This window comes from Cololabis saira, chromosome 6, assembly GCF_033807715.1.
Source record: "Cololabis saira isolate AMF1-May2022 chromosome 6, fColSai1.1, whole genome shotgun sequence".
Lineage (NCBI taxonomy): Eukaryota > Metazoa > Chordata > Actinopteri > Beloniformes > Belonidae > Cololabis > Cololabis saira.
Genome location: NC_084592.1, coordinates 8,419,743 through 8,665,029, shown reverse-complemented (window position 1 = coordinate 8,665,029; position 245,287 = coordinate 8,419,743). Strand labels below are relative to the sequence as shown.

The 245,287-nt window shown below is 43.1% G+C and overlaps 17 protein-coding genes across 30 annotated transcripts; 10 read left to right on the top strand and 7 right to left on the bottom strand.

The window, feature by feature from the left end:
* Positions 1–8,693: 8,693 nt before the first annotated feature.
* hspe1 (heat shock 10 protein 1) lies at positions 8,694–11,798 on the bottom strand. Its single transcript, XM_061723220.1, has 4 exons — positions 11,655–11,798; positions 9,276–9,431; positions 8,995–9,084; positions 8,694–8,898 (listed from the first exon to the last, which is right to left on the bottom strand). The coding sequence occupies exons 1-4, from the start codon at positions 11,655–11,657 to the stop codon at positions 8,848–8,850; spliced, it is 300 nt and encodes a 99-aa protein (XP_061579204.1). The 5' UTR covers positions 11,658–11,798; the 3' UTR covers positions 8,694–8,847.
* Positions 11,799–12,230: 432 nt separating this feature from the next.
* Positions 12,231–19,548, top strand: hspd1 (heat shock 60 protein 1). Of its 2 annotated transcripts, none has more exons than XM_061723212.1 (11): positions 12,231–12,336; positions 14,655–14,830; positions 15,645–15,980; positions 16,070–16,165; positions 16,270–16,363; positions 16,460–16,628; positions 16,727–16,826; positions 16,916–17,161; positions 17,260–17,434; positions 17,513–17,691; positions 18,446–19,548. In XM_061723212.1, exons 2-11 carry the CDS (start codon positions 14,657–14,659, stop codon positions 18,611–18,613), a joined length of 1,737 nt encoding a protein of 578 aa, XP_061579196.1. In that variant the 5' UTR covers positions 12,231–12,336; positions 14,655–14,656; the 3' UTR covers positions 18,614–19,548. The 2 variants fall into 2 exon arrangements, with proteins under 2 accessions (XP_061579196.1, XP_061579195.1); XM_061723211.1 differs by having other exon boundaries at positions 14,652–14,830.
* A 10,578-nt stretch (positions 19,549–30,126) lies between these two features.
* coq10b (coenzyme Q10B) lies at positions 30,127–47,012 on the bottom strand. Its single transcript, XM_061723185.1, has 5 exons — positions 46,899–47,012; positions 37,749–37,904; positions 35,174–35,366; positions 34,485–34,586; positions 30,127–34,251 (listed from the first exon to the last, which is right to left on the bottom strand). The coding sequence occupies exons 1-5, from the start codon at positions 46,994–46,996 to the stop codon at positions 34,084–34,086; spliced, it is 717 nt and encodes a 238-aa protein (XP_061579169.1). The 5' UTR covers positions 46,997–47,012; the 3' UTR covers positions 30,127–34,083.
* Positions 47,013–54,567: 7,555 nt separating this feature from the next.
* On the top strand, positions 54,568–68,716 carry sf3b1 (splicing factor 3b, subunit 1). Of its 3 annotated transcripts, XM_061723182.1 has the most exons (24): positions 54,568–54,651; positions 56,026–56,198; positions 56,364–56,462; positions 56,579–56,693; positions 58,835–58,914; positions 59,042–59,227; positions 59,325–59,787; positions 59,910–60,031; positions 60,224–60,421; positions 60,516–60,617; positions 61,156–61,335; positions 61,418–61,504; positions 61,911–62,181; positions 63,447–63,592; positions 63,845–63,991; positions 64,233–64,358; positions 64,630–64,851; positions 64,938–65,120; positions 65,209–65,320; positions 65,426–65,546; positions 65,623–65,754; positions 65,844–66,116; positions 66,931–67,147; positions 67,238–68,716. In XM_061723182.1, the coding sequence occupies exons 1-24, from the start codon at positions 54,624–54,626 to the stop codon at positions 67,394–67,396; spliced, it is 3,942 nt and encodes a 1,313-aa protein (XP_061579166.1). In that variant the 5' UTR covers positions 54,568–54,623; the 3' UTR covers positions 67,397–68,716. The 3 variants fall into 3 exon arrangements, with proteins under 3 accessions (XP_061579166.1, XP_061579168.1, XP_061579167.1); XM_061723184.1 differs by lacking the exons at positions 54,568–54,651; positions 56,026–56,198; positions 56,364–56,462 and adding an exon at positions 58,438–58,492 and having other exon boundaries at positions 56,627–56,693; XM_061723183.1 differs by lacking the exons at positions 54,568–54,651; positions 56,026–56,198; positions 56,364–56,462; positions 56,579–56,693 and adding an exon at positions 56,712–58,492.
* Positions 68,717–71,013: 2,297 nt separating this feature from the next.
* ankrd44 (ankyrin repeat domain 44) lies at positions 71,014–112,179 on the top strand. Its single transcript, XM_061723181.1, has 28 exons — positions 71,014–71,485; positions 81,832–81,915; positions 86,399–86,477; positions 87,107–87,177; positions 88,011–88,211; positions 88,577–88,664; positions 92,113–92,255; positions 92,380–92,592; positions 92,705–92,783; positions 92,855–92,969; positions 93,059–93,141; positions 95,577–95,640; positions 96,046–96,114; positions 96,818–96,958; positions 98,230–98,295; positions 98,986–99,097; positions 99,431–99,502; positions 99,821–100,022; positions 101,673–101,760; positions 101,852–101,969; positions 102,049–102,271; positions 103,217–103,304; positions 103,385–103,468; positions 103,564–103,709; positions 103,807–103,883; positions 103,971–104,053; positions 104,153–104,244; positions 106,422–112,179. The coding sequence occupies exons 1-28, from the start codon at positions 71,459–71,461 to the stop codon at positions 106,673–106,675; spliced, it is 3,162 nt and encodes a 1,053-aa protein (XP_061579165.1). The 5' UTR covers positions 71,014–71,458; the 3' UTR covers positions 106,676–112,179.
* Positions 112,180–114,434: 2,255 nt separating this feature from the next.
* pikfyve (phosphoinositide kinase, FYVE finger containing) lies at positions 114,435–156,255 on the bottom strand. Of its 11 annotated transcripts, none has more exons than XM_061723201.1 (43): positions 153,489–153,580; positions 150,299–150,498; positions 147,947–148,114; positions 145,868–145,977; positions 141,999–142,170; positions 140,721–140,928; positions 139,229–139,282; positions 138,947–139,036; positions 136,758–136,914; positions 136,530–136,687; positions 135,980–136,091; positions 135,617–135,764; positions 135,377–135,541; positions 132,689–132,751; positions 132,489–132,618; positions 131,605–131,785; positions 131,444–131,518; positions 131,173–131,280; positions 130,938–131,078; positions 129,488–129,614; positions 128,597–129,405; positions 127,192–127,581; positions 125,750–125,850; positions 125,597–125,668; positions 125,347–125,518; positions 124,066–124,244; positions 123,873–123,986; positions 122,507–122,615; positions 122,271–122,425; positions 122,065–122,164; positions 121,905–121,962; positions 121,639–121,767; positions 120,855–120,975; positions 120,605–120,700; positions 120,439–120,519; positions 119,487–119,581; positions 119,343–119,402; positions 118,872–119,048; positions 117,114–117,217; positions 116,708–116,836; positions 116,354–116,615; positions 116,193–116,267; positions 114,439–114,813 (listed from the first exon to the last, which is right to left on the bottom strand). In XM_061723201.1, the coding sequence occupies exons 1-43, from the start codon at positions 153,530–153,532 to the stop codon at positions 114,698–114,700; spliced, it is 6,315 nt and encodes a 2,104-aa protein (XP_061579185.1). In that variant the 5' UTR covers positions 153,533–153,580; the 3' UTR covers positions 114,439–114,697. The 11 variants fall into 11 exon arrangements, with proteins under 11 accessions (XP_061579180.1, XP_061579179.1, XP_061579184.1 ...); XM_061723205.1 differs by having other exon boundaries at positions 136,845–136,914; positions 153,489–153,579; XM_061723202.1 differs by having other exon boundaries at positions 139,229–139,255; positions 153,489–153,579.
* Positions 156,256–157,778: 1,523 nt separating this feature from the next.
* Positions 157,779–166,820, top strand: sgo2 (shugoshin 2). The gene is made up of 9 exons (XM_061723180.1): positions 157,779–157,941; positions 160,169–160,290; positions 160,391–160,566; positions 160,692–160,766; positions 162,760–162,833; positions 162,961–163,106; positions 163,191–165,014; positions 165,357–165,468; positions 165,811–166,820. The coding sequence occupies exons 2-9, from the start codon at positions 160,206–160,208 to the stop codon at positions 165,908–165,910; spliced, it is 2,592 nt and encodes an 863-aa protein (XP_061579164.1). The 5' UTR covers positions 157,779–157,941; positions 160,169–160,205; the 3' UTR covers positions 165,911–166,820.
* A 2,603-nt stretch (positions 166,821–169,423) lies between these two features.
* Positions 169,424–173,078, top strand: LOC133446352 (uncharacterized protein C2orf80-like). The gene is made up of 8 exons (XM_061724367.1): positions 169,424–169,464; positions 169,572–169,653; positions 169,852–169,934; positions 170,462–170,552; positions 170,725–170,802; positions 170,895–170,982; positions 172,404–172,510; positions 172,663–173,078. Exons 1-8 carry the CDS (start codon positions 169,424–169,426, stop codon positions 172,729–172,731), a joined length of 639 nt encoding a protein of 212 aa, XP_061580351.1. The 3' UTR covers positions 172,732–173,078.
* Positions 173,079–174,599: 1,521 nt separating this feature from the next.
* Positions 174,600–175,886, top strand: LOC133445783 (gamma-crystallin M2-like). Its single transcript, XM_061723217.1, has 3 exons — positions 174,600–174,751; positions 174,900–175,142; positions 175,476–175,886. The coding sequence occupies exons 1-3, from the start codon at positions 174,740–174,742 to the stop codon at positions 175,749–175,751; spliced, it is 531 nt and encodes a 176-aa protein (XP_061579201.1). The 5' UTR covers positions 174,600–174,739; the 3' UTR covers positions 175,752–175,886.
* Positions 175,887–180,161: 4,275 nt separating this feature from the next.
* Positions 180,162–182,379, top strand: LOC133445785 (gamma-crystallin S-1-like). Its single transcript, XM_061723219.1, has 3 exons — positions 180,162–180,295; positions 180,382–180,624; positions 181,672–182,379. The coding sequence occupies exons 1-3, from the start codon at positions 180,287–180,289 to the stop codon at positions 181,939–181,941; spliced, it is 522 nt and encodes a 173-aa protein (XP_061579203.1). The 5' UTR covers positions 180,162–180,286; the 3' UTR covers positions 181,942–182,379.
* Positions 182,380–183,013: 634 nt separating this feature from the next.
* On the top strand, positions 183,014–187,521 carry LOC133446294 (beta/gamma crystallin domain-containing protein 1-like). Its single transcript, XM_061724304.1, has 6 exons — positions 183,014–183,075; positions 183,184–183,426; positions 185,743–186,008; positions 186,703–186,718; positions 186,807–187,049; positions 187,179–187,521. Exons 1-6 carry the CDS (start codon positions 183,067–183,069, stop codon positions 187,452–187,454), a joined length of 1,053 nt encoding a protein of 350 aa, XP_061580288.1. The 5' UTR covers positions 183,014–183,066; the 3' UTR covers positions 187,455–187,521.
* Positions 187,522–189,098: 1,577 nt separating this feature from the next.
* On the top strand, positions 189,099–190,717 carry si:dkey-57a22.15 (uncharacterized protein LOC795575 homolog). Its single transcript, XM_061724303.1, has 4 exons — positions 189,099–189,167; positions 189,241–189,609; positions 189,707–189,999; positions 190,554–190,717. Exons 1-3 carry the CDS (start codon positions 189,099–189,101, stop codon positions 189,977–189,979), a joined length of 711 nt encoding a protein of 236 aa, XP_061580287.1. The 3' UTR covers positions 189,980–189,999; positions 190,554–190,717.
* Positions 190,718–192,159: 1,442 nt separating this feature from the next.
* LOC133445766 (gamma-crystallin M1) lies at positions 192,160–193,006 on the top strand. Its single transcript, XM_061723178.1, has 3 exons — positions 192,160–192,248; positions 192,335–192,586; positions 192,682–193,006. Exons 1-3 carry the CDS (start codon positions 192,240–192,242, stop codon positions 192,955–192,957), a joined length of 537 nt encoding a protein of 178 aa, XP_061579162.1. The 5' UTR covers positions 192,160–192,239; the 3' UTR covers positions 192,958–193,006.
* Positions 193,007–213,906: 20,900 nt separating this feature from the next.
* Positions 213,907–214,869, bottom strand: LOC133445782 (gamma-crystallin M3-like). Its single transcript, XM_061723215.1, has 3 exons — positions 214,726–214,869; positions 214,319–214,558; positions 213,907–214,228 (listed from the first exon to the last, which is right to left on the bottom strand). The coding sequence occupies exons 1-3, from the start codon at positions 214,738–214,740 to the stop codon at positions 213,950–213,952; spliced, it is 534 nt and encodes a 177-aa protein (XP_061579199.1). The 5' UTR covers positions 214,741–214,869; the 3' UTR covers positions 213,907–213,949.
* A 5,736-nt stretch (positions 214,870–220,605) lies between these two features.
* Positions 220,606–221,592, bottom strand: LOC133445765 (gamma-crystallin M3-like). The gene is made up of 3 exons (XM_061723177.1): positions 221,463–221,592; positions 221,013–221,255; positions 220,606–220,932 (listed from the first exon to the last, which is right to left on the bottom strand). The coding sequence occupies exons 1-3, from the start codon at positions 221,472–221,474 to the stop codon at positions 220,657–220,659; spliced, it is 531 nt and encodes a 176-aa protein (XP_061579161.1). The 5' UTR covers positions 221,475–221,592; the 3' UTR covers positions 220,606–220,656.
* Positions 221,593–236,286: 14,694 nt separating this feature from the next.
* On the bottom strand, positions 236,287–237,181 carry LOC133445764 (gamma-crystallin M3-like). The gene is made up of 3 exons (XM_061723176.1): positions 237,064–237,181; positions 236,691–236,933; positions 236,287–236,603 (listed from the first exon to the last, which is right to left on the bottom strand). Exons 1-3 carry the CDS (start codon positions 237,091–237,093, stop codon positions 236,328–236,330), a joined length of 549 nt encoding a protein of 182 aa, XP_061579160.1. The 5' UTR covers positions 237,094–237,181; the 3' UTR covers positions 236,287–236,327.
* A 6,191-nt stretch (positions 237,182–243,372) lies between these two features.
* Positions 243,373–244,277, bottom strand: LOC133445761 (gamma-crystallin M3-like). The gene is made up of 3 exons (XM_061723174.1): positions 244,140–244,277; positions 243,810–244,052; positions 243,373–243,719 (listed from the first exon to the last, which is right to left on the bottom strand). Exons 1-3 carry the CDS (start codon positions 244,170–244,172, stop codon positions 243,447–243,449), a joined length of 549 nt encoding a protein of 182 aa, XP_061579158.1. The 5' UTR covers positions 244,173–244,277; the 3' UTR covers positions 243,373–243,446.
* Between the last annotated feature and the right edge of the window lie 1,010 nt (positions 244,278–245,287).

Here is a 245,287-nt window from a genome sequence, read left to right as displayed (position 1 = left end):
CCAAGCTCGTTTGAGTCTGAAATGATCTTTATTTCGCAAATGAGTTTCCTGAAGGAAAGCTATGTCAGTGTCCAGGCGTTTCAAATGTGAAAAAATCTTTGATCGCTTAATTGGATTATTCACACCTTTCACATTCCAGCTAGTGAATGTAATGTTTGATCCAGTATCAGGCTTGCGCAGATTACGATCGTTCATAGGCATTCTCTGAGAGAAAATAAGACCGACTCACCCACCACCAGAGGAGATATAAGGAAAAGAGGTAAAAGGGAAAACCAAAACAAACAAAACTCAGGAGTATATACATACCTACAGAGACAAAAAGCCAACATCCCATAACCCCCGCCCACCCACCCAACGCACATTAGATGATCCCATCCCCAAACGATGGAAACAGCCGTGCTGGCTTCAAAGGAAGCCATTCTCGAAAAGAGATGCTTTCGACTATAAAGCTAAATACAAAAACAAAAACAAAATTAGCTCCTGCAGAGTTAAAACCTTAAAAAAAAAATAAAATAAAATATGAGGCATATGAAACCATCAATCTGAGGCATTCTGACGATCGCTGTCTTGTCAGGGTAACAACAAACGTAAATTAAGGAGATCTTTGGCCTATAGAACAATAATATATACATATATGCACTCGCACACCCACACAGACACGCACACACATGCACACAATTTAAGCAAAGACAGGGGTGTGTGCATATTTTCTAATCAAGGCATCATACCAGAGAAATGATTAGGCCATCAATTTAAAACGGTGTTGTTCCCATTGATAGTTAGAAGAGAAAAGAAAAAAAAATTAATAAATAAATAAAAAATAAAAAATAAAAAATTACGACATAAAGTCCCATTTTCTGAATTGACTCAGTCACTCACCCCGGGCCAGAGTCCCGCACGGACATCAAGCTGGATAAATCGTCCCAGAAAACTAGCTGGTAGTCACTTTTTTTATTTTCCTGATGAATGCCAGGGCTTCATCTGGCGACGTGAAGTCCCGCTGCTGGCCGTCATGGGTTACACGCAGCCGTGCGGGATACAGCAATCCATACCGGACTCCTTCAATCTCCCGCAGCTGACGGCGCACGTCATTAAAGGCAGCGCGCGCCCGCGCTGTCTTGGCTGTGTGGTCCGGGAACACGGAGATGCTCATACCCCGGACTTTGATCTGCTGCCGCTCTCTCGCCTTTCTCAGGATGTCAGCGCAGTCGGTGTAATAATGGAGCCTTGCCACTATTGCGCGGGGCCGCTCCCCGGGCTTCGGTCTCGGCATGAGGGTGCGGTGGGCTCTATCCACCACCGGCTCTGCGTCGAGGGAGAAGGCTTCCGCCAATAGCCTGGAAACACCGGCTGCAGATGAAGAGTCAGGATCCTCCTCCGGGACGCCAATAATCCGTACGTTCTGCCGACGAGACCTTGACTCCAAATCCTCGCATCTGTCCTCCAGCCTCACATATTCTTTCGACAAGTGATCCACTTTTTTCTGGAGAGCAACGATGTCGTCTGAGCAGCTTGAGACGGACAGCTCCATCCCAGCGACCGTGGTCGCGAGACCCGCGACGTCCGCCTTCATGGAGGAAATACTGCCAGAAAGATCGGCTTTAAGAGAAAGCAGCTCGGACTTAATGGACGTTAAATTCTCGGTAAGTGCTGCCTGAAGCTCTGACCGAAATATAGCTGCAACATCATTGCGGAGAGCGGAGAGGAGTTCGGTTTTAAGCCGGCTGAACTCCGCAGCCGGAACCTGCGCAGCGCAGGTGCTCTCCGGAGGAGGAGAATCACCGCGGGGCGAGGAGACGGCATGAGCAGCAGGCCGCGGGTTAGCTGGAGGGTTATTCCCCGCTTTAATGGACTTTGGAGGCATTTCCGTGGTAAGTTGTCGAAGTAACCGCGTTGAAAATAATTTAGTTAAAACCAAAGCCGTGGGAGTGATGCAAAAAGTGCCTATAAATGTTGAATTAAAATTAACTCTGCAGGAGCTCCGCTAATCACGTCTCACCCCATGTACAGCTAAGCCGGAAGCCCCACAAATACCCACTTCATCCTTTCAAGAGTGATGGTGGTTGGAGCTCCAGTCTCCATCGGGGGAGAGTTGGGTCCACTCTGGACACGACACCAGTTCATCACCTGGTCTGATGTGGATTCAGTTTAGTTCAGTTTGAAGATTTAGGTTGTTTTTGGAGGTTTTCCCCCTGTTATTTTTCTGTAATTGTGACGGGCTTATGACTTGTCCAGGGCGTGCCACCTCTCACTCAGGAAAACCTAAGTTGGACCCCAAATCCCAGCAGTCTTGATAAAGATGACGTAGATATGGAAAATCAATACATTTTTAATCCAGAATTTACATTAAAATGTTATTTTCTGTGACGTTAATGGGAAAGAAGATGACCTTAGGTGCTGTTGTGCCACAGAGGGGGTGCTGGTTCAGTTATCAAAGAGTTATTAATAATTGTCGAAGGACAATCCTTAATAATTAATAAAGTAGATTATTTATCAAATTGAATTATCAAAATGACTTGATCAAAACGGGGCACCACCTGATGTAATCAGGAAAATGATAACTAAACAGCAGAATCAGGTAAATTATTCTTCAGAATAATAGTGAAGGGAGGGAGTCCGAGCACAGGCCTTTGCAACCAGAAGCAAATATGTGTAAAATAAGCACAAACAACTTCTCTCATTCAAATTAATCAGAATTTATTTACACAAGTGTCAAAAAGATGGTAAAACAACACTTCGGATAAATTCTGATGGCTAAACTACACAAAAACAACAACTAACTAAACATAAACACAAACTTCAGATTACATTTGTGTGTGTGTGTGTGTGTGTGTGTGTGTGTGTGTGTGTGTGTGTGTGTGTGTGTGTGTGTGTGTGTGTGTGTGTGTGTGTGTGTGTGTGTGTGTGTGTGTGTAATAAACCAAACAAAGCTCCACCTGAAGTGTATCTATAGTGGGGGAGGGGGGGGAGCAACCCCGCCACCCGCGAGACCAGAGGCCGACACGGAAGAACCCGGAACCCAGGCCACCAGCAACCCCGCAGAGGGGAGAAGTAGGAGGGAGGCAACCCACCGCCTGCGAGGCCCCCCCCCCCACGGCGGGGCCCCCACGGCGCGGGAAGAAGCAGCCAGGGATCCCGACCGCGGACCGCGGACCGCGACCCAGGCAATCCCCGGCCACCCGGTCCGGCCGGACACGTGGCCAGGAGGCCCTCACCCTTCAGGCCAACGACCCCCACCCGGCAGGGGGCCAGCCTGCCCGGAGAGACAGACCTGCCCGCCCCGGCCGCCGACGCGGGCAGGTGCACCCGCCCCCACGAATGTGGCCCTCCAAGACCAGAGGGGCGCCCCGCCGCGGAGGCAGCGGGGGGGGACCGGAGACGGGCCCGGAGAGAGGGAACCCCCCAACAGGGCGACACCCGCGCAGGCCCGACAACGGAGGGCCCCAGACCCAGGCATCCCATTCATTCATCCATTCACCTATCCGATACCTATACTAATAATAAGATATACTATACATAATAATAACACTAATACTAATAATAATAATAATAATAATAACCATCTTTGTATGATATAATATTGATAAATTATTAAGTTTTGTTGTCCTGCCAATGGAGGCTCAAATCCTCCATGGCAGGACCCTTCCACGCCGCATTATCACCGACACAGACACACAATCACGCACCGTTTCCCCCTCCCCGGGGGGGTCCAGCACCGCCAGAAGGCACCCCAGGCTGCACGGCGAGCCCCGCCAGGCCCGGGTATCCCGACCCACCTATCCCAGGCCGGCGAGGGAACGCGGGTGATGTGGGACCCCCTCCCACCCCTGGTGTTGAGTGCATGTGTTTAATGCCATAAAAACAGGAAGGGGGAGGGCCAAGTATCGATTTGACACCGACCCCCCCCCCCCCGAACTACGTGTCCTTGTGAAATGTATTTATTAAATGTTGAATGTGCAGTGTCTACAGTGCTGTTAAAACCGTGAGGCGGGGAGTGCCGGGCCACGCGGGACAATGCCCCCCACGACCCGGACCCCCCGCCCCTTAGCCTATGTGCGTATGAATCGTGTAGGGGGGGAAGGAGGGGGAGAAGAGGCCGAAGCCAGGAAGCAGGACCAGCAAAGCCGGCCCTGGTAAGACACCCGCGCTCCCCCACCGGCCATCCAGTAGACGGGGGCCCTCCGAGCCGGGCCAGGGCCCCACCGTACCTCCACGGGCGCCCCCCGCGCCGCCGGAGCCCCCAGACGGAGGGGGAAACGGTCCAACATCCACCCATTCATACTGACAACATAAGACATAGACACCTGGGAATGGTGCCACCCCGCCGCCGCGCCCGCCCGTGCACCCCCCATGCAGGGTCCCTGGTTCGGCTCCTCTTGGGCTTGGAACACTGGTGGGCCACCAGTTGCAGCGCTCCAGACAAGATGCTTCTTCGGTCAACGATCACAGGAGGAGGCCTGTCCGTAGCTGGTCGCTCCTCATGCTAAAATGGTAGTCCCTGCTCACAGGGAATCTCTCGGCAGATCCGAGGTGCAGAGATCCTGTAGGGAAGAGCAAAGAGAGAAGAGAGAGGAGTGGAGGAGAAGAGAGGGTGGACAGAGGGGGAGTCTGCTCTTATAGCTGGGCCCAGGAAGTCAATGCGGCTGTGACTTGGTGTCCATGCGTGTGCTCTGCGTTGGTTTGACACAGAACCATAATTCAGGCTTAAATCCTGCTTGAGCTTTGAGTCCATGGGGGTTCCTTTGTTCTCAAAGCCATGCGGCCAGGTGTCGTAAAGATCGAGCCTGGTCTCAGTCCGAGGCCCAGAATTGGGCTTTAAAGTTGATCCAAGGCCTCAACTGTTCACATAATTACACAATTCACATAAGTTCATAACCACATAGCACTGTGGCCCAACAGTGCTTTCCTTGGATGTGCTCTTCTTTGTCTCTCATATGTCCCGTTTCCTCAAGCCCAGAAAGTGACGCGCCTTTTTCCAGACTGAAGGAGACTTGACCCTCATCTGTGGGACGGTGTCTTTGGAGACTTCCGCTGTGTTCATGGGTTCAGGTTCAAAGTTACTGTCTTCTGGGTTGAGGTCTTCAGACATCTGAGTCACATCCATGGGTCGGGGTTCATGGTTTACTTGTGGGACCGGTTCTTCAGACAGCTGAATCTTGTTGATGGGTTCAGGCTCAGGGAAGAACGCTGGGACCAACACTTGTTCCTGGTTCAGCTCCTGACGTCTGGCTCTTTTTCTTTTGGGAGGACTAAACTCATCTCTGCTCTGAAGTTCAGACGTGAGCTCATCGGTTCGGGAGATTTGCCTCTTGAGCTGTGTTTTTAGATGCTCCACCTCTGCCTGAAAAACTCTCTCTGTTCTGGTGGAAGTCTGTGTGAAACGAGTCATTTCCTGACTCATTGTTTGACTCAGAGCTGCTTGCTCAGCTTTCATCTGGTTCAATAATTCTGCGTTCAGGCTAGCCGTTTGCACGTGAGCCTGAATTTCTCTGTGGAGCTGCTGCTGATAAGAGTCGGCCTGTCTCCTAACTGTGAGGACATCAGTTTCATACTTGTAGCTGAGACCTCCGTATGAACGTTTGATGTGTTGCAGCTTTGCCTGTAAGCACATCTCCGTGTCCTTTGAGGTTTGTTGCAGAGAGGTGATCTCCTGCTTCATGTTGTGACGGATCGTGTCCTGCTCAGCTCTCAGGGTCTTGATGGCGTGTTGATCTTGGGCCATTTTGTCTGCATGAGACTTCATTTCTCTTTCAAGTTCTTGTTGAAGAGTCTCAGCCTTCCTCGTCATCGCCAAGATGTTGGTTTGGTGTGTCACGTTCAGGTCCTGATATGAAGTCCTGGCTCTGTCCAGCTCTTCTTGGAAAGCCTTGTTTTTCTGGAGTTCAGTCTGGACATCGCTGGAAAGCTTTTCCTGGCTGTCAATAAGAGCTGCTTTTAGCTCGTCATATTGTCCATGCAGAACCTTCTTGTTCTTGTGTTTTATTTCATTGTGTGCCTCCAAACCCGTTTCAACGATTCTGAGAGTCTCTGCATCTGTGCACTTCTGCAGGCTCTCCAACTCCCTCCTCTTCTCTGCACCCTTGTTGACGAACATTTCTGTCAGGGATTTCTGTCTTTCCAACTGGGCTCTTGTTTCTTCCAGTTCGCTGCAAAGTCCGTCTGCGATCCAGGTTTGCTCTGAGCGTTTGGCCCTCTCTTGACGTATCAAGAAATTCAACCTGTTCATTTCTTCATGGAGAAATTGGTTGTTGTCCTCCATAAAGTTCTGTCTATTTCCCCGACTCCTCTCTTGCCTCCCGGACGGGAATCTTGATGGTTGATGTGACATTTTAAAGAAATTAAAGGATATTTTGTGGAAAACTATGATTTGTCGTAACAGTTGTGTTTTTCAGCTGTCTGCTTTTGTTTCTTGCCAACCTGAACGTTGAGAATCGTCTGATTTAAGTATTGGAATCATCGAGGTATATGGTCAACAAAGTTGTCATGGAAACTGTGACATCACAGTAAATGGCATCACAGTATTCTGATATCAAAGCTGGAAGTTCCAAAGCGCATTCTGTTTACTTTTATGTCTGTTTACATTCAAAATTACTACCCCCTAATGCCCTAAACCCATTTTACTCTGTGGATGAAAATGTACTTGATAAATAAACTTGCCTAAGGCTGATGGTGGAAATGATTATTTATCTGGTTTTGGTCAGTATTCTGATGTCAAAGCTGGCTTAGGACTTTTGGACCACATTGGCACAATACTAAACCCAATTAGATCCCAGTTTATAGCCTTAGGCAACAAACAATAAATAACACCTACTAAATCCAGATTATGGCTAAATGACTCTGCTTAAGAGTTAAAAGTCATTAAAAGATTACAAAGAGAGTGAAGGAATAAAAGCAAAATGTATACAATTACAAATATAGACGAGAGAACGTGGTGACTCATTAGGCGCCAAAAACACACGTCCTCAGAAACTAAATTTACTGTTGGACTTAGAGGAAATGAGCCACCTTTGTAATTAGTAAAACGTGATGACCCAGCCATAAACATAAAATAAACTGTCATGGTTTTGTGGTTACTCAGCGGCAGCTTACTTGCTTCCTGCCTCTATGGTGTCACTATTCACACTATCAAATCTGAAGAATAGGGAAGACTCACTTTATTATTTTATGAATGACTTCTATTATCAGTTATTACAAAACCTTTATAACGAGATACCAGATACACTTGTGATAACGAAAGTTAACGGTGCTTCAGTCGCTCAGTCAAGCTGAACCGGACAGTTAACACACCTGAACTTGTGCTTTGGCACACTAGAGCACATGCTGTGACAAACACCTGTCTGAAGATTCATATCTGATGATCAAGAGAAACTCCTCAGGTTACCAGGTTTGAGAGCTCAAAGAACCGCAACAAGGACTCCAGTGTTACCCTCGCTAACACCGAGATACTTTGAGCCTGAACTCATACTGCTTCACATGGAAGTTTTTGCCTCGGTATTAACTGATTTACTTGTTTTACTCAAGTGACAATATATTTTCTTACACGTTGAAGCCACGGTGGCACTAAGAGAAATTGCACTTCCATGTTAAAACGTCCACATTTTTTTGCATAAATATATTTACAGAATGGTTCAACTAGATTTTAAATTTCCATAGCCAGATTTCATTTTCATGACAAAATTAAAAGGGATTTTGATTGAGAGCTAGCTGCTACCTGGAAGGAGGACTAAGTTTAGACCAAAGCAGGCAGATTGTACTAAACCAACATCAGTTTATTTCAAATTTACCACTGAAATATGTGAAATCTGCGCTCCCATAACAAGGATTAGGGACTGACTGAAGGTGTCACGAGTCACGTTGGACCAGTTCAGGAGTCTTCAGGCAGAACGCAGCAAGGACCTGCAGTCAGTCATCCCAACAGGTTGAAATTATCCAGTGGAGCTCTGCAAGTTCTCATTTTACAATGAATGTAATATATTCATTTGCATCATAACTGAGCATAAAGTAAGTCAGCTAATCCAGCTTTACAAGCCCGTTTCTTCTACCGATTCGCAACATGGCACAAGAGGCTTGAAAGAACCTGGATGACATAACAGCGTCGTCCAGCTCAATGTGAAACTTAAGGATGGGGTTTTTTTTCATGGTCTTACTACTAATGGAGAGAAAAAAAGTGACCTCAGCAAATTAAATGTCAGTCACTTGCTTACTCGAGTATATAAATTACATTTCTGTTTCCTTTCATGCTCTGATGGCCAATGAGGGAAATTTGGATGAACTGCCTGAAAGTTTATCAATCTTGTCCAAAAACGCTGCATGTGCCATCGGTGTAGTTTTAGTTTTTCCAACGCTGAATCCTCTAAATTCAGTTTTAGTGCCACAGACACAGAATTGCATCTCATCAAGGATTAAAATAGTTAAACCCTGCTCAGATATTAAATACTGGCTAAGCGAATATGGTTCTGTGATATTACAGAACATACTGCATTAAAGAAGTTGACTCAATGAGACCTTTTATATTTAATAGATTGATAAAAAGTTTTAACTATTTATGGGACCGTTTCCATCCATGATTGAAATCTTTCAAACAAGACTGACTGAAATCAAGTTCTCCTGATATAAAACCTCAGATGTAACTTTACATACAATGAAATATGGTTGAAAACAAAGAATCAGCAGCAGTAAAAAAAAAGGAAAAATTACAGCATGGAGTTGGAGTTTATTATTGTAACAAAATTTGATTGGAATTATTTACAATACAACTTAAAAAAAAGAACGACAGACATGATGAAGTTAATTTCTTCTCTGCAAGGATGACAGACTTTTCACAAAAAAAAAGAAAGAAAAAAGGACTTAATCTACATATTTGCCGAGGATGTCGGCATCACGGAACAAGAAATAGTCCTGCAGGAGAGAGAAAAAGCAAAAATAAGATGTTAATCCAGAAAAAAAAAAAACTGAACAAAAATGTGCACGAGCTGCTCCAAAACCGGGCCTCACCTTGTCGTCCAGAACGACTTTGGTTCCTCCGTACTCTGGAAGAAGAACCTTCTCTCCAACCTTCACGCTGATTGGTTGAAAGTCTCCTTTCTGGGAAGAAAAAGTCATATTACATCAGTATTCAAACCTCCAACTGTTTTTTTTTTAACTCTTGCTGCTTGTGATTCACGTGTAAAATATGGTCTGCATTTTGAGTTGATTTTAATTCTGCTGCAACCTCCAGGACTTAAGCGTAAAAACAGAAGTGTGTGTGTTTCCTCGACCCAGAATGCAGCGATCACCTGGTTGACAGAGCCCGGCCCGGTGGCCAACACCGTGGCCTGCAGAACTTTGCCCTGTGACTTCTCCGGCAACATGATGCCTCCCTTTGTCACCGTCTCGGCTGTGAAGCGCTCCACCAGCACCCGGTCGAACAGAGGCAGGAACTTCCTGAAGGCCTGCAAGGACCAACACGCAACCAAATCATTAACACAACTTCAACATGTTCAAGTGCCTCTCGCTGCAGTCCAACACTGTTAAATATTCTCCACAGGTTTCTTTTTTAGGAAATGACAAAATGTGGTCGTTGAGACAAAAAAAAAAAGTCGGCCCTGCTCTGTTAAAAGATTAGACATTCTACTATTCCTTGGTTTATCAAACATTTCAGGAGTGCCTGGAGCCGTGAGGGAGGATTTTAGTCTGCAGCTGTTGTGCGTCTGACAAAAGCAGATGCCCCCCTTGACCCAGTGAGGAGGCAGAGGAGGAGGGGAGTTGGGGGAGGAGGAGGACTGGTCCCAGTTTAAAAGACTGGGAGGAGGGGCTTGCGCTCTAAATCTGACTGTTTACCCTTGAACCCGTGCAGGACAAGGACGACTCACCCGACTGATAAAACACCACATGGAGCAACGGGAAGCCTCCTGCATGTCACCTTCACAAGATACACCAGGAGGCCCGTTCAACCAGTTTCCAGAAGGTTTTCTCTACGCTGCAGGCTGCTTATGATTAACTCCACACTCCCTCACGTGCAAGATCTGCTAACTCTGGAGCAATTATTAAATCAAGCCCATATCTAGACCAAGGCATAAAAAAATATCCCCATCTAAATGTTCAAATCTGTGATGCTCAGAGCCCACGTGGAGCCCGAGGTGAATTTCACTCGACCCCGTCAACAATAAATAATAAAAGTTAAACAACCATATTAACGTAGAGAAATAACTGGGAAGATATGGTTAACAATTAGATATACAAGTGAATTGAAAAAAACCTATATGTAAGATGTGTAAAATTGATCTTGAGCATAAAAGAAACTCAAACTTAAATCAAGTATTGGTTCAAGTTGCTGCATCAAACATCAAGTATGATGGATGGTTCATAAAAGGACATCTGATTTACATTCAGTGATTCAAACCTGATTGACGTGCATCTTCTTGTTTCTAGAAATTAATCTGTAACAAGGAGCACCTAAAGAGATCATTAGAACGGAGCCGCAGATATCCTGTGTTCATATTAACGCCTGCTTTATCCTACAGCATCAATTCATCTGAGATTAACTGGATTACATTCACCGGCATCCCTAACAGGATGAAAAGATCAACTAAAGATGGCTTGATTTAAAATCATAGAGCAAAATGTATGAAAAAACACCACATGTGGTAAAATGTCTTAAATTTCTCTTCAATTTCTCTCGCATTGGATGTAGGTGAACTTTAAACTCCTTGAATTAAAAGTCAAGTAGAAAGCAGCATAACATATTACTTGGAGAGATTAGAGTCACGCACTGGTTCTCTCAGAAATGTGTAAATTAAAAGATTAAATACTACAATAGGTCCTTCTACATGAGCATTTTGTTGCAAATATTGCCATATTTTCCCTTTTTTAAACAATTTTTTTCAGTTTTAATAATTAAAAATACATGTATTTTGTGTTGTATATTGTGTTTTTTTTATATACATTTGTCCCTTTCAAATGTAAATCAGAAACTGTAATATACTGTAATTGAAGACTATGATGTAGTGGATGGTATAATTATAGTCTCTGCAGATATAAATGATCATGTTGAGGAGTCATCCAGCAACCAAGAGGCATTTGGTTTAATCTCCAGCTTCCACAGTCCACAGGTGCCCTTGAGCAAGACGCTGAAACTCACGTTGTGCAAGTTACCTTGGACACAAGGACCTGCAGACTGATTTACTGTAGTATAAATACTACAGCGTGGCCCGCGACGTTTCTGAGCACTAATGCATGAAGTATAAACATCTTACCAACGTTAGGTATGAGTCCTGGGTACACTACAGCAGTAAAAATACCTCCAATCTCTGACTGCTGCTCCTCACTAAGAAGAGCAGAGATCATACGTTTCAATGCGAGATGAAGCTTGGAGGGTCGCGGGTTCGAATCCAGGCTCTGATGTTTGATTTGACTAGGACTGAATGAACCCTGGCTGTGTAGCGATCACCTGCCTTTACCGACCAGAGTCACGACAACAAACACTGGGTAAAAGTCCCCTCACGCTGCAGCGTGACCTTGCGGATGGATGTTGCAGTTAGCTTACCCAACGCTAGCAACTGGACACCCACGTGGTGGATTTAGGATATAAAAGAGTAAACGATGCCCCGACTTTCTGTCGTAACTCTGCGCTTGTTGGTGGCTATTAACTCCTGATATCAGACGGTGGTTCTTACCATTTCTGGACGTGTGTTGAGGTGTGAGTGCCGGTGTGGATGTTCACCCCTTCAGTGAGCGTGGATGGATCTGACACGCTCCCCGTCCCCCCACGTGAGAGGGATATGCACAGGGCGCATGCGCATTGCCTTTCCCGAAATTCCTGACAGAAAGTTCTGGAAAAATCCGACAGAAAAACTGCACTTTGTGATTTTTAAGCAAACATATACACACCGGATAGCTGTTAAAACTCATATAAATACACGTATACCAAAAGAAAAGAAAAAACACAATTCTGGACTTGCGCAATATTGCACAATGTCAACTTTGACCTTTGTTTTTGCCCTCCAATGGCACTCGAGAAAATTCTGGAAGCGTCTGCCCCGGAACGAGCATAAATGTATAATTAACCTCAATAAGTACGTGTATAACTCGTTATCACACGAGTATATGCGACCTATAACTTTAATTGAAAACTAACAAATGTAATAATGTAAGTTTTATGCCGGTGTGTCAGACAGGTCGTTGTTGAGGAGCGGTGTTTACGGCGCATGCTCAGTCCGGGGCGCGCTTATACATAACCCGGATGGGGTTGCCCACGTGCAGTCCCGTCTCCGCAGCGCCGCACGTCTGTCCTCTCCTCCGCTCCTTATATCAGCCCGTCTGCTAGACCCGCAGCAGCTACCAGCCTTTACCTCACAGGTGAGCACCACCCTTCTGTTGCAGCGTTTATCAACCGTCTAAAGTGATGTTACAGCCATTTATTGATCATCTGTAGCGTTTCTGTGGTGGATGTGACGTTAGCTGGACGGGAGCAGCTGCTTGGATCGATCCGTCCACCTCACTGCAAGGACGGTTACAAGTCTGATTCATTACTTTGACTGTAATTGATCGTGCTTCCTGCGCTTGACGTTTTGGGTTGATGTGAACGCAGACGTGTACCGGTTTTCTCCGGTTTAGGCTGAATGAAGGCGCAGGGATGGAGAGGCGGCGAAACACGTGCTTCTACGATTTGACCTTGTGACGCACGACCTGAAGAGCACACGTGGGGGGGGACCAGGAAACCCGCACATTCATTAATCTGGGGGGGACCAGGAAACCTGCACATTCATTAATCTGGTGGGGGGGACCAGGAAACATGCACATTCATTAATCTGGTCACGACCTACGCAAGAAACACTACTAAACCTGGGTTATCACTGGCAGGCCCTCACAGTATTAGAGACCGGGTCAAAATACCCATTAACCTTTTCCATGTACACACGATATGAGGACGAATCTATGGAAATATTTCAAAATGTCTTAATGCAGTTGTATATTTGCAAACGTGCATATCCAGTTGCCAAAATGAAGTGCACTCATGTGCAAAGGCCTTTGACCATCTTTAAATTTTTCATTCATCAGTTTGATCAGTCATACTTATTTTCAAGTTTTCTTAAAGGAGATAAAATATGCCAAGTTGTATAAGGTTCATACCATTTCTTATTGTCCTAATTTGAGTGTCTTTGGCATGCTTTGGTCCATATACAAGAATACAGTGCAAACACACTATTCATTCAAGCATGTCTCTACAGCTCTTTTATTAATAACTGATTTTAGGGGGCGGAGTCGGACTCAAGTCTATTTTATGCTCTCCTTCATTGTGTGTGTGTCCTTTGCCCCACTCACTTCAGATGAACAGAAATGCAGCATAAAATGAAGTTGTGTGGGGAGAAGGATGTGGAAAACAGGATTTTTCCTCCCTGATCTGGTTCTGTAATGTCGCAATGCAAAGGCCCATTGAATTACAAATTTAAAAATGTAGCCCTCCCCCGTCGAAAAAAAAAAAAAATAGACTCAAGCAATGTATTTTATTTTCCAAAAGTATGTGTCCCGTAATATACAAATGAAAATCCAGAAACCTGGTTTCATTAAGCCGAAAGGAAATGTAATCCTAATTATTATAATTGCAAACATTGGTATGGGGCTAACATACAAACTTCTTGATTAGATTACTAGTCATTAGATATAAAAGTCAGTAAAACCTTTTAAAGGCTAAGAATGACCTCAGACTTTTGCGCAGTACTACACTTAATCAAGTGAAGACTTAAAGCTGAGTGATGCTTAATGTACACCACTCACCTTTTAAAAAAAGACTATAAGAAATCTAGTTACAAGCTATAATTAGAATCAAATGTATTGTTTGAGACCAAGTACCTTTTTTAAATACTGTGATGCTTTTTATAATTCCATGGAGGCCCATGTAATCTCAGTCTATCTTGCTACTACAAACTTTTATTTTCAGACTTTTATAAAGAAACAAAAGGAAGAAGTCAAATTCATTAAAAACAAGAATTCTACTTGAGTTATTTGAAGATATTGATGGTAGATATAAAATGGTCTATACACCTGTCATGTTTTATATCCTCTCTCCACATACACCAGCAATGACTTGTAGCTCTCTTTGTATGACAGTTTCTCAGATCATTAGATGTTATGCATCATTGTCATGTTTTGGTTAATTATACAATCCAAAAATTATTGACATTTTTAGGCCAAATTATAAGTTTATAATCACAATGCTTCATTATTTAACTGCAAACACTTGTTGCAAGCGTTTTAAAGCCTTTCAAAGTTGAGTCTGAACTCTGCAGACTTAATTAAGGTAATGCAGCAGGGGAGATTACCGTCACATGACTGTGTAAGCTGTCAATGTCTGGGAACTACTCGTTAGAACCTGAATTTTGTGAATTGGGCTTTTTTGCTGAATATTCTCAGTTTTGTACGTAAATAGTTGGCATCCTCTGGAGCGTTGGGTTTCAATTTGACCTAATAGATGTGTTTTGAACTTTCCGGTTTGTATTATGCCCCTTGAGAACTGGCTGAGGATGTTCACCTGTCGTGTCATACCGCCTCTCACCACATGAGGAGCTGTCGGCACAGATTCTGTAGGAGGAGGGGGGATTATTCTGAACCTCTGGATCCTCCCTGCGGCCGTTGTTGCTGCAGTCTCACGTGTGTTTTCATGCTTCCCTCAGCAGAGATGTTTCGTTTACCCACCATCATGAAGCAGGTGAGGCCCGTGAGCCGGGCCCTGGCTCCCCACCTCACACGAGCCTACGCCAAGGATGTGAAGTTTGGGGCCGACGCTCGCGCCCTCATGCTGCAGGGGGTGGACCTGCTGGCCGACACTGTGGCTGTCACCATGGGGCCCAAGGTAAGCGTCATGTTCATTTCACTGTTGGTTAGACGCTTAGGCAGCTCTTAGATCGCACCAACCTCTCCGTTACACAAGCCAGCATCTCACCTAGTGGGCGACCGATTCGATATTCATAATTTTATTAATAATCGGTATTGGCCCCCCCCAAAAAAAAAATCAAATAACTAATTTCGGTTTTTTTTTTTTTTAAGAAAAATTAAGAAATTTACTGAAATACTGCATTTTCTTTTTGTATTAAGAATGTTCAACATGCTCAAACTTAAGTAAATATTTGCACTTAAAAAAACAACCTGTGTAGCCATTTTCACAACCTGTACTGTTTGGTTGTTTGTCATGTGTACTAGTTAGCTTACTGTTACTACCTCCAAGTAGGCACTTGCTGTGGTTTGGGTCTGGGAATTGGGAGTATTGTGCCTGACTGTTCTAAAATTGAGGCTGTTATTCCTCTTAATTTGTTATTTTTTATATGCAGCTTTTTTATTTTACGTAAAGAGAAAATTCACTTAATGTTATTTTTAATAACTGAAATGCTGCTTGTTTTGTTTGTTGTTCCATAATTTGCACTTTTGATGTGTGAGCTGTGCAAAGTGAATATTGCTGTCCTTCCTAGTTAAAGCAATAAATTGCTCACCATTCATTTAAATTAATTCTTGTATTGAAATTTGTTTTCTCCCAAAAAGGTAAAAAAAAAAGGGTAATAATCATATCGGCTATCTGCCTTTTTGATTCCCCCCTGATTGGTGATCGAAATAATCGGAAAAAAAGGCTGATCGGTCGGACACTAATCTCACCACCCCCCTCCTCATCTCAGGGTCGCACCGTCATCATCGAGCAGAGCTGGGGCAGTCCGAAGGTCACCAAGGACGGCGTGACTGTGGCCAAGAGCATCGACCTGAAGGACAAGTACAAGAACATCGGAGCCAAACTGGTGCAGGATGTGGCCAACAACACCAACGAGGAGGCCGGCGACGGCACCACCACCGCCACCGTGCTGGCTCGGGCCATCGCCAAGGAGGGCTTCGACACCATCAGCAAAGGCGCAAACCCCGTGGAGATCCGCCGTGGTGTCATGATGTCCGTGGAAGCTGTCATCAACGAGCTGAAGGCGCTCTCAAAGCCCGTCACAACCCCAGAGGAGATTGCCCAGGTATGGAAATGTTGGGTTTCACTCGCGTCTGCTGCCCTCTGGTGGCCGAAGAGTCAATTGCGTGACACTGTGAAACAATGTTCTTTCAGGTTGCTACAATCTCAGCTAACGGAGACGTTGAGATCGGGAACATCATCTCCAACGCCATGAAGAAAGTCGGTCGCAAGGGAGTCATCACTGTCAAGGTTGGAACCTGAGTCTAAGATGCTCTTTTACTGCTTTAATAAACATTGAAAAGGCTGTTGGGACTTAAAGCTTTGACTGATTTTTATATTTACGTGCGTTCCAGGATGGAAAGACTATGCACGATGAGCTGGAGGTCATCGAGGGCATGAAGTTTGACCGGGGTTACATTTCACCTTACTTCATCAACACAGCCAAAGGTAAGGCCCCTCGCCACATTAAAGAGGTTACAGGTATAGAGCTGTAGTCGTCTGTCCCTTCTCTGGTGTATTAAGCCGTTCCTGCTGTTTTTCCAGGCCAGAAGTGCGAGTTCCAGGATGCCTACCTGCTGCTGAGTGAGAAGAAGATCTCCAGTGTCCAGAGCATCGTACCGGCCCTGGAAATTGCCAACCAGCACCGCAAACCACTGGTTATTGTGGCTGAGGACGTGGACGGAGAAGCGCTGAGCACTTTGGTTCTCAACAGGTACCTCCCCTCAACCCCCCGATCACAGTAGAACCAGCAAAGAATGGTGCCCGATGGGCTATGAAAGCAGGTGTTGAGTAATCTGGTTTGATTTGCAGGCTTAAGGTTGGGCTTCAGGTGGTCGCCGTCAAAGCTCCAGGCTTCGGTGACAACAGGAAGAACCAGCTGAGGGACATGGCCATTTCCACCGGGGGCACTGTAGGTCAACCCTCCAGCTTCAGTCAGCCAATTGTCCGCCACATCTTTAACGCCGTCTCACCGCTGGGTCTGTTTTGTCCTCGCCGCAGGTCTTCGGGGACGAGGCTGTGGGTCTGGCTCTCGAGGACATCCAGGCTCATGACTTCGGCAAAGTTGGCGAGGTGCAGATCACCAAAGATGACACCCTGCTGCTGAGGGGAGGAGGCAACCCGGCAGAGCTGGAGAAACGGGCAGCGGAGATCGTGGAGCAGCTGGAGAGCACCACCAGCGACTACGAGAAGGAGAAACTCAACGAGAGGCTGGCCAAGCTGTCGGATGGCGTCGCCGTGCTGAAGGTTGGTCTTTTTTTTTTTTTTTTTTTTTTTTTTTGTTCTGTTCACGTCGGATTTCCGTGCAGGGCGACCAAAGTTGTGACCCGTCTTCCTCGTTTCAGGTGGGAGGAACAAGCGACGTGGAGGTGAATGAGAAAAAGGACCGCGTGACAGATGCCCTGAACGCCACCCGGGCAGCGGTGGAGGAGGGAATCGTCCCCGGGGGAGGCTGCGCTCTGCTGCGCTGCATCCCGTGCCTCGACAACCTTAAAGTTGCCAACAATGACCAGAAGATCGGTAGGTGAACAGCCCCCCACCCCAACTGTTAACAGTGAACTCCGGAACGCAGGTTAACTCTTTGCAACCTTGGCTCAGGTGTGGACATCATCAGACGGGCTCTCCGCATTCCTGCCATGACGATCGCCAAGAACGCTGGCGTTGAGGGTTCCCTGGTGGTGGAGAAGATCCTGCAGGGCTCGGCCGAGATGGGCTACGACGCCATGCAGGGAGAGTACGTCAACATGGTGGAGAAGGGCATCATCGACCCCACCAAGGTACAGTTTAACCGATCAGATTAACGAGGCAGCCGATCAAAGGTGGAAGCTGAGTCACCAGGGACCACAAACTAGTGATGCGCCGATTGTTCGGTAACCGAAATTGTTCGGCCGAAAATGGCAAAAAAAACACGTTCGGTGGAATAAGTGGGGAAAACGAACAATTAATAACGGCGTTGTAAGTTGCGCATCACAAACATAAATCGTTGGCCAACCAAAAAGTAACCACATAAGAATTTTACCTAACATTCACCAGGAGGTGGAACCAAAACAACATAATGCTGGGAAATTAAAAAATGTTCAGTTTTTTTATGTTCAATAAATATTTTCTACCTTGTAATTTTGTAAAAGATTTTTTTCTTTGAAAAGATAAGATATTCCTTTATTAGTCCCACAGTGGGGAAATTCGCAGTGTACAGCAGCAAAAATAGTGCAAGACAAGAGGTATCAATAGAAATAATAATAATAATAATAATAATAATATCAGAGTATGACACACTATAAACAGTACTGGTATATATGATAATAATAAAAAATACTGGTATATAAGATAAGAGCATGCCTAAATCAAATTTATTTGATTTATGCAATGGTGAAAAAATTGGAAAAATAAATGAAAAACTGCGAGGAACCATGTTCGGTATTCGGCCAAGTGTTTATTATTATTTTCTGTTTCGGCCACAAATTTTCATTTCGGTGCATCACTACCACAAACCGCCCAGTAGCCCTAAACATCACTCTCCTCCCTCTACAGGTGGTGAGGACGGCGCTGTTGGACGCTGCGGGCGTGGCATCGCTGCTCTCCACCGCTGAGGCGGTCGTCACGGAGATACCCAAGGAGGAGAAGGAGATGCCAGGAGGCATGGGAGGAATGGGAGGCATGGGCGGCATGGGCGGGATGGGCGGCGGCATGGGCTTCTGAGCCAGTCCTCCCCAACTTCATACAGACTTGAATCATAAGATCTGAGTCGGAGGCGGCTGAGAATCGCCTCCACCGAACTTGACCACGAGTCCGTCTGAGCTCCAAATGGGTGATTTATTTCTCAAAAGAGTCGAGCGCCGACAGAGCCCAGCTGGTAAACCGGATCCCTCCTCTCATCTCCACAACGGCACAGCACTCATCATGTACAAACGCTAACGGGGTTCAGCTGAAGGCACGGTTCAGGTCTATTTCAGCCCGGTGAGTGAACCACCGGGGTCTGCGAGGGTCGCGTCGTCACGGGTCTCTCTTCATCACAGATTCTGGGGGCGGCTCCTGCTCGGGAAGGTGTGGGGGTCCCCCTACACAAGAAGACATGAAACTGCAGAGAGCGCTCTTCTTAACCCGTATATGCTGTTTCTGTGATCGGTGAAGCCCCTTAATCTGAAATGAAGACGAGCTCCACGTTTGTGATCCAAGCAGACATACCCACCCGGCTGAAATGAACCGAAAGCATCCTTCAGTGGACCAGAGACAGCAGGCCTTCACTGTCATCGTCTTTGTCTGTTGTAGTTTAATTTCTGTTTTTTTTTTTATATATATATATTTGTCTGTCATCAGTGATTTGATTGAATTAAACCAGTTTTCTTATTGACTTTGAGCTTTTTTTTTGTTTTTGGTCTTATCTGCTGGAGTGCCTGAATGAGAGGCCCGTTCAGCCTGAATGTTTACTCATGTTCATGCTTCAGTGAGCCGGTGACGTCTAGGAGGAAGAAGAGGGGTTCAGGTTTCTACAAGGTGTAAATGAAACTTTTTGTCGTCTAATAACAGAATAATACTTGCATACAGCAGTCGGTAGGTGGTGTCTGTGTTCCCATCTGTAGTGTGAAGATGTTTAATTTTTTTTTTTTCTTTTCTAATAAATGAAATGCTCTACATCTGGGTTTATTTTAGTGCTTCATTGATGTAGGAGCTCTGTTGAATTTGGAGTTCCAGCATGAACACGTGCTCCCCCGGAGCCGCCTTCATCCGGAGTCCCGTTATGACTCAAATCCAAAATCTACAACTAAATTAACTCCATCAGCATCTTTAAATTTCATGCACGTGACAGTTCTGGATGATTTGGTCCTCAAGAGAAGAACCTGGCCTTTCTGTGAAAGAAAACCTTCAAAGGTGCTTCATGAACGAATGAAAGGGTGAACACTGAGAGAATAAATCCAACAGATTATTGAACTTCAGCTCTCTCATTGCTCATAAAAACCTGCAAGGCAGGTTTATTTCGGACAGGACAATTCAACAAGGTGATTCAAAGTGCTTTACAGAAATCGAAACAAAAATCATGATTTAAAATGTAAACAAAGAATAGATAAAAATCAGTTAATATGGTCAAGTTTCTAAATAAGTTTAAAAGTAACTGCAGATTTAGAGCTTTATTCAGATGCAGCTGAGAACGGGTGAGTCTTCAACCTGGACTTAAATAACAGTGTTTCAGCTGATCTAAGGCTTTCTGGGAGTTTGTTTCAGACACGTGGAGCATAGAAGCTGAATGCAGCTCCTTCATGTCTGGTTCTGACTCTGGGAACTGATAAAAACCAGATCCAGATGATCTGAGGGGTCTGGAAGGTTCATACTGGGTCAGGAGGTCACTGATGTGTTCTGGCCCTGGACCATTCAGAGCTTTATAGACCAGCATCAGAACTTTAAGCGGCCCTCCCAGAAGAGAAGACAAGCTTCACCGGGAGCACGGATACAAGCCCAGATCGCCACAGACCCGAACACATCCCCTCTTACGCCCCCCAGACGCAGGGCCAGACCCACCGCAGCGACTGCCATAAAATGTCCCTCTGTGATCTACAGGACTTCTTCGGGCAAACAGACTTATTTGACTTATTTGAACACCGGGAGCCGGAAAAATTTGGTGCGTCCGAAATGCCATACTAAACAGTATATACTCAGAAAGTATACTTAAGTTCGGCACACTTTTGAGTAAATATCAGTAGTACGCATTAATTGGGACGTACTACTCAGAGCCACACGGCACTTCCTGCCGTTGGGAGGGAGAGTTGTTACCATGGTAACAACTCCTGTCACAGCAGTAGCAGCACCGCTCCGCTCTTTCCCATTTATCCTGGCCCAAACAAGATGACATTATATAATATTATATAATAATATTATTATACTTAATATTACACTTATGACATATACGTATCTGCGTATCACTTAGCAACCAAACACCACTGCATTGCATTGTGGGAAGTTTCTGCTTAGCTGGTGTCCATCAATCCACACTAATACATTTCTCCAGAATGAGTATGGATAGCGCATACTATTGATTACATACTAATGTTTCTGACGCACTAAAAAATCTCACATACTGTTTTTGCATACTCATTAGGGTGGAAGTATTGAATTTTGGACGCAGCCATTCACAGGAGCGGTACTGGACCATATCAAGTTTTGCAGTAGTGCCAGTTATGGACAAAAACATCCGGGCTTTCCCAGACCAGGAACCCTGGAGGACCAGCCGGGGCAAACAAGACATCACAAACTTCAGAAGACCTGAGTGCGCCACTGACGGAGGAGCTAAACTGCTTCTTTGCTTGCTTTGGATCATCTCATCTAGCTTCCCAAGAGTCCTCGGGAAGCCCAACCTGCCGCTGACCTTCTACCGCTCCTCCGTGGAGAGCCTGCTGACCTGCTGCATCACCGTACGGCAGCAGCACCGCTGCAGACGGGGAGAGGCTCCAGAGAGGTGTAACAGCAGATCACTGGCTGGCCTCCCCGCTCCCATTACACCTCCCACTGCCTCACACTCATACAAATATTGTGCTTGATATGTTTCAAAAAAATAAGTCAACTTTTTCCATGAGATTATTATGTAGATCAAGAAAGACTAGTCTTTGTATAAACTACTTAATTTTTTGTATGTAAATAATACATTTTGCAAGTACAATTAATTTTGTACATACTAAAAATTAAGTAGTTTATACAAAGACTATTCTTTCTTGATCCACATAAAAATCTCATGCGAAAAAGTTGCCTTAATGTTTTTAAAGTAGATCAAGCAAGATATTTTTTACTGTGGTGTTCTACCTAAACAAATAAAGCATGTTTAATCTAAAACGTTGGTCAATCTGCCCAATGGATTAAAATTGTTAAAGGAAAAGTAAAAAGATCATTGCTTGTTGTTTGTGTGTAAATGAAAAGATTGCCTGGGATTACATAAATACTGCTTGTTAAGGAAAAAATGCACAATGTCTTGTTTTTGGAACAAATGCAGATTAAGTTCAAAACTAGATGTATTCATGTAAAGCAACAAACTTCATTTTTAATTGTTAATATCACAGATTTAAATATGTTATATTTACAGGCGCTTAGATTAATTTTTTTCTGTGCAGCAACGCCCAAACCAACCCCAAAGTCGGCTCCCACCGGCCTCTGACCTGTACGACCTGTCGCCCTCAAGGAGGCGCCACAGGTGCATCAGCACAAAAACAAATGGATTCAAAAAACAGCTTTTTCCCACCCTGAACTCCCACATGCACTAATTTCATGGTCCAACCCCTGTTGTGCAACATATTTAGATATTTAACATTGTAGATGACACCATATTTATTGTTTTTGATAATATATACATTTAGCTGAGGACCACGCACCTCCCCTCACCGTATGTCCTGTGTATTCTATACTCTTCTATTATATTATATTCAGTTCTATTCTATTCTATTCTATTCTATTCTATTCTATTCTATTCTATTCTATTCTATTCTATTCAGTTCTACTCTGTTCTATTATATTCTATTGTATTCTATTCAGTTCTATTCCGTCTCTCTAGATTATAGTTTTCATTTTTGGTCCTGAGCACACATCACCTGCTTCTGAACACCTGGCCTCCCTCTGTTTTGTAGTTTCATATGACATAATTGTTTAATATCGCTCTCGAGGAGCAAACTGTCGTCTCATGTTTGAAGGGTTTCTTTTCCAGATCTTCTCCAGACTGCATGTTTCAGATCTTTCAGTTCGACTGAATTTCTCCTCTGGGAGATCAATAAAGTCTTCTATTATCTATTCTCTATTCAATTCAGTTTTATCTATATAGAGTCTATTACAACACAAGTTGTCTGTAGGATCTTTCCAGAGACCAGAACATGACCCCAAGCAATTATTACATAAACGATGGCGGTAAAAACTCCCCTTCAGGAGGAAGAAACCTGGATCAGAACCTGGATCATAAGGGGGGGACCCTCCTGCTGAAGACCAGCTGGGGAGAGCAGAAAAAAGCAGATCAGACGGAGAAAATGAACAGCTTGATGTGCTCAAGACATGGTTCAGAACTACTGTATGTTATCTATGTTATGTATGTGTCTGAATTTCTGACTGTGAAAAATAACTTTGCCTGCTATGCTCACAACAATAATCCTTCGCATCTGTCTATTCCATCTCTAATCTGTCTGACATCTCGTCTGGATATTTACCTCATGAGTTGCTCTTAATGGGGGATCTGAACTTAGATTGGTTGAGCCCGAAGTCCACCATTTGTAAGCAGTCATGTGACCTAATAAATCTCACCCAGTTAATTAATAATCCTACTAGAATTAATTCAGTTAAACCATGCCATGATACACTTGTTGACATTGATTTAACTAATGCTCCTTATACATATAAATGTACAGGTGTATTTACAGATGACATTAGTGATCAATGAAATATATTAAATACTAAAATATTAAAATCTAAGAGTCGAATCGTTATGAAACGTTATTTCAAACATTTTTCTGAGCAAATGTTTCTTCATAATGTAGCTCTAGTGAAACTGACAGACCAAACTGATAACCTTTATTGATGACGCTGTCACCTTTTAATATAATAATTTGATCTCAATCATAAATAAACATGTTCCACTTAAAAAGCTGGGAATTAAAAATATCCCTGGTTTACCAAGGATTTGGCTGATTTACCACTTGAACGTAATAAGCAATGGCCAGTAGCCAGAAAAACTAAGTCTGTATAGGATTGCCAGTGTTTTCGTGAACTTAGAAATAAAAGTATTTCACTTATCAGAAGTCCAGTTATTACTTCAGTCTAACCACAGACACCTATAATGATCATTCAAAATTTTGGAAGTTAATTAAAAAGCTACAAAATAATCCTGCTTCTTCAGAAATGTAAATACAACAATACTTTAATTAATGATAAAAAAGGATATGTCAAATCTATTTAATGTTAAATTTGACCCCATTGTCAGTGCCTGGTGTGTTGAATGCTTTAGAAACGTTGGACATCAAGAAATCTGCAGGACCTGATAGAGTTGCTGCTCCGATTATTGCACAGGCTGACTGACATTTTCAATTTGAGGATTTTTACAAATACATTTCCTGCTCTATGGAAACAGGCCTACTGTACAAATCGTACTCAGGTTGTTTGGTTTGATTGTGTGTTGTCTGATCTGGTCGTACTGAATAAGGGGGTTTCTCAGGGCTCTGTTTTAGGGCGCTTGCTCTTTTTTACTTTATATTAATCAAATCTGCAACCAGCTTAAATTCTCTTCTTATATGTATGCAGGCGAGACAGTTCTATACTCATCAACACCTTCTCTGAGTGAAGTTTCCACAAACCTTCAAGCTGATTTTACAACCTTATAGATTGCTCTACATGATGCAAAACTAGTCCTGATTGCTAGCAAAACCAAAGTTATGTTGTTCTCCATAAACCTGTGTCTGCAGTTCCTGACACCAAAACTCTGCAAGGTGATACAACTGAGGGTGTAGACTCCTAAATATCTTGATATTTGGCTTAATAGGAATCTTGTCTTTAAACTTCATATTTCATACTTGATAAAAAAGCTAAAATTCACCTTGCATTTTTTTGTATAGATTAAAATCCAGTTTTTCTATTGCTTTACGTAAACGACTTGGAGTAAATTTGTTTCTATCACAGTTGGACTATGGTGATACTATCTACCGATTTGCTCATCCTATTACCTGAGCTAAATTGGATCCCATTTACCATGCTGCCCTAAGGTATATAACAGGATCACAATTTAGGAGTCATCGTTCTACTTTGTACACCCTTGCTGGATTTACTTCACCTAATAATTGAAGGTTATACCATTGGTATATTTTTATATAGAAAGACATTCTAGGAAAATTGCTGTCGTAAATCTGCAACAAGTTCATTGCAGATCAGAACTCCTACAGACTCAGAGCAACCACAGAATCGGGAAAGTTACATCTCTACACACTCTCTCTCTTTCTCTCTCTCTCTCTCTCTCTCTCTCTCTCTCTAAAATCCTACAATGTGATTTCTTGGATTCGTTCCCTCCATTCTGTCTGTCATAGTTGAAGTGTACCTATGATCAAAATGACAGGCCTCTCTCATCTATACACACACACACATATATATATGTGTGTGTGTGTGTATATATATATATATATATATATATATATATATATATATATATATATATATATGTTTTGCACTTGCACATAATGCTGCTTTTACATCTTGGCCAGGGCGTCCTTCTAAAAGAGATTTTCTAATCTCAATGGATTTTATTCCTGGATAAATTACTATCTTAATTACTGTAACTATCTTTGAGCAAGAGAAGTAAGAGTTTTATGTACATGTGACTGATACATGGTTAGTTGGTGGACTACAGAGACAACTATATAAACAGGTGTAGACAGCAGACACTGGGATGATCAGAGGGGGGAAGAGAAAAGGAGGGGGCAGACCAGCACAACAAACTACAAGAACAATGGAGAACAATGATGGTGATGAGATACTTCTAATTAATAACTGAGTTAGTTGATTATGGGCACGGCTTAATGGATCATGTTGGAGTCCCCCCTGCAGCGTAGGCCTATAGCAGCATATCTACAAGACCAGCTGCTCTAGTTTTGTTCTGCAGCTGCAGCTATGACTACTAGTTTACACTAACTAAAGGCTTTACTAAACAGAAACGTTTTAAGTTTGGTTTTAAAGGTGGAGGTGATGTCAGCCTCCTTAACCCAGATTGGAAGTTGGTTCCATAGTAACGGTTCCTGATAGCAGAAGGCCCGTCCTCCAAATCTACATTTGGATACTCTAGGAGTATCCAAACTCTTTACTCTACGAGTAAACCTGCACTCTGAGAACAGAGAGCTCAATTACAGGATGTGCGCATGAGCCAGTACTCAAGGGCGAGTCTTCTGCACGTTTTAGGAGTTTCCCTGCTTCAACACACCCTGATAGATGCGACAGTATCATTAACAGACTTTTACAGACCTTGATGAGATGCTGATGACGACTAGTGATGAGAATCAGGGTGTGTTGAAGCAGGGAAACACCTAAAAACGTGCAGTGTTGTCTGATCTGGTCGTTCTTAATAAGGGGCTCGTACCGGCTCGTGTGCACCCCCTGTCTATTAGGAACATAAGGCACCATCAGATTGTGCAAATGTTGCGGATTGTAAATTGTACTGGGAGCCAATGGAGGGAGGATAACACTGGAGAGACGTGGCCTCTTTTGCTGATTCCTGTCAGCACTCGCGCTGCTGCATTTGGAATCAGCTGGAGGATATTCAGAAAATTACTTGGACATCCTGCTAATAACACATTACAGCAATCTAGTCTAGAAGATACAAACATGTGAATTAGTTTTTCAGCTTCACTCTGGGAGAGGATGCTCCTAATCTTTGTGACATATCAGAGATGGAAAAACACTGTCTTACAAACCTGACTAATATGCTGTTTAAACGAGAAATCCTGATCAAATACACAGATGTAGCACAGCTGTTCAGTGGGGTTTAGATCAGGGCTCATAGGACACTTCAGAACAGTCCAATGTTTTGTTTTAGTCGTTCTTGGCCGTTTCATACTTGTGTTTCTGCATCTGTGAACGTAGAGTCCTTTGTCTCATCTGTCCAAAGGACCCGGAAGCTTCCCAGAGGCTTCGTGTGACGTACCTTGCTCTTGGCGTTCAGCTTGAACCTCTTTGGAGGTGTTCTGGGATATTTGGTGTCCTCGTGTCCGCGTCCAGGAAGGACAGTAAACGCCAGGTAAACGCCTTAGTGGCGTATACCTGGACGTGCTGGATAGGATCATCCAGCTGCTTGAAGACGGTCTTCTGGTCTTCACCTTTGACATGCTGGTCATGAAGGTTCTGATCTCCATGTTCTTGGTGGTGGACGCTATGTTAGCATGCATAAAGGCGTAAATAAGCCTTTTGTCAGGTTTTATGAAGTTTTTTTTCATTTAGTTTCTTCAGAAATACAGTTTTTCTATTTGTTGCCCGAAGGCAACGTTGTGCACTAAGGGGTAATTTTAAAAAGTGTATGTGTGAACATTGTTTTGGAGGGGTAATCAAATTATTACATGTTTGTGTGAAGAGTTTTAGTTCTAAATATGTGTTTTAACCAATTTGTTTACTGGGAATAACTAATTTTCACACATTTCGACAGCCAACATGGACGTAAGACAGTTTTATGGAGGGAAAGTGAGGAACCAGCACATAAGGGAAATCCCACCGGAAAGTGAGGACAGTGAAATAGAAAGCAGTGACAATGATGAGGACTGGACTCCACAGCAAGGTTTGAGCAGAAGTGAAAAAATAGGGCATACAATATTGTTTCTGTTTATTATTGATCTCATTTTTACATTGTGGAAGGGAACTGTGTTAGCTAAGATGAGGTTCGAGATATCAAGCTGTAGTCTTCATATTGTGTTATTAAAGGTAATATTAAAAACAATTTCTTAATAATTTAATACCTCTATAACCTTTCAAGATGGAGAAAGCGAGGATGAAGAGGAAGAGGAAGAAGAGAAAGACCCGAATGATGAAGAGCCTCCTGAAGATTACTTCCAAAAACCTCGATGGAGAACATTTCATTCAGCTATTCCACCAGAACATCCTGAATTGGCAGACATTCCTCCTCCACCTGGTGATATTCAGTCTCCTTACCACTATTTCAAATGTTTTTTTTCTGATGAGATCCTTGAGCACACTGTCAATGAGACAAACCTGTACAGTGTCCAGGTCAATCCTACCAAGCCCCTCAACCTCACAGTTGAAGAACTTGAACAGTTCTTTGGTACAGTGCTGCACATGTCACTGTACAAGGCATTCACTGTGTGGGTACGGTGCGCTTGAATCGCTTGCCAGGCAGTTGTATGGTGAAAGATGATGACCTGAAAAAATCCGGGCGTGGATCCTTCCAGGAAAAAACTGCTCGTGTTGGAAGTACTGAGCTGCATGCAGTCAAATGGCGTGACAACAGGTCAGTCACCCTCCTGAGTAGCTACATAGGTGCCCACCCTGTATGCGAGGTTGACAGATGGGACAAGCAGCAAAAACAAGTCATCAAGGTCCCATGCCCTGCAGTCGTGTCCACATATAATCAATACATGGGAGGTGTTGACTTGTTGGACTCTCTGATATCCTTATACCGCACAAACATCAGATCAAAAAAGTGGTACCGCCGTCTTGTCTTTCACTTCATAGACATGGTGGTGGTGACATGTTGGCTCATGTACAGGAGGGATTGTACCGACAATGGAATGACAAAACGTGACAACATGCGGCTTTACGCCTTCAAGTCACAGATTGCACATAGTCTGTGCAAATACCAAAAGGATGGAAGGAAGAGAGGACGACCCAGTGGTGGAGTTTCTCAGCAGCTCGAGGCAAAGAAGAAAAAGCAGGGACCCACGGCTCCCATCCCCAACCAAAACATCCGCTTAGACAAAACATCCCACTGGCCAGTGATGTCTGAAAAGAAGGGAAGGTGCAGGGTCCCTGGGTGTCCAGGAACACCAAAGGTCATGTGCAAAAAATGTGATGTGCACCTCTGCTTTACTACACAGAGTAACTGTTTTGTGAAGTTTCACATTGAATGAAATGCGCTCAGACAAAACCTCCCACTGGCCATTCATGGATGAGGAGAAGGGAAGGTGAAGAAATGGAGGTATGTGAAGAAAGTGTAGAAGGGTAGGTCAAGAAATTGATGTATGAGAAGAGAGTGTAATGTGTAATCTGCCTTACTACACGGTTCATGAAGTTTCAGTTTTTTGTTTAGCCTCTTTCAGTCTCGATAGGCGTACATGATATTGATGATATTTACACAATGTTATGTGTATCAGAAGTGTTCTTTTTATGAAATGGTTGTTTATTATTTTTAAATATTATGTTGTACTGCTTTCTAAGCATTGTCTCATGTTATGTAAATTAGTTATATTCTCTGCGATTGTGTACCATTAGCGCACAACGTTGCCCTCAGGCAACAGAAAAATATTTTGGAAAGGGGGGTGTCCAAATATAATTTTTTTTTTTTTTTCAATAAAATGTCCCCAAATTAACTCAAAAATGGTGTGGAGTATTTTTTATCATGCATCACCAGAATGTATGCAGTATCTAAAACCGCAGAGTTTCCCCCACACCAGGATGGTTCCACCTAACCTGTCAAATGCCACCTGGCTTCACCTGTCAATCACTTGGACCAACGATGGAGTCGTGGTTGAAGCGTAGCAGCAATATTTTTATGTTTAATAAATCAGTTACTGATGGCACAGTGCTCTGTCTTTTTTTTACAACCAAAAGTTTTCTGCCCTGGTTAGGGGGTACTTGGCTGAAAAATATTTCACAGGGGGTACATCACTGAAAAAAGGTTGAGGACCACTGGTGTAGATCACTCATCTGCGTTACCTGCACCAGCAAGACGCTGCTCTCTGCTGCACCATTAACACGTTAAATGTAGCATTTTCTTTGTTCTGCAGCGATATTACTGCAAAAATGCATTTGAAAGACACTTTAAATATTATTGTTTGACTGGTATCATTCCACTTGAAATGACTGTCATGTTTAGTGATGGTTTTGAGCTGTATAGATAAAATTAGTTTGAATTTCTGTTTTATTTTCAGGGTCAGAAACATCTGTTGCTAGATTGTCTGATGGGTGAGGTAGCCCAGACTAAATGTAGCATTTTCTTTGTTCTGCAGTAATATTGCTGCAATAAAGCATTTGAAATACACTTTAAATATTCTTGTTTTGCTAGTATCATTCCGCTTGAAATTATGGGAAAATGCATAATTTAGTGTTGAATAACGTGCCAGGCATGTGCACCCCCTCTGATCTGAGATGCAGCCCTAGTCATCATTTTCTAGAACCGGCCCTGCTTTAACTCGTCAAACTGACCCAATATTGCTTTACTTGTCACCGTGGTCTAATTACGTTACATCTTTTCTGGTCTCATCTAATTTGTTGAACCACAGTTCAAAAACAATGCCTGATTGTCAGTAAATGGTGTAGCATTAAGTTTAGTCAGTTTCAACTTCTTTCATGTGGGTTTCATGTGAGTAATGGTTGTTAGTGGAGCATCTCCAACGATCAATGAGCCCCTCTGTTACCCAACACCTAACTGTGCCACAGGTCAGAGGGGAATGTCCAAATTAAACTTTGTCCTATGACAGAAGAGTTCCATAGCGGCCACGTGGACAGTAACGGTACAAACTGTACGAAGAAAGACACCTGAGAGCATCGGCTTGTTTTTTAGAAAAAATATTTTATACATCATGCAGCTGGTACATCTTTCTGAAGTCATTCGGCACAAACATCATTTACACACAAAGTACTTTCCACATCCCAGAAAAACACACCAACACAAACCAGTTCTCATTCTCTCTAAAAGAGGAGTATAGCTCTCTGAAGTGATGTTAAAACTAATATTTACACACCAACACTTCACCCGAAGCCGCATCAGTCAACAGTTACAACCAGCTACTAGGAAGCAGTTTAATTAAACCAGTGGACGTTAAAGTCCAAGTCAGTCACATGTGGTGGATTACGTAACGGTGCGTGTTAAACCCCCATCAAAGGTTAAAGAACTGTTTGTAAATGTTGACCAGCTACTTCTGATGAAAAGAACTAAAATTTACATTTAAACTAAACAATAAATATAATATGATGAGTATAATATTCCTTTAAAACTCAAGATAAATACACTGCCAGCAGGCCTGGAGGCACTTTGGGGGTCGAACAGGTGGAACTGTGACGGGTTCGGGTCGTCACGGAAACGTTACCCTGACTGATGGAAGACACGGGCCGCCGTTTATCAAACTGATAAATTTAACGTGCTGGAGTTTCTGCACTTCACAAACCGGACTAGAGTTTTTTTTAATGTATAAATGCTTCATTTTAAAGTGTAAAACTTGTCCAATAGCTAAGAGGTTAATGAAAACACCCACTGAAGTGTTTTCTGGAGCGTCGGCCTGTTACGTCTGCGCAGAAGAAAGTTGCAGCAGTTTTATTTCCCTTCCAGTTCTCTACTTAGTTTCTTCCCTTTTTCTGGATTCGTGAAGGTTGTTTCTGATTTCTCAGCGATTTAAAGAGCTTTTGTGATAACTGTTGCAGATTGATCAGCCACAACATTACAACCATCCTGTTCTGCCAGGACCGCTTCAGCCTGAACGTCGTGGATTTTCCACATCTCCAAGCTTTCACCTTGAGATTCTGGCTCGTCACGCCTCATTGTGTTGATCCGACACGTCCAAAGCTCTGGGCGGCCGTTAAAAACATGCAACACCTAGCCACCTGCTCCATATCTTCAACACAAGTCTCTGGTCTTCTACAGAGGACTTTCCAGATGGTTCTGTGTACGAAGCCATCTGGTCTGATTCCTCCAACTTCGGGAAGCAGCGACAGCAGTGACGTCCAAAACACTAAGCTCCACCTCTAACAGCTCGTTGCAGTAACTCTGCTCTTAAAGCGCCTTTTTTTATGATCTTTTCATACATTAAAACATAAATTATACTATAAGCAACCATGACAACAAGACCTCGGATCTGCAGGAGCTGAAGAGGAAATAGCACGTAGAGCAGGAGCAAAGCTTAGACAACTAATTTCTCACGTCGCCATGGCGAGGACGCAGCAGGAACTCGTTTCACAGAAACACGGCTCCAGGATCACATTCTGGACTCCAGCAGCTGTGTAGAAACTACAGATGGAGCGGTTGGAGTAAAGGATGAGGGCTTGTAAGCCGCTGTAAAGCAGGACCTGTCACTGAGAAGCAGCATCCCTGCACCCCGAATCCTGCACTGCTGGGCGTTTCTCTTCTCAGCTTTTTACTGACGCCTCCTCTTCAGCAGGACAACAACCAGCTGCTCAGGATGGTGGAAGCAAACAGGTTTTAGGAGGTGTTCACCCATCCTCTAGGATCCAGATCTATGCTGGAGCTGATCCACCAGTCAAACACCGCCTGACCCACAGGACACCGACGGTGTCCACGCTCACCTCCTAGATTCTTCACAGAGCCGGTTTACATGTTGTGGCTGATACATATCTTTTGATACAGACAAAAGTGCCTGTGCCTTTGAGGACATTACTGAGACTTCATTCATGTTAGTCTCATTTAAAGTTTTGGAGATCACAAGAGTAAATTTGTCTAAGGAGGACTGTAGGAACAACGTTTGTGACAGTCATCTGCAGAGGTACAGCCCTAAATTCATTTCCTCCCAGCTGGACTTGAGCTGAAACTTCTCACATTCTCCACCAGGTTTATTTTTACTGAACTTTGAAGAAAGGATCCGACTATTCTGGGCAGCAGTTAAACTCCCAGAGATCCCAAACTGCACACCCAAGTGGCCCACATCTGGTGGGGATCGTTTTATTGTTTGTCTAGTCTGCTGTAAAACAGATAGGAACTTCTTCAGTCTGTATTTTGGACGTAGGCATAATCCCTTTACACATTACTTGGAAATTCTATTAAAAGAAAAAAACACAAACAGTATCTCCAAGCTCACTGACAGTTTCAGAGCAGAAATGTGTCACTGGACACCGTCGGCAGGGCTGAGAGCGTCTAAAACAGAGTTCTACATAAACCAAAATCAAAAACGGTGAATTTAAAAGTAACGATCACACTTCATTAAAACATGTCAGTGACTGCTGTTCCAGCAGAAATGAAGCACAACAATGCTACATTCATTCAAGTCACGGGAGTACCTCTCTACTTCAGAGCTTAATCTACATGCATGTGTTGATTCTTAGAAGTCTGATAAACAGGGGGCCCTGCCTGGCGTCTGTCCAGCAGCCAGTTCGGCCCCTGACATGATCACATGAGGGGCGGGTGGGGGCTCACAAACACTGCTGATATTGCACACTCTGAAAGAAAGCAGCCCCCCCCCCCCCCCTTTGCCGTTAAACTCTACAACTCTCCGGTCAAACGTGGATAACAATGAAAGCAAAAGTGTAACATAAGATTAAAAACAGTTCAGCACCGTTTGCAAGGCGAGTGTGATCCTGACAGGTTACAGTACATTCACGTTACACATGCCTCTCTCACACGACTGCTGTGTGGGATGATGGGAAATGCTGCTTCCACTTTATTTCTTGTTCCTTTGTGCAGAGCTCAGGTTTAAACGCATCCAGGTTTAAACTTAACTCCACCTGGACCCTCATTAAACATGTTTATTTAGTTTACTTTGGAATACATCCACCTGATCCCTCATTCTTTTATACTGCTGTTGCTGCTGAGAATCGTGGACTTTTAGGTATTGATTTAGTCACATTGCTTATATTTTTTTGTCTACTCTACGCCCGTTTTAGTCCCATTAGAGCTTCCCTGCTTACCTCAAAAATCATCTTTGTTTTGTTTGATTATTTTTATCTATATTTATCTAACTCTACTTCATTTCTTAAATACTGTTCTTATATTTTGTTTTTGTTGTGCTTGAGATATAAATAAAGTCAAAGGGTTTTATAGTGAACAGGATTAAAAACTACTGTAATTATATTTACGATAATTTTCTTTCTCTACAAAAATGTAATAAAATAGATATAAATGCCCTGTTATTTTTCCCACAGTGCACTGCAGTGTCTTTAAACAGCTTATTTTGTCTGACAAAATCCCCAAATGTGGAGTTTTACAATCAGATTTGACGAAGACCAGTAACAAATCCTCACATTTGAGAAGCTGAAACCAGCAAATGTTCACTTAGAAATATTTAAAAGTCTGACAAGTTGATTTGACTTGTTTTGATCTAGATTATTTAGCAGCTGCTTTAATGAACTGGTTTACATTTTCAGTAACTTTTAAAGATTCAATGTCAAACATTTTATGATTCCAGCTGGCTTTTCAGATGTGGGGTCACGCTTTTAGATTCTTGTGCAAGTATCCCGCGTGTCGTCGTCTGTCACAGTTTTGTCTAGTTTGCCTTTTTCTACTAGCTGGTTTCGAGGACGTAACAGCAGCTTCTGTTTTTAGATTTGATGCTACGCCGCTGGTTTTACAGCCAGATGCCGATACAGCTCTGACACCGGGGGTTGCATGAGTTTGAAACAGAGGTGACAATCTTCATCGGCTCTAAAAAACTGAGACGGTAAATAGTTTTAATTCTCGTGGGAAAGGCACTGCAGTTTTCACTTAGAGCACAGGAAGTGTCTTCTGTCTCTTTGGCATCGTGTTTGCTTGTGTGTCTGTGTTTGTGGAGCTGGACCAGCTGTCGCTACGTGTGGTGGACCTCGTGGAACATGAGCTCGCGTGGGATGGCCGTCTCGGCTCCGTGGATCTTGGAGGCGCGACGCTCGAACGCAGAAACCATTTGCTTCACCACCTCGTCGAAGAAGACGTGAGCGAGCTGTGAGTGAATGAGAGAGCGAAACTCGAAGGAGATCTGAGGAGCCAGAGAAGGAGAGGGGACAAGTTAAAGTTAGCAGCTGGGCTTCGCACTGGACATGTCGTCCATGTGCCGTCCTTCATGGATGCTTGCGTGCGACAGCTTGAAACTGATCTACAGAGCTGAGACACGCAGAGAAGGAGCACATGATCACAGTCGAGTTGACCCGCAATGTCACACACATCTTTAACATGCCTCATTGCTGCTGTCAACGAGCCGTTTTTACTCACAGAAAAATCCACAGTGCAGGTTCGAGGGTAACCAGGAAGCCCCGGGCTGAAACGCCAAACCGTCTCCAAGTGGTTGAACAATTTTCCTTCTGAACAGGATGCCTGAAACCAAACAACATGTACAACCTGACATTATTCTCAATAAATTAGCGGTTTTAAAACACGAGTACCACCAAATATCAAACACTCAATCACTTCTCGACTATTACTGCCCTAAAACTGACATAACCAGAAACACAGCTTCATGTTTCTCTGTACATTTGTGTGCAGATTTTTGTCTCAGAGTCAAGAAGGACCATATAAGGTCTTAGATTTTGTCATCAGATCTTAAAGAACTGATGTACATCGTGCTGGTCGTAAAGATTTAGGACAAGGGCTTCAGCATAAAGCTGCTTATTTGGGTATGTTTGACCAGACTGTGGGCCAGGGCTCGGCAAACATCCCCCCACAGCTCTCTGTCGTCAGGAAGGGGGGTGTCAGAGTCAACCAATGTTCACACCTACTTTGTGAAACTCACATATTTGTGAACACAGACCATCTCCCAACAGAAACCATGTGAAACCATGGATCCCTTTCAGATAACACAGCTCATCCCTGCCTCCACCAGCTTTTCACTTCAAAAACTACTTCTGCTGTAAGAATACAGAAACGTGGCGTTTTGCCTTCGTGAGCTGGATGCAGCCCCTTACCTTGACCATGTGAGGGCGCACTGTCGTGATGAGAGAGGTGTAGTTTTCCACCACAGGGGGGAAGCCCACCGACAGTTTGGCCTTGCAGAAACCGGACCGCTTGAACACGACGTCAGACTTCTTACACCAGGGAACAAAGAGGCGGTAGTTTTCCACACAGGCCACCACGTCATATATCTCCTGCATGGAATACCTGCAGAAAAGGGAGGGAAGGAGGTTCAAGGACTGCATGTGTGGCCAAACACCCAGCAAGGCTCGGCTCCGTTTAAACCCGTGACCCAGAACAGTGTTTTTATAAACAAATGAAAATGTACAAATAAAACAAGACAAGAAAGCTGGAATGACATCAAACAAACAGTGACACAAGATAAAGGCATGGCATGCTGAATGAGGGACGGGTGGAGACGGTGTCCAGCAGCACTGTTGCGTAACTCCAGCTGAGAGAAAATAGCCGTCTTGTCCCACGTCTATTTATACCTGCAGATTTAGTGATTATGACCTCTCTGTGGAACACGAGAGGACATTCAGTGCATCAAACTTGCATGCAGAGAGAACCGCAGACAGAACCCTGACATTCGGAGCACTTTTTATGAACCTTTGATGTCACAAGGACAAAACACTTGATATCTGAATGTTCCTTACACGCAACGTCCTATTACTGCCGCACGTGTCCACAGTGATTAATGGACGTGATTTTCCACATCATCCACTGTGAAATGCTGCCGTGTCTGTCCGCTAACCGGTTCGAAGGCCGTCCTCTTTGCTGTGGACTACTTACAGAGTCTAGTAAGCCACCTGAACTAGTAAAAACTCCAGGACATTTCCCTGTTACAGCATGTACAAAAGAACACAGCTGATAATTAATCTTCTGAAGGCTGAAGCTGCCAGCTGACAGGAGTAGTTCTACCCATCTATCACGTCAGATTATTTCTGTGTGAAAGCATCTCTCGTGGAGAATCTCCGTCACCGGTGCATGTGGACGATGTATGCAAGGACAAATTTCAAATTCAACTACAGAGGAAAACATATTCCACAAATTAAAGGAATCTGTTAGGGAATCCGAGGTTCAAGCTTCTCAATTGTTTGATTTTACTTAAAGATTTTTGCCATTTTAAGATTTAACTCAAATGAAAACTCAGCATTAATGAACACACATTCAATAAAAACTGAAAAACATATGCATAGTTTTTGGTGGGCACTCTTCCCCTTCTCCCTTACAATAAAAAGGAGATCTTTTTGTGCTTTTAATGATTACACAGGAAAAAAAACAACTCTTATTGCCACCATATTTGACCACCTGACTCCTGCCGTGATGCAACCGTTTCATTTGATTAAAGCAAATATATAAAGAACTATAAAACGAGGTAAATGTTTCACATGAAAGTAAGGAAGGAGTTAAGAGAAGAGATAACATTTTTCCAATAGCTTCAAGGTGAAATATGTCATCAGTGCCGTCATCAGACGGTATTAAGGCTCTGTTCAGACCTGGCGTTCCGCCCAAAGCAACTGTCAATCCTTTTTAGCTTTTGTGGGTTTTCCTTACTCTCCCCATTTACTCATCTTGATAATTAAGTGGGTAGAAACAGCTGCCCTTCTGACAGAAGTTTGCTGGATCTACCCTCGACCCTGTCGCGTACCAAAGTGTCCCTGCAGAATCCCGACTCGGCCCTCTACGCTACAGCAACAAATAATAATAATTACTTTGTGCTCATATCTCATCTGTCACATAACTGAGCTGATTAACATGTCCACCGTCTCAACACGTCACCATTCATACACTATGGTTCTCTTTAGCCATCTACGTGCATGCTGAACTGCCCCGTGCACTTCCTGAGCATGAACAATGAACATTCACCCGAGGGAAAACCAAAAAAAAGGAATCTGCATGATTTGGGTGGGTCATGTTTTTCAGGTTGGAAAATGTGGAATTCCAAAGACTTCAGAGGAATCTGGGCCTCCAGACAAACCGAGGTCATTTTAAGTTTACAAGTGTACAGAGTATGTATACAGAGGACTTTCTGTACAAGCATCCCCTTCTGGTCGCTGATACTAACTACTGATGTCACCAAACTACTATTAACACACAAGGAGGAGCAGACCTACAAAATACACCTACAGCTGTTTTAAACCAGTAATGTTGATTTAATGTCAAGTGTGACATAGTTAGACATTTATGCATGTCATTGATCAATGAAACACATCTTCAAATAGCTTCAAATTAAGTAAAATATATGGTGTTTAGCAGACATAAAAATTCAAATACAGAAGGTTTTGGGGGAGAAAAACTCCATAAATCTTCTAAAAACTGTCGAACACTCATTTAAAGTCATCTTAGGATGAGCCCAATATGAACTTTTAAGTCAGAGTCATGTGCTATTGGAAGAAGCTTTCCTGTCTAAGGACGACGTCTTCCTGTGTCAGTGTTGAAGCACAGCGTGAGCTGAAAAAACACAAAAGCAGGAGAGAACCGTCCAACAGGAAAAGGCTCAGACATTATCAATAAGGGCTGAGAAGGATGGCGTCTCGTCTGACTTCAGACACGTGACGTGGGCGGTTTCAGCGAGCGCAGACCTACCCAATGATGCGGCGCTCAGAGTACTCCTTCCTCTTGGAGAAGGAGTCAGGGATGTTGAAGAAGCTGCGCACAGGAAGCAGGGCGGTGCGTGGAGGCATGGCCGCGCCCAGCAGGGGAGGTACACGGGTCATCAGGATCCCACATGATGACAGGTATCTGATCACAAAACAAACAAGGAGGAGGACACAAGGTGAGGCTCAGAGTTCACGCAGAGACACACAAACAAGGTCACCAAATTTAGATTGGAATCCAACTTTGATTTGACCTCAATGCAGCTTCAGATGAAAACACTTCCATCCAGGAGAACCAAACCGTCCATTTAATGACTGTTTATATTATTACATAGCAGCAATTATAGGGCTCATTTGCTTTTTACCATCCCTTCTTCACCATACAAGGCTTCAAGTGCTCCAAAAACATGCTCGCTTCTGAAGAACGCATGAACTGTGCATACTCTCATTCCACACACTTTTTCTTTTTTTTATGACCAATTTTCTTTTTAAGATTGACTCGTCCCCCCCGTGTGCATCCACGTGGTGCCATGGACATCGTAGAACAGGGCACCACAGGTGTTGGGGATGACAGCCAACTACGACAGGCAACTTAATCTGTGGGGCACGTCCCTCAGCGGAGGCCAATCACGGTGCCTGTGCAGAATGCTGCCGTCACAAGCAGCGAGCCCCGACTTCGGTTCCCGGCTGAAGTCAAGGTTAGAGTTCTGCGTGTCCCCTTTCTGGATTATTAGAGTCCTCATTCATGGTGTCAGGGGGACTTTGGCTAAAGGGTGTTTACTTAATTCCACTTATGTAGAGCCTTAACTCCAGCTTTGATGACTGACTCACTGCTCAGTTGTAATTTGATTGTATTAGTAGATGATCAAAAGTGAGTTTTTACAACGAGAAAGTATGTGAGTGATTGGCATTTTAACCTATAACTGATGAGTAATACCAACAAAAAGGGAGGGCTTCGCCTTTTTTAAATGAATATCATCATCATGATTATTATTTGTTAATCCAGAAGCTGTGCCTAATGATTCTGTCATTTCTAAACAGACTTCTGTTTGACATGCAAACTTTCCACTACTTTCCAAGATTTCACAACGTGTTGAAACCAGTCTATTTTGGCAGTCGAGTCACAAATTACTTAAACAGAAAATGAAACCTTGTAAATATTCAATTGATCAAAAAAAAAAAAAAAACCTACTCCAAACGCTTTAACACAGAGCATCAAATCTCTTCTTGGAAAAGGATTTAAGATTATCCAGCAGCTTTGAAGGTTGCTAATTAACTTCCCTTTGATTTAAGTAATCAAATGCTCAATATAACCCAGCAGATCTAAAACCTACAGATAACAACATCTTGTAAACTAGGTCAGCTGCCACGAAGCAATTTGAATAGACCGTGATGAGTAAAACTCACGGTGGCTCTGTGTATCACAATGAACCAAGTCCACAGAGACTCTGGACAAGAGGGTGTCGATGCACAGTAGGGCTGTGCGATTAATCGATTTTAAATCTAAATCGGATTTATTATTCAAGACGATGTTAAAAAAAGGAAAATCGGAAAATCGATTTTCCTTTTTTGGAGCTGTCTGAATTACAGACAGAGCTCATCTAGTCATCTTTGTTTGGTCAAGAAAATTGTAAATGTTGTCACTTTACTAAACTCAAGGAGGATTTACAGTATCTTTCAATTGCACTTAATTCCCAATAGGGAAATTTGTTTGCTATTTTTCTTTAAAAATAAAGATAAGATATTTGAAACAATTTATTCCATTGCCTTTTGTAGTTTTACCAAAAAAATCGAAATCGAAAATCGGGTTTTCAGAGAAAAAAAAATCGGGATTTTATTTTTGTCCAAAATCGCCCAGCGCTAATGCACAGTCACCTCCATGCAAGTGATGAGCAGCTAAAAAACTTGGGTTACTTCAAGGATGATTAGAATTAGAAAACCCAGCCACTCTACCATATTTATCATGCTCGCACTGCAGCCAAAACCTGAATAACAACCCAGTTCTTCCCCCCAGGCCAATCAATATGTACACTACACGTGTCAGCCTGGATGTAGGTCTACAAAGTAAACCTTGCCCTAGTTCCATCACTGGCACCTGCACATCTATGATGCTCTGAAGGTGACATTCTTGGCAGGTCTCGTGAGTTTCCTTCTCCTCAGTAAAAGGTTTCTGTTCCAGCTCGTCACCGGGGTCTTGGTTTACAGGTATGACGGGTTATCTGGCTGCAGGCTGTGCGCTCATCTTCAATTGAAGCTCTTATTTCTGATGGATTTGTTATGAAAAAGAAAACACTAAAGCAACTACATTTTTCGGTGCCGTGTTAAAACACAAACATTAGAGAGCCGCTCGGGTCAATGTGACACTTTTGTTCAGCTCTTCCTGTGATGCAGACAGTTCATGTCAGGTCTATTTGTGTCCACATATTGGCTTCCTGGAAGAACAACTCTGGAGCCATAGTTCCACATGATTTGTCTATACAGCATGCAGGGTTAACCTTTAAAGCTGCCTACACTGACAGTTCATAAATTAAATTAAGATGTGTGGAAAAAGGGGCAACTTTATCTTTATTCTGAAGCCGATAAGTGCTCTTCAGAGTTTAAAATAGGACATTTTGAACATTAATATTATGGTGAGCAGCAGTTTGCTGGAATAATTTATGAGAAAGTCACTTTCATCCTTTCATCTGAGCTGCTTCTTATCAATTCAGTTCAATTCAATTCAATTCAATTCAATTCAATTCAATTCAATGTTATTTATATAGGGTCTATTACAACAGAAGTTGTCTCCAGGCGCTTTCCAGAGACCCAGAACATGAACCCCGAGCAATTACTACATAAATAATGGCAGGTAAAAACTCCTCTAGTGGGAGAAAAACCTTAAGCCAAACAGTGACAAGGAAAAACTCCCCTTTAGGAGGGGCTATCTAGCACTTTCAGTTTCAATGGCTGTTTTTCAAAGTTTCTTTAAACTGAGGTCATCTGCATTTCCATTGTGGACCAAAGACCCATAAACAGTCTGCAATCTGACATGTGGAGAAGACAGCATTTTTGTGGCTGCTGCAATGACTGACGGATAAATGCGAACTTAAGTAGATGGAAGTAGTAAGTGAGAAACTTGTAGTTTTTGTTTAGTTTTCATGTTAAATCCATTCTTTGGGACACTTTTCACTGAATTTTAAATTGGCACATTTGGTTTTAAAAATAAATAAATAATTAAATTGCATCTTGAGCTCAGCTTGAATGTTTTTACCAACGGTAGCAACTAGGGATGTCTGGATCTGACCTTTTCAGTCTTGGTACTGAAAGACTTAGGTGAGTCTATCAGTTGATACCTGATACCGATCCAGTACCCTTGACTACAGGCAGTCTTCAACATTTCTTTCCAAATTAAAATGATAATTTCATAAGAGAAAATGTTTTAGTGACAAAAATCCAGCTATATCTTTCCTCAATATCGGATCTGATATCAAATGTTAAAGTCCGATCAGTACGCCCTTAGCAGCAACCATCTGCGGTCAAAGTTCAAATGAACAGATCTTTATACGGTAATATAGGGATTATTCACGACATGACTCAGACAGAGAGAAAGACGCAGATAAGATTCTGGAAGAACTTGACAGACACATTCAAAGCTTCAAGCCCTGCCTTGAAAACAACGTCTTCAACAAAACGGAGCTCCCTTCTGTGCAGCAGCTGAGAAAGCTGCTTTTGCCTGTTAGTAACAACGTGCCGTTGCTGCGCAGCTCACGAGTATTTCGAAAACTTCCAGAGTTTCCTCAACTGAATAAACCACATCATTAAATTACGGTGTAAGCTGCTCACAAACAGGGTTAACGCTCGCTCTCATGTTCACGTCAGCACCGATACTGTCCTTTCACTTTCTAAATGAGGCCATGGCAAGTGTTACCAAACTGAATCTGGGGTTTCGTGCAGCGTTGCTTTCATCAAAGTTGGCAAATTTCCAACCCTTTATGCCTCAGTGCAAAAGACAGTCAATCAAACCGCTGCTACACAGCTGAAAACAAGTCAGAGAAACCATTCACGATGGGTTGTCTGGAAGCATTACTTACGTAGTATCTAGGAAGAAGTTTGATTGTATGATGAAGGTACGCTGAATGTACCGTCCACTGAGCGTTGCCGTGACGCTGTTGTGAGCCCCCTGTAAGACCAACATTGGTCTGACTTTACATCGTTGGACAGATCTGAAGGGCTCTACTTGAGGGTATGATTTGTTTTGGTGTCTCCGGTGATAATAAATGCTGAATATTTTAATACACTACCATTTAAATGTGGCCGCATATTTCTGCTTCCTCCAGAGTCCAAAAACCAATCTAAACTGTCCAGAGAAGGGACTGATCATGTCATTTGTTTATCACATTTTTAACCGTGTAACCCCGGGGATCAACGTATGACATCCATGTGAAAGACAGTATCAGATTTTCCGTGTTTGTGAGAGACATTCAAAGGAACGTTGCTCAAGTATGTGGTAGCTGAAGACCGCCATCTGACTTCCTGCCTCCCTATGGTGCGTTTCCATAGGGACTTGAACTGTCAGCAACGTTGAAAGCGCGGGTGGTGATGAAAAATGAACCACTATTTTCGACTATCGGATAAAAACAAATTACAATGAGGAGGAGAAAAATGAGAGTTGGTGTGACACTTGACCCCAGCCACATAGCAGCAACATGACTGCTGCTTTAACAGCGGCCCGAAGACCAAGAGGCTGATTTCAAAGAAGTGTTCAGAGGACCTGTCAACTCTAACAAAAGCTTATACCCCACTGGAGGGAAAGGGATTTCTTAGCTGTGCCATGAAATTCTTAAAGGCTGTTCATATTTGCAATGGTCATTAGTCAACGTTTATCTTGAGCTTTGGTCGTGTGGGAGAAAGGAATGTTATGGATGTTTAAAAATGGTATGCAATAATATTGTCCTTTAGCAGAAACCATCCCTTTAAATTACAAACACTCCTTTTATTTGGTTTTCAAGTCAAAGTATTTTTATATGTTGGGCTTCAAGTTTTTTGTTTGTTTTTTCCCTCATGCTTCAAGACCATCAACATTTGCAACACCAGTGCTATGAATAAAAAGTGATGAACATATAATTCTGGGTACTGCAATGGACTGAAAACCTCCAGAGGGATAAATGAGGTATGATAAGGTGCAGCCATGTGTAATGGGTGTGTCCTTTGGTACCAGAGTTGAAAAACCTCACTAATAGAGTTTGAGAAGACATTTACTGATCACTCTCACTTTGTCACAATCCAACATAGACTATTTTCATTCGTTCCAAACAAGCGTCAACAATCTATCATTTCACATTGAGGCTCATACAGAACTAAGTTTTGTTGCAGTTCCTTAACTGACCAATAGAAGCTGGCTCGTAAAAGTGAGCTAATCTTCAATGACTCCCATGTTAAAATGTCCAACTTTAGAGCAGACGTAAACATATTTACAGCCTGGATCAAAACACCATATTGGTCTCAAACATTTGATTTCACAACCATAATGAGCATCATGCTACCACGCTTAGGGAAGCAACCAGGCTTTTGTACGAACCCAGCATCGTATAAACGCGACGGGCATTTTTGTTTTCGCAGTCGAGTGAAGACATTAAACGGTAAATCCTATTGTACACGTCTTTCAGTAGGGTTCAGCTGAAGGAGCGGGGAGAAAAGCTAACTTTGATTGATATACAGTGGGCGTGTTTCCACTATCTTCCGAAGCAATATGGCGGCGCCCCGCATAAAAACAAACCAAAAAAAAGACTAGCTTCAATGCCAGTCTTCAGAAACTCATGGGTCACGTGACTTAATGCTTCGTCCATTCTTTTATACAGTCTATGGTTCCACATAAAGCTCCTGTACCCCCCAGGTTGTCACCTGATACAGTTTTGGCAGCTTTGTTTGTAATCAAAATATGTTCTAAGTCTACAGAGTCCTTGCTTTGAATTTATTGAGCTCACTAATTTCTCTCCCCGGTCTAGAATTGACACACCAAATAAAACAAATTCAACTGTTTCTGTTTCACTCAAATTGTCTCAATCTCACACTTGGCAAAAATACAGTGCTTCTTTGGAGATGCTTTTAATTCGCGTGTTGATTTAGTTGTGCTGCAAGGACATATTTGTAAGATGATGGATTAGTAGGGGAGCTTACACATACTATCAGGATTAAAACAAAGAGCAAAAAAAAAGTATCTGCACTTGCATATCATTTCACAATATCTAAGATGAGAATCACACATATGCAGGGCTATTGTAGGCATCATCTAGCACATTAAAGTGTTCAACTTTTGCTTATGTCTGGCATTCCAGTGAGAGAGACAAAAAAATCTGACTTTTATTGATCAGCTAAGGCCCATTTCAGTTTGTAAAACCAGCTGCTGCAGTCCTGACTGTGGAAAAAAACAAATGTGAAACCACTTACAAACAGTAAGTTTCCTACATTCACTTTTTTTATTTTGGCACACTACTGCCAAAAATTCAGACAAACGGTATGTAGAAAAAACGGAAACAACAAAAAAGAAATACAATGTAACAGAAAAAATGTGCAGGCGGAACCAAAAAAACCCATAAGGGCTTGTTGAGTGGTCCTCCTATAATTAAACAAACAATATCTACAGAGATATGTAAAACATTGGAGACACAACTAAGGAGAATAAGTTAAATTACTAGAAAACAGGAATCTTATCACTTCATGATTTACTCTTCTGGGTCCCAACACAGTTTTCCCTGATTTGCCAACCTATATCATGTGACCACCACCGGATGTTGGATAAACAGCTAATCCTCATCAATGGTATAAAAAACAACAACACAGAGACAAAAGAGGAAGAGCTACTGGTGTTATTGTCCTTAGTATCAGCGTTTCTGCTGTTCATTTCTTTAAATACTGACATGCATAGGAGATAGGTCCAGTGGATCATCATGTAAAATACATTCCTGGTGGTGTAGACACATGACACCACACAGTTCTTTGTATTTGGCCGAAAACATTATTGAACCCAACACAAGAGGATTTCTTCAGGGTCCATCAATTTCAGCAGACTAAAATCATTCAAAACCCTCAATAAATTCAATAAATTCTTCAGAGTCAAAGCCTCAAAGGTTGATCGAAAACAAGCTACTCACTTAAGTCTTGTCTTTTATCTGCATATTTGAGCCGTTTACACCACAATACATTATTAAAACCACTGAGCAGACCTATGGAGGTTCCTGGAACCAACTGTGGATCATTTATATAAATTAACTGTTAATAAACTTAGTTAGCTAGTGGGCCTCAGACAAAATATCCAAAAGAACTGCTATGGGATGACAAAAACAGAACAATACCCAACGACGCTAAAGATGACAAGAGACACAACAAACAATCATAAATTTGTGACAAGATTCAACTCGTACTTCTTGATCCCCATTACTGAAACTACCTGAAACAGCTTTCTGCAGAGACCTGACACAGCTGGACTCATGCGCAGGTGTGCTGGAGAAGATATAGGTTAAGAAACTGGAGCAGGGGCAACAACCCACCTCAACACAGTGCAGGAGCTGGATTGAACCAGTGCTTGTAGACAAAGGGGGTCTGTTCAAACACTGATCATTCCAAGGTTTAATGGGCCTGCTTTGTTCCAGACATTTTAAAGCTGCGCTTCTGTTCAGGCACAGCAACATATATTTAGTACCAAGTACGAGGCAACTGGCTCAGGGGGACTTGGAGGGCTTTGAAAAAAATAAAAATCCTAAAAACATTCATTCTCCAGTCATCAAAAAAAATGTTACTCATTAGTTTGTTGTCACACTGGACGTTATCTTTAACTCCTCCTGTTAAGTGTTTTAAAAAGATACCTAAAAATTTTTAGTGGTGTGCAAAAGAGTCATGTAGTGTGTGATTAACAACAAATTTCTATAATGTAAAGTTGCAACAATTAATCAGCTGACAGAAAACTGCCAAATATCAGACATCATCTTTATAATGAGAGACCTTCAGCGTTCTTATTCTTCACTGGTATTGCATTTAAAGAATCTTCTGTGATGGCTTTACACCAGAAAGCATATTACATTCCCTTACTACTTATATTACCTTATTATTCTTACTTTACAGGACTGTCTCGGAAAATTAGAATATTGTGATAAAGTTCTTTATTTTCTGTAATGCAATTAAAAAAACAAAAATGTCATACATTCTGGATTCATTACAAATCAACTGAAATATTACAAGCCTTTTATTATTAATATTGCTGATTCTGTCTTACAGTTTAAGATTAAGTTTCCCAGAATATTCAAATTTTTGGAGATAGGATATTTGAGTTTTCTTAAGCTGTAAGCCATGATCAGCAATATTAAAATAATAAAAGGCTTGCAATATTTCAGTTGATTTGTAATGAATCCAGAATGTATGACATTTTTGTTTTTGTAATTGCATTACAGAAAATCCCAATATTCTAATTTTCTGAGACAGTCCTGTATTTTCACGTTGAATGTCTGAAACTATATTTTATGTGAAATTGTATTTTATGTCTGCTCTGTGTGCCCGTTGTAATAACCGCTGGGGATTTTGAATGTTTCTATAGAGCTTAACATGGATATGTTAGGTAGTGTCTCAGCTACTCACAGCTCAGTGCGCCTTCATTAAACACTGTCACATTCCACACAGTTCAACTCTTGTAAAGCATTTACAACGCCGGTACAATTTTGTTGTAACATTGTTCATCATTTAATACAGACATGATTATGGAAAAGAACATTGACTCTGGGGAAAGCAACATTTAAAGGCAGCGGTATTAAAGCAGTGAACATGATAAATGTATTGTGATGGGGACCCGTCCTGCTCTCCTGCAACTACGCCCTTGATAGTGAGACCCCCCCACAAAAAAACAAGGGTTATTAGTTAATCTAGGTTGGTGAGACGCTGTCAATTAAGAGTTTGATTAAACCTAACCAAACTAAAATACCGTTTCGCCACCATTAAACTGAAGTAGGCTACTCGTTAACTGCGTTAAACCTGAATTATGGTTCTGCGTTAAATCGACGCAGCCTTTAACGTAGTAACTTCGCTGTCTGGCGGGTGGCGTTGCCATGGGGGATCCCTGCAGAAACAGCCTCCTCGTCAACAGAACTAGAAAAAAGGAGAGAAACTTGTTTACCTGACACTGCTCCGTCTCTGAGCGTCCCGGCCGGCTGTGCTCGGGAGCTGCTTCATGTACTCCGCTACTCTCCCCAGGCTCCTGCCTCCTCTCGCCATCTTCTCTGCGCTCTCGCTTCGATGCGACGAGCAGCTCCCTGGCAGGCAGCGTACACACGCTGGCCCCGCCCCCCGGCCCGCCCCCTCGCCTGCCATTGGTCAGCTCGTACGCACGGAGCTCTCCTATAGGCTGGGTAGGATGGTTTCGTCAGCAGAAACCACTGACGCTTGTACCAGTCACGAGATGCGGACCCAGGTCAGGTTACGGCGTCTGTTGGCAGGTTCACAGGGTTTCCTGGGTTAAATACACACGAATGAAATGGTTGTTCCCAGTTCTCTTTGATTTCTCTCGCCCTTTTGCTCACAGATGCAAAACATGAACATTTACAAACAGTTTGGGCTGTTTGTGGGCGTTGTTGGCGAGCCATTTGTGATTAAATATTTAATATGCCTTTATCATATCAGTTACAACCAGTGCTTCAAGTGGAAAGGAATAAGTGACGGTACTCTATAATACAAATACGGGACAAAAACATGAATGATATGTATACAGTACAGTATATTTGACTATCTATCCTTTTTATTGTACAGAAATTACAAAGAAAGCCACTTCTAAATCAAATCCACACGGGCCAAATTTATAGTATCATGGAGCCACGTTTATTAACCTTTATAGTGATGGTGTTAATTCCATGGAAAATATTGAAAAATTTTAAGATATAAAATAAAAATATCTTAAAAAACATAAAGAAGTGAAAAAATATTACCGTTTCCTTCTGTGAAATAGATTTATTCTCAGTAGGCTATTTGGGCCTGGCCTGTGCAAACTCATGCGACTTGATTAATATGATTTTACCTTTTTCCCCCCAAAAAATTCTTCAAAAACTCAATATATTGAGTCTACAGTGAATGTTGAATATCAAATTGTCCATGGTCAACACCAGACCCATGATCAATTAATACACAATAATAATGCTATAGTCCACTTGAACATGTACACAACGTGAAGAAACTGTTAAAGTGCCGGTACTGCATAGTGGTGCATTTCGGCCCACTTAAAGTGCTGGTTACAACCTTGAAAACCATGGCCTGGGCTAATACCTCATTGTACAAATATTCAGTACAAAAATCTAATCAAAACTTTGTATTTTCAGTATCACAAGTAGATTATTCAACGTGGAAATCATTCTATGTGGTTATGTGATAGGGTAATGTGTAGGCCTATCATACTACTACTACTACTACTACTACTACTTTTATTTGGCAGATTCTTGAAGAGCTGAGTCTTTAGCTTGCTCTTAAAAGTAGGTACAGACCCTGCAGATTGGATAGAGTTTGGTCGGTCATTCCACCATCAAGGAACAATGGAGTAAAGAGTCTAGCTACTGATTTCACGCCACGTTGGGGTGGAAGCACCAGGCATCTTTGACTGGCTGAGCGGAGCTGTCGAGAGGTAGTGTAGCTCTGGATGAGGGAGTGAAGGTAGGCAGGAGCCGTTTGGGTAATTGTTTGGTAAGCCAGAAGCAAAGCTTTGAACTGGATGCGTGTTGGAACTGGAAGCAAGTGCAGAAAGATTAGCAGCGAAGTGACATGAGCTCTTTCAGGTTGGTTGGAGACCAGACGTGCTGCTGCATTCTGGATCATCTGCAGAGGGTTAACTGAGCAGCAGGAAGGCCGACCAAAAAGGAATTATAGTTTTCAATGCGTGCCATGATCAGAGCCTGAACCAAGAGCTGTGTCGTATTTTCTGTCTGGTAGTATGCAGCTAGAACAGTCTCAATAGTCACACATCCACAGACCGATTCACAAATGCACAAGACAAGAGTCACAAATGCACAGACCATTAAAGATAATGTAACACCAGAAGAGCTTAATGTAAATGGACTCAAAAAACTTTTTATAATTCTGCAAGTCAGATTTTACTAACAATTCAAGCAACAACAACACAGAGAGATATCATTAGCTGCTACACTCATCTCACTCATGATGCACCAGCAACCAGATCATCATCTGTGAAAACTATCGCAACTGGGAGACCAAACGATAAAAAAAAAAAAAATTAAAAATGGCAAAGCCACACATATAAAACACACAAAATCAGTTAATGAAGGAAACCTCCAAAGGAAAATGGCATCCCATGTGTCCCTGCACCATCCCACCTGACAGTGCTTCAGCATGGACAGTAAATTGTCGCCCATGTGGTGTGCGTTCTTATGATTGGCTGAAAAAAGGAAGATATCTGATTGGTTGCAGATCATTCCTTGTTACATTTGTGTATTGAGGCAAGTCAGGGGAGTCTCAAAATTCACACACAAATGCAGCGAAGTCCACGGACCACAAATCTTTTGTAAATCAGGTTATATTTGTGTGTGCATTAGAAATACATTTGTGCATCTTGTCCTACACAAGTGTGAATTGTCCTGTGCATTTGCAAATTATCCAGTGCATTTGTGAATCGGTCTGTGCATTTGTGACAAATTAAGCTGAACGTGACAGCCCTTCATCCATGCAAAGATATCAGAAAGACATGCTGATATACAGATTGAGCTGGCAGTGTCGCCAGGTGGGAAGGAAAGGCAGAGCTAGGTGTCATCGGCATAGCAGTAGTAGGAAACGCCATGAGAAATGATGATTTCACCTAGTGAGATGGTGTACAGTGAAAATAGTAGAGGGCCAAGCACCAATCCTTGTGGCACCCCGGTTGCCAGTTCATGTGATGTGGACACTTGTCCTGGACATGATACGCGGAAGGATCTTTTCTGTGAGGTAAGACATGAACCACAGGAGGACAGATCCTGAAATGCCAAGCATTGAGAGTGTGGAGAGGAGGATGTGGTGGTTGGTCAAGCAGGATGAGGACTGAGGTTAGACCAACAGATCTGGCAACCCGTAGTGACTCAGTAACTGACAGAAGAGCAGTTTCAGTTGAGTGGCCCTGCCTAAAGCCAGACTGATGTGGATAATACAGGCAGTTGTCGCGAAGGAACTGTGAGACCGGACTAAAGACAGCACGTTCTAGAATTTTAGACATGAACGGGGGCAGTGAGTTTTCAACCTGTCAAGCGTTGAGTGTGGGTTTTTCAGTAGCGGGGTGACCCAAGCTTGCTTGAAGGCAGAGGGAAGGACACCAGATTTAAGAAAGGAGTATCATAAAATCATAAAACATTACTCAGAAATCAAAGCATGTTTGGCCCAAATGTGGCCCGCATTTTCTTTAGGTATTTGAAATAACACACATAAACTTAGCATAACATCTGGGCCATACAAGACATACAATAACCCAAATTCAACCAAACAAATGACATCTGGCCTATTTGGCCCACATAACACTTATTGGAACTAAACCACAAGCACCAAAAGTAACCCAGTTTAAGGCAAAGATAACATACATCTCTACCCCCATAGCTGTTTGGGTGGTAGCACATTTGGCCCAAATCTGGTGGATATATGGCAGTATAAGGAATCACACTCACTGGGTCATGTTTGGACAAAACATTGTTTTTTATATGGATATGCATTGTATGCATTGTATCCACTGTAGTGGACTGGTGACCTTTCTATTGCAGATCCCTGCCTTTTGGCCAAAGACAGCTGGGATAAGCTCCACCAGAATCCTGTGACTCAGAGTAAAAATAAGCTGGTTCATATAATGGATAGATAAATAGATGGATTGTATATATTCAATACAATGCAGTTTTTGTTTGTTTGTTTGTTTATTGGTTTAAAATATACAGAGAAAATACACATGAATAAACATTTCTGTAAATATGACAGTTTAGCCAAGTTGGCAAATTTTCAACCGTAATGTATGGGGCAGGTACCTATTTATACAATACATTGCATACAATAAATTATAAAACATACAATAAAATAAAAATACATTACATTCTCAGAGCAGATGGTAACACACTTGACTCTCTCTCAACCATAATTTATAATGTCTTTTAAGGATAGGTACCATGCTCCCTGAACTGCGCTGGGAGGATGTTCCAGGTGAGTTGTTCTTACCAAAATGGTTGCCGGACCAAAATCAGTCTTTTCATTTTGGACTACACAATTCCCTCTTCTTATAGACCTAGTATGTCTGTCAGTAGATGTATTGTAGTTTACAAAAACACCAAGGGGAGGAGGAGCCAAGCCATGCAAGATCTTATAAATCAGACAGGCATCTTTGAATCTAACTAAATTGTCCCATCTCAGTAGTTTTGTAATGCTGTGACAATGATGATGTTTGTCTTCCTGTCCAATCCTTTAACAGCTTGATGGTAAACTACCTGTACAGATTTAAGTGTTGCACAGAGGCTTGTGCCCAGCTGGTCAGACAGTATGACAAATGTGAGATGATAATGGCATTAAAATACAGTACTGCTGCTTTCTGATGAGTTTCTGATGTAACTGAAATTTGATAAGTGAAACTTTGCTGTGTTAACTACTGATTAAATTTGATTTTTAAATGTTAGATTTGAATCCATTATTACTCCAATATATTTATATACAGGAACAACTGTCAACTTTTCTCTTGCAACATAGATATCAGGTGTTACAGTATCCATAGACCTCTCAGTAAAAATCGTACATACCGTTTTTTTAGTATTTAAGTATTTAGATGTAGATGTGAATTATTGAGCCATTTGGTAACCGGGGTCATCACTGTATATATCTGAATTTATAATTATTTATAAACATTACATATAAATACAATTGTAATGATTTACAAGTCTAATTTATAATAATTTTTTGAGTTGTTTACATTATGAAAATATAATATTTTAAAAAGACTGCATGTTTTTTTTTTTTTTTTCAACTGTGAATTAATCAGAGCCTCAGAGAAGTATGGAACCTTGTATTTATGTTGGAGTAAAAAGGTGCATTTGAGTGCGGTAAGCCAACTTCAGGTACTTAAAATGGACTGTAATTAATGGTCCATGGTCTACTTTCTGCTTGTACCACATTTTGCCCACTATGTAGGACTAAATACTGTTCGACAAAAAAAACAAAAAAAAAACAACATATAAACTGTTGAATTTCTGATTAGCCTACGACTTTAACTTTTTTTTTTCTTTTGTCGTTGTCATATATTTAATATTATATTTATTTTCGGGAGTTGTTTGTTCTGGGCACGATTGTTTTTTGTAAGATGTTTTTTTTTTTATTGAACACAATTTATAAACAAACACACACATTTATACAAACTGCTTGTGGAGGAAATACAATACCATATGAGAAAATTAAACACATTTTGGGAGGTATCATGAACAAGAGACACACACACAAACAATAAGGTAAACATAAATAAATGTAATAACAAAAACAGCAAGGCATTTTAAGGCAAAATAGCATTGACATTTCAGAAACAGATTAAAATAAAAGATACTCTGATATATCAGCTAATAATTTGTTCACAGTTATTTGACTTAATTTTTTTTATAGAGACAAAAAAAAAATCATTTAAAAAACATTGGAAAGAGGGCTTCATTTTTCTCCACTTACAACAGTGTACTTAGCCAGTAAGAGAATGACATTAACCAAGAGAGACACTGATTTGTCAATTGTATCTATGTAAAAAAAATAATCTTTGAGATTTCTAATTTTGGGATGTCGTTCATTTTAAAAGATAGCCCATTTCTAATTTCACGCCAAAAAGGTTTGTGAGACAGGACACAATAGAAACATATCATCTTTATCTTTATTTTTTTTATATAACATAGAACAGTAATTAAACATCTTATCGTAAGGATGATAGTATACTTAGTAGACATAATATGAGATGCTGTCAAATATAGAGCTATATAGAAAAAACAATGAACTATATATTGAAATAAAAGACAAACAGGGGGTTTTATAAAGTGCAAACTATAAAAGTATCACAGTATTTAAAATCAGGCAAACAAAAGTGCCAAAAAGAGGAGCAAGGGCTGAAGCATGCATCAAAAAAGCAGAAAACAAGATATATCGTCACAAATCTTTTTTGCCATTTTGTTGGAGTCTATTTTTCTTAGGGATAAGAAGAATAATTTAAAATAATTTAAAAACCAATCAAAGGAGGGTTTGCTATTCCTCCACTTACTACAATGAATATGATATTTACCCATGAGAATAACTATATTTATTATGTCAGATAAATTCGACTTCAAGTTATCTATATACCGTACATATATTAATTCTAACCAGAAGTTTCTGGACACAGGACACAGGAAAAACATATGTTCTAAAGTTTCATCTGCTACATTACAGAAAGCACATTAATCAACTTCGAACTTGAATCTTTTTTTAAGGAATTCTGCAACCGGCTACACTTTATACAATATTTTTAAAGTGAGTTTCCTTAATCTTTGGGGAAATGGGCCATCTAATATATTTAGAATGAGCTTTTATCAACATAGACACGGTTATTTTGTCATTCTCTTGAGATCAAGGCCCTGTCCCAATACTACCACTATCCCTACTTTTCAGCCCTACCCCTAAATTTTGCGCGTTCCCGTGAGGGTGGTGGTGTCCCAATTCCTCTTTTCACCTAGGGGTAGTGGAGAAAACGAGGGTAGTGGCTATGAATCTGTCCCTACAGATCGAGGGTTTTCAAATGCACCCTAGTTGAACTAGGACCAGAAAAATTTCCCAGAATGCTTTTCGTCGTCATTTGCGGACTGAATAAAAAAAAAAACATGGCGGACATTTCTTATTTTTTAGTGAATAAAATCAATATTTTGAGTTAGTTTCTGCATAAAAATGTGTTTTGATTACATTTCTAGCGAGAAATATATATTTTACTTTCATAATATTCACTCAGTGAATGTACATAATCACTCGTTTGCCCGTTGTTGCAAAGTCTTTTTCAAACCTCGCCAGAATAAAGGCTGATTTATGGTTCAACGTCACACCAACGCAGAGCCTACAGCGTAGGTTGCGCGGCGACGCACGCCGTACGCCGTACCCTACGCCGTACCCTACGCCGTACCCTACGCCGTACCCTACGCCGTACCCTATGCCGTACCCTACGCCGTAGGCTCTGTGTCGATTTAACGCGGAACCATAAATCAGCTCCCGAGCCGGCAGGCAGGCAGAAATCCCGAAAGTTTCGGAGCAAATTTCTTAACAGGCGTAGCTACAACTGTTAGATTTCATCTATTAAACCGACATTTATCTTCCTAAATGATTTATTTCAGCCAGCGGTAATTCTCCACAGAGCTGCAGGTTTCTCCCCGGGACGACGGCGCAGGTTGACCTGGCGATCACGTCTGTACTCCGGCTGCTGCTGCGCCCCGGACCGGCGGCTCTTATCATCTCCTAAAACATCGGATCAAATTTCTTAACAGCCGTTATTTGGATAAACTGAGCCCAGGTTGGGGATCTTAACGGTTACTTTTACGCCTGAAAAAATAAAAAGTGGCATATTAACAGCGCTACAGCTGAACTTAAAACAGCTTTTGGCTCTCAGCTTCCTGATTTTAGGGGTGGTGCTGAAAAGTAGGAGTAGTGGGAGTATTGGGACAGGCCCCTGGGAAGATTTCAAGTGCCCTAAAATCTGTGGCTTCTTTTTTTAGGGTTATTGGTAAAAAGTAGGGGGTGTATTGGGATTGGCCCCAAGTGATTCCTGGTGAACTGATATAAGCCCGCGGGAGCAGACGGCAGGAGGCGGAAGTGAGGAGAGACGCCACTTCCGGTGTCAGTCTCGGACAACTGCACCAAAATGGCGAAGATCGCCAAGACACACGAAGGTAAGTTATTCTTCAGAAAACGCAGTTAATGTCAATGTATCGAACTGCAGTTGGTTAGTTTGTATCGAGGAACACCAAGGTGTCGTGTGAAGCGTTGCCGGGCCGTATATTTGGTGTTAGTTGTCTGTTTTTAGGGCAGGAGGCCGTGACGACGCAACGCGGCTTCACATAATGGCGCTGGTGCTAACGCGCTAACGCTAACGCTGCAATCAGCGTGCAGGTTAATAAACAGCTGCACCCGCCACACTCATACAACTACACACTCATTTGCTGCATATCTTTTCATCATCTTGTTATATTTATGTTGAGTTGTTTTCTTTGGTTTTCCACCGTCCAGCTGTTATTCCCCGTTAAGCACCGTAACCGCACACGTAACACTGAATGTTTTGTAAACATGATCCCACATTATGTGCAGCTTCTCAGTAAGAGTCAACCAGGAGATGTTTGAGGTTTAAAACAGATTTCATTGATTCAATGTGGACTAACATGCCTGGCTGTTGGCGTAGTTTGCACCGGGAGCTGCTTCCCGGAACAAATCAGCACGGTTTATTAACTATTTAAACCGATGCCCTCAGGGTTTCAGTCCTTAAAAAGCTTCTTCAGACCAGCTCACACCGGATATTTAGCCAAAGGGCGTGTGTGTGTATCTATATAAAAAGATATATCAGTGTTTTATATAACCACGTGTATTATTGGGTCATGGATTCGCCGTGACAAACATATGCTTTACCGCAGGTTTTTGTCCTGTAAAAATGTATTCTTTCATTTATATTCAGTCTTAAAAATCAAAAACTTTTTTTTGTATAGTTTCAGTCCCTCCTTTCTTCTACAAACAACTCCCGAAGATAAATATAATAATAAATTACATCCGACAAAAGAAGAAGGGTCCTACTGAAGCAATCCCATGTGATGATATTGCCCCAACATACTTGAGTAGGACAGTTTTCTGTTGTCCCTCCAGATTTTAATAATAGGTCATTTCTAACCCATTTGCAGTCTCTGGGCTTGTATTTCTTATGTCATCCTCCTTAGAGGTTATTGTTGCTCTTCTAGCGTGCCACATTTTTTTTGTCTAATTATCTTAGTACCTTTTGATGTAGTTTTCACTACCTACAATAAAAATCAGAATGCCTTCAAATGTGTGTGTTCAGCGGATTGACCGGCAAATGAAGAACGTTAATTAAAGATGGTCCCTAGGTTTTATAGCCATGAATTTAGCCATTTAAATTATTATTATTATAATAAAATAGATGGTATTACCGGTATACTGGGGAGATGCTGGTGTGGCTTTTGGATTTCTCACTTTATAAGATAATCCTTTATTACTCCCTCAATGGGGAAACTCACAATCTTGTTGTGTTTACTTGTTTTTAGACATCGAGGCCCAGATCCTGGAGATCCAGGGGATGAAGGCCACCCTGGTTGAGGATGCCGGGCAGGGAGTGGGCCTAGATTCCACTGGCTTCTATGACCAGGAGATTTACGGAGGCAGTGACAGCCGTTTTGCTGGATATGTAACTTCTATTGCTGCCAACGAACAGGAGGAAGTAAGTATTTAATATACAAATGTTCTGTACTGCATCTCTCCCTCATTTGTCTTGTTTTGAGGAGCTTGAGTGCTCCCATGTACTTCTGTCCTGCATATGAGCTAGGATAATCTTGCCAGTTTTGGTGAGGTTTGACTAGACTCGCCTTTCTCTTTTCTTCCTCAGGATGAAGAAGAGGATTCAACAAGCTTGTTGGGACAGAAGAAGCCAGGATACCATGCACCAGTGGCAATACTAAACTCAATTCCTCAGTCAGATGAGCAGGTAAATATAGTTTTATTAAATGTGTTGCATATATTAATTTTCAGATAACATGTGCAAGAGTTTTGTAAATAATTAAATTTACATTCTGCTTTGTACTTTTTCCCCCCTCCCTTTAGTACGATCCATTTGCAGAGCATCGCCCACCGAAGATCGCAGATCGGGAGGATGAATACAAAGCTCGGCGCAGACACACGATCATTTCACCTGAGCGTCTCGACCCTTTTGCAGATGGTAAATTTCACTCATTTTTGTCTTCATCTTCCCCCCATTTTCTCCACCCCCCTCTTTTTTTTCTCCCCATCACAGTTCACTTTTGTGACACCTCATGACTGCAAATGGTTTCACGCTGGTAGTTTTTCTGTTCAACCCTTCGACTACAATGCAATAGCTTGCTTCCCAGACTCAATGCCTTCCCTGTGGTCAATCTTTTATGGTCAAAGTACAGTTTGTGTTTCGTTTTTTCAATGTTTTATAACTTTAATAAAGGCACTGTGGGCTCACTGTTTGTTTGGGGAAGTGGGATTGGGTGCAACAGTCCTGATTTGTCCAAAGGAAAGCTTTCCCCTTGGTTTGCGAAGGAAAACCATAATGGTTACCATCTGTTGAGTGGGAGAGGTGGTTAGGTACCCCCTAACAGACGTGGGTCGCAGATGGTTTGTGTGTGAGTCGAAGGGTTAATGATACGATGGATGGACATGTAGAATGTAAGGATGGATTTTAGTTAGAGTACAACTGACCTGCTGATGCACTGTGCGATTCCACACTGGGCACAGTTGCTGTAGACCCAGAGACAGGCAGAGGACAAATATGCTCAGAGGTATTACGGCTCTTTCACTGTAAAGGCACAGAAGAATTTAATCCATATGAAGTGCCCTAATAAAACCTTTAGCTGTGAATGGATATCATTTAGATTTCTTTTCTCAGTTTCTCTTATCTGGGCTCTAATTCTAAAAGTAATTGTACCAGACTTGGAACAAATTAGTTATAATTAAAATGACCGACTTGCTTGCACCCTGAGCACCTTCATTCCTAGGATTATTAAGTATCAACTTATTTATCTTTATTATTTAGTGTGCCTGAGAGCAGACCCTATAGGCCAGCTAGTTTATTTTTTATTTTTTTTTAGTTTAATATATTTACTGCTAATTCACTTCCCCTTATAATAAGCTTATATGACCTGAATATTTCAGGTTTGCTTTAGTTCATCTGAAGCCTGCATGTAGAGAGAGCTCTTTGTACGAAGTTGTTGTGTAAATATATTTTTATTTTACAACTCTCTCTGTAAAATAGAAATATGTTATCAAGAAAAAGTTGTGTACCACAATACCACAGGCACATACTAACTGTCCTTAATTTCTCTCCTACAGCAGTACTGCTTTGCCAGTCCTGTACTGCACTCTGTTAAGGGTGCAGCAACTCATCCTGTGTAGGTTATGGGGAACACAGTGCACTTGTCAGTTTGGTCAGGGTCCACTGGCTGCTTGTTTTGGGGGCTGTGAAGGGAATCAGCTGCTACAAACCTCAACCCCAAATAGCCCTTTACTTGGCCAATACAAATTCAACAAGATGAGAAAACAATTCTCGACCATTCACATATTAGATGTCTTCTCTTTTGCCCTGAAATGGAAGTCAAGATCTAATGAAACGATTAGTAGTGCAGGAGGAGTATATGTGGCTCTAGGATTTCAAAGTATACGTCTCTGCAGCCTTCAGTTATGATTATTTTCCACATTTTTTCAGAATGTAATCAAGTTCCCAAACTTTACCTGAGATTATTGACTTCATTTTTATCTGCTAGTATAAGTCATTGGGAATCTGCAGTCAAATTGATTTACTTTAGTTTTGTACTTATACCCCAAAGAAGATGGATTGTTCTTTGAGTGCCATAAATCATTGCAACACAGGTGGTATACTGTTGTGTGTGAGTTTAAACCCTTTTCCAAAGTGTTACTAATGGTAAAGAGCAATTTTCTAGGCTTCTTTTCTGCCGGTTGAAGTCTGACTGCAGAAGGACCCTTGGCACTGAAAGTGTACGTATTCTGAGGAGCACAGCCCAGGAGCCCTGCATCAGTGATGGCAATACTACTTAATCCACATAAAGAAAGCAACACAACTTCAGCTCTTCTTTCTATGTACATGCTTGTTTTTCTTAGAATGCTATGACTCTATGTAAGAAAAGAAATGCATATTTCTTTGTAATTCAGTAGGAGTTTTTGTTAAATAGCTGTTAAACAGCAGAAACATAAGTAAATCTGTTGGTAAAGAGTCAGGGTTAGCTGGCTGTGTTTGCTTGCTGTGTTTCTAACAATTGTGGGTTTGTACAACGTGTCCTGATGAGTTTCTTTTGTTCTTGTTCGTGCTCTTTCGCGCAGGGGGCAAAACGCCAGACCCCAAGCTGCAGTTCAGGACATACGTGGACGTCATGTTGGAGCAGAAAGTGTCCAAAGAGGAGGTAAGAAGCTAGATATGCATTTCCTAATGTTATCATAAATGTAGGTGGCCTGGAGAAGTACATGTCAGGTGTTCATTCTGTAAACAACCACTACTAACCCTAACCTTTTATGTCTTTCTGTTTGTAGAGAGAGATTCGTCAGCAGCTGGCTGAGAAGGCCAAATCAGGGGACCTCAAAGCTGTCAACGGGTCCGCTGCCGCCGTACCTGCTGCAAAGCGTAAACGTCGCTGGGACCAGACAGCTGACCAGACGCCGTCCAATTCTACACCCAAAAAGGTTTCCAGCTGGGACCAAGCTGACTCCAACGCCGAGGTGAGCTCCTCACAATCAACCTCTGACTGCTTGTCGGTGTCCCCAACAGCTTTTCTGAAGTTGTTACTGATTTAACTGATGTTCTTGGTTCCTTCAGACTCCAGGACACACACCTGCACACACACCTTCAAACAGCAGATGGGATGAAACCCCAGGTCGCCCTAAAGGCAGCGAGACACCGGGGGCCACTCCCAGCACCCGTATGTGGGACCCGACCCCCAGCCACACCCCTGCTGGTGCTGCCACCCCTGGCAGGGACACACCCGGCCACGCCACTCCTGGTCACGGAGGAGCCACAGGAAGTGTTCGAAAGAACCGCTGGGATGAAACCCCGAAGACGGATAGGGAGACACCGGGACACGGGAGCGGCTGGGCCGAAACCCCAAGAACAGACAGAGGAGACGAGTCTGTGGGTGAGACTCCCACCCCAGGAGCCAGTAAGAGGAAGTCTCGGTGGGATGAAACCCCTGCCAGTCAGATGGGATCCTCAACACCACTCCTGACTCCAGGAAAAACTCCACTGGGAACACCAGCTATGAACATGGCAACCCCGACACCTGGTTAGTATTCATCCGTCTTTTCTGGTTATTTCCTCTTGTCTAGAACATGGCTACTTGTAGCTTTTATCCTCAGTCATTATGTGCTTTATAGACTTAATCTGTTCAACTGGCCTTTTCCTCAGGGCACTTGATGAGCATGACTCCAGAGCAGCTGCAGGCATGGAGGTGGGAGAGAGAGATTGATGAGAGGAACCGGCCCCTTACAGACGAAGAGCTTGATGCCATGTTCCCAGAGGGATACAAGGTCTGTATTTTTTTGCGTGTTGTAAATTTCAAGCAACAGATCACTAATGCTTACTTTTCACAGAATGACTTCAATGTCTTCAGCCCTGTCTCATGCAAACGGTTTCACGTTATGATGTATTTAGTTTCAACAACCAACAAGATTGTTGTTTGTTGGTTTTAGATGTATAAATGAATTCGTTCCCCTCTGCAGGTTTTGCCTCCTCCAGCAGGCTACGTGCCGATCCGTACTCCAGCCCGTAAGCTGTCAGCTACTCCCACACCTATCGGAGGCATGACAGGCTTCCACATGCAGGTAGAGGACCGCACCACCAAACAGATGAACGACCAGCCCTCAGGAAACCTCCCCTTCCTCAAACCTGACGATATCCAGTACTTTGACAAACTTCTGGTGAGAGATTTTTCTCTGCTTCTGTACAAAAGCACAACTTAAGTAAGGCTGTCATCTTGTATGGGCTAAATCTGTGGGGTTTTTTTTTTATTAGGTTGAGGTGGACGAGTCCACCCTGAGCCCAGAGGAGCAGAAGGAAAGGAAGATCATGAAACTGCTGTTGAAGATTAAGAATGGAACACCACCCATGAGAAAGGTCGGTGTCTTGTTTTTTCCATGTCCTCCTTGAGCTCCTTGAATCCAGTATAATGCTGCTGCCAGGGAAGCTTGAGCAAATAAAAACGGTCCCAATTGCAAGCTCAGCACTGAGCCTGCGTGTGGCTACAGCGTGAATATTTACTCGCTGCAGAATCTCTGCTGTCAGCGGAGGTCAAAGTGAAGACATTCATACTCTGCTGAATGAGGCCTGACGGTTTGTGTCTGCTGGAGCAGCAGACACAAACCGTCAGGCCTCATTCAGATGATCAGTGATATAATATTCCCTCCGGTGATCCAAAACTTCTTTCGTGTGATGTAATCTGGAATAGGAAACGTCCTTTCCCTGTTTCAGAACACCATGGTAGCTAGCTTGTTGATCAATGTTAACTCAAGCTTGAACCCTCACTGGAGAGTCGCACTCTTTTATGCATTTTGACTTGTACTTTGAGCAAACAGTCCTGGAGTGAAGACGGTTGAGTTTGTTTTCTGTGATTTGATGAGAATATAACCATTATTACCCATCTCTCCTTTCTCAGGCCGCTCTGCGTCAGATCACCGACAAAGCTCGTGAATTTGGAGCAGGTCCCCTCTTTAATCAGATCTTGCCGTTGCTCATGTCACCCACCCTGGAAGACCAGGAGCGCCATCTGCTGGTTAAAGTCATTGACCGCATCCTCTATAAACTGGATGACCTGGTTCGGCCATACGTTCACAAGGTGGGATCGCTGGCAGAGACGTAAAATGTAATTTAACTGCGTTGTTTCTGAGAAGCTAACTTTGTGTTCCCTTCATGTCCAGATCCTTGTGGTGATTGAGCCGTTGCTCATTGATGAAGACTACTATGCCAGAGTTGAAGGCAGAGAGATCATTTCTAACTTGGCAAAGGTAACGCACCTTCTTCTTTTCAATCCAATAATGAAGTTGGCTGTTTTTGCGAACTATTCTCGCCTGTTCGACCAGTCCGTGGTCAGATCAGGGCTAGTCGTTCGCTAGATTGACACCCGCATGAGAGCATGCAGGCCTGACGTGCACCTCTGGCCTGTTCTCAATCTGCACCCGCTGGTTACAATCCAACGGAAATCCGTTTGTGTGTATCATTCAGAAAAAAAATAAAACTTCCTTTTTTCTTTTTTTTGTGGTGGGATTAATCTGTGTGATTTGTGCATGAACCATGCTGTTTGTTGCTTTTGGTCACTGGTCTAGTAAAAACATTTAAGCTGAGTAACACATTAATGTGAGTTAAAACAATTGTCACATATTAAACCTTCAATCTCATTGTTGTGCGTCCCAGGCTGCTGGTTTGGCAACCATGATCTCCACAATGCGACCTGACATCGACAACATGGATGAGTACGTCAGAAACACGACAGCCCGAGCCTTCGCAGTGGTGGCTTCGGCCCTCGGCATCCCTTCCCTCTTACCGTTTCTCAAAGCTGTGTGTAAAAGCAAGAAGTCATGGCAGGCTCGACATACTGGCATCAAGATCGTTCAGCAGATTGCCATCCTTATGGGCTGCGCCATCCTGCCTCACCTGCGCAGCTTGGTGGAGATTATTGAACACGGTGAGTCCGGCCTCATATATTCAGACGAACATTTAAGTTAACTTTTTATGCTGAACGTTTGTTCCAGTCAATACTTTAGAGAATGAACCTTGCTCACTTCATGACCTGTAACCAGCACCCGTTTGGTTTAGATCAAAGGTCCACAACTTCTTATACCCTGGAGCCCCCCGGTGCATATAAGAACATAAGCCTGAGCAGGGAGTAAAGGGGTTTAAATCAGACACGGCCTTCGGTACACCAAACCAACACAAACTTTATGGCAGTGTTTAGTCTGTCTGATAAGAGACCAATAAAAACACTAAAGCTGCGTTTCCACTCGCAGTTCAGGGTAAACCCGGCCCTCTATTGGGCTGACCGTCAGCCGCCGTGTCTCAGTTACACTGAAGCACCACACAACGGGACAAATGCAGCCAGCAGCATAAAAGAAGAATGCAAGAAAGAAGAAACATGCAAACAAAAGGATGCTGCTTAAACATACAGCACAATGGCAGCGATTGAGATTAAAAGAAAATCCCCCGGCGGACCTCTACATTGGCAAAATGTGCCACAAAGGGTCCTTCTGCCGTTTTTTTTTTTTTTCTTTTAATCTCCAGCTTCATCTTATGCTACTGGTCCAGTAGGTTAAGATGAGTTGTTTTCATGTAAATTTAATGTTCATGTGAATGTTCTGAACGTTATTTAGATATCCGTCTAGCAGAAACTCCCGGCCCTGGCAGGAGGTTCCACATCAAACATTTTTCACCCGGTAAAGGTTCCTGAAGGGCATTTTTGCACAGCCGCTCCTGGTAATGGAGACACTCCAAAAACTACCCAGAATTACCGCCAGTGGAAATGCAGCTGTGGGTGTAAAGTAAATACGGTGGAAAACCTAGCTCAGTTACTCAAGTTACTCAGTTAGTCTTCAAATTTAGTGTTTCAGTATCTCCAGATGACATTTATGAATAATGTAGTCACTGTTTGGCTGTGTTTTTAAACACGTGTTATAAATTTACCACCTGGTTTTTACATCAGACTTGCATCTGCTTTCATAAAACTTCCTTGCAGTGTCACTGTATTGTGTTGACAATTTTGCTCCGCAGTTTCATCTCTTTATTTATTTATATATATATATATATATATATATATATATATATATATATATATATACATACACACACACACACACACACATACATTTTTAATTTAAAAAAAAAAAGATCTTATTACTTAAACTAAGGTGAACTCTTGTATCAGGCCAATAATGTGACTTAAAACTGATGCTGCAGGTCTGGTGGATGAGCAGCAGAAGGTGAGGACCATCAGTGCCCTGGCTATTGCTGCCCTCGCTGAAGCCGCTACGCCCTACGGTATCGAGTCTTTCGACTCTGTGCTGAAGCCCCTGTGGAAGGGTATCAGGCAGCACAGAGGAAAGGTGAGTGTCATTTTGTAAAGTGGAAAAGGTTCTTTGCAAGATCAACACCCAGCGCTGAGTCTGTATGTGGCTGCAGTGTGAATATTTGCTTGCTAAAGTGTCTCCTTCAGGAGCTGCTGTTGTCAGTTGAGGTCCAGTGAAAGGCCGTTTAACTCTGCTGGCAGCTGCGGACAAAAACAAACAAATACCCATGGTTATTATCCACAAACTTCTGGGTCAAGTTGAACTTACAATTTCACTTGTTGTCACCAGGGTCTGGCTGCTTTCCTGAAGGCTATTGGTTATCTGATCCCACTGATGGATGCCGAGTATGCAAACTACTACACCAGAGAGGTGATGTTGATCCTCATCAGAGAGTTCCAGTCCCCCGATGAGGAGATGAAGAAGATTGTGCTGAAGGTAAGTAGCCATGAGTGACGTCTCCTGTAAACGCCATGCGGCTCATTCTCGCCTGATCAACCCCCGCGTGGTTGCTTCAGGGCTAGTAGTCCGCTAGATAAAAACCAACACGAGAATCATCAGAAAGTCAGCCTTGTCCTTTCTGTTCTCACCCTGCACCCGTTGGTCACATCCACAAACTGCTCTGAATACACATCTGAAGAAAAGAAACGCTTTACGAAAATGTGTTTTGTCTTTTTAGGTGGTGAAGCAGTGTTGCGGGACTGATGGTGTGGAAGCAAACTACATAAAGACAGAGATTCTTCCCCCCTTCTTCAAACACTTCTGGCAGCACAGGATGGCCCTGGACAGACGCAACTATAGACAGGTCAGCAAACATTTAAGTGTAAATAAGCTGTCAAATTTGGACTTTCTGAAGTCTAGGGTTTTCCGAAGATCTGAGAACTCAGGCTCTCAGTTATTACTGTATTTACCTGCTGCTAATAATGAGTGTGTTTTGGATAAATTAGTTTATTCAGGAGCCATAGCAAACATGGCCAATTGGGGGCACACTCATAGAATTTGATAGTCATGAGTGAGGCTCTGCCCTGCAGAGGTTTGCACCCACATCTAAAGTGTCTTTTATCGTGTGTTTTCAGCTGGTGGACACGACAGTGGAGTTGGCTAACAAAGTTGGAGCAGCTGAGATCATTTCTCGCATTGTGGATGACCTGAAAGACGAGGCTGAGCAGTACAGGAAGATGGTGATGGAGACCATCGAGAAAATCATGGGGAACCTGGGAGCCGCTGACATCGACCACAAGCTGGAGGAGCAGCTGATTGACGGTATCCTGTACGCCTTCCAGGAGCAGACCACAGAGGTGAGGGAGCGAGCTGTACTAAAGAGACCCGTAGTTAGAAATGTCCAGCGAAAGCAGTTAAATTCCTACCATCTCTCTGTCTGCAGGATTCAGTGATGCTGAATGGTTTCGGTACAGTCGTGAACGCCCTCGGAAAGCGCGTGAAGCCGTATTTGCCTCAGATCTGTGGTACGGTGCTGTGGCGTCTCAACAACAAGTCGGCCAAAGTTCGTCAGCAGGCGGCAGATCTGATCTCCCGCACGGCGGTGGTTATGAAGACCTGTCAGGAGGTAAGTTATGAAAACAATCGTCATCACAGATTTAAATGTGTTTCAAAGTCCACAATCTGATTCATGTTGTTGTCGTCGGGCTCTGCAGGAGAAGCTGATGGGTCACTTGGGTGTGGTGCTGTACGAGTACCTGGGAGAGGAGTACCCCGAGGTGTTGGGCAGCATCCTGGGGGCGCTGAAGGCCATCGTTAACGTCATCGGTACGTCACTGCACGGCCTCCCACGGCTCAGTCCTGTAGTCGCTGTTCATTGACGTCTCTCTTGCTGGTAGAAGTAGTAGAGGGTAATGACTGGTTTCATTACAGGAATGCACAAGATGACTCCACCAATCAAAGACCTGCTTCCCCGTTTGACTCCCATCCTGAAGAACAGACACGAGAAAGTCCAGGAGAACTGCATCGACCTGGTGGGCAGGATCGCCGACAGGTCAGTGGGATCTCAAGTTCACGGTTGTTCAGCTAGTAACGTTCAGTGTCTCATTCAAGCTGTTTTGTGTTTTTAGGGGTGCTGAATACGTGTCGGCCAGGGAGTGGATGAGGATTTGCTTTGAACTGCTGGAGCTGCTCAAGGCGCACAAAAAGGCCATCCGCAGAGCTACTGTCAACACATTTGGTTATATCGCCAAAGCTATTGGGTCAGTGTCAGACAAAAAAGGTTTAATGTGAAGTTGAACTAATCGGCGCCGCTCCATCAACTCAACCTTTTTGTCTTTTCTCGCCACAGCCCCCACGACGTCTTGGCCACTCTGCTCAACAACCTGAAGGTGCAAGAGCGTCAGAACCGAGTCTGCACAACTGTGGCCATCGCCATCGTGGCTGAGACCTGTTCACCTTTCACAGTGCTGCCGGCGCTCATGAACGAGTACAGGGTGCCTGAACTCAACGTGCAGAACGGCGTTCTTAAGTCGCTCTCTTTCCTGTTCGAGTACATCGGCGAGATGGGCAAGGACTACATCTATGCTGTCACCCCTCTGCTGGAAGATGCCCTCATGGACAGGTAGACGGCCTACCAAATACAATTGAATGTTGTTGTTTAAGTGGGTGAACAAGGGCCTTGATTGCTTCAGTTCCAGTGAGTTTTAAACGGTCCGGCAGTTGGGATAACAAGTTTGGATCCTTCCAATATTTCCTCTTTTTATAAATGTTCACACAGAGGACCAGTGTGATGTGTTATTAGTGCTTCATTGCTCCAGCACCAGATAAATGGGTCAGCTTGTCATGTCTTCATCAAACTGCAGAAGCCTGCTAATGACCTATTTAATTGACTCTGGTGTGTTGGAGCAGGAAAATGCCGCTCCACATTTGGTAGATCAGTGACGAGTTGGTTTGCTTCTCCAAAGACCAGTTTTTGTCTTGATTTCCAGACACGCATCATATCGCCTCTCTGTTTGGAAATTTAGCTGCAGATATCAGTCGCGTTGAAAACAATTACTAAGCTGCTTTCATGAACACTGACTGCTGACGTAAAACAGAAAGTGGAGGAAAAGAGGAATGATGAACTTGCTTGCTTTTGCTTCACACCACTTTGGTGTTAAAAGGTCTGTTTTTAATCGGTCTGGTACTTTGGTGCCGCCCTGGAACCAGTTTTGAGTCTGTGGGAACATGAGGAACTGGTTCAGGATGTGTATTTGGAACCACAGAATCTGTAGTTTTTCCAGGATCTGAACCGTTGAGGATGAAGATGTTATTTTACCAGGATGGGGATTGACACAAACTTAAGTATTTACATGAAGAAGAATGAAAAGCTGCTATTGGTCATAATGTTTACATGGATCCTGAACCTGACTTGTTTCTGTCTCGTCTCCCTGCAGGGACCTGGTCCACAGACAGACGGCCAGTGCCGTTGTCCAGCACATGTCTCTAGGCGTCTACGGTTTCGGCTGCGAGGACTCCCTCAACCACTTGCTGAACTACGTGTGGCCCAACGTGTTTGAGACGTCGCCTCACGTCATCCAAGCAGTTATGGGCGCCCTGGAGGGGCTGAGGGTCGCCCTGGGGCCCTGCCGCATGCTGCAGTACTGCTTACAGGTAAGAGCCGGGATCATGATGGGAACTCGCCTGAATAATAATAATTTATTATTAAGATGTTTCCAGTACTAAATACTTCTACCTCTTCAGGGTCTCTTCCACCCGGCCCGGAAGGTGAGGGACGTCTACTGGAAGATCTACAACTCCATCTACATCGGCTCCCAGGATGCTCTGATCGCTCACTACCCGCAGGTCTACAACGACGACAAGAACGTCTACGTCCGCTATGAGCTCGAGTACGTCCTGTAAATACACGTGGATCGTTCCCCCTTCCCCGACTGTCTCTATTATCGCCTGAAATTCAGTTTTTATTCGGCTTCTTTTGTTCAACGTGAAATTAGAACATGAAAGAAGGAACCTTGCAGAATCTGTATGTATTTTTTACTTTCTTCCTTTTGAGTGTTTGCTGTCAGAGGCGTTTGAGGTCAGGCGAGGGTTGGTTTGGAATGCAAAACTGTCACGTTTTAACTATCAGGTTCATTTTGTCAGTGTATTGATTATTGATAGACCACTGTATCGCATCCTTCATTTTCCACACCTGTTATTAGATCAATGCTTTATTTAACCAAATAAAACGTTTGTGTATAAAAGTCAATTTGCTTCTTTGTGTATCTTTTTTTTTGGGGGGGGGTCTCTATTCCATCTGTATGAGATTCCAGCCAGAGAGAAAGAGAGAGTGGCCCGCTTCTCACCTCTTTATATCGCTGAAGCGTAAAAATTAATTTGTAATAAAGGGAGAACCTCCTACACGCACACATGATCACTCAGAGCCTCGCGGCATAAACAACCCCCCCTCCACTCGGTTCAACTCTGTGCTGCACAGCCAGACTCTGTGACCCAGATTCCTCTGCAGACGCCTGATCTGACAGCATAATGCAGTCCGCTCTGTTTTTAATGGCATATTCTGACTATTTTCTCTTCGGAAAAGATTATTTTAAATCTCACGAATATCTCCCCCTGGTTAAAAAAAGCATAACGGGTTTCAGCAGCATCAACTCTTTTCAGCAAAGCATCAATCTTGATGTACATGCAAAAATAAAGGAGGCTTTTATCTTGAAGGTCCAGAAGTAAAAGGACATTGGAGAATTTACCTCAGTGTTGGAGTATTTTATACAGCAGCACTGTTGTAAAAGACCCAATGATCACGTGTGATGCAGATCACGTGTTACCACGGTGTGTGTGGGAGGGGCATGACAAATCCGGTCCACATTTTAATCATGTCAAATGAGTGTTGTGATAAAATAACCTGCTTCTGCTGATTTGATTACCTTTTTTTCTTCATTTTAAATTTGAGCTTCAGTATGTTTGTATGTTAGATAATGATTGTTAGCAACTCTGTGAATAGTATAACACAACAGCGTTTCAACTTCCCACTTCAAAGGTGATGAGAAGTTTGCAGATTTCTGTGAGGTCACAATTATGTACAGATTTGAAACGTTTCAGTTAGAAATGTTTAGACTGCCGTGGCTCCAAAAAGAGAGTAACCACGTTAAGTTAGTGATCACTTTGTACTCTCAAATATATCGAGCATGTAAAATGTTTGTTTAATATTAAAATGTGTTTTTTAAATCATGTCTGCATGTTCATATTATGCAACACCCGACAAAACAATGCCCAGATGTGCATAACTTCCAACAACGGAGATCAAACTCAAATCTTTTCATCGCCACCTAAATCAAAGTAGAATATATGAAAATGTGTTTTGTGAGTGAGGCTGTGAATAAAATGTTAAAAACATCCTGGACTCTTCATGTTGTCCTCCAGTCGGCACAGTAAGCATTTCCACCCGTTTCCTTCCTTTTATAACCTTTGGAATGCATCATGAAAACAGAAAAATACACAATGCCATCTGTGATGGTGCCACATGTGTGTCAGTTATTAAAGACACAAACCTACATCTGTTTGAGGTGGATGCCCCGTGTTATTTGAATTGATGTGAACAGTAATTGTAACGACAGAGCTTTAGTTTAATTTCTGATCATGAGGAACAGCCTATATTTAATAAAACAATACATACTTCAAAACCTTGTGCATCTACTACCTGCAAGGGAAGTGTAGCACCCTATAATGTAATTTCCTGAAAATGTAATAAAATTTGCACTTAACTCAATCGAAAATGTAATAAAACCCAATAATGTAATAACTAAAATATCCTGACGGATATTGTAATAAAATTTTTACCGATAATGTAATACCTTATTACATTATTGGGAATTTATTTTTTACATGTATTTATTACATGGTACTGAAAGTCTGCAATTTAACCCAATAGTCATTCTGGTGTTTCAAATCCAGTGTATATAACATTCTTAGATGTTATATACACTCTGGACTGAAAATGAACATAGCTTATATATTACATTATCTGTCAAGTATACATTATCAGTTTTGAAAAAAAAAGACCCACCTAAAAATGTAATAAATTCCCAATAATGTAATAAGGTATTACATTATCTGTAAAAATGTTATTACAATATCAGTCAGGATATTTTATTACATTATTGGTTGAGTTATTACATTATTGGATTTTATTACATTTTTGAATGAGTTAAGTGCACAATTTATTAAATTTTCAGGCGTTATTACATCTTCAGGAAATTATTACAATAGGGTGCTACAGGAAGCTGCACATGTAGGTCATGCACTGGACCGACATACTTCTATTGGAGCATTTAAACCGACCTGATTTTCTCACAACCTCCTGAATGCAGAGTTGAGAGCTGTGTGACAGGATTTTTAAAACTGCACCATCACTCCCACTCATGCATGTTTCATCCAGCCCAGAGGTGCAGATCCGATGTCAGGATTGGGGGGGACACCAACGTGATTTTAATTTTAAATTTTTTGCCAATATGCAACTCATACCATGCCATAAATTGGTAAAGGCTCGCCAAAAAATACTGCACAGGGAATCATATATTGTGCTTACCTTTCTTGTTTATTTGTCCTAAACAGCCAACAGTGTGTGTCACTGCTTACTTAACTGTTATATTCGTAAATCATAATTTTAAGGGTTTTTGGCATGTAGTGTCTACTCATCTCAAATTCTTCTCACCATCTTCCTTTTATCCTATGGGACAACTTTATGCACGATCAATTGATATATGGATGAAATATCGAGCCCTAAACAAGTTGTTTAAACTAACTGATCATGTTTTAACAAAGTTATGGTGGTAAACAGTTCTAAAAAAAAAAAAAAAGGACCCATTGCTAAGAGCACAATAAACACAGCACAAGTTGACCCAACATCAAATTTATTTACATAAATGTTAATGTTCGTTTTCATCTGTCATTTTCCAGGACTCCCTGGAAGAAGAGATCCTGTATCTTAATAGGCTAACTCTTCTTGTCCGTATAAATCTTCTTATCTGTACCTAGACAACTCATGAATAATACAACTTGACAATAAATTCATATTCATTCATTTATATAGTCATTCATTCAGAGAAGAGACAACAAAATCATGAAAATGATCAACAAAATGTACCCATGTTGCCCTTTTTATTATCAATCTGACCAGTAGACACAACCATTTTTTTTTAGAAATATATTTTTAATAAATATTCTACATATTCAACCTTTAAGTCTGAAAATACATTTGTTCAATTTTGAATAATTTAGGGTATTTTTATGGGGGGGGACAATTCATGTTTTTCCGAAATTGTCCCCCCCGTCCCCCCCGGGATCTGCACCCATGCATGTTTCATCCAGCAGCCTGTGTGTCAGTATTGATGGAGGCTGCGTGCTGAGGTTCCCCCAGACACGTGTAGTTCCCCCCTCGGCCGCGGGGCGGCGGCAGTGAGGGAGCTGCAGCTTGTTGTTGATGCTGAGGAAGCTTCGCCTCCACTCCTGCATCTGAAGAAGCAGCGGCCACTTCCTGTGTGAGGTCTGCGCCTTCAGCCGCTCCAGCTCGGCTGCTCCTCCGCCGGCTCCTGGCTCCGCACACCCGGGTGGAGGCGAAGCTTCCGTGGGCGGCGTGAGGCTCCGAGAGCCCGCAGTGCTGCGAGGATCCCGGCGGGAGCAGCAGCAGCAGCAGCAGCCGTGGATGCGGATCAGACCAGCGGGTCGAGCCTGTCCTCCTCCCCGCCTCCCGGCTGCTCCGAGCGGCCCGGCTCCGGCAGACGCCGCGGACAGAGCCAGAGGGACCGGGGCTGATGGCCTCCATCACCGCTATCACCTCCATCACCTCCACCAGCAGCTGCCCCTGTGCCCGCTAGTCGGCTCCAGGCTCGTCCAGCAGGGGGGAGCTCGGGTTAGTGGTGGCCGTGGATGGTGCCGAGGCTCCGGGCGAGTGGATGAGCAGCCTCGGAGATGGCTGTCCTCAAGCTGGCCGAGCAGGTAGGACCGCAGGCCCCCTCACACCTGTGCTGGAGGAGCTGGGGCTAAAGTAGTCTCCTCCACTATCTAGTCTGAGATGCACCGATTAAAGCATTATAAATGCAGCCCCACAGCCCCCATACCAATCTGCATGGAACTGGACTGAACGGATGCTGTTAATTAATATAATAATAATAATGTATTTTATTTTTAGTGCACTTTTCATTAAAAACAAATCTCAAAGCATTTTTTAAAGCATCAAAAATCTCATCACAGCTGTCAGACTTCCCGCTCATTTACTTTCCACCAGGTCACACTCTGCAACAAACAGAGAAAAGTGATAAAAACACGTCTTTAACTGCATATAAAGTGCTTAATTTATGTATTTTAAATGTTTTTAATGAAACAAAGATTAGGAGAGCAATGTTCGTAGTTGACTTAAAATATTTTGTCTTGACTTAAAATATTTTGTCCAAACTACGAAGTGCTAAGCTACCTATTAAGGCTAAAACAAAGTAAACAAAAAGAAATTCTAGACCATTATCTGACCATAGACTTTTTACCTTGCTCTTTGTTACTATAGAACAAAACATATTTTTCTAAGAAAGAATACATTTTATTTCTAGTGCACTTTTCATTAAAAACTAATCTCAAAGCATCAAAATCTCATCACAGCTGTCACACTTCCTGCTCATTTACTTTCCACCAGGTCACACTCCCCAACAAACAGAGAAGAGTGACAAAAAACACGTCTTTAACTGCATTTAAAGTGCTTAATTTATGTATTTTCATTTTTTTTATGAAATAAAGATTAGGAGAGCAATTTTTGTAGTTGATTTAAAATATTTTGTCCAAACTACAAAGTGGTAAGCTACCTATCAATGCTAAAACAAAGCAAAAAAAAAGAAAAAGAAATTCAAGACCATAGACTTTTGTTGTTGTTACTATAGAACAAAAAATATTTTTCTAAGAAAGAAAAAACAATACAATTGGTTTTACACAGTAGCATTGGTATCCCAGATGGGTGGTGCTTTGTGCCTTCTTCTTTCTAAGGTTTGGCGTAGGTGGCGCAAGAACAGCGAAGTTTGATTGGATTTTTATTTTTGTACATGTAAAAAACAACACTTCAAGAGAAGTTTGCTCTTCTTGAGGTGGGACGAACAAGAAGAAAGTTTCTTCTGGCCAGGACAGTTCACTCTTGATGAGAAAGTCAAGAGAAGTGGAAGTCCTCAGAGGACCTTCCTACCACAGGACACTTACTGGGACAGAAACAATACCCCAAAGACATGGTTCCAGTGGTAGAGATGGAGAACAACATGCTTGAAGCAGAGGAGGAGGGAGTTCCTCTTTTATTCACAATCACTGAGGAGATGAGAAGGAAAGAGTTGTGGTACAAGCCAGCTGATGCTGTCCACATGGCAGGGGATTATCTGTTTTCGATGGGCGATCTGCCAACCCTGGATAGTGAGAAGCAGAGGCACAGAGGTGAACGTCATGGTTGAAGATGGCGATGAGGAGTTCTTCCTCTATTGTCCTCTGATGTGTGTTCAAGACCACCTGCTTTCACCTTTGTCTGGCCTCGTCCGTATTCGTTGTTTAAGCCTGGTTTATTCTTCTCCATCAGCCTGATGCCATCGTTCATGTTTGAAGTGTGAAAGGTGCCAAGGATCTCACGATATGATACACACCATGATACTTGAGTCACGATACGATACAATAATGCGATATCCAAATTTTGAGATGTATTGCGTTATTATACATAGTTTGCTGAAAACTGTAAAAGGTATTATGCATCTTAAAATCATAGTTGCACGTACATCCAATTATAGTGATAATTCATGGGACAAACTCAGTCATAACAATGTAATTCAAATTATCCATGCCGTTTCATTGTAACTATACAAGCTAAAGTTAAAACATATTTGCATAGGTTTTTCAATGTATACAATAAAGTCGTACTGGGTTTAACAACCCGTTTGAAACATGATTTATTATTTGGGGAAAAATTTATTTTTTTGAGTATTGATATCGAATCGGCCGGCAAAGTATCGCAATATATTGCCATATCGATATTTTTACGCAGCTCTATTGGTGGGTATCGAGTTTTGGAAAGGTCTTTCGTGAAATCACGTGAAGCTGGTTGGTTACCTTTTGATTTTTTCATGAGAGAGGACATTGTAGTTGGAAACGACCAATTAGGAGCAGGAAATGCTTTTATTGCAATTGTTGCATCGTAAATGGGAGGAGGTGGTCTTTACGCCCTTGAACGAGTCTAACAGAGGGGATAAAGCGGACAAGCGAAGTGATGGAAATGATGCAGTAGAGCGAACCAATCACAACTCTTGGGGTCTGCACTGCGTTGACGTGGATCATTTCAGGGTCTTTTTTAGCAGAAGCATCTGCTACGGGTCAAACCCAACCAAGCAATCAGTCGCCTTGTTTTATTTTTAGCTCTGCCACCGCTTGTTTCGGATGTGCTTTTGGTTATGACACTTGAAATTAGGAAGCCTGAACAGATGAGAATGATTTAAAAAGAATTATCAATTAGAATCATATCTTAGCATAAGCTAAGTCTGCCAAGCTACGTGAGCAAGGTGCCGACCACCGAGTCTTAGTGTCTAGTGTTCCACGCTTAAATTCCTAACCATAATGAATGCACCGTCTGGATACTTGCAGTTTACTGAGCAATGACAGAATAGTGATCGCACGATGCTTAAGTGCACAATTTGGGTTATTTCCTAAGTTTGAGTGATGGATAAATAACCCCTTTTAACTTTAACTCTATAAGCAAGAATACATGAACCTGGCTCTTGTAGACCCAGACAGAACTGAATCATAATTACTTATTATATCAAACATCTGTAAAGGATATTCTCCTTGAATAATTAAATCTTTGTTTGGGTCTGAGGGTTGTAAGAATAAGTGATAACCTTTGCTTTCAGAGCAGTTTAGTTCTGAACATTTAGTGGTTTTATTATGTTCATATGATCAAGACCTTGAGCTGCATGGGTTTTTCTGTGGTAGAGACTGATCACAAAAAAGACCACCAGTCAGCCAATTTTAGATTTAGCATGAGGTTGTTAAAATGCTGTGCTAATTATAAATTAAATCCTGAATTTATAGAACTGGCCAACTTTACCCTCACGACTCTACTTGAGACATACTGAAGTCATGTGCCTGGTTGCTTCCTCGGTCTCTCATCTACTTCCCTATTCCCGCTTTGTTTTTAACGTATTCTGGACGCTGATACAAGTTCTGAAACAGAAAAACCAAAGCGTGAATGTCACGTGCAGTTTCGCTGCAACAAACATACATAATAATTCGTTATTGGTTGTCTCTTCCCGAGTCCGAGTGTCTCTACTTGACCACATGATGACACGCTTGACCTACGAGGTCGAGCGTAGAATTTCTAGGTCTTGTCGGTTGCTTATAGTGACACTGTTCTCGTTCATTCAAACCATGTATCAAGGGTCAAACAAGGCGAAAGTGACCCCACCCCACCTCTACAGTAAGTTTATCTTGAACAGCTGATGACAGAAGGTGGAGCTTTGCAAGGCAGCTGCTTCACAGACATCAAAAGACGTTGCTCCACTCTCATCTTCTCTGATCTTCCACATTTTTCTCCTGAACATTTCCAGTCCCCGGTGTCTTGATCACTAAAAACTGAGGCTGCACCAGCCGATATTTATCTCTGTGTGTTCTGGCCACCTGACAGCACCGCTGTCCCTAATGCAATGTGACACAACCAGAAATGGTGAATTATGAGGGGAAGTATGGGGGGGGTTGTTGAATAACACAGAGAACATGTTATTGTAATGATCCCCTTTTCCAGCATGTTGTTGGTATGTTTACATAAGAACCGTTTACCCACCAGAGTTGGTGATTGAAAAATGTTAAAAATGCACAATTCGCCGGCTCAAAACTCCTGGTCTGCTACTAAGGCTTCTGTCCCAAGGACACATACCTGACCAACGGCCTCACTACAAGGTCCGTTTCTCTACTGTGGAGCTTTCGACTGAAGATATGCTGCGGATTTTGTCAACTTTCAAGCTCATGTTCACATAACGACAGGAAACTCGCTGACGTGAGCCGGTGTCACAGAATCAGCGGAGGACTTCTGACGACAGCTTCGTTAGAAAAAGAGGTGCATTCATGTCAGTAGTGCCAGCTGAGTTTGTGGTATCTCCAGTATTACCCCTCAGCCGGATCAGTGGCACATTAACCATGACGACCCCATCATGCCTGTGGACCATCAGGACCCTGACGTGAAATAAAGGTGCATTAGCCCCACCTTGAACAGGTGATGTGAAAAGTCATGAAAATGTGTAAAGAAACAGATGTTTGAACACATTAATTGCTTAATAAGGTTGCTCTCTTTAGCAGTGTTACTACAGTGCTACTTCTAGAAACTTGCGCCTTGAATAATGAGCAGTTTTCCTGGTGGGATTGTCAAGTTGAAAATAATGTAATATTGCCAACAAAATGCTAACACCAGATAGCTATCTTAATCCGACAACTCAGCACTCAGTACTGCACCTTCATTCCAAACAGGGGTTCCCGGGTCCCCCGGGGAGCATGTAAGTTTTATAAACTTACATGGTATTGGATGGCGCACAGATGTAAGAACTCACATGTCCATATTTTAGGTGGTGAATATTTCCGATACTAGTACAGGATCTCCTCCAGAATACTAAGAGTTAAACAAGGGCAGCACTTGTTGAGCCTCTGTGGGGATAAACTCCCCAAATCTAACGGAGTCACTGAAAACACTTCATGGAGAGGTTCAGGAAGGAATCTCTGTGCATCATGAGCTCTTATAAGGAAACAAGGACACCCAAGCAACCTAAAGAGTGCAAGAGACCTGCAAATAGACCTGCAATGACCATAAAAAGATTATTAAAAAAGATATAAAAAATCCTCACCATAAATCAACTTCTGAGAAATGTCAACAAAAAAAAAAGAAGCATAACATAACAATTAAAACAGTTGTGGGATTTCTTCACCTCATTTTTCTGTAATTTATTCACAATGAAAGGGAAGCTGAAATCAGAGATTTTTATTGAATGATCTGACCGCCACGTTGCGTTGTTGTGTTCTAGTTTTCATCCGTCCTGCAGCGTCATAAACTTCTGTTTGCTTCAAAGTCGACATGTCTGTAAAAACTCCTGATCTGACTGTCATATCAGATTTGTCGTCCAGGAAGGAAGAGCAGTTTGTGTGTGTGTGTGTTTACGTGTGTGTTTGTGCGCGCGCGCATGTGTAACCCAGAACTGCAAGACTTCCTGTTATTTTCAGGCAACATGCTGATGATGACTGATAAGTGGATGTCTCTGCTCGGCACACGTCGCTGGCTTTTATGGTGTTTTATCAACGTGAGCGCTTCCTCACACGTCTCTGTGAATGAGCGCAAGCTGCTCATGTGGTGTTGTTGTTTTCATTTTGAAGCTGCGTTTACTCCTGTTTTGTGTTTCGTTGATATTGCAGTTTTGCAGAGGAGAGCGCTCATCTGTCCACCAGACAGAATGCAAAGGAAATACTGGAAGTTGTTGACCTCTGACCCTTGCCACGGCTCAGTCATGTGTGTCATTAGTAGATGTGTGTTTCTCTTTTATTGTCTTACTTTTAATTCTCCTTCTAGTATTTCCAATTTCAAATTGAGACTTTGTGTCTTTAGAACAATGTGAGTGGTTTCGGAAATGATGATGATGCATCCTGCTAAATTAAAATCTAATAAAAGATTTGAAATGGAAAGTGCTTCCTGTCACTGATGGAGGTCTGAGGAGCGTTGACGCTCCAGGTGGAGAGAGGCCTTCAGGCAGCAGGGAGGGGTGTGCGTGCGTACGTACGTGTGTCTGTGTGCGTGCGTGTCTGTGTGTGTGTCTGTGTGTTTGCAGCAGTTCAGTGGAATGAAAACAGAGATAATCTGATGCCGGACGTCTGTGTAGAATAGCAGGGATGAAGGATGAAGACTGTATATCTGGGTTCTGGAGAGGCCGGATTTGATTGCCGGTTTCATATTTTGCTTCTTGTCCTGGATCAGTACATTATTTGGACTCATAAAAACATAATAACTGGAGATCAAGATAAAACAACAGTTGGACAAAAGAAGCAAAGTACAACTAACACTGCTCACAAAAGGAACCTGTTAGCTCTTTGTAAGCGCCAGCAGGCTTAGTTTGGTAAGTTCTTTTGTTTTTTGAGGCCAGAAAAGCCACAAGAAGGAGGTTCTCATAAAAACTGGAGCTGAACACGGCAAATACAACCCCATATACAACTATAGATGTCATGTAACAGTTACTGCCAGACACCGTGTAACATTTACTCCTAGATACCGTGTAACAGTTACTGCTAGAGAAAAAGTTACTCCTAGACACTGTGTGACGGTTACTTTTTAGATACTATTCTTCTTGAAACAAAAAAGACTAATTAATGAATGTCAGCATTGACTTTTGTTCAAACAAAACCTGCTGCATGAAACTTCTAGTATAATTTACGGACTTGATGGTGACGATCCAACATGTTTAAACCTACTTCAGACTAAAGAAGACAAATTTAGCAGGTACATTTGCCTAAACCAAATAAGACAATCGATTAACCAATAACAATTTAATGTTAAGGGCCACTTGAGCCCACAACACTGGTCTTACGATCAAAGACTCTGAGCGTTACGGTTGAGGAAAGGGCTACAGGCCAGGAATCAAACCTTTGTTGGCTGCACAGGAACTGTAGCCTCTGTACATTTATTCTTTTTAAATGTTTCCCTCTTCCTGTTGTTTCTTTCACCCCCCCCCCCCTCTCTCCATCAGTGACATTTACTGTCCTCAAAACAGCGTCCCTTAAACTGAGGACGTAGGTGGAGTCTTAACCGGGGCAGCTGCCATTCATTTACGGACTTGTGTGTGTTAGACTTGAAGTGCACCGTGTGGATGTCGGTGTTTGGAGAAGATCCTCCGGAGTGTCTCAAGACACTTGTGCCAAATATGGAGTGGCAGTGTTTTTGTACCTGTTAGTTTATTTATTTATTTATTTTTTCTTTGTGGTTACTGTAGTACTTTTTTTTAAAATAGATTTCTGAGCTCGCTCACTTTTCAAATAATAAGGCATACTATTATTTGGCTTCTTCCTCTTTTAATGGGAGTATTTACTATTATTTGTTTTACAGTTTATGTAAAATTAAACTGTAGACAGTTTTGAGCTTTGCAGATGAGCAAAACAGCATATTTGGCTCCAGTTTTGCCTGTTTTCTGCGCTGATCCTGCATGTTAAAGAACACTTTTACATTGTTTTGATTCCAAATGGGATCTGGGTCACATTGGGTTCGGCCTTGAGGCTAATAAGAGAGAGTGTGTGTGTGTGTGTGTGTGTGTGTGTGTGTGTGTGTGTGTGTGTGTGTGTGTGTGTGTGTGTGTGTGTGTGTGTGTGTGTGTGTGTGTGTGTGCGTGCGTGTACAAGAGACTGTGCTGCAACAGTGACCTATTATGTTGGACATGGCCTGCAAGGATGGCAAACCAGGAGAGCCAAAGCCAGGATGTCACTTCCCGTCAGGCCTCTGCTCTCATACAGCTTTTCTTTCAGTGGTCAAGTGCTGGCTGATATGGTAGTTGCTGTTTTTAGTTGTTACTGTAGTAACAGGGCTTGCTGGCTCTTACTTCAGTGTCCCTGCTGACTTCCTGTTTCAGTTCAGCTGCCCTGAATCTGCTCGGTCGCTGCAGCCGCCACCAAGACTCGATGGTACGGTCACAGACGCCCCCAGGAAAGCTGAGTCTGTGTTTTGTTGCGGGAATTCGTGGAATGCACTGAGATATAAGGCCGGAGCTGAAGAGATGTAGGTTTGTTAGCAATTCGTTTCAAGACACAGTTCGTCTTTCCCCAGCCTGACACGTGAGCTGCATTTCAGTCTGATGCTGGAGAGCGAAGGGATAATCCCTCTCAGCCAGGATATAAGTGTTCTACCATTTATTTTTCTCATTTTTGATTACATTATTTCAATTTCACTTTTTAATGCTTCATTCTTCATTAAGCACATCCAAAGTTTGACAATGCCAATTGAAGATGCTAAAAAAACTCCCAGACTCTTCATGGAGTTGGCTATCTTGCTAAACTAGGAGGCCCTTGATCACGTGGACGACCGAGAACCCAGCATTCTCTCCATATGATCTCTGTATTATCATTATTTTATGTTTTTGAGCCACTGGACTGAAACGCTGAGGTCAATACACTGTTCCTACAGTGAAGCACGGCGGTGGCAGCGCCATATTGTGGTGTTAAGGAGACTGGTCATAATTAAAATGGACAAACCTGCTTTAAACACATGAGGTCCCTGAGCCTAATTGATGCTTCTAGGTAGCGGCTATGCACATGGCCTGCAGGATAAACATTGGCGTTTATGCTTGTCCATCGTTGGTAGCATCTGCAAGTACACCAGCAAACGCTAGGTGGCATTGTGGGTTCTTCTCTGCAGCATTATAGCTTCCTTTTGTTTACATCATATACGTAGCGCATACATGGAGCAACGGAGCAAATGAATCTCATGTGACTTGGAGGTAATAAATATTTAGCGAGAGTAAATTCGATTTACATTGCAGCAATTTATCTGCATAACTGGCTTAGAAATTAGAAAGAAGTGGAAAATATGATGCAGAACAATGCTAACAAGTGGAACGGTCACATTTGTTCCGGTCTATGTGGGGAGTTCCCCACTGTGGCGCGGATCCGCTGTTTGTTTGATGGCAGAGCATAAACCAGGCTTCCCCTCGGTTCCTCTGGATTCAACGTTGATTTCCAGGGGGCAGCACCGATGACTGCAGTACCAGTCGGAGAAATAAAGCGTGTAGAAGCAACGCGGCAACCAGACTAGTGTCACCACAAAACATCCTAAGTGGTGTGCAGTGGGATGGGAATATCAGTGAATACCGGTTGAATTTGCAGTAAAAACCTGTCGATATGAGACGTCTCCAGTATGAGTCATCTTATTAAAGCCCGCCCCCACCCTGTCGCGATTGGCTTTGTACGTTTTCTACCAAGAGGCGTACCAGACCCATTTTGCAATCTGCAGAGACCCTAAAAATAGAGCGGTGAAACTAAAGACAAGACTCCGATCTGTCTAAACATCTGTGGGAAAAAGGGGAAACAGATGTTGACAGATGTTGACTGATGATTCTGTCCAACCAGAAGAAACCTAAGAGGTCCTGCAGAATGAAAGAAACTGACCAAATCCAGCTGTGCAAGTAAAGCATGCAGAGTTGAAGACTTTATTTACAGATGTGTTTATTTGAATTTAAATCTACAAGAATAGAAAGGTCTGAAGTGACTAGTTGTTTTGTGGGATTTATGGACTCAGGTAAGAAGGTACACGATGTGACGATGATGTTGTTGCAACAAAGCTGCATTCAAGGGGACAGAATGGGCCACAAGAGGAAGTATTGCTGGTTTTGCAAAGCAGAAGTGACACTCGGCTCTGTGGTCGGTTCCTCTCTCAGGTTTCTGAGAAGGAAAGACCGCGCAACAGGAAGTGAGGCAAGAACTCGCAGGAAGTGAAGTGAGGCCGGTTCTCTAGAGTCTGACATGGCGATAATGTCATTGTTACGTGGTCTGTGCAGCAGAGTAAAGTATTTGTCGAAAGCCGTTCTCCCGGGTTCGTAGCAGTTTAACTTCAGTGAGCTGGAGATGTCCTCTCGTCTCGTCTAAGGTCGTTTTAGCCCCCATAGGAGAAGAAAACCTTGTACCTGAAGACTAATGCACTGCCAAGATCAATATGTCAGCTTAATGTGCTTTTAGTGATTAAAACAGTTCAAACATTTCCTCTTTCCACTGTAAAAACATAATTGAAGCCATCAATGAATATACAACACATTAAAAGTGTCAGGTGTAAGCCATCACGTGGCTTTCAGTTCGTCTTTCCAGTTTTTCTGAGGCTTTTGTGGCGCCCAGTGAGCCTGTAGGTCTGAAGCTTCTTTCAGGTCTAAATCAGTAACGGGTCGTCGTCTCCGGTGCTGTTGTGTTGCTCAGAAGCCTGCATTTACCTCATGTCTGTGGGCCTGAAAAGAAAAATAAGGGCCTCTTAGACGTGACCTCCACACGGCGCCCTTCACTGAAGCCTTTTCTCTGTGCAAGCATTTTATTTTTGTGATCTGTATCTACCAAGAATTTCCCACAGGGGCTTGTCTGCGCGCCAGCAGATAGGAGCGAGGGACGCGTTTAAATGTCCAGCATTTTTGTTCACAGACTGCATCTTTTGCATACGTTGCATCTCAAACTGGTGCAGTAAACATTCATGCTCCTTCATCGCAGCAACTTTGCACTTTGAATCAGTTACACGTTGCTTCAGATCAGTGACATTGCTTTTTCGTTTTCTTTGTCTCCACCAGCCTCCCCTCATCCAGGCGATCTTCAGTGGAGATCCCGAGGAGATCCGTATGCTCATATACAAGTCTGAAGACATCAATGCTCTGGTGAGGCCTCAAGCAGGAACACACAAGCTTTCAAACACAGTGATGATAAGATCCTTATCCCCTCCATATTCTATTGCATCAACTCATGATGAAATGATTTAAGATGCCACAAAGTGCTCGGCGTGTAACTGGTGCATCCCCCGTGTTGGCGGGGGGAGTTGAGCATCCAGATGATGCATGTGGATCTCTGTAAACACTGATCTGGTCACCCTGGTGAAACACAAATGCAAACAAAGCTGCCTTCAGAAGCTCGGGGAAAAAACGTGAGCGAATGGGAACTGCAGACCCCCCCTCGACCGAACGCACACACATTAACTAGACAAACAAAGTGGGGGCTTTGCTTGGAGGCTACGTCAGCGAAGCCGAGAGCACCAGTTGTAGAAAGGCAGAAGTCGGGATGAGAGGTAACCAGACTACAGCTGGTGTAACATCACTTTGTTCATATGAAAAGCAACTTTAACAACTGGGAAAAATGCAAACAATATGAGGAAAATCATAAAAAAAAAACTATTAATGTGCCTGTATTTCAAGGCACAAAAGAAATTTGTAAGTTTTTTCCATTTAATATGAAACAATGGACTAAATGCTGCTGATAACGTGGTGTAACCGCACGCAAAGCTTTAAGAGGACATGTTTTCTGAAGCCTTCCCATATTCTCTGGACTGAGATGGACTTGCGACTCGTCCCAGACCCCTCACAGGCGTCAGTTCAGCGACAAATGTGTTACGAATCAAAACCCAACATCTGTGAAAACCCCAAGTCTAAGAACCTGAGATCCAAAACCCAGAATGTCTAACCAAGAAATCCAAGTCTTGGACCGAGAGTGCAGTCATCCTGCTCAGTTCTGAAACCATCCCTGTTTTTGCACCGCATTTCTCGGTTGTGCCTTTTTCTTTTCTCGTAACGAATGTCAGATCAGTGTCAATCTACAGCGGGGCTTAGCAGAGATCTAGTAACCCAATAGCTGCTGAATCACTCGGTGCCTTACGTCAACCTAGACGGAGGAAAGTTGTTAATGTTACTGATGACATTAACAGCTTTATCAAAGACAGTAACAGGTGGGTTTTGATTGGCGGGGCCTGAATTGATGCCATGTGTCTTTCACCTCAAAGCTTCAAATAGGACTGAAGAGACACTGAATATTCCCTGAGTGGTGGGGGCTCTCTGCTCCCTGCTGCTCCCCCCTTTACTTATTATTAATTGTGGTTAGAATCTTATTGTTATTCTCAAAAAGAAACAAATCAAAAATGTATTGATTAAGTTTGGTGAAAAAAGTCACTTTTGAGACGTTTGAGATGCTTGAATCATTGAATTTCTGTCAATAACTCGACAGACGGATGTTTATTCCTCAGGCCCTGTCCTGCTCCCTCCAGGAGGAGATGTCGTGCATCTGCCTCACGATATTAATTTAATCTGACATATGATCACGGAAAGAGCCACTGAAGGATTTTATGGCAATTTAAACCAAAGCTTCAAACATAAACTACTCCGCTGCAGGTTGGGGGGGGGGGTTTCCAGCGAGCTCCTACCGAGCTGATCCGGTCACCTCGCCCTGTTACTACCCCACCGAAGCCTGAATAATAACAACAATAAAATAAATAGTAAGATAATAATAAATTACTTCTTGCAGAATAATGTGTGTGTATGTATGTCCTATATATATATATATATATATATATATATATATATATATATATAGGACTGTCTCAGAAAATTAGAATATTATGATAAAGTTCTTTATTTTCTGTAATGCAATTTAAAAAAAAAAAAAAAAAAAAAAAAAAAATGTCATACATTCTGGATTCATTACAAATCAACTGAATTATTGCAAGTCTTTTATTATTTTAATATTGCTGATTATGGCTTACAGTTTAAGATTCCCAGAATATTCTAATTTTTTGAGATAGGATATTTGAGTTTTCTTAAGCTGTAAGACATGATCAGCAATATTAAAATAATAAAAGGCTTGCAATATTTCAGTTGATTTGTAATGAATCCAGAATGTATGACATTTTTGCATTACAGAAAATAAATGCGTGCGTGCGTGCGTGCGTGCGTGTATCAAAGCTGTAAACTTTTTAAAAATGAACTTTGATCTTTGCTGAAGATTCTGGCAGCCTCTTGCAGTAAAGGGAATTTTAAATCAACATTAATGGTTAGTTCAATACTTTTGAAGTCTGAAAACAGACTTTAGTGTTGTTTTCTGGGATTTGAAGTGGATGACTAGTGGCGGTCGTGTACAGGTGTCCAGGTGTCCAAGTGTCCCTCCGAGTCGTCCCCCCACTCCGTTATGTTCATGTGTGTGTCATCGCATGACAAATGAAAACAACAAACGCTGCAGAAGTACCGCGTGAACGTGGCTTAATTAATAAATGGAGCATTATTGCTTCTTATTATTAATCTTAATTTAATAGCATGAAGTAAAAGACACAAGTGACGGTTCACTCTTAGTCCACTTTTTAATTGATTTACTGTATTTTGCCAAAAACTTCACACAAAATCCATCTTCTGTATGATCAGCCCCCACTTCCTGTTTGAGAGAGGGGAGGGAGGGAGGGGCGGCAGGTCGGGGGTCAGCAACGCTGGGGTTCAGGGCCCAGCGGCAGCGGATGTGGGCCGTCCTCCGCTGCCGCCACCGTCCCCTTCAGCGGAGGAGGTTCTCCGCACAGCCGTGACGACACGTCTGTCGCCGGGAAACCTCTGACACGGACAGATTTTCATCTGTGATAACACAACTTTAGCTCGCGAGTCGGTTATCTATGTATTTTTAACTAAAACACACGCAGACTTGTTTAGGCGGAGGGACGTGCTCGTTGCTGATGTGAATGCATCCTATGTTTTGGGAAGTGGCAGCAAATGTAAACAGAGGTTTTGTTTGCTTATGCTGGGGCCCTTTAGATGCTGCTCTGTGTTCAGCATCGTACTGGGGAAGTGATGCTGCATCTGTAAACCGTCCTAAATGAGGACAAAAGCAGCTGCTGAACCTCCCTGAACATATCACTAGCATGGTCTTGTTACCTGGGTCTAGTGGATCAGGGGCCCCCAGGCCGGGGCCACATTTGGAGGGAGGTTTCAGGTATCTGGAACAAGAGCGTAAACAACTTTTGAAAGAAACAAGACAACCAGATAAACAGGAAGCAAAACGACTTCAAACAAACATAAATGATGCACAACACGTAGTGTAACGAAATATGGACTTTGAGAGAAATGTCCGGGGTGCAGAGACGCTTCTTCACAGGAACATTTCCAGGATTGGTGTGACTACCGTGTGCTGCGTTTCCTAATTCTACACTCTTAAAGTTTTATAAATGCTTCTCGATAATGATGCAGAGAGCTGTGATTGTCCCGCTGCGCTGCATCATTTCCGGTGCGTTGCTTTCCCCCTTCTGCTACACTCGTTTAAGGGGAGCACAGACCTCTTCCTCGCCGTTTATCAGTGTTTATGGCACAATATTTGCAATAAAAGCATTCGCTGGTCCACATCTCCAACTCCAAAAAGGTCCTCCATCATGGAAAAAGCAAAGCTGGAAGATGAACACTCAACCGCCGAGTGTCATGTGAGCTCATGAAAGATCCCCGACAGCCCTGAGTGTTTTGGCAGTAAATTGCTCTTGAGGCATTTTGTGACTCGGGGTCTTCAGCGTGGACCTCAGCGCAGAACTCTAAAGGACAGACAACGGCGTCGAGGCGGCGGCGTTCCCTTAGCGTCGAGTTGACGGCGAAGCATAAATCAGTCTGCACATGCAGCCTGAACTCTCTCGTCCAGAGTTTGCTCCTGTAGCCGTGTTTCTGGTAGGACGTGCCAGAAACGCCCCTGGGGAGCCGTCCTGGAGGCATCCTGACCGGCACCCTGATCCCTCCAGCTGGCTCTGCCTCTGCTCCTCAGGTCCTCCTGAACCACTGAACTTTTATTATATTATTTATTTCTAAGGACATGTGCTGCCTCTTTATCTTCTTTTCTAATTTCTTTTTCATATTTTTTGTCCGTGGATGTGGTTGAATGTGTATTGACTCCCTGATGGTCTCCGATGTGCAGCGAAACCCCCCTCGTTTTCTGGAAAAAAAGGTTTTTTGATTTGCTTTCTGCTTCAGTGGCCGATAAGCACGGAAGGTTTTAATGATGAAAAAAATTATCACAGATCCAATTCATCAAGTGTTTCTTCAAAAACAATTTAACAACATAAACCAGGAAAGTCACGGAGCCTGCAGATTGTAAAAGCAGCAGTTGTTTATAAAGTAACACGGTGCAGCTGCAAGTAAAACACAGTTCAAAGGGAAACATGGATTATAAGAGACCCAAAGGAGGTCTCTGATGCAGAAACGCTGGGCCGAGTGTTTCTGAAGGAAACCAGTTGTTAGCCGGGGTGATGCAGTCTGTTGTCCTGGTTCAGATGGGCTGGGCAGACATTTGAGAGGATCTCTGTAAAGGTCCCATTGAGAAGGGGGGCCATCATCTCCTCACGCACCTCTGTTCCTCCCGCAGGACACGGAGAAGCGCACGCCGCTGCACGCCGCGGCCTTCCTGGGCGATGCCGAGATCACCGAACTCCTCATCCTCTCCGGTAACGGCCTGCTCTCCTCTCATCTTCCTGCCTCACATGTCTGGGTTTGTCACGCAATAAAAACCTGAGGCTCTTTTTCTCTTTTTATTAAACATCAAGTACTTACACGACGGCTGGAATGTATGTGCAAACGTATGTTGTTTTAAGACCATCAGATTTACTTTTTCATTCCTTATATGGCAAAAAAAGAAATTGAAATGCACTTGCATTTTTTTGTCTGTTTTGGAAATTGCATACTACACTAGTAGTGCATACTGATGCTCACAAAATGTAGTATGCAGTATGCAGAATGGGTAAAAACTGCAAAGTCTGCAGTATAAAAGAAATATGCGGATAATGTGCTACTTCTGGGAAAATGTTGTATCCCACATCCAAATGTCAGTCACATGATGTCACAGTATATTTGGTGTAACCAGTATACAGTATACTACATTATATGTGCAGTATGTACTGTGTGGCTTCAGAGCTTTTAAGCCTGAACTTCTAACTGGAGTGTGTAAAAGATGAAAAGATGTTTGCTGCTGACTCCTGCGGGGTTGTAGATCCCTCCATCTGGTCCATTGATCACTCTGTTCTGTAAACGTGCACATAATCAGCATTGTTATCTCACTCCTGTTTCCCCTCTGCAGGGGCCCGGGTCAACGCCAAGGACAACATGTGGCTCACCCCCCTGCATCGCGCCGTGGCGTCCCGGAGCGAGGCGAGTGCGCACGCGCCAGTCCGAGAACTCACCTGGACACGCGGACATTTGTTTTGTGAATAATTTAGACGACAGCTCAACAACCCACTTTCAGACCCTCCATGAACTCGGCTGCATCTGAGCGTGCCGCCGTCATCCTGCTGATTTACTCGCAACTTACAGCAGCGGCCTTGATCACATTTAGCTCGAGCACGCCTTCATTCATTCTCCGCTTCCCAGAGGATCCCACAGATCTTCAACAAATAACAGCACTGTCTAAACGTTCCTCCGTTATGGTTTTCCTGTATCAATATTTCACGCAGCGCAAATTTTTCTCAGCATCTGAGCCAAATAAACGGATATGAAATCCCCAGAGTTCAGTTGGCTGTGGCGGGAAAACGCTGCAGAGGCGACTCTGACGGCTTTGTGTCTCGGTGACGTGACGGATAACAGTTTTCACCTGGTGATAACGACCGTTTATTACTAGCAAGTGCGATAACACCAACGAGACGAGGACGCTGGTGAGATTTATTAATAAGAAGATTGCTCAGTTGCGTTACACCAGGGTAAGAGAGCTCTGGCTCATTAAAGGATGTGGTCATATCTCCCTTGATTTACCGTCACATCTCAAGTAATAGCAGCTATAATGAGAACAGAGTGGTTCTTTGTTGCAAGCGCGTCTGAATCCATGAATGGGACCAGAACGCCGAGTATCTCACATCTCGCATCTACAAGGAGCTTGAGATGGATTGTTTTCATTACCCCTTGAACATGAAACGTTTAGTAAATGTCAGCTGCTGCTTTGTGTCCGGTTGGTTTGTCGCTGCTGGTTTCTGATTGTGTCTCGTCCTCAGGAGGCCGTGCGGGTTCTGATCCGTCACTCTGCCGACGTGAACGCGCGGGACAAGAACTGGCAGACGCCGCTGCACGTCGCGGCGGCCAACAACGCCCTGCGCTGCGCCGAGGTCCTCATCCCGATGCTGAGCAGCGTGAACGTGTCGGACCGAGGCGGACGCACCGCCCTGCACCACGCCGCCCTCAACGGCCACACGGAGGTACTGCAGGCGTTGCATATGATGCAACCGCCCTTTGTGCTATTCTGGCTGAATGCTTTGGCCGGAGGAAACAGGTGGGCGAGTGCAGCTGTGTCAGCGGGGTTATTAAGTGGGCTGAGCCTTTTTGAAGCGCTCCTTATTTCAGAGAGAGTCATTCACAAATGTGCCAGATCTAAAATTACCCACGAGGGGCGGCAGGGTTCTGGAGCTTGTTTGTCTCAGCCTCCACAGTGTTTATGCAACAACATTTATTCACAACGCTGTTGCATGAAGATGCTCCTCCTCACAGATTTGGCTGCAAACACGGAAAATCCCCCCCCCCGTAGTTGCCACTAATCCCTCCTCTTCCTCTGGTTTCTTGTCAGATGGTGAATCTTCTGCTCACAAAAGGAGCGAACATTAACGCCTTCGACAAGAAGGACGGCCGGGCGCTGCACTGGGCTGCGTTCATGGGTGAGACACAAGAGAAGCACAGCAGCAGTCTCGTACCTTCATCTGTTACTTTTCAAGCTGCTGTAATAAACTTTAGCATGAGTCTGCATATTTTACAGATGAAATGAGTCACAGGTCATAAAATCAGTGCAGAAGCGACCAACGTAAACATGAAAAATATGACAGTTTGGTCATTTGTAGGATAATAACTGCCTCTAAAACTGCGGTGTGTTTCAGTTTCCTCGTACCCATGTGACCACAGTCACTCTGAAATGAGTATTCACAGATAACATATCTGGATCTGCTGTTAACATAATCATCTTCTAGTGGAAACCCCGAAACGCATTCTCTTATTAGACTATTGGATTATTAGTTTTGCAGTTAACAAACAGAATGATGACATTTTTGACCTTTGATCAAAAGCGGCTCCACTGGAGTCCCGAAGTCAACGCGGCTGTGAAAAGGCACTCAAGCACCTTCAGGTTCTTTCTTCGTGGAGTTTCATCAAACTTGGCTCCGTAGCCGCTGCGGCTGCGACCTACTTGGCTCTCGCCTCGGTGGTTTGAGAAGGCAGGATTTGGCGAGACTGAAAGAAAAGACGTCATGTGGTCTAGACTGGTCAAAATGTGTCTTTAGTGGTTATTCCTTTACATTTTCTGCTGGGATCTTACTGTTTTAGACATGCTTTTGAGTGTCGTACCGCTCGGTGGAATTCTGCTGGGACTTTAGCATCTGTCACGATGAGTAACCATGACAACGGGAACACTGTTTACTTGCGGATGAGGCTGATTGAGCTTTTAAAAGCTAATGCCCCGAGTGAGATCTCAGATCCAGACCAGGATGTAGAGTCAGAGCAAACGGAAACGAGACGGGGGAAGTTTGACCTCTTTATTCCCTCGATCGTCACTGGGAATGTCAAATTAATCTTGAATTGTAGACCTGGACAGAGCAAGACATGGCTGGAGGAAATTACTCCGAAACCCAACAGACTTTTAAGACCACACAAGCAGACGAAAGGAGCATCGTTGGAGAAAATAAAGAGGGATTGCAGTGCTGGCGAACAGATGAGGTCAAGATTTATTTGACATTTATTCAGATGAGCACATTCAAAAACATCAAAGTTGACCAAATTGTATTACAACGAAAGAAAGAAATGCAGGCAGATATAATAAAAGGCATTAAAGGAACAATAAAATAAAAATAGCAATACAGTCCAGAATCGGTCTAATACTCAGCATTGAAAACCAAAGAGGAGAAAGATGTATTTAACTTTCACATGAACATTTCCAAAGTCCGAGCAGTGCCAGTATGAGAAGGTAAGCCATCCCATAGCTTTGGGGGGATGTGTGGGAGTTCTGACAGATAAGAGGGTGCCTATCCATTTTAAAGTTTAAAAGTTAAAGTTAAAATCAGTTTCAATTGGGATGGGGAGTCTGCGGAGGGGTGCCAGGCCTGGAGTCGGACCCATCACGGTTCTTGGTGTCAGTTAAAAGTCAGGCTGCTGCGTTCTGAACCAACTACAGACGTCGCGGAGAAGACTGATCTGGACCAGCACATGGTAGTCTAGACACGTGGGACAAAATCAGTTCTTTGCAGGGGAGATTGGGGTTCACCTGGAAATGAGCCGTAGGTGGGAAAAGCTTGATTTTACCACGGCACTAATATGTCTATTAGGGGTGTAACGGTACACAAAAATCTCGGTTCGGTACGTACCTCGGTTTGGAGGTCACGGTTCGGTTCATTTTCGGTACAGTAAGAAAACAAAATGCAAAATATAAACGTGCTAGTTGTTTATTACACACACACAAAATAACATTGGCTCTACGTGTGCTGGCGCTAGGACCCCGCGGACGCATGGTGTGTCGTCGGGCGGTGTTTTCCTTCATGCTTCCCTGCAGCGTCTCATGCAAACACAAACACGTACCTGGCAGAAACATTTCTTTATATAATGTTGTCTGTCGCCCCGCAATATTTTTTCTTTTTTTGGCCGGCGCCATAGTTGGCTAGCTACAAACTCTATACATCCCATAATGTATAATAATATGCCCGCGCTCTCAGCAGCGGTACTTTCATCGTTAAGGCTGATTTACGGTTCTGCGTTACACCAACGCAGATCAACGGCGTAGGGTACGCAGGGAGCGGCCGTACGGTGCATGTCGCTGCGTACCCTACGCCGTAGGCTCTACGTCGATTTAACGCCGAACCATAATTCAGGCTTTATTACGCAACGAAGCAGTTTGACTCACGTTGCAGAACAGCGCTGCAGAGGCGCTCATAAACGTAAATGATCAAACGTAAATGACGCCAGGCCTAAACAATGGTAGGTGAAACACTGGACTTGTCACAATTATGTGCTTAGCTCTTTAGTTCTTCATTAGTTAGTGCTTTTTTCTTTAATCTTAATACTTTCTCGGTGTGAGCGCAACTGCAGCAGCGCTCTGCTCCGCAACGTGTGGTCCTCTACTTAATATGTCAGTGTGGAAACTCGTTCGGTACGCCTTCATTCCGAACCGAACACGCTATACCGAACGGTTCAATACAAATACATGTACCGTTACACCCCTAATGTCTATACAATTTAAGAGAGCTGTAAAACCTCACACCCGCATTCCTGACAGCAGAGCGGCCTCATGAGGCCAAGGTACCAAGACTGTCAGCAGAACCGCAGCGCAAATCTGAATTTCAAACCAAATGACCTCCGTCTTCCTCTCATGAAGGTTCAGAAAGTCTCAGCCAAGTTTTAAGATCACTGACGTAGTTTAACAAAGGCTCTAGTGAGGTTTTGCTGTCAGACCTAATGGGCATATAAACCTGGATATCATCAGCATAACAATGAAAAGCAACATTATGCCCATATATAGGCCCCACTGGGATTTTGTACAATGAAAATGGTATGAGGCCCAAAATAGAGCCTATAAGAACCCCTATAAATCAAAAGAGGTGAAGATTACTGTGAAGGAGCGTTTCTGCTGCCTGGATATTGAACTGATGGTTGTGAGTTTTATCTGCTAAGGCAGTTCACCTGTCACTGAAGTCAGGAGCTCTCTGGTTGCCAGGCTACAAATCCAACTCCTCAGTGCAGTCACTCCCTGCTACCCTTTCAGCTTGTCAGCTGATTTTTTTTTAATTTTATTTTTAACGTATCTTTCTGTTTCTTACAAGTCCCTTACACACAGCACTTTGAAGGCAAGACTTTTGCATTAGTGTCATGTCGGTCCATGTCCCACCTGGTACAAAATGTCTTTCTACTTTTTCCCCAACCTTTAACCGTAACTGTAAACATTTGTTTTTGGATCCTTTTAAGCCAAATACAAACGCCTAAATGCACGTTTGTGGGTTGGGGGTCATTCAGAGTGCATCCTCAAACGAAGGTGTCCAAACGTGACGCATCTCATAAAAGTGTAAATCCTGTTCATGTGCACAGATTCCTCAGGTGACCCGAGCTTATGTGCTGTTGCGCCCCCTGCAGGTCACTTGGACGTAGTGTGTCTCCTGGTGAGTCAGGGTGCAGAGATCAGCTGTAAGGACAAGCGGGGGTACGCACCACTGCACGCGGCGGCCTCCAGCGGACAGATCGCGGTGGTCAAACATCTGCTCAACCTGGCGGTGGAGGTCAGGACACCAACTCAGTCACACGACCCAGAACATGAAAACAGCATGACAGCTCCACGACAAACCCAACCCAACAACACCTTGCCCCTTTGTCATCGTCTCATGTCTCCTGTCTCGGCAACAGATAGACGAGTCCAACGCGTTTGGGAACACGGCGCTCCACGTGGCCTGTTTCAACGGTCAGGACGCCGTTGTCAGCGAGCTGATCGACTACGGCGCCAACGTCAGCCAGCCCAACAACAAGGGCTTCACCCCGCTGCACTTCGCCGCCGCGTCCACACACGGCGCGCTCTGTCTGGAGTTCCTGGTCAACAACGGGGCCGAAGTCAACGTGCAGGTTTGTTCACCACGAACCCTGCAGGAAGGAGACTTTCTCACATGAAGAACAACAAAGCATCAGGCCCAAGCATTAATAACGAACCCGAATCCTTCTCCTCTCCCGTCGTCAGAGTCGCGATGGCAAGAGTCCTCTTCACATGACAGCGGTTCACGGACGCTTCACCCGCTCCCAGACCCTCATCCAGAACGGTGAGTCTCAACCTCGTTCTCGTGGTTGCGTTCTGCAAATTCGTCTCTAAATGATCACATTTGATTTTCAGGCGGCGAGATCGACAGCGTGGACAAGGACGGGAACACGCCGCTCCACATTGCGGCCCGCTATGGCCACGAGCTCCTCATCAACACGCTCATCACAAGCGGAGCAGACTGCACCAGGTGAGGCCATCGCCCCTTTGGAAGTTATTACAACGGCATTGTGCTGGATGAAAGAGACCAATGTTTTCTCCCTGCGTGTTTCTCTGAAGGCGAGGAATCCACGGCATGTTTCCTCTGCACCTGGCTGCCCTGAACGCTCACGCTGACTGCTGCAGAAAGCTGCTGTCCTCAGGTAACTCAATCCCACGCAGCGGGGTGTGGACTTGGAGAAGTTCACACTCATGCAACCCCCCCCCCACCATGATCTGACACCTCAGTGTCAAAAGCTGTAAGACAACGGACGCTTTTGTTGCGTTTCGCATGTAAAAGCCACTCAAAAGTAAAGTCAAATATCTTAAAATAAACTAAACATCCATACAGGGTGGTGTTAAGTGGGCTTTTCCTGGTTGAAACTGAATACGCGAAGAACTGATTCCTCTTAAAAACAAGGTCTTCCTGGATATTTAGTGTCGGTGTCGGTGTTTGAGTGTATATAACTTCTGCTTTCATGTATTATGTAAAGATTTATGCAACCCAGCCTTCCAGATGTTGGCTAATCAAAAGCAGGTTGAAGCAGGCTGATTTGGAGGATTTTGGGGGATGGGGGGGGCGCCTTAAAGAGGCAGGAGCTAAAACGGCTCAATTTTAGAGATATAACATTATAGTTGTTGTAGGTAGCAGCAGTAGTAGTAGTATTTATGTCATATGCAGAGCACTCAGAAATCCAACTTTTCAAAGAGGTCTATAAATGCACCTTAACAGATTTCTGAGAGGGAATTTTTTTTCCGCTCAGTAAACAGCAGTTTTTTTTTAAGCAAAGCCGTGCTTTCATGGATGCGTCACTGTGAAGGAGTATCTTTGAACCCCGGATATTAGCGTGTTGGCTGTGAGGTCACCGGTGTTTCCTGCCGGGGCTGCATGTGACATCATCAGCTACGAATACAACATCCCAAAACATTAAAGTCCCTTATTTTTCTTAATTATTTATTTGCATTGCAACAGTAAAAAAAATCCCTTCAGGGTTTGATAAAGTATCAGTCAGTTTTTTTTTTTTTCACCGACAACCAGAATAGGAACGTATATATTCACGAACCAGAACCAAACTCCCTGAAAATCGCCGCTGCGGCGATAGCGAAGACTGAGAGGCTAAAAACTGATTGATTGAGTTGCTATTTATCATTCCAACAAAAATAACTGGAATCAGCAGGTCAGACTGTTATTTCACCTGGAATTCATGTGAACAATTGAAATCAGTGCGTTTCTCATTTATATATTGGAAGATTATATTTTAAAACTTTATTTCTCTCCAGTTTTCATCTTTTTAAACAACCTGCAAATGTAAAAAAGCAAACGTGAGGGAGCGACTTCTGTTTTAGTACGCAAAGCTTCAGATAAACCAAATTCAAACCGCCCTCCCAGCGGTGTCTGTCTGCAGATATCCAACCAACATTTCTCTTTTGCACGCTTCACACGTGCTACGTGATGATTCAGGATGTTTTTACGGTCATGCGTATTACTTAGATACATTCTTCTCCGGTGTTTTTCTTTCTCACAACTAAACTACTGAGACGTTAAATAGGAGCGCGAGTAGAGGGACGACGACGCCAACCCCTCCCTGGGTAGAAATGCAGATAATTTGATAATTTAGCTCACTGAACTGCTCCGCTCATGTGGATCTGCTGGATTCCTGAAGGGAACAACAAAGAAGTCCTTTACATGCGCTGCAGCCCCGGGCAGCTGCAGAGCAGCAGCTGGACGTATTTGTCGCCGTCAGATCCAGAGCTTAAAGTCCCTGTTTCACTGTTCAGTGTGGGGAGCAGCCTCCTCACACTCCAGCGGCCACCACCTGCTGGTAATGTGAGCAAAAGCTCGTCACTGACCGTTTGGAGTTCTTGAAGCATTGGTGCTCGTCTGACCCTTTACTCTGTAAAAGGACCAAACACTGTAAACGGTCTTAAAGTGTTATTTTATCATTTTAGTTTCCACAAGCCAGTGTTTTCATGGTGAACAGGGAGGGTTGTGACAGGAAGGGCGTCTAATGTCAAAGCTGTTTGAGTTGGGGGGGTCCAGGTTAGCTTGCGGTACAAACCAAAACAAAACCAGATAACTGTGTTTCTGTGCAAGAAGAACTGAATAGAACAAAGTTCTCCTCTTTTTTGTCTTTTTTCTGATCGATCTCAGATTTTACAACTTTTTTTTCCAAAGAATTGAAATGTTTAGAAGCTCAAAATAGTCTTTTGAGATGTTGACGTTTCTGTGGAACATACTAAGACATCAAAGATACAATTGTTTTTCTTGAAAAAGAGCAGATGTTCCTCATTCTGTACCAAAGAAGTCAAACACATTTAGAGAACTGGATTCTTCTGATTCTTCTCCGACTGTCTCGAAGTCTCACGTGTGGCTCTCTGTGTTTGTGACTACAGCTTTTACCTGTCCGTGTGTTCCTGTGCATGTGTGATCACTTGTTTTCCCTCCACCTGTTGCACTAACACCTGTCTCTTTCTCCATGTCCACCTCCTCCTCTTCCTGCCCTCGTCTCTCTTGTCCTGCCTTCCTCCCCGTCTCCTGCGCTGCCCCCCTCAGGTCGGAGGTTTAGCATAATGTGTAACGACTCGGTACTGTCCGCAGGCTTCCAGATAGACACCCCGGACAGCCTCGGGAGGACGTGCCTACATGCCGCCGCCGCCGGAGGGTGAGTTAGTTCCACGTTTGATTTGCAACCAGAAAATAAACTCTTTTACAAGTCATGACCCCCCAGGATAGCCAAGAACTTGGTCTACGATCCATTACCTCATGGGAGATAGTGTCTCAGGGCTCTGCTCTGGGGCCTCTAGATCTGATCGTGGGAACAAGAATGCTTCATTACATGAAAAACACAGCGGCCAACGCTGAGCATCGTCCTCTGTGATGCAGATACAGCGTCTCCCGTCAGCGTCTTGAATTCTGACAACCCAGAAATTACCTTACGACCCGTTTGTGGTTCCTGATTCCTGAGTTGAGAGTGAATTGTTTTTTAGTTTTTGTTGTTTATTTAATTGTTTTTTTTTTAATCCACAGTGTGACAGCTGCTTTGATCTTTCTGTTCTCTACTCCACAGAAATGTGGACTGCGTGAAGCTTCTCCTGAGCAGCGGGGGGGAACACAACAGGAGAGACAACTGTGGCAGGTCTGTGCTCTGTTTGTAGTTGTTGACACGAGTGTCTCCAGAGAGACATATTTTGAACAAAAGTAAAGTTTTTCAGTGCTTGAGAGTATATTTAAATCCGTTAAAGTAAATACAGACTCGTAAACTTGGACTTGAACAGCTGTCGCTTTGTTTAGGCCTGAAAACAGGTTCCAGGATTTAAAGACAGCTGTGACATCTCAGAGTCCGAACTGGGGTAGGGAAACAAGTGTGGAGATTTAAAACCTCTAAAACTGGCTGCTGTGGACAAAAAAAAGCTGTAAAGGCCTTTTGAGAAAGGGAGCTGTTGTACTGTATCCCTGTGGCGTTTCACTAAGACGTGATAAACATTTCATTAAAGCCACCGGGGATTGTTTCAGCTTTAAAATTCTTATAACTTGAAAATTATTAATTAGAAGTGTTCCCATATGTATTTTTCCATCAAAGCAGCTGACAACTCGACTTTAATGTGTTTAGGTAAATGTTTACAGGAGGATGTGCGATCGTCAGTTGCAGCAGCAGCTAAAAATCACCACAATCTAAATGATTTACGTGGAAAAAACAAAACAGAACGTTGCTTACTTTTAATGCAGCGCTGCTCATATTCACTGCATTACTTTCACTAAAAGCTTTTTACGGAGATCTGTAGTTTGTGTTTTCCTGGTGATCTGCTGATCGGACATCCGTCTTCCGTGTCATCTCCCAGGACGCCCCTCCATTATGCAGCCGCCAGCCGTCACTACCAATGTCTGGAGACTCTGGTGGCTTGTGGCACCGCCATCAACGCCACTGACCAGTGGGGGCGCTCGGCCTTGCACTATGCAGCCGCCTCAGACCTGGAGAAGAGGTATGATGTACACAGTCACTGAAACAAGATATCTTGCAGTCATTTCTCGTGTCTTCTCGTGGTTATTTGGTTTCGGGAAGCAGAGGCAGGCCTTCTTGTCCACTTCATATTCTCAGATGCATCTTCTGAGTATTCTGACATTTGAAAGAGTAGGCTTTCTTAATTGTTTCATGACAATTACTTTACAATTCCTTTTGAAAACATAAATATTTTACCTGTTACTTAGATTTATTTTTATAAAACCATTTTGGATATCAGAGAGTGGGAGCTATTGGATTCATAAAACATCAGAATTGGAAGTATAAATAACACTGTCATCAGCATAAGGATGAATTAAGCAATGTACATTTATCGTTGGCTAATCATTAATGAAAATAGGATAAAAAGAAGGGGTCCAGGAGTGGAACCTTGTGGAACACCCTTACATTAAGCACTGCTATTAAACATTAAACCACAGTAAGGCATTTTAAAAGAATCTGTGGTCTACCATGTCATAAACCTGAAGAAATCAATAAATGCAGCAGTGAGTGAGCCGTTCAACGAAGCAGCTATGAGGCGACATTTCAAAGGTTTGCTTGAAATTCTGAAGTAAATGCTTCTTTTTTTCCTGAACATTATCATTGTGACGGCTTTTATAGCTGATTATTGTGGTCAACCTCCCTAACTGTTGGCTAACTACTGTTAGCTAACTGTCAGGGGCCATAAAAAAGATGATTGTTGGATTAACACAGGCCCATTCACTCTGGCGCTGATTTTCAATATTTGTGTTGATGATAAGTCAAAGTCTTACAATTTAAAATCAGGTTAACAGTCGAAATGTTTTATCAGGAAAATGTGCTTCATGTGCTGAAGGATTACAGTACCAGACTGTTGAGGTCATGAGTAATTGCTTTGACTGGATATGGCTGGAGACGAGCCTCGGACTACCCAGCATAACTCTCAGGTCACAAGATAAACCTGATGGATGCAAAAGAACTTATGCTTACAACAAGAAAAGTCACCCAGAGCCTCCTTTGTTACTGACGACACGGTTGAGCGAGGAGGAGCACATCTGCTCTCAGATCTCGGGTCAGCATCCTCCTGTTGCTGCAGATAGAAACCAGATGGCTCATGCCTCTTCGTTTCCAGGGTAACCACAGGTGATGGTGACGTAGCGTTAGTTGTGCTCGACCTCCGGGTTTACATCCAGCGCCTGGAATGTTATGTTTGTAGCTCCTTACTCGGTAGCATAGCATTCTTACCCTCTCTTTATCCCTCCCAAACCCCCACAGGCGCCGTGTTGCCCTGGAGCCCGAGAGCGAAGGAGTTCAAGCAGAGAGAGAGAAAGAGGCAGCGCTGTAAGTCCACCAGGAGATACAGAAACACATCTGGACCAGACCTGGGCCCAACTCCACTAACAGGAATAATAACTAACCAATTCATATTTTTAAATCTTCAACACGTCCTGAATGTGAACAAATATTCCTTCAGAAACATGGTGCTTTAATTAAAACGAGCAGTTCTTTATAGTTTAGGATAGAATAGAACAACCCCTGTGAGAAGACTAAAATAAACAGGATGAAATTAAAAAAAAAAAGTGTACTAATAAGATAATATCTCTTTGGTGTTGATAAAGTATTTCTAGATCAAATAAATTACCTGGCGGGGGTCTTTCTGTGTGGAGAAACATGCGTAGTAGGTTAATGGATGATTATAAATTACCCGTAGGTGTGAGTGTGAGTGTGCCTGGTTGTCTAGCTGTATACAGTATGTGGCCTGCGATGGACTGGCGACCTGTCCAGGGTGTAACCCCTGCCTCTCACCTGTGATTAGCTGGGATAGGCTCCAGCAGACCCCCGTGACCCTGAAAAGGATAAAGCGGGTATAGATAATGGATGGATGGAATAAATGACTTAAGAAAAAGGAAATTAATTGGATGAAACAGGGTGATGCGATAATTTTTTCACTGTTGTGATGAAACATCTATAAGTAAAAACATAAACCAGATGGAAGTCGGCTGTGTGACGAGCCTCTTGATGACGTTGCAGATGTCTGGAGTTCCTGCTTCAGAGCGGCGCGACGGCCTCGCTCAAGGACAACCAGGGCTACAGTCCCGTCCACTACGCTGCGGCCTTCGGACATCGCCACTGCCTGGAACTGGTCAGTTAACGTGCACGCACAGACTTTAAAGCTATGCTATGTGGCAGATTCACCTCTGACCACCTGGGGACAGCATATCCCAATAAAATGATTATGGCAGGGCCATGAAGCAGCCCTCTAGTGGGACAAAGTTTTATTTCAAGGTTTGCCGGACCGTCCGTCCTCATTACCACATCAGTGTTGGGAGCTCCCATGAGGTCAGAAGTGGTGTTGCTGCATAGAAAAATCAGGAATCTCTGCTTCTCAATAACTTCAACCAGCACAATTAAACCATCATTTAGACCAAATCCTTAAAAAGAATAGGTTTTCACAGCATTTTATTGTAACTTGCAGCTGCTGGACAGAGATGACGGTCACCAGGACGACCCCGAGTCTCCGAGCGCCCGGAGCCCTCTGCACCTCGCCGTGAGTCAGAAACACCAACAACGAGAACGAGACATTTATCTGCACGGTTGTTTTTCTTTGGGGGGGCAGCAGTGCAGCAGTGCTGATATAAAACCTGACTTCAGCTGGAGTAGCAGCTTTAACTTTAATGGTGGTGGACAGATCCTGTTTTTCTTAATTAACGCAGATATTTTATTAGATTTATTTTCATTTTTTATTCAATCATGTTTAGCATACTGTTTTTTAGGATTAGAGTTATTTTTCTAACAACGCAAAGACTTAAAGGACGCATCAAAGACTAAACTGCTCAGCTGTTAAAGATGGCTGGTGTCTCTGCAGGCGTACCACGGCCACGCTCAGGCTCTGGAGGTGCTGCTGCAGGGGGAGAGGGACGTGGACCAGGGGGACGAGTTGGGGAGGACGTCTCTGGCCCTGGCCGCCCTGAGGGGCCACACCGACTGCGTTCACACCCTCCTCAGCCAGGGGGCATCGCCTCACTCCACCGAACAGCAGTACGGACGCACACCTGTGCACCTGGCAGGTGGGCGGTTTTTGTCTGTGCATCCCAACAATACCTCCCCTTTCATTTAAATCCACTCTGCCTGGACACGGTTGGATTCATGTGCTACTTGTGCTCAGGGCTGCAAAGTTCTGGGAACTTTCAAAGTTGGAAATCTCCCATCTCCCGGTCGTCCAGGTAGAGCCGAGGTAGTTTCCAGCAGACACCCATGACCTTGGAAAAGAATACTAGAATAATAGATGACTTGATTAAACTTTCCAGTAGACTCAAAACTGAAAACAGTTGAGCAGAGTAATAAGTAAATAGATATACCCAGGGTGCGATTTGTGAAAAAACCAGAGGGGGGGGGGTAATTTTGAGAAATATTTTTATTCAGATAAATTACCACACAACAGCGGTCCAACAGTATAGGCTATATGAAAACGTGTTTCTTGTGTAAACCTTACACTTAAGCTACATAACGTAGGCGGTAGGCCTATTTTGAACATGAACTGAACCACTACATTTGCAGAAATATTTTCTCCTAATATTGTTTTTAAATGTGCCAAATAAATAAACAAAATTAATATTTTTTTAATCTTTAAAATATATCTTTTTCGATATCAGTTTAACAGAAAACATGGGAGCTTTCCTCAGCTGGGGAGATACTGCTGTCCACCATCCGATCAGCAATGTCACATCTTGTTTCATCTTCTGTCGCATTTTTTCTCTGGATTTTTGGTTGTGATCCTGTAAAATATGAGGATTCTTTTCAGTTTTTCATTCATTTGACTGACTGTATCTTTTATTTTGGCGGGCCAGAAGTCGGACTTTTGGAATGCAAGAAAATCCGGTTGATTTTCAAAATAAAACTGCTTTCTGTGGGCGCGATGGCTCTGACTCGCTCCCGGTATCAAAATCACAGCACAAGCAGAATGAACACGGACTCTGTGTATTTAGGTTGTTATTACTTGTTAATTACGATGTAATGGTGAAAATACTTTGGGTGGGGGGGATACATTTCTTCACCACCGAGGATAAAAATAATTCAGCAGGCCAATCAGAAAGGATGCCTGGGATTAGCTGAGGTGTTAAAACACACGGAGTGCGTTGCGGTCGCCGTGACAACAGCCTGGGATGATAGGGTCAAGAAAATGTGTGTGATGAAGTATTTGCAGCACATGCACGCTGCACTTATCTGCTAAATGTGGGTCAGCACTTCTGCTCCAGTTTAACATCATTGTCTGAAGAACGGTTGTGGCGTTGAACTCGGCAGCCCTGGGGGTCGCTGATCCGGGTCCCAGAACCCGACCACATCAACGTAACGGAGCTCATCATCTCATCGGGTCTAACGGTAATGATTATTTCCTCCTGGAGCTGAACGCTCTCATTCTTTCACCAACGCACACTCAAGCGCAGCAAACTAAAACGTGATTGAAAGGAGCTTTCTTAAAATGTAGCTACATCCCATCGTTGGCTGCTCATGTGGCCGGATCCTTTCGGGCCCAAGTCCTTCTGTTTTTATTCTTCCAGCAACGAGTGTCTAGGAGCTGGTTGTTTGTGTACTGCTCACATTTGACTTCCTTTCTTCAGCAGTGACGTAACCGGAGGCCGAGCTCACTGAGCTCATGTGTCGTCTTACGATCTGTGAATAAAAATATCCGCTGCTGTTTGTGTTTTCTCTCTGGCCAGTGATGAACGGCCATACGACGTGCGTGCGCCTCCTGCTGGACGAGTCGGAGGGTTCAGACCTTCTGGATGCTGCGGACTCTCAGGGACAGTGAGTCACGCGTCTCCACACCTCCCGTTTGCTGCCGCCATGACTTTCTCTCTGTCAGCATCTTAAATAGGAAGCTTGGTCTTGTCTGCAGGACTCCTCTGATGCTGGCGGTGGCAGGAGGCCACGTTGATGCCGTGTCGCTGCTGCTGGAGAGGGAAGCCAGCGTCAACGGGGCGGATAATAACGGCCTGACTGCGCTGCATCTCGGGGTGAGCATCCCGCCGCCACGCGGGAGGGGGGGGCGGAGAGCTGACACCTGTGATATTCACGTCCAGTTGTCTGTCCCAGCTGCTGTGCGGTCAGGAGGAGTGTGTCCAGTGTCTGCTGGAGCAGGAGGCCTCGGTTCTGGTGGGCGACTCCCGGGGTCGCACGGCCATCCACCTGGCGGCCGCCCGAGGCCACGCGTCCTGGCTGAGCGAGTTGCTGAGCATCGCCTGCTCCGAGCCGTCGTCTCTGCCGCCCCTGAGAGACAGCAGTGGCTACACGCCGCTGCACTGGGCCTGCTACTACGGTCAGTCACCCCACAGGACACCAGACGGGCTCATTTCATGCATTTACATGTACGTCTGCCACATCTGTCTGGACAGACCCCCAACCACTTCCTAAGGACATCCCTTACTTAGTTTGGACATTTGACCCGTTTCTGTCTCTAAGGATCATGGCCTTAAGGTTGGAGGTGGTCGACCTCATTCCAGGAGCTTTACACTCAGAGCTCTCTGCTCAGTTAGACGTGCCTCTAGGCCAACTGAGTATAAAACTCTGAGGTCATAAGCTGCGTCTGCTAGGTACATCCAACCAACTGCTAGGGATTTGGGTGTTTTATTTAACTCCGGCCTTTGTTTTAATGAACAAATTAAGAAAGTTGTCCAATCGTGTTTTTACCAGCTGAAGTTGATTTCCAAAATCAAATCTTTTTTATCTCCTGATAATCTCCACAAAGTTGCCCACGCTTTTATTCTGTGTAGCCTGGATTATTGTAACGCCCTTTACACCAGTATTTCTCAATCATCACTCCACCGCCTTCAGTTGGTACAAAACGCTGCTGCTTGTCTGATCACTGCCTCAAGAAAATTTGGACATATCACTCCAATTCTGTCGTTCACTGGCTTCCTGTTCAATATCGCATTGATTTTTAATTTTTATTGCTGACTTTTAAGGCCCTAAATAACCAAGCCCCTAGTTATTCTAAAGAACTTTTAACCCCCTACCTGCCAGGGCCTCCCTCAGATCAGCAAGTAGTGGCCTTCTGATCATTCATCCAAAAACCACTCAATTAGTTATCAGGGATGTCCTGGTGCCGGGTGAACTTGTTCAAACATAGTTTTTGTAAATAGTAGCGAGTATCAGATGTTCAGCCACTCAGGTTCAGAAGTGTCAACCACAGATTGTTGTTGTCGTCCACATGAGAGTTGAGGTCCTGCAAAAACATCAGCTTCTCTCCTGTGTGTGTGTGTAGGTCACGAGGCATGTGTGGAGGTTTTGCTGGAGCAGAAAGGCTGTCGCTGTATTGACGGGAATCCGTTCACGCCTCTACACTGTGCTGTGTAAGTCTGCGCTCACATTTACTCCTGAGGTTTGTTTTCTTAACCAGTCAGTGAACTTCTGCTTGTGTTCAAACTGTCAGGGTGGATGATCACGAGCCCTGCGCGTCGCTGCTGCTGGAGGCGATGGGATCAGACATCGCTGGCTGCAAAGACGCCAAGGGAAGGTAAGGCGTCGCCACGGAGACGTTGACAGTCCAGTTTGGCCAGTTTGTTGGTCTCCGCTGCATCTTCTGTCATTGCTTTTCTTCCTCTCCTGCAGGACTCCTCTTCACGCCGCTGCGTTTGCAGGTCACATCGACTGCATCCAGCTACTCCTTTCCCACGATGCACCTGTAGACACTGTAGACCAGTCGGGTTGCACTGCACTGATGATGGCAGCTGAAAAGGGTCGGGCCGAGGCTCTCGGTACGGTTTTTATTTAAGTTTATTCCAATTTAAGGAAACAGCAGTGGTTTTTGTTCCTACATGAGCAGTATATTCATGTACGTGCTTCGTTCTCCAGAGGTGCTGTTGACCAACGCCAACCTCAGTCTGACAGACAAAGATGGCAACACGGCGCTGCACCTGGCTTGTAGTAATGTAAGCGTCCACAAGGGGGCAGCCTCCTCCATGATTGTTTGCCCCGGTAATCGCTCCATCTCACCCGTAACGTGTTCCCTTTCTCAGGGAAAGGAAGATTGCGTGTTGTTGATCCTGCAGAAGCTGTCTGACACGCCGCTCATTAACGCCACAAACGCAGCGCTGCAAACGTGAGGCTGGATCAGATATCTTATACTTTCTGTGTCACTGGAATTAACCTTTTGTGGTAGAGAAACGCCGTCATCACTAAAAGGTTGTTTCTCCGGCAGTCCTCTCCACCTGGCGGCTCGGAGCGGCCTGAAGAAGGCGGTGCAGGAGCTGCTGTCCCGCGGAGCCAACGTCCAGACGGTGGACGAGAACGGTAGGATGCAGCCGCTGCTGCAGGCTGGATGTTGTGATCGTCTGCATGAGTGTTCTTCCGTGTTGCAGCATGAACTCAACTTTTTATGTGGTTTCTTCAAAAGTGGTTACTTTTTAAAACAGTTCAACTTCAGCAGAGATAACAGGTGAAGGTTTATAGTTTATAGTTTTATTTGGATCCCCATTAGCTGCAGCAAAACCGCAGCTATTCTTCCTGGGGTCCGACACATAATATACAATACAAGACAAAAATTAAAAGCAAACCTAAAGAGGTAGTAGAAGAAAAAGAAAAGAAACAGGAAAAAAAAAAGGAAAAAAAAAAGGAAATTCTACTACAAAATATAAATATATAAAGGTGACGGAGGGAGCTGCTGTTAGCCCATCGTGACTTCTTCATTAATGTAATTACACACACATTATTTGTTCATATGAGTTATATGAATACAAAAATAACACATTTATCAAATAATCTATTGAAGAATGAGATATCACTAGAACAATCTTGCCCATCATTTTAGGCAAAAAAGATCAAAAGTACATTTTATATCAATATATAATAATGTCATTAGTAACTTAAACAAACGGCTTCATGGTTGTTGTTGCACTTCACCCACGGGAGTGATGAATCTCCCCAAACAGAAGAGTGATAGTACTTTTAACAGAAGTATCACTCTGAATCAAAGAGTAACGTAACACTCTTAAGAGTTACATCACTTTGACGAAGTTAAAGTTTTATCTCTGAATCAAAGAGTGAAATGTCGCTTTTAAAGGAGCTTGAGGCCGGATTGTGGCAAGATTTATGAAAAAAATCCGTATACATTTTAAGTTTTCTAGTAATAATGTCAGATTAAGCGTTCCAAACCCAAAAGAATGTTTCCTCTAGTGTATCTCTCCTTTGCCTTGAACAGGCTGTGTGCTGCAAAATGTGCTGCAATTCGGTCCCGAATTTCCCGCGCTGGGCTGCGGATGTGACGTCACATGACGCTGCATGCACGTTCTCCCCGTTCTCCCGTGCCGGCTTCACTGTTGGCTGCAGTACCCCCAACGGCCGTCGTGGTGAAGGGTGGCGCTAGAGAGTCTCATTTCTTAAAAGGAGCCTCATGCTCCTTTAACAGAAGAAGCACGCGTCACCCTGGGGAGATGACGGATGAAGCCGAGATACATTTGTGTCAAAATGATGAGAGAAGTAAGAGCGTTCAACAACGTTGTACGAAGCTTAGAGGCCAGTTGTTCTCGGTGCAGGTGGATGACGACCCGACACGAACTGTGAAAGCAGCTCCAGACCTTTAGGAGCCGAGGAGCTGAAACGTTACTTCATCTCAGTTAGTGAAGGCATCACTGAGGGCAGAAAGGTCCTAATGCAGGGGTCGGCAACCCAAAATGTTGAAAGAGCCATATTGGACCAAAAACGCAAAAAACAAATATGTCTGGAGCCGCAAAAAATGAAAAGTCTTGTATAAGCCTTAGAATGAAGGCAACACATGCTGCATGTAGCTATATTAGTTATAACTGGGGAAAGATTTTTTTTTTTCATTATGCACTTCGAGAATAAAGTCGAAATGTTGAGGAAAAAAGTGGAAATGTCGAGAAAACAGTCGAAATGTCAAGATTAATGTTGAATTACAATCTTGAGAAAAAAGTTGAAATGTTGAGAAAAAAGTCAAAATTTCATGAAAAAAAGTCAAAATTTTGTGAAAAAAAAGTCAAAATTTCGTGAAAAAAAGTCAAAATTTCGTGAAAAAATGTCAAAATTTCATGAAAAAAATTCAAAATTTCGTGAAAAAAAGTCGAAATGTTGAGAAAAAAGTCAAAATTTCGCGAAAAAAAGTCACATTTTTGAAAAAGCTCCAGGAGCCACTAGGGCAGCGCTAAAGGGCCGCAGGTTGCCGACCCCTGTCCTAATGGGTTCAATCCTCTCTGCTTTCTCTGTGCCATTATAGACGAGTTCAGTGATGAGGTGGAGAATGTTTTCTTGAAGGTTCTGCTGTGTTCTTGGAGAACCACCTTCAGCCCTCTGAGATTCTTGTTGTGATCGTCCTCGTGTTCCTTCGTCTCCGTTCAACTGTCAGCTGGCTGAAACTAACGGAATGCTGCTCCGTTCTCTGTCCTCTGCTTTGCCTCCCCTGCTGCCCCCCTGTCCACGTCTCCTCCTCCCCGTCTTCTGTCTTTCTGTCTCAGGTCTGACGCCTGCTCTGGCTTGTGCTCCTAGCAGAGAGGTGGCTGACTGTCTGGCTCTCATTCTGGCTACCATGATGCCTTTCTGCTCCCCTTGCAGCTCCGGGGCTCCCTCCCCAGGCTCCCTGCTGAGGCAGCTGCCCCACCAGGGGGGTAAAGGCTCGGCCCCTCGGGGGCCACGCAGTCCCAGGAACCCCTCGGGGCCCTCCAGCGAGGGAACCACTGAAAATGACTCCGAGGACTCAGAAACCTTCTGATCGCCCGCCCAAGCAGACTCTCCCATTACCTCGAACTGCTCTCTCTCTCTTACACACACCAACAGACACACACACACACACCCGCCTCTTAGAGGGACGAGGTTTCCCTGCACGCTCCTTGAAGCAGAACAGAGGTTTGCAGTGACGGAGCCCCGAACGTTCAATATTAAATAAATGAGTGTTATTTCCTCTTAATTTTCATAACAACGCCACCCCCCCCCACTGTCTGCTGAGACTTGGATGCTTTTTATTTCTCAGCCTGTGGAAAAAACAAAAACATTATAGGAATGAAAACAGTGAGTTGCTTGGATAAAAACTTTTAATTTAACTTTTTAATGTTATTTAAAGGGAGGGTAAGCGATTCTTTGTACCTAAACCAAAACAGTTTTCGTCGTATTCAGTGAAAACCTGGATGACGTTGTTGGGGTCAGGAGGGAGGAGCTGGCTCAGATAGCAACATGCGTTATCACTTACCCTGCCTTTAATGCCCTTGAGCATAGTACGACATTTAAAGATATTCAGCTTCATGTGGGGAGAGAGAAACTAGCAAAAGTCTCAAGTAAAAACAGGAAATATTTATTTTCAATCATTTAATTATTTAAAAAAAAAAAGCCACTATGTGGTTTATTATATTTTTAATAACCAAAACTCAATAAACGCCAGAAACAGTAAAAACGGAAAAAAAATAGTATGTTCCAGTTTTATAACAGTTGTTGAACAAATCATGTCCGATGTTCAGACCTTTTGGGGACAAAAACCTTGGATGGGAAATGTAAAATGTTACATATATGTTACAGCGTATGAAAGGTCCTAAACTTCTGAGGGTTTTTCAGTCTTTGCAGCTTAAAAGTTACATAAAAATACACAGAAAAGAGTATAATGATTTATAAAATTTTACAATATTAATCCAGTTATGAAAATTAATATTTAAATAACACCCGATGAGTTTTTGAGAGTTTTTTTTTTTTACCTCATAAAAGGTCTTTAATGAGTTAAACATTGAACCTTCGGGGCTCCATGTGCTGCTGCAGCTTCTGCACCTCTGTGGACCACGGACCCCCACGGCCCCCCACAGACCCCACGGGCTCCCACGGACCCCCACGCTCCACAGAGAAGAAGAGCAGGACCTGGGCCCGGTCCGGTCCAGAAGCGCATGTGTTCCTCTGCACCACGGTCCGTTCTTCCCACTCACGGGTGCTCAAATCCAAACCGACCTCGGTACTCGGCGTCTGCGCGGCAACAGCGCCTCGCGCCTCCCGGACGCCAGTTTTCTTTCAAAAAGCCATTTCTAACTGTTTGTATAAAATGAAGCAGACTATTAAGAAAGAAAAGTGTAATTTTAAACTTTTAATGATTTTTTTTTTTTTTGTTTTTTTTTTCTCTTTTCCCCCTCTTTTTTTTTTTTTTTAATGCTCGTCCTTGAACCAAATGTTTGGCGTCCATGTGTAAGTAACAGACGTGCACTGAAGTGTCACGTCAACAGGTACTTTTTTTAATAGTTTGGACATCTGAAGCACAAGTTTGGAGTTTGCTGTTGGGCTCAATGAAACCTGGCTGGAATGTGAACTGTACAGCGTCGTAGTCTAGATGTGGACCAGGCGCCGCCGCGCCGCCGGTACGTCTCAGCTCCCTCAACAGGGTCAGATCAGATCTTCATAATAACAGGACGACCTCAGACACTCCCATTAAATACGTTGTTTACATTTGTGCCATCACTTTACCTTCAAAAGGCCAATTTAATGGTGCAACTAGAGATACATTGATTGATTGATTAATTGATTGATAACTGAAGGTGACCTTTTCCCCCTGGTAATTTGATCACCAGGAAGCATGTCCGATGTTTTTTATTGAAAGAATCCATTACATCCATTATCCAGAGCTGCTTCCTCGTATTAAAGTTTCTTTGGGGGGGGAAGGGTCGACGGATCGGCACTTATAGATGAATAACCACGACCACCAAGCTGTACCGAGGATTTTATAACCTTGTGTACAGAAAGGACCCTTTGCACAGGCGTCTCCGTCCCGCCAGCCGTCCTCTGGAAGTACGTCTGTACAGGCGCTCATCGCCTCGTCGTCCACTGAGATAAATCGGTACTTGGATGTTTATGTCAAAACTACTTCAGTTTGTGTGTCACCTAAATATTTGGAGTCTTTTCAGAGGCTTCAAATAGCAATTTACAGTATTTTTACATAGTTCCAGTGCGCAGATGGCCCGACGGAGGGTTTCTTTTAACGCCAGAATGTTCCTTTAAACCAACACTGACTTATTATCTAACAAAGGATAAGAACCTAAAAAATAATATTATTAGATGTTGATTTTTTCAAAATAACAACAAAAACCAGCTTAAAGAAGAAGACATTAGAGACTACAAAACTGTTCACATTTAGTCTTGTAGGCTTTGATCTACCAAACTATTTCTGTATTTATGAGGAAATAATCAGCACAAACAGGCCAACAGGGTATTTTCTCAAACACATTCCTGCTCCGTCTACAGAGCTCCGTGTTGTCAGTTAACCAAAACCCCATTATCGTACAGATAACCCAAAACGAGCGTGATTTCGCAAAAATGATCGCATGCCACAAATGAATCTTATTCCAAATTAGACTAATAGTGAATAATAGTCATGAACAATACTCACTTTTTGAGAGGTATTGCTTGTACAGAGGTCAAAATGATCGTACAAATACGATAATGATCGTATATCTGGCAACAGTGACAGAGGTGGAGCTCGTCCTCTGTCCCGCTGGGCTTTAATCTCCGTCCTCTCCCGTCTGAGCAGAGACATTCAAACTGCCTGGCTGGATCTTGGATCTCCAGGTGAGGGATTTGGGATGTACCTGGTAAGGAACGTGGTGTGTGTGCAGAACGTCCTGCTGGTCATTCATGTTATACTTTTGCAGCCCAGGGTAGCGAAATAAGTTCTCACTGGACAGGCGAACACCTTCCCCGCCTGGACGGCTTTAAATGTCCAATCACAGTGTCTCGATTCTCCAAAAGACCAAAACCTCTCTTGTTTTTAGCTTAGCTCTTTGTGCTATTTATCGTATCTGACATGATGGTACAGAAACTGCCAGCACTTAAATGTAAAGGAACACAGGGCCTTGACCACTGTCCTCCCCCCTTCGTCTGCCTACCAACGATGTGCCATCGTCTCTAACGTGTCCAGTGCCTTGATGTTGACTCTTGGTTTCTTTTATAACATTTACTGTGTTGGTTCAGTTTTTTTTTATTTTTTTTTATTTGTTCTTTATAGGGTCAGTTCACCAAAAACTAAAACAAAATAACAGGCGGGTTTGTCCATGTTTTGAGAAATTCAAATAAGAAAGGAGGATTTTTGCCCTCTGCCTTTGCCTTGATACATGAATGAGATTCCTGTCGATGCTGCTGAGAGGAAAATGAAGTTTCCCTCAACTGAAGTTGGTGAACAAAAACTAGTAAAAACTAGTTTCTGCAAGATATTCTTACACTTCAGCTGTCTTCAGTAAATAGGCTCTTAAACAAGATGTATTGCTCCTTCATTTTAGAAATGCAGTACAACTGTGTTTTGATTGTTAATAATAAACAGAATATTATAGTTTTGGGATCAGAGAAAAAAGATCTATTTGAATTGTTGAACTTGGCTTTTTTAATTGTTTTTATTAGCATTTACTTGTTGAAGCTGGTTTGTGTTTCTAGGTTGAACCAACATGCGTCCGCTGTAGCGGGGAACCTGACCCCGTTATCTCCTTTTAAACCTGCTTCTGAACTGTCGCCATCTGTCCGTTAATTTATATGGTGTCATTTCTGATGTAGATCTGAAAACCTTTCCTTCATGTGTTTTTCTGAACATTTCTGAAGTTTCCAGTCACGTGGTGGATTTGGAACAGAAAAGTTTATGCTGTGTTTGCAAAGTGCAAATAACAGCCAGGTTTTTTTAGTTGTTAAGTAAAGTTGTGCCAGCTGCAAGTGTGGAGGGGAGCTGGAGAATACGTTTATTTCCCAATAGTTGAGCAACGTTAGCATCCAGCCAACCATCCCTAAAGACCTCTAGTTCTTTGCGTTGAACACCAGGGGGCGTGTTTTCATGCGGATTGATTGCGGGAAGTGGAAAAGTTGTGTTCAGTCGGCTCGTGCGCACAAGTCCGTTAGCAGATTAATTCTGGCGGGAACCGCTAATCGGTCCTCGTGAAAGTCTTTTACATGATGTTCTTTACTGTGTTGGAAAAGTTCAACCCGTACGGTGGAATTTGGAGACGGCTTACATGTGTGGACGGTTGGAAACCAGAAAACACATTTTGTTTGTTTGTTTTCTCCCTGGCAGCAACGAGATGGCAATAGCATTTTTAGCAATAGCGTCGCGCAAAACCAAAGAAGTGTACAATCCGTATTTCACACGGATGGACGGAGGGCGAGTGAAAGTTGAATAGGTATTGGGTCACCTTGAGCCGCAACAAGTGGCTAGTCAGCTTGGTAGCATCGGGTTCTACGTATTTTCTGCTTCTAATTCTTTGTCAATTCTTTGAAGATAGATTGCAGCACTGAGGATCTCCAACACTTACATTCTGGTTCCTCTGCTGCTTTGACATGTCTGAGCTACATAAAGGAGGAAAACACAAGGAAACTTTGTGCTGTGAGCTACATCGCTGCAGGAAGGATCCTGCAGTGCCACCTAGTGTTTGGTGGTGTAATTACAGAGCGACACCAACGACTTTTAAACACCAGCATGGATGTAGTAGGTGCTGTACGCTGCTTCTTCATAGAACCATAAATCACGCTCAGTGAAGAAAAGGTTTACTCGTATGAACACGTTTTAACTGAAACTTAAATTACAGATATCTCTAAACTCGGACAAACCGATCCAAAACCATCACGACTTGACGGCATCAAAAGTAATTTGTTTTTGTGTGAACTTCTCCTTTAATCATGTTGAACCTAATGTGAGATGTTATTAATATTGTGTTGAATAATTTTGGAAATACTTTTTTTTTTTTTCTCTCCTTGCAGGTTGGAGATTTTCTTTTGTCTTAATTTATTGTCGACAAATCTCAAGACAAGAGCAGTCGAATGTTGATTAAACTTCCCCCCAAATGAAAACGCATCGACAATGTGACATCAGTTAGACAACAGAACATCTCCATCCTGAGTGGTGACGTGTGTGTGAGTGTGTTTAGCTTTAGGTACTGATGTGAAAACAACAGCTTTGTTCACATAAAGCTTTGTATGAGACTTTCCACGAGACAATGACATGAGGTTGGGTTCAAATGTGGATATTGATAAGATGCTTAACTGAAACCCTGTCGGCTGCCTGAACAGCACACAAACATTAGCAAGCACAGTATTATTATTATTATTATTATTGTTGTTGTTGTTCTACCAGAACGTGAGCCTCAGCAGTCCCGACAATCGTCACGTGTCTCATGATTTTCATACCAGTTCCTGATGCAGTACGACGTGCTGAGGACCATTTGTCTGCTACCCTTCGTTTTATAGAAGCTGTTCAAATAAAACAAAAAGATCTGTTTGGACCTTCTGCTGAGCAGTTTCTTTTATTTCCCCCACACGCAATCCTTTGTTAATAAAGGAGATTGAAAAGTGATCAACGACGCCCGCTGAAACTGTAGCAGAGCCTAATCACTGGAGCTGATCAATCAGAGCTCTGCAGAATCTTGGGGGGGGGGGTCAGTCGCCCCAGATTCAGTTTTTACAGAAAGCACTACTTTGTGGAGGGTGAAATACCTAAAGGATGATTTATGTTTCATCAGAATCAAACATGGGAGCCAGAATACATAGCTGTGGACTACCGCAGGTGGAAGAGCTGCTCAACAGGGGCCGGATTCACCAATATATTCTTAAGAACGATCTTAAGAAATGTCTTAAGATCTAAAATTAAGAAGTTCATAAGAAAGTTCTTAAGTGCAATTCCTCAATATTTTCTTAAGAACTGTCATTTCTTACGAATTTCTTATTTTTCCTACTTCTTAAAATATGTCATTGCATTGCACGCGCCAACAAACAACATTTATACAGTTTGCGTCTTAACTGTCAGTCACTCACTAAACATAGAGAAAGTTAAGAAAAAAGTCAAGAACAAATTTGAGAACTTTTATTTCAAGAATACCATTTATTCTTAAGTTTTTTCTGAAGAAGAAGCTTAAAGGAGCCGTCTGTAAGAAATGTCCAAAACTGGTACTGCAGTCACTTTCAAAATATTGTTGAGCGGCGTGTACCCTCCCCCTCCTCCCCCCGACCAGAGGTTGCCAGGTAGGCTGCAGAATGCAGCAGGAACGTAGGCTGCCATGGCTGCGATAATTAGAGCCGAGCTGGCAACCCGGATGCCGAAACAATACTGACTTGGTGATTGGGAGATAGGTGGAGGGTGGAGCTTCAGAAACAATACTGACTTGGTGATTGGGAGATAGGTGGAGGGTGGAGCTTCAGAAACAATACTGACTTGGTGATTGGGAGATAGGTGGAGGGTGGAGCTTCAGAAACAATACTGACTTGGTGATTGGGAGATAGGTGGAGGGTGGAGCTTCAGGCCAAAACAAAAAATGACAACATAAACATCAGTTGAGGGCTGCAACTCCTCTTTTTAAACTGGAATATCCTGGCTTGAGTGCTGTTGTCAGTGACATAAGTATTTGGATTTTTAAATGTCTGTGGACATATCGGGGTCATTTTATGATTCGTTTTATTATTGCTCTTACATACAGCTCCTTTAAGAAGAAAGTTGAAAATATACTTAAGAACTTTTTTGGAGAATATGACTTCTGAACTTAAGAAAAAAAGACACTTAAGAAGATTTTTTTTCTTAAGAATGTTTTGTGAATCCGGCCCCAGGTTTCCTTGGTGTGTTTCACAATGTTCCAAAGGTTTCAGCTGGTGGAAGTTGGAGGGGAGAAAATGCTGCTACAAGTCCTGTATTTATCTTTCACTGATGTCTCCTGTCCAGGTGTGAAAGCTGCTTATTCCACAGGTATTCATGTCCACTTACCATGGACACGCAGGCTCTTGAAATGAGCACTGACGAGGAGCCGGGTGGTTCTCTGCAGCTGGAGGAAGCGGCATCCTTGCTTTTCAAAATAAATGTCCTCATTTGATTCATCTGAGCAGTTTCTGGATAGTCTTTGTTCCGTGGGCCACCGTGGCATCTCCGGATCAGCGTTTCCCAACCCGGGTCCCTCAGGGCACATGCACGCTCTAGGTGTTTATCTGACCACGCACACCTGATCGGATCAGCGTCAGCTCATCATCAAGTTCTGCAATGTCTGTCAATGGCCCACTAGTCTGGACCGGTCGTGTCAAGGTACCGTCCATGTGTCTGACCTGGTCCAGTTCATCTACATGGTTGGAAGATGGTTCCTCCAGGCGGTTCCTTTTGGTACCTTTCCAGCCTTTTGTTGTCCATATCAACTTTTTTGAGATGTTTCCCCCAGTAAATTCAAAATGAGCTGGTAAAATGTCTCACTTTCAACATCTGATGGTTTTAATGGTCTATTGTTTTGAGACTTGGAGAATCATTTCATTCATTCTTTACACTTTACAGTCTCAACATTTTAGAAAGTGAGGTTGTGTTTATAAATATTGTATTTACGGTAGTTTGTCTTCAAGAGACAGATTTGTCAGCTGGTTTTATTTGGCTTATTTTGCAGCTTTGAACGTCTTAGGAAGTTGCAACCAGCTGTTTTTTTTTTATCATCATCATTTGTGGCTTTTATTTATATTTTCCCATAAAATAAATAATATTAACCCAAAGATAAAACGTTTTCTTCAGTAAAACAAATCTCAAACAGCTGATAATGTTAATCATTTAATAGTTACATAATCTCTGTACATTTACAAACTATAAGTTACATGAAGCAGCTTGTTCACCAAACTAAAACCACCCGACTGAACGTTTCAGAGGCTTCACTCGAATGGCACCGAATATAAAAGTCAGGAACTCAGAAGGGTCTTACGTGAACCTGAAAATCAAACACATCTTCTGGAATAAAAATGAGGCAGAGCGGCTCTGCAGATGTGGAATGATGCCGTGCTGTTCTCAGCAGTTGGTTCCCAGGCCGGTCCAGTGGTCCGGGACCATCAGGAAGTATTTGTCCATGGCTTCACAGAAACGAGCTCTGTACAGCTCCGGGGAAACCACCGTCGGCATCTTCCCTGCACATGAAACACAAAAAAACATGTCAGTGCAGGAATCAATCAAAGCCAGGATTTGTGTGCAGGTGAAGTGGTGATTGTTTGATCGGTGGAAGCTGCACCAGCTGGAACACCAGCACTTCTCTAGAGACCTCAAGCCAGCACCAAGATGGGGACCCGACTGGCGGGTGTTCCTGCCCTGGGAGGACCAGATATCCCAGCAGTAGGGCTGTGCGATTAATAGATTTTAAATCCAAATCGGATTTATTAATCAAGACGATGTTAAAAAAAGGAAAATCTATTTTCCTTTTTTGCAGCTGGCTGCATTACAGACAGAGCTCGTCTAGTCATCTTTGTTTGGTCAAGAAAATTGTAAATGTTGTCACTTTACTAAACTCAAGGAGGATTTACAGTATCTTTCAATTGCACTTCATCCCCAATAGGGAAATTTATTTGCTATTTTTCTTTAAAAATAAAGATAAAATGTTTGAAACAATTTATTCCATTGTCTTTTGTAGTTTTACCAAAAAAAAATCCATATCGAAAATTGGGTTTTCAGAGAAAAAAAAAAAAAAAAAAAAAAAAAAAAAATCAGGATTTTATTTTTGTCCAGCCCTACCCAGCAGTCCTGGCTGCTGCAGATTTAGACCTCATTTAGTTTACATTACTGTCATAAAGCCAGGCGTGTTTCTGGTGGGTGTTGGATCCACCAGAACTCTGTTTCTGCCAACATGGATGGACAGCAGACTCCAGTGCTGGAAGCTTTTTCTTCAGTGGTTCTGGATTGCATCCTACAGTCAGTTCACTCGGCACCACATCACTACTGGAGTTACAGCCCTCACAAACCAACCTGAAGACGTGTTTTTATTAAAGCCAATGAAACTGCTGCAGCAGACGGAGCTCCAACTCCCTCCTGAGGACGTGAATAACGCCGTACAGCCTCAACTTCCTCTAATGTTTCCCTGTTTAACGTGACTGCAAGACCCTCTAGCTCCCTACGTAGGACTGATCTTCATCACCTACCTGAATCTTTGGAGGAGACGAGCAGCCGGGATTACAAGCATCAGGGATTTTCTCGTCCAAACTATTGGTAGGACGATGGAAACCTGACTATACGAGTCAGTCAATCTGACCAACAACAAACCGGATTGTCCAATAACCAGGATAGTGCAATAACTTTGTGCAATATTCATTTTGTTTTTACCTTTTTCTTTTATTTTTATCTTTAAGTTTCTTATCTTTATATGGGGTGTTTGATTTGTAAATGACAGTGTTGTGTGTGTGAGATGGAGATGTCAATTTCTCCGAGGTAACCTCCCAAAGGGATTAATAAAGTCGTCTGAATCTGAATCTTCTGGAAGAGGCGTCGATACCAACACTCGGTCATAAATCCAGCTTACCTTGACCTCCCAGGATTCCAGTGGATTTGACGACCATCTCCAGTTTCTTGTCCCAAGTGAACGTCCTGATATAATCTGCAGATAACGGCAGAGGGACAGAGATCAGAGCAAGGCCGACACGACGCTGACTCTCCCCCCACCTTCCTCCTCATCCCCCTCACCTATGATCCCGACCACCAGCTGGTCGGTGGCGTCGTCCCGTCCAACCAGCAGGGAGTAGTCGATGATGAGGTGGCTGGACAGGAAGTAGGCGTCGCTGTGAATGGCGGCGCGCAGGATGGCCTTGCAGTGCGAGCGGATGTACAGAGGGTTGTCGTGGATGAGCTTCAGCAGGTTCTCGTCCAGGAGAACCACCTCGCAGCTCTCCTTCCCCGAGTCCGTCTTCACGTTACGGTTCCTGAGCGAGCCTTTCAGGTCGAACACCTGCGGAGGAGCACGAGCGTCAACGTCTCAACCAAAACCCCTGACGCCGGTCTGCGCTAGAGTCCCGGCTCAAGCCCGGGCGCTGAACACACCTGGGCCATCTTGCGTCCGTAGAAGAGGTTTTCCATGACGAGCAGGTCCAGCTTCTTCTCCGTGTTGTTCTGGGAATTCTTGTATCCGATCCTGTAAACTCCCAGGATCTTCGCCAGAGCAGTCGGCCGCTGTGGAACAAATGTGGTGATTGTTTACCCTTGATGTGTCCAAAACCACGATCAATAATGACTAATCATCAGTTCAAATACGGGGACCAGGTAGCACTAATGCAGCTGTCAAACAATTCATGCATCAAGTTTTGCAGTGTTTGGTGAGTTTATATAGTGATCATTACATTTTGAGTTTTTTTTGTCACATATAGTGACTCCACTATAAAGTATTGGAGTCACTCTACAGCGGATTATAAAGTACCCGAGGAGTGATTTGCAGTGCCATGCAGCATACCTTCTGCTGCACGCCTCCGGTGATGTAGGTGAAGTAGTGCGGCGCGAAGTCCAGGAAGGACTGGACCTCCAGTCGGGGCATCTGCTTCAGGATGAACCGGTCGTCTTACCAGAGAAAGGAGGAGAGACGGTGTTAGGCAGAGGTGTCAAGTAACGAAGTACAAATACTTCGTTACCTTACTTAAGTAGAAATTTTGGTTATCTATACTTCACTGGAGTAATTATTTTTCAGACAACTTTTTGCTTTTATTCCTTATTCCTACATTTTCACGCAATTATCTGTACTTTTTACTCCTTACATTTTAAAAACAGCCTCATTACTCTATTTAATTTCTGCCTTTAAATAAAAACTATCCAGTTAAATTGCTCCATCCGGATAGAGTGAATTTGGTTGTGGTTGTTTCAGATGTTCTTGTCCAGTTTTGTTCTTACATCCGTTCCCTCAGATTCCTGCAACTAAACTTGGATGTACATTCCAATAAAGGTTAGGATAAATGATAACATGCCTCTGAAGTTTGACTTTTTGCACCATTACAATACTTATAGGCAACTAGTCATCATATCTCCTGCTTTCTGAAACACATGTTAATGCTCAATATTACACATATATGGTTCTTTAATATATTTGCATTATACTAAGATGCATTCATTTTCAATGGCTTTTGTCCTTAATGGCTTTTTTCCCCCTTACATTACTTTTACTTTTATACTTTAAGTAGTTTTGAAACCAGTACTTTTATACTTTTACTTGAGTAAAAAACTTGAGTTGATACTTCAACTTCTAGGAGTATTTTAAAACTCTAGTATCTATACTTCTACCTGAGTAATGAATGTGAATACTTTTGACACCTCTGGTGTTAGGGGAGCCCTCAAGCCGCTCAGGCCCCGTTTACACGTAGCCGGGTATTTACAAAAACGGATATTTCCCCCTCTACGTTTTGAAAAATTCCATCGTTTACACGAGATCGTTTTCAAAATCTCTTCGTTTACACGGATCTGCATAAATACGCTGTTAACGTCATGCCAGCCAATCAGAATCCTGGAAAAAACATCAACAAATGACACGTGACGTGTAACTTCCAGTTAAGGCTGATTTATGGTTCCGCGTTACACCAACGCAGAGCTTACGGCGTAGGGTACGCGGCGACGCACACCGTACGGCGCGCATCGCTGCGTACCCTACGCCGTAGGCTCTGCGTCGATTTAACACGGGACCATAATTCAGGCTTTACTTCCAAGACGGGACGAGAGTCTCACAGAGAAGGGGAGTTACTTTTAAGTGTGACTTTAGAATATTAAACAGGTAAAATACAAGAAAATATTGACGGTGGCCAAACTAATTGTAAACACAGGTCGCAAAACATGACGCTGGTGACGTTTCTGTTGCATAATGTGACGTTCTGAAGCCTAAATCTCCGTTTTCCTTTTTAGACGCAAACGTGAAAACTGAGTTTTTGAAAATCTCCACTTTGGCCGGAGTTTTCAGAAATGATCGTTTTCGGTGACTTTGAGCTCCGTTTTCGTGTAAACGAACGGCCAAAACGCATGAAAACGCCTCCGTTTTTGCTCCGTGTAAACGGGGCCTCAGTCTATCTAAGGCCCCGTTTTCTGAAAACTCCAGCGTAAACAGTGTAAACGGGGCCTAAGGCTAACGTTAACACTGCTGAAGCCAGCTCGCGCTGGTTCCAGCAGAAACACAAAACCTGAACCGGTTCCGAGGAGCCCGTTCTGTTGAAGAAGAGAGAAAATCGCCTCCAACCTTCAGTGGCGTAGAAAACGGCGCCGGACTTCCCTCCTCGAGCCTGCCAGTTGACGCAGTGCGACAGCGAGCGGACGAAATCCTCCTCGCTGCTCTCCATGATCTCCTCGCGCATCTTGTGGAACTCCTCGGCGTAGTAGATCCGACAGTAGAATTTGGCGCTGGTGTCGGAGAACTCTGTGTTGGAAGAAACACGAGGATGTCAGTTTGATTTACGGGTCGCTGAGTGCGAGTTCTCTGGAATTTGTGTTATTAACATCTGGGTCCATCTGGATTCAGACCAAATGACGAAGGACGCTGCTCCTCGTCACTCACTGCCGAACCAGCTGCTCGTTAAATTCTGAAGTTAGTTGGAAGCTACTTGTTTTTAGGCTGGACTCCTGAACTGAAGCGGATCTGGTTCTTTTAAAACACTTTGGTCCCGTGAACAACAACAGTCCTTAGAGGCTCTGCGCAGACGAGGACACTCACGCAGCTCGATGTGCGGATTTAGCGTCTGCTTCTTCTGTTTGTCGGCCGAGTCGGCGTCTTCTGTGAAGGAAAGAAACACAATTAGTTTCAGCTCGATCTCCTCGACCGAGAAACCAGAACAACCGGCGGCGTCTGAACACGTACTGGGAGGATCCGTGTCCGAACTGTTGCGGCTCTGCTGCGACGATGACGAGTCGCTGGTCCTGGCAGGGCTGCTCTTCACCCGACTCTCAGCAGAGCTGACGACAAGAAACAGGAAAAAAAAACACCTCACTGTGACTTTATGCTCATTTTCTCCTTTATTCTTTTCCTGCCTCAACTATCAAACTTGTATAAAACAACTGGGTGGCTCAGTTTTGATGCTACCTTAGCTTAAACCCTTGAATATTGCATTTAGAAAGTCACAAGGAAACTTTTGTAATCTTTAGCTCAGAAGATGATGCAAACATAAAAGTTGTTGTTTTGAGTTGTGAGCAGAAAACGAGAATGGGGGACGACACGTCCTCCACGCTGGTCCTGAGCACCGGTGCACCACAGGGCTCCGTGCTCGGCCCCGCCCTCTTCACTGCTCTGCCATCCACTCCACAAACAGTCGTGGAGTTTGCAGATGACACCACCCTAGTGGGTCTTTATTGGACAATGATGAGACCCACTGTGCTCAGACAACAATCTCACCCTCAACATTAGTAGGATTACAGGAGCTCAACATGTCGCCGCTGACCCCAATCACCCGGGAAATGGACTGTTTGTACCACTTTGTCTGGAAAACGGTACCAAAATATAAAAGCCAAGACTGAAAAACTGCTTTTTCCAAGAGCTGTTGAATCCAGAATACATAAAATGAGGTTGATTTATTTCCTCCCCAGCAACCTTAAAATAACCTTTTCCTCTTATGGTGAATTATTTGTTCTCTAGATCCTCAGCTGCTATATCCACCATTATATTCACCAGCTTCAACGTTTTTAAACCAACTATTAATAAAATTAAGACTTTTTCAATAATACGTTTTATAGTAACTCTTAAAGAACTCAGAGGACTCCAGTTTGAGATCCTCTTTGAGTTTGAGATCCTCTTTGTTCCTACGTGACCTTCGTACCTGGAGACCTGCGGAGCCTCGTCCACGCCAGCATTGGACACCCTGGACAGCTCGTCCAGCGCCGTTTTGTACTCCTTGCAGCTGGAAGACGATGAGACAGATGTGAGCGGATCAGATTCATGACGAGCTCGAACACGGACACGGGAGGGGGGGAAGGCGGAGTCACCTGAGAGCGAAGGCGATGATGGAGCTCGGCTCCCTCTCACATACGGCGATGGGCACCCGCTCGTGCTCGTACATCAGGTAATGCTTGTCTGGATCGCTGTCGACACAGAGGACACAGCGGTCACACGATTGTGTTTCCTCACCGAGACGCGGACAAACATCTGCACGCGCGGCCGCTTCAGACTTGGAACAGTTTCCAAGAGTGGAGATTCAAATCTGCGCCCGGGTCTGAATCGCCTCCAGCAACTTACAACGGGATGGCAATGGGGTTGTAGCTGTTGCCGGGCAGGAAGTTGGCGAGGATGGCCTTCATGGTGGACTTCTCCTTCACCTGGCTGTCGGTGGAGCCCAGCAGGTGTCCGTCAAACACGTCTGAAACCGACCAGACGCACAGCGTGTAGAGCAGAGGCAGATCAGCAGAGATCAGCGTGTGTGTGTGAATGAATGAATGAATTTTATTTTGGTGTCATGTCCGAAGACCCATCCCTTACAGGATTATAAGACACCAGAAACAGAAAATCATCAATACACAATATCACACGCACTTAATTGGGAGCTGCACAATGTACACCGGAAAAACTAAATAAATAAATCAAAAACCAGAATGGATATTTTTACATATGTTACTTTTCTTCGCCTATCCCACGCTTTCTCCAAATAGTCAGCAAGTGCAAATACTTTATGATCAAAAATCCATTTGAGTCTCTCAGCATCGCTTACCCACTCCAAATCCAAATTCTTACACCTATCAAATAATTTTTGACGCAGCTCATGATACAGAGGACAGTAAAATAGAAAATGGAACTCATTTTCTATGTCATTAATGTCACAGTAAGGACAAATCCTCTCTTCTTCTGGGACCCCTCGATAACGTCCTGTCTCAAGGTGCAGAGGAGATGAGAAGATTCCACAACGGATTTGGGCACATAATGATCGTTGTCTTTTAGATAACGAGGCACAAACATACTTTTCACAGAGTGTGTGTGTGTGTGTGTGTGTGTGTGTGTGTGTGTGTGTGTGTGTGTGTGTGTTTACCTTCTGGGAGGCTGAGAGAGTCCTGCTCAGCGGAGGGGGGTGCCGGTGTGGCCGGATCAGCTCCGGGGTCTCCCGGCGACGGCAGCAGGGAGGAGGTGGTTGAGAGCAGCGGGCAGAGGTGACGATCCTCTGACAGACAGAAAAACTCAGCGTCACAAACGGCTTCATGCAGAAGAAGACGAGCTCAACAGCCGGTCCTGCGTCTCTCTGACCCGACGGTGAGGATATCTGAGAGGAACAGGACAGTTTGGGTCCAGAAAACTCACCTTTATCTCCGTTCTGCACCACGGGGGACGGGTTACGAGGGGAGGACTCCACCGCGCTCTGTTGAAACATAAAAACAGACAAAGTTAGCAGCGTGACCCGACCCGACCAGACTCCTGTGATTACAGAAACCAGCTTTGAGCTGGGAGTCTGACCACCGACCTTGCTGCCGTCTTCAGTGGCGGTGGGTCTGTGCCTGCCGGGGCTCGGAGGGACGGACAGACGCTTCCTGCCTTTCTCCTGCTGGAACAGCTCCTGGAGTCTGTGACGGAAACCAACAGCAGTATAAAAAAATTTGTTTCTGGATGTTTCCGTGCAGGGACGGAGGAACGGGACCGTGCGGCGGCTACGTCAGAGCAAACGGTCACCTGCTGTTCCAGGACTGCAGCATCTCACACAAACTCTGTTTCTTCACCACCAGCGACTCCAGAACCGCCTGCAGCTGCTGAGGAGAGTCCAGACCGCAGGCCTGCAGTCGCATCTGGAGCTTTTCGATCCAGCTGCGTAGCTCCGCCTCCTCCATCTGCGCAGACACAGTCGCCGACATAAGCACAACCGTACACCCCCCCACCGGCACAGCGAGGGACGGAGAAACCACACCCACGTCTTTCTGAGCGAACAGGTCCTCCATCTTCTCCTCTCGCGTTTTGCTGAAGGTCTCGGTCTTCAGGGAGGTGAGGCGGTCGTCGATGGCCAGGTACACCTGAGTCACTCTGAGGAGAGAAGGGAGGATATTTTCCTTCTGTAAATGGAAGTAAGTGGAGACTCCTCACCGTTAGGGATGGTTCTCAGTGTTTCAATTCCTTGGAATCGTTTGCCTTTTTCGCAAAAGATTCCCTTATCGATTCCAGTGGGTGCGAATGACGTCACCAAGCACGTTGCGCAACGTGCGCATTCGGGCCCAGCAGGAAAACACGGGGACAAAGCGGCATAAACGCTCGAAAGTTTGGTTACATTTTACCAAAAAGGATGACAACAGGGCGACAATACTTGCAATGTGGACATTTCAACAAAGGGGGGAAACTGTTAGGGCTCGGCCCATCAGCCGGCGTGTGGTAAGCATGATTTATGGTTCCGCGTTACACCAACGCAGAGCCTACGGCGTAGGGTACGCAGCGACACGCACCGTACGGCGTAGGCTCTGCGTCGATTTAACGCGGAACCATAAATCATGCTTTAGAAGAGCTGCGTGCTCGGCCACGTGGACGTGCCGGGCGCTCTCCGTCGGCCAGCGCTCCTGACACAGCTGCAGCTCGTCAGCTCATCTATGGAGAAGTTAAAGAGCTTCTACCACTAGATTCTCCTTTCATCAAGGCAGGGAAGAGTATCAGGCCAGAATACATGAATGTCACCACTACCAGCAGTGACTAAGTTTGTGGTGTTGAACATGTTACTGGACATTCTTGTGTAATTGCCACAAAATAATTTGTTGTATTTAGTTCATTTCTACAGAAGAATATTTATTTTATTATTATTATTTTATATTAAATAGATATTTTATATTACAAATAATTTTGTGGGGACCCCCTGGCACCATGGAGGAGCCCAAGGCTGGGGGCGTCTTAAGACCTCACTTATATTTTTTGTTCAAAGATATAAAACAAATATGATAATAAAATTGTTTGTTCTCCTTTTTTCCAAATGAGAATTGATAAAGAATCGAATCGTTAAGCAGAATCGAAAATGGAATGGGAAAAATCTTATCAATTCCCATCCCTACTCCCCGTCCACGACTTTCTGATTTGATCGATTTGTGGAGAATATTGCTCGCTCATCTTTAAACCTGACTTCCTCCAGAACAAGTGAGGAGTCCAGCTTCCGTTGCCATGGCGACACACCTTGCCTAAGTGACTTATCCTGCTCTGTAGCGTAAACGAACCCCACAATAAACCCAAAGACTTGACCTTAACCTTTCCTACACATTACTGCGTGTACTTTTCCGCGCAGATGTGTCAGCGGATTGAACTCACTTCTGAGAGAAGTCCTTCAGGTCCTGCTGCAGGTTGCTTTTGGAAGGCCCCAGGTTCCTGATGAAGAGCTTGGGGCGTGGAAGACAGATCTCCAGCAGCCTCACAGTCGTATAGCTGAGGAAACAGGAAAACCTCAGTCATCGCCTGGGGTACAAGCCAAAGATGGAGATGTGAATGCTGTCGAGGAGCGGACCTGAAGGACGCCACCATCTGGTTGTAGGAGAAGTACTGGTGGTAATCCTTGTGGATGGAGTGGCCGCAGGGCTCGGCGTTGGCCCGTCTGGTGTACTGGTGGCCGTAGAAACGGAGCTCCAGGTATTTGGCAAAAGACATGGACCACGAGTCGTTGGAGAGCGGCACCACCGGAGTCACCTGCAGACAGAAGACGAGGCGGAGGACCAGAGCAGCGTCCAGCACGGCAGTGAGACTTCATGTGTCCAACTGGGTTCCTACATGTCCCTCTGTTCTAACAGACCTGCAGCTCTGCTGAATTACATCACAGTTTTTAAGCCAGAACCGACCAGAAACCCACTGATCTTTGGTCCATTAGGCTGCATTCACATTAGAGCAGTTTTATTTTAAAAATACTGTTTAGAAACAATCATTGTCCGCACTCCCGTTTCAACAACATGTCAAAGTCCACCATGAACCGTGGGCTTCATCCATCCACGTTGAACTGCAACCGAGGGGATGGTTCTGATGATTAAACTTCAGATTATCCTTCCATCCTGTGCTCTAACTTGTTAACTCTTGACACAGAATGTTCTTGTTGCCTTAAGACTAAATTCAGGGAATAAAAGACTTCAATGAATGATAAAGATCTCCTTTAAAGTTTTAAGGTGAATTAACTTAAACATTTCACTGATTTTATCGAGCAGGGAGAAAATGAAAATGAAAGACTGGCATACTTTCATTTAGGTCCAGTTTGTGTTTAGACGGATTTTCGTCACCATACAACAGAAACAAACGTGTCAGTGGTCGCTCTGGATGCACAGTTTGGAAATCTGATCGCTGTTTCTGACAACAGCTGCAGCTTCACCTACCGACGTTCACTTGTGTTTTCTGGAGTAACGGAGCTGAAGGACTGATTAACGTTAGCGGCGGTGCACTGCAGGTTATGATTGACGACAGACTGCGATGTATCAAACCCCTGTGACGTATTGACCCGAGTGAGGCGCTGCATCGATGAAGTCAACACAAGATAAAAGAAGAACATGGGTTCGACCGCTTCTGATTGACTGATGGAGGAAATCGTACAGCACCAGATAATTTTCTTGCAGCAGAGAAGAAGAGTTTTAGTCATTTAACTTTTAAATTCCAGCTATAAATCCCCCAACAGACAAATAACAGCACCACTGGAAATTCCCATCAACTCTATAACTGAAAAATGAAAGCTGCTAACTTGTGTTACACAAATTGAAACCTCTTATTTCTTTAATCAGGTTTTTTTTCTGGTTTAACTAAAACCTCTGACCTGTTTGCAGATGCGGCACCAGGAGTAGTTGAGGATGGTATGCTGGTAACCGGGTACGGGGGAGTCCAGCTCCTTCAGCACGATCTGCACGCAGCCGCTGCCGTGCACGAAGCGTCGGATGTGGTGCACCATGGGAGTCTCGCAGAACATGCTGGGGCACTGGTACGACGGCCTGGACATTACACTTAATGAGACGCTGAAACCTGCTGAAGTTGGTTTAAAAAGACAAAAAGAAAGAAGAAGGTCTCACCTGAAGCAGTATCGCTCCAGGAAAACACCCAGAGAGAGGTCGTTCTTGCCGTAAAACTCCATGGTGACAATCCTGTAGACGACAGAGACGCTGACAACAAACTCCCGTTTTAGAGAGAGGGGCTTCACAAAGATGTTGCGGGTGCAGGTTTACCAGGGGCTGACGCAGGGGTTGGGAGCGTTGTTGGACTGAACCGAGGAGCTGCTGAACAGCACACACAGCCGCTGGTGGTTGACCGGGTTCAGGCAGTCCAGCTGAGGACGATAAATGTGAAGAACAGTCAGCGGACGCAGCTCAGGATGTAAACGTGGCTCGTCGGGAGCAGGAGGGCAGTGAGCTGCCCCCACTGCCGGCCCCCACCTGGAGACACCCAGGGGAGGCTGTGTACCAGATGAAGACCAGAGGTGTCAAGTAACAAAGTACAAATACTTCGTTACCTTACTTAAGTAGAAATTTTGGTTATCTATACTTCACTGGAGTAATTACGACTTTTTACTTTTACTCCTTACATTTTCACGCAATTATCAGTACTTTTTACTCTTTACATTTTAAAAACAGCCTCGTTATTCTATTTCATTTCGGCCTTTAAAGAAAAACTATCCAGTTAAATTGCTCCATCTGGATAGAGTGAATTTGGTTGTGGTTGTTTCAGATGTTCTTGTCCAGTTTTGTTCTTACATCCGTTCCCTCAGATTCCTGCAACTAAACTTGGATGTACATTCCAATAAAGGTTAAGATAAATGATAACATGCCTCTGAAGTTTGACTTTTTGCACCATTACAATACTTATAGGCAACTAGTCATCATATCTCCTGCTCTCTGAAACACATGTTAATGCTCAATAGTACACATATATGCTTCTTTAATATATTTGCATTATACTAAGATGCATTCATTTTCAATGGCTTTTGTCCTTAATAGCTTTTTTCCCCCTTACATTACTTTTACTTTTATACTTTAGGTAGTTTTGAAACCAGTACTTTTATACTTTTACTTGAGTAAAAAACTTGAGTTGATACTTCAACTTCTACAGGAGTATTTTTAAACTCTAGTATCTATACTTCTACCTGAGTAATGAATGTGAATACTGAAGACACCTCTGATGAAGCCTAAGCCAACCCACCACCTGTTTATCACAACTAATACAAGGTGATGTTATAAAGCGTGCAGAACGTGCTTGTTGCATCGTCTTGTTGTGAAACACATCGACATGCCTGGATGTCGGTATATGCGTGTGCTGCAGTAACGTTAGGGTACTTCTCTGCAACATTATACCACAGAAGTGAAAATTTACTTTCTCAGGACCCACTTCTGCAGAGGAACATCTGGAATTACAGATTCATGTTTCCCCTGAGCCAGAACCCAGAAGCCTTTGAGCGCAGAGATGTCAATGCTGCCTCTCAACAACGTTAACTTTCTTTTCTTAGATTTCAGAGACATTTATGAAGTAAAACCTGGACTACAGCTTCTAAAGGCACAGGTACATGGCTGCTAAAAGTTCCTCAAAGCAATCCCACATCTGTGGAGTTTCGTGGGAAATAAACCGATCCGGATGTAGTCCTGTATGAAACCAAACAGCTTAGTAACCTGCTCACCTTCGGGGTCCAGCTCATGTCATTCTGTTTGTTCATCTTGTCCTCTTCAACGTCAGTCTTCGCCGGTGCTTTGCTCGCAGTCTCGGTCGCCCGGCTCTGACTGCTAGCGGGGGAGCAGAAGGGGTCGCCGACTTCTTTCTGCCGGATTCGGCCCCCTTTGGCTCTGTAGTCCGCCAGCATCCTGGCCAGATCCTGGCTGCTGTTCAGCTGCCCCACGATGCGGGTCCTGGTGAGACCGTGACACGGCAGGACGCTGATGGGCTTTGGCTGCGCGGCACCGTTTATCTGACCGTTGGCCAGGGAGGAGGGTGCGGAGTCTTTGAGCAGCTGCCGCTTTCTGCGCCCGTCCAGCTCCTTCAGGTCTTTGTTGAGGAGAGGAGATAAGTAGACCTGCAGGACAGAGACAAACCCGCATGACGCAGCTGCTGGAAGCAAGAAAACCTGCATCTGAAACCTTCACATATATAACTAAAATTAAATAAATAAAAGTAAATAAATACATACAATTATACATCATAAAAAAGATTGATTCATGCTCACCTTATAAGTGTAAGAGGAGATTTATTTTTGTTAAGAAGGTTATTTTGGTAATTCAGGGTTCATTATTTTATAAATATATTCTTTATATTCTGATGTAAATTAGGGACTATAATTACAGTTAGTTTATCTGTAGTTAGTATGTTTTAGATTGGGCGGAGTGATACGCCACAGTACGGCACTAGGTGCTGTGTTGATGTTCTAAAATCCTACACTGTTGAGGGACATTAAAGTATACTGGAACTCAGCAGAAGTTGTTCCCGTGTTTATCCTACTCACGACCCCAAAAAGATTTAATTTAATAAGGTAAGGCCTAACTCTACACCAGACTTAAAAGTTCAGAGCTCAAAACCCTGCAAGAGTCCCGTGATCGGGACCGCAAAACGGTACTAGTTTCTTCTGAGCGGAGTAAGATTTTGGTAAGATTTGGATAATATTAATAACCCAAAATTTCGTGGCACGATATATTGTTACACCCCTAATATATATATATATATATATATATATATATATATATATATATATATATATATATATACACAGTATATATATATATATATATATATATATATATATATATATATATATATATATATATATATATATATATTTATATTAAAAATTATTTATTTATTTTTAATTATTATTATTTATGTATATAAAAAAATTATATATGTTATATATTAAATTGATTATATATTAAAATGCATATATATGCTTTAGGTTTTTACCAACTTGCTATTAACCAATAATATGTATGCAGACAAAAAAAAAAAAGAAACGTGGATGAGAAGTTCTTTTTTCTCGCAGCATCCGACGGTTCAGGCTGCCGACCATCACGACGTCAGCTCTGATGTGAGAAACGTACCTGTTCGGGGAAGTAATCCCTGCTGGGGCAGTGCATCCCTGCAGGCGTGAGGAGGAACGGCTCCTTGAACGTGATGAAGGGGGAAATGCACATTATGATGTCCTTCAGCTCCTGCTTGAACACGGCAGAGATGGATTTCAGGCGGTCGTCGGAGGACGACACCTGCTCGGTCACGAACATCCCCGTGTCGTCCTGCAGGGGGTCGCGGAACAGCTTGGGGGTGGGCGTCTCCGAACGCTCGCCGTCGTCCGGGCCGAGCGACTCCCCCCTCGATAAGCTTTCCTCTCCCCCCGCCTCCCCCTCAGAGGCCCCGATGAGAGTGTCCGAGTCCATCTCCTGGTCGTCCTCCAGGAGGAAGGGAGGAGCCACGGGCACAGGCAGTGAAGGGGGGGTGCTTAACGGAGACGACGTCCTCACCTCCATGCTCACAGCCTCCTCGCTGACGGAGCAGGGCGGCGATCGTGGCTTCAGTTCTCCATTGGAGGGAAGTGCTTTGTCGTCAGGCTGTTCTCCTAATGTAGAGTCGTCGTTTCCAACCGTCCTCTCCAGGCTGTCTCCGTCCGTGTCCTCGTCTGCGGTGGTGCCCTCCAGCAGGCACGGGAAGGAACTGCTCTGGGGCAAGCTGGGCGGCATGGCAAACTCGTCCATGAGGAAGGAGATCTCCAGCTGCGAGTGGTAGGCCACGCACACCATCAGCATGATGATCTCTTTGACCCTGGCCAGTTCATACTCCGACGCGCCGCGGAGCTTGATGGAGCAGCCCAGATGAGGAGGACAACCCTCGAAGAACATCAGAGTCTTTGCCTCACCTGAAAAACAAAAGATCAAGAAATCGTGACGTGTCCAGATTTCGGGCAACGCTGTCAGGAGGAGCAGACGTCGGGTTCTTACTGCTAGCCAGCGTGAAGGGCTGCATGAAGAACTTGTGGCAGGTTCCCAGACGGGGTTTTGTGAGGAGCTGGTCCATGGAAATCACCAGGTCCCCCTGAGTCATGTGACTCACCCTGTCCAAGACTTGCTATAAAACAAAAGAAGAGGAAAATAACAAGTTCAGCTTGCGTGAATAAGTTAAGTGTAATAAACGCAACTTGAAGGCCTGGTCCACTCCCTCTCTGCTGTGCTTCAGCTCTGACTCCAAAGGCTGAACATGAACCTGTCTCCAGATGTCTCAGTCCTGCCGACAGTTTCTCCACTCAACTGTCTAGAAATAGCGGGACAAAATACTACGTCTACAACTACTACAGTTATAGGCCTTGATTACAACAAGCAAAGCTATCATATATAATAAAATGTGAATAAAGGGCAATTTCTCCTCTTTCAAAACTAAATACCCACATCAACATTATACAGACTTCATTAAGCCATTAGGCTTAGATTTATCCTTTAAAGAACGTAGCTATTCCCTTTTTTAGCAACAGTTTCCTGAGATGTTGATGGAGATTTTGACAGGACACGGTTGTTTAAATGAGGTGGTTATGACTATCTCTCTTTTGTGCAGCGACTGTCTCTTTTCAAACCTTTATTATATTTTTGAGGTACCAACTGCCAAGTACAGTGTAGTAAACGCAGAATGATGTGAAGTGACATAAAGATTTAGAGGCTGGATAAATCTACTCGGGTCTGGGTCTGTGATGTCACAAAATACGGCAAACAGCTGACTGAAGGACACTGATGCAGCCTCAATCAAAGTTTTTAGTTGGACCGTGAAATAAATGCTCTGAAGAAACATTCAATACTGCACCATTAAAACTTAAATGGTTAATTCTATACCTTTGGACTAAAGGACAATAACTGTCAGGCATCTGGGTTTAATAGTTAAATCTAATCAGCTGTGGCTCAAACGCATCTCAAAACTGTTGTATTTACAATGAAAGTCTAGATATTTAGGTTGATTTATTTCACTATCCTACACAAAACTGAATAATTTCAACCCTGAGACTAATACTGGATAAGTGATAATGTACGTACAGTAGGGCTCCTACAGGTCACGTGATTGTGTTTGTGTACAGGAAGTGAAGTGTGGACGCAGTGGCCATGAACTCTCCTCATTTTACATCTGTGGAGTTAGAAAGACGGCGACCAAATGCGCCGTTTCATCTTTTTCATACACCGAGAACCTGATGGAAGTCATTAAAGCCTGCGAACACATCCGGGGTTTTCAGCTCCCAAACGACCAGCTTATCTTTCTAACTGCGTCTGGTCTCTGATGTAGTTGTTGCAGAGTTCTGACGGTTTACTCGTCTAAGGAGAACAGGACGTCTCTTCTCTCATCCTTCATGCATTTTCCAAAACATCCAAACCAGTTGGCGGACACGTTATAGGACACTGACGATGGACTGACCGGCTTGACGTTGATGACCAGTGTGATGCCGTGCTCCAACAGCATGTCCTGAGCAATGCGGGACACCGTCTTCTCCACCAACACCAGGTTCGGACGGACGTCCACGATGCGCTGCACGTAGTTCTTCAGAAACTCCCTCTCCTGAAGCAGAGACGCAAAGAAAAACCTCGGTTTCAAAGAAGCAAAAGGCTGAAAGGCTGAAAGTTTGCTGGCCTCGCGTGTCGGACGTCCTCACCTGAAGCACGATGGGGTCGATGCAGGTGAACTTGGTCTCCTCCCTGTACAGGTACTCGATTGAGCACTTGAGCAGCAGAATCTTGGGGTTCTTGATGTAGGAGTTCATCTGATTCCAGGTCAGATTTACGGTTAAACATCAACAGCTTAAGACTTCAACCATCAGATTTGATTAATCTGAGGCCAACAAAGTTCACCAGCTCATATAGCTCAACAATAAACCACAAGCAGATATCATTTGGGGTTTTTCAGGACAGAGAACGTAGCCGTACCTTCTTGTGAGCGATGTTCTTGGTGCAGACGAAGCCGTTTACCACCATGGAGTCGAACTTTCTGCCTCCAGGAATCTAAAAGACAAACGCAGATGCGGTTTCATCACCTAATCAGGCGACCGTGTTTGCGTGAGAACACAGACGTGCAGATGCCGGCGGACCTTTTTGATGTGGACCAGCTGACGGATGTCCATGTCGTCGTCGCAGTTGCGGACATCGGGCCGGACCGTCTGGACGACCTGCCGGACCACGGGGACGATGATGTCCCTCCAGGACAGAGACAGGGACTCGCTGTAGAGCAGCTGCTGCAGCAGCGCCATCATGTGGCTGTGGTTGGCCGAGCTGGACAGAGAGACGGGCGAAGGGCGGAGTAAACGACTATGCAACACCAACAACATGCTCCTGCAGGCGGCGTACAGGACACTGGTTTCTGTTAATACATCTCACCTCACTGCTACATCATTTCTGTAAATTACAGGACTGTCTCACAAATTAGAATATTGTGATAAAGCTCTTTATTTTCTGCAATTAAAAAAACAAAAATGTCATACATTCTGGATTCATTACAATATATTATTTTAATATTGCTGATTATGGCTTGCAGTTTAAGATTAAGATTCCCAGAATATTCTAATGTTTTGAGATAGGATATTTGAGTTTTCTTAAGCTGTAAGCCATGATCAGCAATATTAAAATAATAAAAGGCTTGCAATATTTCAGTTGATTTGTAATGAATCCAGAATGTATGACATTTATGTTTTTTTTTAATTGCATTACAGAAAATCATAATATTCTAATTTTCTGAGACAGTCCTGTAAGTCATTTTACACATTAAATAAATCTCTTAATTATCACTTGCGGTAAATCATCCATCATGCAAAGCTACGTAATCGTTTTAGTGTCTTGTAAAAGTGGACTTTTGGTATTAGGCCCGTTTAACTGGACAGTTTTAGTTTTTCTCAGGTAAAAGCAGGTCAAGCTCTGGTCTTCCAGACGTCAGACCACACAGTTTGATTTATGGATGCTGCCCTGGCGCCGTACTCACAGCAGCCTCTCCATGGCCTTCTTCTCCCCGTTCTCCTCCCTGAGCTGATCCAGGGAGCTGTGGTGCCAGCCCAGCGGCGTGAACAGCATCTCTTTAGCCTTCTCCTCCACGCGGCGGTTGAACAGAGACTCTGCAGCAGGAACACAAGGTCAGGAAGATGGAGGAGGCTATAAACCGGTGAGGAGGCGCTGAGCCCTTACCTTTGATGAAGGCATCGCTGATCACAATGTTCTGCCCTCCATCCTCAGACACGAGAAATTCTGCTGAGAGAGATTTAAGAATAAGTGTGAACAAGTTTCTCGGAAACGCTGTTTACTAAATATACCAGCGATTGATCATAATCAATGTTAAACCTCACACTGCTTTGGGAGAAAACAATTGTTTGCTCTATAAACTCTACTTCACGCTCAGTCCTAGAGGAGCAAAGACACAGATGCAGTAAAACTGCATGATCATCTCTTTTAGATGTAAATATCTTATTACCACGTCGTCTGATCCGAGCATGACTGACACTCCCACTACCCACGTCTCCTCCTCACGTCCTCCCTGATTCAAACCTCAAGCTACAGTAGTATTTATACATTTACGAGCAGCTTAGCGTTCGCAGTCGGGCTGTTTCAGATAGTTTGTCAGGGAAATGTGGGAACAGCGTGCAAACAACAAATAACTGGAATCCTTTCAGAAAATGATTCAAGACGTCAGTCTCAAGCCTGCCGTTCTCTCCCTCAGCAGTTATTTACGGCTGACAAACATGTGATTATTTCATGTGGGGTAAACTGTTCGACTTCTGGAAGTTTTGAAACATTCTGCAATTTACAAAGAAGAAAGATCAATTGTTCCTTCACCGTTCACCCACATGAGGAAACTCCAAGAATCGCTGCACCGACTTCCTCATAAAATGCAGTCCGATCTTTGACAAACACACACAGATAGTTGCACTTTTACCGTCTGTGCTGAACACACAGGTGGATTACTCCTCTGGGAGTTATGTGTCCTCATTAAGGATGAGGTTGGAAGCGTGGGTCGTTAGACGTGCAGTTCTTTACAAATCTAGACACGAAGACCAGCGTTCTCAAGACAGACTGCTTGAAGAGAACTTCTCCTCGATTCACATAATAAATGAGGAGAAGGCTACAAAGCCCTGCAAGTTCCTCAGAAGGAAAACTGTCTTTTTGGGCCGCAGGGTGGCACAGTGGTTAAAGCAAGCGGCCCATGTGCTGAGGCTACAGTCCTCCTGCAGCGGTCGCAGGTTCGAGTCCCGGCCTGTGGCCCTTTGCTCCTTTGCTGCATATTGTCCCCATTCTCTCTCCCTCTCTCCCCCTTTCCTGTTTAATCTTCAAATAAAGGCCCCTAGAGCCACAAAATCTTTAAAACAAAAAAAAAGAAAGAAGAAAAAGTGTCTACGAGAGGATGAAAATTCAGAACTGCTGCTTCTGTCCTGCAAAGATGACCAGGAACGTAAAGGTAACAAAACACCTGTAGAAACATCTGCAACTTGATTAACTCTTGAGTTTGCTATATAGAAAAATAAACAGATGATCATAAGAGGACACCTCAGAGGAGCTTTCCAACAGTCTCCATGTCTCAAATGACCTCTTGAACATTTGCGGAACAAAAAAAATACAAAAATAAATTCCAACTGTGAAGCACAGCGGAGGGAGCATCGTGCCTGGATCCGGACAATTTACTTATACTGAGGATAAAGAAAGAGGATGGCGGTCAAAGTCCTGAAGATAAGAAGAGTGAACAAATGAACAATGACCTGAGACACACAAGTAAATCAACTACAGACAAGTTGACCGTAACCCAAAATTTAGAAATTCTGTGACATCACCAGAGGAGAGCTGCTCAGTCAGGATTTCCCCGAAATATTGACGAGTTGAAACAGCTTTGCACGGCCCCATAATGCACCGAGGGTTATCGGTGTGAGTCTGCAGCAACTGGAGAGCTAAAGGAGGAGGAAGAATCTTCTATAACTGACCTATCAATGAGACCTGCCCCTTGAACGCAGACGAGCCAATGGCTGCAGGATATCAGTCCCACTGGGCCTGGCACTCGGACATTTCAGCTCCACAGAAAAAGATCCTGAACTCTCATTGGTTTTATGGATTTATGTCCCAAAAACTAATGATGGTAAAAGGATGTGACTGGGCTTTTAATATATCCTATGAGGAGTTAATTTATTCCATCTCTTCAATCAAAACGAGACAGAGCTAAAGGTCTGATTTGGATTAAACTTCACTTACCATCTGGAACATCAACATGGACGTCCACATTTGTTCTGAGGTAAAACCAAAGCAACGCTTTTGAACTCTGCTAACATTAACCACCACTTATATTGTGAATTTACCTCAGATGATGGAGCTTTGAGCAACACACCCCCAGCCTGATCTAGAGTTGAACCGGTGGTGCTATATAGTCTTCTAATAGCCAAATATCACTTTACTACTAAAGTTATGCTTTTTCAAGATAAACTAATTCAAAGTAAATAAACTTTATCTTACCCTGCAGAACATGAATATTGATCCTGGATGTTGTCTGTAGGATGTGATCTGTAAACCCTCGCCTCCAATCTAACCTTATTACCAACCATATCTGTTGGAACATTGAACATATGGAGCACATCCCGCTTGAATGCTCCCCACGAAAGGTGGTCCTTTTGTGTCCAAATTTTGTCTAAAACATCCTCCGCCAAGGTTTTCAAAAAGCTGGTCGCCATCATTAAACGGTAAACCACAGCAATAGCTTGAGCAAGTTCGCAGCGGTTACGAGGAGTGGGCGGGACTTGACGATCGGTCAATTGTAAACATTTCATGAGTAATCAACGCAGAAATATTGATAGACCTCCAAACCTTGTCTTGCAACAGATGACCTGAGGTCATATCTACCTTTCTGCTCTGCAGCAGGTGGCACGTGAGGGTATTTGGACTGCTTCTTGATGTGAAAGTTCACATTGTTCTGCTCCATGTTGAGGTTGATGGAGGAGGCCGAGTCGCTGTCCACCGCCGAGTGGAAGCTGCTGACCGACGTCCTCTTGCTGGGGCTGGCGGAGTCTGGAATCAGACAGACTTCGGTTCGCACAAACCACAGGAGAAGACGCAGATTTGTGTTGGATGTGACATACGTACTGGGCATGGTGTACTCGGCCTCATCGGGAAGCTGCTCTGTATCGCTGTCATCAAACTTGATGTCCTTGAACCAGGACGGCTCTGAATGGCCCTCAAGGGAGTTGACGCTATCGCTGTCGGGAGACGGCGTTTCGGAGAACTCTGTACTCTGCAGATCAAACAGCAGGAATCCCAGTCAGCACATTTTCCTTCATGGGAACAATCAGTCGCTGACGCTGCTCCTGAAATGACCCGTTCAGGTTATCAAAGGACTCAGGAATCAATCAGTATCAGCATGTGACGTGTCAAAGTTGGCTGGAGCAGCATCCTGAAGGTATTCCGGCAATTTTGCCTGTGCTGGAGTTTGCAGGAGAAGGTGCCAACCTGGAGAGGGCGGTAGAGGGCGTACTCGTCCCTGAACACCTGGTCGTGGTGGGTGACGCAGTCCAGCCAGCGGCCGTCCACCAACGCCTGGCCGATTGCGATCGCTTGGGCCCTGCGGCGGACATGCATCACATACGTCACACAAACTGAGCCGCTTATAACTTTTAAATTTATTAAAGACAGGAAGACAAAGGCTCAGAACGCTCAGCTGGAAATATTACTTTTTGACTTGGATCCAACCAATCCCGGCCTTTTCTTCTTTGAAGTTTTTAATTAGACGGTTCAAGGCTAATTTGTTTGGAAGGTTTAAAACTCATCAGAAATTGAGTTACTTCTGTACAAAAGGTAAAAGTAAAGCATGTACACGCTTGTTTCTCACTGATATTTAGGTAAAAACATTGATACCACTCCAATCTGCAAACATCTGACATGACTTAGAAGCATGTCGCTCATGAACTCGACGCTCCAGCTGCACATTTTAGTTGATAAATATGAACGTGATGGAAAGCTGACAAGGGTCTTGCCCCGACTTTGTCCAGTAAGAGGATACCTGGTGGAGATGGTGCCGTTCCTCAGCAGCCAGTTGACGAGCTCCTTCCCCACAATGCAGTTGGGGTAGGTCCTCAGCCAGTACCTGTGGTCCTGGAACTCCATCCCTGTGCTGTTATGGCAGATTTTCTTCCAGAGGTCCTTCAGCTGAGAGGAGTCCTGCAACAAATACATCATCTTATTTATGAAAACGACATTTGAGTGGAAGGTGAAGGAAAGGAGCCCCCACCAGCAGGATCTTCCTCTCCTCCTCACTGTGGTCCAGCTTGGAGCCGCTCTTGGTCCCGGACATGGCTCTGCTGGTGGGTGGGCTTACCGAGCTGTCGTAGGACGGGACCAGGGAGGATCCAGAGCGGTCCAGGGACAGGTTGGTCACACTGGCAGATCTGAGACAGACAGACACAAGTCACCACTAAAGCTCTGACCTTGACAGAAAATCTAAGTCACTTTTTCATATCGGATTTATTGGATGTCTTAATACAGTATATATTCCAGACAGGTAAGCTGCTGGACCCTCTTTTGGGTTTCACAGAGGTGTAAAACAGCAACATAGTTTGATAACACTTTCAGTCAGTCAGTGTAGAGCAGGGACAATGACCCAGAGTGTTAAGGGAAAGCTCTGATTGTTTGAAGACACAAACCTGCATGTTTCTGTGCACCATAAAGCTCCACTGTTGTCCCAAATACATAGAAACACACTGGAGGACATTTCTCCCATTTCCAAGTGTCCTGATAATGAACTCGCACCCAATTTGAACCATGAGCAGAAACATCATTGGATAATTACACCGTTCAGTAACTGAGCCTTCAGGCATCACCTTTAATTACTGTAAAAAGACTTAGACACAAATTTTCCAAAGCAGGACAGATACGTGTGAACGCTCCTCCTCCAAGGCTCAAAGCGGAAGCAGCATCATCCGTCCAAACGATTCCCCGCGATGAACACTACATCATGCATCAGCTGGAATTACACATTAAACGTGAGCACGTTCATCATAATACCTCCACCGAATACAAACACAGTTTCAGGAGTTCATCAGCCATGAAGTTTCAGAAAAGTCATTCGACTGACGATCCAATCTACATGAACTTAACAGGAGTCGAGGTTTCTGCTCCGGACCTCCTGAGGGCTTAAATTGTTTCAGTTTTCTTTCTGATCAGAACACAGTGCAGCCACATGGACTCTCTTTGTTTTCACTCGGCTCCATCTGGTGGAGGTGATGGATCAGAGACCAGTTCAGGTCAGGCTATAACCTGAACATAGAGACAGTTTCCCGTCCAGGCTGCAACAAGTCCAGCTTCAGTTCCTAAAATCTTGACCGGCATTAGGCTTGCTACTCTTCACAAAACGGAAAATAATCTTCATTTCTCATCATTTACAGAACTAATATGAGTGTCCTTGTTGCTCCATCTTGAGTGAGTTGGGGTTTAGGCTCGAGTCCACCCATCTTCTCCCTTCAGTTAGGGAGACAATTTAACGACACAAACTGTAAGTTTGTGTCGTTACAGCAGTGGTCCCCATCAGGCTCATTTGAGAGGGGAACCTGTAACACGTGTCGGTGGTACCACCTCATCACTGTGCCGTCTTCACCCTCAGAACCAGCCGACTCGTCTATTTTTAAACACATTTATAAGGTTGGATGTGATATCTGCACCACTGGCCATAACTTTGCTAGAAAGCCCCTAACATGAGCAGATCTGTGCGATCTCCACATCAGCCATAAAAGTGTTTCCATCTGATTATTTTTTTTTTTATTATTTTGCACTGGTGGTGAAAACAAACCCCATTAATCCACCCTGAGCAAACCTTGTACCAAATCATGCTCTTTACATCTGAAAATTACTTTCCCACATCTTTATTTTTGCAATCCTTCCTTCAAGTTAAAGGTTTAACTCTTCTCTGATGTGATTAACAGGGCTTTATTTATTTATTTTTGAACATTTTTATGCAGACTTTGCGTCTCTCTGGGATGCAAAGAGGCCGACATTAACGCAACATCTCAGCAACGCAACAGAGAATGTTTTTTTAACATTTAAATCTTTAAAACACAGAACACTGATGTGCTCTCGTCCTGCTGGACTGAGGATCCTCTGTACCTCCAGGTAGCTCCAGGGAGCTCTTTGAACTCTTATCTGATCTAATCATTAATGTTGCCCGGATACCATTATGTCATTCCTAAATGCATCTTTTATAAAAAGATACTCAATCAAATTACCAGAGTAAACTAAAGTTAACCAGAGACACAGAGAGTAGATGAGAGGGTCCAGATGGCTTGATAGTTCTGGATGACTGTGGAGCTCTACCGCGAAGAGGAATGAGCTGAACCTTACCGTCGGGCAGCTCGCTGACATGCAGAAAAAAAACAAACAACAGAAGCACGGACGCAGCGTAGTTTGTGAGCCGGTGCAGAGACTGACCTCTTCCTCGCCGGTGACTTTCCCACATCCTCCTGCAGCGTTGTGAGTCTTGAGGCGATGCCGCTGTTCTGAGACTCCTGGTGAATCATGCTGACAAGCACACAGACATCGTTTATAATCTCTCTCGGCGCTCATCTCTACACTTCCTCTACGTTTAATCAGATGTGTGGCCTGTAAATCTGAGCAGCAGTAAGACTCTGCTAATCGAAGCTACACAGCATTAGCCTTTAAACAGCTGAGACAGATGTTGAAAAATGAATAAAAACAATCACCAAGACTCACTTCTTCCTCATCCCAATGGGAGTTTTTCTATGCGAGAGAGAGGAAACAGATTTTCTTTGAGAGATAAAGAAAACAAGCAAGGGAGGACACTGATTCAAAACAGCAGCAGCAAAGCAAACGCGTGCATTACGGAGGCATGCTTGAAACAGGAACGTCCTTATTTGTCTGCTCTGTTCACTGCACGGTTAACGAGATTAACTTAAAGGGGACATATTATTGAGGGGGAATACATCCTCTTTCAGGGGACATGTTTAGGTGTGGCGACGAACTCAAAAACTCTGCATAAAACAGCTCTGTTACTTCTTTGGGGCCATGTGAGTCTTTCATTTGCAGGGTTCTGTGACATCACAGACCCAGATTAGCGTAAAAATCATCCAGCCTCCCCATCTTCATCTACAACTTCAGCCTCATATCATGCTGCCTTCACTGTCCCTCCATCGACTGTAGTTAAACGTGTTCCCCCTCACAAGTACAGACTGTACTTCAGTCAAGAATTAATTAGTTAACGAGAGCATACCAGCACTAATATAGGAAATCTTCCTGTTGGTGTTTGCTCTAATGTTTTGTTGTCCCAGTGGCGCTGCCGCTACAAAAACAAACGCCTGTAATGAGAGTTCCCAACATTACGACACAATCGAAACTGGTGTCCAACAAGCCGGCAGCGGGCAGGAGCTGGTCGTTAACTCACTCCTGACTTCCCGTCTGCGCGGCACTGTTTTAATGACCAGCCAACTGCAACCGGTGGAAGCCCGTCAAACAAGCTTGTGCCCGTGCGTGAGGAGTGAACTTTAAGTTACTGGATGAACCGTCCAGCTTGAATTTGCATGGAAGCTCAGATTGTCGGACAGATTTCGTACAAGAAATGCCTAATGAAAAAGAAAGATGGACGGAGTCGTAAGGACGTGGATGAAAATCCACAATCTTCAATAAAGTGTGTCAATTTGTGGGGGGAAAAAAAAAAAACAACAAAAAAAGGCAGAGTATGCCTGCTTTAAATCAGAAGATCAGACCAGTCCTTCTCCTGAACCATCACAGCTTTACTCAAGTCATCGAGCAGTAGACCCAGTAGAAACGCTGCTTTTCTCTACAGCTTAAATGGGTTTTTTTCTCTCTTTGCAACGCAGGACTAGTCCAGTACAGATACGGGGTTCAACATGCCAGGAAATGCAGAACAGATCTCACACACGTTATCTAACAAAGCAAAGAGATGTCCACCAAAGAAGCAGAGAGCACACACGATTATCAGCAGAAAAAAGTCCAAACAGCAAACAAGGTGTTGAGGTTTTGACAGGGGGAGGAGCAAATGATAAGGAAGGAGTCATGCAGGGAGTCTTTTTGTTGTTTTTGGGAAAAAAAATCAAATCAGTTTTGTCAAATCACAATTTCTTCTTCTTGATTGTCAGTAATGAGGGTCACAAATACATCTGAGAATTTAAGCCCAAATTTCCCTGATTTGATTTTGCCCAAACTTTTGTTTTGGGTGTGTTTTCACCTCTGCCAGGTCAGGTCTTCCTCCAGGAAGATGTTCCTGCTGGCCTTCCGCCCCCCCACCGGGGTCCGCGGCTCGCTCGGTTCCAGCACGCACACGGAGCCGGGAGAGTCCGACAAGGCGTTCAGGTCCTCGCCGATGGAGCACGAGTCTGCGGAGTGAGCGTAGCTGAGCGCCAGCTTGCGGCAGTACGTGCAGGCCCGCAGATCTCCTGCAGGCAGAGGGACGGAGGCCAAGGGGACGAGGCCAACGACCAGAGAGGGAGACCAGAAGACATTTAAAATGAGAATGGGGTCTGCTTGGCTTCAGTCTGGCTTAACATTTGGTTGAAGAGTTTTAACATTTCACCACGTCATTCATGGTCTGCAACATTCCTGCGTGTTTGTTGACACAATGCCAATGAGGAAAGACATCAGCAGTTAGCTTAAAGGCACAGTTTTTTCTCTACATCAATCTGGTGAAATGTGATAAGTCAATTTCCAAACTATTTGGAGTACAATGTTCTAAATGAAAATAATGTATTTAATTAATGCAAGGCTGCCACGCAGCCTTGCATTAACTCCAGTTCAAGATTAGCTGAAATCCGTTTTTTCTTTTTCAATGAGGTGGCATTGTATGAATATTATTCTTTTTTGGCTTTTTTCTTCAAGGGTTGAATCCGTTTCCATCTTAACCTGCTTTATTTATTTATTTTTTCTAAATCTTCCTCTGTTACACCAATCACATGCGTTTCCTGTTTCACCACGTTAAGAAATCTCCTCTTTGATCTTCCCCTTTCTTTCCTGCCTGCAGCTCCTTCTCCAGTACCCTTTGACCAGTAAATCAGCATAAGGTTCGTTTGGTTTAAAGGTCAGAGTTTGTGTCTAAACTGTTCAGATGTGGGCCTTTTTTAGCATGTTAAAGTTTATGAAAGTTACGTTTGCAAAATGACTGAATGAGCTTGGCTTACTTGAAAGAATAGCTTTTTTTTATTAGACAAAAGAAAGAAAGACAAATACCAAGGAGATACCAAAGAAGAGATGTATGGAAGTCTGGTTGGTTGGTGTTACAGTGGAAAACGTTACACTTTGTGTTTCTCTCACTGCTTCTGCATTTTTATTTTGCTTGTTTCCACTCAATAGATAATGACAGTGTGGAAGTGAGGGAGTATTCATGTATCTTAAAGCCCTAGCAAGTACCAGATTGGAGTGTTTTTTTTAAATTATACCTGATACTTTATTAGGGATAACAAATGGAGAGAGAGTGTGTCCTTTATGTTTCCCACGACTGTCCGTTACCTACCCGTGTAGCCCATGAACTTCCCGGGGATCTCCTGGTTGCAGCAGCGGCTGCAGAAGATCTGTCCACACAGTCTGCAGTGGTGCCTTCGGCGGAAGGTGGTGAACTTCTCGTTGCAGTCGTAACACTCCTTACACTGGCTGTCCGGCATCCAGTACTGCTTCAGATCGCTGTCCTGAGGAGACGGGATGACGAAAACCTACTCAGACATGGTGGCGCTACAGCCTGAAACGTTGTGCAGTCCCAACTAGACATGTTTGCACCCCCATCAGGTCAATGAACCCAAGCATCCAGACGCAGGAATCTGAAGCTCCAACTTTGTTAAGCACTCCGAAAACTGTTGGAAAAGTAAGCCTACATGTACCCAAATCTAGAGCCGTGTTAAAACCAGTATGAACCCTCACTATAGACTGCAGTTACAAGATAGACACAGTGACCAGAAAAGTTAAGCCAATCTAGAAACGTCCTCCACTCTGGTACCACCCACCGTCGTCTGCCTCCATCTTTAAAATGCAATCCATTTATTTATTTATTTATTTATCTTTAAAAGGAGCTGTCTGTAAGAAATGGCCAAAACTGGTACTGCAGTCACTTTCAAAATATTGTTGAGCGGCGTGTACCCTCCCCCTCCTCCCCCCGACCAGAGGTTGCCAGGTAGGCTGCAGAATGCAGCAGGAACGTAGGCTGCCATGGCTGCGATAATTAGAGCCGAGCTGGCAACCCGGATGCCGAAACAATACTGACTTGGTGATTGGGAGATAGGTGGAGGGTGGAGCTTCAGAAACAATACTGACTTGGTGATTGGGAGATAGGTGGAGGGTGGAGCTTCAGAAACAATACTGACTTGGTGATTGGGAGATAGGTGGAGGGTGGAGCTTCAGAAACAATACTGACTTGGTGATTGGGAGATAGGTGGAGGGTGGAGCTTCAGAAACAATACTGACTTGGTGATTGGGAGATAGGTGGAGGGTGGAGCTTCAGGCCAAAACAAAAAATGACAACATAAACATCAGTTGAGGGCTGCAACTCCTCTTTTTAAACTGGAATATCCTGGCTTGAGTGCTGTTGTCAGTGACATAAGTATTTGAAATGAACATGATTTTTAAATGTCTGTTGACATATCGGGGTCATTTTATGATCCGTTTTATTATTGCTCTTACATACAGCTCCTTTAAACAAATCAAAGGCCGAGTCCACAAGCAGAACCGACTCCTCTGAAGAACCAATCCAAGTCCTCCAAAAGGCTGGAACAACCTACCTGCAATCATTCCTGCTGTCTGAACACTCCTGCTGTAAGTACAAATACTTTAAAATGATTTCTGTAGTATTTTGTACAAAGTTAAAAGAAAATGTTGGACTTTTCGGCCTTGGACTCGTTTGATCTTGTATTCTTGTAAAATCTTGATAGACACAGGAGGTCTTTGCAGCTGGATCCATATCAAACACCAACGCTGTGACTGTCAATTGTGAAAAGGTTCTAGTATGATTACAGGAAATTATTTTCAGCTAATTAAAAGGTCTTTCGCTGGTAAGCGACAAGTTCACGTTGTCAGTATAAGTGTAGTATAATGGCCCTTTTCCACTAGTATCTACTCAGCTCGCTTCTACCCGCCACGCCCCCGTCTTGCGCTTTTCCACTAGGGGCCGAGGCAGGTGGAGCCGCGCCAAGCAGATACTTTTTCTGTAACCATTCTGCCGAGGTTTTAACCGTGCTGAGCCGGGACTATTTCTGACGTCATCACATTACAGGCAGCTGATTGGTCGGGGGGCCGTCAGACGTTTGAATCAGGAAGCGGGAGTCAGCACGAGAGCCACTCGCGGCGATTTTATTATACAGCGCAAACGTCTGTTTGGTGATCCAACTGAGGTGCAGATGTTCATAAACCTGGTGGCTGACGAGAGAATTAAAAAGGGATGTAGACGGGCGATAAGGAACGATCAGATCCACAGGTACTGTTTTACTCTCAGCCGCTCGCGGCTCCAGCTGATTTTCTCATCTGCGCCGACAAGAACAAAGGGGTTGCACAATCGAGTACGTCACAGCAGCTTCACCCCAACCCGCCCACTTCTCACCTGGCTGTGGAAAAGCAAACGAGGACAAAGCGGGTAGAGGCGAGACGAGGCGAGACGAGCCGTACCGAGACGAGTCGGGCTGAGTAGGTGCTAGTGGAAAAGCGCCATAAGTCTTTCCGAGCGTCACGGGCAGGACCTCCTCTGATGTTTCACTCTAAAGTCTTGTGTGTTCTGGAGTGAGCGTAGAAGCAGCCATCCTGCGAGGAGCCGAGGACGGGCCAGCTGGCCAAATCACAATTTAAAGAAGTCGCCATTACAGAACAGTTTCTGAAACCCACCCGAGAACAGCAAAATCAAACGGAGGAAACGTACAGAGCGGTTTGGACCTGGAGCGACATGAAGACACGAGTCTTACTTCAGGAGAACACAAGTCCTACGCTTGTTTTGACACATTTTGATGAAGAAATTGATGCATTTGAAGGCAACAGAGATAAAGATCAGAACAATTTGGACTATAATTGTTAAATATTTGTATATACCTGTAGCGAGAATAACAAAAATTAATAAAAAAAAAATAATAATTTTTTGAATTCACTTAATTTTACATTTTTATGTACAAAAAACCCCCAAAACCTCTTTCACATCTTCTGTAAATAAAGAAATGTTTATTTTCCAAATTCATTTTTGTGGGTTTATTTTGTACATTTTGGAGCTTAAAGGTCTTAACAATATGAAAATTATGAAAACTAAGAGGCAGTTATAGGGGAGTGTTTGTGTTTTAAAAAAGGAAACCAGATTTACTGATAAATATAAATTGAATGTGATATTTAATGTCAAAACCAAAAGTAACTTAAAACTCTGAGGGTTAATGTGCATGGATCTATTGATTAATGGTTATTTCACACAAGTAATTCATTTTTGAATCAATTAGGGGAGATTAAGTGTAAAAGTGAGCTGAATACTGGAAAAGCCAAGAGCTGAAGCTGCGACGGAGAGAAGACCAACGGCTAACGGAGAAGAGTCTGTGCAGATGTCTGAGGAGGAGACGGACGTGAGACGGAGCAGAAGGGCTGAATGAAAACACCTGTAGCCTTTTGCTAAAGCAGTCGGCCCGGGGCTCAGCCTGGGTGAGCAGGTCCGGAGGACGCCCGGGACGATCTGTAAAGGGTTACGTGTTGGACCTGGATTTAATTATTACAATTACATAATCACGTGGAGCGGCCTGCTTTCTCCCTGCTAAATTTCTTCATGAAAACGATTAAAGGTTCAAATAATGTGGATAAAGTTAACGGTTCACTTTAAATGGACCCTCGTGGTCGTTATGCAGGCCACTAAATTAGAAACTGGAATCCAGGCGAAGCTCTGGCCAACGAGGACCAACGCGTAGCTGGTAACTTCACCCGCTGGTGGAGACGCTTACCAGAGACAGCAGGGAAAACGGACAATAACGCTAAAGCCCACCAATCCAACATATGAGGATGTTTCTCTGTGTTTATTTGGATACGTTTCTGTTTCACACTTGTTCTGTTTAAAAGCTGGAGTTTTGTGGTTTTGATGGCTACGGGTTGAAAACGAGCCAGTCATATCGTTTTAAGACATTTCCCATGAACCCTGCTAGGAAGCGACGCTGTGTCAGAGACCTCTAGACCGCTGCAGATCGGTTCCAGTCAATGTGGCTCCGACTTTAAAAGAAATGGTGTCTACCAGCATTTAATACCAAAATACAAGAAGGAAATTCATTTAGTATGTCGTTTGTATATTTTTCTCTCTCGCTTTTTTCTTAAAAAAAAAAAAAAAAAAAAAAAAAGACTATAAACATGTCAAAAGTGAAATGACAAAAGTCCAGCTGGGTTCGGTACCTGGCTCCTTCCCTCCATGATCTCCTTCAGCCTCTTCAGAGCGGTGCGAAGCTGCACGGCGGTCCGGGGGTCATGGTTACTGAGCGGTGTATCCGACTTCCTGCTGCCGTCTGAGTTCGTGCACGGACACACACAGACACACACACACACACACGCACACACTAAAGTTAATTTCATTATTATAATGTGTCCAGATGGAATTTTAAACACACCTTTTTATGATTAAATCTAAAGTCAAGATGCATTTATTTTTTTTATATAATTAGTGAGAACTGATAATGCACTTCCCTGCATATGTGAGTAACTTCCAGAAAAGTTGCAGATGTTGATAAAAATAACACATGAAGTGAATCATTAAGAAAAAAAAAAAAAAAGGTAAAATTATGTTGAATGTTAGCGTTCAAATCATGACAAACACCATTCCAGTTATTAGTACCTGGGTGGAAAACATCAGAGCAAACCAAAGGTCAATCACAAGCGCCGTTTTGTAAAATGCAAACGTAAAAAGACTCGCATGCACACAGACACACGCACGCACGCACACACACACGCACGCACACAGCAGACTGAGTAACACGCAGATTCATCACAGTCGAGCTAAAAGCGTCAGTGAATCCACACAGAGCAGCGGAGCCCTCACCTGGCCAATCCACTGAAATCAGAAAAGATACGAGAGTGCAAGTTACAGCCGGTACGAGCGTTCAGGAAACTGATGCTCTGGACCCTCCGCGCCTGGAGCTCGGGGTCCACCTTTCAACCCAACAGGTACTTACTTCCTCTACAGGGTCTTAATGACAACCTCAAACGTGAAACAAACATCAACCCTTCACAAGAAAAAACTTAAATCATAAAAAATAAAATAAACAAAACCCAGCTGGAGCCAGAATCATACTTACATACATGTTTCCTCTTGTTAAAACAAAACGAAACATAAACCCCCCCCCACACACACACAAAAAAGAGGAAAAAAAACCGGAGTAAGAATAAAACTTTACATTAAAATTAAATTCTGTAGTGCGATCAGAACCACGATGAGGGAAAAACAAATACAAAAGTCTTACACCAAAGAAAAAGAAACATTATTCAACACAATAATGTTTTCTGTACATTATTTTTAAGGTCCTGACACTTATAATAATGTAATATCGTCATACAATAAAATGAAACATTTCCTTCATTTTTAAACTCATAATGACTTTAGTCGTCCCTCACCTGAACACGTATGACTTTATTTTTAATAATTCAACATCTCTGGTCACGTAAAGGTACTTGACTCCATGCTTGTAAATCTTAACAGCTTTGGTCTTAAACAGTTACGGCTTTTTACACGGACAAATACTCCCAAGTCTGCAGGCTGCAGCACAAGGGTTGGACAGGTAAAACCTGAAGCATCCTCTGTAACGTTGGTCTTTCTCATCAGTCTTCTACTCCTCTCTCAAACCACGTCTTCTCTGTCAGAAATGTGTACATTTTGGTCCTCAAACAGTGTCCCCTGTCCTCGAGATGCAGATGGACTGCTGTACCTCGACCAGGTGAGCTGTGTCTCTCTCTCTCGTATTGTGGCACAAGCGCATCGCCCAACAAAGCAGACGCTGCAGCCACTTCCCTTCAAACCCTCAGACTTCAGGACTTCCTAACAGCTCTGTCGCCATCTTTAAATATAATCCCTACCACAACAAAAAAAAGAGCAGTTTTTTGGACGTACGTGGTGTGGACATTATCGAGTGTTATCAGTTTCTTGTGATTAGTTCAGCCATGACAGGACAGAGGCTTTTAAACCAACTACGAGTTTCAAACAGCAGATAATGCAATCAACAGATGTGTGGAGAAGAAAAGATTCAATCAGCCAACTTCACCTGTGTAAAATAACATTAAAGCAGACAACGAAGGTGACCTCACATGAAATCCAGACGTGTACACGGAATACAGTGTAGTACACTTGAAAACCAGAACTCCCAGACCCAGACACACTCTGCAGGACTGATTACGCAGGACTCCAACAGCATGTTGGTGACTAGGAAAGATGTGCCAAATCCATCATGAGCTAGTTTGTTTAGAAATGAAGTGTTTGTATTTTACCAGAGGCGGTGGAGGTGCGCCGGAGGTGCTCGGGGTGCAGCTTCCGGTGTGATCTCGGGCCATGGATGGAGTGGGAAGGACTGGATGACAAGCTCCGCCTATCCGACTGACGGGCAGGGGACGGCGCATCCGACTTCTCTGAAGCAGTGGAGGAAGGACGGCCCTCCTCTGCACGTGCACACACACAAACGTTTTTTGAGATTTATTCTACTGTAGTTGGACAAGAAAATGTATACATGTAGCACAATTAAACAACAAGCGCTATTCAAAATTATTTGTGTAAAAAATGCAGCCAAAGCTTACGATGACAAATGATAAAAAAAAAAAGGGGAGAACATGTATAAAAATGTATAATGTATAAGACAAAATAGCAACAGCAGTAACAAAGTCTCAAGATCAGATTTAAAAGAAGCAGGAAATGCAGCAGAGATGCAATGTTTACTTGTGTGGGTGTGATTAATGAAACAAAAATAAACAGCATGTTCATTTGTAGGTCGCTCAACTTGGACACATCTTTTCAAGCTCTCCAAGTTTCCCAGTTTTTCTTCTGTTTCCCGTCACAGAAATCTGTCCGGAGTAGAGTTGAGTTGTTGATTCTTTGCTCGAATTTTGAGTTAATTGAATTAATTGCTTTTATTGTTGCCCCCCCCCCCTTGTAATGCAATACAAAAGAAAACAAAATAGAAAAAAGAACTTAAAAAATAAAAATACAGAATAAGAGCAAGAAGAAAAAAAAAAAAAAAAAAAAAAAAAATATATATATATATATATATATATATATATATATATATATATATACAAAATCAAGATATTTTAAGAATCAAGACAAGAACAGAAACCAAGTCAACTATATCCTCCCCACATATACCTAATATATACCTAGTATATACATCCACACATACATACATACATACATACATACATACATACATACACACATACTCATATATATCTATTATATAATGACACTACTATGCAATAATACCATTGTATCTCATGTACTAAAACAATCATATTACATACACAACTATTCCATACCGAATGCTGAGTGAAGTTGGGGGATTTTGTTTTTGTCGGGTCAAGACATACTTTATTGATGTATTAAACAAGCTAAGAAACAGGCACCCAAATGAACATGGTGTTTGTTTTTGTTTCATAAGTCACACCCACACAAGTAATTACGTATTTCTTGAGGACATAAGGTGGAAAAAAAGATCTGAATAACTAAAACATAAGTTGTTCATATCAAATTAAATTTCTGGCAGATCTGAGACATGTTTAAATCAGGGTCAGACTGCTCCAAATATTCTCCTTCTTCTTTTTGGTCCTCTTCTTGTTCCTGCTGCCTGGAAGCTCCGTCTTCAGCATCCTGCTACCCATGCTTTCACTATCCATCCTGCTGCATCCAAACCATCTCAACCTAGCGGCTCTTATTTTATCTAACCCCGGCTGCTCTCCGATATGCCTTATGTCTAATCTATAAAACAAAGCAGAGCCACCTCCAGCGCTGCTTCCCGTCTCCTGGTCAGTCCTGCCGTCTCAAAGCCGAATCCAGGGGATGGTCTCACCTGCAAAGCTTTCGTTTTATTCTAACTGCTTTCTATCAAATACAACTGCAGACTTAAGAAATAATATGTATGTTATGTTCTAATCAACCATGAATGAGAATGTTTGAACAAATCCAATCTTCACAAAGAGCTGCATCTCTGTGGGAAAGTTTGTTTGGAGAAAAAAACATTTACCACGCAGCCTTCCGAGCAGAGTTGTCCATTACGCTGAACATGCTCTGCAGCCGTTTTCGTTTTATAATCAGCTCCAGGAGCTCAAGGATGGTCCGAAGCCTAAAGACACTCTTCCTTATTGGTTTCTATGAGCCACTGGCTCTCATGCTACAACCACAACAGATGACTGCAGATAAAACTGCACTCTCTAGCTCAGACATACACAAGCTGTGCAGCATCATGCTACAAGCACCGAAGGACCTAGACTTCCTACAGAAGAACAGGCTGCTTTGTCCGTGCTGATTCTTCTAAGAGGAGGCTGTGACTTACTCATGGTTGGGAGCAGAAGAAGATGATCTTGGGCTGAACATATTTATATAAAAAAAAAAACAAAAAAAAAAACATCTTTGAGTCACTGGTTTCCATCATTTTATACCCCTTCTGCTTGAAACCAGTGATCTTTTCCTCATCTGTGACCATATAAGGACCTTCAATTCTCTTCAGGTTTTGAAGAGCCTACTTGTTGGATATGGTAACGATTCATACTGCAGCTTCATAGAGAACCATTCCCACACGCCCCAAACTTCAACAAGAAGGCTGAAGAAGAAGATGAAGTGCTGTGTGACGTCACCTTTGTTGTTGAAACGAAACAGGCTGACGAATGAGCTGTATGCAGAGCGCAGAGGAGGCTCTTCCTGCTCCGGGGTCAGAGGTTTGAAGTGGGTCAGGTGGGAGGGGCTGGCGGGCGAAATAACGGGCGGCTCGATGTTCCACTCTGTTGAGGACGATGACGAGGACTTATCATCAGCAGCCATGTCACTGCTTCTCCTGCTAAAACAAACACATGAAGTTGAAGTTTTAAAGTTGCAGAAATGAAACCTTTACCTAAAAAAATCTTCTCTCGACCCAGACATCTTAGCTAATTATAGACCAATTTCCAACCTTCCATTTGTATCTAAAATTCTGGAAAAGGTAGTTGCAAGTCAATTATGTGACCATTTCTATAGAAATTATCTGTTTGAAGTTTTTCAGTCAGGGTTCAGAATGCATCATAGCACAAACACAAAACTGGTTCGAGTCACGAATGACCTTCTTATGGCTTCAGATAAGGAATTATTGTCCATACTGGTTCTACTGGACCTCTGTGCTGCTTTTGACACTATAGATCAACATTTTATAGCACAGGTTAGAGCATGCTGTTGGGATTAAAGGGACAGCTCTACGTTGGTTTAAATCATATCTATCTGACAGGTTCCAGTTTGTTCATGTACATGAGGTTTCTTCAGAACAGAGGATGGTCTGTTATGGTGTTCCGCAGGGTTCAGTGCTAGGGCCAATCTTGTTCAGTCTGTACATGCAGCCATTGGGAAGTATAATCCAGAATCACGGCATACACTTTCATTGTTATGCTGATGATACGCAGCTCTATTTGTCTATGAACCCGGATGAAACAGAACCGTTAGCTAAACTTCAGGCATGTCTTAGGGACATCAAGGACTGGATTGTCCACTCATTTTACTTCTAAATACAGAGAAAACAGATCTCCCTTTTCCCTGCTCTGACCGACTGGCCTTCAGCAGGAGGGTCCCCCCTTATGATCCAGGCCCTGATCAAGGTTTTCTTTCCTCCTAAAAGGGGAGTTTTTCTTGCCACTGTTTGGTTGAAGGTTTTTCCATCTGCCATTGTTTGTATAATAATTGCTCGGGGGTCATGTTTTGGGTCACTGGAAAGCACCTAGAGATAACTTGCATTGTAATAGATGCTAAATAAATAAAATTAAATTGAAATTGAATTGAATGAACACATTCCAGGCTGGAGCAGCTGATCACCAGCATTTAAGTAGATGTCACAGTTACGTCGCCTAGCAGCATCTCGTCAGTTGTTAGAAATCAGTAATTAATTCAATCACTGATGTGTTTAATGTCAAGCCACGACTTTGAACTTCTCTTTAAACCCTGATTCATACGTCCAAGCTGCTTTTTCATAATCATGTTGTGTTGGAGCAAATATTTGTTTCTGGCAACTGTCGTCGTATACAGATATTGATCCTGTCAACTTTATTCATTAATTTTACTATTAACTGTGATTACATGATTTCATGATTACGAGCCTTAGATCACCTCATACTCCAGGGACACATGATGGTGTTTAAAGGAGACATGTTATTAAAAAAAGCCCTAACTGATCTATCCTGTTTGCATAACGTCTTGTTGTTGTGGACTTTATTGTACGGTTGGATCATAGAGTTTTACAGTTTTCTACCATGTTTACACTTTTATTGGAATTATTCTTTTTCCAGAAAACCCACTGCTGCCTGTTCCAACCAAATTAACTTATTAGGAATGCATTTTATTTTGTGCCATTTTGAACTTGTAATTTTGCTTTTAATGAGTGTTGTAGTTTATTGCATCCTCACATCTCTCACACAATATCAAGAAGGAGAAGGAAGGCAAAAGAAGAAGAACGAATAATCAGTATCCGTTATTGGGAAATGTATGTCAGAATTGGATTGGTACCAAAAGAAGTGGATTGGTGTGTTGATACTGAAAATAGAAACAAAAATAAATAAATGAATAAAATAACAACGCTACACTAGCGACTACAGCTGCACTGTATTGATCCTCAAAGAGAAATGATAATCTTTTAGTATTTATAGTTGAAAAAAAAACAACAACAAACAACTAACTTTTTGAACAGAGATCAGTGGTGTGGATTAAATCTCAAGTTTACCATGAATGTACTGAGGTGTTGTGTCTTCACCCTGACATCAACTACTACGCTGATGATGCAGCATCGACAGGTGACACAGGAGGTAAACCCTTTTTATAAACATGGACAGAAACCGTTCAATAACCAGGCGAAGAGACACTCTGTCACAGTGACATGTCCAGGGTTACTCCACCTGCTGTTAACACAACAATCCCTCCTCCATCCGCACCTGAATCTGAAATATCCAGACAGAGTTTCAGCCCCTGAATCCATACCACATGCCAGATGTTGCTGCTCTGTCCTCAGCAGGTACAAACACCTCCATTTATTTGCCAGTGATTTTACATTAGTCATGACCATTAAGAGAAGAGCCGATTCAAACGTCCTTGTTCTGTGTTTAATATATCTCCTTTAACCAGTTATGGATTCGGGGCACTACTCAGACCATTACTTGGACTTTCTTTAGAAACCTCAATCAACCCAACCTGTTGTCATGGTAACAGATGTTTAAAAACAACAGCTGACTTGCAGCATCCGACCCAGCGTAGGAAACAGTTTCAAAATCTAATTTGAAGAAGTGAAAAATGTACAGCCATGGTGGAAAAGATAAAGGACAAGTGAGTGTGTGGTTCCAAGAGCATAATAACTGTTAACTGTAACCCATGTCCCGCAATAAACAAGCCATAAAATACCATCAGGATTTGAGGTTTAGTAAAACGTGTTGAACGACTATTTTTCCATGTTTCTAACACTTATATAACTTGTAAAAAGATTCAACATTGAGGCAAAAAAAGAAGAAGTCGTGATTGTTTTCTTGTCATGATTATGAACCCTTTTCCCTTTTCCCTGTGCCTCGGACACCTCAGTATTCCCCCGTCAACTACATATTACATACACACAACATATTTTAGTAATCCGGTTTTCCAGTTGAAATCCGACGCGGTGAATGAATGTGATCCCTGCTTGATCCACACATGAACTCCACTCGTGACGGGAAGCGGTGAATGGTTAATCTGTAGCTCCTGGAGCTGCAATAACTGCGGCTCCAGGAGACGCGTCTGCTTCATTTCCTCCAACAAACCGTGGAAACGCGGGGGCTCTGCTCGGCTTACCTTTTGAAGAAAGCCACGGAGTTTGAGTTTGACACGCATGTCATTGTAGATAAACGGGGGAGAAAGCAGAAACGCTGGCTTCAAATTCTCCACCTCGTCATGTGATCACAACAGGCCGGAGCGAGAGCGTGACCGCGGTCAGGTGTTGCGACGCGAACAGTGTCACTGACGCGAACAGCACCCGCCGCGGGGACGCGCACTGGAGGGCCGTCACCAGTAAATACGAAAAATGATAGTATTTACTGTCTAAAATTACAAATAAGTACCAGAACATCTAGTTCCTATTCATGAACAATACCCAAACGAGACCCTCCTTGCTATCTGGATCTGACAGTTTATCTGTGCTTGGGAGTTTGAATTCAATTTGTTGCTTTAACATAAGCAGCATCCCCCTTTAGTGCATAACTAAATCATAACGCTGACCGACCTAACGAGCTTAAATCATTCTGAACAGTACACCAACACAATGTCTGGTTATTTCTGGACCAATTTTAAGATGAAAACTGTCGATTAGATAGATAGATAAGATAGAACTTTATTCATCCCCGAAGGGAAATTCAATTGTCCAGCAGCTCATCAAAACAAAAAACAACCACACTTCCACTCAGACAATAAAAGCACATTAATATTAAAATAAACATGAAATATAAGGTAAAAAAATAGCATATAAAGTGCAAAATAAAATATAGTCCAGTTGTGGCAGAGGTGAGTGTGTGAGTGTGTGTGACTGAGTTCAGGAGGCGTTAAACAGTCTTATTGCTGTGGGGACGAAGGATATTGCTTTTAAGAAAACAAAAACAAAAAACAAAAAGAAACAATCAATTAAAAATGTCCTAGTTCCTAAAGTCTATTTTGCCATCCATTTAATGAGATTAGGTTTTTGTATATCCTCAAAAACCAAATTAAAAAACTCTACCATGGCCTGGATGACTGAATCTACACCGGTTCTGGGCAAATCCAGCCCTTAATGGCTGCTGTCCTGCATGTTTTTGATGTTTCCCTGTTTCCACACACCTGATTATAATTAATGCTCGTCATCAGCTCTAATTCAAGGTCTGCATAACTGTTAATGACACAGCCATGTCTGTCAGGGTGTGTTAAAGCATGGAAACATCTCAAACCTGCAGGACACCGGGCCCTCGAGGCCAGACTTTGGACACCCCTGTTTTAGAGGGTTCCTTGCTTTAACTCAACAAAGACTCTGCAGTCCACCTGCATCTCAAAGACAATGAACAGACGTTTGAGAACAGAAATGTCCACTTTCTGGATAGATAAGATGGACAGATGAAACAGGAAAAAATAAGAAGTGGCTTTCACTTATCATTTTATAATGCAACTTTGAATATCCTCCCCAGGTGGTTTTACACCCATTTACACCTTGAAACGTGTGACCAAAACATCTTCACAATGTAAACAGCTTATGATTACCTAAAGACCCTAATGGCCCCCAGGAGAGTGATGTTACTCAGTAATTTACATGTATTTTAATCTTGTAAATGGCCCAGTGACAGTCCGGGTCCTGAAGTTCCTCAATAGTCATTAAAAATGGAAAAATGCTTTATAGATGAAAAGTTAAACTTCTTCAAGACCTACCAATATATGGCCAGTTGGCAGAGGTGTCAAGTAACGAAGTACAAATACTTCGTTACCTTACTTAAGTAGAAATTTTGGTTATCTATACTTCACTGGAGTAATTATTTTTCAGACGACTTTTTACTTTTACTCCTTACATTTTCACGCAATTATCTGTACTTTTTACTCCTTACATTTTAAAAACAGCCTCATTACTCTATTTCATTTCGGCCTTTAAAAAAAACTATCCAGTTAAATTGCTCCATCCGGATAGAGTGAATTTGGTTGTGGTTGTTTCAGATGTTCTTGTCCAGTTTTGTTCTTACATCCGTTCCCTCAGATTCCTGCAACTAAACTTGGCTTTTGTCCTTAATGGTTTTTTCCCCCTTACATTACTTTTACTTTTATACTTTAAGTAGTTTTGAAACCAGTACTTTTATACTTTTACTCGAGTAAAAAACTTGAGTTGATATTTCTTAAGGAGTATTTTTAAACTCTAGTATCTATACTTCTACCTGAGTAATGAATGTGAATACTTTTGACAGCTCTACCAGTTCCTTCCATTCAAGTTCTCTTGTAAATGATTTACGTGGACTCCACGTATGCGCGTTCCCGCGGAGAGGCAGCTTTCCAGCAGGGCTCCTTTTTGGACACAACACTTGCAGTACCGAAGCCTTATCCGAGCCTTATCGCACGCGGCACCAGTCGATGTTTCCACGGTCAGGTTCAGCTGATAGACCTGTGACAGGACCTGTGCCAGGGTGCAGCGGTCCAGTCTCCACAAACTCTCCATCTTTGTTTTTAACTGTTAGCATCAGCTAGCCGGGAACACACTCGCCCAGCCAATTCAAACCACACTATGAAAGACTATATTTGGGCAAAACTACTTCAGATCACCAAAGCCCTTACTCACAAATCAACAAAGGTGATTAGACGCTACGACACAAGAAGACTGGTTGAGCTAGCGGTCAGCTAATGCAGCTAGTGCGCTAAAGAGCCGTGGAGCTGAATGGCTGGTTTGTTTTTTAGTGTTGGCGTCTGAACAACCGTGACAATGAAAGATAAATAGGTTACCTGCTCACTGTATGAGCTCGGCATCACTGTCGCAGGACTCCGACTGAGCGAACAGCAGCTGTCAAACATCTGGGAGACTCCCATAAAAACAACACGCAGCCATGAATAATCAAACTCTTCAGCCGGTCTGATCGAGCCAGGCAGGCAGCACTAATCGAAGTCTGATGTATCTCGTTCTGCTTCTGTTTCCTTTTTTTTTTTTTTTAATTTATTTAACATTTGCAAACAGTACAATGATAACAAAACTTCACATTATGTAAATTCACGTTGAATTATAACATATAAAGAGTACAACTCAAATAAAAAACTAAACAAAAAGCACAACACATTATAACCAGCCAGGGGGGATGAAATTATAACAGAAAGCCAAAACATTTACATACATTTATGGTTTTGATTGCTTTTGAATTAGTAGAAAACTTAATAGAGTCCAGATACTGTTTTAATTCACAATGAAAAGTAAAAAAAGAGGGTTTTTTGCGTAAGAATTTGGATTTGTGGGTATGGAATTTTGCGAGGATAATCATCAAATTAAATGTTTCTTTTGGCTTTGTTCTAATTGTTACATGGTCAAAAACACCAAACAACACATCCTTCCAAAATAAATTAAAATCAATATCAATTCTTTCAGACACAAAATTACACATATCACTCCAAAAAGTTTGAACAATGGGGCACAGCCAGAATAAGTGAGTCATCGTTTCAGAATTTGCAGAACAAAAAGTACAGTTTGAATCGATATTTCTTTTGATCTGGGATGGTGGATTTTATCATATGGGGACAGATAATTTGTGCTGATTACAAATAATATAATATATTACAAATAATAGCACTGACCAAAACACCTGCAGAAATACTGCAGGAATGACATAGCAACAGTTAAATGCAGCCTTCTGTAAGCTTTAAATATCCACTGGGCTTACATCAAATACATCAAAACACAACAATAAAAAACAGTTTTCTGAACTTATCAATATGACTCTGTCCTTCACATGATAAGTAAAATGGATCACTGCAAAAACTCAAAATCTTAACAAGAATATTTGTCTTATTTCTAGTTAAAATGTCTCATTTTAGTAAAAAAAATCTCATTACACTTAAAACAAGACTCATCACTGGAAAAAACAAAATTTTTCACCTGTTTCAAGTAGATTTTCACTTGAAATAAGTAGAAAAATCTGCCAGTGGAACAAGATTTTTTTTTTTTGCTTGTAATAAGAAGATAAGTCTTGTCCCACTGGCAGATTTTCCTACTTATTTCAAGTGAAAATGTACTTGAAACAGATGAAAATGGTCAAATAAGTTATTTTTCTGGTGTTATTTTTCTGGTGATTACTCTAAATGTTGAAATAGCAGTAATACCACATTCATTGATGAAATGACAAGGGATGGAAAGGAGGGATGGCAGTTTTACAGGGGGGATGATTTGGACCGTTTTTATTTCAGGGGGGGATGCCATCACCCCTCATCCCCCCTCATCCCCCCTCAACTCCAGTACTGCTTGCAGCACTTAAATAAGAAAGTAAAATCACCCTGGGGAAATGTTCTGGAGACACCAATTTTCCAACAAAGTGAATGTTAAAATAATAACATTTATTTTGAATTAGTTTCCGATTGGAGGATGTTCCTCCGGAAGCGCCTCACTGCGCTTGCGCGGAGGGTCGGCGGTTTGTTGTTTTTGTTTGAAATGTGGAGAAAATACGACCGATAAAGTTTTATTTATACCGTTTTCACGTCACTTCATGGTCCTTATTACGGAGATTTGTCCGCAGAAGACAAACGCTCACGCTGGTAGATGTTTGAAAAGGTAAGTTTGAGCTATATTACAATAGAAATAACGAATTAGTTAAACTGCTCATCAGATGTAGGGGCGTTGAAGTTTGTGGAGCTTTATAAGTGGTGAACAGGTTTGGCCTCAACATTGGTAGGGACGACATAACAGCAGAACCTGCATGTACACTTTTTGCTGGGGACGGGACATTAATAAGACCCAACAGACTGGGTGAACGGGGGTTTCAAAGTTTATTTAGACGGGACAATGCATATTCATGAACACTACATTAAGCAGTGTAAATACACCGGGTTTAGCAGAAATGCTAGTTTCCACCCGCAGTCCCCACAAACAACCAGACACACTCACACCTACGGGCAATTTAGAAATGATCAATTAACCTAGCATCCATGTTTTTGGACTGTGGGAGGAAACCGGAGTACCCGGAGGATGGAAGGAGGGAACCCACGCAAGCACGGGGAGAACATGCAAACTCCACACAGAAAGACCTGCTGGGCCTGGGAGTCGAACCGGTGTTGTGAATATTCCAGGATTTTATTAGCAATTTAAATTGCAATATTTGAACATAATTTAAATTATATTAACATACACAATAAATGTATTAAGTGTACTTATTAATAATCTCTTAACTATCCAGAATGCAAAAAATAAACATTTGTCTTAAGACCACTCAACATTGTCTGTCTAAATAAAAAAAATAAATATAACTGAAAAAACTAAAATAAATACAAATGGAACCTTCCTTCAGGTTAAACACTACTGCTTTTGTCCACAAGCACAGCCAAACTCAACAAAAAATGAAAGCTCCTTTGGGCTGCTTTAAGACCACATAAATAAAATGCGAATGAAACTTGGGGAGAAGGGGGTAAACCTCGGTTTGATTTCTTATCTATTTTTGTCCTTCACCACAAGAGTAATACATTGCTTTAATTGGTTGTCTCTTTCACCTTCTTCTCCCTTATTTTCATCTCTAAAATGCATCAGTGGGTTGAGCAATTATGGAAAAAGTCTAAATCAAGATTAATTGAACTTTTTACCTCGATTATGATTAATGTATGATTATCTGAAACAATGTCTGCATAGGTTGCAAATATTTATATTTTCTAAATAATGTAGAAAATAAATAAATACATTTTCACATTTTAATAAATAAATGCACTAATAGGTATTTGGTTTCAAAAATGTCTAAAAGGGTCTAAACCAGGCCGTTTACAAGAAGAAAAGCAGCAGCTTTTTTTTGACTGTCAAACACACACAGACTGGAACCTCTCTCTCTCTCTCTCTCTCTCTCTCTCTCTCTCTCTCTCTCTCTCTCTCTCTCTCTCTCTCTCTCTCTCTCTCTCTCTCTCTCTCAGCAGCTTCTCACTCACTTTTTTCTGGTTCTATAGTTTCCAGCAGAGTTAATATCTATCTATCTATCTATCTATCTATCTATCTATCTATCTATCTATCTATCTATCTATCTATCTATCTATCTATCTATCTATCTATCTATCTATCTATCTATCTGAGACGTTTTTGGTTGCACAAAGCTCCAGATGTTTTCATATGGTGGCAGGTCAGTTAAACAGCTGGACCTTGAAGGTTTCTTTTTAAATGTTTAACATTAATGGAGCCTTTATAACTTTCGGACAATGTCACTTCAGTGGTCACAACTGTGGAGAGGGCAGGAAACCTCTTAGATATTTGAGAAGTCCACATGATGATTTCACCACATAGCTCCACCTCAATGTAGTGTTGCACTCTTGGTCCATATGCTCAGGTGTTTCCCAAATCATTGGCTTTAGGATGAGATACAAAATATTTTCATACATTTATATTGAAAACATATTCTTAAATTGTTGCTGTACTTGACAGTCCTCTAGTATTACATAACTTTTGCAGCCGGTGTTGTTACCACTGACTATTTGTGAGGCACGTTTAATTGATTTCTTTTCAGTGATTAATAGTTGCTTTAAAAAAAAATCCCTTCATTGATTAATTAAGTAATTTTTAATTGAAGGAAATATAGAGATTTAATTATTTGCAAATGCTTGGTTGTTGTTGTTGGGCTTTTTTATACACATTAGGGCCTGTTAATGTTTTTGAAAGCGAATATCAGTGGTGGTAAAATCAGTGTGCACAAAACTTCAGCAAAGATGCAGATTTGTACCAGTGCTGATACTTCAAAAACAACCTTGTTAAATGTTGATGTGTGTGCTCTGTCAAATAAACAAAAGCTAACACTTTTGTGTTATTTCAGGTTCTTTTGATATTAGGGGCTTGGTTTTAATCTGACAATGTTCTCCGGCAAGGCAATGGCACCATCAAAAACCTCAAAACAGACTGCAGCTGCAGTATCAAAGATCAAAAATAAAATTCTCAGTAAGTCGTTCCTTTTGTGGCTTTCAAACATTTGATGAAGGAAGATAAGATGTTCAGTTAACTTCAGTCAAAATCTAACAGTGTCTCACTTGTATCCCAGACACCTCATCCTTCTTCAAGGTCTCACTGAAGACCAACAACAAAGACTTGGCTGTTGCCTTGCAGGCCCAGAAGCAGAGGAGCAGGCAGCTGGAGATGCAGGTGGTGGATCTGCAGAAGCAGATGCAGTCTCTCTGCTTCGAACTGGCCACCAAAAAATACAAACAGAGGAAGCTGGTGAGCATCCTGTGTGATTGTCAGAGTTACAGCGTCAAACAGAACCTTTCTGATCATACTATTGCTGGTTCTGGTGCAGTCTGGTGGAGGTATTGACTGTTGGTGGACTTGCTTTATTCCTACAGCTGCTCATCTTTAAAGACTTGCACAGCAGAACCCTGGAGCACCTGGACATGGCGGTAGACCTCGTCTCAGACAGTGTAAGAATGCCACTCCATATGCTGTCGCATGTTTTTTTTTGTTTTAAATGAGTGAATCATTACACAATATTAAGGGGTACATGCCAAGATTAGGATATTAGTAATTAAATATATAAATGAATGATTATATATTCATGTATGTATGTGTGTGTATATATATATATATATATATATATATATATATATATATATATATATATATATATATATATATGAATGAATTAATTATGTGTTGAGTTTTTCTCTGCCTGCTGGATGATGTTAAACATGGCAGAACTAGGGCTGGGCGATATGGCCTTTTATTAATATCTCGATATTTTTAGGCCATGCCACGATACACGATATATATCTCGATATTTTACATTAAAACATTCTTGTTCATACTGCATTAATATATGCTAATTTTAAACTTTCATGCAAAAAGGGGGAAATCACAACTAAGTAGAATTGACCAAAACTGTATTTATTAAACAGTTACTAAGCAGTGAGCGGCACAAATATAAAAATTTAAGTGAAGCAGAGACGAGAGAGTGAGAAAAGCCTGTAATTTAATGCGCGCGGCTAAAAGCAAATGCGTGACAATGTATACTCGAATATTCACGATGGAGTCATTTTGTACATCGCACAGAGTAGAAGCCGAGATACATCGAATATACTCGATATATCGCCCAGCCCTAGGCAGAAGAATCATTTGATGAACAAAATGCTGTGTAGCAGCTTTTGGACATGTTACTGCTCATGTTTCCAACTTGCGGCCAGTAGTTTTAGGGTGCTTTCACACCTGTACCGTTTCAAGCAGTTGTTCCGATACAGGGAACGCTTCCCCCTAAAGATCGGAACGTTTTGGTATATGTGAACACAGCAATCGCGCCCTGAAACGGTACAAAACAAGCGTTCCGAGATCACCTAGGAGAGGTGGTCTCGGCCCGATTCCAATCGATACCTGAAACGGTTCATTTTTTTTATTTGGAGTGAGAACGTAATCCACACAGCAACCGAGACAACTCCATTCATTGTGTGTGTGCGACCGCGGCGCAAGGAGAGGAGTCGGTCCAGCTCCACCAACTCCTCTCCTATTGGACGTGCGAGATGTCTTCCCAGCACGGCACAAATTAAACATTGTTTGAAATTAAACAATGTTCAATTCGGGCAGGGTTTGCGCAGCGCAAACCCGGCTGCAGCAGGCGGCCTCTCGTCCGCTGCCGGGCTCCGCTCTGCGCCGAGCGCACATAAATGAATGGGTAAAGCCTGATTTATGGTTCCGCGTTAAATCAACGCAGAGCCTACGCCGTACTCTATGCCGTAGGCTCTGCGTTGGTGTAACGCAGAACCATAAATCAGCCTAAAGCCGGCAGCTGCGGTCTGTGCTGCGCTGAAAGGGGCGTGTTGTTTATGCCGGGGTGTGGAAGAGGAAACTCCTTCCGCGTTCATTTGACCAATCAGAGAGCAGCTGGTTCGCGCATGGAATTTGTTATCAGCTTTGAAACGGTACAGACGTTTGCCTTGTGAACACAAACTCCACGAACGAGAAACGGAACAACTGTATCGGTTCAGCCCCTGAATCGGAAAAAAACAAACGGTACAGGTGTGAAAGCACCCTTAATGTCTGTCGGGTCATGGTTCTGATTAGACGGAACTGTTACACATCTACACACCTGGACAAGTTGAGTACAGGAACATGAATGAATAAATTCAGTTCGGATTAACTGAAACTGCACCTTGTTAGTCTCTGTCTTCAATCTCTGTAGTAGTTTTGATATCAAAAGTAACCTATGTAACATTTATTTTTATTGTGGCTACAGCTGCTTGTACTTCCACTGCAAAGTATCCTGGAGACTGGAGTCTGCTGGCCAGCTCTGTGTTTCTGTATTTCTGTTATTTTGAGTTTCAAAAAGTAAAACTTATTTTTACCAAACTCGGAAATTAAAATTGAGTTGTTTAAGAATAAAAATTTTGGGCCATATAAAACATTTCTGTTATCTGTTTGCATCAGGATTCTCCAGGGCTGACAGAAGAATGCAATAATTTGTTTGACGACAACATCAAGGAAAATGTGGTTTCAAAAAGGTCAGAATTAATCGCATTCGCACTGGCCTGCACTTTAAGCTACTTTTTGATTATATTCCCCCCTCCCAACAGCAGTGAAGGACATCTGCTCTTTATTTCTGTTATTTTTCACTCGTATCCATTTTAGTGATCAGGTACTGCTCCAGCCAGACTGTCCAAGTAATGTCTCGAGTCCCAGCAAGACCCCCTCAGTAAAGTTGCCAGTTGAAAACAACAATGAGGATGAAGTCGGTGTCCTAAACAGATTCAGTCAAACCACGGATATCTGTAAAGGTAGGAGCGTTAAATCTGCAGACTTCATTGCAAAGGGTGTGACGATTATCAGCTTTAAGACGCTGCTGTATTTCTCTTTCACAGATAACGCAGATGCTGAGAAAAGGCTTTCAAGCCAGCATTCACACATGACTCTGCAGGCAACGCCCTGTCCGTCCAGGAGCAGCCTGAGGGACGAAGTGGAGCGACTTTCAGTGATATACTCACATTCTGACTTTGACGTCAACTCCGTGCTCTGTCCTCCGAGCATTCAGTCATGTAAAAAGTCCACACCGCCCCTTTCTAGCGATACCAGCGCCCCCATTGATGCCACCCTGAGGACTGAACCTCATGTCAACAGACAAGAGAAAACCCTGCTTCTCGATACAACTATGGAGATGACGCTGAGTAACAGTGGTGAGATCGTCACTGTGGAAACCAAAGCCAAGAAGAAAAAAAAACACTCCCCCAAGCCGAAAGATGCAGCATATCAGGAGAAAGCTGGTGCTTCAAGTGAGGAGCTGCAGAACTTGGTTGGTTCGAAGCCGAGTGAGGAACCCCCTGGGACTTTGGTACAAACACATGAGTTTCCGGAGCTTCAGGAACCCCTAATCAACTCCAAAAATATGACCATGTCTCGTATCCCCAAGCTGGGCACCAATCCACAAACAAAAACTTCAAAGAAAAAATTAAAGTCCTGTGCCCAAGCTTCAGCAGACCTGGACGATTATTTAACGGATCCTAAAGTTATGTTGTCAAATGCCAGCAGAAGTGCGTCAAAGGAAGAAGAAGCACACGTAGCCAGTTCAAAAGTCACCTGCAGACGCTCCAGAAAAAAATGCAGTAGGGTGTCTGGTATTATCCAAAAATCTTCAGAAACCATCCAAAGCCTAGACAGAGAAGAGCAAGTCCACAATGAAGAGGAACAACAGAGCAATAACCAGGAACTACCTGAAGAGTTAATGTTCTCTGGAGGACAGTCAGGACACCTGCAGCAGCCATCTGCTGTTGGCAAGAGGAAGACGCATCACAAACCAAGATGCAGAAAGACATTTATCATCTCTGTTGACACGAACAGCACTTCAATGAACCCGGGTGAGGACCTGATTCCACCTGCAAGATCCAGCGGTGAGAAAGAAGACCTCCAGGAAGTCGTGGACGAAGTCCTCAACACACCTCTCACTCCGTCAGAATCAAGCCCACACACGGAGACCCACAGTTCCTGGAAACAACCACGAGTGGAGACTCGCGAGTCCAGGAGCTGTGAGGAAGGCTGGCTTAATCACGGTCAGGATGAAGTCCCGCCTTCCACGAGTTCAGTTCCAAAACGTAAAAAGGCCAGAAAAGAAACGGATCAGTCCAGCAAGAACACATCCATGCTACCAGATGATAGTGCTGAGCTTTTAAATAAGAAGCATAAAAAGAAGAAGAAAAACCACAGCAACCTAGAGTCTTTGTGTGACCCTGACCGCAGGGATGACCTTCCTCTCTGCAGCATCGAGCATCCTGAAGTCGGTAAAGAACTTACCGAGGATTTACAAACGCTGTCCAGAAAGGACGGGCCTGACATCTCTGAACGTCCAGATGAGTCAAAACGGACAAGGTCCAGGACTAATTCAAAGCTCCATAGAAAGGCATCAACTCCGCAGGAGGCCACAAACGCCAGGGAGACATTCGTCGCCTACAGACGGAAAACTAAACAGAAGGACAAATGGGAAAGTTTGTGTGGGGCTATGTCGGCAGCTCTGGACCTCAGCGATGATGTGTTGAACCAGAATGTGGACGATCTGCTGACGGATGAGCTGCCCGGCGACATCAGCACTGCATACACAGAGCCGGCTTCTTTACCCAGCACCCCCAGCAGGGGGACATGTGACTGGGTGTCGGTGACTGAGGCGTCTCCCGCTGTCACACACGAGCCCGCTCCAGGTATGGTCATGGTTATTTTCCAGCCTGCTGTGCTTTTCATTAGCACATCCTCATATTTTAGAGTCACGTTTACTCATCCACCTGAGCTGTTTCTGTGCAAACATGTTTTTGTATAGATGGTTGTAGAGATGGACAGCCTCTGCCATCTTTCACTGGTTGATTATAATACTCTACGCAGCGGATAATAGAGCATACATTAAATTTCAACTTTTCAAAACAGAAAAGGCAGGCAGGTCAAAGAATAAGAAGCAACACTGAGTGATTGGTGAATGTACAGGAAAAACTAAACGGATGTAGTTTTTTCCAAGATGATTGACAGCGGTTTACTCTGTGCTGCAACAGGACGAATTTTAACAACAGTGACCAACAACATGGAAAGCCCAGGGAACGAAGACGGGGGGAAAACCAGGAGGAGGAAGTGCGTGGTGAATTATAAAGAGCCGCCCCTGAACAGGTGATTATGTCGCATCAGGAAGCCGCAGTTAAAAGGTCAGACTGGCGAGAAGTCTGACTCTAAAGATGAAGGCCCCTGCTGATGCTCAATATGCTGTAACGATAGAGAGTGGGCTGTCACGTAGAGTTGACGCCTTCATTTATTTGCAAAAACAACAGAATCCACGAAAACATTGGAGTGTAATGTAAGAAATCACTTAGAAATGAAAAGCAGAGCTCATTGATCACCGGCCAGATCAGTGCGGATGTAGTTTGCAAACGTTGATTGATATTCCATATTTTTTCCCGTTAATTTCTGTGTTTGATCATTTACGACGTGGTACTTGTGTTTATTTTTCAACAGCAAAATAAGGCGCGGCGATCAGTTCACCGAAACCACTTTTTTGAGGTCTCCGGTTTTTAAGAATGAGAGGAAGAAGAAGCAGAGGAAGAAGATGAACTGATTATTCTACTCTTTTTAACTTTTTGTTCTAGTTTTTAAGACCAATAAACTTGCTTTTTACAGTTTTTAGTTTATTAACAAGGGTGGAAATGACTGTGTCTGGAAGAACTTCTCTTAAGTACACATTTGAAGGACTTGTGGTAACTTATCGAAAAATGCAATTCTTAATTAATCCATGTCGCTCATAAACAATATTTTTTTGGTCAAACAGAAGTTATTCTCAGCTGCACCTGAATGCAAAACACTTACCATCAACCCCACTAATACTAGCAAATATCTGCTTTTCCTTCAATGCATCAGAAGTAAAGATCTGATGTAAACATGTTCCTTAAACACTTGTTTGTTTTTACATGACCTGTATCTGTTTTTGAACTACTGCTCCTGGTTGACCCTGTTGCGGCCAGTATCTGATGAATCCACCGCTGCTCTGGTCGAGACTGGCGGCTTGTGAATTATTCACTCGTGGCTGCACATCCGATACACGTGCTCCACTTCTTGCTCTCCTGCACAGGTTAAAGACTCATAGTTGCACAACTCCAGCCGAGAATGTTTTAGGGTTATTTGTGAGCATTGTAAGAGTGTTGCACTGAGCTCCAGTTCATCCCCAGGCAGCGGTGGGCGGTGAGTACAAATGCTTTGTTTTACTTGTGTTGTTGTGTATCCGTCCTCACGGCTGCATCCTTGGCTGTATAAAAAACAAAACAACCTTATCTTGGCTAATGCAAGCAAACATCTCCTGTTTTACTGAGCTCGCATCCCCACCTTTAAAGACAATTCTGTCCATTTGTTTCAGAAACACACTGTTCACAGTTCTTTGTTTTTAAGAAACTTTGTGTTGTAGATTATTGTTTTATAATTCAAATTAAAAGACAAAACATTTAACAACAAAAGTATTGATTCTGTACTTTTTTACCATCTCACCTGGCAACAGTTCCAGTCTAGTTTCTTACATACTTTCTAGTCTTCTGAAATATTGCCCGAAGGAATGAAAGCACCGGGCTCTTCTGTGTGAAATTCGGTGGAGTTCCTCAGAGATCGACCCTGAGACCACTTGTTAACATTTTCCAAATGAAAGGTCTTTCTGATGGTGCGATGGATATCAACGACACCTTGCAGGATTAAAGCTGGGTAGTTTCCGTCTGGATTTTCTCCACGTGGGTTTTCTAATTCTGCTGCATCATCATAAAGCACATAAGCATGTCTGGTTAGTGATTTCAAATTATTCATCGTAGTGAGTGTGCGTGGCTGTTTGTCTCCGTGATGGACTGGTGACTTGTGCAGGGTGGACCCCAACTCTGGCTGGTGGCAGCTGGGATACAATAGGCAACCCCACACCACCACCCCCTGCTGATGATGTGATGTACTCTGCTGCAAAAACCTTTCACTACTGTCCGCTACCTGTGCAATTCAAAACCTGCCCTGAATCTAATCAAACCTACTCCATCACAATGTTTTAGGGTTCGGAGATTTAGTATTTTAATACAAAACTATTTAAAATGTTTTTTTTTAAAAGCTGACAATATTCTTTGGTGTTAATAAAATGTTGATATATTGTACTGCAGCTGGTTGGTTTAGGGTGAGGAGTTTTCTGCTACCCACTTCAAGGTGAATGTACTGTGATGTGAAGTTTTGTTGGCGACAAAGACAAGATATTCAGATTCAAATTATTTTATTAATTCCCAAAGGGAAACCCAGTGGTTGCTGTAGTAATTTAACTCTCTTCACAGACTCAATTTAGATGTTTATAGCTGTGGGCAGGAAGGGTCTCCTGTAGCGGTCCGTGCTGCAGCGGATCTGAAGAAACCTCTGACGGAAGAATCACTGTGTTGTGAAGAGGATGCTCAAAGTTGGCCATGACCTTCATTTAATGAGGTATCCTCCTTTGCAGCTCCAGAGGCTCCAGCCATCCTTCTTTATCAGTTTGTCGAGTTTCTCTAAGTCTCTGGTTCTGATGCTGCTCCCCAACACATGGCTGCAGATGTGACTGAACTCTCCACAACAGACTTATAGAAGATATTTAACATCGTCCTGCAAACGCTGAAGGACCTAGCCTTCCTTTATAAGTAAAGCTCTGTGTTCTAAACATGCTCAGTGTTGTCCAGGTGAACACCGAGGTATTTATACTTTACAGAGTCCTCACAAACACCAGGAAACTGGACCATCTTACACCGGTCATGAAATCACTACATTGGCTTCCAGTTAGTCAAAGGATAGAGTTTAAAATCTTACTGCTGGTCTACAAAGACCTGAATGGTCTTGGACCAAAATACATGCTGGATCTGTTAGTTCCTATGAAGCTCCGACCCCTGAGGTTCATCTGGATCTGGTTTGTTGTGGTTCCAAGAACCAGAACCAAGCAAGGTGAGGCAGCGTTCAGTTATTCTGCTCCTCACCGGTGGAACAAACTTCCTGTAGACCTGAGGTCTGCTGCAACTGTCAGCTCCTTTAAATCAGGGCTAAAAACATTACTGTTTACTGAAGCGTACTCCTAAATTAAATACTTACCTGCTGTACTCTACTGCCCTTACTTTTTAACAACTTTTGCTTTTTATTATTTTACCTCTTTTCATATCATTTTATTTGTTATTTACTGTTTAATTGTGTCTTGCTGCTTTTAATGTTGATGTAAAGCACTTTGAATTACCTTGTGTTGAAATGTGCTATACAAATAAACTTGCCTTGCCTTGCCCATACTCCTCCACCTCCTCCACTTCTCCCTTGATGGAAAAATATCTCATATCATATCTCATATCCCTCATATCTGGCACTTTAAAAACCTCATGTTGCACATTTTCTCTCTTTTCATTATTATATATTTGCTCTTGTATTGTATTGCACCAATCACCACAACAAATTCCTTGTGTGTGTTTAACAAACTTGGCAATAAACCTTTTTCTGATTTCTGATGGAAAAAGTATTCGACTTCATCCTGGCTGTCCAAAAATCCACAATCCTCTCCTTTGTATTGTTCACATTCAAGATAAGATGATTGTTCCCACACCATGCCAGTTTCACCAGCATTGTGTACTCAGTCTCTTGTCCATCACACAATATGATAGGAAGCAGGATCATTCTAGTCTCGTCCGGGTCTACGATGTTAAAGTTCTCTGCAAGTCAGATGAGTTCATTGATTTAGACATTTTCACTCAGGTAGCCACAAAGTGACATGGTTGTGTTTGTTTTAAAGTTCGTTAGTTGAGATACAAATGTATGTGTTTTTTAAGGGAAATCCCAGAAATAAAACAACCCTGCATCTATTATTTCTGTACCTACTTCCTCCTGTTCACTGTCACATTATTCAGCTGGAGCCTGAAACAGATGTCTTTGATCAGAAGGTAAAATCACTGACTGAAAGTGTGAAAAAGCAAAGACCAACCTGAAGCCGTGACACTGGTCCAGTCCAGCTCACATCTTAGGGATCATTACAATTGATTTTTGAGGCAACTGGAAAGAGCGATGCTGATGTTTCTCTGTTGCTTCTGCTGCACCGTGATGAAGAGATCACACCCAGGAAATGGAAGGAAGGCGGCTGAAGCGAGATGTTGAGGCTCTCATGTGAGTGGATTACTGAAGCACAAGCTGCAAGGTATATTCACAAAAAAATGGCAACAAATGAGTAATGGGTTGTTGTTTTTTTTTTGTTCTTCCTACCGTCCAAACAGCGGCGATTACATCGGACAGAAGATCAGGGAGCAGTCCTTCGATCCAACTGGGAGGAGAGTCTCCACCATGCTGGACGAGCTGGTAAAGAGTCGACACGCAGAGCTGCTGCAGTGACATGACCTCTGCTGAAACCTGAAGGCCCGTGTGCGTGTGCGTGTGTGTGTGTGTGTGTGTGTGTGTGTGTGTGTGTGTGTGTGTGTGTGTGTGTGTGTGTGTGTGTGTGTGTGTGTGTGTGTGTGTGTGTGTGTGTGTGTGTGTGTGTGTGTGTGTCTCTCACAGGCTCACTATGACCTGGCCATCAGCGTCGCTCTGTGGTGGCTCAACAAAGGGGATGGACGGGAAGTGCTGGATACAGACATCATGTGCGTTTGTTACGCCTCAGGAAGAGAACATTTACAGGACTGTCTCAGAAAATTAGAATATTGTGATAAAGTTCTTTATTTTCTGTAATGCAATTAAAAAAACTAAAATGTCATACATTCTGCATTCATTACAAATCAACTGAAATATTGAAAGTCTTTTATTATTTTAATATTGCTGATTATGGCTTACAGTTTAAGATTAAGATTCCCAGAATATTCTAATTTTTTTAGATAGGATATTTGAGTTTTCTTAAGATGTAAGCCATGATCAGCAATATTAAAATAATAAAAGGCTTGCAATATTTCAGTTGATTTGTAATGAATCCAGAATGTATGACATTTTTGCATTACAGAAAATAAAGGTCTTTATCACAATATTCAAATTTTCTGAGACAGTCCTGTATATGCGTTCAATACGCTAACGCAGAAGGATGTGGTTTAGTAAATGACCCTCCAGTCTTTTGATCTTTAATTACCGACATGCATGAAGTGTCCTACACTAAGATTGTTCCCATGTTCATCTGCAGCGGAGCCACATGCAGCCTTGGCAGTGCTCCATATCCAGACCGCCTGCAGCGGGAGGCCATGATCCTGTCGTCCTTCGCTGGGATTATTATGGTGAGAGCATCACTCTTTTCTTTTCTTTTCTGGAAGTAAATAAATTGGGGTTTTGTTTCCGAGTTGTGTACAAGAAGGAACAGTGTTTAATGCTGTTGTTTGGGTGTAAACATATGCTCAGTGGAGTTAAACTTAAGTTTTTTAAATGATTGAACCTGTGTGCATGTTTCAGAGCAGCCTGCCGCTTGATGACATCTTGGGTCTGTACAGGTGCAAACCTGCTGTTTTATACCCCAACCGTCACTCTCAGGTACGCAATGTGTCCTTTGTTGTCTTGTTTGTGAAATCATTTTTGCATTACATAAACATCTGTCAGTGTTTTTCTCTCCTGCACAACCTCAGGGGGCCATCGTGTATCCCTTCACCCTGTCCCACCACCCGTATGCCATGCTGGGATCCTGCAACGCTGTGCTCCACTCCAAGAAGCACAGTGAGTGTGAGCGCGAGCGTGTTGGTGTCGTTTCATACCGGCTTTCTTTGTAAAGAGTCCATGAAACTACCATCTTTAACTGCTTTTCAGGGTTTTGATACCGACCTCACAGAATAAGTTGAAGTTGGGCTTTTTCTTGAGAATCAAGCAAAAAAGAGACTTGTCTCTGCTACTTTTACATCTGAGCTGGATTGTGGGGATATGAATTATACTGTATGCAGGCCTCACACACACTGGACACAGTCCCCCATGGAACTGTGAGGTTCCTCGGTAACCTCAAAGCTTTTACCCACCACTGAACCCGTAGACTTGGACACCGGCTCAGTTTACCGCCAAGGATCTGGCCTCATTGCTACGACGGAGCATTAGGGCCACACTAAGACAAAAAAAAAAAATGGAAATTACGAGAATAAAGTCGTAAAATTACGAGAATAAAGTCGTAATATTACGAGAATTAAGTCGTAAAGTTACGAGAATAAAGTCGTAATATTACGAGAATAAAGTCGTAATATTACGAGAATGAAGTCGTAAAATTACGAGAATAAAGTCGTAATATTACGAGAATAAAGTCGTAAAATTACGAGAATAAAGTCGTAATATTACGAGAATAAAGTCGTAATTTATGTCTATTTCGAAGAAGGAGCTACGGAAGAGTATTGGGCCAGGCAGGAGAAAAATACAAGTTGAAATGCTGAGGAAAAAAGGCGAAATTTTGACTTTATTCACGACATTACGACTTTTTTCTCGAAGTGCACAATGAAAAAAATCTTCCACTCTCAAATTTTTTTTCTCTTGCATGGCATAATACTCTTCCGTACATTGCATGATTTTAAACATCATTTCAATATTCTACATGCATACACGTCTGGTTGTAGATGCTATGAGGGATTACTGTGATCATGATTACAGTCCCCTTTGAAACCTTTATGTAAGCAGTCTTTGTGGTGTTTATGTACATATTTTACGTTTATAGTTTACGTTTATAGTACTCTTGTGCTCTTAACCGCTGCCTGTCTTGATCAGGGCACTCTTGAAAGAGGGTTGGGGTTCGGTTGTTTATGTAATAACTGCTCGGGGGTCATGTTCTGGGTCTCTGAAAAGCTCCTAGAGGAGACTTGTTGTAATAGGCTTAGTTCACGTCAGCAAACCACACCTCAACTAACTGGACTCCAGATGTGCAAACTACCAGCTGCAGTTTACTTTTCTTTAAGTAATTTGTGTGCAGGTTCACTCAAAGTCTATTATTTTGACTTATATGAAGATTAAATTCAATTTCTTAAAGCAGGAAACCAGTTATGCTCAGTGCATTTCCTCTCCTTGTACTCTGGTGATACAGAAGTGTGAATTTAAATCTGAGAAACTCAAGAAATTCTCTTCAGGTCATCAAACGTAGCTAATTCATTATGTTAAAAATGTTGCAGATGATAAGATGAACAAGTGGCTGTCTGAGCGGGCGAAAGCAAGCATAACAGCCCGACGAGTCCAAGTGAAATCATCATCTTCCTCCTCGTCTCAGTCCTTTCTCAGTGTGAGTAGCTGTCTCCAGTCCTTTGTGTTTGACTTTATCTGAACCAAGAGTCATCCCAGTTCTCCCATCGAGTATCCTCTTACAAGTACTAAGCTACTCTGCTGCCACCCGGTGGTGGAAACGCTCATCTTCTCGTGCTCTTCCTCTTTCAGGATGGTAGTGATTGTCAGCAGGGAGCAGCTGAGCACTACGAGGGATCACAAGAGTCTCTGCAGGACTGAAATCAGCATCCAGCAGCTAGGTTTTTGTCCTTGGAGCAGAAATCTGCAGCTCATCTGATTTCAGTGTGGACACTTTATTCTCTCTCTGCTTCTTTCATCGCTGCACGCCACTAAATTCAACCTGTCAAACCCTCAGGAATCCCTGCAAAATACGTTCCAACACCTGAGCAGAACTGGGAATCTTCCTCCTAAAAGCTGAGCGGTTTCTCAAAATAAAAAGAAGATAAATAAATATATATCCACATAAAAGCCCATCATTTCTCAGCCTCTGAAGAATCATGTTCAAGAGCAGTCAGCAACTCATCCTCCAACACAGCCAGTGATGGATATTTACAATGAACTTCAATAAAAGCAATCTTAATATGTACCGAAATTCATTAAGTTCTTCCTGTGCCCATTCTCTCATCGTAAGGGGGGGGGGGGGGTCAGGGCGCCTTCCAGGTATCTTCCAGGAGGTGTGCTTTGGACACATCATATTGGGAAGGAGACCTGAAGGTAGATCCTGGACTTCCTGGGGAGATTACCTCTCTGGGCTTTCTTGGGAATAACTAATAACTTAATGCGCCCCCCTTAATTACAGCCTTATGGCTTAAATGGGATAAAGAGCAGTCAGATGCTGCAGATAAAGTGCATTAATTCAATATCAGCTTGTGCAAAACCTCTATTAAAGCAGAGGCATAGTCTCTTTAACAGTCTAAATCAATCAGGTGTGCGTTAAAACAACCCCAAGAAGAAAAGTCATCAGCTATAATCTTGGAGAAGCAACTACTGCAGCTTGGATGGATTATAAAACCGTTAAAAAAACTTCTTGGTGCACATTGTTTTCCAGTTACTTACAAATGGGAAACATTCAAGACCGTGTTCCCAGAAGTGGATGTCATTGCGATCTCACCTCAAGATCAGACTGATCACTGCTCAGATAAAATTGATGTGTATGATTTCAACTGGATGAACTGAGTACGGCTAGAGAGATATGAGTGAAACCAGTCCAGGGGTGTGTCAGTTATACCTTTAGTCCTTGTAGAGTAAACAGCAACCACTCGGAATTTTTACAGGCTTTAGTATCTTAAATGTTCAAGTCAATGACTGTAGAATTAGAAAAAGAACATGGCAGCACAGCTTAGGTTTGCAAAGCTGCCTCTGAACAAACCACAAGCTAATTCCTTTGGAGAGTTGAGTGAAGATGTTTGGGCCTAACCCACATCGCCATGGTCAGGAAACGTGGCTGTCAAGCACGGCCATGGAGGGGTGATGATTTGGCTTGTTTTTGAAGTGCAAGTCAATAAATGTGAGACAATGATTTGTAGACAATGTAACAAGACAATGACTTCAAACACGACAGCAAATATATAACTGAAAAACAGAAGCATCAAGGTGATGCCACCGGTTCAATCAAAGTCCAGAGGTCAGCTTGCTCTGGAGGGACCGTATCACAGTGACTGCAAACGTCAGTGAACCGTGGCAATGTCATAAAGAAGAGTGGGCCCAAAATCCCTCTATGTTAAAAAATTGATAACGTCGTGCAGAAAATGATCACTTCAACTTATGGCGCATGCGCTGGAGCACAAAGCGTGATATGACACAAAGAACAAGCATCTCTCTGAGCTGTTTCTGTGAAAGAGTCAAAGTTTCTGGTAAACTTCAAACAGTCAAAGGCTGCTCTGTTATGTGATGACCTCTGACATTCTGCCATCAGTGGATTAAAAAAAAAACAAAACCAAAAAAACCACAACAAAACACGTCTCTGATGTCGATATCAATAAAGAGGGCATGGTTGCGCAGTAATTTGCCTGGTAGGACTTTTGCACTGATGATTCAGGGATTTTCGTTCTATGCCCAGGATCGAGACTTTTGGCAGTGATGCCAGCATGGTAAATCCCTGCTCTTTGAAAAAACAGATGAAGTGGGATCTGCTAAGCCTTTGATTGAGGTTTATATAGCGGGGCTCTGGTCCTGCAAAGCAACACAAACATTTCCGTAGGTGACTGGCTCCAACACCGTTTGCAGGATGAGTAGTAAGGTAAGAGGGCATTTCAAATACCACATTTTCTGTCTTTGATGATCTTCACATGTATGAAAGTTGCCTTATGGGTAATTTACTTTTGAGTCACATAATTGAGGCTGAAGCAACTAAACATTGAGAGTATTTGCTCTTCCTCTGGACTCAGATCACATTCTACGAGGACAGGAACTTCCAGGGCCGCTCACATGAGTGTGACACCGACTGTCCCGATATGCACCCCCACTTCAGCCGCTGCAACTCCATCAAGGTGGAGAGTGGCTGCTGGGTGCTGTATGAGAAGCCCAACTACACCGGTTACCAGTATGTCCTGACCAGAGGGGAGTACCCAGACTACCAGCGCTGGATGGGCTACAACGACACCATCCGCTCCTGCAGAACCTTCAATTATGTGAGTGCATCAAGTCAGGGGAGATGACAGACAGCTACACGCAGCTACTGGTGCTTTGTTGTTTAAGACCATAAATGGTTCATTTGCTCTTGTCTTCTGCATTATTTTACACTCGTAACATCGAAAAGTGTAAATGTAAAGTTTCCAAACGAGATGGATTCGCCTGCAGAAGAGGGATTTCTTTCCATCGTCATGCATTCAATCACTGAAACAAGGGTTCTGCTTCAGTGTCTGTCTGAAAATGCGTGTCCTGTGTGAATCATGCATGGATTGAAAATGAACCGATGCATTGGTCTGACACCAGCCTCTATACTGGGTGTTTTGTGTCTGCAGACCAGCGAGGGGCCCTACCGCATGCGCATCTACGAGCGCCCCAACTTCCAGGGCCAGATGATGGAGTTCAGCGAGGACTGCGAGTCTGTGCAGGACCACTTCCGCAGCCGTGACATCTACTCATGCAACGTCATGGACGGCTACTGGACCCTGTACGAGCACCCCAACTACCGCGGTCGCCAGTACTTCATGAGGCCCGGCGAGTACCGCAAGTTCAGCGACTGGGGGGCCACCTGCGCCACCACTGGCTCCTTCCGCAAAATCACAGAGTTTTAACTCCTTTATTTACATTTCAGCTTCCTCATGTGAAGAATGCTGCTAATGTTGACAACATAATGTGTCTGTAATTGACCCAACATATCAGTAACACATTGTTATAATTCACTTAATAAATGGAGCTACTGTATACTATTTCCTCTGCCTGAGAATAAATGTTTTGGTATCATCTGCTTTAAGTAACTGGCTCGTAAAAAAGGCCATTTTGTGCACAAACGTCCAGCGTTTCAATCCAATGAAACTAGGGGTGTAACGGTACACAAAAATCTCGGTTCGGTACGTACCTCGGTTTGGAGGTCACGGTTCGGTTCATTTTCGGTACAGTAAGAAAACAAAATGCAAAATATAAACGTGCTAGTTGTTTATTACACACACACAAAATAACATTGGCTCTACGTGTGCCGGCGCTAGGACCCCACGGACGCATGGTGTGTCGTCGGGCTGTGTTTTCTTCATGCTTCCCTGCAGCATCACATGCAAACACAAACACGTACCTGGCAGAAACATTTCTTTATATAATGTTGTCTGTCGCCCGCGATATTTTTTCTTTTTTTGACGGCGCCATAGTTGGCTGGCTACAAACTCTATACATCCCATAATGTATAATAATATGCCCGCGCTCTCAGCAGCGGTACTCGCATCGTTAAGGCTGATTTATGGTGCCGCGTTACACCAACGCAGATCCTACGCCGTAGGGTACGCAGCGAGGGGCCGTACGGTGCACGTCGCTGCGTACCCTACGGCGTAGGATCTACGTCGATTTAAGGCCGAACCATAATTCAGGCTTTACTAGGCAACGAAGCAGGTTGACTCACGTTGCAGAACAGCGCTGCAGAGGCGCTCATAAACGTAAATGATCATTGTTTGGTTTTTTTAGGCCTGGCCAGGCCCCGCCAGGCCTAAACAATTGTAGGGGAAACACTGGACTTGTCACAATTATGTGCTTAGCTCTTTAGTTCTTCATTAGTTAGTGCTTTTTTCTTTAATCTTAATACTTTCTCGGTGTGAGCGCAACTGCAGCAGCGCTCTGCTTCACAACGTGCGGTCCTCTACTTAATATGTCCGTGTGGAAACTCGTTCGGTACGCCTCCGTTCCGAACCAAACACGCTATACCGAACGGTTCAATACAAATACATGTACCGTTACACCCCTAGATGAAACACAAGAAACACACATGAAACACAAATTTGTACCAGATTTTATTAAATGGACTTCTAATGCACTTCTACTCACTGTAATAGATGCATCGCAGTCATTTTTCAATTCTGATGCATCAGGCTCGAAAAAACTGCAGCCGGGAGTTTTTAGAGTAATGGATTAATTACAGAACTTTAAAAATCTACCTCAGTCTGTCTGATCCACGGAGCCTGGGATTGTTGAGTTTGGACTCTCAGGGGTATAGAGTTGTTACTGAGGGAATTCATGGATGTTTTTGCCAAAGAACATGTTTGAAAAATAGCCTTGAGGTGAATGGGTTGTGAGAAGAAGTAAGCAAGACTTAAAAAGTTTAGACACATTTCTATGATTTCTCACCAATCCCACACCAAATATCAAACACTAAAACAATAAAACGATTTTTAGTTTGGGTTTTTCTTCACCTTAGCTTAGTTTATCAGGCTTACACATAGGAGGTGGGATTGACAGCGAGCTTGATAGGTGAGACATCTGAAGGCATCTGAGAACGCATACTTCTTGCTTCTTGAATAGGTCAAACAACAAACCGAGTAATCAGAATGAAGGCGCCTTTCATGGCACTCAAAGTCGCCATACAACAATCAAAATATAAAAAGAGAATTAAAACAACAGAAAACAGCAGCGTTTGCAGCAGAACATAAAAGACAGATATTATGATTCAAATGCCTGTCTAAACAAGTAAGTTTTGAGATCTGACTTAAAAACTGAAACAGAGTCAATATTCCTGATGTCAATGGGCAGGGAGTTTCAGAGACGAGGGGCAGAGCGGCTGAAGGATCTTGACCACAGACATGCTGGAGGGACAGTCAGGCTGACGGAGGAGGCAGATCTGAGAGACCGGGTGGGGATATTGATGCACAGGAGGGCAGAGAGGTATGGGGGAGCGAGGTTATGGATGTCCTTAAGCGTCAAAAGGAGGATTTTGTAGTTTATATGGTGTTTGGTGGGAAGCCAGTGGAGTAGGTGTAGAACGGTGGTGATGTGACTGATGGACGGTGTTCTGGTGATGATCCGGGCAGCAGCGTTCTGGACCAGTCAGAGTTTATGAGGGAGTTTTTGGAGGAGACCAAAGAGAAGGGAATTGCAATAGTCCAGACGGGAGGTGGCCAGAGAGTGAACCAGGATTGCTGCGCTGTTGGGAGTGAAGAGCGGAGGCGGTCGATGTTTTGAAGGTGGAGGTAGGCGGACCGGAGGGTGTTGTTGATGTGGGTGTGGAATGATAAGATGCTGAGTGACGAGGACGACACCCTGACTCTTAGCCTGTGGGGAAACCGAGTAGTTACAGGGGGAGGAGCTTGGGAAGGTGGAAGGCAAGGCAAATTTATTTATATAGCACAATTCAACACAAGGTAATTCAAAGTGCTTTACATTGACATTAAAAGCAGCAAGACATAATTAGACAGTAAATAACAAATAAAATGATAAGAAAAGAAGTAAAATAATAAAAAGCACAAGCTGTTAAAACTAAGGGCAGTGGAGTACAGCAGGTAAGTTTAATTTAAGAGTATGCTTCAGTAAACAGTAATGTTTTTATCCTGATTTAAAGGAGCTGACAGTTGCAGCAGACCTCAGGTCTACAGGAAGTTTGTTCCACCGGTGAGGAGCAGAATAACTGAACGCTGCCTCACCTTGCTTGGTTCTGGTTCTGGAACCACAACAAACCAGATCCAGATGAACCTCAGGGGTCTGGGAGCTTCATAGGAACTAACAGATCAACCATGTATTTTAGTCCAAGACCATTCAGTGCTTTGTAGACCAGCAGTAAGATTTTAAACTCTATCCTTTGACTCACTAGAAGCCAGTGTAGTGATTTCATGACCGGTGTAATTTGGTCCAGTTTCCTGGTGTTCGTAAGGACTCTGGCGGCAGCGTTCTGGATCAGCTGCAGCTGCCTGATTGATTTCTTGTTCAGGCCTGTAAAGATGCCATTGCAATAATCCAACCTACTGAAAATGAATGCATGAATAACAGAATCCCCTTAATTCTAGCAATGGAAGTGGGTTTGGAAGAAACGTAAAGCTGGGTGTCGTCCGCGTAACAGTGGAAATGGATTTTATGTTTGTGGAATATCAGTCCAAGTGGGAGGAGCTAAAAAATAAATAGGATAAGGCCCAGGACAGAGCCCTGGGGGAGGGTGGGTTAGGAATGTTTTCAACTGGATGTACTGAGTACAGCCAGAGAAATATGAGTGAAACTAGTCTAGGGGTGTGTCAGTTATACCTTTAGTCATTGTTGAGAAAATATACATTTTGACATGAATTATGTGAATATAGCAAAGAGGATGGGCTGATATAATCTGGTCAACAAATGATTTTATATTTAAAAATATTTATTTATTTTAAAATTTTTCTTTTAAAGTTGCATTCTGATTTTAGCAAAAATACTTTTATTGACTAATTTTGTATTTATTTCATTCAAAGCTTTTATTTTGTAACACAGCTTCAACGTTTTTATTTGTATATGCAGACTTTTATCTTGTAAATCAATATTTGTTTCTCTGTGACTCTTAAAAAGCCACATTTATTTATTCAAATTCAGTGGAAAATACTGTATTAATCCCTGAAGGGAAGTTAATTGAATAATAATGCTATTAGTAATTAATTGTGTATTAGTATTAATTGTTAATAATTTAATTTATCAGACTTATATTTTCACATATATATGTGTTTAATTCAGGGGGCTTTTATGTTGTAATTCCACACGTATCTATTTATTTTAGGGGACTTGTTTGTAATGCAACATTTGTTCATCTCACTGAACTTTTGTAATCACTCATCTCATAGTTTTGGTCGATTTCTGTTGTTAATTTCACAAATATTTCAGAGTAGTTTCATTTTCTAATGCCACATAAATGTCTTTGCTCTCTCATTTCTGTCTTATGTTCGCACAAAGGGGAGTAGTGGGGGGGGGGGGGGTTGGGGGGTTGGGGGGGCATGGCTACCTACCACAAAAAGATCTTTATTTTTTCACTTCCTTCCATATTTTCTGTTTTTCATGTTTGTGTTAATTTGTTAATTAAAATTGTTGTGAAAACACAGCGTAAGACTCAGATTCAGGCCCAGATTAAGGCTCAGATTCAGTCCCAGATTCAGGCCCAGATTCAGGCCCAGATTCAGGCCCAGATTCAGGCCCAGATTCAGGCTCAGCAGTGACTGTTCCAGCGCCCCTCCATGCTGTGGCTCTTGCTGGAAGCTGCACTGTCTCCTGTAGAGTCCCTGCTGACAACAAGCTTCATTTGAATCACAAAACAGCAGCACCGACTCCCGCAGGGTAATGGATATAAAGACACTGCAGTGGTTAAAAATAAAAGAACAAAAATTGGCCCTCGGCAGCAGTTACCATGGCAAAGGTTTGTGTTTTCAGTTTTACTCCAGTTTCTGTGTTGGTTGTTATCATGAAGAGCCAGGTGAGACCTGCCCCATTCTGCTCCATCAGATCATCTTCTACGAGGAGAAAAACTTTGGAGGCCGTTACTATGAGTGTGTGAGCAACTGTGTGGACCTGCACTCCATGTTTGACCACTGCCGCTCCATCAGGGTGGAGAGTGGCATGTTCATGATCTATGACCGGGCGGGCTACACGGGGAACCAGTACTTCATGAAGAAGGGGGAGTACTCGGACTACATGGGCATGACTGGCATGAATGACTGTGTCAGGTCCTGTCGTATCATCCTAGCGGTGAGTCCTCCAGTCAAACAAAGTGCACGTTATTCTGATAATGTTAGGAAAACCCTCTCGTACACCTCATTTTTTACGATTCAGTGATCATAGATCCACAGTCTGTAAATTCATGGGTGAAATATGATTATTAACAAACCTCATCTTCTGTTCAGTTGATATTTTATGTTTGTTTTAGGAATATTTCAGTAGCCAGGCTCTTTAAATTAATACTCACATAATAAGGACTAGAAATCCTGATAAACACTGTATCTCATGAGATGTAAAAGTTTTGAAAGTTTTAGAATAGAGAAAGATTTATTCACAATACCATGATAATAATTACAATAATACAGTCGAAATAAGTGGGTAGAGTGAATGGGTCCCCCAAGGAAGCTAGGAAAGCTTATAGGTGGGGGCCCATAGTTTAACCTGCATTTTGCTGAAGGTCTCCCCAGATCTGAAAAAATAAGATGTTACTGTTTATATGTAGTCCTTAGGAGTCTAACCATGATAAAAATGTAGCTCTGTAGACATTTAAAAAAGAAAGAGAGAAAAAAGAAACGCTTTTTAAAATCGAACCAGTCACACAGCGGCAGTTATGCGCCCCCGTGTGGTCACAAGTGGTATTGCTACAAAGATACTTTCAAGTTTAGTTTGGAGTTCATGACCACTGATCAGCAACCTCTGGAGCATGACTGGTCACAGTACAAACACAAATGTATTCGCCCCAAAACAAGTGATGGAAAAAGACGTTCTTCATTAACTAGTATTTCAAAATGTGACTATTTTGTCCCGTATGAGTTTCTGCAGCAACACAAGGGCATTATAGGATGTAAATAACTGTTTCTGTGGCAATAAAAACACACAGACATTTATTGTTATTCAGTTGAGCTTAAATCAACACTAACTAAAGGCTGCAAACACTGAAGACTCCTGGGCTTTGGACAGAGCCAGAGTCGCTGTTTCCACCTTCTCTCCAGACTTCAGAGAGAAGTGTGCAGTGTTAGTTTTTTCATCCAGCTCTACCGCATCCTCATGTCATCCTTTTCTCTGCTCTTTTATCAGAGCACCAGCTTCAGGATGAGGCTCTATGAGCACTTTGACATGGGAGGTGTGATGATGGAGCTGACGGACAACTGTTCCAACCTCATGGAGCGCTTTCACCTCACCAACTTCAACTCCTGCCACGTGATGGAGGGCCAGTGGCTGCTGTATGAGCATCCCAACTACAGGGGGCGCCACTACTACCTGACGCCCGGCCAATATAGGAGCTTCAGAGAATGGAGTGGCATTAGCTCCAAGATCCACTCCATCAGGCGTCTCATGGACCTCTAACGACGGGAACAGGAATTTTGAAACATCTGCTCTTCGCCGTGTCCCACGCGCTGAATAAAATGGCATCAGTGCTCAAGTGTATTCGGTTTTGTTCTTGCTCGCTGCTTCTGCAGGGCACGTTTTCTCAGGAGGACGTGGCGTGGTCTGACATCCTGACCTTCATCCAAGAACTGAATAAAATACTACAAGCGCTGACACCTTCCACACCAGGCTCGAGCGTTATCTATCGTAGAACTGCTGCACCTTTCACTCGCTCTAATTTTTATTGACCTACGGATGATTTACTGAAAAATAAATTACAGTAAAAAAAATGAAGGATTACCTTTATTCTAAGTGTTGAAAGAAACTCCACTCAGTAGTGTTTTTAGCATCTACTTTAGATCTTTCCATCCATCTGCATGTTATTCATAAACATACAGACTATAATAAATACTAAAAATACCAAGTAGAGTACTAATATTTCATATTTTTTCCTCCAAAGGCCCAAACCAAGAAAATATCAGCGCTGCGTGAACTACGAGGCTGGTCCGTGATCCTTTGTGTTATATAAATTACCTCTACATTATTACAAATACAGTAATTGCAGCATATGCATATGTGTTTATTGGAGTGTCTCCACCAGAGAGCAGCATTACAGCTGAAATTGAAGATTACACAAAGTCACACCAGCAGGTTTGACTTATGAGTCCTTATATAACTTCAATCAAATTCATAATAACATTATAAGAAAAACAAGGAGAAGTTTCCATCTCAAAACAAATATGATGATCTGCAAATAAGATTTTACGGATGACTAAAAACAAGCACAGAAAGTTATTTTTCTGTGAGCTGCTTAGATGCTGTAGGGATTTTTTAATGATTTGACTTTGATAAGAGCATGAAGGTTGAAGCCATCCAGCGGTGACGTCACACCGATCAGGTTCAACCTGTCCAAATACATGTAACTCCCAAACATCTCTTCAGGACAACACAGCTGCACAAACGCCAAAGATTCCTGTCTATTACAATATGAATGACACATGCAGACTCTGCATTTCCCATTCACTATATATGTGACAGGTGGGAGTCTTCAAAGAGCTGGGTGGATCACATGGGGCAAGGCACAGGGCAGGCGAAGAGGCTAACATGGGGAAGGTACACACCATGATAATATGCTCCTGCCGTGAAATAAGGGGGAAAAAAACTTTACTGTGCAAATTCTAATGGATTCTTTGCAAAAAAATGTATTATCTTCACTTTAAGATCATCTTCTATGAGGACAAGAACTTCACTGGGCACCACTTTGAGTGCTCCAATGACTGCGAAGACCTGCTGCACAAACTCGCCCGCTGCAGCTCCATCAAGGTTCAGAACGGCTGCTTCATGGTCTACGAGAAACCCAACTACACTGGAAACCAGTACTACCTGAGGAGAGGAGAGTATCCTGACTTCCATCACTGGACGGGTGTCAACGACCCGGTCAGCTCCTGTCGCTACATCACCATGGTGAGCTGCTTTATCGGCTAATTCAATTATATGTCCACATTACTACTGAAATAATACATGAAGGATAAAATCTGGCCATCAGTTTTTCTTTTAAACCATTTAAAGCCACTTTATGTAGCTAACCACATGGGGGCAGGGGTGGAGGTTGGTAGGGTGGGAGGGTCTGGAGCTTCTTGTAATACCACTGTGTACCACCAGTGGTGAGCTCTGTTGTGTTCAAACACCAACCATCTTACTTCCACATTGAGGCTCATGTGGACCTAAGATCCGTTGCAGTTCCTCGAATGGCCGCTAGATGCTGGCCCCAAAAGCGAGTCAATCTCCATTGACTACCATGTTAAAACTTTAGAGCCGTTATCACTTCCTTATCTGTAATCATCATGCTACTGCTCATACTATTGTGCTTAAGAAAGCAACCACCCGTTGCGAACCCAACATTGTCTAAACCCGACATTTTTGTTTTTGCTATCGAGTCGACATGTTAAACGGTATATTTCACTGTAAATGTCTAACGGCAGCTCTACGGATATTCCGACTGGATCTGGCTGAACAGAGTTGGGAGCTAAGCTAACTCTGATTGACACATGGTGGGTGTGTTTCTGTCGGCTTCCAAAGCAAGATGGCTGCACCATAAAGAAAAACATGCACGCGAAGAAAAACAGGCTTCAAGCCAGCTCTTCAGGAGCCAATGGTTCATGTGACTTAATGCTTCGTCCATTGTTTTATACGGTATGGTTGCGTCTTAAACCAGGCAACATGTGAACTTTCTTACGAAATGCTTCTCCTGTGTGGTTAATAGTGTTATTTTAACCTCGAATCACTTAAGAGCCCAGATATACTTGCTGTTGGTGCTTGCGTTCACGTCCAATTGCAACGTTGCTCGTGTAGTACGCGAGGAGAGCGCGTCATACCGGCGGTAACCGATTGGGGCTAGTAAGCAGAGCAACAGTTGGAAAAGTGATTAAATATTTAGTAGTAGCGGTAGTAGCAGCGGTAGTAGCAGTAGCAGATTAGAACAACGAACAAGTTAACATGACAACATTGGATGAAGAGTCAAATGAACGCAGGATACGCGTGGCGGCCATGATGCGTACGTGTTCTGAACTGCAAGTATATCTGGGCACTAAATGCGCACTGCAAGGAGTTTTTGAAATGTTAAATGCTGATGGCTGAACATGTACGAAGTATGTGTCTATGTGACCTGAATAAATGTAGGCGCTATGGGCTTCGGTGTGCAGAACTGTAGTCGTCACTTTCCAAAAACTAAATTTGAGGGAGAAGACCCAAACCAATCCTTTATTGAAGAGCACCGGTCAATCCCAGAGAAGAGGAAAATGATCAGAACGTACTCACAGAAGCTGCCTCCAACTCTTGTTCAATGATTGTAAAAACGTTTCCACACATTCCCAGGCTTTGCTTTTTCCCAATGCACACCAAGAAAAATGCTTATCCTTACGCAGATTGACTGTATTCAAACATGGGAAGTATGGGTAACCTGAGAACAGCAAAACATCCCGTGAGGGGGGTGACTCAGGGGAGGACTCAGGAGGGTTTGGCATTTCCATTTACCCTCAAAAACTAAAGCAAAGAAGAAGAGTTTACCAATCGACAAGAAAATCATGCGGGGGTATTGTGGGGAGGAAAAACGAGAGTTGGTGGACTTTGTTGTGGTTTCAGAGTGGAGTTATCAGGACCTGGAAGACTGCGATAAAGCCGAATCTGACCACAAAACGTGAAGGGTCATGAGCGAAGTCATCAGAAAGACAACAAATCGTGATGTAGGTTTCACGAAAGAAGCTACGGACTGACATTCCCAGTATCTTCTGTTGTGTTTGGTGACTCCCAGAAATGTATTTGGTGACTGTTGGTCTATGATGAAGTGGAAAGACCATTCAAGATGGCTACCGTATGTATTTAGTCAGTTTTGGCTTCATCACAGTCTCCCAGCCCTTTATACCTCCTTTCTGCAGCGGCAACAAACCCACCAGCTCTGGTTTTTTCTTTCCACAAGTATATCACCCCATTCACAGTAAAATATCCTCTAAATCTCTGCTTTATTTTCTGAAAGGCATGTTGATTGGTAAACTCTTCTTTTCTTTAGTTTTTGAGGTGAGTTTGGGATTACCGATGTGAAGTGTTTTTTAAGGGCTAACTCGTAACTCCGTCCGCGGTGCCACACTCGTATCGCACAGTCCATTTTAATACAATCATGTCCATTAAACAACTGTATAGATCATTATCTAATGTCTATCCGTGGCTTTGTCTCTTTCTGAGGACATGGGTCATTAACTGGTTTTATCTCCGATCCAAATTCAGGAGCCCAGTTGTTTCAACATGCGTTTTTATGGGCGGATCGAGTTTGGTGGCCAGATGATGGACCTGATGGACGACTGTCCCAGCGTCATGGACCGCTTCCACACAAATGACATCTTTTCCTGCAATGTGAAAGAAGGCAACTGGCTCTTCTATGAGCACCCGAATTACCACGGCAGAATGTATTTGATTAGGCCTGGAGAGTACACGAGGTTCAGCGAGTGGGGTGGCAGGAGCGCCAGGGTTGGCTCCATCAAACGCATCATGGACTACTGACCTGCCGGGGAGGACCGATTACGGCCCACAAGACTATTTTTGGTTAATATTGGGAAAAAGTTTTGAATATACAGTATCTGTGCAAAGCATTATTTAAATATTAATCAAATGTTTTAAATATCTTCTAAAAACGGAAAAGCACACCCAAGAACAACTCATTTCTGGACTGCTTTTTGATCTCACACTCACCATTGTAATAAAATAACTGCAAAAAAAAGGAGTCTTTTCAGTCCATTGAATTGTGAGAAAAACCTCAGACCGTGAATTATGAATACTTAAGAGAAACTTGTGGTTTCCAAGTGTTTATTTGGTCTTACAACATGATCCCAGGGGCACTTGTGTTATTGCACATCAGATTTGTCAGGCCAGCTTGATCAAATATGAGTTTCATCTTGCTGACACTGTTCAGGACAGCATTTATTGTTCAGTAGCTTTTTCGGGAGGAAATAATGATGAACGTAGGGGAAAAGAACAATGTCCCATCAAGCAGCAAGAGTCATCTATACATAAACAGAATTTTCCCAGCCGCACACCCCCAGCCCTGATCCAACATCACTCTGTGGGATATATTTGAATGACAATACTTAATGCTGTGCAATCATGCAGCTCCCCATTCTTTCTTTTTTTTATAAAGCACAGAGGCTTGGCCCTGGGACAGCATTGAACAGCGATACAGTCTGATGCCAGAATAACCATGGGGAAGGTATGGAGCGTGAACTCTTGAGTCTGTCTGTGTGTTTGCGGCGTCTCTTAGAAATGTGCAAACGACCCTCTGTGTGCTGCTTCCTCAGATCATATTTTACGAGGACAGAAACTTCCAGGGGCACTCTCACGAGTGCGTCAGTGACTGCGCCGACCTTCACACCTACTTCAACAGATGCAACTCCATCAGGGTGGAGAGCGGCTGCTTCATGGTGTACGAGAGGCCCAACTACATGGGTAACCAGTACTACCTGAGCAGAGGGGACTATTCTGACAACCAGCGTGCCATCGGCATCGGCGACTGTGTCAGATCTTGCCGCATGATTCCCCAGGTAGGTCATACAGCCTTGATCTGAGAAGTCTTTCACATTTGTTGCTTTATGAAATGATGCTCTGTTTTCATTTAGTCACCAGAGAACTGCAGAAATGTATGTAATAACGCGCATTTCATCCGATGTCAGTATAAAGGTTCCTACAGATTGAGGCTTTATGAGAACTTCGACATGTCCGGTCAGATGCACGAGCTGGATGACGACTGTCCAAACCTCCAGGACAAGCTCAACATGTCCGACTTCAACTCCAGCAACGTGGTGGATGGCCACTGGCTGCTGTACGAACAGCCCAACTACAAGGGCAGGGTGCACTACCTGAGGCCCGGCGAGTACCGCAGATACAGCGACTGGGGGGGCGTCAGCCCCAGGGTCGGCTCCATTAGAAGAATCGAAGACCTCAACTAAAGTTGATGCATATTTCCCAAAAGTTGAACTGTGTGTCTCTACAATAAACACTGACTCATTATCAAAACTTCACCTTTGAACGTGTGTATCTGCCACAACTTTATCCCTACATTCTTATTGTTTGAATATACTCATAAAAAGCAGCCAAGAATATCAACGACAGCTTCTGGTTAGCATGCGAACTGCACATTAATCCCCCTTACGCTGCGGCATACCATACCAAACCATGCCAGACTTGCCATCTCCCAGTCTGTGCCTCTGATGGGATTACACGGTCTTTGCATACAATCAGCGTTAAACACCAGAGAGAGTAAACTGGACAGTGTGGGACGGGAAATTTGTTCTACGTATAACCAACAGAAAAAAATTACAGAATATTATATTAAGAGTCAAAAAGAAGCAGGAATCACCTGGTAGAGTAAGAAATGTACAGAAATGCGTGATAACATAAAAGTACACATAATCTTTACAGATACAGGTTCCCCATCCCATGAACTGTCTTGCACACAAACATAGGTCTATATATGTAACATAAAAGTCTCTCTCTCTCTCTCTCTCTCTCTATATATATATATATATATATATATATATATATATATATATATATATATATATATATATATATATATATATATATATATATATACATATATATATATATATATATATATAATTAGATATGATCGATGTTCTTTTCATAATTGTCTTCTTCTTGAAGAATATGACAACCATATTAACAAAAATGACATTTTACGAGGTCAAATGAGATAACAGTGCCATAGTCATATCTACTCCATACATCTTAATGATGATAATAATGATGACATCAATTGTAGGAAGTTACCATTTGAAGGTTTTCTTCATCAGAATCTCTCAGTTGTGTGTTCTTATGGGTGAAGGAAGCCAATGCAGAAATGTTTGTCATGAGCATTGGAGTCCCTGCTGTTATTTACTGACTCAAATAGGTCATTACATCACTCTGATTCACCATGACATCACGAGACACCATCTTCAGCACATACTAATAAGTGTGAGGGACTTATGGCCACGTTGAGGCCATGAAACGAAAGAGTAACTAAGATGAGATGTAATGGGTCCACAAAGTGAGATCACAAGACGACAAGTCTTCAAACAGTCAAACACAACTGTAAATCTGTGGCGTCGAAAGAGCCATGATGCTGAGGAGAGGAAAAAAAAAAAAGCATCACATCCACAGGTGAAGTGTCAGAGTTGTTTAAATCCTAGCAAAATCTTTACATCCACAGCACTGAGTGGCAGCACATGTACGTCCACTTATTTACATACTGTGAGGTTGCTCAGGAAGACCGGCAGGCAGAGAGAATGGCTTCCTGCCCTGTTACCCAACATATTTAATGCCACAGGGCTTTTCCATGTTGTTCTGCAGCCATTGTCCGCTGGACGTGTGGATACTATACTAGTCTTTTCCTTTGTCCATGCATGTCAAAACACCAAACCAAGTTAATTATTTATCCTTTTTTTTCAACTACAAATCCATATTTCTGACCCAATGTTGTGCTCTAACAAAAAGCTAAACATGTGCCAGTAGCCTTTAGTTATAACTAAGAGAGAATTTGAATAACAATGCTTTGTTTGTGAAGAGGTGGTATAAAAAGCACTGAAAACATGGGGAATCTCTCCAACGGAGACCATGGGGAAGGTAAGTACTGTTTGCCCTCTCAGCTCACACTCAATGTAAGTTGCACCGAAGCCTAAGAGCGCAGTTTTATTTTAATACAGAGCTCGGGTCTCTGATAAAAGTTAAACCAGAGGTTGTCACTACCCTAGTGGATGTGATTTTTTTAAACACAGAACTCAACTTAAAAAAAAAACAAAACAAGAAGAACCCAGCAATAGAGCAATGTGTCCCTCAACGGTCTCTTTTCATCCCCAGATTATCTTTTACGAGGACAAGAACTTCCAGGGCCGGAGCTATGAGTGCGGCAATGACTGCACGGACCTTCATTCCTACTTCAGCCGCTGTAACTCCATCCGGGTGGAGAGCGGCTGCTTCATGATCTACGAGCGACCCAACTTCATGGGCCACCAGTACTTCATGAGAAGGGGCGAGTACCCTGACTACCAGAGGTGGATGGGTTTCAGCAGCTGCATACGCTCGTGCCGGATGATTCCCGTGGTAAGAGTGATGCTGTGGCAGCAGATCAGGACCAGGTTTGAGACCAGCATTTACCCAGCTGCGTGACTCTCTGATGGTCCTTGTGTTCCTTTCACAGTATCGAGGCTCCTACAGATTGCGGATCTACGAGAAGCCCGACTTCAGCGGTCACATGATGGAATTCATGGATGACTGTCCCTGTGTGTCTGATCGTTTCCATCATCGCCACGTTTACTCTTGTAATGTTATGAATGGCTTCTGGATCTTTTACGAGTACCCCAATTACCGAGGCAGACAGTACTTCCTAAGGGCTGGGGAGTACAGGAGGTACCGCGATTGGTGTGCCACCTGCGCCATCGTTGGATCCTTCAGGAGGGTCACCGAATTTTAGCCATGAAGCGAAACCTTGCTGTAAATATCAAATCTTTTATTTATTAAAGATGTTGAATTTTTAACCTGCTTTGTGAGGATTATTTTCATTGATTTCTTCTAGATTTTTTTCTTTCTATTAATCTCTTTGACAGGAAAAAACGACAGTGATTTTATTGACATGAGGAAGTAAAAGGAAGCAGATATAGACCATGTGCAGCGAAGCCCTTCCCCTTAGTTACATTTCTGGCACCTCTGTGAAGCAGTTAAATACTTGCACTTTAGAAAACTTTGACACGTTTTCTTGGATTTCAAAGCAGAACACTGTGGTTTAATGAAAAGACCCTGACATGTTAGCTCTTACTTACAAAGCTCTAATCAAAGTCCATCGCAGCACGGTTATCAAACCCTTCCCACTTTCCTAAATACAGAATTTATTCCTTATTTTTTGTGAAAGCGGTTAAATCCATTCAGTAATAACAATAAATATACTTTCATATTAAACCATACCAGTGGATTTAGGAAAAGATAAACTTGCCATCACTTCTAATGTTTGATTATTGTTTGGTTCAGTTTGTCTATTCATCTGTTTGCAGGGCTGCTCAGAAAGCTTTGGGCAGAAGTGACTAAAAGCTTCACCATGTGGAATTGAAGCCAATCCGGAGCTGGTTCCAAGATTTTTTTATTTATTTAAAAATTGTACAGTTCTGGATTTTTCTTGCTGTTCCAGTTAAGAAAAAGGAAGTACCTTTCACAATAAAATGAGATGAAAGCAGACTGTTTAATTCACAATTTTTGTATGTTGCAGAACTTCACCCCAATCCATAAAGCCTCAATATATTTGCTCACATCTGACCCCTCACTGGTTTACCCCCCTGCCTTCTGAAAATATGACTTGGGAATTCTGCAGTTTAAAATAGTAATTAAGTTTAATTTACACATAAAAATGCCATATTAATTCAAATGTATCACACAGCTTTACTATAAGGTAGGGTCTTGCTATTGCCGTATTGACCTTTATGTTATCTTCTACAGTACATTCTGGAAGCTCGTTAACTTCAGGCAACAGAATGTCCAGTGAAATGACCATCCTCAGACTCAAAGTTCAATTGAAATAATTACCCAGTTGGAAACTCATCAATCACAGCAACAAGCTCATAAACGATGTGATATAAAACATATAAAATATGTAGGAAATCAGATTTACTCTGCGTTGCTTTTACTCGTATTTTAATAAAATTCACGATTACGTTGCAGAGCATGCTCGACGGCCACTTTGTCACATTTTGTTTTTAATCCATCCTTTCATCAAAAGTAAATACTAAAAATGTTAATTATTGAAAAAATTAAGGTTTATACTCAACTTTAAGAAGGTAAAAATAATAATAAAAATATATACAACATGTATTTTTCTGTTAATATTACATAGCCGGTCTATGGAGAGCAGTTAATATGCTGCAGCCAGGAAGGTGCGGAAGAGGGAGGGTGGCGTTGACAGATGGGCCTCGGCTCGGACTCGATCCCTGGTTCAGCCTTCGTGCACGGGTCAAAACCTCTATTCACGGAGCTACGCAGGCATCCCTGCAGCTGTATTTTTGCCCATTTCTGTTTTAATTTACTATGTCATTTTGTCCTGTAGGTTAAAATCGGGCTATAAATAAAATTGGCCGTACGTGGAAAAAATATAGCTATCTTTATAAATCGTGATTATATTGTTTTCTTTTAAAAGCTCTGAATTATTGAACGTTTATTTTTTACATAAATCAGCTAACAAATGAGCCAAATATGTAATTTGGCTTTTAAACTAAAGCTATTTGCATTAAACAGTCAGGCTTAAGACTTTTAACTTACAAATCATGATTCGTTTTCAGTGTGGGAGACTGAAAGATGTAGAAAAAATGTTTGATTCTTCACAGCATCTGAATATCTGTAAACGTTCTGAGTCTGTTACAGGTTTGTTTGAGATGTGGCCTGATGTCACGTTCTTTCCATCACTCATGATCTGACCACATGTGGAGAACCTTCTGACTGAGAATGGAGCACACGCACATCTTTTGCTTACAATGGACAATGCCGATAACTGATGCCAGAAATGTATGGATGCAGAGCCATTGTTACAAATTTAAAGGCACCGTTCAGCAAATGTCATACTGCTAATTCATCAGCTTTGCGCATCTGAATAACACATCATTGCCCCTGCGACTTTGTATAAAAAGCCCAGGGAGTTGTGGAGTTGGCAGAGCAAGTTGAACCATCCACTGGGAAAAACCTAAACCACCATCATGGGCAAGGTAATGAGAGATTTACCAACATATTGAACAGGTTTAGCAAAAACAAAACATTTCAAACTTTGTGATCTTTCCTCCTCTTCTTTCAGATTGTGTTTTACGAGGACAGGAACTTCCAGGGTCGCTCCTATGAGTGCATGAGCGACTGCTCTGACATTTCCTCCTACCTGAGCAGATGCCAGTCCTGCAGGGTGGAGAGTGGCTGCTTCATGGTCTACGAACGTCCCACCTACATGGGCATGCAGTTTTTCATGAAGAGGGGCGAGTACCACGATATGCAGCGCATGATGAGCATGGGAATGATGTTCGACTCCATCAGATCCTGCAGACTGATCCCCCATGTAAGTATAACTGCACACCCCTTTAAATTAATCTCACCCCATTTAGCTTTTTTTGCTGGTTGCTGGACTTACAATTTCCTCACACCCAACTACAGCACAGAGGCCAGTTCAGGATGAGGATCTACGAGAGGGAGAACTTCGGAGGTCAGATGAATGAGCTGATGGACGACTGCGACAGCATCATGGAGCGTTACCGCATGTCCGACTGCATGTCCTGCCACGTGATGGACGGCCACTGGCTGATGTACGAGCAGCCCCAATTCAGAGGCAGAATGATGTACCTGAGGCCCGGAGAGTACAGGAGCTTCAGGGAGATGGGAATGAGCGGCATGAGGTTCATGAGCATGAGGCGCATCACTGACATGTGTTAGGCCTCTGTTTTTCAATCAAGTAAATAAAAACGTGTAATTCATAAACACATTTGTCAAGTTTAGTGTTTTTATTTGTTTTGTTCTTAAAAGCAAAGTTTCAAATAATATTTTGAATTTTGAAATAATCTGGGGTACGAAAACAACCCGTGATGCCAATATCATCGATGCGACCCCCCCCCCCGCCAAAAAATAAAAAAATGATTTAGTCAATGCACATTTTTTCAGGAAAATATTTCAAAAATCTGCAATCTGATTTAATCTGCATAAATCCCAAACCCATTGACATGCCTTGATAGGTGTGTAGAGTAGCTGCATAATCTGTTGTCTTTACTGTGAGAACACAGGCTATGCTTGGCAATAAATATCTCAAAATACGGCTCAGAAGGATGTGAAAACGTCAACAGGTTCTCATTTGCATTTCTTTATATTGACCTATGAACCAACCTTAGCTATCAAACACATTGATTTTTTTCACATTGATCGGCCCTGAAGAAATTCCAATTCAGTGCCCCTCCCTCTCTCTACCCATGTGTATATATTGAAAATTGACTACAACGTTTCCTTTACATTTTTCTTAGATAGTAAAAATGGCATAGAAATGTTAAAACTCAAGAGGAGTTGGTTAAATGCGCAGCGTTATAAGAACTCCTGCGAGACAGGGCTTGGGCAGTGGCGTGAGCAGAGACTTTGGCTTGGGTCGTGGCGAGGGCTGGGGCCTTGGCTTGGGCAGGGGCCTTGGTGCCGGCTGAGGAGCCGGCAGGGAAACGGAGACAGGCTGGGACGCTTCCGGAGCCTCCCTCGGGAATAGGGACATTGTGAGGTGCGTCCAGGACCACCTTGGGAACAAGGACAGGAGGGATCTGTCGCCGCTGCAGAGGTCGTCTCCATTTTTACCTGTATTCGGCCTGCACGCTCTTGGGCCCACCAAAAGCCAGGCACCTTCCCCAGAAGGGGGATTTCTCTTCCTCTATACGGCGCCGGTCGGGCACAGGCAGAGGAACAGAGATGGGCTGGGGCACATCCGGAACCTCCTCGGGAAAGGGGACATGGTGGGGTTCTCGCCGCTGCCTCCGTCTCCATTTCGGCCTATATTGGGCCTGAACGCTCTTGGGCCTGCCAAAACTCAGGCCTGTTTCCCAGAAGGGGAACCCTTCTTCCTCTCGCCAACCTGGGATTGTAAATTCTGCCTACTGGTAGACGTATTGCCAAAAGGCAAAACTCTGTTCCGTCATGGGTGTGGAGGATAGGACCCAGACAGAATAGGAGACCAGAAGGCAGGAGTTCCAGAAAACAGTGATTTATCAAGTTAAACAAAACCAAAGGCGCTGCTGAGCAGGATTGCCAAAAACCAGAACATGAACATTACAAAATCCAAAAACCAGACCTGAAACACGGAGGGACGAAACAGTATGGATCAGCAGAGAGCAAGGGAAAGACAAGATAAGATATACTGTACACAGAAGGCTTGACGAGACATAGGTGCAGACGATCAGGGCAGACGGGAACTAGGGAAGTCAAGACAAAACATAAACACAAGGACATGAGGTTTCAAAATAAAACAGGAACCTAAACACCAAAACTGTGACCAACAAAAAAACGTGACATTAGTGGCGCTTTTACACTAGTACCTACTCGCCCCGATTTTGCGCTTTTCCACTAGGGTTCGAGGCGAGTGGAGGCGTGCCGAGTTGATACTTTTTCTGTATCTATTCTGCTGAGGTTCTAAGCGTGCTGAGTCGGCCCTGGATCTGACGTCATCACACTGCACACCACCGATTGGTCGGGGGGCGGGGCCGTCAGACGTTTGAGTCAGGAGGCGGAAATCAGCGAAAGAGCGACTCGCGACTTCTTCATTTTATTCGACAGGCAATGGGAGCCCCAATTTGTTTGGTGATCCAACTCTGAGGTGCAGATGTTCATAAACCTGGTGGCTGAGGAGAGAATTAAAAAGGGATGTATACGGGGGATAAGGAACGACGTAGGCGTAGGCGAAAAAAAAAGCAGAGCGCGGGTGGAGAGGAGAGACGTCTCTCTCCCTCCAGCCCGCGGCTCAGCGCTGATGGGCAGGGAGCTGGGTGGAGGGGGCGGTGATTTAGCGGGCCGTGACGTCACGGCCCGCCACCAAACCAGACGCGCCGTTTTTGCATAATTATGCGGGAAATCCCAGAAAGCACACAATACACTGAATGTTAAAAGTTCGTTTTTTTGGGGTGTAATTGATGTCAAGACACCCAACAAAACACAAAAAATCAAGAAAAATGTGTTTTTCATGTCACAATACCTTTAAGGAGATCATGAGGAGTGTGGGGCTGTTTTAGGGACAAGTAGAGTAAAACAATGAAGTACAAATACAATACAATTTTATTCTGACAATATTGACATGACGGTTTGGACTTCTTATTTACTTTTTGAAAAGTTAACCTTGAAAAGTAGTTCTGTCCTACTTGAGTGTAGAAATTCTTGATGGTGGGCTTGAACATGTCCACATGCAAGATCTTGTTCTCAGTAATTAAAGGCCTTGAACCACAGAGCATACCGTGGGGGGTACCGTGGAATAATGCACTGTAATAACGAGAAGGCGTTGTTTGATTCTCTTTTTTTAATGCTACGAAAAAAATACTCTGCATGGGTGAGGCTACTGGTGCCAAAACTTTACCTCCAGGTCCATGATCTCCCTCTGAACTTTTAACCTGGTAGCGGTACAGACGTTTCACACAGCACTCACTGAGACTAAGGACATTAACTAAAAACCCACAAATATGAAAAAATAATTTTGTTTAACCTGATGTATCCAATCTTGTTTTTATTTCATGCTCAATCGAAAGAGTTGAGCTTTCGGATGCTTCAAGACAGCTTTATGAAGACTGACATGGCATGCACTCTATCTTTTAAAGTTACCGGTACTTCAAATGTTAATGGAGGTAAACCACATATATACAAATGACACATTGATTCAGAATATAAACTCATACCAATCACCTATTTATATTGAATATAGCTTTCAAATCAATATCAATAATCCAGTTATACTTAAAGAAACTGTTTATTCCAGCAAAAATATCAATACATGTAGCGATTCATTCTGAATGTTCTCCAAACTTTTAGATGCCACTAAATAAACAATAACATATTTTCTTAATAGATCTCTATCTCTATACCACATCACTAAGAAGGGAAAAAGGTGAAAGAAAAAATAAAAGTAAGTTTCTTTCCTCTTCTGTGTCAAACCCACGGATAAAACATCACAACCCGTACTTTTAAACATGTGAAGCTAAAATTTTGCTGTCTAAAAGGAATGATGTGGAAACCATTGGTGGCCCCCCACAACACGTTTTTTACTGTCTACTGAAGTCCGGACAACAAAAGACTCCAGGCAAAAACAAAATGCAGTACTTTTCCTATTGTATCCCACAATGGTAGGGGCAAATAAGGCTCTTTTATGTACTCCTAAAATACAGACACTGTAATGTCGACCAATTGTTTTTGACTGTCAGCATTTTCCAAAAAACAATATGTATGGACCGCCGTTTCATTCAAAATTAAATAAATAAATACTTTCAATTAATAAATATTCCATGAAATAAATAAATATGACATTGAAATAAATTCAGAATAAATTGATACAATCTTTATTTTTAAAATAATTTAAATTTTTTTAAATTTATTTCATGATGGTATATTTTTTATTCGCGAGACTTGTGAGACAATGCCACATTTACAGTAAGTATTTCATTTTATTTTGCATTGTCATTTTTGTTTCAGTTTTTTTAAATGAATGGTGGTGGTTACCTTTGTCGGCTTGGACAGTTGTGAACTTCAACCTCATGATGGACAGAAAAACTGGTAAAACATCAACAAAGAAGAAGAACAAAACACATCCAAGACTAAAAGCATCTCAGATGTACTGAGAGGCTGCCAACCACCTTGATGAAGTGGTAGCGCAGGACCCACCTACACCAGCGTTTAATTAGATTAAACTCAGAACACCTTAGACCAGGTCCCTATTAAAAACCAGAACAATTCATCATGCTAAAGTAACACTCTACCGCATTCATTCATTCATTCATTCATTCATTCATTCATTCATTCATTCATTCATTCATTCATTCATTCATTCATTCATTCATTCATTCATTCATTCCCCTATACAGGATCATGGTAGTTTGCTTGAGTCTGACCCAGCTCTCTTCAGGCAAGAGGCAAGGGTACACCCTGGACAGGTCACCAGTAAGGAAGAAAATATATTCATCCATCCATCTGGAGTATAATAACCAGGGGTGTAACGATACACTAATCTCACGATACGGTACGATACACGATATTGAGGTCACGATAACGATACAATACAATATTATAGGAGTATTTTTTTAACAATCTTGAATGAGGAACATATGACTGGAAAAAAATGGTATTTTATTTGAAAGACACAAAATACAAAACAATGCTGTGTGTTTGCCCTATTCTTATAGTTTGTAATGCTTTATAACTGTTTAAGTTTTAAAGAGCAAGCCAGGCCAACCATTTTCCGCAAACTGAATTAAAAGTAAATGTCAGGTTTGCATTATGCATCTTCAGTTGCATACAAGTAAAAATATTTTGCCACAAACTGAATAGTTTCTCTCATGTATGACTTGACTTTTTTCTTTTCCAGAAATTTAACAACTAAAATTAAATAATTGTGTATTTTGGCTCCAGCGTATGGCGTAGTCGCCTAAATCCCTCATTTTCCACAACAGAAAATGGTCTCATATCCCATGCCGTGAAAATGACAATGTCCTTAGTTATTGCAGTGGCTCATGCACTCGATTGTTTAAGTTTAGGAAGAAAGGCATTTGTCAACGTTGCCTGACCTTTAGGTAACGTTACCGTCTTCCCAGGCACCGCTAACTGTAATTCACTGTGATGGCGCTGCATGTGGCTTTGTATGTTGCTAGTGTTAGCCGCGGTGTAGGGCACGGTTCTCTTACAATGTTTGAAGATTGTTTGCGCCTTGTCAGCCACTCAATCGCCGTTTCTATCCACAATTGGAAATTCAAAATGCCGCCATACCGGTGACTTATATGTGGCGGGGGCGTCTTCTATTGCTACGTTGTTCTCCATTCTACTTTAAATCCTACGCGCACACTCCACTGAAACAACAAGCATTGGAAAGATGGGAGATGGGGGTGCAGCACAGATTAGTCACCCACTAGCTCAGAGCGCCCTCTTGTGTTAAAAAAAAATCACTATATTGAAAAAGAAATCAGCATACTTGTATTGACTGGATAAATTTGTCCCAATATCGCGCTACGGTTTGTCACCTCCACGACACGTAGGCTATCTTGACGTTTTTGTATCGCTAAATTTCGTGGCACGATATATTGTTACACCCCTAATAATAACTATCTTTGGTATGTCAATAAGTTCATATTTAAACGTCAAGTCTACATTGAGGTAGCAGACCTGTTTGGTGGTGTTGAAGGGATCTTACAATAAAAAAAAAACAAAAAAAAAACTGTTATTGGGCAAGTAGGTAAATAATGATTCACCTGGTTCTTGGCTTCTCTTATTGAAACGAGCCCTTTCATAAATTATATTATATTTAAATATGAAGTATGTATCAAAGGCTTTCTTTACTGGCTTGTACTTCTTCAGATCTGCATCACTTACCCTGCATTTACACCGAAAGCTTCAAAATCGCCTGTGGTCGCTAGCGGACGCTTGCAGTAGACGGGGCTTTCAAGCTGCGCTGCAGAACTGGACAGAAAAAAGTGAATATACATCTATATATATCAAGCCAGTTCTTTCTTGTTTAAACAAGAAAACAAACTGTTGTAGCAGTGGCGTAGCCAGAAAAGAGACTTTGGGTGTGCACCAGCAAATCTGGGTGTGCCAAATTTTTTTCAACAAAACTAGACGTTACACCTCCGCAAACATTCAAAAGCATGTATATCCAACATTATTAACAGTGCAAAACATATCCACATGTTGTGTGTTCTCTCAATATATAATAAGTATAATAATATATATAATATAATAATAAGTAATATAATAACCACACTTTATGCATGTCCTAAAAAAAACACATCACAAAAACACAACCACACACACACATAGCTACTCAATGAAGCAAACATAGTGAAATATAACACTCATGCAGTCGGAGCCATAACGTATCCACATTACGCATGATCAACAAAGCTATTTAACCAGAGGCAGAACACAACTATTTGGCTTAAGGTCGGCCTGATGGTTTTATTATAAAATAATAAAATAAAATAATATAATTTTCCCAAAAGGACAGGTTGGTCAGCAGAAATTCAAACCATACTGGGCACCAAGCATTTTTAATAGCTTTGAATAAATTGCAAATCTTGCTTATGCAATCTTTCCATAAATCATATTTAGATATTAAGCACTTAGTATCAAGTGGCTCTTCCTACACTTCCACCTAATATTAGACCAATCTGTTGGCTTCCCCTGCCTGCATGATTCTTTCTCTCTCCCCCTCTCTCTTCTTTTTTTCTACCTCTCCATAAAGTTACCGTCAATCCAAAACACTCGCGCTGCAGCGCGTGCTCGCGGGGGCGCGCATTGGAGCTGCAGCCTCATGAGTGTGTGTGTCGGGGAGGAGAGGAGGTGAAAGAGCAGAGGGGCGCCTAATCAATGACGTGCTGCTGTTATTAATCATATACATTACACACAAACGCTGTTAAATACAGAAAATGCACACTTCAAATCTTTTTCAAACATGAGCAACGAGAGGCTCCTCAGTCTCTCTGTGAGCGTCGTCGCTCTGACGGCTCTTGTCCTGTTGACTAAAAAAAGGCTCCACAGAGCAACTTGTAACAGGCAATGCTATCAGAATACGATGCAAACAGTTAATCTTGGATAAAACATCTTTGTCGCAGGAGTCTAAGACTTCAATAATGGACGGGAACTCATGTCCGCCATCCATCTTCTGTTTGATGAGTTGTCTGAAGGCTGATTTATGGTCCGCGTTACACCGACGCAGAGCCTACGGCGTAGGGTACGCGGCGACGCACACCGTACGTTGTGCGTCGCCGCGTACCCTACGCCGTAGACTACGCCGTCAATTTAACGCGGAACCATAATTTAGGTTTAACAGTCCAGCTGCCGCGACACATCGCCTGACGGGGGTTTTACATGCAAAAATAAGATTTTTTATTTTGAATTATTTTGAACATCATGATTACATACTAATAGCCTAGATTAGCCTAGATTTAGAATACTTAGAAGACTATACCAAAAAACAAAACCAAAATGCATCAAATTTTTGGGTGTGCCAGCTGTCTCTTTGGGTGGCACTGGCACACCCTGGCACACCCGTGGCTACGCCACTGTGTTGTAGTAGTCCAACGAGATGACACAAAAACATGAATAATTAGCTCCAGATCATTTTTAGAAACAACTGTTCTTAGTTTAGAGATATTCCTTAAACGGTAAAAACAGTTCCTCATCAGCTGTTTGGAGCGTTGTTCTAATGACATTTCTTTGTCAAAGACAACACCAAGATTTCTTAGGCTGGACTTAAAAGACACACTCAAATCACGAAACAGTATGGGACGAAACAGTATGGACCAGCAGGGAGCAAGGGAAAGATGAGACAAGATATACACAGAAGGCTTGACGAGACACAGGTGCAAACGATCTGGGCAGTTGGGAACAAAGGAAGTCAAGACATAACTTAAACACAAGGACATAAGGGTTCAAAATAAAAAGAGACCCTAACTAACCAAAACTGTGACTGTCCAATAGGATTTACTCTATTTTTTCCTCCTATTTTAGTGGCCACTGGAAATAATGCAGTCCAAAATTAATAAAAAATATTCTTTTAGGAGAAAAAATAGTAACTCTCAAATGACTCATTTTTCTTTTGTAAGCCTGTTCTTTGAAAAGATCAAAGGCTTCTACTGAGGCTGCTGCCGCCATGTCTTGTGCGAAAGTGGAAGCAGCCAAAGCAAGTCTGCCTCATGCCAAGATGGAAGTGGCCCTAAAGGTAGAAAAAGCACAGTTAGAAGCAAAAACGGACATAGGCTATTATCGTTAGAACGAGAAACAGCTGCAGCTGTGGCTGAGACCGAATTCTTAGACGCTGGTGTCGATCGTAGTGATTGAAGTATCTCAGAGCTTCATTGCAACCCCTCTTGACTCAATATACCGTACTAAAGAATGTGTCAGCCAAATGCTAAAAAGGAAAATAGAATATAGATGCAATGCAAAATGATTTTATCGCTGTCTCAAAATGGGAACAGACAGCTGCACATAGAGCCAATGCCAATGCATGCCATCCAAAAACCCACGCCTCAAAACAGTGTGTTGCCAAGCCGATGCTGACCTTCTCACAGCAACACTAAACCAAGTAGTAACACATCAGCAGCCACAGTGTACTCCAGATATGCAGCTTAACCCAGGTAATGTGCAAGATAATAGTTGCACACATGGGGCAAACCACCCTCCTTTTCCCTGCATGCCCAGCCACACACCTCAAAATACCCACCACAACCAAGCAAACATGACGGACTTCGTCAGATTTTTTGGCTCGCCGGGAGCTGGTCACCACAGGCAGTGTTGGGGGTAACGCGTTACAAAAGTAACGCAATTACAGTAATGTATTACTATTTGCTGTAACGCAGTAATATAACGCATTACTAATAAATTTTCGGTAATATTTTACTCGTTACAATCTAAGTAACGCGCGTTACAACGCATTTTAACCCGTTTAGCTGTTGTTTTTTAAAGAATTCACCAACACCGCGTCCGCGAGACATCCCGACAACAGAAAAAAGCGTTGGGAACGCGGCGCGGCGGAACGTAGCGCCGCTGGACACTGTTTGTGTGGGGACTGTTCAGTGAGCAGAGCCGGCAGGGAAAAGTCAACAGTGCGGCGTGTCCGCGTGTAACTTAAATCTACCATGGTCTCAGCGTTAGGGCTCGGCCAAGTGAGGCTTTATTAATATATGGGCTTTATACATTTATTAAATATATATGAGCGCGGAGTCGGCGAGGAGCTGCGCGCGGCGAGGAGCCCGAGCCGGGCTCACAGTCGCTGTGAGAGTGGATTTATGGAGCTTTCGCCGTAGGGTACGCAGTAGTTCGCGTAACCCACGGCGTATGGCCTGCGTTGGTGTAACGCGGAACCATAAATCAGCCTTAAACCACACCTGCAGCCCATCAGGAGGAGAGGTTAAAACAGCTGCGAGTTGTTGATTGCTGGTTCGTTTTGTTAACTCTGAGAGCTTTATTGGTTTGTTTTTTAGCTTGCTGGTGTTTTTTTTCTCTCTGGGAGTTATTTATGAAGAAGTTCTGAGTTCCGTGTGAGCAGTATTCGAGTTGAGGGGGGATGAGGGGTGATGTGATGGCACCCCCCCTGAAATTAAAACGGTCCAAATCACCCCCCCCCCCCTGAAATAAAAACAGTCCAAATCATCCCCCCCTGAAATAAAAACGGTCCAAATCATCCCCCCTGAAATAAAAACAGTCCAAATCATCCCCCCTGAAATAAAAACGGTCCAAATCATCCCCCCTGAAATAAAAACAGTCCAAATCATCCCCCCTGAAATAAAAACGGTCCAAATCATCCCCCCTGAAATAAAAACAGTCCAAATCACCCCCCCCTGAAATAAAAACGGTCCAAATCTTCCCCCCCGGAAATAAAAACGGTCCAAATCATCCCTGAAATAAAAACGGTCCAAATCATCCCCCCTGAAATAAAAACGGTCCAAATCATCCCCCCTGTAAAACTGCCATCCCTCCTTTCCATCCCTTATGTCATTTAATCAATTAATGTGGTTTTACTGCTATTTCAACATTTAGAGTCATCACCAGAAAAATAACACCAGAAAAATAACTTATTTGACAATTTTCACCTGTTTCAAGTAAATTTTCACTTGAAATAAGTAGAAAAATCTGCCAGTGGGACAAGATTTATCTTTTTTTGCTATTTTGTTGAAAGTAACTCAAAAGTAATACACAAGTAGTGTAACGCATTACAATTCAGATATAGTAATATTGTAATGTAACTAATTACTTTCAAATGACAGTAACTAGTAATATATAATGTATTATATTTTGGATGTAACTTGCCCAACACTGACCACAGGCTTCAGTTCAATGACCAACCATACAGCTACAAATTGTGGAAACAGTCATTTGGAAAATGCTGTCAGAGATCTAGATTTGACATTCAATGAGGAGATAGACTTGTTGGTCAAGTGGGTGGGGAAAGAGTCAGCTGAGCATGCTAAACAGAGATCAGGGTTGTTCATGTCAACCTACCAGATAGAGGACTCAGCATGATATGGGATAGACTGGATGCATTTTAACCTGAAGTGATTGAGGATGTGCTTTTTACAATGCATCATTAGCTTCCCAAAGATCTCCGACAAAGATTATTTACAACTCCACGAGTTAGGCGATCTCCTTATAGAGCTGGAGACAGCAAAAGCAGATGGAGATCCCCCAGGCCTACAATACCTTGACACATAACGGGGAATAAATCCTTCGGTCCAAAAGTTGCCTTTCTATCTACAAGACAAGTGGCTTTCTCTTAGTTCTAACTATAAACTAGAGCAACATGTCTTATTCCCTCCCTTTGAAGTTTTTGTCAACTCCGTCAGGCAACAAGCTATAACACGAAATTATTCAAGTTCACTGCTCAAACAGATACTCCTCTAAAAGTAGACAAGCCTCCATGGAAACTAAGAAGACAGACAGAAATTTCAGTCCACAAGACATGTACTTCCTACAGCTCATCTAGCCTCAGACAGACATGATATTACAGTTTTTCTCAATTGGTTTGGTACATTCCTCACATCAGAATTGAAATTCTCAAAAGTTCTTGTTCAGTTTTCACATCATCATGCCATTTGTGCAGATGAAAAAGGCAGTTTCTCATTGCATTGAACAAATTGCAAATGCTTTTGTCCATCCATGCAAATGATTGTGTACAATTCTCAGTTTTTTCGTACATTATCAATTGCTTTTGTCATGCTAATCAAAATGCTTTGTTATAGGAATCTATCAAATAGTCTCTTTCCCCAAAACATTTAGGCTATAGTTCATCATATAATTCTTCACATGCAAAATGATTTACCAAGCCATCATAACATGTCAAGCATATATACATTTCCATAAGACATTTGTCTGTAAATATAATCTAAATTGGTAAATTCCTCCCAGGTGAATCTAGACTTTCTCTAATGAAAAGAGTTGATCAACCAATGATCGACAGTTTTCTGAATGAGCTCAAGGGAGCATCTCATGAACAATCTACTGGGGAGTATATAGGTAACCAGAGCACAATAGAAAGTTACAATGTCTGACAATGGAAGGACAACAGCCAAGAAGAAGGAGAGGAAGAGGGGTGAGGCTGCATGGTGGAGGAGTAGGAAGAGGAAGAGGCAGAAGAGGCGGACACATGCGTGTTCCTGATGAAATCAGAGCAACACTTGTAGACCATGTTTTGAATCATGGGCTGACTATGGCTGAAGCGGGGAGAAGGGTGCAGCCAAATGTTGGCAGAACAACTGTGTCCTCAATTATTCAAACTTTCCGCAGAGAGAACAGGTGTGTAATCTAACAGTATGTGCTGAATTACATGGAGTTTACTGTATTTACATGTCAATACAGTAATGCCCCATACAAAATTACAGTAGCCTATTCCACTGATGCTCTATACAATGCCATTGTGTCTTCCTCAAATTTGTTTTGGTTTACATTTCTATTTCCCACATAGGACTGCAAGACAAGTACACAGGGGTGGTAGAGGGCGGATTTTCACACCACACCAGGAGATGGCTATCTGCAACATTGTTGTTGAAAACAACGCCATTACACTGAGAGAGATACAGACTACTATTTTGCAGGACAATGACACATTTGCAAACATCCAAACAGTCAGTATCTCTACCATTGACAGAGTGCTAAAAAAACAACACATGCGCATGAAACAGCTATACACTGTCCCATTTGAAAGAAATGGTGAGAGGGTGAAGGAGCTGCGCTACCACTTTGTCCAGGTACAACTTTTATTCCAAAACCATATATAGATATGTCCTCGTTTGTAAGTCGCTTTGGGTTTACAGTAAAAGGTGTCTGCCAAATGCAATGTAATGTAAAGATGTACACTACACTACTGTAAGTGTGGCATTTGCACATATGCTATGGCTGTAGAAAAGAAGATGCAATATGTCATATACGTTTGATCTAACTTCTTTTGCAAATGCATGTAATGCAGTAATTCCAAAAATAACGTTTTGTCTTCTGTATTTAGCGCATGATGGAACTGGAAGCTAGTGATCCACCCTGTCACTTCATTTACATGGACGAGGCTGGCTTCAATCTGACAAAGCGCAGAAGACGGGGTCGAAACCTTATTGGACATCGAGCCACGATTGATGTGCCAGGCCAAAGGGGTGGCAACATAACTATGTGTGCCGCAATATCAGATAACGGTGTGCTAACACACATTCCACTGATGGGTCCATACAACTCTGAACGTCTAATAGCATTCCTAGACACTTTGTACAGGGATCATATCCTAGGTGGCCCAGCCGAGAATATGGCCCAGCCCAAATATGCCATAATATGGGACAATGTAAGCTTCCACAAGTCAAACCTAGTAAGGCAGTGGTACGCAAACCATAACAGAATGGTGATGGAGTTTTTACCACCATACTCCCCATTCCTCAACCCCATTGAGGAATTTTTCTCAGCCTGGAGGTGGAAGGTGTATGACCGAGAGCCACACACACAAGTGACCCTTCTGGCTGCAATGGATGCAGCATGCCAAGACATTACTGCAGATTCCTGCAGAGCATGGATTAGGCATGCAAGAAGATACTATCCACGCTGCCTTGCACGGGAGGACATCAGGTGTGACGTGGATGAGAATTTGTGGCCTAACAGACAGGAACGGGAAGAAGCTGAAGATCAGGATTGAGATTAGAATTTGGGGAGTTGTTCATATTTTTTTGTTTACCTACTGTATGACCTATGTTTATATTTTTGACCTATGTTTACACTTACGTATTGTATTTCACCTTTGTTATGTGCAGTGCTGTCTTTTTTTTTCTTTACGGACTGCAATGTCAATGTTTGCCAATGAAGAAGTCATTCTGTAAATGTGAATCTTGTCTTTTCCAATCAATCTTACACGTATACATTATATGAGGTCAAATGTACAACACTTGTCATCGCACCTAAACCACATTTTACATCAACATGTCCCTTCAAAGTGCCTTCAATTGCCAACATGACTAATGAATTTGACTGTCTTATCTGTACACAATGACACAATGATTAAACATTCTGATGGCACTGACAAGTATATTGACACAAAAACTTGCTTTTGAGGGATGGACTAAGGATTTTGAGCAAGAGACTGGCTTTTGCAGGTGATCCACAGTGTTTTGCTATTTGTTCAAACTGTTTTGAGAAATGCACTTGATCTTCTGCAAATTGCAAGAATGATTGGAAAAATGTACCAAAGTGATTGAGAAAAACTGTAAAGCTGATGATTCAGAGAGACAGTGCCCAATCCATAAAAAGCCTCATCTGCTATGGAAGTGCCGGTTTTTCTGTGAGAAGCAATTACAGGAACGTAAAGCATTTCTGAAAGAAATGGGATTTGCTTCTAATGTTGCACGTCCCCACGACACGGCCAAGGACTGTAAATGCACACTAACATGCCTTGAGTGTAGATAGATAGATAGATAGATAGATAGATAGATAGATAGATAGAGAGAGAGAGAGACATACAGACAGACAGACAGACAGACAGACAGACAGACATACAGACAGATAGACAGATAGATAGATAGATAGATAGATAGATAGATAGATAGATAGATAGATAGATAGATAGATAGATACTTTATTGATCCCGAAGGACATCTGGTAGCTGAAAAAGACACTATTAAAAACACTTAACAATAGACAACTGACTTACAACTCACAGATATTCAGACACGCATACACAAATTAATATATTTAGGGAGACATGTTCAGGGGGAGTAGAGACGGTGTCGCTTGGGTGAATAGTGCAAAGTACAAACGATAAATAAATAAATAACAAAAATTAGTCTGTGGGTGGGTGATGGGGCAGGCTGAGGTAAACTTATGGAGAGACATCCAACTCCCTCCTCCCTTCCTGTGAGGCGTTGTAGAGCCTAATGGCCCTGGGAACAAATGAGCTCTTCAGCCTGTTTGATGAGCAAGACAGTGACAGGAGTCTGCCACTGAATATGCTTCTCTGCTTATTGAGAGCACTGTGCAGTGGATGGTGTTCGTTTCCCAGGATGGTCAGCAGCCTGCTCAGGTTCCTTCTCTGAGACACTGTTGTTAGACAGTCCAGTTCGGTGCCAACAACAGCTCCCGCCCTCCTCACCAGTCTGTCCAGTCCCCCTGCATCCCTCATCTTGATGCTACCTCCCCAACACACCCAGCATAGAAAGGGACACTGGCAACAACAGACTGGTAAAATATCTGCAGGAGTTTCCCGCAGACATTGAAGGACCTCAACCTGCTCAGGAAGTAAAGACGGACACTCTTTGTAGAGTGCGTCGATATTGGCTGACCACTCAGGTTTATTGTCCAGGACTACACCCAGGTACTTGTATGTACTTGTCTTCCGGAATTGTCCATCCCCGGCAGTAGCCAGTCTGTACAGGATCCAGAACCCGATGTCAAGCAGTAGTTAGTAGTAGTTAACTGCAACTTCTATGGGGACGATGAATTGAACTCTCCCTACAGTTGATGTTGCAGTGGACCTGCTCAATTGGATGCAAGATGTGTTTTCAGACTCCAAATTATGTCTCTTTCAGAAGAATCCAACAATCAAAATCAGTTGCTTCAAAGGCTGGCATCACTGCCCCACAGCAAATACAGTTGAAGAACTCTCAAGGGCTAAGAAAACGATCATTCATGCTATTCAAGAGGAGGCATATGCTTGAGAGTATGCCAGAGATAGCTGATCTTCCAGCTGATCGCCTTTCAACTGAACCTCCATTTACACATGTTAGGCTGGATGTTTTTGGCCCATGGACTCATGCCAGCCTAGAGGTGGCCTCGCTCAGAGCAAACGGTGGGCGGTGCATGAGTGTAAGAGCTGTCCACTGTGATAGATGTACCTGCAGCCCCACAGCTGAAGTTGATAACCCCATGCACCAACACTTTTGGTTTACACTTTGTTTATTTATTTGTTTAAACTTAGTTGAAAGAGTTTGGTTCTACTTGTTTGCGCGCACAGTTATATATTATTTGTATTCAACTTTGTTTGCTTTTTGTGTACCTTATATTTTGGTGCCTGACCTCCGTCAGCCACGGTATTTCAGCGCTCCTGACTTTTTTGTATTTTTTTGTGTAAATAGTGCATCTTAGCCACTATGCGGCTTACATCAGGGAATTTGTGTTTTTTGAGTTTTCGCCAACTTTTTTGTAGTTTAGTTAATCATTTTTATGACGAAATTCATTGTTTAGTTTATCAGCCAGTGGTCCCTTTAAGAGAGACAGCAAGTTATATTCATCTGTTCAGGACGTAGATTATGCACATGGCAGAGAAGAATCATGCCTGCCTGTTTCTAGCTGCAAACATCTGCGACATTGTATGCAATACGAAGCATCGTCAGTATGCGTTGTTTATTTAATATGCTGTTTAATATGATTATAGTTTATTATTATTAACATTATTTGTTGGTTAAAAGGTCTCTGTAATTTTTCGGTGGACCTTTTCACATAAATAAGCAATGCACAAACATGATTGAGTAAAGAAAAATGCTTAAAAAGGTATGATTTGATTAAGGGTACAAATACATTTACAGTTTAGTTACAAAGTATAACGAAATACAGTATGTATGGCAAGGATATTTTCTGAGTATATTTCTTTCTTTGTCCTCAGTTTCACCCTTTCTCAGTCAATAAACACTGTCTCCAGGGATTTGATAAAATAAATGTGTTTAACTCACTGCCAAGCTATATTCAGATAATTTGATCCTGTACTGGCCCAGCGTCACTCATTATTAATTAATACTATATAATTCTAATTAATCTAATTATTATAAAATTGATTTAATGGTGCTGCATTGGCCTGCAGTCAGGATAAACAGAGTTGGTAACAGTGGTCGTGGAAAGGATTCTGCGGCTTGGAAAGGCTGGAGTAGGTGGATCCCGCAGTACCATTTTATCAAGGTGGTTGGCAGCCTCTCAATATGTCTGAGATGCTTTTAGTCTCAGACATTTTACAGTACAGTAATCCATCCCTATAACGCGGTTCACTTTTCACGGTCTCGCTGTTTCACGGATTTGCATTATGCATCGTGTTCTGCATTCTGATTGGCTAAATAGTCTCCCCGCTTCTTCACTTCCTGTGTCAATAACGTTGGTCGCTTAGCAACAATGCTGAGAACGGCCAATGAGCTTCAGCGAGCAGCTCAAGAACGGGACCCTTTGATGAATCGTTCATTACAGTTTTCAAATATATACTGATGGTGGCATGTCGGTTCATAAGAATCTTTTTGCCCAGAAGAAAAAAGAGCAACAACAACTACCCATAACTATGTTCTTCTGTCGAAAAAACACACCTACACCACGGGCTTTAGAAAAAAAAGACGCTTCAGAGCAGAGTCAGGATGCAGCGGCACAGTTAGAAGAGCAGTGAAATACGCGTGAGTCACAATTTGTCCGACTGTACTTATTGTTTTTCATTGTTAATCAGCCATTAAGCTCAAATCCAATTAATCGGATCGCAGTGGGGCGGGACTGATCTCCGCAATTTGAAGCCTTGTAATAATTCTAAAAAAAAAAAAAAAGGTTGCTACTTCGTGGATTTCACTTATCACGGGTTGTTTTTGGAACGTAACCCCCACGAAAAACGAGGGATTAATGTATTCAAATCTGAAACATTTAGTAAAAGTCCAAGTCCGCCCAAAATGTTGCTGCCTTTTGTTCTTCTTCTTCGTTGATATTTAAAAGAGCCCTTAAATAAAAGTGGTAATGCAAAAAAGGTGTCATGAAATACATACATGTGACGTTACAAAATAAAAGTCTCAAAAAGAAATAAAAAATAGCATTATGAAATAAATGTATCATTATGGAATAATTTGTCATGAAATAAATAAGTTGTAATTTACAAAATGAAGAGGGGGCATCAGAATGCATGTGAGAAACTAAAATAAACCATGCATAAAATGCTGCCTGAGATGAGTTTCTGGTTTCGGGCAGTTGCAATTAGCCTAGCGATTGCAGTTGAGTCGAGTTTGGGTATTTCACCACACTTGGTGCGCTGAAGCGTTAGCGAGACGTCAGTGTTGTTACTGCCCACTTTGGGTTAAGACCGCACAGGATAAAGACCAGCGAGTCTACTTGCATGATTCCACAGAGCAGAGTTACAACAAAAGTAGTGCAAAATGTGTTTCAAAACAATCCTGGTCATCTATGGGTACAGACCAAAATGTGCCTCCCATAGGCAGCGCAATCCGCAAAACCTGTGTTGTCCCATGGTATACCCATCTGCCACATTCTCTGTCACCTTTGGTCTGTGGAACTGTCGGTCCGCAGTTAACAAAACAGAGTTCATCGGTTCATTGTTACATCTCTCAGACATTCAAACAAGCTAGATGGACTGAGAAACCTCCCAGTCCATTGCTCACAGAGGTTCTGAGGGACCACAGAGCTGGACTTAGGGCAGCAGAAAGAAAGTGGCACAAATCGAATGAGCACACTGACTTGTCTGAGTATCGTCAAAAACCTTAACTTTTCACAATCCAGCTTAAAGGCTGCCAAGGTATCCTTTTACCAGAACAAAATCCAAAATGCTCCCAACTGCTGACAACTGTTCATGGCCTTTAACTCTCTTCTCTCTCCACCACCTGCCAAACCTCCTACTGGGTTGTCTGCAAAAAAGTTTGTGCCCTACTTTACTGAAAAGGTTGCTACTAGTAGTAACCGATTCTGTTAGCCTGACCATCTCTGCCCACTCCAACCTGCTACTGGTGCCTCTCTCTGCTATTTCCAGTCTCTAAATGAGGATGAAGTCTCTAAACTTCTAGTCAGCTCAAAACCAACGACCTGTCCTCTTGATCCTGTTCCTACCGAAAACGTGCAGAGCATTTTACCTAACGTCAAACCTGTAATAACCCACATTATTAACTCCTCTTAAATCTGGCATATTTCCCTCTGCTTTCAAACAAGCTCGGGTCAACCCACTGCTGAAAAAACCCACACTCAACCCTGCCCAGGTTGAAAACTACCGGCCGGTCTCACTGCTCCCATTCATGTCTTAGGGTGCTTTCACACCTGTCCCATTTGGAGCAGTTGTTCCGAAACAGGGAGCGTTTCACCCTAAAGATCGGTTTGTTTGGTATATTTGAACACAGCAATCACCCTCGGATGCGGGACAAAACAAGCGAGCCGAGATCGCCTAGGAGAGGTGGTCTCGGCTCGCTTCCATTAGAGTCCTGGAGCGGTGCATTTGTAGTGAGAACGTAATCGACACAGCAACCGACACGACTCCATTCATTGTGTATGTGCTACCGCGGCGCAAGGAGAAGACTCGGCGCAGAGCCTCCACCCCCTTCTCTCCTATTGGACACGACTCTCTTCTCCCTTCTCTCTCTTCTCCCTTCTCTCCTATTGGATGTGCCGAGATGTCGTCACAGCGCAGCACGGTGAAATTAAAACATTTTCAATTCGGGCAGGCAGACGCCTGCCGCGACATTTGTGCCGTGGCAGGCGCCCTCTTGCCCGCTGCGGAGCTCGGCGGGAGAGCACATACACAATGAATGGGAAAGCCGGCGGCGGTCTGCACTTTGTGCCCTCTATGTGAAAGGGGTTATAACCATTGTTGTTTTTCCCGGGATACGGAAGAGGAAACTCCTTCCGCGTTCATTTCTGACCAATGAGAGAACAGTTTGCGCATGGCATTTGTTAACAGCTTTGAACCGCTACAGACGGTTGCCTTGAGAACACAAACGCCACAAACGAAAAAAACGAAACAACTGTATCAATTTAGCCCCTGAATCGGAACAAAACAAACGGGCCACAGGACTGAAAGCACCCTTAAATTCTAGAACAAGCCGTCTTCAGTCAGATCTCACAGTTCCTTCATGACAACTGTGCGATCCACATCAGTCTGGCTTTAGGCAAGGCCACTCGACTGAAACTGCTCAGTTACTGATTTACTACGGGCTGCAAGATCTGCTGGTCTACCCTCAGTCCTCATACTGCTTGACCTGTCTGCTGCCTTTGACACGGTCAACCACCACATCCTCCTCTCCACACTCTCAAAGCTTGGCATTTCAGGATCTGTCCTCATGTGGTTCATGTCTTACCTCGCAGGAAGATTTTTCAGAGTAAGGACGAGTGTCCAGATTGCATGAGCTGGCAACAGGTGCGCCACAGGGATCAGTACTTGGCCCTCTTCTCTTTTCACTACTTCACTAGGTGAAATCATCAGCTCCCATGGGTTCTCCTACCACTGCTATGCCGATGACACCCAACTCTTCCTATCCTTCCCACCTGGCGAAACTGCTGTCTCAATGTGAATATCGGCCTGTCTTTCTGATATCTCTGCATGGATGAAGGACCGTCACCTTCAGCTAAATCTGTCCAAGACTGAGCTTATTGTCTGTTCAGCCAGTCATTCCTTACCTTCTCAGATAAGCGTGCAGCTGGATTCCACCACACTTGTGCCCACGTCTTCTGCTAGGAATCTTGTAGTCATGTTAGACAGCCAGCAGATCCTTTAAGGACCATGTTTCCTTTGTTTCCCAGTCTTGCAGATTCGCTCTTTACAACATTAGGAAAATCAGACCCTATCTGGCAGAACATATGACACAACTCTTGGTTCAGGCTCTGGTCATGTCACGCATTGACTGCTGTAATTCCTTGTTGGTCGGCCTCCCTACGTGCTCAGTTAAACCTCTGAAGATGAGACAGAATGCAGCAGCACATCTGGTCTTCAACCAACCCAAGAGAGCTCATGTCACTCCGCTGCTAATCACCCTGCACTGGCTTCCAGTTGCAGTGCAACAAGCTCAAAGCTCTGCTTTTGGCTTACCCAATTACCCAAACGGCTCCTGCCTACCTTCACTACTTCATCCAGAACTACACTCCCTCTCAAAAGCTCCGCTCAGCCAGTGAAAGACGCCTGGTGCTTCCACCACAACGTGTCGTGAAATCAGTAGCTAGACTCTTTACTCCATTGTTCCCCGATGGTGGAATGACTAGCACTAGCATGGCAGCACCTGTGTCCAACTGGACTCACAGAAGTCTGACCAGCACTTATCCATGCTGGACGATCCTATGTGATTTATTGCTTGTGTTGTTCTCTCAGATGTAAGTCGCTTTGGAAAAAAGCATCTGCTAAATGACAGTAGTAGTAGTAGTAATAGAAGTAGACGTCTACCTGAGTTAACATCCAATCTATCATGAAATTTCCCTTCAGGGATTAATAAAGTATTACTAAGCTGAAGTGAACTGAAATATTATGCAGTTGGTGTGATGGGAATCTCTCTGTTGTCAGCCATGTTGGTTGTCCGGGAAAAATGACGGCACACTGATCAGTAATATCTGACGTTATGTGATTCATTTAATGCATGAGAAATGTATTTTCTCTTCCATTAGCATTTTATTACTTCATGTCAAGCACATGATACAATTTGTATTATGTGCTTTTAAAATAAAGATACTACCTGTGTTTGAAAACACTGTATATAAACCAGTATAAGCTGCAGCATTTGCTTCTTAACTGATTATTTCAAAAACAGTGATATTCTGCCATCTGATGGTGTACAGTGTGGTTATCCTGAGAGCTTAATTATTTTATTTGACACAGTTCTTCATGTTGTTAAATTTACTGAATGTACCTTTCTTTTATGCATATTTGCAGTTGAGGATATACCTTTTTGTGTGACTTTGCTATTATTCAGTGTTGAGTAACGGAGGAATCCATTTAAATTAGCATCATTAGATTTATTTAAAATAGTGCTGCGTTTTAATTGCAGGAATCCATGATGCGCCTCATGCTTGAGAACCTCATGCCGCTCATGCCCATGTCCCTGAAGCTCTTGTACTCTCCGGGCCTCAGGTACATCATCTTGCCTCTGAATTGGGGCTGCTCGTACATCAGCCAGTGGCCGTCCATCACGTTGCAGGACTGGCAGTCGTTCATGCGGTAGCGGTCCTGCATGTTGTCGCAGTCGTCCATCAGCTCATGACTCTGTCCCTGGAAGTTCTCCCTCTCGAAGATCTTCATCCTGAACTGGCCTCTGTGCTGCAAAATTAGATGGGTGAAAGTAAATCACAGTGATCTTTCTGCATTTTTTTTAATACCGTGTTTTGTCAAATACAAAAGCTTTCCTACCATGGGGATATTGCGGCAAGACCTGATGCAATCACTCATGCCCATACGCTGGTAGTCAGAGTACTCTCCCCTCCTGACGAAGAACTGGTTTCCCATGTAGTTGTTGCGGTCGTAGACCATGAAGCAGCCGCTCTCCACCCTGCAGGACTGGCACCTGCTCAGGTGGGAGGACATGTCAGAGCAGTCATTGGTGGACTCATAGGAACGTCCCTGGAAGTTCCTGTCCTCGTAGAAGATGATCTGAGAAGACAAAATATGCAAGAAACAAGGAAAAAGTCAATCTTGAACCTTAGAGATACCGCATTGAATGACATTCACAATTATTAAATGTATTATTAAATTAAATTAAATTATTAAATTTTAGCAAAGTGAAAATGTATTAAGTGCAGATGTGAAGCCGCACACACCTTGCCCATAGTCATGGTTACAGTTACAATTGTTTGGCTCAGTACGACTGTGGTTTCCTCGATGTCCTCCCGTTGCTTTTATACCTGACCTCGTAACTAAAGGATACATGACCCCCATTGTTGAAATTGCTGACAGAGCAATATGGAGCAGAGGCCCCCGTGTACCGTGCAGTTCAAAGGGACCTTTAACGGATCGTGATTTGCGGTGGTTGCAATTGTGGGAGGAGGCCCTGCTTTGTATTGTCTCTGCTGCAGAATGATAGCGTGTTTTCCACAAGCATACCTTACTTTGACGCTGTAGATCAAATTTGTCACCTCTAATGTTTTGGAATAAAACCAATAACTTTGAATTAGTATTATTATTTTATTAATAAATGTTATTATAGGATCAATCAACTTGCAGAAATTGAAAGCTTGGATCGTATGACTGACATGTTGATACCAGTGAAGTTATTATTTTTCAGCAGTTTCACCCTGACGCTTTTATCAAGACTGATCAGAGACACATTTTTTTTAATTCTAAGATCAATTAATTGGCAATATGCTGCTGTTTATCCTATTCCTGAAGGAAAAGAAAGGTATTTCTCTCTATATATAGTGCATCCATCTATTAACCATATTAAAATTGTATATTATTCCTATTATTAATGAATATATACATAGTTATTTAATCTTACCTTTACTTTCCTAACCTTAAAATTACACTCTCGTCAAATTGTGGTGTTCTTGTAAATCTGTTTATTCCTTCCAGTGTAAAAAAAAAACAAAAATTAAATCAATAAAAAATAACAGGAATCTAGTAGCTTATTGAATGCCTGAGACTATAAGACGAGACCTTTTTCTGCCACCAGGATTCAGGCTGAGAACCTCTGAAGAAGTGCTTGAAGGTGGACTCCCTCCAGCATTCAGTAGGAAAGCTCTCCACAACATAGACGCAATCTAAAAATGGCACTAAACCTATTTTTTTGGAGATAGCATGTTGGGGCCACAGTTAGAGCTTTTGTCTATTAGCATAAAGGCTTCTTAGTTTGAATGACGGCTGGGGGCTTGAATTTATTTGTTCTTCACTTGTTGTCCTTTGCTCTGGGTACTACAGTTTCCTCCTATACAGTCCAAAAACATGCATGTTAGATTTATATTTTTGAATCCTACAGTTTAAATGAATGTGTATCATCCTTTGCCTCACTCTGTAGCCCTGTGCTGGACCCTGCAGGGGGGCAGCTGGGACAGACTCCAGCCACCATGACCCTGGACAGGACTGAGTGGGGCTGAGGGGGTACCGTAAATGAATGATTGAATTGATCAGATGGTAATTTCATTTATTCATTGTAGTTTGGGGTTTTAACTAAATGGAGAAAATTACTGCTTTATTTGTTTTTTATCTGCATGTTAAAAGCCTTAACTGCTATCAGGCACCATTACTATGGAACCAACTTCCAATCTGGGTTAAGGAGGCTGACACCACCTCCACCTTTAAAACTAAACTTAAAACATTTCTGTTTAGTAAAGCCTATAGTTAGTGTTTAGTAATCTTCTTACTGGTGTTGGTAAATCTCTAGGTAGTGTAAACTCTAGTGTGCCAGAGTCGTTCCTGTAGTTTCTTGTGCTGGCCCCCCCTTCTCCTCCCTTTTCTCTCTTTTGTCCATGTTGCAGCATCCTTTGCCGGACACCGGAACCTGCAGCGTGGGAGTGAGAGGGGCAGGGTAACGGCCCGGGCAGGCGGGGGAGAGGTTTGTCCGTCAAGACTCCTCTCCCTGGCCCTGCCCCTTCTCAAACCTTTCCCCGACCCTGCACCCCAACCTGGGACTTGCTGATTGGGCCGGAGCTTCGGGAGCTGCATGCTGGCCTGCGGTCCCCACCCCTGGTCATCCCGTTGCTGCTTCCACCTGCCTGCTGTGCTGCTGCCGTCCCTGACCCACCAGTCTGGCCCTCGGCAGGAGGGTCCCCCCTTATGAGCCTGGTCCTGCTCAAGGTTTCTTCCCTCCTAAAGGGGAGTTTTTCCTTGCCACTGTTTGGCTTAAGGTTTTTCTCCCACTAGGGGAGTTTTTACCTGCCATTGTTTATGTAATAACTGCTCGGGGGTTATGTTCTGGGTCTCTGGAAAGCGTCTAGAGACAACTTTTGTTGTATTAGACGCTATATAAATAAAATTTAATTGAAAATTGAATTAACAAAGGAAGAAATATGCAGGACGTTCCTGGAAGATATTAAGTCTTCTTACAGCCTTACTTTCCTCTATTAAAGTTCATTAACAATATTAGGGGAAGAATTTGCTACATTCTATAAATATGGGAAGGTTTAGGGGAATTAATACAGTTTCTTTCTCCAGCAAGAAAGATTCAGTACAGTTAGAAATAAAAGTGGACAGGTAGGTATGGGGGTATTATTGTTCCAATATTATTTGTGTGTGCGTATCTCAATCTGTGTGTGTGTGTAATAAGATTTGTGTGTATTCACATTTGTCTGTATTCACATTTGTGTGTGCGTAAAAAGATTTGTGTGTCTGTATTCACATTTATGTGTGTATAAAAAGATTTGTGTGTCTGTATTCACATTTATGTGTGCGTAAAAAAATGCGTACTGAGATCTGTAAATGTCTCTCTACAGTTACAACTCAGGCGGGATCTCTCGATTGGCTGTCTTAGTACACGTGGATTTTGACACACTTCTGCCGTGGCAAATCTGTAAATGGATCCGTGTGTAAAACGATTTTTCCGTAATATCACGTTTCCATGGCCCTGAGCTCGGACTCACAGGCTCAAGCCAGGCTACAGTAGCAATACAGCCTTCACACCACTAGTCGGCGCGTAGCACTCATAGACTATGAAAAAGGTAGCACTCAGTCAGTAGCCTACGTTTACATGCAGCAAAGAGATTGGATTTCTGATCGTATCAGATAATGACATGCAGAAGACTGGATCACTTGTCTGAGTTTACATGCTGTTCAAAGATTGGATAAATGGCCCGAGCATGGCTGACTCTGTGACGGTTCAGGTGTTTGCCTGCAGTTTAAAAGTCCGAACGATGTCTTATATGATCAGAAATCCGATCTCCTTGCTGGATGTAAACGTACTGACTGAGTGCTACCTTATTTATAGTCTATGGGCCTGATTTACTAAAGGTTTGCGTGTGTAAAAACGTGTGCAAACTTGACAGCACCCGCAAACCAAAGTGCCAGCTGATCTACTAACAGCGTGCAAAGAGGACTGCGCCTCTCAAATGCGCAAAATAGCACACGCAATTCATTTAGTACTTTTGCCCTGATGAATAATCAATATGGGGTGTACCCGCCAGAAATCGCTAAATACTGGGAGGGGAAGATGCAAATAGGGTAAATAGGTTGATGTTGATCCGCGGACAAAACTTGTTAAGGAGCATCAAACTCACTCTTATCTACGCGGAAATAACGCTAAAATATAAAGAAGGCTTCCCAAAGTGTGATCTATGGTGAAATAGGAAAATTAAGATGTGCAACTCTTCTAAAGGTGAGACATGCATTTAATTGACTTCATGGCGCCAGCCTTGGCGTTTATTATTATGCAAATGTGGAATGTTTGGGTCTGTCTAATTTCGTCAAATTAAATTTGGAGATTCACTCTTCACATTTTTATGTGTATGCGTTGTATGAGAGAGAGATGGAGAGGGCGAGGGAGGGAGGGAGATAACCTAAGGTAGGGAGGTAATGTTTAAATTTCTTTGCTGTAGTTCATGAATGTGTTTATTTGCCTCTTCCACTAATATTTCTAACTCCACCGCGTCAAATTTCATTTTGCGCTTGCGACTATATCCTGCTTTCCATCCAGACTCTCCATGGCGCAAAGTTTGCGCCGCAAACCGTAAGACGCGCAACACCTCATTTAAATACTGCTGTTTGCACCTGTTATCAATTGCGCACGCAATCTTAGTTGATCACCCGCAAAACACACAACAACAGCACGTGCAAACTTTTTCAGTGCACACGCAATTTAGTACTCTTTATTTAGGATCTTAGTAAATCGGGCCCTATGAGTGCTACGCGCCGACTAGTGGTGTGAAGGCTGTATTGCTACTGTAGCCTGGCGTGAGCCTGTGAGTCCGAGCTCAGGGCAAAGGAAACGTGATATTACGGACAAATAGTTTTACACACGGATCCATTTACAGATTTGCCACGGCAGAAGTGTGTCAAAATCCACGTGTACAAAGACAGCCAATCGAGAGATCCCGCCTGAGTTGTAACTGTAGACAGACATTTACAGATCTCAGTACGCATTTTTTTACGCACACATAAATGTGAATACAGACACACAAATCTTTTTACACACACACAAATGTGAATACAGACAAATGTGAATACACACAAATCTTATTACACACACACAGATTGAGATACGCACACACAAATAATAATGGAACAATAGTACCCCCATAGGTAGGGCTTGTATGTAAGGGTTTCAAGGAAGAGGTTCCTGAAGAAAACCAAACACAGCACATCAGCAGAACCACCCAGTGCCTTGTTGGAGGGTTGTTGGTTTGGGCTTGTTTTGCAGCCATCTTACATGCTGAGTATTACATGTGGTGAAATGAGTCTGTCAATGTTTTTGCACTTCGCAGCTGGAGAAAACTGAATCCAACATATGCAGCTGCCATGATGTGATGACTGTGGGCTTGTTTTGCACCCACAGGACCCGTAGCACCTTACTGTCACTGAGTTTCCCCATCAATTCCTCCGTATGTTAAATAAAGTTATATGGTATAAAATACACAATACATACCAACATTTTTAAGCATTTAATGTGGGACCATCTGTCAAGCAACTATTGGCCAGAACCTAGGGAACCCCACACTCTTAATGAAAATAAATATATATATATTTAATAATTTATCCCAGAGGGCAGCAAGGTGGCTTGGTGGTTAGCACTGTTGCCTCACAGTGAGAAGGTTGCCAATTCAACTCCCTGGCCTGGCGGGGGTCTTTCTGTGTGGAGTTTGCATGTTCTCCCCGTGCTTCCGTGGGTTTCCTCCAGTTTCCTGCCACAGTCCACAAGCTTAGTAGGTTAATTGATGACTCTAAATTGACCGTAGGTGTGAGTGTGTCTGTTTATCTATGTGGCCCTGCGGTGGACTGACAACCTGTCCAGGGTGCACCCATGCCTCTTCTCTGCAATTAGCTGGGAAAAGCTCCAGCAGACCCCCGTTACCCTTCAAAGGATATAGCAGGTATAGAAAATGGATAGATGGATGAATTTAGCCTGGTTGACTTAAGTGAAATGAAGTGGTGGGATCATTAGAGAGTTGTGCATAAACTCAATCAATTGAACCAATGTTGAAATGGGCCAAAATTACTGCTTAAATATTCAAGAGATTGATGTTGTACAAAAAGTTATTTCTGCAAAACAGCGGTTGAAAACACGCTGCAATCAAAGTGTCTTTATTTTCTCAGACACTGTTTCTGTCAGTAATATGTCATGTGTTGTTCCTTCTATGAGGTTGTATTTTTTTTCTTTTTGAATCCTGTTACCATTTTTTTTTTCTTTTAATGAGGCAGTTTGAGTCTTGGCCTGCGACCCTTTGCTCCATGTCGTCCCCATTCTCTCTCTTTACCCCTTCTTCCTGTCTACACTTTGAATAAAGGCCACTAGAGCCAAAAAATAAAAAAAATAAAAAAGATGCCCTCATTCGTAAAACCTAAGAACTGAAAGAGTCTTTATTTTAATTTCTATATCATTGTACATAAAACTGAAGTCCTTCTTAAAGTAAAAATATGAGATTAAAATTGACATTTGAGGTCTTTTGTCCAAGTAAAGAGGTCTCATTCTTCTTTGTTCATTTAAATTTGTTCTCAAATAAAATAATCGATATGCAATATTCAAGTAATGATTAAAAAAATAACATCAGATGTGCTGAGGATGAAAATATCTTTATTTTTGAAGATTAGAAATTCTAATGGTAAAGTTAGCAGGAGTCAGAGATGCGTCTGACTGATCTGAATCTCATTCCATCGTATCCCATCTCCCTGAAGCTCCTGTACTCTCCGGGCCTCAAGTACATCATCCGGCCTTTGTAGTGGGGCTGCTCGTACATCAGCCATTGGCCGTCCATCACCTGGCAGGACTGGCAGTTGGACATTTGGTATCTGTCCTGGATGTCGTCACAGTCGTCCATCAGCTCATGACTCTGACCTCCGAAATTTTCCATCTCATAGATCTTCATTCTGAAGGAGCCTTTGTGCTGTCAGGACACAATGTTCAAGTTAGCATCTTTTAAGGCAATTCGGATAACTAAATGTTTTACCTTTTTAAGTGTCATACCATTGGGATCATACGACAGGATCTAATACAGTCACCAAAACCCATCATAGGCTGGTAGTCAGAGTACTCGCCCGTCCTCAGGAAGTGCTGTTGACCCATGAAGTTAGGGCGGTTGTAGATCATGAAGCAGCCACTCTCCACCTTGCAGGACTGGCACCTGTTCAGGTGGGAGGACATGTCAGAGCAGTCACTGTTGGACTCATAGGAACGTCCCTGGAAGTTCCTGTCCTCGTAGAAGATGATCTAGAACCCAGCAGAGCAGATAAAGTTCAGCGATCAAATTCGCCATTCAACTCCTTCAGTTACTCATCATTTTATCATAGTGCCAAATCTATGCATGGTAGTGTTCTTTACTTGCATATAATGCAACAAGTAAATACAGAATGTAATAAAAAAGAAGGGAATCTGTGCAGTGTCCTCTAACAAGAGTAAGAATTATGGGAAACATACCTTGCCGTGCATGGTGGCTGATAGATGGAATGATGCTATAGCAATCCTATCCTGGATTTAAGCCGGTTTTATACCTAACGCGACATCCAAACATTCAATGGCACTATTGTATGGGATCCATGAGTCAGCTGGATGCGCTGTTGGTCCCTCTGTTAGTGAACGCTGATTTGAAAAGGTTATTATGCATCCTGTGTCTGGCTACATCATTCTAGATCAAAATAGAATTAATTCTTTGGATGTTTGATTACCCTTGATATGATGAGCCTTGCTGAATTTACAGTGATGTACTGAAACAGAAAGACAGTAAATCACACTCATTCAGTTCAATACTATAGTAATCTCTAAAGGCAAATTATGTGTTGCTGTCTATCTCTTATTATTTAAAGAGTCATTAAAGATGAAAGTTTGGGGCAGGAAGGATCTGCTGTAGCTGTCTCTGTTGAAAACGGTCAGCTGTTGGATCCCTAAGAGGATACTCAGTGTTATGAAGCATCCTTTTCTTTTTTTGTGTCCCAGAGGCTCCAGAACAGCCAGTCTTCTTTATCAGTTTGTTCAGTGTTTTCCTGTTTTTATTGAAGTAACTGCCTCTGATGCTGTTCCCCCAGCAGATGACTACTGATGAGGTTGCACTCTCCACAGCAGACTTATTGAAGATACAGTATGCAACATCTTTCTGCAAATGCTGGAGGACTTAAGCTTCCTCAGCAAACACAGACTGCTCTGTCCTTTCTTGTGGTCTGTGTTAAGTTTTGCATCACCGGTCCAGTCTGCTATCCCAATGAACACGCCATCTGTTCTACCATGATAGAAAGTCGTGTTCATGTTCAAGGCCCTGGACACCCTGCAGCCCATTTACCGGCCCAGCCAGTCCACCTCAACCACCATCGCTGTTGCCATCCATTTTTGCCTCTCCCACCTGGAAAATAAAGATTCCTACATCAGGATGCTCTGTACTGACTACAATTCAGCTTTCAACCCGGCGTCCCCCTCAAACTCACCCATAAGCTGTGCCTATATTGCCCCGCACGCCACCCTCTGTGAACGGCTCCTAGACCTTCTGACTGTGTAGATTGATAAGCGGACTTTAGCCAGTGTAATTATAAACACAGGCACCCCACAAAGATGTGTCCTTTTCACAACCGACTGTGTTGCCTCCCACAAGGACAATATAACCCTAAAGTTTGCGGACAACACCGCAGTCACCAGACGCATCACTGACAGAGAGGACAAACGAGATGAAAGTGGACTTGAGGAACAAAAGTAGATCTCAGGAAGGGGGGTAGAGAGAGAGAATGGGGATGACATGCAGCAAAGGTGCGCAGGCCGGGATTCAAACCTGCGACCAATGCAGGCGGACCGTAGCCTCAGTATATGAGCTGCTTGCTTAACCCACTGCGCCACCGAGCAGCTCAGATAACAGCTTTTAAAAATATAATTAATCTGTATGAACACAGGGCACTATATTGCTAATATTTTTCTATGTCAAATGCTAAATACATACACCGTTGATTGGAAGGCACTTTATGGAGAGAAGCTCTGAATGCTTCATGAAGTTCTCCAACGCCAGCCCGTGGACTTGGACTATTTACACTTTGTTATAAGTAACGAAGTGGAACTTGTACGCTCTTTTGTGAAAATGTGAATGTGACACACGGACCAGTCATTGGTCAGTGACCCCAACTTACAGCAGGCCCCCCCTGCCAAATCTCTTTCTCTTTTCCTCAAAGCTTCCAAGCTCTTCCACAGAGCTTTCTGTGAGCTACAAATGCTACATGCTTGTCAACACGGAGACGAGGAGAGCAGGGAAAAGAGCTGCTCTTCACAAGGACCCCCTGCGGAGCGTAACCATCCAGCTGTTCACCAAGGAACGGTGGTCTGCAACAGAGAGAAACTCTCTCCGACCTTCTTCATCACAAGAGAAACGCCCACGGTCTTTACGTTCTGCGAGGACTACACCTGATCTCCGATCAGCGTGACTAGCATCAGCCGAGGAACCATCCTGCCAGCTGCGCTTGTGAAAGCCAACTGGTTACCAAGAACCAATGAATGCATCCTTCCTCCACTCACGTGATCCGCAAACATTCTGATGCTTCGACGAGAGGAACAGGGACCCGTGCGCAATGAGACGATGTGACCAGGCTATGACGACCAGGAAAGGGGGACAGCCTGGCTGCCAGCAACACTGCATTGTCCGTCTCTGAGAGACACAGAGAGAGAGGAAAAGGGAGCCATTCACAGCTGAATAACCAGCGGAGCGTAAAATCAGCAACCTAAGGACCGCGATCAGAACCACAAGTTCCACAACCTCCAGGGCATCTTAAAGTAGGAGGCTTGTGTCTGGGCACAGTACGGTTAAAGTGATTAGCGTTGAGTTTGATTGCTGTTGTTTTGTTTTGCTTATTACTGTGTAATGTGCGAACGGTCTCACAAGCGACCGACGCTTGTTATGTTTGTATTGTGATATTGTTACGGGCCCGTGTAAGTGGACCCATATAGCGTGTTCCTTTACCACTGAAGCAGTTCGTGCTCCTGTTTCCGTTAAAAGCTTAGAGCGAGTGTGGTGGAGCTCCTGAGTGGGAAACAGTTCCTTTGTTGCAAAACATAGACTATAGAATGATGATGGGTGAACTGCAAGCAATGGGACACCCCAAGGGCGAAACTTTAGTTTCAGAGGTGGGGGGGACACAAGTGGGACCGGCAAATGTGTGCGTGTAGCTGTAGCGTGGATGTGCAGTGTGGCTTTGTAAGACTATGTGTGTGTGAATGCGAACAATCAAACAATTTTAATATGCATTTACTTTTTAACTTTTTTTTCCTGATGTATGTATTTATTATTATTTTCGTTTACTGCTATACAATGATAAAAAAAGAGTCTTGAATCTTGTGACCTCTTTCTCTGTGGGCATCCTTTATTTTTGACACAACACAACATTAACATTCCACATAACAAATCAGCTCTTACCTTAAGACAGTATACAAGCTTTACAGGCTTACTTACAGGCCTCTGGAGTTCTTGGCCAGGCTTGATTTTTCATTTTAAAAAGCTTGGACACAGAAAAAATATAGGATTCTATTGACTCCTTGTTTATAATGGAGCCAAGGAAATTCACAGTACCACTTCTCTTGATCTTAAAGGTATAGTCTGTAATCGTATTCAAAAACATTTATTGTCATACTGGGTGAAATGGTCCTTCCATCCTGAGAGTATCCAGTGAATAATGTGTTCAGAAAAAGGAAAGAAAAAAATCCGACCTCTCTGACAGCTTTAATCCTGTAAAAACTCTGACCAATCTGTTATTTGCGCTCCGAATGGCACGGATTGGTCAGAGCACCAGAGGATTGGCAGGGGGGAAAGAACCAATCAGATGCCTTCATTTTAAGTCCCGCCCACGCCCCCCTCCGTCCCATGCGCGCACTCGTCACGTTTCTCTGCTTCCAGCCCCCGTGTCCGCTTCCCACGGGTCCTCCTCGGCTCAGAGTGTCCCAGTGTAACCCCCCCCCCCTCCTCCAGACCGACTGGCAACCGCGGCCTGACATCGGAGGGCCCTCGCCGATCCGCTGGTTCGCGGTCGGGCGGTCACGTCGAATGTAACGGCTCGCTCTGCTAAAAAGGCTAAAAAAAGAAAGCCAAAGTGCGTTTCTGCGGCGCAGGTTGTCCGCTACTGGGGGTCTACCCCCGGTAGCGGAGCGCCGGTGCGGAGCGCCAATGCGGAGGGCCGGTGCGGGTGGCGGTGGCTGCGGTGGCTGTGGTGGCTACGGTGCTGCGGTGCCCTACAGGCTCTGGAGGCACAGCTACGCCATAGGGTACGGCGTAGAGTACGCGGCGACACGCACCATTCTGCGTTGGTGTAACGCGGAACCATAAATCCGCCTTACGGCGATCCCTATACCGTAGGCTCTGCGTTGGTGTAATGCGGAACCATAAATCAGCCTTACGGCGTGCCCTATGCCGTAGGCTCTGCGTTGGTGTAACGGGAAACCATAAATCAGCCTTCAGTGTGTGCTCTGTGTGCTGTTCTGAACTTCTCTGTTGTGCTCATTTTGCTGGGATGCTGAGACACAACTTTTGCGGTATGCGTTCATTGTTGTGTGAATGATGCGCAGTGCCCACCAAATCAGAAACGGTACAGATATTCTCTGATATTTTTTTATATTTATAAAAAAATAAAGGATCCCCATAACTTTGATTGGGTGGGCAGGATGCACGTTTGGGTGGGCACAGCCCACCCCTGCCCCCCTCTAAAACCGGCCTCGCTTACAGGTGAATAAGACATGGGGTAGTTTTGTTGAAAATGTGCTGTCCAAAATGTCCTGGAAAACTCGACTCCTGCAAATGCGTGACCCCCAACCCCCCCCCCGCCCGGGACGCCGGCCCCCGGGACGTCGGCCCCCGGGACGCCGGCCCCCCCGCCCGGGACGTCGGCCGGGACGCTGGCCCCCCCGCCCGGGACGCCGGTGGCGGCTGCGGCGTCCGAGCGGCCGAGCGGCCGAATACAGCTCCGCGGATGATGACGCGGGGATCCGCTGTTGTGTCCGACCCCGACGGGGTGAGTTCTGTTGCACCGGGTGTTTGTGTGAATGATGTGAGTGGGTGTAGAGGACAAGGTGAGAGGGAGACAGCAGGAGGAAAAAAGGTGGAGGAGGCAGGAGGACAGAGTGTAGATGAGACGGGAGGAATGGAGGTGGGAGTAAAGGAAGGAGTGATGAATGGAGAAAGTGTGTGTGGTGAAAATGTAAAAGAAATAGAAAAAAAGAATGAGCAGGTGATGAAGACGACTGGTGAGGAGGAGGAGGAGCAGGCAGGTGAAAGACTGGATGGTGGATCATGGGCAGAACAGGTGGAGGAGGAAATGGAGGGAGTGGCAGAAGGAATTAATGTAAGGGCAGCAGCAAAAAGAAGGGGAAAAACAAAACATACAATTGAGACAAAAACAAGTAAGGTGGGAAAAACAGACTCTCAGAAAACATTTAGTGATGATGATGATGATGACAGCGAGCAATGGAGTACAGACAGTGAAGCAATAGCACTCAGCAACAGTCAACGAAAGAAGATGTACTCGGCAGGGAAAATAAAAATATTCCTGCAACAAATGAAAAACCAGCACAACGTAAAAGTTGAAGATGGGTTTCCTGACCTTAAATTATTTTGTTCTTCGGCCAGGCTTCACATGTCCAACAAAGATAAGTCTGGCCTTACAACTCAGGAAGTTTTTAGGTTAAAAAAACTGGTGCTGAAAGCAAAAAAACAAATAAATGATGATGAAAAGAATAAGTGTTTTAATTAATTTATTAGTTTTTACACTTGTTTTTATCATCTCATTTAATATGGATGTTTTTAAAGTGGGGTTTTTAAATGTTAATGGTGCAAGAGAAGCGAAAAAAAGAGCAGTAATATATGAAACAGCTAGAGTAAAGAAAGTCGATGTCCTCTTTTTACAAGAAACACATAGTGATTTTAGAAATGAGACGGATTGGAGGAGGGAGTGGGAGGGGGAGGCCATTTTAAGTCATAACACTTCTTTAAGTGGAGGAGTGGGCTTCCTCCTCTCCAGGGCTTTTAAACCCAACTCACTGGAGGTCCAGCAGCTCATTGGGGGGAGATTGCTTTTACTAAAAGCTCAGTTTGACCATTTTAAAGCTGTTTTTATTAATGTGTATGCTCCAACAACCGGTGCAGAAAGGAAGCAGTTTTTACAACACATCGATAGTGTTTTAGATAACTGTGCGTCGGAGGATTTTTTATTCTTGGGTGGGGATTTTAACTGCACGGAAGACGCGACTATAGATCGCAACCATGCAGAACCTCATCCAGCCTCACAGCACGTCTTAAAGCAGCTGGTCCACTCCCACGGCCTGGCGGACGTATGGAGAAGGATGCATGCAGACTGCAGGCAGTACACCTGGTCCCACCTCAGAGAGGGCAGGGTTTCTTTAGCCAGGTTAGACCGTATTTATTGTTTTAAACATCATTTCAATGTGTTTAAACAGTGTGATATTTTACCTGTTGGTTTTACTGATCATTCACTGCTTTTATGTAATGTTTTTATAGGAAACATTTCACCCAAAAGTGCATATTGGCATTTTAATTCAGTTTTAACACTTGATAAGAGTTTTAGGGAGGCTTTTATTTTTTTTCTGGGATGTTTTTAGACAGAGGAAGGGTGATTTTAGTAGTCTTAAGCAGTGGTGGGACCATGGTAAGACTCAAATCAGACTCCTGTGTCAGCAGCACACCCTCAATGTCACAAGAGACATCACCAGATCTATGAGGGATCTGGGGTCCGTTTCACAAAGCAGGTTTAGTGAAAACTCTGAGTCTGTTAACCCTGAAATGAGGGAAACTCTGAGTTTTCCGTTTCACAAAGGGAGGTAACTCAAACCAGAGAAAGAGAGGTAACTCTAGCCTGTTTCACAAAGAGAGGTAACTTAAGCTCTCGGTCAGTTACCGTAGTAACAGACGCTCTGAATCTAACCTGGTCGGGACCAGGTTTATCTCAATGAACCTGGAGTTTTTCTGCGTCTCCGCCTCTTTCAGAGCCGCACGCACATTTGATTTCCTCATTCATTCAGTCAGAAGGCGAGTTTTGGCGAAGTTCTGCCGTCTGTCATTAAAAACAGAGTCAGTATATATATTAAGTCCATTGTCACGAACATGGCATGTCCTTTTGATGAAGACACAATTGATGAAGGTGCAGCATTAATGCGCAGAGAATTAAATATTCGTCGGGAGATATCAGACGGGTAATATGTACATTACAGTACATAGTCTCATTACAGGCAAAGCAATATATGTTTATCCTTTATTTGTTATAATTTTGATGATTGAATTGTTTAATGATTTCATAATATATTCAAATTTTTTGAGATTTTTTATTTGGGGTTTTCGTGAGCCATAATCATCAAAATTATAACAAATAAAGGCTTGAAATATCTCACTTTGCATGTAGTGGGAAATAATATTTGTTTCACCTTAAGTTGAATTTACTACGAATGAAGTTTTGTAATATATTCAAATTTTCCGACCTCCACCTGTATATTATTACATGAATAAATAAGAGCATAATACAGGGGTCTCCAACTCCGGTCCTGGATCCACCTATCAGCATGTTTTAGGTGTCTCCCTGCATGAACACACCTGATTCTAATCAATGGTCGTCATTAACTTGTCATCAAGGTCCGGACAGTTCTGTTGCTGACACAGCTCCTTGTATCATGGTGTCCTGAAGCAGGGAAAGATCTAAAACATGCTGGATAGGTGCTCTCCAGGACCAGGGTTGGAGAACCCTGGCTTAATATGTGTCTGTATTGGTTCAATACGGAACGCAATTTTTAATTCCCAATTACGGAACAATTCCGTATTTCAAGGGACTGTGGCAGGCCTACATAAACCTGTCCAAGCCATCAAGGGGTTCCACAGGATTGCAGGTGAATGATGTAGAGATCTGTTAAATTAATTTTATATTATTCTGTGCTGCGGTGTTACTCTTTTTTTCAAAAAACATGTTCAAATTTGCCGTATGCGCGCATTAAAATATCTAATTCCATTCGGGGTGAAAAGGACACGGCGTGAAGTATGTGGATCTTCAGATGCAAACTAACGTTTCCTCAAAGGGATTTTGTAAATTGAAATGATAAATAAAGTTTAAAAGAAAAAAAAGAAAAAGTATGTCGCTCTTTTGTGTCGCCGGTTGCCATGGTGAATCCTTGTATCAGCGCTCTACTGATGATGGCTTTTTATTTCCCTCACGCACAAGCTTAACTCCAGGTGAAACTACTTAGAGTTGAGTAAATTACCTCAAATCCGCTGTTCTGGAACCGAAAACTCAGAGTTTCCGATCTCAGAGTAGATCAACTAAGAGTTCAGGATTAGACTCAGAGTTTGTTGAACCTGCTTTGTGAAACAGACCCCTGGAGACCGACATAGTGGACCTAGAACGCTTAAGTGAGTCCACAGGAAATCGAGGTTATATTGAAAACCTCAAAGTAAAAAAAATGGCGTTAGCGGACCTGTTAGACAGGAAAGTACAGGGTGCACTGGTCAGGTCCCGGTTTCAGAACATCAGGGAGATGGATGCTCCCTCTAGCTTTTTCTTCAGCCTGGAGAAAAGGAACGGACAGAGGAAGGTAATCCACACACTGCTATCTGACACAGGGCAGGAACTCATGGAGCCAAGCCAGATAAAACGCCAAGCTGTGAGTTTTTACTCTGCATTGTACAAGAGCGAGTATAAGGAAGAGCGAGCTCTCCTAGAGGGGTTCTGCAATGGACTGCCTCAGGTCCCCGAAAGGACCAACTCACAGCTGGAAGCCCCCCTGGAGATGAGAGAGCTGACTGCCGCCCTGCAGGGAATGCAGGGACGGCGGGTTCCAGGGATAGACGGTCTAACGACCGAGTTCTACAGGGCATACTGGGACATCCTCGCTGAGGATGTCCTGGATGTTTTTAACCGTGTCTGGCCTCTGGCTCCATGCCGGTGTCCTGCAGAAGAGCAGTCCTCACACTGCTGCCAAAGAAGGGGGACCTGCGGGACATCCGGAACTGGCGCCCCGTGTCGTTGCTCTGTGTGGATAACAAGATTCTGTCCAAAGTACTGGCCTCCAGGCTGGGGAGGGCTATGGAGCAGGTCATCCACCGGGACCAGACCTACTGTGTACCCGGCAGGTCCATGGTGGATAATGTCCACCTGATTCGGGATTTTTTGGATGTCTCCAGTTCATTGGGTTTAGACACTGGTCTGATTTCTCTGGATCAGGAGAAGGCTTTTGACCGCATTGAACACAACTTCCTCTGGACAGTAATGGAGAAGTTTGGGTTCAGCGCTGGTTTCATAGCTAAGATCAAGGTGCTGTACAGTGATGCTGAGGGTGAAGCTGAACGGCGGTCTGTGTGCTCCTTTTAGGGTGTGTAGAGGTGTCAGGCAGGGCTGTGCTCTGTCTGGGAACCCCTCCTCCATAAGTTACGCTCTAGCCTGCAGGGTTTGGTTTTACCGGGTTTTAATGAGAACATGATTTTATCAGCATATGCAGATGATCTTATTGTTTTTATTGGAAGCCAGAGAGACGCGGACCTTTTAGCCGACATTGTGAGGGATTTTAGTACAGCCTCTGCAGCGAGGGTAAACTGGAAGAAAAGTGAAGCCCTCGCTGTAGGTGAATGGCGTGGCGGTCTCCCGGATCTCCCCCAGAACCTCGAATGGAAGAGAGGAGGTTTAAAATACCTGGGAGTGTTCTTGGGGGATGAGAACAATGTGAAAAAAAACTGGGAGACCGTCACTGAAAAGATAGAAGGAAAAATGGCCAAATGGAAATGGCTACTCCCTCACATGTCTTTTAGAGGAAGAGTGTTGGTTTTAAACAACCTTGTGGCATCCCAGCTGTGGCACAGGTTAAACTGTATTGACCCCCCCTCAGGCCTGCTGACGGAAATCCAGAGGAAGATGGTGGATTTCTTCTGGGGGGGTCTGCACTGGGTGCCACAGGGGGTGCTGTTTTTAGCCAGGGAGGAGGGGGGACAGGGCCTCGTCCACCTGGCCAGCCGGACCGCCACTTTTAGAATTCAATTTATACAGAGATACCTCACAGGTCCGGCGGATCTGGTGTGGAGAGACGTGACCAGCTGCATCCTTAGACGTGCCAATAACCTGGGGTTGGATGATGTTCTGTTTTTAACTGATTCTAAATTTTTTAAATTAAATGGGTTACCTCCGTTTTATCAAGGTGTTTTTAAGTCTTGGGCTCTTTTTATTAAGAACAGATGTCCCGCAGCCGACTCTCTGCACTGGTTGTTGAGAGAACCACTGATCCATGGAGCCAGACTGGACGTCAGCAACGACGCGACGCCTGGACTGACGGTGGCGCTGGTCCAGTCTGGAACCCACACTCTGAGGCAGCTGGTGGATGCAGTGGGGCCGGCGCTGAGCGATCCCCGAGCCCTGGGCTCTTTGCTGGGGCTGCAGTCCGGTCGGGTGGCCCAGAGGATCCTGGAGCTGTGGGCCCGGAGGTTTTCAGGAGAGGAGAGGCGTCTCCTGGTGGACTACTGTGCAAAAAAGGAGAAACCTGACGCTGCAGACCCCTTCCCTGACATCATCCTGAGCCCGGGGCTGGGAGAGCTGACCGGCCCCCTACTAAAGACGACAAACGAAAGGAAGTTGACGCTGCACAGAGCTGACAAGAAAACCATTTATGCGAACTGTGTAAAAAGCATCCACAAGGTCGGACTGAGCAACAGACCCTCCACTGTATGGACACAAAAAATTGACAGAGATGCACAGTGGAGGGTTTTATACAAACCTCCCCTCAAAAAACGAGCTGGTGATCTCCAGTGGAGGATTTTACATGGTGCTGTTGCTTCTAATGCTTTTATCTCTGTTCTTAACCCTACTGTTTCTAACAAGTGTTCTTTCTGTGATTTTAAAGAGACTGTTTTCCATGTCTTTACAGAGTGTTTGAGACGTTTCTTCTCTCTCTTAACCATGGTTTTTAGTCTTTTTAATGTGGCTTTTAGTAAAGAAGTTTTTATCATGGGAGCTGGCTACAGGCGGAAGGAAAGACAGAAGTGGCAGCTCCTAAACTTTTTAACAGGTGAAGCAAAGATGGCCATATACAGCAGGATGAACAGGGTTGAGAACAAAGGAGGGCAGGAGGCCAGAGAAGTGTTTTTAACCAATGTCAGAGCCAGGCTCTTTTTAGAATTTAGATATTGCAAAAACATTGGTAATTTGGATGATTTTAGAGATTGTTGGTGTTGGGAGGATGTTTTATGTTCTGTGACGAACAATGAGCTGCTACTTGCACAGTTTTTAAGGGACTAATTTATTTTTATCTTTTTTTTAAACGTTTTATGCATTAACACTTTAATGTGAAACGTCTGTGTTTTTCGAAAGTGTTTTTGTAAAAATAAAAAATCTCTCTCTCTCTCTCTCTCTCTCTCTCTCTCTCTCTCTCTCTCTCTCTCTCTCTCTCTCTCTCTCTCTCTCTCTTCTCTCTCTCTCTCTCTCTCTTTCTCTCTTTCTCTCTCTCTCTCTCTCTCTCTCTCTCTCTCTCTCTCTCTCTGTGTGTGTGAGAGAGTGTGAGTGTGTGTGTGCGTATAGGTCGGTATTATAGTGTTGGTTCTCTCTCTCTCACTCACTCACTATTTTTATATTTAACAAATCTTAGCTAGCTAGCGACAATAGCGTATAAAGTAACGTTGAGTAATATTTGGCTACTCATCTCTGCACAGCCTACCTGAAACACAGCAGTGCTGCTGCTTTTTTGTCCCACTGCAAAAATTGATTTTAAACTGAGCTGCCGGCTCCTCTTCATTTCTGCTGCTGCGCCGCATCCTGGCTGTATGTCTGTGAAAGCTGAATTATGGTTCTGCGTTAAATCAACGCAGAACCTACGCCGTAGGGTTACAGCGTAGGGTACGCCCCGACGCGCACTGTACGGTGCGTGTCGCCGCATACCCTACGCCGTAGGTTCTGCGTCGATTTAACGCTGAACCATAAATCAGCCTTGAGCAGCACTGAGGGGAGAGGGGAGGGGCGGAGGGAGCAGGGGGAGCGGGGCTGCCGTGCCGTTTTCGCATCGCCTTCGCACAGGGTGTCTTGATGATTTGCAATTACAGGCTGAGCCTACCGTTAGTTTTTAAACTGTAAAAAGTGGGGGGGACAAAAACATGATTTTGAAAAGTGGGGGGGACATGTCCATGTGCTGTCTGTCCAGAACATGGAATCTGACAGAGGCAGCTGTAGTTCTTCAGCACCTTCACAGCTAAGGTAGCCGTCAGCTCCAACCGTGGGATGGTTGTGGGCTTGAGAGGGGCAACCCTTGCCTTTCCCAAGACAAATGAGCAGTGTATTTGGATGATGCTGTTCCTGTTTGACAGATTGCCTTCGAGTCTTGGTGTAATTTGACTGCTTCTTGTTTGGAGGCAACTGATTTCGAACAGTCGTCAACATAAATATTATGTAAGACTGTATTCACTACTGCTGCATCAAAACTTTTCCTGTTGTCTTCGGCACACCTTCTCAAAGCATAGCTAGCGTAGCTTGGTGAGGAGGTGGCACCAAACAAGTGTACCTCCATCTTGTACTCTTGTAGCTCTTTGGAGATGTCGCCATCCGGCCACTACAGGAACCTGAGAAGGTCAGCATCTTCTGGTGGGACTTTCACCTGGTGGAACATTGATTCAACATCCGCCATGACTGCGACATGCTCTTGACAGAATTTTGTTAAAACGCCAACCAGGCTGCTTGTCATGTCAGGCCCTTGCAGTAGTTGTTCATTAAGTGTGGTTCCTTGATACGCAGCTCCGCAATCGAATGCTTCTTAGGGTGGTAGACGCTGTGAAGCAGGATTAACCACACTTTTCCATCGCTCCGGTTTAGCTCTTCATCTGGGACTTTCACAGCGTAGCCCCTGCTGATTACATCGTTCGTGAAGCTGACGTAGTCCTCCTTGATCAGCTTTCTGAAAACTTCGTTCACTCGTTCACAACAAACGCGGAAGGGAACTTTTCCAGTTCATCCCCGAATCCCTCGAAATCTTCTTCCGTGTCGGAATAGAACAGCTGGGCGAGTGCGGCATCCAATGGTCCCGGCTTCATCTCGTCACATTCGCCATTATGCGAGTCAGCGTCGCTGCTGTTGTCTTGAACGTCTGTGACGATTCCTGACGGTTTTAGCGCCGTTACTTCGGCGACACCAACTACAGTACCCACAATCCCCCTGACTACGGTAACAGAAATTACTGTAATGATCACACATAAGGCGCACTGCCGTTTTTTGAGAAAATTAAAAGCTTTTAGGTGCGCCTTATAAAGCGGAAAATACGGTAATTTAAAATCTGCTCTCTCTGATGGAAGACGTGTTTTGTGTCGTTGTCCAGTCAACCACTGCATGACTGCTGGGACAGAGATTTTTGAGTGATTTGATTCGATATCCCAATGTCCTTCTTGGTTACGATCTTGTACTTCTTTGGTCCCAGTTACACATCCTTATTGGTCTTCATCGTGACCTGTATGGTGAGAAACCCATGTGTCAGGATCTTAAAGTAACAGGTGGACAGAAGCACAGAGTAATTAAAGTAGGATTGAATCCACTAAACAGAGGGTGTAAGGATACGTGCAGAGACACAGCTTAGTCAGGGTAGACCGATGAACAAACACATAAAGTCTGACTGGCTTACTGGTTCTGGGCCTCAATGGAGTAGGTTGTAAGGGATAAAAGCGACTTTTTCTTTCTTTTGGCAAAGAATCCAGGAAATGACCTTCAAGCCAGAATTGAACATGAGTTTAAACGGAAATATCGACAAAATACAACACATATTTTCTTAATGATAATTCAGTGAGTACAAATAGCATAAAACCTTGCCGTGTCTTGCCGCACTGTGGGTTTTGGGGTTTGTGCTTGCCCATCCCATTGTTGCCCATTGTTCATGGGACTGCTCCAAATTTTGTCATGGTGAGATCTGAGGTTACTGAATATTTTGAGTTAGCACGTTTATGAGACCTCTTTCCGCAGCAATAACACAGGCTTCTAGCTTCTCGAGGGCGCAAAGAATCACAACCGCTTGAACATCCCTGCCAGTGGAGTGGAGATCTGAGCTCAGTGTAGGGCCCTCCCGGGGTTGGTAGAGGATGGCAATGCCCAGGACTTACTTAGGTAGGAGCACTGGGTGATAAATTGGGGAAAAAATCGGGATAAAAATATTTTTAAAAAAAACAAAAAAACATCCCTGCCAGTGAAGCATTGATTTCAATACCAAAGTAAGCTGTCATCGTTTTAGCCAGATAAGTCTCTAATTCATAAACTGATATGCTCCACAACTGCAGTCATCTGAGAATTTCTGCAGATGACAGGACTGAGTCAGTAATCTAGGCGATTGTGGAGGTAGACACCTGTGTCTTCACATTATTGCAGTAATTATGGTAAATGGGCCGGAGAAATCAAAGAACATTAAACCTTTCAGTGCTTTCAGTTTCCATAATTACAGTGGCTAATATTTCAAGTTACCGTCCTTCAATGTCCACACTCTTGCATTAGTGAAAGGTTTTACGGACAACTAGACAACCAAAGTTTTTGTAACAGACTTTTTAATTATAGTCAGTGACTGCAGGTGTACATGCATGTCTTTCATGGGTTTTTATAACCAGTCAAACTTGATCAGTGATAAAGATTTATGATGTGTTGTTGTAGTTTATATGATGATGTTGTTTATGTCACTTATATTTGCACCTTCCTTTAATAGTCCAACTTTTTTTTTCTCCTACTCACTCTTAACATATTTATCATGTAAAGCACCTTGAATTGCATTGTTGCTGAAATGTGCTATACAAATAAACTTGCCTTGCCAATTTCAATCAGCTCCAGTATATTTTTAGAATCTGCTGCATTCCCTTTGTCAAATAATGTCTTTCTTTATATCTTCTTCTTCCTTTTTTTTCTGTTTTAGCTTCGATTGTTGAATAATTTTTCCACGTTTGTTTAGATGCTAGTTAAGATGCTAGTTAAGATGGTATTTCAGGCACTTTTTTAACATTTATTATTATGAATATCTATGACCACAGAAAGTTATTTACTCATGGAAGCAGCAGATTTAAACTTTTTTTAAATTTTACTCCCAAGCCATGTAAACAATGTCACTTTGGGGATTAATGAAGTTATTACTTTGTCTGTGGTATCTTTCTGTTTTTTGTTCATTTCAAGAATAAATCCAAGAAGATAATGACTATTTTTAAAACAATGTGTGCACTGCTCCCTACATAGTGATCCTCACTGGAAATGTTTGTAATAGTTTAGTTTATGTGTTACTGAAGACGAAAAAAAGGGGGATGTCTACATTTTTAGTTAATCCTTAATTTTTATTTCAAAATGAAGATTTCTAACACATGTCCATGATGCGCTTCATGCTCATGAACCTCATGTTGCCCATTCCCATCTCCCTGAAGCTCCTGTACTCGCCGGGCCTCAGGTACATCATCCTGCCTCTGAAGTGGGGCTGCTCGTACATCAGCCAGTGGCCGTCCATCACTTGGGAGGACATGCAGTCGGACATGCGGTAACGCTCCATGATGTTGTCGCAGTCTTCCATCAGCTCATGACTCTGTCCCTGGAAGTTCTCCCTCTCGAAGATCTTCATCCTGAACTGGCCTCTATGCTGTTGTAGAGAAGGAACCAAAAAATTATGTATTTCATTATTTTTACTTAGGAAGGAGCGACCATTATAAAGGTGGTTTAGACCTACCATGGTGATCATACGGCAAGACCTGATGCCACCGCTCATCCCAAGCATGCTCATGTAGTCGGAGTACTCGCCCCTCCTCATGAAGTACTGGTTTCCCATGAAGTTGGGACGGTCGTAGACCATGAAGCAGCCGCTCTCCACCCTGCAGGAGTGACACCTGCTCAGGTAGGAGGACATGTCAGGGCAGTCGCTCATGCACTCATAGGAGCGACCCTGGAAGTTCCTGTCCTCGTAGAAGATGATCTGGAAAACAAGAGATACATGACATATGTTTCAAAGCTCACAAACAAATTTAATTTCAAATTCAATTTGTTTTAATTTAATTGTTTAATTGCTTTTTTTAAGCTACATTTAAGTGTTCTCATAAGCTTACCTTGCCCATGCTCATGTCAGTGGTAGACATACTTGTAGGTGAGCTGTTCCTGCTGTGTCTGTCACTGCTGCGCTGCTGTCCTGTTCATTTTAACCCCCGCTTTTATACCTGATCAAAACCTACGCAGCCAGTGGGCCCCCATTGTTTAAACTACTGACCCAGCAACATGGTATAGAACCGTGTAACGGCCTGTTTTCTGTGCCAATTAATCACGTGAATGAGCCCTCGAAGACTTCAGAAATGTGTCATTTGACATGGTAACACAAAGCCTATTTTCTCAGTTCTAAAGTTATGCCTGTTTCAGCACATTGCATATGTTAAACCCACAGGCAGTCAAATTAAGGATCTCTTAATAAAAAAAAAAACTACTCTAGAGTCCATATGATTTATACTTGGAGTGAAGGTAAAGCAGCAATATGCATTCTGAACAACTCAAGTTATAGGAAATCGTGCTTTTAATTCCTCAAATAAACATAACTGACTAAAAATAGAGGGAAATTAGTCATTTTATCTGCTCTAGAGGCTTGGATGCTGATTTACAGTGATAATTGAAGTAATTGAGACCTGTCACTGTCTATTCACGTTAAATGGAGTGACATCAAGTGGGTTCTGTGGGTCACGGTGGCCGTGCAGTTGGGGAAAAGTTGGGAAATGTTCAACTTTTCACACTTTTTTTTCCACGAGCAACAGACAATCAAAGTGTGGCTACACAGCTAGTGCTAGCCAATGAAATCAGGCATTGTTGAACTGTTTCCCTGCATGCAGTTTATTTTCGGAGTGAAAAAGATTTTATTGGTTGTTTATGGAATAACAAAGATATGTCAGAGACATGCTTGGGGAGCGCTGCTATAGTGCTGCTGTGTGAGTCGGTTCACACCAAGCAACAACCATTTAACTTATGCATTCATGCTCATGCGGAACCAAGACTCGTTGAAGTTCGAATGACTCCCATGTTAAAATGTTCAACTTTAGAGCAGTAATAAACATATTTACAACCTGGGTCAAAAAAACATTTTGGTCTCAATTTTTTGATTTCACATCCATGACAACTCGGAAGGGGTGATTTTTTATACCACACCACGAGAGTTTGTATCAAGCAATACATTTGTTTCTAATATGATTGATTGACAGTTGGGTCAGCCAATGGCTAGCCATTATCACTTCCTCATCTGTAATCATGCTACCGTTCTTAGCGAAGCAACCACCCATTTGATCCTCCTAGCCATCCTTGCCACCTTCTGCAGGGAGTGCTTTTCTGCCATTGTGCAGCTAGAGCGCTACATGGACAGGAAGGTGGCTAGCACACTCTCGATCGTGCAGCTGTAGAAGTTTACCAGTAGCTTCTGGGGAAGATTAGCTCTCCTGAGTTTCCTCAGGTAGAAGAGATGCTGATTGGCTTTCCTTAGCATGTCCCTGGTGTTGTTGGCCAAGCTCAGGTCCTCTGCAACTTGTAGCCCCAGAAACTTAACACCAGCAACGCCACACCTTCTCCTTTAATAAAGAGTGGTGTGTGGATCTATCCTGCGAAAGACCACAACAACCTTCTTCACCTTCTTAATGTTAAGTCAGGTTGTGGCCGTCGCACCACGCTGTCAACTGTTCTACCTTCCTGTATGCAGACTCATTTGGCGCTTTTACACTAGTACCAACTCGGCTCTACTCATCTCAGCTCGGCTCGACTCAACTCGGTCAATTTTCTTTTCCATAACAATTCAGCATCTGGAGAAGTAGGCGGGTTGGAGAGAAGCTGCTGTGACGTATTTGATTGTGTGATCTAAACGAAGACAACAACACTAAAGAAGTAGAACATGGAGGAGATGTTATATATGGTGCTGGGTTTGTGGCTTGTGTTTGATATCAAGTTAAAAAATGAGAGTGAGAGAAGCTTCCATTGCCTGTCGCATAAAATGAACAAGAAGCCGCCGTCAGAGTCACTCTTTCGCTGATTTCCGCCTCCTGACTCAGACGTTGACGGCCCCGCCCCCTGACCAATCGGTGGCATGTAATGTGATGATGTCAGATGCAGCCCCGCTCAGCCCGCTTAGAACCTCGGCAGAGTAGTTACAGAAAAAGTATCTACTCGGCACAGCTGGACCCCTAGTGGAAAAACACAAAACCAAGGCAAGGCGAGTCGAGTCGGGCTGAGTAGGTATGTGAGGAACCAGAGCGGCCTCCCCACGTACAAGGGGACAAGGCAGACTGGACCAGGGTGATGAGGTGTAAAAAAACCTCGCAGAGTGTAGAATGCCAAAAAAATAAGGCTTTTTATTTTATGTAAAAAAAACATACAGGCGGAGGGCAAAATCAGTATTCTAAAAAAAAAGGCACAATGGGGCATAGCCTCTCAACAAGCTCCCTCCATTCAGCAGACCCGTCTTCTGGTATGCAGCTGCTGTTTATAAACCCAGGCAGGGTGGAGAGGTTGATTGGAAACAGGTGTGCCACAACCAGCAGAACCAGGCACACCTGTGTGCTGCTCCCCCACAGACCACGCCCAATCCTCCACTCTGCCACACACATTAAAAAAAAGTCCGGTGATGGTGAGAAGGGGAGGGGTTGCTCACTTTCTCACAAGGTACTAGTGGAAAAGCGCCAATTATTGTTAGTGATTAGGCCCAATTACAATTCTGTCATCTGCATATTTAAAGATGGAAGTGGAGGAGGAGGGAGAGCACTCGTGGGTGCAGAGAGTGTAGAGGAGTAGACTTAGCATGCAGCCTTGTGGAGCTCTAGTGCTCAATGACAAGGGCGGACAGACAGATTGTGTCTGTGTGATTGGGAAGTCCAGTGTCCCGTTACACAGAAAGGTACTGAGGCCTAAGTTCTGGAGTTTGGGGATGAGTTGGAACCTGGGGGGTGGTAGTCTAGTGGCTACAGAGGTGGGCTTGGGTATGGAGGACCCAGAATGGCAACCAAGATGAACCACCTTGGGCCCTTGAGCAAGCCCCTTAACCCTAATTTCTCCATGGTGAAACCTTTTTTGTTGTAGTTTGTGGCAAAATACATGTCGGTTCCAGGATTTATCTCACAAACCTTAAATAAATAGGTCATATTGGATAAATTTGTGAACTAAACAGGGCTTTGTCACTGTTAGCTTGATCACACTATTAGCCTAAATGTCTGGTGACTTTGTTTTGTTTGCACAGTGATACCTAGGAGGAGGGGGAGTGGAGGTCTAGAGGCTACAGAGGTGGGCTTGGGTCTGGAGGACCCAGAATGGCAACCAAGATGAACCACCTTGGGCCCTTGAGCAAGGCCCTTAACCCTAATTGCTCCCCGGGCGAAATGGCGTGTTTGTTCTCTCAGATGTAAGTCGCTTTGGATAAAAGCATCTGCTAAATGACAGGAGGAGGAGTAGTAGTAGTAGTAGTAGTAGTAGTAGTAGTTGATTCTTCATTTCACTTGTAAATGACAAATAACAACAACCGCCAGTGAGTTGTAACACAAATGTTGATCAGTACTTTTTCATAGTGTTGCTTCTTGCTTCTTTAAATGCACTGTCAGAATCTGCAGAAAAGTTGGGCTTAATTACATTAAACCAGTGGCACTCAAAGACTTTTCAGCAGTATTTTTCTTTTTCTTTAATCACTTCTGAGAGGAGGACCAGATGATGTCTTGAGCAGCTGCATTTGTTTCTGGGAACACAAGCTAATCAGGAAGAACACAGCACCTGGATAAAACTGCTTTGCCAGCACTGGAGAGAAATGTCTCTTCAATCCCAGCACCAGTATATTACTCGAAAAAATTGGCAACAGACTGTGGCTACAGCAAACTGACTGAAAACACAGGAATTCCACTAGAAAACAGGTTTGCTCAACTTCTACAAGACCTTGACTCCCCCGAAGTAAAAGTCATCTTGAAACAGCAGGGAAAGGTATGAGGGCAGATCCTTCTCTATAAGGCTTCAGAAAGAGCCAGCCACTGGGTCTCAAACCCTGATAGTGGGTGACGGCGCTGTGAATGAGATTGAACGTTTTAACAGCAAGAAAAAAATAGAGTACTCTGTTTTACCAATCCCATGGGTTCTGATATTTCGGAGAAAATACTGATGATCACTTATGATCGAGCATCCAACAGTGATAAACCTCATCATACACTCTGCTGAACAAGGTTTTTCAGTGAACCTTTACCGGCAGTCCGGCGTGGAGATGGCTCTGTTAAACATCAGATCTGTCAGGTAAAACACTTTTATTCAATGATTTAATTTCTGAGAATAATCCTGACATTATGTTCTTAACAGAAACATGGTTAGATGAAAATAGCAAGACACCTGTTTTGATAGAGTTGATGCCTCCCAACTTCAGTTTCCATAGTGACAGAAGAAAGCATAAGAGAGGGGGAGGGGTTGCATCCCTGTTTCATAATTTAACTGAAATGTAAAAAGCACTTCTTAAGAAAATTTGACTCTTTGGAATATCTGTCTGTTCAGCTAAAGGGTCCTCTTCAAGCCATGTTTATGGATGTTTACAGGAGTCCAAAGCACAATTCAAACTTTTTCAATGATTTCCATGACCTTGAGTCATTGAAATGAGTGGGCATACTTTGGACATGATTATCAGTATGAGTCTTAACATTTCCAAGGTCTTTGTGACTGATTTGGCCCTCTCTGGCCACAAAGCCACCTGTATCAGCAGCACCTGAACTCTACTCTACTAAGACCTGCAATAAATTTGGCAACTTCCTTACTGAGAAAATCCAGATTAGAAAAGCAGTCGATGCATCAATATCCAGCATCAAGTCCAGCAACAGGGCTGTCTCCAATTAAAACCAATTAGGACAAAACATTACATTTTAAGAAATCAACTACAAAAACCTGAAGGATATTATGGATCATCTAAACCAATCCTCCTGTTGTCTCAATATCTTACCAACAACTTTCTTCAAGAACGTTTCACCCGTCATGGCATCTGATCTTAATCAAATAGTAAACTCATCTCTTTTGTCAGGTGTTTCCCCCCACCTCCTTGAAGACAGCAGTCATCAAATCACAGTTGAAAAAAAACAATCTGGACAAGTTGCTACTGCAAAATGATAAACCCACACAAAAGCTTCTGTTCATCAGTAAAGTTATTGAGAGCTGTGTTTTGACAGTTCAACAGTTAAATACTTTCTTAACTCTGACCAACTGCTCTGATGTCTTTCAGTCCAGTTTTCGTGCTCACCACAGCACTCAGACTGCCCTTGTAAAGGCGTCAATGACATCCACATAAATACAGACTGTGGAAGAACCACAGTGCTGGTATTATTGGACCTCCGCGCAGCATTTTACATTTTTGACCATAGTATATTACTCAAATGACTAAAATTGGTTCAGATTTTCTGGCACAGTACTTGACTGGTTTGACGCTTACTTAGATAACTATTTTGTCTCAACTGGCAACGTTATATTGGATTTGACAAAAATAACATGTGGAGATCCCCAAGGTTATATCCTAGGACCCTTCCGATTTAACATCTACGAACACAAATAATGAGAAGATAAGTTACTGTAAATATGCAGATGACACACTACTTTACATTGCAAGGCCACCAGGTTACAATGAGCCCATACAAACATTGAGTAGATGTACAAAACATATTTTAGCTGTCTAGTCAACATGGTATTTAGGTTTCATGTAATTCTAGTGGTAACACAAATTCAACTACAGTTTTTTAGTTTTTTAGAGGGTTGCTCAGTTTTTTGTTTGGCTTTAGAGTAAAATCAGTGGGGGTCTTACTACATTTGTATTTGTCAGGTTTTACAATTAACGTTAGTTCTTTTATTTAAAGTTATATCTTTGTTATTGTTTTCAAAAGCAACTGTTAAGGGAAAATATTTAAAATTGTGCAAATATCCTCCAATAACTTTTAAATGCAATTGTTGGAAGTGGAACAGTAATGACCGAAAAGACAAGATTGTGGATATAATCGGCCCAAAATTAATTTCCTCCGCAATGTGGCTGGACGCTCCCTCAGAGATAGGGTAAGAAGCTCAGTCACTCAGGAGGGGGTCTCTCGGCTGGCCTGCGAATGCCTCGGACTCCCCTTGGAAGAGCTGGGGGAAGTGTCTGGGGCGAGGGAAGCCTGGGCGAATCTCCTCTAAGACTGCTGTCCCTGTGACCCAGTGCCTGATCAGGTGGATGAAAATGGATGGATGTGATGGATGTTGGACATGCTTTTTCACATCATCTCTTTTCTGAGCTGTGTCATCCAGTTAAAATAATAACAAACATTTGCTAATATCAGTAAATGTAACCCATGTATAAAACATGCCATGTATGCTTGACACAAGAGCAATTCAGTCATCGACTGAAATAAACAAAATTTGACTGAAGTGGCAGAAAACATTTTGTCAAAAATGTTTGTTTATTTTGGTTATTTTGATGTAATGAACATGTTGGTTTTTACATGTCCATGATGCGCTTCATGCTCTGGAACCTCATGCCGCTCATTCCCATGTCCCTGAAGCTCCTGTACTCTCCGGGCCTCAGGTACATCATCTTGCCTCTGAATTGGGGCTGCTCGTACATCAGCCAGTGGCCGTCCATCACATGGGAGGACATGCAGTCGGACATGCGGTAACGGTCCATGATGTTGTCACAGTCGTCCATCAGCTCATGACTCATGCCCTGGAAGTTCTCCCTCTCGAAGATCTTCATCCTGAACTGGCCTCTATGCTGTTGTGAAAGAATATCAGAATAATGAACTTCCAAACAATTGTGATCAGAATTGTGTTAGAACATTATGACCTTTTGCTTTAAACATACCTGGGGGATCATACGGCAAGACCTGATGCCACCGCTCATTCCCATCATGTTCATGTAGTCGGAGTACTCGCCCCTCCTCATGAAGTGCTGGTTTCCCATGAAGTTGGGACGGTCGTAGACCATGAAGCTGCCGTTCTCCACCCGGCAGGAGTTGCACCTGTTCAGGAAGGAGGACATGTCGGAGCAGTCGCTCATGCACTCATAGGAGCGACCCTGGAAGTTCCTGTCCTCGTAGAAGATGATCTAGAAAAACAACGTGTTGCACTAATTAAAAAAAAGTGGTCAATTTAAAAATGTAAATTATAACATAAATATCTTCATTTTTTTTACCTTGCCCCTCATGTTCATGTCGGTGTTGCTCATGTTGGCTGTAGATGAGTTGTTGCTGTTGCTCCTGAACTGCTTGCCTACCTGGTTTAACCCTTTCCTTTTATACCTGGCTAAACGTAAAGAACTGCTGTGTCCCCCATCATGAAACCCCTAACTCAGCAGCTTACCATTGAACTCCACAGAATGACGATGTTATGTCCATTTTTTTCAGTCTTTAGAAAGGCCTTTCATGAATGAGACTGAACGCTGTGAATGAAACAGAATGCTTTCGCAGCAAGAAAAACACCAAAGTACCTTGTTTTACCAATCGCATGGGGTCTGATATTTTGGAGAAAATACTGATGATATCTTATGCTCAAGCATCCAACAGTGAAAAACCTCATCATACACCCAGGAGCCCTTGATGTTGTGAAGCAACAATCAAAAATCTTGAAAGAGGACTTCTTTTATCTGCTGAACAAGGTTTTTCAGTGAACTTTTACCGACAGTCCGGCACAGAGATAGCTCTGTTAAACATCAGATCTCAGTCAGGAAAAATACTTTTATTCAATGATTTCATTTCTGAGAATAATCGTGATGTTATCTTCTTAACAGAAACATGGTTAGATGAAAATGGCAAGACACCTATTTTGATAGAGTTGATGCCTCCCAACTTCAGTTTCCATAGTGAGAGCAGAAAGCATAAGAGAGGGGGAGGGGTTGCCACCCTGTTTTATGATTCACTAAAGTGTAAAAAGCTATACTCTGGAAAATTTGACTCTTTGGAATATCTGTCTGTTTGCCAAACAGTCCTCCTCAAGCTATATGTTTATAGATGTCTACAAGCGTTCAAAACATAATGCAAACTTTTTCAATGATTTCCATGACCTTGAGTCATTGAAATGAGTGGGCATACTTTGGACCAGTAAGAGTCTTGAAATTTCCAAGTTCTTTGTGACTGATTTGGCCCGGTCTGGCCACTTTTCTATTTTTTTTGAAAGCACCATTTCCATCCATTCAAGAAACCAAAAATAATTGATAAAAAACCCTTTTCTAACCCTTCTTCCACCTCCACTGACTCAGTAAATGAACTACTAGAGAACTTCCAATGTAAAGTTTCAGATATCAATGATTCTTTTTATCCCACTAAGGTGAAGGTTGTCTCTGGT

Excerpts from the sequence above, each read along its gene's own strand:
- LOC133445761 (XM_061723174.1), bottom strand. The coding sequence starts at position 244,172 with ATGAGCAACACCGACATGAACATGAGGGGCAAG. Across the intron at positions 244,053-244,139 it reads ACATGAACATGAGGGGCAAG|ATCATCTTCTACGAGGACAG; the intron begins GTAAAAAAAATG and ends TTGTTTTTCTAG. Across the intron at positions 243,720-243,809 it reads CTTGCCGTATGATCCCCCAG|CATAGAGGCCAGTTCAGGAT; the intron begins GTATGTTTAAAG and ends CTTTCACAACAG.
- sgo2 (XM_061723180.1), top strand. The coding sequence starts at position 160,206 with ATGTTCTCCGGCAAGGCAATGGCACCATCAAAAACCTCAAAACAGACT. Across the intron at positions 160,767-162,759 it reads TAGACCTCGTCTCAGACAGT|GATTCTCCAGGGCTGACAGA; the intron begins GTAAGAATGCCA and ends TGTTTGCATCAG. Across the intron at positions 162,834-162,960 it reads GAAAATGTGGTTTCAAAAAG|TGATCAGGTACTGCTCCAGC; the intron begins GTCAGAATTAAT and ends TATCCATTTTAG.
- LOC133445765 (XM_061723177.1), bottom strand. Across the intron at positions 220,933-221,012 it reads CCTGTCGTATGATCCCAATG|CACAAAGGCTCCTTCAGAAT; the intron begins GTATGACACTTA and ends GTGTCCTGACAG.
- sf3b1 (XM_061723182.1), top strand. The coding sequence starts at position 54,624 with ATGGCGAAGATCGCCAAGACACACGAAG. Across the intron at positions 61,505-61,910 it reads TCATTTCTAACTTGGCAAAG|GCTGCTGGTTTGGCAACCAT; the intron begins GTAACGCACCTT and ends TGTGCGTCCCAG. Across the intron at positions 65,547-65,622 it reads GTGGGCAGGATCGCCGACAG|GGGTGCTGAATACGTGTCGG; the intron begins GTCAGTGGGATC and ends TTGTGTTTTTAG.
- si:dkey-57a22.15 (XM_061724303.1), top strand. The coding sequence starts at position 189,099 with ATGGGGAATCTCTCCAACGGAGACCATGGGGAAGGTAAGTACTGTTTG. Across the intron at positions 189,168-189,240 it reads CCTCTCAGCTCACACTCAAT|AGAGGTTGTCACTACCCTAG; the intron begins GTAAGTTGCACC and ends AAAAGTTAAACC. Across the intron at positions 189,610-189,706 it reads CGTGCCGGATGATTCCCGTG|TATCGAGGCTCCTACAGATT; the intron begins GTAAGAGTGATG and ends TTCCTTTCACAG.
- hspe1 (XM_061723220.1), bottom strand. Across the intron at positions 9,085-9,275 it reads GGCCGGGCTCTGTCAACCAG|AAAGGAGACTTTCAACCAAT; the intron begins GTGATCGCTGCA and ends TTTTCTTCCCAG. Across the intron at positions 8,899-8,994 it reads AAGTCGTTCTGGACGACAAG|GACTATTTCTTGTTCCGTGA; the intron begins GTGAGGCCCGGT and ends TCTCTCCTGCAG.
- LOC133445766 (XM_061723178.1), top strand. Across the intron at positions 192,587-192,681 it reads CCTGCAGACTGATCCCCCAT|CACAGAGGCCAGTTCAGGAT; the intron begins GTAAGTATAACT and ends ACCCAACTACAG.
- LOC133446352 (XM_061724367.1), top strand. The coding sequence starts at position 169,424 with ATGGAAGGAAGGCGGCTGAAGCGAGATGTTGAGGCTCTCAT. Across the intron at positions 169,935-170,461 it reads GTGCTGGATACAGACATCAT|CGGAGCCACATGCAGCCTTG; the intron begins GTGCGTTTGTTA and ends GTTCATCTGCAG. Across the intron at positions 170,983-172,403 it reads GCTCCACTCCAAGAAGCACA|ATGATAAGATGAACAAGTGG; the intron begins GTGAGTGTGAGC and ends AAAATGTTGCAG.
- LOC133446294 (XM_061724304.1), top strand. Across the intron at positions 183,427-185,742 it reads CCTGTCGCTACATCACCATG|GAGCCCAGTTGTTTCAACAT; the intron begins GTGAGCTGCTTT and ends ATCCAAATTCAG. Across the intron at positions 187,050-187,178 it reads CTTGCCGCATGATTCCCCAG|TATAAAGGTTCCTACAGATT; the intron begins GTAGGTCATACA and ends ATCCGATGTCAG.
- LOC133445785 (XM_061723219.1), top strand. Across the intron at positions 180,625-181,671 it reads CCTGTCGTATCATCCTAGCG|AGCACCAGCTTCAGGATGAG; the intron begins GTGAGTCCTCCA and ends CTCTTTTATCAG.
- LOC133445783 (XM_061723217.1), top strand. Across the intron at positions 175,143-175,475 it reads CCTGCAGAACCTTCAATTAT|ACCAGCGAGGGGCCCTACCG; the intron begins GTGAGTGCATCA and ends TTGTGTCTGCAG.
- LOC133445764 (XM_061723176.1), bottom strand. The coding sequence starts at position 237,093 with ATGTCTACCACTGACATGAGCATGGGCAAG. Across the intron at positions 236,934-237,063 it reads CTGACATGAGCATGGGCAAG|ATCATCTTCTACGAGGACAG; the intron begins GTAAGCTTATGA and ends CTTGTTTTCCAG. Across the intron at positions 236,604-236,690 it reads CTTGCCGTATGATCACCATG|CATAGAGGCCAGTTCAGGAT; the intron begins GTAGGTCTAAAC and ends TCTCTACAACAG.
- hspd1 (XM_061723212.1), top strand. The coding sequence starts at position 14,657 with ATGTTTCGTTTACCCACCATCATGAAGCAGGTGAGGCCCGTGAGCCGG. Across the intron at positions 16,629-16,726 it reads AGCACTTTGGTTCTCAACAG|GCTTAAGGTTGGGCTTCAGG; the intron begins GTACCTCCCCTC and ends TTTGATTTGCAG. Across the intron at positions 17,435-17,512 it reads CAACAATGACCAGAAGATCG|GTGTGGACATCATCAGACGG; the intron begins GTAGGTGAACAG and ends ACCTTGGCTCAG.
- coq10b (XM_061723185.1), bottom strand. The coding sequence starts at position 46,996 with ATGGCGAGAGGAGGCAGGAGCCTGGGGAGAGTAGCGGAGTACATGAAG. Across the intron at positions 37,905-46,898 it reads CAGAGACGGAGCAGTGTCAG|ATACCTGTCATCATGTGGGA; the intron begins GTAAACAAGTTT and ends TTTTGTGATCAG. Across the intron at positions 35,367-37,748 it reads TCTGAGCGCCGCATCATTGG|GTATTCCATGCAGGAGATAT; the intron begins GTAGGTCTGCGC and ends CCTTTTCTGCAG.
- ankrd44 (XM_061723181.1), top strand. The coding sequence starts at position 71,459 with ATGGCTGTCCTCAAGCTGGCCGAGCAG. Across the intron at positions 93,142-95,576 it reads CAGAAAGCTGCTGTCCTCAG|GCTTCCAGATAGACACCCCG; the intron begins GTAACTCAATCC and ends TACTGTCCGCAG. Across the intron at positions 99,098-99,430 it reads ATCGCCACTGCCTGGAACTG|CTGCTGGACAGAGATGACGG; the intron begins GTCAGTTAACGT and ends TGTAACTTGCAG.
- pikfyve (XM_061723195.1), bottom strand. The coding sequence starts at position 153,532 with ATGACATGCGTGTCAAACTCAAACTCCGTGGCTTTCTTCAAAAG. Across the intron at positions 142,171-145,867 it reads TCATGGAGGGAAGGAGCCAG|GACAGCGATCTGAAGCAGTA; the intron begins GTACCGAACCCA and ends CCGTCTCCTCAG. Across the intron at positions 116,837-117,113 it reads CCGGAGGCGTGCAGCAGAAG|CGGCCGACTGCTCTGGCGAA; the intron begins GTATGCTGCATG and ends TTTGTTCCACAG.
- LOC133445782 (XM_061723215.1), bottom strand. Across the intron at positions 214,229-214,318 it reads CTTGCCGCAATATCCCCATG|CACAGAGGCCAGTTCAGGAT; the intron begins GTAGGAAAGCTT and ends CTAATTTTGCAG.